Genomic DNA, 207,412 nt, shown 5'->3' with positions numbered 1-207,412 from the left:
GATTTAATTGTCACAACGCAGTAGCGCTTTCCGGCACGGGTTTAGTCTTACCTCAGGTTCTTAGCTAACCTGGGGAGCAGCAGCTTCTAAGCATTTTGACCACAATCTATAGTAATAGATATATTTTACATTGTGAAATTATGCATGTAAGTATATAGTTTTTTTCTGAGTAATAGTTTACTATGCATATAACATATACCACAAAAAGACTTCTAATACAATATACTGCTAATCAAGCATCACAGTTTCTGCTTTTGCAATTTATACAAATTAGCTGAATTTTAATACTTTAGGGAATGATTACAAACGGAATATACAACAAATTGTAATATTATGCATCATCCTTAACTTTTGAAAGTTTGGCTTGTATTATCTCAAAGGAAAACTAAAATTTATAATTCTCATTTTCCCACACAATTAATTCATAACCCCTTTTAAGATTAATTTTTTTTTAAAAGAAGCTAACCTGTAAGCCTTTATCAATGGTAAATTGGAATGCAAACACCTGCAGGCTTTGATGAAATAAAAATAAACAGCTTATATGACCAGCACGTCATAAAACCAAAACCTCCTTTTGAAGTACAAAGTTCAATTGTTCTTGCCTTCTTAGTAAATGTTAACCCGAACTCTCCCCATCTAGAAACTGTTTTGGTTTGTTAATGTCACATAGTTTCTTAAGATGATACTTAATTGATCTACATGTTTTATACTCTCCTATTTTTTGTTCCTAATCTAAACTATCCCCTGCCCTTCTGTTCTATTCATTTAAAATATTGCTAGTTGTAACTTGTAACTCTGCAGTTTGAAAAATAATGCTATAGATTAGTGCTTCTCAGATTTTAATCACTTAGGGATCTTGTTAAAAGTGCAGATTCTAATTGGGTAGGTCGGTCTGAGATCCTGCATTTCTAACAAACTCACAGATGCTGAGTTTGTAGGGCACACTTTGGAGAAGAAAGCCTGAACATATTTGATTCTTGTGGCCCAACCTCTGATTTATTCTGCTGAGGCAAGAATCTTAGAATCTGATTAAATCCTTCTTTTGTTACTTTACAGTTTTACTGAGATCAACAATTTAATCTATAATTTCAAGTTGTAGTATTAATAAGTGCAGGCTGAAGGGAAAGATGGGGTCGGCAAAGGCCACTGAATATTTTAGGTCAGGTGTTTAGGCAATACCTAACTGGATCAGTGACAGCTGACAAAGACTTGACTGAGGGGAGAAAACTATGAGAAGATCTGGAGGATGGACAGTCCAGGCAGAGAGACCATAAAGGACAGGTCCTGCGGTGGGAGCATGATGGGTGTTGTTCTAGGGCGCAGTGTGAGGGCAGATCTGCCTTCAGGCGAGGGAGAGAAGAAAGAGATCCGGTCACCAGGGTAAGCGGCCCTCACCAAACAGGACCTTGTAGGCTGAGTTACAGTCAGATTTTATTCTAAGGGTGATGGGGAACACTGCAGAGTTTTGAGCAGGGTAATGACATGAAATTTCAGTTTTAAATGATAGGTGGATGCATGGCACATATACTACAGAAGAATTAGAGTAGAAGAAGTGTGGAGACTGGTTATGACAATATAGCAGTAGATCCTGTTGACTTCTTTCTAAAGATAGAATTGTGTCCACCTATTTTCTAGAACAGCTAGCGTCTCTACTTCCCAAATCTCTTAAATTCTTGCCCTGGTTTCCATTTTAGAAACTTATCTATTCTAGCCTGAATGACTTCCTTAACCATTAAGATTAAACAGAAATGGTATTCCAAAATATAAATCTGATGATTATACTATTAGATTAAAATCCTTCATTGTTCTCTAGTTTGCTTCAGGATAAAGTTCAATCTTAGCATAACCTAACACACTATGGAATCTTGTCTCTGATTCCTTTTAAAGTAGGTCCGGATACATACAAAGTAGCATATAAAAATTTTATTCTTTCCTTCAGTAGTAGCTCCCGCTGCTCCCTTTTCTGTCTTGAAAACACCTACTTATTCTTCATAAATTAGCTGCCCACTCTCAAAGTATCTAGGTGCTTATTCCTCTGTAGCAGTTGGCTCACAGTCCTTGCTTTAACCTTCATCCTATTTTATAATTATTTGTACTTTGGGACTGTGAGCCCCTCAAGGTCTACAACCATAGTCTAGTCATTTTACGTCCTCAAAACATAGCATTGGTCCTGGCACACAAGCAGGCTCTTAGCAAATATTTGCCAAATGAATAAGTCAATGATACACAACTGAAAAAGAGCCACCCTTAATAAATAACAAGAGGGCTTCCCTGGTGGCTCAGTGGTAAAGAATCCGCCTGCCAGTGCAGGAGATGCAGGAGACATGGGTTCAATGCCTGGTCCAGGAGGATCTCACGCACCATGGAGCAACTACGCCTGTGAGCAACAATTATTGAGCCTGTGCTCTAGAGCCCGGGAGCCACAATGACTGAAGCGCATGAGCCATAAAGCTTGTGTTCTGCAGCAAGACAAGCCACTGAAAGGAGAAGCCCACAGACCACATCTAGAGGATAGCCCTAGTTAGCCACAGCTAGAGAAAAGCCCACACAGCAACGAAGGCCCAGCACAGCCAAAAGTAAAATAATAATAAAATTTAAGTAAACAACATGAGACGTGAATGCTATGAAATAGCCTTCACTCTAGCTTGGAAGAGGAAACAGGTTAAAGGGAAGGACTGGTCCCTCCTCAGCCTGCACTGTACGTCCACTAGTATTGTGTAGGGTCCCAGGGGCCCGTGGAACCTTGGGACTGCTTATGTCTACAGTGTCCCCTGAACCCGTGTTTATGAGGCCGAGTAACCTGGAGGACCACAGAACTTTGTGTGTGTGTGTCTATTTGGCTCCTCAGAAGCCTCACTTCATTTTTGAAAATTTTAAGAATGTTTATTTATTTATGGCTGACCCAGGTCTTCATCACTGCTCTCGGGCTTCTCTTCCTGCAGAGCATGGGCTCTAGACTGTGGGCTAGGTAGCTGTGGTGCCCCAGCTTAGCTCCTCAGCAGCATGTGGGATCTTCCTGAACCAAGGGTTGAACCCATGTCCTCTGCATCGGCAGGAAGATTGTTAACCACCTGACCACGCGATCACAGAACTTGAAGTGCCTTATTGACAGCCACCTCCATGTTCAAGAAAGGAAATCTAGATTTACAACCAAATTATTTTAATTCTCAACCACAGTTTCAAAAAAAAATCATCATTGGTAATTTGCAATGTTAGTAACAATAAAGGAAGTGATCAATAGCTCCTGGCAGATTTTTATGTATATGCAACTCTCCCCTGGAGAAGGCAATGGCACCCCACTCCAGTACTCTTGCCTGGAAAATCCCATGGACGGAGGAGCCTGGTGGGCTGCAGTCCATGGGGTTGCTAAGAGTCGGACACGACTGAGCAACTTCCCTTTCACTTTTCACTTTCACGCATTGGAGAAGAAAATGGCAACCCACTCCAGTGTTCTTGTCTGGAGAATCCTGGGGATGGCGGAGCCTGGTGGGCTGCCGTCTATGGGGTCACACAGGGTCTGCACACGACTGAAGCGACTTAGCAGCAGCAGCAGCAACTCTCCCCTAAGCACAGATGTTGGAAACCAGAAAATTCCAGAGAAAACTTAATAGTTAAATATATAAGCAGTCCTTTAAATTCTTGTAGGCCAAGTTGATGATTTTCCCCCATGTTTTATCTTTCTACACCCCAGGGCCTCATAGAGTGCCAGCACCTATGGGTACTGAGTGTGGGTACTTAGTTCATGTTGATTGAAAAGTGTTGAAAGGAGACGCTTACTTTGAAAATTTCTTCCAACTTCATTTTTATCTTCCAAACCCAGACAAATAACAAGGAAAAACATGCTCGTTATTTTTTTTTTAAACTTTACATAATTGTATTAGTTTTGCCAAATATCAAAATGAATCCGCCACAGGTATACATGTGTTCCCCATCCTGAACCCTCCTCCCTCCTCCCTCCCCATTCCATCCCTCTGGGTCGTCCCAGTGCACCAGCCCCAAGCATCCAGTATCGTGCATCGAACCTGGACTGGCAACTCGTTTCATACATGATATTTTACATGTTTCAATGCCATTCTCCCAAATCTTCCCACCCTCTCCCTCTCCCACAGAGTCCATAAGACTGTTCTATACATCAGTGTCTCTTTTGCTGTCTCGTACACAGGGTTATTGTTACCATCTTTCTAAATTCCATATATATGCGTTAGTATACTGTATTGGTGTTTTTCTTTCTGGCTTACTTCACTCTGTATAATAGGCTCCAGTTTCATCCACCTCATTAGAACTGATTCAAATGTATTCTTTTTAATAGCTGAGTAATACTCCATTGTGTATATGTATCATAGCTTTCTTATCCATTCATCTGCTGATGGACATCTAGGTTGCTTCCATGTCCTGGCTATTATAAACAGTGCTGCGATGAACATTGGGGTACACGTGTCTCTTTCCCTTCTGGTTTCCTCAGTGTGTATGCCCAGCAGTGGGATTGCTGGATCATAAGGCACTTCTATTTCCAGTTTTTTAAGGAATCTCCACACTGTTCTCCATAGTGGCTGTACTAGTTTGCATTCCCACCAACAGTGTAAGAGGGTTCCCTTTTCTCCACACCCTCTCCAGCATTTATTACTTGTAGACTTTTGGATCGCAGCCATTCTGACTGGTGTGAAATGGTACCTCATAGTGGTTTTGATTTGCATTTCTCTGATAATGAGTGATGTTGAGCTTCTTTTCATGTGTTTGTTAGCCATCTGGATGTCTTCTTTGGAGAAATGTCTATTTAGTTCTTTGGCCCATTTTTTGATTGGGTCATTTATTTTTCTGGAGTTGAGTTGTAGGAGTTGCTTGTATATTCTCGAGATTAGTTGTTTGTCAGTTGCTTCATTTGCTATTATCTTCTCCCATTCTGAAGGCTGTCTTTCCACCTTGCTAATAGTTTCCTTTGATGTGCAGAAGCTTTTAAGGTTAATTAAGTCCCATTTGTTTATTTTTGCTTTTATTTCCAATATTCTGGGAGGTGGGTCATAGAGGATCCTGCTGTGATGTATGTCAGAGAGTGTTTTGCCTATGTTCTCCTCTAGGAGTTTTATAGTTTCTGGTCTTACATTGAGATCTTTAATCCATTTTGAGTTTATTTTTGTGTATGGTGTTAGAAAGTGTTCTAGTTTCATTCTTCTACAAGTGGTTGACCAGATTTCCCAGCACCACTTGTTAAAGAGATTGTCTTTAATCCATTGTATATTCTTGCCTCCTTTGTCAAAGATAAGGTGTCCATATGTGTGTGGATTTATCTCTGGGCTTTCTATTTTGTTCCATTGATCTATATTTCTGTCTTTGTGCCAGTACCATACTGTCTTGATAACTGTGGCTTTGTAGTAGAGCCTGAAGTCAGGTAGGTTGATTCCTCCAGTTCCATTCTCTTTCTCAAGATCGCTTTGGCTATTCGAGGTTTTTTGTATTTCCATACAAATTGTGAAATTATTTGTTCTAGCTCTGTGAAGAATGCTGTTGGTAGCTTGATGGGGATTGCATTGAATCTATAGATTGCTTTGGGTAGTATACTCATTTTCACTATATTGATTCTTCTAATCCATGAACATGGTATATTTCTCCATCTATTAGTGTCCTCTTTGATTTCTTTCACCAGTGTTTTATAGTTTTCTATATATAGGTCTTTAGTTTCTTTAGATAGATATATTCCTAAGTATTTTATTCTTTCCGTTGCAATGGTGAATGGAATTGTTTCCTTAATTTCTCTTTCTGTTTTCTCATTATTAGTGTATAGGAATGCAAGGGATTTCTGTGTGTTGATTTTATATCCTGCAACTTTACTATAGTCATTGATTAGTTCTAGTAATTTTCTGGTGGAGTCTTTAGGGTTTTCTATGTAGAGGATCATGTCATCTGCAAACAGTGAGAGCTCTACTTCTTCTTTTCCAATTTGGATTCCTTTTATTTCTTTTTCTGCTCTGACTGCTGTGGCCAAAACTTCCAAAACTATGTTGAATAGTAATGGTGAAAGTGGGCACCCTTGTCTTGTTCCTGACTTTAGAGGAAATGCTTTCAATTTTTCACCATTGAGGATAATGTTTGCTGTGGGTTTGTCATATATAGCTTTTATTATGTTGAGGTATGTTCCTTCTATTTCTGCTTTCTGGAGAGTTTTGATCATAAATGGATGTTGAATTTTGTCAAAGGCTTTCTCTGCATCTATTGAGATAATCATATGGTTTTTATTTTTCAATTTGTTAATGTGGTCTATTACATTGATTGATTTGCAGATATTGAAGAATCCTTGCATCCCTGGGATAAAGCCCACTTGGTCATGGTGTATGATCTTTTTAATGTGTTGTTGGATTCTGATTGCTAGAATTTTGTTAAGGATTTTTGCATCTATGTTCATCAGTGATATTGGCCTGTAGTTTTCTTTTTTTGTGGGATCTTTGTCAGGTTTTGGTATTAGGGTGATGGTGGCCTCATAGAATGAGTTTGGAAGTTTACCATCCTCTGCAATTTTCTGGAAGAGCTTGAGAAGGATAGGTGTTAGCTCTTCTCTAAATTTTTGGTAGAATTCAGCTGTGAAGCTGTCTGGACCTGGGCTTTTGTTTGCTGGAAGATTTTTTATTACAGTTTCAATTTCCGTGCTTGTGATGGGTCTGTTAAGATTTTCTATTTCTTCCTGATCGAGTTTTGGAAAGTTGTACTTTTCTAAGAATTTGTCCATTTCTTCCACGTTGTCCATTTTATTGGCATATAATTGTTGATAGTACTCTCTTATGATCCTTTGTATTTCTGTGTTGTCTATTGTGATCTCTCCATTTTCATTTCTAATTTTATTGATTTGATTTTTCTCCCTTTGTTTCTCGATGAGTCTGGCTAATGGTTTGTCAATTTTATTTATCCTTTCAAAAAACCAGCTTTTGGCTTTGTTGATTTTTGCTATGATCTCTTTTGTTTCTTTTGCATTTATTTCTGCTCTAAGTTTTAAGATTTCTTTCCTTCTACTAACCCTGGGGTTCTTCATTTCTTCCTTTTCTAGTTGCTTTAGGTGTAGAGTTAGGTTATTTATTTGACTTTTTTCTTGTTTCTTGAGGTGTGCCTGTATTGCTATGAACTTTCCCCTTAGGACTGCTTTTACCGTGTCCCACAGGTTTTGGGTTGTTGTGTTTTCATTTTCATTCGTTTCTATGCAAATTTTGATTTCTTTTTTGATTTCTTCTGTGATTTGTTGGTTATTCAGCAGCGTGTTGTTCAGCCTCCATATGTTGGAATTTTTAATAGTTTTTCTCTTGTAATTGAGATCTAATCGTACTGCATTGTGGTCAGAAAAGATGCTTGGAATGATTTCTATTTTTTTGAATTTACCAAGGCTAGCTTTATGGCCCAGGATGTGATCTATCCTGGAGAAGGTTCCATGTGCGCTTGAGAAAAAGGTGAAATTCATTGTTTTGGGATGAAATGTCCTATAGATATCAATTAGGTCTAACTGGTCTATTGTATCGTTTAAAGTTTGTGTTTCCTTGTTAATTATCTGTTTAGTTGATCTACCCATAGGTGTGAGTGGGGTATTAAAGTCTCCCACTATTATTGTGTTATTGTTAATTTCTCCTTTCATACTTGTTAGCACTTGTCTTACATACTGCGGTGCTCCCGTGTTGGGTGCATATATATTTATAATTGTTATATCTTCTTCTTGGATTGATCCTTTGATCATTATGTAGTGACCATCTTTGTCTCTTTTCACAGTCTTTGTTTTAAAGTCTATTTTATCTGATATGAGTACTGCTACTCCTGCTTTCTTTTGGTCCCTATTTGCATGGAAAATCTTTTTCCAGCCCTTCACTTTCAGTCTGTATGTGTCCCCTGTTTTGAGGTGGGTCTCTTGTAGACAACATATGTAGGGGTCTTGTTTTTGTATCCATTCAGCCAGTCTTTGTCTTTTGGTTGGGGCATTCAACCCATTTACGTTTAAGGTAATTACTGATAAGTATGATCCCGTTGCCATTTACTTTATTGTTTTGGGTTCGAATTTATACACCATTTTTGTGTTTCCTGTCTAGAGAATATCCTTTAGTATTTGTTGGAGAGCTGGTTTGGTGGTGCAGAATTCTCTCAGCTTTTGCTTGTCTGAAAAGCTTTTGATTTCTCCTTCATACTTGAATGAGATCCTTGCTGGGTACAATAATCTGGGCTGTAGGTTATTTTCTTTCATCATTTTAAGTATGTCTTGCCATTCCCTCCTGGCTTGAAGAGTTTCTATTGAAAGATCAGCTGTTATCCTTATGGGAATTCCCTTGTGTGTTATTTGTTGTTTTTCCCTTGCTGCTTTTAATATTTGTTCTTTGTGTTTGATCTTTGTTAATTTGATTAATATGTGTCTTGGGGTGTTTCGCCTTGGGTTTATCCTGTTAGGGACTCTCTGGGTTTCTTGGACTTGGGTGATTATTTCCTTCCCCATTTTAGGGAAGTTTTCAACTATTATCTCCTCAAGTATTTTCTCATGGTCTTTCTTTTTGTCTTCTTCTTCTGGGACCCCTATGATTCGAATGTTGTAGCGTTTAATATTGTCCTGGAGGTCTCTGAGATTGTCCTCATTTCTTTTAATTCGTTTTTCTTTTATCCTCTCTGATTCATTTATTTCTACCATTCTATCTTCTAATTCACTAATCCTATATTCTGCCTCTGTTATTCTACTATTTGTTGCCTCCAGAGTGTTTTTGATCTCATTTATTGCATTATTCATTATATATTGACTCTTTTTTATTTCTTCTAAGTCCTTGTTAAACCTTTCTTGCATCTTCTCAATCCTTGCCTCCAGGCTATTTATCTGTGATTCCATTTTAATTTCAAGATTTTGGATCAATTTCACTATCATTATTTGGAATTCTTTATCAGGTAGATTCCCTATCTCTTCCTCTTTTGTTTGGTTTGGTGGGCATTTATCCCGTTCCTTTATCTGCTGGCTATTCCTCTGTCTCTTCATCTTGTTTAAATTGCTGAGTTTAGGGTGCCCTTTCTGTATTCTGGCAGTTTGTGGAGTTCTCTTTATTGTGGCGTTTCCTCACTGTGTGTGGGTTTGTACAGGTGGCTTGTCAAGGTTTCCTGGTTAGGGAAGCTTGTGTCGATGTTCTGGTGGATGGAGCTGTATTTCTTCTCTCTGGAGTGTAATGAAATGTCCAGTAATGAGTTATGAGATGTCTATGGTTTTGGGGTGACTTTGGGCAGCCTGTATCTTGAAGCTCAGGGCTGTGTTCCTTTGTTGCTGGAGAATTTGCTTGGTATGTCTTGCCCTGGAACTTGTTGGCCCTTGTGTGGTCCTTGGTTTCTGTGTCGGTATGGAGGCGTTTGATGAGCTCCTGTCAATTAATGTTCCTTGGAGTCAGGAGTTCCCTGGAGTCAGGGTTTGGACTTAAGCCTCCTACTTCCAGTTATCGGTCTTATTTTTACAGTAGTTTCAAAACTTCTCCTTCTATACAGCACCATTGATAAAACATCTCCTTTCGAAGAGTTGGGTTGCTTTTCTGGGTGCCTGATGTCCTCTGCCGGCATTCAGAAGTTGTTTTGTGGAATTTACTCAACGTTTAAATGCTCTTTTGATGAATTTGTGAGGGAGAAAGTGTTCTCCCCATCCTACTCCTCCGCCATCTTGGCTCCTCCATTATTTTTTAAACCACTAACATTATGAGTGGTGCATGCGTGGGTGCTCAGTTGCTCGTGTCCAGTTCTTTGAAATCCCATGAACTGTTATCCATCAGCTCCTCTGTCCATGGGATTTTCCAAGAATACTGCAGTCATGTGCCATTTCCTTCTCCTTCCTTCTCCAAAACTGATATTAGTTTCTAAACCACTAACATCATGATGGGTATGATATAATTATCACAATAAATGTACAAGATCAGATCAGATCAGATCAGTCGCTCAGTCATGTCCGACTCTTTGCAATCCCATGAATCGCAGCATGCCAGGCCTCCCTGTCCATCACCAACTCCCGGAGTTCACTAAGACTCACGTCCATCGAGTCAGTGATGCCATCCAGCCATCTCATCCTCTGTCGTCCCCTTCTCCTCCTGCCCCCAATCCCTCCCAGCAGCAGAGTCTTTTCAAATGAGTCAACTCTTCGCATGACGTGGCCAAAGTACTGGAGTTTCAGCTTCAGCATCATTCCTTCCAAAGAAATCCCAGGGCTGATCTCCTTCAGAATGGACTGGTTGGATCTCCTTGCAGTCTAAGGGACTCTCAAGAGTCTTCTCCAACACCACAGTTCAAAAGCATCAATTCTTCAGCTCTCAGCCTTCTTCACAGTTCAACTCTCACATCTATACATGACCAATGGAAAAACCATAGCCTTGACTAGACGAACCTTTGTTGGCAAAGTAATGTCTCTGCTTTTGAATATGCTATTTAGGTTGGTCATAACTTTCCTTCCAAGGAGTAAGTGTCTTTTAATTTCATGGCTGCAGTCACCATCTGCAGTGATTTTGGAGCCTAGGAAAATAAAGTCTGACACTGTTTCCACTGTTTCCCCATCTATTTCCCATGAAGTGGTGGGACTGGATGCCATGATCTTTGTTTTCTGAATGTTGAGCTTTAAGCCAACTTTTTCACACTCCACATTCACTTTCATCAAGAGGCTTTTGAGTTCCTCTTCACTTTCTGCCATAAGGGTGGTGTCGTCTGCATATCTGAGGTTATTGATATTTCTCCCGGCAATCTTGATTCCAGTTTGTATTTCTTCCAGTCCAGCGTTTCTCATGATGTACTCTGCATAGAAGTTAAATAAACAGGGTGACAATATACAGCCTTGACGAATTCCTTTTCCTATTTGGAACCAGTCTGTTGTTCCATGTCCAGTTCTAACTGTTGCTTCCTGACCTGCATACAGATTTCTCAAGAGGCAGGTCAGGTGGTCTGGTATTCCCATCTCTTTCAGAATTTTCCACAGTTTATCGTGATCCACACAGTCAAAGACTTTGGCATAGTCAATGAAGCAGAAATAAATGTTTTTCTGGAACTCTCTTGCTTTTTCTATGATCCAGTGGATGTTGGCAATTTGATCTCTGGTTCCTCTGCCTTTTCTAAAACCAGCTTGAACATCTGGAAGTTCACGGTTCACATATTGCTGAAGCCTGGCTTGGAGAATTTTGAGCATTACTTTACTAGCGTGTGAGATGAGTGCGATTGTGCGGTAGTTTGAGCATTCTTTGGCATTGCCTTTCTTTGGGATTGGAATGAAAACTGACCTTTTCCAGTCCTGTGGCCACTGCTGAGTTTTCCAAATTTGCTGGCATATTGAGTGCAGCACTTTCACAGCATCATCTTTCAGGATTTGGAATAGTTCAACTGGAATTCCATCACCTCCACTAGCTTTGTTCGTAGTGATGCTTTCTAAGGCCCACTTGACTTCACATTCCAGGATTACTGGCTCTAGGTCAGTGATCACACCATTGTGATTATCTGGGTTATGAAGATCTTTTTTGTACAGTTCTTTTGTGTGTTCTTGCCACCTCTTCTTAATATCTTCTGCTTCTGTTAGGTCCATACCATTTCTGTCCTTTATCGAGCTCATCTTTGCATGAAAAGTTCCTTTGGTATCTCTGATTTTCTTGAAGAGATCCCTAGTTTTTCCCTTTCTGTTGTTTTCCTGTATTTCTTTGCATTGATAAAGCCATGTTCAAAAGGTAGCAGGTCAGAAAGAAATAGGCCTGTATCACAGGGGAGCAAGTCCCAAATTTATTTTTCTACTTGTATCATCTACAGAATTAAAAGTTTGAATAGTACGACATAGTATAGGCTATCAAGAAGTCAAGGGATGGGAAAGAGTTATATTGAAAAAGTATGGGATATTTGGCTATTTTGTAAATAGTTGAATATCACCAATTTCATATGGTTCAACCTAATAGCAAAAAGAAAAGGAAAATTGAGGGCAAGTATTTCTAAAATAAAAGATATGTACATGCTATGTTAATGCTTTGAAAGACTCAACAGAATGAAGATGGCCCTTCCGTATTAGAACCATCAGGGGCTGAACAGCATATTGTTAAGATATGGATTTAAAGACAGACCTTGTTTAATTGAATTCTGTATATGCCACTTATTGTGTGGTCTTGTCTTCTGCCTCAGTTTCTTTGCCTGTAAAAGGGAAAAATATTTATACTTCATTGGTGTTTTGAGTAGATTAAATAAAATAAAAGTGTAACGAGCTTAGAAATGTGCTTTCATAGCAGCCAATTTTTTACTACATGCCTGATGCTATTTCTATCAACCAGAAAGGAAACCATAATGTTAGCATCATTTCTGTGAGAGCAAATAAGAATTTGGAGTTCCTAAGTATTTTTGTGTATTTATTAGAGAAGATCAGGCTTTAGGGTCAAGCAGATTTGGATTTCTCTTTGTGGGAATTTATTTACGTATCATCTTTTTCAACTGAAAAATGAGCAAAAGATGTACCTAATTCATATGGTGGTTGTGAAAAGTAAATGAAATTATTTATGTAAAGTCCTCAAAGGAAAACTCATGAAGCACTTAGGCACCCCACTCCAGTACTCTTGCCTAGAAAATCCCATGGACGGAGGAGCCTGGTAGGCTGCAGTCCATGGGGTCATGAAGAGTTGGACATGACTGAGCGACTTCACTTTCACTTTTCACTTTCCTACATTGGAGAAGGAAATGGCAACCCACTCCAGTGTTCTTGCCTGGATAATCCCAGGGACAGCGGAGCCTGGTGGGCTGCTATCTATGGGGTTGCACAGAGCCGGACACGACTGAAGCCACTTAGCAGCAGCAGCAGCATTACTATTAATAATTAACTACATTGACCTGAGTGTAGAACTTACCTGCATATATTATTAGTTTCCTAAAATTAACCAATGCAAAAAAAAAGGTTAAAATGTCATTTATTTTACAAAGTTATCCTTGAATATTCTGTGATAGTCATTGATTAATTTTTTTAAGTGAATTAGATTTTTAGAAATATAAATTCTGTAGATGCATTCTGTTTCATATAATTTGTACATGTAAACAATGTTGTAATTTCAAAATGAGTACCACATAGAAACACTAAAAATACTGTTTAATGCATCTTAAAAATTACAGTGTCTAGTTGTAGAGTTCTATATGACAAAATGTGAAAAAAATACAATGAAACAAAAATTGCGTTAGGTCTTCTGGTAAACAAAGGCTTGTTGTTGTGTAGCCACTCAGTCACGTTCATGTTCGACTCTTGGCAACCCCATGGACCGCAGCCCACCAGGCTCCTGCGTCTGTGGGATTTCCCAGGCAAGAATGCTGGAGTAGTTGCCATTTCCTTCTCGAGGGGACCTTCCCAACCCGGGGATGGAACCCACATCTCCTGCATTTGCAGGCAGATTCTTTACCGCTGAGCCCCCGAGGGAAGCCCAAACAAAGTCACATTTGGTTGTTTGTTACAATAAAGGAGGCAACAAAAGGATTGATGGAGCCTAGTGCGAGTGGTGCCATTTACCTGCAGGGACAGCTCCTGCTCCGCTTCCCTTCCTTAAGTCTCCATTCAGCTCTGACACACTGGTGCCACCATTCCTAAGCTTCAGTTCTAAGGAAATGTTCTTCCAAACAGAATGTTCCTAAAAGTGATGTAATTTAAAAGGTGGGGAAGAAAAAGCAAGCCTATTTGCTAAAATCAACTCAGAAGATTTGGAGAAAAGCAGATAGAACATAAATGAGAGACGATCAGCTCAGATTGAATCTTCAAATTGTTGTGAGAGGCATTTGTTTAGAAAGACACTAATCAAAATCCATCTGTGCAGAGAGAAAAAGAATAAATTGAAAGATGATATCACTGAGATGTGTTTGATTAATGTAAAGGACAACACTAATGGTTATAGGAAAAGTACTTTTATAGAACTTGAAAAGATAGAATTGATACACAACTTCATAAGACTTCATTGGCCAGGAATGTATTTCCCCCTGAGGCTCAAAAGCTTTAAAGCCACATAAAATATTTCATTGTTTTGTGATTCATGGTGCTAGGACATCTTACATCACACTCAATTAAAGAACAGGGCCTGTTTTCCCCACATCAGCTTTGCACAGAGAAACTGAGGAACACAAAAGCAAGCGACAGTCAGGAGTAAAATCGTCACTTTTACATTAAACATTTCTGTTCACTTCTTGTTTTGTATCGCCACACTTTACTCTGAACTTGTTGCTTCCAATATGACTGTGTACTCATATATTTTTCAATATCTGTCAGTCTGCAACAGTTGAGTTTTGGTCTGAACCAGACAGATGGTGCCTGAAGGTCCCTTCTATAGGCATTTGCTTTGACTTTCAAAGGAATGAGTCAGTATGACAGAGTGGTTAAAGTTCAGTGTTTGGTTTCAGATGGGCCCAGTTTAAATGCAAGACCTGGCTTATTTACTTCAAGTCTTTAAGTCGCACTTTCCTTAACTGTGAAATAGATAGCTGTAATAATTCTTACTGCACTTGAATATTGAGAGTATTAATCGCATATAAGACAGCCAGAATAGTGCCTGGCACATGGTAAAAACTAAAGGCACAATAAATTATTTTTGAGCTCTTCATTAGATAATGTTTCAAAAATTGTAGCAATAGCATTTACTTATTAGGATGGCAAGTCAAGTCCTTCTTGATTCATGAAGTGTCCTTAAGTTATAACAATCTCTTCTGCATTTGACAGTAATTGCACACTTAAGATACCTCTATTATTATTTTCCATGGCAGGGTAGAGATTATTGCCTCAAAGCATTAGATAAAAAGAACAGAAAATAGACTTCTACTTCTGGCAAGAGGGAGGACATATACTTTTCCCTACTTCTCTCACTAAGTATATTTAAACAGTCCATACATTCTCTGTAAAATAAACATAAAGAGACTCTGAAAGGTGGAGAAAAGAAGGCAGACCAGCTAGGAATTTTGGAACCCAAGGAATGACATGGCGATTAATTCCCTGAGTTTTCTTTTTGCCTCATGCATCCTGGACTGGCGGCTTCTCTTGTGGGTTAGTGGTAAAGAATTTAAGAATTTTAAAATTCTTTGATTAAAAAAGACCCATAGCTAAAAATGGAATTCTAAAAAAAAATGTTTAAGTAACCTATAGAAAGACAGGAAAGAGAAAACAGAAATTGATGGTGAATGATAATGCTTTCCTCCTAAGATCAGGAATAAGGAAAGGATGTCTACTCTCGTCACTCTTCTTCAACATAGCTCTAGAAGGTTCTAGCCAGTGCAGTACAGCAAGAAAAGGAAATAAAAGGCATACTGATCAGAAAGGCAGAGATAAAACGGTTTCTATTTGCAAATGACATAATTGTCTATAGAAAATCCTAGAGAATCTACAAAAAACTTAAAATCAGTGAATTCATCGAGGTCACATAATACAAAGTAAGCATATTAAAGCTGATTCTGTTTATATATACCAGCAATTAACATGTGGACACCAACATTAAAATATAATATTACCCTACAATGACCCTACAATCACTCCACGGCAAATAGAAGGGGGAAAAACGGAAACAGAAACAGATTTTATTTTCTTGGGCTCCAAAATCACTGTGGGTGGTGACTGCAGCCACAAAATTAAAAGATGCTCACTCCTTGGAAGAAAAGCTATGACAAATCTAGACAGCATATTAAAAAGCAGACAGCACTTTGCCGACAAAGGTCCGTCTAGTCAAAGCTATGGTTTTTCCAGTAGGCATGTAAGGATGTGAGTTCAACCATAAAGGGGAAGGCTGAACACCGAAGAATCAATGCTTTTGAACTGTGGTGCTGGAGAAGACTTGAGAGTCCCTTAGATATCAAGGAGATCAAACCAGTCAATCCTAAAGGAAACCAACCCTGAATATTCATTGGAAGGACTTACGCTGAAGCTGAAGCGTCAATACTTTGACCACGTGATACAAAGAGCTGACTCACTGAGAAAGACCCTAATGCTGGGAAATATTGAGGGCAGGAAGAGGAAGGGGTGACAGACGATGAGATGGCATCACTGACTCAATGGACGTGAGTTTGAGCAAACACTGGGAGATAGTGAAGGGCAGGGAACCTGCCATGCTGCAGCCCATGGGGTTGCAAAGAATTGAATATGACAGCAACTGAACAACAATTCAAAAAAATGAAATACTTAGGTGTAAATATCACAAAACATGGGTAGGTTTTCTATTCTGAAAACTACAAAACACCAGTGGAAAAAAGAATAAAGATCTAAATAAATGAAGAAATATACTGTTTTTGTGGGTTGGAAGAATCAACATAGTAAAGATGACAATACTCCCTGATTTGATATACAAAGTTAATGTAACTGCTATCCAAATTCCAGTAAGATTTTTGTAGATACAAACAAAATGACTCTAATATGTATACAGAAGGACAAAGGAAGTAAAATAGTTAAGACAATTTTGGAAAAGAAAAGATTGAAGTGAGAGGAATCAACACTTTCAATTTCAAGATTTATTATATAGCTTCTTTAATCAAGACAGTCTGGTACTGATGGAAAGATAGATACAGAGATCAGTGGGATGGGTTAGAGAGTCCAGAGATTTTTGACAAAGGTACAAGTGTTACTCAATGGAAGAAAGGTAGCCTTTTTTAAAAAAATGGTGGTAGAACAACTGGACATTCATTAAAAAAAAGAATCTCAACCTAATCTCAGATCTTACCCAAAAAGTTAAATCAAACTGGATCATGGACATAAATGTAAAATATTAGGCAGAAACCAATACAATTCTGTAAAGCAATTATCCTTCAATTAAAAAATAAATAAATAAAAATTTTAGACAAAAACATAAAAGAAAATCTTTGAGATCTAGAAACAAAGCATTCTTAGACTTGACACCAAAACCCTGATCTATCAAAGGGAAACTGATGAGTTGACCTTCATAAAAATTTTTAAATTTACTGTACAAAAGATCTTGTTAAGAGGATGAAAAGACAAAGACTAGTGTTTAGAAGACATAAAGAATTCTCAAAACTTAACAGTTAAAAAAAAAATCCAGTTAGAAAATCAGCAAAAGACATAGCAACATTTTAATTGAAAAGAATAATAGATAGTAAATAAGCACATGAAAAGGTGTTTGACAAAATTAGCACCAATAGGGAAATACGAATTAAGAATACAGTGATACATCACTACATTATCTATCAGAAAAGCTGAAATAAAAAGAAGTGGTGAAAATCCTGGTGAGGACAGGGGAAAACTGGATCATTCCTACATTTCTGGTAGGAATGTAGAATGGCACATTCTCTGGAAAATAGCAATTTCTTTAAAAAATAAACATGCAACTACATAACAGCCCAATAATTGTGCTTCTGGGCATTTATCCCAGAGAAATAAAAACTTATGTTCTCACAAAACCTGCATACAAATGCTCATAGCAGCTTGATTTATAAGCGCCCAGAACTGAAAAGAACCTAGATGTCCTTGGTGGGTCAATAGCTAACCCTCGCTGGCACGTCCATATCAGGGACCACTCTTCAGCAATAAAAAAGTATGAACTCTGGATATGTGAACAATCTAGATAGATCTCCAGAGAAGTATGAAGAGGGAAAACGTAAATCATAGAACTTTATATACTATACGATTCCATCTATATATCATTTTCGAATTGATAAAATTGTAGAAACGGAGAACAAAGCGGTTGTCCCAGGGACTAAGTAGGGTATAGGAGTAGCAGGAATTCTTTTTTTTTAATTTTTTAAATTGAAGGATAATTGTTTTACAGAATTGTGTTAGTTTCTGTTAAACATTAACATCAATCACCCATAGGTATACATATATCCCTCCCCTCTTGAACCTCCCTCCCACCTTCCTCCCCATCCCACCCCTCTGTGTCATTACAGAGCCCTAGTTTGAGTTCCTTGAATCATCGGAAAATCTCCATTGGCTCTCTATTTTACATATGGTAATGTGAGTTTCCATGTTACTCAATTGAGGGATTCTTGTGTTGTTGTAATTGATCTGTATCTTAACTGTATTAATATCAGTATCCTGGTTGTGAAATGGTACTATAATTGTGTAAAATATTACCATGAACTGGGTAAATGGTGCATAGAATTTCTACATTATTTTTCACAACTGCATGTGAATATGTAATTTTCTGAAACTAAAAAATTTAATGGGAAAAAAAAAGGATCAGAAGTCCTGGATTCTGGTCCTATGTGCAGATGATTTTTAGGAAGACATTAAATTACTCAGCTTTAGTTTACTCATCTGTAAGATGGAAGAAATGATATCTGCACTATATCCTAAAGTGAAGTGAAGTAAAAGTCTCTCAGTCGTGTCTGACTCTTTGCAACCCCATGGACTATACAGTCCATGGAATTCTCCAGGCCAGAATCCTGGAGTGGGTTGCTTTTCCCTTTTCCAGGGGATCTTTCAAACCCAGGGATGGAACCCAGGTCTCCCACATTGCAGGTGGATTCTTTACCAGCTGAGCCACAAGGGAAGCCCTATATCCTGGAAATGGCAAATAAAGACAAAAGAATTTTAAGAATTTTCACAGAGCTGCAAACCTAGAATCTGACTTTTAGAACAGGAGGGATATTAGTAATTTCTTAAGTCATTAGTCTCCAAAGTATTTTTTTTTCTGGACCATAGGGACTGCAGGTTGGGCATCATGGAAAGTGATGAGAAGCAGAGTAGAAAGTGCTTCTTATACAAACTTCTCCTTCTAACATCCCACCCCTGTTCCCTCCCCACTCAAGCTTGTTTTCATTTATTTTCCATATTAGACTTCTGAAGAATCTTGTAGAAATGTTTCTTACTTAAGGCATTTCGAAAACAATACTTCTAGTCCTAATCTTTCATTTTATTGACTAGGAGACTGGTAACCAGAGAGGTTTAGAGGTTTAGTGACTTATTCAAGACATTAAGATAGCTGGTGGTGGAGCTGAGAACAGAACTAGGGCTGTTGACCCTTAGTCCCGTCCCCGCCACCGCCCCCACTCCCAATCATGGTGTAAACAGCTTAAGCAGGTAATAAATTTGCTAACGTAGTAACATGTATTGTTGTCTAGAGACGTACTTTATACAGCTTCCTTTAAACAGATGGGTTGAATTTATAGACATGTTGGTAATGGTACTATTGGATATTGTTTATAGGTGAGTGGAATTCGAGAAGTGCCATACTTCAGTTAGTGTACATATTTGGAAAAAGCTTGTTGGTGCCACCTAGTGGTTCGAGTGATAGACATTACTAGTACTTCAGAAGACATTTTATGTCCCCCCTTTGGTTAATGCTATTTTAATTAATGTACTAAAAATCATTGCCAGCTACCTCAGCCACTTTACCTCTATGATGTTTTAGGTGAAAATGCTTTTCTAAATATAAAATAAGAGATGTTTTTGGTTTAGCTATAAAGTTTATATCTGCTAATTAAAAACTTTCTTCTTGATAGAGCAAATTATTTATTTTCAAACCCAGATTATTAATTACAACTAATTCTTAAGTCAGAATAGTGAATCCTTAGTACAGATCCTTAGGATTCCTGTAAAACTAATAGCCAAGTTTAAAAGTACTAACCTTTTTTTTTTTTTTTTACAAAATCTGCAATTTGGACCTTTTACTAAATTAAATATTACTGTGTAAAAAAAAACTTATGACCATGTTAAAGACTAATATCATAAGGATCACAATTAGAAAGGTTTTAACTCTTTGAAGTTTTCTAATGTGCATATATTTCTTTCAATGAAAACTTATGCTTTAAGAGATATAATTTTTTCCTAACATCAAAGTAATTATTTGAGCAAACCAATCCCTTGCAACAACTATTGAAAACTTAAAATGCTTAATTACTTCTATATTCTCACTGTATAACAATTTTCTTTCTTTTATGAGGGGTCATGGAAGGAGTGAATCATAAAATAATTTGTTTGCTAAAGGTGTTATTAACTTTAGAGATTGCTGGTCCTTTGGGCTGGCCCACTTACCAAAGCTATTTTCAGAACAATTATGACAAGGATGACTAAATACTCAAATACGTAAAGGACACTTGGTAGACAAGTGTAAGGGAAATTGTTAACAAGCCTGTGGAGGGAATCTGAGCAGGATGCAAAAGCAGACATGGAGAAAAATTTGACCAGTGACAGAAAAAGAAGAGAAAAACATTTAAGGAACTGAGGTGAGGTACCATCATGGGCAAAAGTGAAAAAGGTCTGAGAAAATGCCAAAAAAGTTTAACTACAGGAGAAATTTAGAAAACATAGTTACATGCTCACTTAAAAATTTCAACCTGTGCAAAGCTGAACAAAAATTTCAACCTGAACAATGTATGTTCCGATTTATTTTAGTAATTCAATGTTTTTAACTATTGAGTAGAGGTACATTTTCACATCAATTTAAAAAGAGATTAAGAAAACATGCAAATATAGCCCCTTTCCAAGGACTTGGATCGGAGATGAAGTTTATGGGTAGCACTCATTAGTCACGTCAGGTAATATTAAGTTCACTATGCAAGTTACCTACTGACTAACAGAAGCTCTGAACTCTATTGGAATACCTTCAGATTTTTGCAGTAAAAACAGTTCAGAGTGAATGAAGACAGGTGGGAACAAAATAGATTTTAAAGGAAAGTACATGAGGTCTTTTATGCAGACTTCCTAAAGTCACAGGAAATGGACATGGAGTCAGATATTGGTCAGATCCTGGCTTTGTTGCTTATGCTGTAAGCTCATGACTTTAGTTTCTTCTGTAAAGTGGGAATCATACAGCCTCTTATGGTTAAGAGGATTAAATCATACACACGCGCGCGCACACACACACACACACGTTAAGGTGCTTATAATGCTTGGCATACGGTGGGTGATTAAGAAATGTTAATTTGTTTTTTCTTTGGGACTAAACATACCAGACAATATTTAGTAAAGCAGTCAGCAGAGCATTCTTTCCCATGGTCTTTTGGTTTCACTGGCAGCACAGACTTGAACTGGCAAAGAAGTCATGAGCTGTTTTTAATAAGTCTCACATAAAATTCTTAATGCCCTAAGAATCTATTATTACATATAATTATAACAAGTAGGTTTTGTGCCTAGGGATACATATTTTTAAATCTTCTAATAATTACAAGATAGGGAAATTCACTTGTTCCATTTTAACCTGAGGTCACAAATTTTTTAGTTTAGAGCCAACATGAAACTTTTCAAAGAATAAGGAAATAATAAGTATGTAGGCTACAAAAAGAGTACTTCTATTTTTAGGATTGTGAGCATGCTTAAGTTGCTTCCATCGTGTCCAACTCTTTGTGAAACTATGGACTGTAGCCTGCCAGGCTCCTCTGTTGATGGAGATTCTCCAAGCAAGAAAACTGGAGTGAGTTGACATACCCTCCTTCAGGGGATCTTCCCAACCCAGGGATCAAACCAGAACCAGGGTCTCTTATGTCTCTTGCATTGGCAGCTGGGTTCTTTACCACTAGTGCCACCTGGGAAGTCGCTTTTTAGGATTAGTATCAACCAAATGGACTTCCCTGGTGGCTCAGATGGTAAAGAATCTTCCTGCAATGTGGGAGATTGCGGGTTCAATCAACCAAATGTGAAAAGCCAGTGGCATCTAAAGAGATTATTCTATGGACTAAGATTTGAGAAAATACTCTTGCTCTTACTAACATTTGCAAAGATGTAAAAATAAATACAGAGTATAAACTTTAAGGATTCTATTTAAGACTCACTACCCCTTCCAATGTTATTACTGTTCAAAATCCAAAACATAAACATGCCATAACTGGTAAAATGTCACTATTGAGATGCAGTGTCTACATGAGGCCTCCTCAACAACAATTTAAAACTCACACACTCTCATCACATTAATAAGTTGTGCCTATAGGCATCCAGTCTTAATGCAGTAGTTTACTAATAAATGAATGAAGCAAAAGGAAAAAGATGGTTGGCACATCGATAAAGGACAAGTTCAGCCCTTTCTTAAAAATCTGGAAATATTTAAAGTAACATTATACATGGAAAATTTAAATAAACTTTTAAAAATTTGAGTACTAGTTATATGTAACAAATAGTACCTAAGTATGACTACTTATATAGCTTTGCCATTTAAATCTTGCTTAATATTTCTGTTATTAAGTCACTAAATACGTCTGTTTTCTCTAATTTAAAACATAAAAGTCCTTCAATATTGTTCTTTGCTTTTTCAAATTCACCTTATTGTCTCTTTGTTTACATCTAATATTATTCTGTCCAGTCGGTCATTCAGTCATTCATTTGATCACTCAGTTCGGGATGTGTCTGACAATAGGGCGAGGTGTGGGCGCGCGGTGTCATTCCTCGTGCACGCGTTCTAGCTAGGGCTGCAGGAGACACACAGGAGTGCATTTCTTCAATCTGAGCAGTTACTGAACTTGCCTTCAGCGTGGTTACAGTTCCCTTCTTAGCCTCCTTTCTTCTATCTCAGGGAAAGAGGTGTGTGTGCAAGTGAGGACAGGGGCTTCCAAACGTTGTTCCAGCCCCCAGATCCCGACGGAAAGGAAAGATGGGGTGAGCCACACAGTTTCACCCACCGGCATGTGCTCGGAGGCCCTGAAGGTGTGAGGACAGGGAGCGCCTTTCACACCTGCAGTGTAAGTTACCAGCACCCACCTCCCTTGCTCTTCACTCGTCACTCACAGCTGTCTAACATCCCAGCCTATTTGCCCAGGGATTCTTTTCCCTGATTAGGAGACACTGACCAAAAGGCTATATAAGACCAGTCGCAACTCTGTGATTCTACAGTGCTCACTACATCTTTCTTTTTATTAAATTTCATCAATGACAAAATGCTTCATTAAACAGATATTACTATAATATTTTTGTTAAAATAATATTTTGTTATAATAATGAATATCTTCTTTTTGTTATAATAATATCTTTTTTTTCCCCTATGTCACTGAGCTGGTTTTATCTCCTAGCATATCATACACATTGTTCTTTCGTGCTTAAAATAGCCTCTAGAATGGATTCAACTTGTACAACTGTAAAGGGAAGGAATGACTCATTTCAGGGCCTTAGACAAAAATAAGATGTGTTACTGACTTATGGTCTGGTGGAAGGAACTGATATACTCACGGTCAATTATAACACTGTAGCAGAGGCAGAAAGTGGTGCCATGAGAACCCAAAGACCACCAGGCTTCTTGAGAAGGGTGTATTTTAGCTGCGTTGTGACAGCTGCCTAGGAAACAAGGTACGCGGTGGGCAAAGGCCTGGAAAGTCCAAAGCCTGTTCTGAGGATGCAACTTTGTTTTCATGGATGGAGTATAAAGAGGATAAATCAAAGTCGGATCAAAGAGTTAAACCTGGCACAGTGCCTGAGGCCAGTCACATTGTCTCCTCTGCTGGATTAGGGAGGAGGCTGCCTCACTGGGACGCACTATAGAGTTGTGTATCTTCTACCTTCCTGATGACAAAGAAACACACATTCATGATACAAACACAAGCATGGTGGAAAGAGATAATGAAGGAAGTTAAGGATTCTTGCAAACTCTTTCCCCTACAAAACTCCATCAACGAGTTAATTTCCATGTTGTTGTTCAGTTGCTAAGTCGTGCCAATGCTTTGCGACCCCGTGAACTGCAGCACACCAGGCTTCCCTGTCCTTCACTATCTCCTGAAGTTTGCTCAAACTCATGTCCGTCGAGTCAGTGATGCCATCCAATCATCTCAACCTTTGTCCCCTTCTCCTCTGCCCTCAATCTTGCCCAGCATTTTCCAATACATCTTTTCCTCAGTCTTTTCCAGTGAGTCAGCTCTTTGCATTAGGTGGCAAAAGTACTGGAGCTTCAACTTCAGCATCAGTCCTTCCAGTGAACACATGCATCACCTCAGCTCCTTTAAAACATGAGGCTGGGACTTCTCTGGTAGTCCAGTGGCTAAGACTCTGTGCTACCACGCAGGGGTCACGGGTTCAATCCCTGGTCAGGGAACTAGATCCCACATACTGCAAGAAAAGATCCTGCATGCCATAACTAAGATTGAAGTACAGGTTATACCAGGCGGGAAGGTTACTACTAAAAGCCAAGAGAAAGTGATGCGAATGAAATGTGCTATTTATTTTATTTTATTTTTTTTTTGAAATGTGCTATTTAAAATAGGGGAAAAGGGCTTGAGCAGAGATTGAAAGTGAATATGAAACCATTAGTTGCTCAGTTGTGTCTGACGCTGCGACCCACCAGGCTCTTCTGTCCATGGAATTCTCCAGGCAAGATACTGGAGTGGGTGGCCATTCCCTTTGCCAGGGGATCTTCCCGACGCAGGGATCGAACCTGGGTTTCCTGCATTGCAGGCAGATTCTTTACCGTCTGAGTCACCAGGGAATCTTAAATTATTTAAAATAGAGATTCTCTCAATCTCTCTGTTGCCTTACAGAGGTGCCTTATCTAAACCAGTCGTAAATTGTGTAATCAATAATTTTCAGTAATAGTTGAAATAGAACTGGTATATTGCATGTGGCAGGCATTCAGTAAATACCTATTAAATGAATTGTTTTCTAATTATTTAATAAGTTAGAGTAGAATCAGAGTTTTTTTGAAAATAATGTTCTCAGTTACTTGAATTCTAATATACTATCCAGAGTGGGAGAGAGGGGCAATATCTCACCGAAGATTGAAAGGAAATTTCCAATGATCACCAGTATGTGATCCTTGCCAGAGGCCACCATCTAGGAATCCCCTGTGAATGTGAAAGTCACCCAGTAAGTGTGTCATGGTGGGGACAGTAAGATCTACTCCTTTAAAAATCATCCCCAGATTTTATCACTCTACAAATTACTTGGTCTCCATTTTCCATATCCCTTGCTGATTTGCCTCCAAATGTATACATATTAGTTATCTACGTATACTTTATTCATTATTTTGTTGTTGTGTGGAGCCCCTAAATTATGTCAGATTCTTTTGCAACCCCATGGACTGGAGCCCATCAAGCTCCCCTGTCCATAATATTTCCCAGGCAAGAATACTGGAGTGGGTTGCCATTTCCTTTTCCAGGGGATCTTCCCAACCCAAGGATCAAACTCACATTTCCTGTGTCTCCTGCACTGACAAGCAGATTCTTTACCACTGAACCACCAGAGAAGCCCCATTCATTATTTTAAATAATGTTAATTGGGACATTTTAAACAAAATAGGTTTTCTATGGCAGATTCAGTTCAGTTATTCTTCTACTATAAAAGGTAATCCAACAGGTTTATAACCCAGGCATTTAACAATGAATTGAGGCTAACTGCCTTTGAATATGGTAGAATTTTGTGGTTTCTTTAAGCTTCTCCAATACACCCTTGGAAAACCAATCCATCTCCACCCAACAGCTGACCAAAGAATGACTCATGTTCTTCACATAAATACACCTTTTACTTTAGTTTATATACTTCCTACTATCTGGGATGCTTCTCACTCCATGAAAATTCTATTTTTAAAAAGTTTAAAAAAAAAAGTTTAAATAAAAATATATTACAGAAAATTTTGAAAACTGAGGGGAAAATATTACTTATACAGCTACTCCCTAAAATAAAATGTTGTATTTTGGTCCACTTGTTCAAGACTTATTTGTTTTTTCCAAGCCTTTTTTAAATTATAAAAGTAATAAAGATTTTGTTTCTAGTCATGACAGAGTAGCTTATATTGGGTGAAGATTTCCTACAGCTAATAATTTTGAACCTAAAAAATGATTTCTTTGGTTGGGTCAGGTCTTAATTTCCCCATGAGGGAACTAGTTCCGTGATCAGGGAACGGAACCCAGGCCCCTGCACTGGGAGCTTGGAGTCTTAGCCACTGGATCCCTAGGGAAATCCCAATAATGATGGGCTTTGGACAAAATATATAAAATAACTGGAATGACCAAAAGCAGTTACAAACTGGAGAAAACTTAGCCCTGGAGAAAAGGGAACTACTTTTGGTGATATCCACGTTTCAACAGATTGATCCCTGAGGGCATTCCCCAATGCTTAGAGAGTAACTAGAAATTTAGCTGTAGCCTTATTGGCTTGAGGTATCAGAGGACAGCATTTGGGGCTGCCAGACCAGTTGGAAATTCAGGGGGAAAATTTTAGAAATGAAAGCCATTAAGATGGGACTATCAAAATCAGTGCACAAACGTCTTTCAGATTCTTGGATGACCTCTGAGCTGCACATATATGGTCTCAAAAACATCCAGGAAAGCAACAGCTAGAAAATGCTGCGTAGAGTTTCAATTGTTGCCCCTATAGAACAGAGTTTGGAGTCTGAATCCTACTCTCTTAGTTTACATGGGCTACCATAATAAAGGGAAGGCAAAGGGAATGGCAAACCACTTCAGAATTCTTGCCTTGAGAACCCCATGAACAGCATGAAAAGGCAAAAATAGGACACTGAAAGATGAACTCCCCAGTCGGTAGGTGCCCAATATGCTACTGGAGATCAGTGGAGAAATAACTCCAGAAAGAATGAAGAGACAGAGCCAAAGCAAAAACCACACCCAGTTGTGGATGTGACTGGTGATGGGAGTAAAGTCCAATACTGTAAAGAACAGTATTGCATAGGAACCTGGTGTGTTAGGTCCATGAATCAAGGCAAATTGGAAGTGGTCAAACAGGACATGGCTGGCAAGAGTGAACATCAACATTTTAGGAATCAGTGAAGTAAAATGGACTGGAATGGGTGAATTTAACTCAGATGACCATTATATTATTTCATGCAAAGATGGGCTCAATAAAGGACAGAAATGGTATGGACCTAACAGAAGCAGAAGATACTAAGAAGAGGTGGCAAGAATACACCGGAGAACTATACAAAAACAACCTTCAGGATCCAGATAATCATGCTGGTAGGATCACTCACCAAGAGCCAGACATCCTGGAATGTGAAGTCAAGTGGGCTTTAGGAAGCATCACTGCAAACAAATCTAGTGGAGGAGATGGAATTCCAAATTCTAAAATTCCATTTTAGGATTTCAAATCCTAAAAGATGTTGCTGTTAAAGTGCTACACTCAATATACCAGCAAATTTGGAAAACTCAGCACTGGCCACAGGACTGGAAAAGGTCAGTTTTCATTCCAAACCCAAAGAAAGGCAATGCCAAAGAATGTTCAAACTAGACTGCACAATTGCACTCATCTCACATGCTAGCAAAGTAAAGTTTAAAATTCTCCAAACCAGGCTTCAATAGTACATGAACCGTGAACCTCCAGATGTTCAAGCTGGTTTTAGAAAAGGCAGAGGATCCAGAGATCAAACTGCCAACATCCACTGGGTCATCAAAAAAGCAAGAGAGTTCTAGAAAAATATCTACTTTTGCTTTATTGACTACACCAAAGCCTTTGACTCTGTGGATCACAACAAACTGTAGAAAATTCTGAAAGAGATGGCAATACCAGACCACCTTACCTGCCTCCTGAGAAATATGTATGCAGGTCAAGAAACAGCAGAACTGGACATGGAACAACAGACTGGTTCCAAATAGGGAAAGGAGTACGTCAAGGCTGTATATTGTCACCCTGCTTATTTAACTTATATGCAGAGTACATCATGAGAAACGCTGGGCTGGATGAAGCACAAGCTCCAATCAAGGTTGCTGGGAGAAATATCAATCACCTCAGATATGCAGATGGCACCACCCTAATGGAAGAAAGAGAAGAAGAACTAAAAAGCCTCTTGATGAAAGTCAAAGAGGAGAGTGAAAAAGTTGGCTTAAAACTCAACATTCAGACAACTAAGATCATGGCAACCAGTCCCATCACTTCATGGCAAATAGATGGGAAACAATGGAAAGAGTGAGAGACTTTATTTTCAGGGGCTCCAAAATCACTGAAGATGATGACTGCAGCCATGAAATTAAAAGACACTTGCTCCTTGGAAGGAAAGCTATGACCAGCCTAGACAGCATATTAAAAAGCAGAGACATTACTTTGCCAACAAAGGTCCGTCTAGTCAAAGTTATGCATTTTCCAATAATCATGTATGGATGTGAGAATTGGACCATAAAGCAAGCTGAGCACTAAAGAATTGATGCTTTTGAACTGTGGTGTTGGAGAAGACTCTTGAAAGTCCCTTGGACTGCAAGGAGATCCGACCAGTCCATCATAAAGGAAATCAGTCCTGAATATTCATTAGAAGGACTGATGCTGAAGCTGAAACTCCAATACTCTGGCCACCTGATGCGAAGAACCGACTCATTGGAAAAGACTCTGATTCTGGGAAGGACTGAAGGTGGGAGGAGAAGGGGACGACAGAGGATGAGATGGTTGGATGGCATCACCGACTTGATGGACATGAGTTTGAGTAAGCTCCGGGATTTGGTCTGGTGTGCTGCAGTCCATGGGGTCGCAAGAGTCAGACAACACTGAGCGACTGAATTGAACTGATCATAATAAAATGTCACAGGCTGGGTGGCTTATCAACAATAGAAATTTATTTCTCAGTTATAGAGGCTAGTAGTCTAAGATCAGTGTTCCTGCACGGCTGAGTGAGTGCTGTCTTCCAGGTCATTGGCTTGCTATATCCTCACCTGGCAGAAAGGGGCAGGAAGCTCTGTGGGATCTCTTTTATAAAAGCACCTACCCTATTCATGACAGCTTTACCCTCATGACCTAATCCTCTCCTCAAGGACCTAATACAGAACATAGCTCCTACCAAGTCTGAGGGGCTTGGTAAACACTTCAATTTTGTGATCAAAACTTGAGGCCACACCTTTGAACTAAAGACTATTTCCTAGAACTGAAGATTTGTTCTATGACTAAGAGTAAAATTGAAATAGGTATTTTAATAGTAATTTATTACAAACTTCTTCACTATTCCTCCAAAGTGTTCAGCATTACTGCATTAAATAGATATTCAAGTGGATGAATGAACGAGCCTCTCTCCTACATTATTTTTTACACAGTATGTGTTTTCCTTGGTAGCTCAAATGGTAAAGAACCTGCCTGCAGTGCAGAAGACCTGGGTTTGATCTCTGGGTCAGGAAGATTCCCTGGAGAAGGGAATGTCAACACACTCCAGTATTCTTACTTGGAAAATCACATGGGCAGAGAAGCCTGGTGGGCTAGTCCATAGGGTCACAAAGAGTCAGAAACGACTGACAGACTAGCACACACACACACATATATATATATAAAGTAAACTTACACAAGTTTAAAAGGCTTACCTGGTAGCTCAGATGGTAAAAAATCCAACTGCAATGCAGGAGACCCAGGTTTGATCCCTAGGTCAGGAATATCTCCTAGAGAAGGGAACGAAAACCCACTTCAGTATTCTTGCCTGGAGAATCCCATGGACAGAGGAGCCTGGGAGGCTACAATTCATGGGGTTGCAGAGTCAGGCATGACTGAGCAACTAACACACACACACACACATGTTTAAAGTCATCAGCTGGTGACTCAGCTGCTAGAATGGAAATCAGAACTTTTCAGAGGAAGATGAACTCACATATTACATATAATGCCTAGAATTAAAAAAATATATATTAGACATGTAAGGACACAGGAAAATGTGACCCAGGATCAAGAAAAAAGTAGTCAACAGAAATAGACCCTGGATGACCTCTATGTTAGAATTAGCAGACAAGGACTTTATTATAGATATTTTCAAAAACTTAATAGAAAAAGACACTCATAATGAATAAACAGAAAGTGAAATTTCAGGAAAAAAAATAAAAGTTATTGACTCAACGGTAAAACGTCTACTGCAACGAGGGAGACCTGGGTTTGATACCTGGGTTGGGAAGATCCCCTGGAGAAAGGATGGCTACCCACTCCAGTATTCTTGCCTGGAGAATTCCATGGCAAGGTTACAGTACCTGGGGTTGCAAAGAGTTGCATATGATTAAGCAATTAACACACTAAAAAAAAAAAAAAAAAGAACGAAAATGAAATTCTAGAACTGAAAAGTACAATATCTAAAATAATTCACTGGATGAGCATAATGCCAGTCTGAAGATGGCAAAAGGGTCCATGAACTGGAAGAAAGATCAGGAGAAAATACGCAAATGGAAGATCAGCGAGAAAAAGGATGAAGAATGAACATTGGGGTGTATGTATCCTTTCAGAGCATGGTTTCCTCAGAGCTACATATGCCCAGGAGTGGGACTGCAGCGTCATATGGCAGCTCTAGTTTTAGTTTTTAAGGACCCTCCATACTGTTCTCTATAATGGCTGTACCAATTTACATTCCCACCAACAGTGCACAAGGGTTCCCTTCTCTCCATACCCTCTCCTTTTTTGCTTTTTTCTATCTTATACTTATTGATTGCTTGCTGCACATAATATGTAGAGCCATAGAGATTGAGACATTATATTTATTACCAGGTATGACATTTTTGCTAGGTCAGTGGAAGGTTGAGTCAACTTTGTGAGGAGTTGAGCTGGGCTTGTCTTTGGTTGTGCTACATTTACCACTGGTTGTAAATTTCACTGGACTTGGTTTACTACAGACTTTACCTCAATGTTCTGCTCCAACCTTAAGTCTCCTCTATTAGTTTCTTCCTCACAGGGATGTTTCTTTGCTCTTGCTCCTTCCCCCACCACACACTTCTGTTGGCTGGTCCAGTTATCTGGTCCATATTATTTGAAGCTTGCTCAGAAGTGGGGTGGGCAATGAGAGGCTGGAAGAGCTGTGGTCCTGCTTCAGCCTCAGACTCAGCCAAGCCCTGTATCTCTGGTCTCAGGAATGGAGTTTCTTCAATGATCTGGTACCTCACCGAGATGCAGCAGTCCTCTAATGGATAGAAACATCACTTTTACTTGATTAAGTACTAAATAATAAAGTCATTTTTATGGTATAACCTTCAGTTCAGTTCAGTCACTCAGTCGTGTCTGACTCTTTGGGACCCCATGAATCACAGCACACCAGGCCTCCCTGTCCATCATCAACTCCAGCAGTCTACTCAAATTCATGTCCATTGAGTCAGTGATACCATCCAGACATCTCATCCTCTGTCGTCCCCTTCTCCTCCTGCCCCCAATTCCTCCCAGCATCAGGGTCTTTTCCAATGAGTCAACTCTTTGCATGAGGCGGACAAAGTATTGGAGTTTCAGCTTTAGCGTCAATCCTTCCAATGAACACCTAGGACTGATCTCCTTTAGGATGGACTGGTTGGACCTCCTTGCAGTCCAAGGGACTCTAAAGAGTCTTCTCCAACACCACAGTTCAAAAGCATCAATTCTTCGGCGCTCAGCTTTCTTCACAGTCCAACTCTCACATCCATACATGACCACTGGAAAAACCATAGCCTTGACTAGACAGACCCTTGTTGGCAAAGTAATATCTGTGCTTTTGAATATGCTATCTAGGTTGGTCATAACTTATCTTCTAAGGAGTAAGCGTCTTTTAATTTCATGGCTGCAATCACAATCTGCAGTGATTTTGAAGCCCCTCAAAATAAAGTCTGACACTGTTTCCACTGTTTCCCCATCTATTTCCCATGAAGTGATGGGACTAGATGCCATGATCTTAGTTTTCTGAATGTTGAGCTTTAAGACAACTTTTTCACTCTCCTCTTTCACTTTTATCAAGAGGCTTTTTAGTTCTTCTTCACTTTCTGCCATAAGGGTGGTGTCATCTGCATATCTGAGGTGATTGATATTTCTCCTGGCAATCTTGATTCCAGCTGTGTTTCTTCCAGTCCAGCGTTTCTCGTGATGTACTCTGCATATAAGTTAAATAAGCAGGGTGACAATATACAGCCTTGACGGACTCCTTTTCCTATTTGGAACCAGTCTGTTGTTCCATGTCCAGTTCTAACTGTTGCTTCCTGACCTGCATACAGATTTCTCAAGAGGCAGGTCAGGTGGTCTGGTATTCCCATCTCTTTCAGAATTTTCCACAGTTGATTGTGATCCACACAGTCAAAGACTTTGACATAGTCAATAAAGCAGAAATAGATGTTTTTCTGGAGCTTCTTGCTTTTTTGATGATCCAGCGGATGTTGGCAATTTGATCTCTGGTTCCTCTGCCTTTTCTAAAACCAGCTTGAACATCTGGAAGTTCACAGTTCACATATTGCTGAAGCCTGGCTTGGAGAATTTTGAGCATTACTTTACTAGCGTGTGAGATGAGTGCGATTGTGCGGTAGTTTGAGCATTCTTTGGCATTGCCTTTCTTTGGGATTGGAATGAAAACTGACCTTTTCCAGTCCTGTGGCCACTGCTGAGTTTTCCAAATTTGCTGGCATATTGAGTGCAGAACTTTCACAGCATCATCTTTCAGGATTTGGAATAGTTCAACTGGAATTCCATCCCCTCCACTAGCTTTGTTCATAGTGATGCTTTCTAAGGCCCACTTGACTTCACATTCCAGGATGTCTGGCTCTAGGTGAGTGATCACATCGTCATTATCTGGGTCATGAAGGTCTTTTTCGTACAGTTCTTCTGTGTGTTCTTGCCACCTCTTCTTAATATCTTCTGCTTCTGTTAGGTCCATATCATTTCTGTCCTTTATCGAGCCCATCTTTGCATGAAATATTCCCTTGGTCTCTCTAATTTTCTTGAAGAGATCTCAAGTCTTTCCCATTCTGTTGTTTTCCTCTATTTCTTTCCACTGATCGCTGAGGAAGGTTTTCTTATGTCTCCTTGCTATTCTTTGGAACTCTGCATTCATATGGGAATAGCTTTCCTTTTCTTCGCTTTTCGCTTCTCTTTTCACAGCTGTTTGTAAGGCCTCCACAGACAGCCATTTTGCTTTTGTGCATTTCTTTTCCATAGGGATGGTCTTGATCCCTGTCTCCTGTACAATGTCCCAAACCTCCATCCATAGTTCATCAGGCACTCTATCAGATCTAGTCCCTTAAATCTATTTCTCACTTCCACTGTATAATCATAAGGGATTTGATTTAGGTAATACCTGAATGGTCTAGTGGTTTTCCCCACTTTCTTCAATTTAAGTCTGAATTTGACAATAAGGAGTTCATGATCTGAGCCACAGTCAGCTCCTGGTCTTGTTTTTGCTGACTGTATAGAGCTTCTCCATCTTTGGCTGCAAAGAATATAATCAGTCTGATTTCAGTGTTGACCATCTGGTGATGTCCATGTATAGAGTCTTCTCTTGTGTTGTTGGAAGAGGGTGTTTGCTATGACCAGTGCGTTCTCTTGGCAAAACTCTATTAGCCGTTGCCGTGCTTCATTCTGTACTCCAAGGCCAAATTTGTCTGTTACTCCAGGTGTTTCTCAACTTCCTACTTTTGCACTCCAGTCCCCTGTAATGAAAAGGACATCTTTTTTGGGTGTTAGTTCTAAAAGGTCTTGTAGGTCTCCATAGAACTGTTCAACTTCAGCTTCTTCAGTGTTACTGGTTGGGGCACAGTGCTGGATTACCGTGATATGGAATGGTTTGTCTTGGAAACGAACAGAGATCATTCTGTCATTTTTGAGATTGCATCCAAGTACTGAATTTCAGACTCTTTTGTTGACTATGATGGCTACTCCATTTCTTCTAAGGGACTCCTGCCCACAGTAGTAGATATAATGGTCATCTGAGTTATATTCACCCATTCCAGTCCATTTTAGTCCACTGATTCCTAGAATGTTGACGTTCACTCTTGCCATCTGCTGTTTGACCACTTCCAATTTGCCTTGATTCATGAACCTAACATCCCAAGTTCCTATGCAATATTGCTCTTTATAGCATCGGACCTTGCTTCTATCACCAGTCACATCCACAACTGGGTATTATTCTTCCCTCAAACAAAAATCTCCTGTTGGATTCTTTTTGTAGGGATCCTTTAAAAGTGATGGGCTTCCCAAGTGGCACTAGTTGTGAAGAACCTGCTTGCCAATGCAGAAGACAGATGTAAGTATGATTCCTGGGTTGGGAAGATCCCCTGGAGGAGGGCATGGAAACCCAGTCCAGTATTCTTGCCTGAAGAATAGATGGACAGAGGAGCTTAGCGGGCTACAGTCCATAGCGTTGCAAAGAGTCAGACTCGACTGAAGTGACTTAGCACACATGCACATATTAAAGGGGATGCGCTCTTCCTTTGAGGTGAATCTGCTCAGCCTGATTAATTTTACGATTATGAACCTCCTCATTCAAGTTTCAAAAGTAAACTCTTCCTTTGTGTTTTTCAAATTGAGTGGAAACAGTATTATGCTTCCAACGTAGCTAGAGATTTCTCTCTACCCCCTGATAATCCTTTTCATTCCCTAGTAGTGGTAGAGAATTTTTTCAACATTCAGTTCCATGTCAGCCCAGGTGATCTAGATTTGAAACCTACAGACCTATAGGCTAGTAGCTCTTAAATTTTATCTTGCATCATAATCCCTTGAGGTCTTGGTGGGCTTTATCTTGTTTCCAATTCAGTAAGTTTGGGGTAAAGCCCAAGAATCTGCATTTCTAATCAATTCCCAGGTGATGCTGATACTGCTGGCCTTGTGTTGATCTCATGATGATCTACTAATACAGATAAAATGTGTATACATATATATGAACCGGTTAAGTCCAGCTCCCCTAGTCCAACAGTTTAGCTATAGTAAGTAGCAGCCTTGGTGTATCTAGTTACTGAAGACTGCAGTAACACGGTGCACAGTTTTAGACTAGCTGAGGCCCTGCAGCAAGCCCTGCAGCGTGTATGGCACTTATATGGAGTGTAAGCAGCATGGGCCTCAGTGGTGAGAGGGTGGTTGTGTTGCTTTCCTAAATTAACCTTGTAAAAGACTGAGATTTTAGGACATTTGCTTCCCCATAACTAGAATTGAAGGCATCTTCTGTGTCTAGCAAGAAGAGAAAAGGCAAAGTAAGGGATTTGCTACCCCTTTCCTGATCAAATGTATGGGCTTGTCATCTTGGTGCTTGTTTCATATATACACAATCCTTTTACATTTCTATTTGATTTCCTGGTAAAATGGACTCAATTTGTCTGCATGTGTCCTTCTCCCCAGACAGGTGTGCATGGTACGATTGGACACATGATCTCCTATTTTTAGACTATCAGTGGTGTTACTCAAGGTTTGGTATATTTGAACTTCTTTTAACTATTAACATTGGAGATCTACATGTTATCTTCTCACAAGGGATTTTACTTTTGAATTCTCCATTTCCATTTAGAAGAGGAACACCGGATATTGTAATGCAGCGGGTCTCAAAATATGGTCCCTGGACCAGCACTACGTACAGACACCAAACACTGAATTAGAAAAAGAAAGTGGAGCCTAAACCACATCTGAACGAGCTCTCTAGGTGATTCCAGCGTGAGAAACACTGTTGTGGTGACATGACAAATCTAACTAGTCCTGAGACGTTCCTGGGACAAGAAAGGTAAGTGAATACTTCATACTTGGATTAAAGTACTTTGATCTCTCTTGAAAGTACATTGTAACATTTGTGGAAGCACACTTTATATTCTAGATTGTGCTTTTGAAAGTATAAAAAAGAAACGGTCATTTGAAGTGAAATACTATCCCGAAAAACAGAGACAAATGACAATGTACACTGGGAATATAAAACCAATGAGAAAATTCATTCCTGAGAAGTGATCCAAAATGTTTATTTTGCCCACTGAACTGATGCACTTTTTTCTACACAGTAATGATATTTGTAATACTCCATTTCTTCCATTTCTAACTTGGTTGTCAAAGAGTTTTAGTCAATGTCTTACTTACATCATATGAGTAAGTTTCCCCTTAGGAAAGTTAGCCTCGATTTTCTAATATAATTATTCTCCCCAATTTATGATCAATAAAGTTATGACCAACCTAGATAGCATATTCAAAAGCAGAGACATTACTTTGCCAACAAAGGTTCGTCTAGTCAAGGCTATGGTTTTTCCTGTGGTCATGTATGGATGTGAGAGTTGGACTGTGAAGAAGGCTGAGGGCCGAAGAATTGATGCTTTTGAACTGTGGTGTTGGGGAAGACTCTTGAGAGTCCCTTGGACTGCAAGGAGATCCAACCAGTCCATTCTGAAGGAGATCAGCCCTGGGAATTCTTTGGAAGGAATGATGCTGAAGCTGAAACTCCAGTACTTTGGCCACCTCATGCGAAGAGTTGACTCATTGGAAAAGATGCTGGGAGGGATTAGGGGCAGGAGGAGAAGGGGACAACAGAGGATGAGATGGCTGGATGGCATCACTGACTCGATGGATGAGTCTCAGTGAACTCCGGGAGTTGGTGATGGACAGGGAGGCCTGGCATGCTGCGATTCATGGGGTCGCAAAGAGTCCGACACGACTGAGCGACTGATCTGATCTGATCTGATCTCTTATAAAAACTAATTTTACAAAAGTATGTGACTTTAAAGAGCTACAGAATATCCTTGGGAAAGGGTATAGAGAAAGAGAGTCAAGTTCTTGAAGCAGAAAGGCTGGTGCACAGCATTGGTCAAAACGCATCTAAGCACGCCCTTCATCCAGCTCTCGGATGCCTCTCCAACTTCCTCTCCTACTGCTCTGCTTCTTGCCCACTTGGCTGTGTGACCACACAGCCTTGATGTTTGTCCAAACACTCCAGCGCACCTGCACCTCAAGGCCTGTGCTTCGTGGCTCTGTCTGCCTGGACATGCTTTTCTCTCAAACACCTGCGGTTTTTTGTCTTCCCCTTCTTTCAGTTTTGGCTCAAATGTTACCTTCTCAGTGAAGCCTTCTCTGACTAGCTCACCCTCCTTCCTTGCTCTATTTTTTCCACAGTAACTACTATCTTCTGAAATAGCATAACTGCTTATTTTCCATCTTCCTCTTCCCTGAAAGTAACCTCCACAAGGCAGGTCTTGTCTTTGCTTGTTTGCTTCTGGGAGTATTCCTACTCCATAGGGCTGTTTGGCATGGAAGTGCTAATAAGAATTTGTCGCATGACTGAAACAAAGTCTGCAGGACTCAACATCTTACAAAGTTTTCTTAAAAGTCTGGATGACAGTCAATATTTTTTCCTCCACAATATACATGTATCGCAATTATTCATATTTACTATTTCCTTTTAAAAACAGCAAGCAAATATGTACTATGTGCCAGGTACTATTATTAATGGCTGAGACCAAAGATGAAAAAGATTTTGTCCTTTCATGAAGCTCATAAAAGAATAAAATAAACAGATTAAAAATAATTTAAAACCAGAAAAACAAGGTATGTATAGGATCCGGAACACTGAAAATACTAAGATTTAGCTCCCCTTCTCTGGCTTTTTATTGGTTACAGTAAAGGAAGTACTAGACATCAGAGGTACAGTCCAAGAATGAGATAGGCAGGACTCATTAAATTTCAGACACAGATGAGATTATACAACTCTTACGCAGACTATGCAACAAGGTTAGTCTTGATCTGTAGGTTGATAAATGGCCCAGATGACCTCACGATATCTTCTGAAAAGCATTATGCAGACTTTAGAAGCATCCTAAAGTACTGATAATCTTGACATTTCAACAACTATGAATTTTAATGAAAAATTACAATTTAGAGTAACAACATTACATATTCATTAAAACACTTACTAGCCCATACTTACCGTCTATTCCATGGCAAATACATTTTGTATAGCACTTCTATAAATTCCTTGACACTTTCTCCTTTTTTGATAATAGAACAGGGTCCAGATGGATTAGATTCACACGAAAGTCAGTATTCCTGGAATCTGTTAGGACAGATGTGGCATGGTTACAGAGGTGTATGGTACTTTTTCCTTCTTTCCAATGGTTGTAGGAGGTCCTCCAAAATCCACCTCATTTATTTCTCCCTTACTGATCCCAGAGTGAAAAATAAGTGTTTATGGTTAACTGGGTAAATTAATCCAAAATTTTGCTTTAATATAAGAAGAAACAATCCTATTAATTTTTTATCATGAAGAGATTCTTTGGAAATACTATTTATCAACATTTATCAAATAAGCCTAGCAGAAACTAAAGTAGATTAGTATTTTTAAAAGTCACAAGAGATAAATACAATTTCTTCAATGTAATATGTTTGTTCTGCATCAATCCACTAAGCTCAACGAATTGTTCAAGGCACTTTATATAGATATGTCATTTACCTGAAAAAGTGGGCCTGAAAGGTTAATCTGACCAATGTCACACAATTATCAAGTGGTGTAGCTGAGGTTTTAATCTAGATCTGACTAAATCGAAAGCTCCTTCCACACTGTCAAGTTTTTAAAAAATCAGTACCCTATAGGTTCTGGAAAGGTTCTACAGATCCCACAAAATTTTGATTTGTAACGTTTTCTAAAAATGCTTTCCTCAAATTAAAAAAAAAAAAAATACACTTAGACACAGAGGGAACTGTAAAATATTGGAGAGAACTAACATACTAAGTTATATTGTCAAGTTATCTCATTTTTGTGTGGAGCTTCTTATGCTCTCTACTTGGTCTTGATTTTCTTTAGCTCCGAACATATTCACATACACTAGTGTATCACTAGAACACATTTTATTATAAAAACAAGTGCAGGCAAGGTGTATCTGTTACACAGTAACTTACCAGTTAGAGTCACACTGCTGCCACGCATATCTTATAGAGACCTATTGTATGTTTTGAGTACAGCTGTCCTTCAGTGTCTGTGGGGGATTGGCTCCAGGATTGCCATGGATACCAAAATCTGTGGATACTCGAGTTCCTCAAATAGTACATAGTATAGCTGGCCCTCTGAATCTTACAGATGCAGAGGGCCAACCGTACTTTCTTTTCGGGTGGGGTCATTTCTATGAGTTGATGTGAATACAAATTTTATCCTTTACAAATTTATGATGGGTCTACTAGGCATAGTTAGAATTTGCACCAGGAAATCAACTAGTTGCTTAAGCATTAAATCTTTTAAGAATCTCAGTATAGTGCACATAGTTTAGTAAAGTCCTAAGGAGAAAAAAATTTAGTGGGTGTGTGAGCAAGAATGTGGGATTAGAGAAAGAATGTAGAAGAAAAAAAAAAAAAACCAAGAAACACCATCTCAACATGTAAAAACTATAAAACTAAGCAATACAGAGGGGAAAGTCCTAGATGAGGAATTTGGGGGGAAAAAAATGATAACCACCACTAAATTTAGGTAAGAGATTAGCTCTGTACTAGGCTTGGAATGTTGACCCAGTTAGTAATCTGTACATCTCAGCTTTCTCACCGATAGCCACCCAGCCTGTTGTCTAAAGATCAAACTAGACAGCCTATTGAAACAGACCTGTATCAAAACAAACCTGTAAGAGTAATTTGAGTGTGGGGAAGGGAAGAGAAGGTAAATCCTTCTCTTTTCCACTTCCATTCTCATTAGGCCTGTAAGACAAAACACAGGCCCTACAAACTGAATGATATCCAGGACAAAATCTAAGATTGCTCATTTCTTCTCACATTTCCCTTTCTTTTCCTCATCAGCTTTTTAAAATTAATTAAAAGACAGTTAATGTCTGTAACCTGTATGTTTACTGAAATTTAAGCAATGACAAGCTGAAACAACCTGGCTCAAAAATGCCTACTTCTAATAAACTTTAGAAAACTTGTAATAAAGTTTTAAGTTACAGTAGTAAGAATTATTTATGTCATTTTATTATAGAATTTTAAACTTCTGGCTCCTATGTTTTTAAATTTATTACTTTGTAATCTGATCATCTGGTGGGCTTAGAACAGCAACATGACACCAGAGAGAGCGCTCTGTTGTTTCATAGCATATAACCCCAGAGACCCTTTCTAAAATTAAAGTCAAGAAATGTACTTAGCTACTTAAAGATATTTAATAGGAAAATAAGTACTTCATTCTACACCCAACCCTTTTTGGACAACTCTCATACTCACACTCTGACACAGAGACCACACACAGTGTAAAATATGGAACATCACAGAAAAGACGGCTTATCAGTCAGCTTTCATCTTTGCAACCAAAGGTTTTCTCTAGCACGATATGACTAACGGATTGTTAAAAACTGGTCAGAGAGTTAGTTCTGTATTCTGCTTATAAATGACAAAGTGAAGGACAACCTACAAACAAGGCTGTTATTTCTTATGGGGAATACAGTGTACTAGTTTGGAAACAATTTGACCTCTGGATATTTGATTCTTACACCATTCACTGAGTGCTGACACTGGGAGTCATGATTGTTTCAGATTTGCCGGGAAAGACTAAGTGGTAATAAACTCTTAGGAGGAGAAGGGGACGACAGAGGATAAGATGGTTGGATGGCATCACTGACTTGATGGACATGGGTTTGAGCAAGCTTTGGGAGTTGGTGATGGACAGGGAAGCCTGGTGTACTGTAGTCCATGGGGGTCACAGAGTTGGACATGACTGAGCAACTGAACTAATAAACCCTTAAGCAAAAGAATAAAGCAGCCTAATGAATTAGTGAATATCTACTTTACTTTTGATATGAATACTCTCCTAGATAGTTCTATAGCTATTTTGCTTTTGGTTTGACGTATTTGCACGTGAAATTCTTTTCTGTATGCAGGAAAAACAACAGGAATATCTATCATTCTGTAAGCATGCACAGGGAAAGTACTGGAAGTGGAAACAAGAGAATTCAAGTCTTGCCGTATTAATTTGTTAAACATAGGCTTTACCACTGCAAGTCCTCTACCAAAGTTCCCCAACCAGAAACGTCTCTTATCTACTTACAGATGTATAGTTAGCTTGGGGTTGAATTTAGGACAGTTCTAGTTTGGAGAATGATCTACTACTTTACATTTCAATGGAATATTATCTTTATATGTATTCCCAAGTCTATCTCTGCAATTAAGAAAAAGCACAGGTTTAATTTAGAAGCCACGAAATACTTAGGTAAATGAAGTCTTATGCTTACAAAGCTACTGTCTTGAAACTCACTTTCATCATTATTCTTTACCCACTTATCATAAAAAAACTAGTTCTCAGATTCTGCACACAGATAGCTTTATGTAAAATATATAAACATTTGTTCAAATTGATACACAGATTGCATAAATATGGCAATTAAGCTTAAATTTACAGATGTGCATGTACAATGTTGTGCAAGTTATCACAATATTACAATTTCAAAAATTATACCAATGGAATCCAAGTAAAGCAGTTAGTGAAGATACCCATGCAGAATTTAAATATCAGAACAAAGTTTTAAACGTCTTCAGTAAAAGTTCACACATTTAAAATAGTTTTATTCATTTTATTTGTATATGTCAAAATACATTTTTATTTCCAAAATAGTGGGTTTTGCAACTAGTTTCATGCAGAAACAAGGTCTGCTCAATACTACCAATAAAATCAATATAGCACAGTAGCTGTTCAGTTTTAGATACAAAGAATAAATAACCTAAATACAAAACACTAAAATATTAGAAACACGTATTTAATCATTCTTCACAGGCATCCAAACTTCACAAATATAATCCTTAGCATGCCTAACTGTTGTGCAACCTGAATATGTTGCAGTCACTCAAACTGATCAATTATCTGTATGTTTTACATCCACGTAAGACCATGGAAATTCTCTATATTCAGACCCACCATTCATACAGTTCAAATGTAACCAAAAATAAAATTCCCACAACTATCCTTGTACCTTTAAAAATCAAGAATCCTGAGCTTGGTAGTAAGAGCATAACCTTATATCTTCATAAAACCAATCAAGAGAGGACTTAAAATCCTGCTTACCAAAACACCCTTTCCCAACCCCAACGTAATCTAAAATAGGCAGTAGAACACAATGACCTTTTAAAATGAAGGGGTACAAATTCACATTTAATAGTATACAATACAATCAATAATACAATTAGCTACTATAAGCTTTACAATGTACAATTTATTCAAATGGCTGAACTGTTCAGTGGTTAAGGAGACAGTTATGTGCCAGAAAGATATAGTACTTTTTGCATGGTTTAATGAAAATATAAAAGCTATTTGTCCAAATAAATGCCATCTTCACTATTTACTTGGTTTTGCTTTTCTTTTTCTTTTTTTTAAAAAAGGCCACTGAAATGTATAAAATGGTCTGAACATGATGGTGGTATCAAAGTCAATGCCTCCATGGCGATAACAGTGCATTTCACACGAACTCACGGGTTAAGTCTGCAAATGATTCCATAGCGTTACTTTGGCTAGCACAACAGTTTTAGACAGCTCTCAGATAAATATAGGTATGTGAAATGTGAAGCAATTATTTTATGCAACTTTAATTATGGTTGAATACTATCAAATGAAAACTGCAAATAAAAGTAAAAGCATTTTACAGTAGAAAACTTTTGTAAAGATAGGGCTCCACATAATGTGTTAATTTAAGTCTTTATATCACTTTGTTAGTAAGTTTTGTTTTTAACACTATTATGGAGTAGCCTACTTTGCATTAACAGACATTTGAAATAATAGTCAAGCATGCCATGTGGTGGTCTAAAAATCAAACAATACACTTATTTATATATACAGCATCACTCAGTACCTGCTAAAATGAATGTGAAGATTACAGAACCTAACATCTTACACTACAATAATAAAAAACAAACAAAAACAAAAAAGTGACCAATGAAGGCAGAAAATAGGACTTAAAAGAATCTAATCTCAAATGACTTTAAAGCATTCATAAAAGGAATAAATGCATATTGCACAAACAGTGAAAGCAAATGTTCCACCAAGCAATTCAGTTCCAGGTGGGGACAACAACATTAGCCTAATATATGACAATGATTTCAGAGGAGCAAGTGTTCTTTTCTGTAAATGAGAAAGCTGTGAGACGACAGAAAGTCTGCCACATGAAGAGTTAGAAGGAAAAGATACAAACCCAAACTTAGATGTAAAGCAATAACAAAACAAAATAAAATAAAATTAAATATTGAAAAACTGGAAACTGGCATGGCACATCATAAAATGCTGAATAACTGTCTTCTGTGAGAGCTGAGTTTTTGTTGACACAAAAGTATTTATGTACAACTAAGGCTTACTGGTTAAATATCTGAGGCATATCTGGCCTTGAACACTTTCCTTATATGCTGGAGCTGTAAACAAGTTTTCTCAGTCATAAAAAAAATTCTTCTCAGCAGCTGCATTAACATGAAACAATGGTCTTGATACAAGAAAAAAAAAAAAAAACAGAAAATTAAACAAAACTCCTAGATAAGAGGGCATTTGGCAGGACATCCAAAAATGACAGTCTCCAAGGATTCTTCCCAGGCTTCCAGTGATGGTCAATTATGGTCCACTGGGTTACTAGTATGTGCAATTCCATTACTTGCTGCTTTTTTTTTATTTGGAAAGTTTGCTTATAACTCTGATCAAGGCCCCATTTTCATCTTTTAGCCTCTGGTTGTCTGCTTTCAAGTCTGGTAACATCTGTGAGAGGAAAAATAGAAGAAAAAGTTTGAATTCAATAATGAGATTAACGTGTTCCTCTTTAAATGTTATGTTTTACCACAAGACACATGAACAAGCTTTGTCAGTTATATATACTTCTAATGACTAAAACATATATCAGGAAGAAAGAGGCCCCTCCCCACAATTTGTGAAGCTAATTAGTTTAATAAATGATGAAATGAAAGGTTTATTCTCCCAAAGTTATCAACTGAAATGTACTAAATTGCTTGATATCATGACTCACAAGCATACCATATTAGAGCAGCCAAGGAAAGGAAGACTGTTTTTATGTTAGGATAGGCTCTTAAAGGGAATTCCTTTAAGAGTTTCTGTTAGCCTAAATTAAGGCCTTTTGCTTTGTTTATGTCAGACCTCAAGCCACACTGTTACTCTGCAAGAAAACCCGACTATTTAGGGAAGTTTTGAGGGAGTCAGACTTGTTTTAAATTATTAAAATTCCTTAAATGATCTACCTTGTATTAAGTTTAAATGCCTGGTACATAATGTTTGATCCAAGATAGGTGCTCAATAAATGGTAATAAAGCAATTACTACTCTCATTAGACAAAAATAATTTACAAGCCAAAGTAATAAGTCTGAATTTCTTAAAATATCTTAAAAATTTCTTAAAATTTCTTAAAAATTTCATAAAAAATACTACTAGTGTTTGGAGTAAATAGAAAAATACACCCTTACACCCTGAAAATGTATCAAATTTTTTTTTATAGACAAAGTGAAGGAGAGGGAGGAAATACTGTAAGTTAATTGGGTTTTCTACTAAGAATGATTTAAATGACATGTGCTCTGCCAGATTTGATAGGAACTGGAATAGCTTATATTTTGGACATTAAAACATACTTTCCAAGATAATTAGGTCTCTTTCCTCCGCTTTCAAAATGTACTAGGTTATCAATTTAGATAAAAGTAAAACTACTTGCAAAACTATCCTATGCAAAATTTTCATGAGAAGTTTAATTTTATGTGGAACCAATCAATTCTTAACCTGTGCTCAGAATGTATGGATATAAAATATAGTAATCTGAAGTTTATCTATTAGGATACCTCTAGAATAGACAACTGAGTAATATTTAATTAAGATGGTTCTGACTGAAATGACATTATTTTGAAAAGCAGATAATCATGTTTAAACTTCAGCTTCTACATATATATTAATTATATATAAAATATATGTTACACTGTTTGTGTTCCATTTTCCAGTAAAGAATTGAAGTCATATTTTTAAGTGCTAAAAATCTGTAGAGCCAAAAATGTACACAAGCTTTGTAAAAGTACAGATAAGTCTTTTATCTAAATGCTGAGATCATTCCCTTAGTTTACTGCAGTTTATCAGTGACAATACACAATTAGTGACACTTTCTAACATTCTGAGAAGACATGCACAATTAAACAGTTACATGACAAGTTCCAGACACAATGGCATTAATTTGTAAAATTGAGCTCAAGACACGCTTACTAATACAAAAACACCTGCCTGGCTCTACTAAGAAGAAATGATGAAACTATAAATTATAGATTCACAGACTGCAGTTGCCTACAGAACCCTGAGCGCTTGGCTACCACTCTTGTCAAGGCCCTATTCTCAGTCAGCAGTCGCTCATTTAACTCTCTCAGAGTTTGAATTTGCTTTATTTGGTGCAGATTCTGCAGGAATCAGAACATAAAGAAATAGAAAATAAAAAATAAGAAAGTGGAAGAGTACAATGAAAATATAAAGAATCACAGGCAACAAATGTAAGAAGAAAAAATTAAGAGTCTTAAGAGAATATTCCATGAAATTTATATAAGTAAACAGCGCAGTTCTAAAATTCCTTAGCAAACAAAATACACAAGCAAACAAAATCCAAAAACATTTTCTCCAAAGCTATTCCATGTTCCAATAAAAAACCAAATAATTCAATAGAAAAACATTTAAATCTTAAAATTCTAATTCTATGGGCATAATATCCTATGCATTAGTTCATTAATTTATAATATGATTATTTTATACAAGCCAATGTAATAAGAGGTAATCAATTAATTATATTATGCTTTTCTTATCTGTTTTCACAGGTGATGCAGAGTTCAATAAGCTGTACCTCTGTCCACTACTCTAATGTCCTTCATTTTCAAAGAACATTTTTGCATGATCCCCGTTCACCATTTTCTCTCCAGGGAACAGAATATTTGAAATGTAAAGAATAAATGAGACATTCCAAATCTTAGTCAATATCATCTTATTTATTCTATACCTGAACATCAAAAGTGCCATAAAAACAGATTAACAAAAGAATTTGAGTTTTAAATACTTTTCTAGCTCACATAAAACCTGACTTTAGGAAGAAATAGAAGCACAAGACATAGATAACTCACAAAGTGCATGAGCAACTCTGGGAACGATGGATGAACACGGTGTCTATGCTAGCACTGTGAAAGCTGAGTTTACACCGCAGCACTGTTTACTTACTTTCAGCTCTTCTTCCATTTCAGATATTCTTCTTTCTAGAGCTCTTCGTTCCTAGATGAATTTAAGGTATTACTGTTACTGATATAATCATTATACTCTTAAATTTTCCTCTAAATTGTGAAAGAGTGACACTTTAGAATAAACAATCAAATCAGGAGCAGTGTAGAAAAAGATGTGATGCCAGTGATGTGTAAAGAGCTCTCCAAAATTTGAGAGAAATAAATATGAAGATCATTACTTTATTACTTCCTATAAGCTCTTTCTTTAAAGCTTTGACCTTCTGGTAAAATGCCACATAACATGTTCAAACTGTTTTTAGTTTACATAAAACTAGGGATAGAGTAAACTGATACTTAAGACTGAAGACTGCACAGAAAAGAAAAGAACAAAAACTCACACAGAGATGCAATTACTCTACAGTGATAAGAAGCAGAAAAAGCAAGAAGCAAACGTGACTCAAGTATGTGTATTTTAAAATTTCAAAACGTTCTAAAAGATGGTTATCCCTCCACCCACAGTGTATACTAGTCATCATTTGTCCAGTCGACTTTAGAGCTTTGTATTTAGTTTTATACTCTGTGTAGCATTAATGCAGTGAATCTAATAAAGAAGCAACTGTAGCATTTATTTTAAACCCCTTCGTTTCAAAGAGTGACAGGCAAAGGCAACATACAGTATATTACTGCAGTGTGCACTCTTATTCTCCCTTAAATAATAAGCATTCTAGGGTGTTATGCAAGAAGCAAGCAGCAGTAATTAATGTGCTTAAAACTTTGGTTAGGTCATACCGCCGAGAAGATACTGACTCTTGCCGGTCACCTTTCAGATACAAACCATTTAAATTTAGTTTAATCACATTGACACTATTTCCAAGACATTCTTTCCCAGATTAATAATTAATGCTGATACTTAGTAAAGCAGTACATTTACTGTAAATGTTAACATTTTTAGGGTATGTGATTTTAAAAAACAGATGGAATCCTATTCATAGGCTTTTAAGTATAGTGTTTTTCTATTATATTAGCATGTTTAAAAATTATTAGGTAGACAAAAATGTTATTTTTGATAAAAAGAACTTTCTCCTAGTTAACAGTACAGCCACAACCCATTCATAAAACTACTGCACTTCTCAAAATACCAGGACATGTAATATTTGATCCTCATCACTTTGTACAATATCAGCAATAGAATATTTCCTCCAGCTGATGGGGAACACCCTCATCAGCCTTAATTTTATTATGTGTCTTCAAGATTTTAACTAATTAGTGGTAAAGCAAGACAAGAACACTATATTGAATTGTCAAACTGCCAACTGTAAAGTTGCAGGCAATTTCTTATATCTGAGAAACTTGTTACCATTTAAAAATATGGTTAAGAGAAAAAAATACATATAAAGTACTTAACTCAGTGCCTGCCTGGTATGTAAGACAGTGCTAAATAAAAGTTAGCAGTTATTATTAGTACTATGACTACCAGCGTCTGTTAAACTGAGAGTAGACTGACTGCTCTGTAATTTATCTGCATTTGACAGGCAGAAAAAGAAGGTCAGGTGGGAATGTCTGAATATGAACATGGGTATATTATTTAAGTGCATAAGCCTAAATGAAAAATATCACTTATCTCTGCATGATAGGGAGATTTTACTTTCATCTTTTGCTAAAATTTTTGTAATAAACACATTTTCACAAAAAATTAAATATTCTTTAAAAATGTGACTATCTCAAAAACAAATAATATTTTAAGTATATGGTAAACTATGTCTTTCACCCCAACTATTAGTATGGATAAAGGAGACTGAAGACATTTATTTACTATTTCTACATATCTTGGATATAAAATTCCATAAGTTATACTGTGATGTAATAACATTACATTTAATATAATAATTGATTCTAAAATTTAGCAATTACAAGTTAGATCAATAGGTTTTTAAAAAGCCTAGAACAATGATTTCTAAAACCTGATGAAATCATAATAAAACTAGTAGTTATTACACATTACAATTTAGTAAATGACATAGATAACTTTTTGTCTATTATTCTGCATTTACATAACTTTTCTCCTTTTTAGGGGGATTAAAAAGGTAAATTGGCTATTTTTGAAATGGAATGGAAGAAAATATACCAAGTACTCTTGACTCTCTTTGATCTAGAGATCACAGCTCCACAGTATGTAATTTCTTCTGTGGCTGAAACCTTGAAAATCTAGCCACTGCTCAGTAGTATTACAGGTACTCTTTAAGCATTTTTCCATTTACTTTTGATCATTTATATACATCTTCAACTGTTCAGACTAAACTTGTGGAGTTATTCCTATGCCCACTGCCAGATCCCTGAGCAATAATAGTAATAATAAAGGGAGAAAAATACAAGTGAATATATCATAGCCAGACAAGAAATTGTAGAAAGACATAAAATGGTAAAAGGATTTTCTTACACTAATTTTTTGGCTTAAAAGAGCCTACTTAAGTTAAATATTTAAACTCAAAATTAAATATTATTAACTTTAAAAAGAATTAAAAAATTTGGTCTCCATACCTTTAAAATGGAAGTATTTTATTTTTGCAAAGAATTAAACCAAATGTATATATGATTAATGTGTTTTAAGTATATCAACACAATCAGAGAGAGATAAATGGCATTTAAAAAATATCAGATTCATTACCACAATGGGTATGTTTCAGAATTAAGATATGTTTTTTGGTCCATTGAAAGAATAACACAGTAAATTAAATTTTATTTAACAAGGTAATTTTACCCTGTAAGACTCTATAAAGAGGATAAGCTAACATTCTAATAAAACATTCATAATCAAATTAATAAATATAAATTTAAACTAATTAAAACTACTGTCCATAAAAACAAAACTAAAGAAAACCTATTATTGCTTACACAAAAAATAAAGGGGAAAAATGATTATTTATTCATTAAGATCAACACTTACCCTTTTTTCCATTTCTAATAGTGACCTATCAGCGAATCTTTCTTGTCTCTGTAAGGAGGTAAGAAACATAAAGAGATGTAAGTGCAATAATGATGGGGAAGGGGAGAGGATCATAGTAACTGTGTGTGTGTGTGTGTGTGTGTGTGTGTGCGCGCGCGTGCGTGCGTCTGACTCCTTATGCCCCCATGGACTGTAGCCTGCCATGCTCCTCTGCTCTTGTAATGTTATTCAGGAGGAGTAATAATACAGTGTGAGTAAAGAAAAAAGAAAACAGAATTTGTACCGAAATTAAAACAAAGATTTATTAGAGGAATGCTTAGACATCCTCTATGTATCATTTAGCCTCAAGTCTTCACAGTTAAGCTGGGAGCAAGGATGGGTAACTACTGGGCACAAAGCCAAAAACACCCCAGTCTTCCCTCCCATGCGCAAGGTCTCTCTCTGTCTACACACAGTGAAGAGAGGCTAACCCGCATGCTCAGATTCCAGGACCCTGACTGAAATGTGGATTGGACCAGATCGTGTGCCTCTGTACCCATGCAGTCTGGCCTCTTCCCCTCTCTTGCTAGCTCTTTCTCTAATCATCCATGTTCCAAAATTGGTAAGAAGGATCACATCTCTTATAAGAAATCCCAGCTACACAGCTTTTCTTTTCCTGGCAAGCTTAGGTCTCATTTTTCTGTTTTCTGCTTCCTGTACTATACAGTCAACTACAGAGATCTCGAGATGAAAAGGACCTCTGGGCCTTTAAGCCACATGTTGCACTCAAAACCAGGGAGCTGTGCGTGTGGGTATTGAGCACAGGGACAGTAAAAAAGCAAGTGCTTAGTTTTTATTTACAATGACCTCTGTTCATACATTTCCCTTGGGATTCCTTTTCAATTTACTGAAAATGAATTCATCAAAAGGTTCATCCCCCAGAAGCCAATGTACTGAATAACCAATTTTAAAAATTTACCAAGAATGGTTTTTGCTAACTACTTAACAAGAATGCTCTTTTATGGTCATTAACCACAAAATATCCTTTAAAAAACTATATATATATATACACACACACAAACAGTTCATCGTGATTAAGCACAACTTCATTAATTTGGCAATTCAAAAACATTTCTTAATATAATTTTCTCTTCTGTCAATCCTTTCAACATTCATATTTTTGTACTATCAGGGTTTGTAAAGCAGTTACTCTTTGATCTTTCCTGCAAAATTTCTTTTTTATAGTTATAGTATATAAATTAAGATCTAATCATGGCCGTCCCCGCTTCATGGATCACAGCCTTCGTGCTGAAGGGGCCTGTGTAACTCAGTGAAGCTATGAACCATGCTGTGCAGTGCCACTCAAGATGGACGGGTCATAGTGAAGAGTTCTGACAAAACATGGTCCACTGGAGAAGGGAATGGCAAACCACGGCAGTATTCTTGCCACGAGAATCTCACTAACAGTATGAAAAGACAAAAAAGATATGACACTGGAAGATAAGCCTCCATAGGTTGGAAGAGTAATTCCCAGGTGGCTCAGTGGTAAAGAATCCACTTGCCAGTGCAGGAGACGCTTGAGACATGGGTTTGATCCCTGGGTTTGGAAGATCTCCTGGAGAAGGAAACGGCAACCCACTCTGATATTCTTGCCTGGAGAATCGCACGAACAGAGGAGCCTGGTGGGCTACAATCTGTGGGGTCGCAAAGAGTTGGACACGACTGAGCACTTACATATGCACACAGGTCGGAAGATGTCCAATATGCTACTAGGGAAGAGCAGAGGGCAATTACTAATAGTTTAATTGACTATGCGAAAGCCTTTGACTGTGTGGATCACAAGCAGCTGTGGAAAATTCATTAAAAAAATGGGAATACCAGACTATCTTATCTGTCTCGCGAGAAACCGGAGAAGCCAGTCAAGCAATAGTTAGAACCAGACATGGAACAATGTACTGGCTGTAAATTGGGAATTTAAATTGTCACTTTGTTTATTTAACTTATATGCAGAATATATCAAGCAAAATGCTGTGCTGGATGAGTAACAAGCTGGAATGGCAGAAAGTGAAGAGGAACTAAAGATAAAGAGCCCCTTGATGAAGGTGAAAGAAAAGAGTGAAAAAACAGCTTAAAACTCAACATTCAAAAAACCAAGACCATGGCATTTGGTCTCATCACTTCATGGCAAATAGATGAGGAAAGTTGGACAGTGACAGATTTTATTTTCTTGGGCTCCAACATCACTGAGGGTGGTGATTTCAGCCATGAAATCAGAAGACACTTGCTCCTTGGAAGGAAAGCTATGACAAATCTACACAGCGTATTAAAAAGCAGAGACATCACTTTGCCCACAAAGTCCATATAGTCAAAGCTACGGTTTTTATAGTACTCACGTATGGATGTGAGAGTTGGACCAGAAAGAAGGCTAAGTGCCAAAGAATTGATGCTTTTGAACTTGGTGTTGGAGAAGACTCCTCAGAGTCCCCTGGACAGCAAGGAGATCAAACCAATCAATCATAAAGAAAACCAACCCTGAATAATCACTGGAAGGACTGATGTTGAAGCTGAAGCTCCAACACTTTGGGCACCTGACCCCCAAGAGCCAACTCACTGGTGAAGATACATATACAAGAAAGACTGAAGGCAAAAGAGAAGAGGGCAGCACAGGATGAGATAGTTAGATAGCATCACCGACTCAATGGACATGAATCTGAGAAAACTCTGGGAGATAGTGAAGGATAGGGGAGCCTGGCGTGCTGCAGTCCATGGGGTCTAAAGGTCATGACTTAACGACTGAACAACAACAACAATCACGGCGATCCAATCTGTTTAGTTATTTTTATATATTTTAAATTTTAACTAAATAGACTTTTGGCTGCACCATGCAGCATGTGGTATGTTAGCTCTCTGACCAGGGATTGAACCTGTGTCCGCTGCAGTGGAAGAGCACAGTCCCAACCACTGCATTGCCAGGGAAGTCCTCATACAACTGATTTTTACGGGGGGAGGGACCAACACCGCCCAGCTTATGGGATCTTAAGTTCCTCAACCAGGGATCAAACACAGGCCCTTGGTAATACAAGTGCAGAGTTCTAATTGCTGGACCTCCAGGGAATTCTTAGTCTGCTGTTGAAATGTTTTATGTTTTTTTTTGTGCTTACTCTTTCCGGAAAAAGAAAAGTTAGGTATTCCAGTTGCTTACTATTAAAAATCAAATTCAGAATTATAAATGAGACTGCTTCTGCAAATTCTGATATGATGTCTTTAAATTTGTATTTTGATTGCTAGAAAAACAAAACAAAGGCTAAATATGCCACTTAAGCAAGTGCAAATGAATAGTAAAATGCTAAAAAGATTGAAAAATGTTAAAAAGACATTAAACAACAACTGAAATAAATAAAAAATTGTTGGAACAGTGTTAAATACATACAAATTAATAAAATGTTAAACAGAAAATTAGCATTTTATTATTTTTTTTAATACAGGGACAGTTCAGCAATTTTACGATTTATGTGCTAATTTTTTAGGTTAAAAAAAAAACTTTAATTTTTTGGGTAAATATTCCAGTTAAAGCTGTTAAAATCACATTTAGCAAACCTGCTGAATTGATATTTGACAAAATAATTATTCATCAATTGGTTTCTGGCAAATCAGCCTATTTTGCTCCCTTGGGGACTGTATAGGGAATAGGGTGGCTGGACTAAGGCAGGATTCAGTGATTCTACAGTCCTTGGCAGAAAACTATGAAATAGACCTAAACTTCAAGCTTACTTCTCTTCTTTTTTGGTCATGCTGTGCAGCTTATAGGATCTTAGCTTCCCGACCAGTGATTGAACCTGGGCCCATAGCAGTGAAAGTGCAGAGGCTCAACCACTGGACCACTAGGGAATTTCCAATTCTGTTTTTTCCTAGCTTGCTAAACATATCAGCCAATGATTGTTGAATTTTATAAAAAAAATTTTGTCCACAATCTACTATCTCAAGATTAATTCTTAGTAAGATGATTTTTTCCTTGGAAAAATTCCATGCAACTATCAAAACTACACTACTATATATATTCATAAATAGTTATCAAAGAAATGCTTAAAAAAATATACAGATTTACAGTACACTTAAATACTCAGGGTAAATAACTCAATAAAGTTGAACAAAAAGTTTAACATTCTGTCACTTTTATTTTTACATGTACCCCTAAATTTTTGAAATGACATTTACACAGTGTTTCCAACTAAGATATTAATTTTGAATATTTACTCGATATCTCATACTCTAATTCAGTGACTTATTTTTCTGACCACAGTCAATGGGAACAGAAATTGGTACTTGACCCAAAGGCAGCTTGCAACAGTTGTCCAGTGTCCTGTGAAATGGATACAAACAGAACCATGGGCACTAACAAGACTGCTTCATGTTGATGATAACTGGCTAATTCTATCAGTTCTCTCTCTTGTAGAGTTTGAATGAGAAACTTATAGGAAGAATTAGATGACAACAGAGTAGGCAGAGAAGTAGAGAAACATACAGAGAAGGCAGTAAGCAGGGTCACCGTAATGACAGAATACTACAGTAGGGAACAATGGTTATTTTTATTCATAAAATATTATGACCAAATGTCTAGAACTAAAGCTAGTTTCAGGGAATTAGTTATGATATTTTGTGGCGGCTCGCTAAGCTATTAATGCAACCTAGAATGATGACATTCCAGTTTACCATGAGACTTAAGTGTAGGCCAGCAAGTTTAAACTTGTATGACATTCCAAGTTTTTATGACACCGCACTAGGAAATGTGCTCTTGTTCTGCAGTACTTCTCTGTGTATCTGCACTAGGAAATGTGCTCTTGTTCTGCAGTACTTCTCTGTGTATCTTCATAGCCTGAGTCTTTAGTCAAAGAAAGGAATGTCTCATTTATAGAGCTGAAGATGCCATTCTAGATGAGTGCTTTCAAACTAGATTCTAAAAGTTTACCGTAGAAATGTGTTTATGCTAGAAAGTCTTATGTTTAACATTAAACAAGTTTACTTCCTTAAAATTTATAGGACTCCTTCGAGCCTTTAACATATAAATCAGCCCTGCTAAATCTCCAAGGTACAGAATATACAGTATTTTTCAGTTACATAGGTCACAAAGCTCTTTTCTTTTTTTCAAGTGGAACACAAAAAAGAAGAGGAGGAAGAAGAGGAGACAGCACTTATTACTATCTCCCAGAACTAGTGTTTTATGAAAAAACAGCTTGGGAAACAATTCGTAGCTCATACACGTCCTAGACTGTATATACGAGGCTAGGATGTGTATGATCTAAGGCCTAGTTCTGCTTGGCTATTCAAGTTTTCACTTCTAAAATTATCTCTGCCAGGCTGTTATCTTCTTTTTGAATTATTATTAAATCAGTTTTTTTTAACAGTAAACATTCTTAATGAACAAAAATTATTATAAAAATTTTTTATGGCTTTAGGAAGACTGTCTGTAATTATTGTTGTTATTTGCTAAGTTGGGTCTGACTGTTTCTGTGATCCCATGGACTGTAGTCTGCCAGGGCTCCCCTGCCCACGGGATTTCCCAGGCAAGAATACTGGAGTGGGTTGCCATTTTCTTCTCCAGGGGATCCTCCCGACCCAGGGATTGAACCTGATTCTCCTGCACTGACAGGTGGATTCTTTACCACTGAGCCACCTGGGAAGCCCAAGATTCTGTATAGATGCCTTTATTGCTTTCCTACATTTGGTATGCTGGAAATAAGCATTTAAAATCCTTCATGTACTACAACATAGACATTAAAAGGCTTAAAAATACTTTGATTTTCCACCATAAGGCTATACTTCTATATCAGAAAAAAATAAAAGTTACCAGTAAGCTGTATTATCTTGATTCCTTATTAATAAATAAGCTATTATCAATAACCAAACTTACATCCAGAACACAAGAGAAAATTACAATGCAACTTTTAGATAGAATAAATGACAACCATTACCTTGAGAGTAACAAAGAGAAAAAATGTACAAACCTGGGTGGCTTTTTCCAATTGTAATTTAAGATCTGTCAGTTCCATATTTGTATCATGGAGCTGCGCTTTCAGCTTTTCATTTTCGGCTAGAATTTGTTCATAAAGCTATGCAAATTAGGGGAGAAGAACAAATTACTTTTCTGCTTTCTTACTATTTTAAGATTTCCCAATGATCACTTTGCAATATTAAAACAGGAAGATTGATATAACATATGTTATTAAATAAATACATTAAATATATTATATTTAAATGCTTTGTGGTCTCAAGGCAGAAACTTTTGGTTATGCAGGCGTTTTTGTCCCACATAAATTCTTCAAAAACTAGTTCCAGTATTTAAAACTAATACCTAAGCTGCAAACCATGACTTTTCAGCTTCCATTAAAAAAACTCAGTTATCTGATAAAGAGGGACCACATACCTATGCAGCGACCACAGCTGAGGTTATAAAGAGCCATTGTTATCTTTATTTGGGGTCTGTGAGCTTTTCTGCCTATCATTCCCTCTTTAATTTCTGACACTGAGATGGAGCATCAGTGGCATTTATCATTATACTTGTATTATTTTTACTAAAGTTAAAAGGAAAGTGAATGATTTCTTGAATATTTTCTTAACACCTGAATCTACTACTTATTTTTCCCTCATCTCTAATATTATAACCACAGATGGCTACATTTATCTCTTACCTAGACATTTCCATTATTAGAGTTGCTCTCTTGACCTCCTTCTAATCTACTTTATACAAAGCAGCAAGAGTTAAATTTTCAAAATAACAATCTCTACCAGCCACAAGAAAAATTTAATTACTTCAATACATTATGTACCCTCCCATCATCAGGCTGGTCTATGTGCTTGCAATTCCATCTGAAACATCTTTTCTCCCATTTTGCCAGTTGACTACTAATTGTCTTGCTGTTCTTGGCTGAAGTTTTACTTCTTTTGTTAAAAATTGATTTTTTTTTTCTAAAAATTGAAGGATAGTTTCTTTACAGAATTGTGTTAGTTTCTGCCAAATATCAACATGAATCAGCCATAGTTATAAATATGTCCCCTCCCTCCTGAATTTCCCTCCCACCTTCCTCCCCGTCCCACCCCTCTAGGTTGTTACAGAGCCCCTTTTCAGTTCCCTGAGCCATACGGCAGATTCCCTTTGGCTGTCTATTTTACATATAGTAATGTAAGCGTCCATGTTTCTCCCTCCATGCGTCCCACCCTCTCCTTCCTCCCCCACCCCCCTCCACCGAGTCCAAAAGTCTGTTCTCTAGGTCTATGTCTCCATTGCTGCCCTGCAAATAATTTCATCAGTACCATCCTTCTAGACCCCAAATGTATAAATGCTTAATATGAAATAACTGTTTTTGTCTTTCTGACTTATTTCACTCTGTATAATCGGCTCTAGGTTCATCCACTTCATTAAAACCGACTCAAATGCATTCCCTTTTATGGCTGAATAAAATTCCATTATATGTATGTACCACAGGAAATCTACCCTCAGACCCTGTCACTTCTTTGCTATGTACTTTTATAAAATTGTGTCTTTACTTCAGGATTATGGTTTCAAATTTAGAAATTATCTACTGATGTGTATGATTATATGATAAAGTTTGTCTGCCTACTCCATGGAAGGTACTCATCAGAGCAGGGACAGTATCTCCATCTCCACTGGCCACAAGTAGAACTTCACTACAGAGTACACTTCAGTGTTCAGTTCTTTACTGAATGAATGACTGAATCTTATTCCTAACATAAACTGACCCCTATCTTCCTTCTGTTGACTTTACTTTCTTAATGGGCAATTAAGATAGCTGCCAAGTATCTCACACATGTACAATTACTACAAACCTTCCTTTTCCTCCAACAAACTTCATTAGGTTTATTCAAAGTTTGCAATATGAAGAATCTTGATCTTAAGAATTCTAGATTGCTTTGTTTCCAGGACTTATTTCTTAATTACTTTCATCCTTAATAGCACTTGAACTATCGTAAGTTTTCAGTTACCTAGGAAATACTATATTCTCCTGGGAAAAGCTATATTCTTTGTTTGGCTGCTTCCTGTTAACAAATAAAGAAAAGATAGCTCTCTCTCTCACACGCACACACATGCACCCTACCCCCTCTACTCCAAATCTACTCAGTGTCCCCTTTCAGCTCAACCACAGTACCACAGTACTGGCCTGAGAAACTTCAATGCACAGGTAGTCCTGGTTACTTTCCCCTTTACTTTAAAAAGGCAAACAAATAGCTATTTATATTCTACTTACAATTAATTGCCAAAAACTGAAAAATTAAAAGTCATTTAAGAAAGTGATTTAATTATGAGTTTCCAGGAGTAATATCCAAACACAAAAATCTCAACAAAGAGATTATTTTTAATTAAATATAACTGAATAACCCAAGTACCTTTTTAAAGTCAGTTGAATCATCCTTTTCTAGCCTGCTACTGTAAGGTTTTCTTTCTTCTGAGTAACTGTATGATCCAGAGCGACCCAGCAAGGAATCATATCGATCACTAGCTGATGTAGAACTGATTTCATATCTTCAAAAGATGAGTTTGAGTCAAAATCTTTATTACAGGCTTTCACAACTTACATTAACATGCATCCTAGTATTTTAACTAGATATTCCAAAATAGTAGATAATATTCTCCTTTATCGGTTATCTAATCAACTTTCATGATATGTAATAAATAAAAGGGAAGTTATTTTTAATACTAACTTCCGTTGTTTGAGAAGGAGGTTCAAAAATCTCTATATCTGAAAGTCAAAACTGGTTTTACATCACGATAAATTATTTCAAAAATTTTAAATCATATTTTTTTTCACATTTTAACATCTCTGAAATCAGAACAGGGCTTACAACTGATGTGTATTACAGTTTAATTGGTAGTACTTTTCCTTTAAGTGGCATATGAATGTATTTTAAAATTAGTAACATTGTAGATGATGAACTAACTAGAGTCTTTCCAGAGTAATAAACAGACAGTACTATACCATTTTATACAGGGGATTTGCGCATCTGTGGATTTTGAAATCCACTGCATTGGGTGGGTGGGGTAAGTTCCTGGAACCAAATCCTCGGAGATAGTAAGAGATAACAGAAATAGGTTTGTCCTAAAGAAGAAGAACATATCTCTTTTGAAGAGGAGGATCTTCTTATCTGGTTCTGAATCTGTTTTTTTCTGATCAATGCTAATGCCTCTACATTTCAATTCAAAAGAATCATCAGAATATAAAAATTTGTCCTTGGTTTTACAAGGACAAATTTGGTTAACAATTATTGGTAAGAGAAGAGGAATAGAAATTAGATTCAAGTATTAATATATTGGTTGAGGTTCTCTGAAAAAAATGAACAATTTGAGCTAGATGACACTTTTTAAAAGTGTCTTCATTGGCTTTTTCTTTCTTAATCTGAAGCAGGGATAAGGGAGAAGAGTCTAAGTATCTGATGAAATAAATTTCTGGTGGATTTCATTGGCTTCTAATGTGAATAATGAGATGGTCAATGTTGAAGTAACTTAGGAAGCTTAAGAAAACTATAACTGTTGGAAAGATTTGAGAAAAAAATCTTTCCTAGCAACTTACTATGACAATTGATGAAGAAAGTTATTAACACTTATGAGGTCATCTAAATATCTATAGATTTTTTATTACTAAAATAATTCTATCAACTTAAAAAATTTATCAATACCTAGCAACATATTTTTAGAAAGGATAAAATGAGAAAAAGATCAATAAAAAAACACAAGTAAAACGTACCTAGAAATGGAATCCGTCTAAAAAGAGAAAAACATAAGTAACTAAATTTTTATGCTTTCATTTAAGTAACTCACTGATTAATCAAGAAAATTTAACTTCAATATTATTTTCACATTAATACATATTTAATCTATGCACTTTAACATCAATGTGGTTGTTTTACAAAGAAATTCTAGAACAGAGTCACCGTAAATTTCTAATTGTCCAATACTATACAATTACATTTTCCAATTTAAAGTCATATTTTGTGAATTTCTACAAATGACACTATAATTAGGAGGGGAAAAAAAGAAAGACTAAGACACATACCAATTACTTACAATTCACTTAGCAGGAGAAAGTAACATATTACATTACAAAATGCACGTTTATTATGTGACATCTCAAAGTAACTATCTTTCCCATTTTTCTGTTTTTGAGGTAGTAACAGGACAGACCAACAAATGAATACTGAAGTATCTGATGTACAACAGTGTATACATATTTTGTTTACAATTCATTTTCTGGAAATCCAGCTATACATTCCTCCAAACTTTAGCAATGAGGGTATAGGAAACTATGATTCATTTTCTCAAGGAAGTGGTATGCTATACTGACACTCCACAACTCTTCTTAATGTAAATGGTGAAACGATTACTAGGATAAAATAGTCTCATTGGAGTCAAAGACGTTTTTCGGGGATTAGCATCTTTAGCTCTTTCCATTGAAACACTGAATCTATAATTTTCTATAAAGTAACTATTCAGAAATGGCTTGTTTAATTTCTGCATTTTAGATATTTGAATTTTCCCATTATATTTACCTTTAAATGTGCTTGCTGTGAAATCACTGGCTTCCTTTGGAGCCGTTTGAGCCTCATTCAGATTAAAAATGTCTTACTAAAGTCTATTTAAGTTTCCTTTGCAAAACCAATTTTATACTTGCTGCCCATGTTTTATGTAATGCTTACTTTATTGATTTATTCTTTAATTTTATAATAATTAACAATTTTGAAGTTAAATTTCAATTTTCACAATATAATTCAAATCCATAAGCTGCTGAAAGAATAGATTTTGAAAGTTCCTATCACAAGAAAATAATTGTATCTATGTGTACATGTGTGGTAATGGATGTTTATTGTACTAAACATTTCACAATACACAAATATGGAATAATAACATGCGCAATATTTTATATATCAATTATATCTCAAATAAAGAAAGCAGAAGCAAATAAAAAGATATTATTTATTCAAATTCTGGAAAATATCCACATGTGAAATAAAATGTATACATATCAAACGAAAACATCACATCTCGCCTCAGTGTGAACTCTGGTTCACTGGTTTAACTTAATTTTAAGAATAAATAAAAACTTCCAGTAGTCGCAGAAATCACTCAAATTCTATTTTTTTGTCTTTAAAAGTCATGGTGCTATTACTGATTATGTTACATATATATTTGTTTTTGGCCATGCTGTGTGGCATGCAGGATCTGAGTTCCCCAAGCAGGGATGGAACCCATGCCTCCTGCACTGATAGTTTGGAGTCCTAACCACTAGACTGCCAGGGAATTCCTGCTGCTGCTGCTGCTAAGTCGCTTCAGTTGTGTCCGACTCTGTGCGACCCCATAGATGGCAGCCCACCAGGCTCCCCCGTCCCTGGGATTCTCCAGGCAAGAACACTGGAGTGGGTTGCCATTTCCTTCTCCAATGCATGAAAGTGAAAAGTGAAAGTGAAGTCGCTCAGTTGTGTCCGACTCTTAGCGACCCCATGGACTGTAGCCTACCAGGCTCCTCCATCCATGGGATTTTCCAGGCGAGAGTACTGGAGTGGGGTGCCATTGAAATTTTAGTTAAAAGCACATAAAGCAAAAAACTATCCAAGTCACTTTTAAGAGTATAGTTTAGTAGCGCTAACTATATTCACACTGCTGTGTAACAGCTCTCTACAACTTTTTTCATCTTGCAAAACTGTCATTTTATACCCACTAAACAAATCTCTGCAACGCCAATACTTTGGCCACCTCATGTAAAGAGCTGACTCATTGGAAAAGACCCTGATGATGGGAGGGATCGGGGGCAGGAGGAGAAGAGGACGACAGAGGATGAGATGGCTGGATGGTATCACCAACTCGATGCACATGAGTTTGAGTGAACTCCGGGAGTTGGTGATGGACAGGGAGGCCTGGTGTGCTGCGATTCATGGGGTCACAAAGAGTCGGACACGACTGAGCGACTGAACTGAACTGAAACAAATCTCTATACCCTCCTACCCCCAGCTCCTGGCAACCACAATTCTACTCTTTGTTACACAAGAGTTTGAATACTTTGGTGAGAGCACAAGCGTTGTCAGTTGTGTCAGACTCGGACTCTTTTTGACCCCATCGGCTATAGCCCACAAGACTCCTCTGTACATGGAATTCTCCAGGCAAGAATGCTGGAGTGGGCTTCCATTCCCCTTTCCAGGGGATCTTCCCTACTCTGGGAGATCGAACCTGGGTCTCCAACATTGCAGGCAGATTCTTTACCGTCCGAGCCAACAGGGATGCCCGTGGAATCATACAGAAGGTGCTTTCTGGCAACCTGTTTATTTCACTTAGCATAATGTCCTTGTGACTCTCTGTGCTTTTTTTTTTCCCCCTTGTGGTTTAAAATTGTTTTTCTGAGGTAAAAATATCCTTTAAGTTTTTCTGACTACAATACCATAAGATCATATACCATACTATAACAAAGTTCCTCTATGATTCCCCATCTCTCAAATGCTAAAGATAACTACTGTTAATCTTTTCTGTATACATAACTATGTGAACACATAAATATCTATCCATACAAATACATTTTATTTAATCTATTCCCAACTAATAGACATTTTGAAAGTTTTTAATATTCTGCTTCAAAAGCCATGCTGCTATCAACACTTTAGACTTATTTTTGCACACGTAAGTCACTTCACTGGAAATAAATGTCTTGAAGTGTAACTGAAAAGCAAAGAGGCATGAACTTTTTCTGAAGGGTTCAGATTTGTGTTGCTCAACTGATCTCTCAAGAAAATGAATTTATTATAGCCCCAAAGTGTTATATGAAAATGCCTATTTCAAAACTAATCATGACAAACCTGAGCATTATTAACCTTTGTCGATTTCACTTTGGTATTAATTATTATGTCTTTGGCTATTAATGAGAGTAAATATATTTTAAGCTTATTGGCCATTTATATTTCTTCTTTTGTTATGTTTATAAATTTCATGGATTCTGCTTCCAATTTTTTTTAACTGTGTCTTTTAAACAGTACAAATATTGACCTTTTAAATGCTATAAAAGAGGGCTGCTGCTGCTAAGTCACTTCAGTCGTGTCCGACTCTGTGTGACCCCATAGACAGCAGCCACCAGGCTCCCCCGTCCCTGGGACTCTCCAGGCAAGAACACTGGAGTGGGTTGCCATTTCCTTCTCCAATGCATGAAAGTGAAAAGTGAAAGTCAAGTCGTTCAGTCGTGCCCAACTCTTCGCGACCTCATGTACTGCAGCCTACCAGGCTCCTCCATCCATGGGATTTTCCAGGCAAAGTACTGGAGTGGGGTGCCATTGCCTTCTCCAATAAAAGAGGGCTACACTATTTAAGGTGATCAAATGTGTCTCAATTTTAATAAGGATGTCTTTTTTGCAATTTTCTAGCTTTTCCTGTTTAGACAATCAAATCTATTAATCCTTTCTTCATAGTTTCTTGCCATGCTTATTTAAATTTTTGACTTATTACTAATGTTCTTCACATAGTAGAAGTTTTACCATCCTATAGTTTAATGAAAGCAAATCATAATAGCCTAAGCAACAGAAGCCCCATTTATGGAATAATGAACCACACTATGATAAAGTAACTCAAGTTTTCTGGATCAAATTTTATCTTAATTTTTTAAAAATTTATATCCTGAAGTAGTTTCAAAGGCAATTCAAAAAATTTAACAACTTTCTGGTTATCTTAAAATTTACTTTTCTTTGAAGCAAAAAAGTATATGCCACAGAGTCATTTTTTCAATTTGGTGAACTTGGATTCTATAAACTGAGTAAAAGTTTTGTTATAAAACACTTCTGAGGTAGTGATAACACTATTTCAAAAATACACAGAATTGGGTTGATCATACTTTTTCACAGAAAAACAAGGGCTGACACTACAAATTTTCATAAGAGAGCAACTCTATTTGGTGGAAGCACTTTTCTAGTCCATTGTAGAAGACACTACAAGTTTCTGTCTTAACCTCCATTCTCCCTTTCTCTCATGGTACAGCGGTCACTAAGTTTAGGTGAGGTGGTATGCAGCACATATTCACAGCAAAACAGCTGAACTATCTCAGTGGTGGGCCTCAGCTGGCCTAAACTAATTATCATAGTTCCAGTCCTATGTTGTAAAGCAGCCTGAGTATGAAGCTGACATAGAGGGTTGTGTAATATAATTGACATACAGTAAATTATCTTTGTTTAATCCAGTTCAAGCTGGGTTTTGTGTTGCTTGGAACTGAAAAAATGTTAGCACAAAGCAAGATCTAAACAATGCTCTATTTAAAATGAACAAAAACTATTTAAATTGTTTGGAACTAAGAAATTTTTTTCATAAAAACAATATTCTATTCAATGTACCTCATATATAATTTTAACAATAAGACTTCAATATAACATATATCAATATGCTTCAAAACCACAAGCTTGGAAGCCAGAACATCTTTCACCTCCTACCCCAGCCTGGTGGGACCAGGGATCTGTGTGATATGGCAGTGAGAAGTGTCAGCTGGAGATGGTTTACTAATTCCCTCGCTCTTGCTTATCTGTCCACTGTTTCTCCTTGAAAGATGAGAATTCATAGGGTATCACTGGGCGAAGAAGATGATGGACAAGTTTACAGAAAATAATAAACAAGAGACACAGGTGAATGGGGAAGTGCTGACAACTAACAGGCAAAGGGTTTAAAAATGACAAAACTTGGCCTGCAAAAAATTCACCCTTGCAAGTAACTGATTCTTCAACTTGTCTGGCTACCTAAAGAGAAAATAAAGGTACCTTTTGGGTCAAAATACACAAACTTGTCCCTAAGAGTAATGTCCACAGTCACCTAATACAGGGAACCAACTTCTGGTCACTTCACATTATTGTCGATCCCAACAACTAAAAGTAATCTTAACAGCTTTATGTAGCAATGTCAAAATGAAGAAAATATGACCAGAATGCCGTTTCAGGCTGGACACTTGAATTTAAAACATTAAGACTAACTCATATTGTACCATCTACTCCTATGTAAACAAAGTTTTTCCATGTATGTCAGCTTTGTGCAGAGGCAAACAACAGAGAACAGAAGGGGAAAAAACTAGTGGGAAGAAACTTTGGTCATTTGATAGCTATGCAATCTTGTCAAACTTGCCTTCATTTCTTTAATCAGTACTGGGGTTGGAGGGCAGGGAACCTTTTCCTCAAGATTAATGGAAAGATCAGCAGTGATAATGAATGTAAAAGTTGTTTAGAGGCACGAAATTTCTAAACAAATGTAAAAAAAGTTAAAATGACCTATTATCTTCTCCAGAATATAATCCTGCCGTTTACAAAACTAAACTCTGGGTCTGGTAAGGTATGCACTACTTCTGGATAGCCTTTAGATACTTTTCTTTGGTCAAAGGTGTAACAGGTAGGCTTGCTTAAAGGCAAAAAGTGAAAAAAGCATTCAGCGTGTTTTGCAGCAAGCCATTATAGAGGCAGAACACATTAAGGAGTAAGAGGGGCACCTCCAACTCCTTCCTGGGAACTACACTCAGTTTAAGCTGCCATAGCTTTTGACTGTGTGCACTGCAATTTATCTCAATTTACCTCATGCAACCGTTAGCAAGATGTGTCGTAAGGTAATTCCCTCTTTGCCTTATGTGGCTTACAAAAGATTACTGAACACTCTACTTTTGGATAGCGTGGAAACCTGTTTTCTCGGTTTTTTTTTTTTCAACTTTGAAGGCTAACATACATACAATAAACTAGACCCACTTAGAGTATACAGTTGATGAGTTCTGACAGTTGTGTACACCCCAAAAAACCCTCTACGATCAGGATCTAGAGTATTCCCAATGTCTCTGAAATACTCTTTGTGCCCCTTTCCAGTCCTCCACACCCGATTTCAGAAAACCACTGATGGTCTATCTATCCCCAGCATGCAGGTACAGTGTACAGTAACTGTCTTACATGAATAAATATAAACAAAAGTAAAATGTAATCCTTAAAAATACAAATATTTCTAAATACAGAAAATAATGCTAATTACCTGAACTTCTTTCTTATTGGATCCCTCCTCTGTATCAGATTGTTGTTCTTGTTCATTTTCATCACTCTAAAATAGATTATCAATTTATTTTAGAAAAGTGAAGATAATTTTGAAACAGTTAATATTTAAATATATTAAGGCTTTTCTAATTTAAAATGACTTGGGAAAATATAACAAGAAATGGATCAAAAGGAAAACTGGTTTTTAAGTGGGAATTTTTCTACCCCATTTACAGGAAGCCTGTTTTATCTGCATAGTACAATCTAATTAGGTTAGCATATATAGTGAAGAAAGACCATCTACCTAACATTCTGATTTTAAAAACACATTCATACTGGGGATGAGGATGCTGGAGGTTTAATGTGAAAATATGATATTCAATTTTATATTGTGATGTTATTGCATGTACTTTAATAGTCAAAACAGATACTATTTAGCTGTCCAAATATAATGAGGCAGCAAAAATAGGAAACATTATCTTAAGTAAGAAAAGCTCCATTCTATAAGCGTGGTAAGATTTATATACAATCCTGTTATGCTTAGGTAGTTTAGCTATCTAGCAATTTCTTGGGACTTTATAGCACACCAAATAGAAAACACAAGGCTTGGTAGGCTAAAAGTCTAGACTCTCAGCCAATGGGAATATTCTATTAGAAAGCTGAAAAACTCAATAAGACTTAACGGACTGAAAGAAAAGGGAAATACACAATCAACGCATCTGGCTCAGGCTCACTATAAAAATACCACAGGCTTTAAGATTAAATCATCCTATTTCAGACTGGTACAGCTATTTTCAGCTCTGTGAGTTAGGGTAAATTTAATAAAGAAAATTCTGAGTTATAGTTACCTCATCCATAAAGTGGGGATAAAAACCTTACAGAATTGTCCTAAGGGTTATAGAGGATCTTTATACAACCCATCATGTGGTTTCTAGCAAAAATGGTATTTGAAGTTGCTAACCAAACAAGAGCAATCAATGCTGCTACTACTAGCATTATTTAATAATATAAATGTATTAATTCCACAATATGAACTGGTTGTCTTTACGCATTACTGTTTCACGAAAGAACACAGGAATTGAATATTTTAAAAATGGGGAGGCTCAGAAGTCTTGAAAAGTGGTAACTAGGAAAAAAAAAGGAAACCTGGTAATAACTTGCCTAACCATACACCACCCTTTCTTTGACAGAGCCGTTTTTGTATACTGTTTGATACAGGTTCAATCAAGAGGCTATGGAAAGGAAAGGATATCTGTGCTGATGGTTGATTAGAACACAATTCAATGCAAGGTCAAATTAAAAGGATGACTATTGCCTACACAGATCTCAGGAACAATCATTATAATGCTAGTTATGTGTATGACTCTAGAAAGTGGAGTTTTGAAGGGAGAGCTGGTGCAAATAAAACTGGGGAAGAATAAATACTGTATAAAAAAGCTTTGCTTATTAAACACCTAATACATATAAGTTATTAAAAAGGTAAGAATTTTTAAGTAGTAAGAGTTACTAAGATGCTAAGACTGACAGGCTTTATTATTATTATTAAAATATTACTGACCAATCAATTAACATCAACCAGACATCACGTACTTCCTGACAAAGAAAAAAAACACCCTGCCAAGAGAATACTGAACCAGAATCTGATCATTTCTACACCTCAAATTACCAATTTATATGAAACACAAAAAAAAAACTACATGAATGTGTTAAACTATACTTCAGGAATATAACCCAGTTCATTAAAAAATAATTGTAAGAAAAAAAGAGATGGAAGGAGTAACTGATTTTTTAAAAGAGACTTGAAAGAAAAAATTAATCATAATTTATGGTCCTTATTTGGATGCTAATCAAATCAGCAAAAAATAAAATTACAACAGACCATCTATGGCAATAGGAGTCAAAGTGAAAGTGAAAGTGAAGTCACTCAGTCGTGTCCGACTCTTTGCGACCCTGAGGACTGTAGCCCACCAGGCTCCTCCATCCAGGGGATTCTCCAGGCAAGAATACTGGAGTGGGTTGCCATTTCCTTCTCTAGGGGATCTTCCTGACCCAGGGATCAACCCAGGTCTCCTGCATTGCAGGCAGACGCTTTAACGTCTGAGCCACTAGGGAAGCCTAAGTGGTAAAGAATCTGTCTGCAATGAAGGAGACTGGGGTTCAATCCCCGGGTTGGGAAGATCCCTAGGAGAAGGAAATGGCAACCCACTCCAGTACTCCTGCCCGGAGAATCCCATGATCAGAGAAGCCTGGCAGGCCACAGTCCATGAGGTCCCAAGAGTTGGACTCGACTTAGCGACTAATCCACCACCACACGTCTGTGTAAATGGACAGAGGATATGCCCATGAGGCCAGGTGGACAATTAGGTCCTTCCAGGCAATATGAGTCAGGAGGACATTAAAAGTGACTGTCTATTCAGTATTAAGGATTTATTGTCAATTTATTTAAAATAAACATGATCATGGTATTATGATCACTCATTAAAAGATAGTATTTATGGTTACTTATATTACTTTTAAAAAATAAAATTTTAATATTTTAAAAAGGAGTCCTTATCTCTTGAAAATTCATACTGAAATTTTTACACATGTAGTATTACTAAAATTGTCTTCAAATATAAATAATTGGGAGTTGGGAAAGTGGAAGAGATTTAACTTAACAATGACTATCTGGGGTGGGATGATATACTTCTTCATGTTTAAACTTTTCTGCATTTTTTTTTCCTGGGGGGGGGGGGAAAAGGCTAAAAAAAAAATCCCCGAAAACTAAATTAGTTTTGCCTTTCTGAGGTATATGTTGTATTGAAATAGGATAAATTTCACATTAACTGTGTTATCCCATAGTTCTTCTTTCTCCTGCAAATGAATAGCAATGTCAGGCAAATAGAGATGAAGAAGAAAAAATTAAAATTTATAACATTGCAGCCATTATTTTTTTATTCCAATACTGGGACAGTACTCTTGCTTGTAAGTAATGTCAGAAATCTGAGTAGTTGTTTATTCTTAAAAAGAAAAACTCTTCTGATTTAAATAACTAGCTTAAACACATAGTGCTGACCTAAAGAATACATAATCTGAGGCATATAAGAAATTATTATTGTAGATTCCTAGAAAGATTAAGCATATATCAAGTAGATTTATTTTAATAAGTTCTCACATCTTGTGTCCAAAACGAAACTCCCGTAGATCTTCTTTTCTCTCTTGGTCGCCTTCGTTCTCTGATTGATTTAGGTTGTGATTTATCTTCCCCCTCTTTTTCTTCTTCTTTCTTTTCTCCCTCTGTTAAGGATTAAAATTAATCATATGGCAGCAATGCATCTTTAAATTATTTGCAAAGTAAATATGAAAACAATTCTAAGTCAACCTCTGTGAAAGTTTCTGAAGTTCTCTAATCAGAAATAATTTTTGCCTCCTCAGTGCTCCTGTAACACCTGGTTTAAACATGCCTGTGTCTCCCATTAGACACACTCTTGAAAATCAAGAATTTTAATTACTTCATTTTTCTAGTGCTTAAAACAAAAATGTTGCTTAAAAGACACATTTAATAATATTTACTGAAAAGAAAATAAATCAATCCTATGAAGAGAATGGTGCCCTAGTTATTAGTGTCTGACAGGAAAATAGTTCTCATGCCCAGTCTCTAACAATGGAGCAGCTAGCAGGCACACACATCTATCAGTTCCTACTTCTGCCATTCCCAGTCCTCATGCGGCAGTAGAATCAATGCACCATTCACTGAATTTTCTTTTAGTATCTCAGAGCAAACCTTTTTACCTGCCTTGGGAAAAAATTATCTTTTATTAAAAACAAATCAATGTAAAATCTTCAAATTTGTTCCCTTCCTGGGATAGTTAAAATATCCTCAGACTTACATACTAGAAGAATATTAGAACCTCTGAATATGCTTTAAAAAGTAGAAATATGGAGCAAAGTAATGCTAAAAATGATTGTGAAAAGGCTCCCGTGTCATTAGCAGGCTCCTTGTCTCCTTCTGTGAAAAAAGCAAAAGAAACTCCAAAATTCTAGTATTAAGAGGGGCTTAATGTTTTTAGAATTAGTTTAGTGCAAAGGCCTCAAACTCCAAAACCAACAGTGGTCATCCAAGTTATATAAGAGAGTGTGTGTGTGTGTGTGTGTGTGTGTGTGTGTGGCGGGGGGGTTGGGGGTGGGGAGCCTGCTGTTTCTCAGCTCTAATCAATTGCTGATGTGAGAATTCAGATCCAGTGTTGTCGTATCTTCCAACTTTTCAAAAGAAAACAGAAATTTGAACTTTTATTTAAATATCCCTAATTTAAATGTTGGCTCAAAATTTTTATAATCATTACACAGGCCTCACACTCAGAGGTTTAAAGAACTGAAATATTTCAATGTCCAACAAATGAACAGCCAGCTTCCAGTTGAAAAAAATTTAGTTTTCTGAAGCTTACTCCTATAGGACTACTGATATTATCATGACTAATCACAATAAACTGTGGAAAATTCTGAAAGAGATGGCAATACCAGACCACCTGACCTGCCTCTTGAGAAACCTACAGTTAGAACTGGACATGGAACAACAGACTGGTTCCAAATAGGAAAAGGAGTACATCAAGGCTGTATATTGTCACCCTGCTTATTTAACTTATATGCAGAGTACATCATGAGAAACGCTGGGCTGGAAGAAGCACAAGCTGGAATCAAGATTGCCGGGAGAAATATCAATAACCTCAGATATGCAGATGACACCACCCTTATGGCAGAAAGTGAAGAGGAACTAAAAAGCCTCTTGATGAAAGTGAAAGAGGGGAGTGAAAAAGTTGCCTTAAAACTCAACATTCAGAAAACGAAGATCATGGCATCTGGTCCCATCACTTCATGGCAAATAGATGGGGCAACAGTGGAAACAGTGACAGACTTTATTTTAGGGGGCTCCAAAATCACTGCAGATGGTGACTGCAGCCATGAAATTAAAAGACGCTTACTCCTTGGAAGAAAAGTTATGACCAACCTAGACAGCATATTGAAAAGCAGAGACGTTACTTTGACAACAAAGGTCCGTCTAGTCAAGGCTATGGTTTTTCCTGTGGTCACGTATGGATGCAAGAGTTGGACTGTGAAGAAAGCTGAGCACCGAAGAATTGATGCTTTTGGTTGAAGAAGACTCTTGAGAGTCCCTTGGACTACAAGGAGATCCAACCAGTCCATTCTAAAGGAGATCAGCCCTGGGATTTCTTTGGAAGGAATGATACTAAAGCTGAAACTCCAGTACTTTGGCCACCTCATGTGAAAAGCTGACTCATTGGAGAAGACTCTGATGCTGGGAGGGATTGGGGGCAGGAGGAGAAGGGGACGACAGAGGATGAGATGGCTGGATGGCATCACTGACTCGATGGACGTGAGTCTGAGTGAACTCCGGGAGATGGTGATGGACAGGGAGGCCTGGTGTGCTGCAATTCATGGGGTCACAAAGAGTTGGACACGACTGAGCGACTGAACTGAACTGAATACTATTTGATTTTGCTTTTAAAATATAAAATACCTACAATTGGAATACTTTTATTTAGCACCCATTTCTTAAAGTAGGAGTTAATTAGAGTTTATGTAGGTAGCTTATATGCAATAATAGGAAATGCTAATATCATCAACATGCCAATATACAGCTGAAAAAGAAACCTATTTTTCAAGAAATAAGCATAGAAATAATTTTTTTGGCAAGGACTTTATATATATGTTAAATGATTTTTGTTTAAAACAATTTCACAATAAATAGTTAAAAGGTATGATCTACATAATATGCAAGAAATGACTTGAAAGATTAATAAACTGTTATTAGAAATAATCACCCCTCCAGTTTTTCTATACCAACTTCTATGCTGATCTATATAAAGATTTTTGAAGTCTTGGGCAATAAAGATACATGTATCAATGCCAGATCATACAATTTTCTGTTTTTATTTTCTACTTTTCTCATTCTCAACCATCATATTCTTTCTGGTTAGGTATAATGAGTCCCAGTTTAGGATGTTGGCTCTTTTCTGTTAAACTATATTAATTAGGAAAAACCAACTCAAAGAATTATCTGAAGGAAACAAAGTGTTTTCGAATTTTCATTCTTACCTCTTTCATTTTCCTTTGTTAATCCTCTGGAGTAAGCAGAAGTTATACCTACAAGACTATTTGGCCTGTTTAATTGACTTGAAGTATAAAGTGAACTGCTCATTGTAGAAAGTAAAGAGGAGGGAGTGGTTGAACTTGAAGTTGATACTGGTCTGTAGCGTTGATAAGTCTGTGAAACGTGAAAATTAACACCCATTTGAAATATTAAACACAGAAAAAACATAAAATATTTAAGTTCATTTTAAAGGAAAAGTAATGTTCTACTCATGTCAAGATAACTAAGACTTCCAGTTAAAATCCTTATGAGTAATTTGCATGTGGTTTGTTAGTAAATAAATCTCTTGCATTTTGAGAATCATAAGAACTACCCATGCCATATGACCTAGTTGTGTTGTTGGTATACTATTACCTCATCATATGTTCTGGAGTACTTTTGTTTATATTCATCTTCTCTAGATGTTTCTGATTCCTTCTTTTCTTCCTGCTTTTCTTTATCCTGTTTCTCTTTTTCCTCTTTTTCTTCATTTTCTTGTTCTCTGGTTCGGGTGGAACGACTCCTCCCTATTGTTTTTTCAGCTTCTTGAAGATCAGTCAATGTTACCCCCTGCACACAAAAAAAGATATGTTAAATTAAATATGAATGTATTACAAGTCAAATATTCATGTTTAGAACTGGTCTGCAAATTTAAACAGAATTTCTACTTAGCAAGTCATATTCATTCTATGAAGAATCATCATGAGCTAGCACAATAGTATGTACTGGGAAAGAAATAAAATATATGCAAGAAATTGTCTCTTTATTAAAGAAAGTAACAAAACAGCACAGGAACTGACCGTATGAATATAAATATTTGTAAGAAGTTCAAAGAAAGAAGGAAAAGCCAATATATACACTATTTATATATTAAAGTTAACATGTATTTATGAGTTTTTATATATGTAGATGAACAAAGAGAAGATTTCAGTAGGGCGGTAATTTTTGAAGGTTAAGTCCCCAAAAGGATAGGTTGAATTTTAAGACGTAAAGGTACAAACACATAAAAAACATGTTAAGATCCTATGAAATACATAGTTTAACTTGAAATGTAAGTAATGGTAAGGGTCAAATAGTTTAATCTGGACTTTGGAGCCCCTGAACCGCACGAAATGGAAGACAGAAAGAGATATAAGGGACATAATCAGAACGGCAAGGAGGTAAGAAGAGGATAATTAGCTGGAGTTGACATTTTTCTCATACTTGCACATCAGCTTTTTGAAATACCTAACATAAAATGCTTATTTCCCACCCCTTCCCAATACTCAGAATGATTTAATAATTATAAGACATCATATATGATTCATTTTTAACACTAATCAAATACTCTGAATCAGACACTATATTAGGAATAGAAACATAAATACTCAAAGAGATATACAAAGGCATACAAAACATGCCTTAACAGTAATAGCCATATGTAATATCAGATGAAATGTAATTAGATAAAATGTAATATTACCAGCATAGCCATATTTAAAGGGTTACAGTAGGATTACTAAAGCAACTTTTATATTTTAAGACTCATTCATATGATATACTGAGATCAATATTTGCACAAAATGTGAAAAGGGGAAACATAATTCTGAACTTTTATATATTACACACATTAAATATACCTGTGTTGATCTTCTAGACTGTCTTGCTTGTCTAGATCTTGCTTTTCTTTGGGATTCAGACTCTTCATCTCTAACAGGAGTGAGGTATGATCTACAGTAATAAATAAAAATCGTCAGTTGGAAATACATTACCTGTGAATGTAATCACACATGAATGTACATAAATGAAACATTTAAGTTTAGCATTTTAATGGATTTTAAGAAAGAGTTATCAGAAAATGGTTAGACCCATTCTGAAATTCAACAATGCAGTTTGATAGTTTTTTAGACTGTAACTACTCATATTAACATATATTTAAAAATATTTTTCCTATCCACAGTTTTGTTTTCTCAAACTTGTAATATCATATCTCTTAGCTCCTTTCAACATCATCCTAGATAATATGTGAAGCTATAGACTGTCAATGTCTTTTTATGGTAACATCATTAGGACTGAATGCAGTTTGTAGGGTGTAAGGTGACTAGTGAAGAAGCACGACTCCCTGCACTCCTGTCATCCTGCACTGACTAAAAATATTATTGGCAGACATCATATTTTTGTTCATACTTAAAGTTCTCTAAAACTTCAAGTACTGTCATATATGAACTCCTTTAAAATCAGCATCTTACTCTTCAGTCACTGAATTTCTGATACAGAAAATAACATTTGGTATTATCTTCACTAGATTTTACATTTTAAATCTAAGCCTAGCAGCGGTGGCTGCGCGGCAGGAGCTACTCCTCATCCAAGGTCAGGGGCGGTGGCCGAGAGGAGCTACCCCACGTCCAGGGTAAGGAGCAGCAGCTGCTCTTTGCAGGAGAAGCTGTGAAGAGATACCCCATGTTTAAGGTAAGAGAAACCCAAGGAAGACAGCAGGCGCTGAGAGGACGTCAGAGGGCAGACAGACTGAAACCACATTCACAGACAACAAGCCAATCTGATCACACGGACCACAACTTGTCTAACTCAATGAAATTAAGCCATGCCCTGTGGGGCCACCCAAGACGGACAGGTCATGGTGGAGAGGTCTGACAGAAAGTGGTCCAATGGAGAAGAGAATGGCAAACCACTTCAGTAGTCTTGCCTTGAGAACCCCATGAACAGTATGAAAGGGCAAAAAGATAGAACACTGAAAGATGAACTTCCTAGTTCATTGGTAGGTGCCCATTATGCTACTGGAGATCAGTGGAGAAATAACTCCAGAAAGAATGAAGGGATGGAGCCAAAGCAAAAACAACACCCAGTTGTGGATGGGACTGGTGATAGAAGCAAGGTCCGATGCTGTAAAGAGCAATACTGCATAGGAACCTGGAATGTCAGGTCCATGAATCAAGGCAAATTGGAAGTGGTCAAACAGGAGATAGCAAGAGTGAACGTCAACATTCTAGGAATCAGTGAACGAAGATGGACTGGAATGGGCGAATTTAACTCAGATGACCATTATATCTACTACTGTGGCCAGGAATCCCTTAAAAGAAATGGAGTGGCCATCATAGTCAACAAAGGAGTCTGAAATGCAGTACTTGGATGCAATCTCAAAAACGACAGAATGATCTCTGTTCGTTTCCAAGGCAAACCATCCAATGTCACGGGAATCCAAGACTGTGCCCCAACCAGTAAAGCTGAAGAAGCTGAAGTTGAATGGTTCTATGGAGACCTACAAGACCTTTTAGAACTAACACCTCAAAAAGATGTCCTTTTCATGATAGGGGATTGGAATGCAAAAGTAGGAAGTCAAGAAACACCTGGAGTAAGTGGCAAATTTGGCCTTGGAGTACAGAATGAAGCAGGGCAAAGGCTAATAGGCTTTTGCCAAGAGAACGCACTGCTCAAAGCAAACACCCTCTTCCAACAACACAAGAGAAGACTTTACACATGGACATCACCAGATGGTCAACACTGAAATCAGATTGATTACATTCTTTCCAGCCAAAGATGGAGAAGCTCTATACAGTCAGCAAAAACAAGAACGGGAGCTGACTGTGGCTCAGATCATGAACTCCTTACTGCCAAATTCAGACTTAAAATGAAGAAAGTGAGGAAAACCATTAGACCATTCTGGTATGACCTAAATTGAATCCCTTATGTTTATACAGTGGAGTGAGAAATAGATTTAAAGGGCTAAATCTGATAGACGGAGTGACTGATGAACTATGGACAGAGGTTCGTGGCATTGTACAGGAGACAGGGATCAAGATGATCCCCAAGAAAAAGAAGTACAAAAAAGCAAAATGGCTCTGAGGAGGCCTTACAAATAGCTGTGAAAAGAAGAGAAGAAAAAAGCAAAGGAGAATCGGAAAGATATAAACATCTCAATGCAGAGTTCCAAAGAATAACAAGGAGAGATAAGAAAGCCTTCCTCAGTGATCAGTGCAAAGAAATAGAGGAAAACAATAGAATGGGAAAGACTAGAGGTCTCTTCAAGAAAATAAGAGATACCAAGGGAACATGTCATGCAAAGATGGGCACAATAAAAGACAGAAAAGGTATTGACCTAACAGAAGCAGAAGATATTAAGAAGAGGTGGCAAGAATACACAGAAGAACTATATAAAAAAGATCTTCACGACCTAGATAATCATGATGGTGTGATCACTCACCTAGAGCCAGACATCCTGGAATGTGAAGTCAAGTGGGCCTTAGGAAGCATCACTACAAACAGAGCTAGTGGAGATGATGGAATTCCAGTTGTGCTATTTCAAATCCTAAAAGATGATGCTGTGAAAGTGTTGCACTCAATACATCAGTGAATTTGGAAAACTCAGCAAAGGCCACAGCACTGGAAAAGGACAGTTTTCATTCCAATCCCAAAGAAAAGCAATGCCAAAGAATGCTCAAACTACCGCACAATTCCACTCATCTCACACGCTAGTAAAGTAATGCTCAAATTCTCCAAGCCAGGCTTCAGCAATACATGAACAGTGAACTTCCAGAAGTTCAAGCTGGTTTTAGAAAAGGCAGAGGAACCAGAGATTAAATTGCCAACATCCACTGGATCATCGAAAAAGCAAGAGAGTTCCAGAAAAACATCTATTTCTGCTTTATTGACTATGCCAAAGCCTTTGACTGTGTGGATCACAATAAACTGTGGAAAATTCTGAAAGAGATGGGAATACCAGACCACCTGACCTGCCTCTTGAGAAACCTGTATACAAGTCAGGAAGCAACAGTTAGAACTGGACATGGAATAACAGACTGGTTCCAAATAGGAAAAAGAGTACGTCAAGGCTGTATATTGTCACCCTGCTTATTTAACTTACATGCAGAGTACATCATGAGAAACGCTGGACAGGAAAAAGCACAGCTGGAATCAAGATTGCCGGGAGAAATATCAATAACCTCAGATATGCAGATGACACTACCCTTATGGCAAAAAGTGAAGAAGAATGAAAGAGCCTCTTGATGAAAGTAAAAGAGGAGAGTGAAAAAGTTGGTTTAAAGTTCAACATTCAGAAAACTAAGATTATGGCTTCCAGTCCCATCACTTCATGCCAAACAGATGGGGAAACAGTGGAAATAGTCACAGACTTTATTTTTGGGGGCTCCCAAATCACTGCAGATGGTCACTGCAGCCATGAAATTAAAAGGCGCTTACTCCTTGGAAGCAAAGTTATGACCAACCTAGACAGCATATTAAAAAGCAGAGACATTACTTTGTCAATTAAGGTCCACCTAGTCAAGGTTATGGTTTTTTCAGTAGTCATTTATGGATGTGAGAGTTGACTATAAAGAAAGCTGAGCACCAAAGAATTGATGCTTTTGAACTGTGGTGTTGGAGAAGACTCTTGAGAGTCCCTTGGACTGCAAGGAGATCCAACTAGTCCATCCTAAAGGAGGCCAGTCCTGGGTGTTTATCAGAAGGACTGATATTGAAGCTGAAACTCCAATACTTTGGCCACCTGATGTGAAGCACTGACTCATTTGAGAAGACCCTGACGCTGGGAGGGATTAAGGGCTGAAGGGGAAGGGGACAACAGAGGATGAGATTGTTGGATGGCATCATCTACTCAATGGACATGCGTTTGGGTAAACTCCAGGAGTTGGTGATGGACAGGGAGACCTGTTGTGCTGCAGTTCTTGGGGTCGCAAAGAGTCAGACACGACTGAGGGACTGAACTGAACTGAACTGAAGCCTATGTTCCATCTTGTCACAAGGTATGGACAATTTCAAAAGCATGCAATCTACGTCAAAAGGTAAATAATGAATTAACGGGTTAAATAAGCAAAGACCAGACAGAACCATTAAGTTTATCAATAACCTATCATAACGCCGCTATCTCTAAAAGCTATTTTTTAAAAAATCCTCCTGGGTTAACTTTGGTTGTTTTTGTCAATTTGTAATTCATTCTGGTCTTCAGCCTTCATGACATTATTCACATATTCATGACAAACTTCGGAATTTTCTCTTTGTTTCAGGCCTTTTTAAAAAATCTGTTCTTTTAAAGCTCTAAGTTCAAAGAGTAAAACACATCATCAAACACCTTAATTACTATTTCTTCACAATTTTTTTTTATACATATGAATGCATCTTTCTCTCCATTCAAAGTCTTGAATTTTTTGGAATTTGTCTCTCTAAAACTAGACTACAAGATTCACTATTCTTAGTATTGCAAACTTGAAAAAAATCAAAGAGACTAAAACCTCTTAAAGTCAGCAATTTGGGGCTTTAGAAATGTCCTTACCTCAATATACATGCTGTTAATGAATAAGAGATTTAGAGGGTTACAGTGCCTTTTGGGTATTTTAAAAGGAAAATGAAAAATAGTATAGCAAAAGATAGAATTAATTTTAACCATAATAACTGATAAAGACTCAGTACAAATCCAATTGTTAGTAATCCATAAATATAGCTTTCTAGTAATATGACATTTTGAAACTATTCATCATTAGCTTTTTCAAAAGCTAATGCATATTTAGGCTAAGGTTCCAAATAGGAAAAGGAGTATGTCAAGGCTGTATATTGTCACCCTGCTTATTTAACTTATATGCAGAGTACATCATGAGAAACGCTGGGCTGGAAGAAGCACAGTTGGAGTCAAGATTGCCGGGAGAAATATCAATAACCTCAGATATGCAGATGACACCACCCTTATGGCAGAAAGTGAAGAGGAACTAAAAAGCCTCTTGATGAAAGTGAAAGAGGGGAGTGAAAAAGTTGCCTTAAAACTCAACATTCAGAAAACGAAGATCATGGCATCTGGTCCCATCACTTCATGGGAAATAGATGGGGAAACAGTGGAAACAGTGACAGACTTTATTTTTGGGGGCTCTAAAATCACTGCAGATGGTGATTGCAGCCATGAAATTAAGATGTTTACTCCTCTGAAGGAAAGTTATGACCAACCTAGATAGCATATTCAAAAGCAGACATTACTTTGCCAACAAAGGTCCGTCTAGTCAAGGCTATGGTTTTTCCAGTGGTCATGTATGGATGTGAGAGTTGGACCGTGAAGAAAGCTGAGCGCCGAAGAATTGATGCTTTTGAACTGTGGTGTTGGAGAAGACTCTTGAGAGTCCCTTGGACTGCAAGGAGATCTAACCAGTCCATTCTAAAGGAGATCAGTCCTGGGTGTTCATCGGAAGGAATGATGCTAAAGCTGAAACTCTAATACTTTGGCCACGTCATGCGAAGAGTTGACTCATTGGAAAAGACTGATGCTGGGAGGGATTTGGGGCAGGAGGAGAAGGGGACGACAGAGGATGAGATGGCTGGATGGCATCACCAACTTGATGGACATGAGTCTGAGTGAACTCCGGGAGTTGGTGATGGACAGGGAGGCCTTGGAGTGCTGTGATTTATGGGGTTGCAAAGAGTTGGACACGACTTAGCGACTGAATGAACTGAATATATTTCCTGTACATTTGATAGTCCCCATCTGATGTTTAGTTCCTTTCTCCTTCCCTGAGCTGTCTATACAGAGCAGACCTCTACGAATAGAACATAGAGAAGACAGAAAATTCATGTTTTTAGTATGTTTTTAATTCCAAAGAGCTAGTCATCAAAAAAGATGGCAGAATATACCAAATTTCATTGCTGCCTTAAACATTACTGTATCATATTGTCATACTGGATTTCTTCCTTGTAACTACATAGGGTATGTAATTTTACTTACTAGTCATAGACTGCCCACTATTTTCTGAACAATCCAAAGGTTATTTCTAAATTAAGGACTTTTCCCCCAGTAAAGGCAATTATTCTGTATATTATTTCTTTCCCTAACATTTACTGGCTGAGACATTTATATTTATTTATAATGGGAAGATCCCCTGGAGAAGGGAATGGCTACCCACTCCAGTATTCTTGCCTGGAGAATTCCATGGACAGAGGGGTCATGGGGTTGCAGAGAGTCAGACACAACTGAGCAACTGACATCTTTTTTTTGTTTGTTTTTGGTTTTTTTTGTTTGTTTCAATAATATTTATATTTTTGTCAACCAAATTACATCTCTAAAAAGCAATACCAACTCTTGCTTCTCACTCAGCACTTTTCCTTCCAGAGGGAAGATAAGTGGTCAAATGGGAGGTGGCTGAGTCAAGAGAAAATGGTAAAAATGAGTAGTTGTACGAAACCATGGGAATTCATACTACACATATGAAGTTATTGGTAAGGTAGTATTTTGCAGTTTGAAAAGGCTATGGAGTATTAGAAATACTTGAACAATGAAATAATTTTTCATCATGCTCCACCTGTCTGTCTATCTTGATATTCCCCGAGGCTTGCAGGATCTCAGTTCCTCCATCAGAGACTGAATCCAGGCCATGGTAGTGAAATCTTCCACTCTAGGCCACTAGGGAACTCATCTATTTAAAGTGAGCTTCTCCTCTCTTCTCCCTGATGCCTCCCCCCTCCAATTAATCAACTAAAAATTTTATAAAAACAGAAAATTCTAACCTAAACCTGATCAATAAAACCAGGAAAACTCAAAACTACTGTGGAACGTAATAGTGTACACAGTAACTGTATATAGTATTTAAAAGTGAATATGTAAAGGTATATAAAAACGGCATAAATGTATTAACATCTTTTTAAGCCACAGAATATTCAGGGCTTCCCTGGTGGCTCAGACAGTAACAAATCTGCCTGTAATGCAGAATATTAGAGTTCAATTCCTGGTTGGGAAGATCCCCTGGAGAGGGAATGGCAAACTCAAATCACCATATATACAATACAGGGGAAAATTTTCAACCATATACATTTTGAAATAATTAATAACATTTAATTAAAACATAAAACAGAGGAATTCCCTGGAAGTCCAGTGGTGAGGACTCTGAACTTTCACTGCTGAGGGCCCAGGGTTCAATCCCTGATCAGGGAACTAAGATCCCACAAGCTGAGTGGCCAAAAAAAAAAAGACAAACAGCAAGGTCAAAATTGCAAACAAGTATTTGACATCAAACAAAACACAAACATTAATATTACTGCAAACATCACTGAAACAAGACAAATTTTCTATAATATAGACTAGGAAAAATGTCAATAGACATTTTTTTCCTTACACTATAGGACCTGTTGTGTCTTAACATCACTAAATATTTAATTCACAATCTTTAAAATCTTACAGGATTAATTCTAAAAGGCTGAAACTTAATACTTTTCAACAACATAAAGAAATAAATCTGAGATTAAGAATCATAATTTACTAGTTCTGAACAACTGATGATTTGGGGGAGATAGTCATTGGCTTCGTCACTGGAAAAAAATTTTAAAGTATGGAATGCTAGAAATAGAAAGGATTCTAGAAGTCAAAAATTGTGAATTAAATACCTGATTTTACAGAAGAAGAAATTCTGACCCACAGAGAACTCTTATTTTAGGATTAAGGCAGACAAGGAGTAAAAAAAATCAAGAATTCTTAAACCTTTTCCCCTTTAACTGCCTTCCAAAAAAGGAAAGCCCTTAAATTTATTTTCACTAGAAGAGAATGAATGCCTATGATCCTCTAATTTCTGTTGACTAAGTGGTCTCACTGAAAACACCCCCAAACCTAAAACTTACTAAATTTAGAGAAAAATCAAGCAAGCATAATTAAAATATGATATGACCTGTACTGGTATTCAAATCACAAAATGCCTGTAGTGCTGTTGAAGTATCATTAACTTTCACCATAAAAATAGAAATGAAATACACTGACAGAAACTAAAGATGCAATGACAGGAAAGAAAAAAAATTTTAATCTAAAAAAAATTTTCAAAACATTTAACATTTTGTTACTTTCCATATAATCACTAGAAATTTACTGTAAAGATGCTACCACTTTTACAGCAAGCCATGCATTTTGCTAGGCATCAGAGACAAAAGATATATAAGACTGTCTGCATATGAATACTATGTGCCAGAAATAAAACCAGATTAATCTGGTTGGTAATTTAGTTACAGAAAATATCAGTTATGTGGCTAATTCTGAAAGAATAAAATATTTAAAGAGGTTACATTTAGTTTCCTAAAATATTCTTTCCCAAGAGGTAAAACCAAATTCAAAGCTAGGGACAAAGAGCAATACAGCAGACAGAAAGAACCCTGCACAGATTCTCCTGTAATCTTGGGCCTAGCCTTACTTAGCTCTCACACTAATCATATAAAAGTGGCAAAGTCGCTTAATATTGTTGGGACTCAGTTTTCTTCTGTAAAGGATATCATAAAAGATAATAGTAAGTTCCTTTCCACATCTGTGATTCCATACCAATTGGCTGCAACAGGAAGAAGAGAGCAGTGCTCTAAGTATGTTTTAGCACACAAAATAAATTCACAGACTCTCTAAAAAATTTAACAAGTGTCTTCTATGTTCAAATACCAGAATTTAAACTTCAGAAATAAGTGAATGTATTAAACATATGTAAAATTATTTGGCTAACACATATGCCTAAGAAGGCATTCTTAAACAAGGGAATTTTAAAATGAAAATTTCAAATATAACAACAACAAAAAGGAACCTGTTAAGCATCAAATTTCTTAACAATGAAGTAGAAGGGGGAAACAATGAGAAGAATAAAAAACTTGTCTTTTTCATGTTACATCTAATTTTCTGTGAGTATGATTTGCTTGATATGTGTTCAGAGCACGTATTTAGATCTTCACTACAAAAATTTTTTGAATTCTAACAACCATTAAAACTAAGATGGCTAAGTAAGATAACTGCCTGGCTCAGTGCCTTTAAACAAGAACTGTCACAGGTGGATTACCAAGTCTAAATGCTAATAATTGCTAATTATATCAATTTACAGAGTTTTAGCTGACATAGGTTATCACATTGTATTAACCTACTGAAGAGACGGACATCAACTTTCCAAGATTAAAAAACAGAACAAAACAGACAATTTACATCATTGGGCAAGATATATCAGCAGTGCTACTATGACCTGTACACACCTGCGTCTCTCCCTGACCTCTGCAGTGGAGGAGACAGTGCCAGCAGTAGTTGTAGTCAGGGTTGTGGTAGAAGCTGCAGCATTAACAACAGTTGGAGCAACAGGAATGGTCACTGCCGTAGGAACACTGTCCTTTTCCTTTTCAGTACTATCCTCAGCCCACAAACGATTTGAGGTACTATAGCACCATAAGCAGCAACACAAAAAGAGAAAAGGAAAACAGCTAAACAATGAAAGCACTTTCTAGCAGCTGAAAACATGTGACTACAGGGATGGATTTTTTTTTTAAACACAACGTGAGACATCTTTCAACCATGAACCAAAAAGTTCACCCAGAGCTGTCAAAGAGAAACTTACATTTTAAGACGCTTAATTCAAGGAAAAGTTCTTAAGTCAGGAACTTAATTTTTTTCCCCAGACATTTAATTGCCTCTTTTGGAACCAATTTTTGTTTGTAAATAATTTTAACCAGGTCAATGAAAAAATCCAGAGCCCCACAATCTTCTACACAAAAATGCATGCACATACATAAGCACACAGGAGGCCTGAACACAAAATGTATCTGTGACTCACCTGCTTTGTGTGCCTGCTGAGGAAGAACCCGTTGTAATCTTTGTAGTAGTGCTTGTGCTGGAAAGCAGGCTTTTCTGAAGCCCAGCTGCAGAGGTAACTGTTGGTGTTGATGTGGTGCTTGGAACACTAGAACTAATCAAATCATCTTGTCTTCTACCAAAGGAGCAACTAAAGGAAAGAGTCATATCTATATAGGATGTGTCTGTAGGTGTATTCTATAGTCAATGTCTATACATTATACAGATTCACAAGGCTAGGAAAAAAATCTTAAAAACTGTGTTCCTAAATACACCACCGGCTCCAGCACCAAGAGTTGCACCTACAACTTGCTAGAGTCTAGATGATTTCACTAATTTGGTAGTGTATCATTTTACTAAACCCCCACCCACCAACAAGATTTAAAGATGATCTGACAGCTTACATTTCTGGAACTGCTCTATGTCATATGGACATGCCTGGAAAAACACTTTGGTTTTACGCAGGGGAAGTTAAGACTAACATTTTTGAAAAAAAAAAAAAAAAAAGTTTCGGCAATGGGTCACAGCCTTAGGAGTGACCCATGCCTGTATTGTATCTGTTGATCTTTTAGTCTTTTTGATTGCTTTTAGCAGAAAAAATAATGCATAGATATTCTACTCCCTCTCCAATATATTACCAACATTCCAATTCATGGCATTTCTACTACTCTGAGTTCTAACACAAGTAAAAACTTTTCAAGTCACCAAATGAGATAAATCAAGTTACTATTTCAAATGCTCCAATTACATAATTGACTTGTATGTAATTATATACAGAATTCCTTTTCAATATAATCTAAAAGATACTTCAAAATATTTAATTTAAAAATACATAATAGGAAGGCATAAGTAGGAGCAAATTTTCAACCTGTTGTTAAATATAGATTCTGTGTCTTTAAATGAAGGTTTATTTAAACAACAAAAAATATATAAAGGCACATTTTTAATATTAAATTGAGAGCTCCAAACAAACTGCCTCATATTTTAATAAAAGAATACATCAACGTTACTTAAGAATTATATTATTACCTTTTGTGATAAGTTGATCCTTCATTAATTGAGCTATTCTTTTTAAGATCATCTTCCCATTTTCTTCTTGTATATGAACTACTTGTTCGCAAACTTGAAGAATCTCTGTGGAAAAAAAAATCCTTCAGATTCTGGCAGATAATTTTAAAATAGAGTTAAAGAAGCTGCACATTAATAAACACAGTAGAAGTAGAAACTAGTAAAATCCCTTAGAAAAACACTTTGGAATATTTATTAAGAAATGAAAGTAATTCACTAAGATTCCAGTTCTAAGATTCTATACCTAAGGAATAATTCTACCTATGAGGGGAAATAGAAATGTCTATAGACATTTTATTTATGATGACAAAATATTATATAATTTCAGTGTCCATAGTTTGGGCAGGGGGAATGGTGACTTTAATATCAGCAGATCTACTCTACAAATACTATGTACTGATGAAAAACAATGTTTGTTGAATTACATGCTAACATCAGTTCAGTTCAGTCGCTTAGTCGTATCCAACTCTTGGTGACCCCAAGGATTGCAGCACGCCAGGCTTCCCTATCCATCACCAACTCCTTTGCTCAAACTCATGTCCATGAATCGGTACTGTCATCCAATCATCTCATTCTTTGTATCCCCTTCTCCTCCTGCCTTCTATCTTTCCCAGCATCAGGGTATATTCTAAGGAGTCAGTTCTTCGCATCAGGTGGCCAAAGTATTGGAGCTTCCGCTTTAGCATCAGTCCTTCCAGTGAATATTCAGGAATGATTTCCTTTAGGATTACTGACTGGATTGATCTTTGTGCAGTCCAAAGGACTCTCAAGCATCTTCTCCAGCACCACAATTTGAAAGCATCAATTTTCAGCATGCAGCCTTTTTTACTGTCCAACTCGCACAACCATACATGACTACTGGAAAAACCATAGCTTTGACTGTGTGGACCTTTGTTGGCAGAGTGATGTCTCTGCTTTTTAATATGCTGCCTAGGTTGGTCATAGCTTTCCTTCCAAGAAGCAAGCATCTTTTAATTTCATGGCTGCAGTCACCATCTGTAGTGATTTTAGAGCCCCAAAATTAAAGTCTGTCACTGTTTCCACTGTTTTCCCATCTATCTGCCATGAAGTGATGGGACCAGATGCCATCATCTTCGTTTTTGAATGTTGAGCTTTAAGCCAACTTTTTCACTCTCCTCTCCTCTTTCACTTTCAACAAGAGGCTCTTTAGTTCCTCTTTGCTTTCCACCATGAAGGTGGTGTCATCAGCATATCTGAGGTTATTGATATTTCTTCCGGCAATCTTGATTCCAGCTTGTGCTTCATCCAGACTAGCGTTTCAAATGATGTACTCTACATATAAGTTAAATAAATAAGCAGGGTGACAATACAGAGCCTTGACATACTCTTTTCCCAATTTGGAACCAGTCTGTTGTTTCATGTCTGGTTCTAACTGTTGCTTCTTGACCTGCATACAGATTTCTCAGGAGGCAGGTCAGGTGGTTCTGATATTCCCATCTCTTTCAGAATTTTCCACAGTTTGTTGTGATCCACACAGACAAAGGCTTTGGCATAGTCAATAAAGCAGAAGTAGTTGTTTTTCTGGAACTCTCTTGCTTTTTCAATGATCCAATGGATGCTGGCAGTTTGATCTCTGGTTCCTCTGCCTTTTCTAAATCCAGCTTGAACATCTGGAATTTCTCAGTTTACTACTGTTGATGCCTGGTTTGGAGAATTCTGAGCATTTATTTGCTAGCATGTGTGATGAGTGCAATTGTGTGGTAGTTTGAGCGTTCTTTGGCATCGCCTTTCTTTGGGATTGGAATGAAAACTGATCTTTACAGTCCTGTAGCCACTGCTGAGTTTTTCAAATTTTCTGAATGAGTGTAGCACTTTAACAGCAGCATCTTTTAGGACTTGAAATAGCTCAGCTGGAATTTCATCACCTCTACTAGCTCTGTTTGTAGTGATGCTTCCTAAGGCCCACCTGACTTCAGACTCCAGGAGTGAACATCGACATTTTAGTAATCAGTGAACCAAAATGGACTGGAATGGGCAAATTTAATTCAGATGACCATTTTATCTACTAGGGCAAGAATCCCTTAGAAAATATGGAGTAGCCCTCACAGTCAACATGCTAACATGTAAGACTGCTTATGAGATCTCAGGTGAAAGAAAAAGACACAAACTGAATACTATAACATGACTACAATCATTATTAAAAAGTTCTCATACTCTATATGTGCTGAAAAGTGAAGAAACAAACTAAAATGTTGTCAGTGATTAAGTAATGGCTTTTTCTCCCTTCTTTCTCCTTTTGCATGATGTTCCAAATATTTAGAAGCATATGCTAGTCAGCAACCTCATCTGCCACCACTGTCCTTTCCCTCTGATACAAACATAATGCCTTTATTTATACTGTTATTTCATGAACATACCAAATTCTGTACCCCCTCAGATCCACGTACCGGGTGTTATTACTATTAGAACACCCTCCATTTCTTCCTGAAATCTACATACCATGTAATAAGAACCCAACCCTCATATTTTAACTCTCATGCTAGATAGTAAAGATTTCATAGTAAAAAAACAAATAAATAAAGCAAATGACAATGAACCCACCTGTTTTCTTTCTCTTCAATGTCAGATGTACTGGCAAGCCGCCTTGGTATTGTAGGCGCAACATATGCAAGCCTAGTTCCTTTACTATCTTTCTCCTACACAAAGGCGAGAAAAAAAAGAGTGAAAATAAATCAGTGCGATGATTACAGGTGCTGCTAAAAGTATGGAAAAAGTATGCAACAACGTATAATTACACAGTCATCACAGTTTATTTGATAGTATTTCCATCATTCCTAGCTAAACTCTAAAACTGATGTCTATCAATACTCAAGGACTATAAGCACTAAATGACAGTGCTCAAATTAATTTTCTTTTCTTTCTCTCTTAATCAAGAATTAGATCATTTTAACATAAGAAAAATTCCTCCCCATTTTAATGACTGTTTCTAAAACTTCTGTAACATATTATTTACTGTAACATAGTATTATAAGACAAAACATCCTTATTTTTTTCAGAGAGAAGAGTTCTCAAATATGATTCACTGTAAGTCTCAATTATTTACATTATATAAGCTATTTACTACTTTTATATTCTATGCTTTAAAAATATAATTATATAAAACAAAAAATTATTTCAATTATATTTATCCAAATCTAAGAGTGTAGATGCCATGTAATGGAATCTGTTATATTCTCATTATATGGTATCCACCAAGTACTTGGAGACAATAGGACAATAAATTTATAAAAAATAAAAATCCTAACAATACTTTATGAATAATTCATTTCTGAATTTCAGTACATATAAATAAACATTCTTATATAGTACAAGAAAACTATATGGAAAAATATCTGAGTACTAAAAATGCAATGGAAAATAAATAATCCAGTTACATAAAATAGCATTGAATGAACTGTGGTACACTGTATTTAATGCAATTTAATAATGCCTTTCAAAATACAGCTTTTAAAATTGCTCACTAGGACAAAGCTGGGATGTATCAGATGAAAAAGTAGGTAAAGAAATTGTAGATATTGGATAAATGCAACCTATGAGTATAATCACAGTCTAAAACAAATGCATTCCTAAATTTTGAAAATCTTTCTTAATAAATAAAATTAGCTTATCACTTGATAGATTTTACAGACTAAAGGATTCCTGTAATTGAGTACAGTCTCATAATTTATGTTTTGGGTAAATACATCTTATCTCCCCAATAATTATATTCCACATAGATACTGGCTGAAGGTAGGTACATTTGTATTTTCATGTCATTCATTAAGTCAAGTGAATTAAGTTGATATACAGATATAATAATGATACACAGTAGAGAACCACTTGTTATAGTTCTTATAGAAACCAAATTGTGAAACAGATTACCTTTTCTTTATTATCCAAAGAGGAGGAAAGTCTGGGACTGGAAGCTGAGCGCATGACACCTGCAGTGTCTTTTTCCTTCTGAGCTTCTTTAGATGCTGTGATTTCTGCAAGTGCGCCGTAACTGCCCGTCTTTCTAAGTCCTAACCTCCAAGATGCAGGGGACTCATCTTTTCTCTCTTCTTCTTTGGGAGAAATTTTTGTAGCTGAAGTTGGAAACTGTTTTTATTTTATTTTTCAGGAAAAGGAAAAAAATTATCAAGACCGATCAGTTCTTAAACTGGAAAGGAGAAGCTTACAGATTAAACACTTTAAAATTACAGTTAATAGTTTCAGGAGAAACACTTACTAAGCAGGTTAATGTCTTAGTCAAAATGTAAAGATCTAAAACTGAAAAAAGAAATATTACCTGTCGAGATGTTAGGTTTAAGAACACACACTCCACACTTTGTATCACACAGAAAAATTATGATGCAAATACAGAGAAGAGAAATGAGCACACCATAATGACTTAAAACCATGCATCGTTGAAACCAATATTCACATTAAACTTGTTATGTTGTAACCTAATATAAATCCTTGCACATGGAAAAGCCTCACCATAGATTTTTCGCCCTTACTGGGCACAAGAACAATGCCAGTTTTGCGCAAGCCCTGCCTCCACGATGCGGGATCTACTGATTCCACCACAGGCATGATAGGAGCAATGAAATCATACTAAAGCCAATTAAAATAAGACAGGTAAAGAGACACAGATTGAAAGTTTGAAAATATAAAAGGAAGTTATGAGCAAAACAGACTTTTCTCCTTTTTTAAAAGAATTTTATAATAAAGTAAAACCCCGATACTGGGTAACTCTCCAATCTTTAATAAGAGTCACTGGGAATAAGTTCCAGTTTTAGTATAAGAGCATTCGAAAAAATCTAACTGAGAAATTTCTAACGCAGTTAAAGGCACAGAGAGCTGGTAATATTCTAGTATGGAGTGAACTACTGCACTTGAATTTTGTTTTTATTCACTTTGTACTAGAGTTAAAAAATTTTAAATCCATCATCAACAACAAAAGTAATCATCAATATATATCTAATCATAATATTAAATTCATTAATATTTTAAATATCATAGCCTTAAATTTATCATTGGATTTTTCTACCAAACATTAAACATGTCAGCTAAAAACTAATTTTGTACAAATATTTATTTCACTTCAGTTTTCCAACAGCCCTAAAAACGAAACACCCATAATCTTTAAACTAGTTCACTTCATCAACTGCACTTAGAGTTTAAATATTTAACCACAGTTAAATATAGACAGTTAACACAGCAACTAACTAGTTACTACAAGCACAGGATATGGATAATTAAACAATTAAACAACCCAAAACAACCTTTCTTTCACATTTATAGCCCAGGTTTACCATAACAGAAGTTTAAAAGAACTTGTTAAAAGCACCATAATGTTGGATACTTTCTAGACAAAAAAGTCTCTAGTATTTCCAGTAATTAATTCCTATCAATAAGGTTGAAAAGAGACTCAAGACATAACAGCATTTCTCAGTTTCCAAAATGTGCACTGAGGCATTCAAGATGCAAGAACAAAATCACAGGAGTGCTGTGGAATGTTTTAAAATTTTAAGTGAAGTACAGTGACATCTGTTGGACACAGCACAAACTGCCATTACTAACTTATTTGTAGTAACTACTTAATAAATGAAATAAAGAGGTATTCCTTTGGGCCAAATGGCACTGTGAAAAAAAATCAGTAAAGCACTAAAGTCTCCCTTGGCTGAGAAAGTCCAGGAAGCTCTGTAATATTTTACTCAGTATGATAGGCACTGCGATGATTCCTTACTGATTTCAGAGTTTAATGTCACACTACTCGAGAACACAGGCTGGCAAACTTTTTTTCTACGAAAGGTCAGGTTGTAAATTTTAGGCTTTAACTACTCATCTATGCTGTTACAGTACAAACCCAGCCATGGGTAACATACAAGTGAATGAACGTGGGTGTGTTACAATAAAACTTTATTTAGGGGCAGTGAAGTTAGAATTTGTGTCACAAAATACTCTTTTTCTTTTAATCTTCCCCTGCCTCTGCCAACCATTTAAAAATATTAAAAGCATTCTAATTTGCAGACTGTACAAAAAACAGGTAGCGGGCCAGGTTTGGCCCACAGACTATGGTTTGCTAATCCTCTCTGCCCCTAGAACCTTCCTCAAACTAGAAACAAATCTTACTCTTCCATGATAAAATAGTAAATAATATTTGCTGAATGTTACAACAGAAGCGACATTTAACAAATGTTCACTTGTGTCAGGCCTAAAAGAAGTGCTTCATATGGGTTATCTCATTTAGTCCTGCAACCACCCAATGAAATAGAACTTTACCATCATTTTAGAGTTGAGAAAAATGAGGCAGTATTATCAAGTTAGAAATTTTGTTGCACTGTTAAAACTGATATACCTCCTCTCTATCTAACATAAATTTTAATTTAAGAACTCGTTATCTGTTCAAAGGCATCTTTCTATTTCTGGTGTATAAATGAACCTCTTTGAGTTAACTCAAGAATACCTATTCCCTGAGATTCTTCTTTTTGTTTTTACAACCAGGACACTATTTTGACTTTCCTATTCTTCTTACTACCCCCATTCTTGGTCTTTTTGTTGCTGTTGTTGTAACAAATTTCCTTGTCATAGCCCTGTAACATAAGCACTCCAGTAGTCTGTTCTCATATATCCTATCTTCTCTTTATATTTCCTTCTGAGTGCTGGGAGTAGGGTCTTCTTTATATCCTCATGCATTGTATTCAGCTTCTTCTCAAATGTGTTATTCTGCAACTCAATCTCACTCCTAATGTCCCAGTTCTGAACTTCTATTTACCTGTAGAATGGACTATAGATAAGGAAAACTGGAACCGGAAACGGAAACAATGTGTAAAGTGTAACACCTTTATTTCCAAACCAGCTCTTTCTTGGTTCCCTATTTCTGTTACGGGCATCAGTAATCTATTCAATCCCTAAAAAAAATTTTTTTGGCCACGTTGTGCAGGCATGTGGGATGTGGGATTTTAGTTCCCTGATCAGGGATCAAATCCACGGTCCCTGCAGTGGAAGCAGGGAGTCTTAACCATTGGACTGTGGAGGAAACCCCAATCCCCTGCATTTGCAACTTGAAAGTCATGTTAGACCTGTTCTTTGTCATCTTCCTGCAATTATAAATTAAGTGACAAGTCTCTAAACCTCCTCCTCTCCTTTATATAAGACCACTGCCACTCTTCTGATTTATATTATCATGTTGGGAAACTTCAATGACTTTCTAATAAACCTTCTCTCACTCAGTCTCTCGCCTTCAAATACACCTGTACATTGGTATCAGAATAATATTCTATAAAGAATAATTCTCTCACGGCCTTGTTCAAATATCTATGATTCCCTATATCTATCAGATCACAAAAACGTTACCATAGGAATGAAAACATTTCACAGTTTGGCTCTACTTTTCCTGTTTCACTTCATATATGTATCCTGTAAATTAATCAAATTTGACAACTCATTTTTCCTGAAAAAATACTCTATATTATCCCTAATCACATCGTTTCTCTTCCGTTTCAACAAACTATACAAACTCTCTTCTCTGTTAGGAGTACTACCTACACATTCTTTAAGATCTGTCACAAATGTCCTAACTCCACTATCTCAAATCAAAAATGATTTCTTCCGTTTTAAAACCACTGTTTTACAATTATACACTTTTATTGGTATACTTCATATACCCACAGCACCTAGTCTTTTATTGAATTTTATTATATACAATAATTAGGTTCAATTAGCAAGAACATGTAATCAAGACAACTCTAAATTTTTACCATCTAGTAAAGACAATCTAGTTTACATGTACTGGAATGTATGTGTAGACAGCAGAATAGATAATCTTTTTTAGAGATTCCAACAATATTTACTTTGACTACAGAGTTATATATATAAACATTGTTAGTTAAACTTATTGTTAGTTAAAATGTTAACTAACAATAAACTTACTGTTAAGATAAAGTTTTAATATAAAACATTATTTAACTTATTAAGTTAAATAATGAAATAAACTTACTATTTAGTTAAATCGTAAGATCAAACTAATGGTTTTACAGTTAATATATCCACAAATTATAGGCTTGATCTCATTGCTACAGAAATAGTTCTGCAATTTTAGCTGACAAGTCAACAACTGAAGAGAAGAACTTTTAAAGTGAATACATCTATGTTTCTCTATAGTTGTCAGGAGTTATTACAGAATATAAGTGATATTTAATACTGTTTTAGAGCTTTCAGGGTTGTGATCTATTCCTTGTCATGAATGTTCATGTGTATGTGTGTCTATTTATATAAGGCTTATGCACTGGTGGAAGAAGCTAGAGAACTTAAGACAACTGTGTCTAAAAAACAGAAGTTGAGGAGTGAGTGGCAACCTAAAAATAGAACTCTTAATTACAAAATCTTTTAGAATGCATTTATAAATTAAGAATTCATCTAAGGAAATTTGTTAGGTCTCTAAGTTACAGGGAAAATCTTAAAACGTTAAAAAAAAAAACTAAAATGCTAAATTAAAGTAAATACAGTATCACTGACTATAACAGGCTTTAAAAGTCATACATAATACTGATTAAATTTTAAAATACTTCATTCTTTTGTACAAGACTTTATTACTTTGAATAAAATTTGGCCATAAAACATTACGAACAAATACTGAAACAAAATAATCTTTAAAGTAATCTTCAACTTGAGAATAAAATGCAGTTTCTAAATATACAAATTAGAGAAACAATTGTCATTAGGTCAACTTAATTAAGAATTAGAATCAATTCTGATTAATAATTGATAATAAAATAAGAACTTTTATAGCAAAGAGATAATTGGCCCACTCATCTAACAGAGCTATTAAGCATTTGCTTTCAGTGAGGGCAGTTGGCATAAACTGAGAAGTAACCTGCCATAAATCTAGGGTTATGTTTGAGAAAAATATAATTGATAAGAAACCTACTGTAATTATTTGACTACAGTAGGAAAGAGACTGCTTAGCTAAATACTCAAAAGACTAACAGCTGGCTTCTTGGCGGGAATGGAGCTTATGGGAACTTTTTGATAACTTTGTAGTTCTAACAGATAATAAATCAAAAGAGTTAAAGTTCAGTATTCACTGAAGAAGTAAAATGGGGTTCTATAATTAAATAAACCTTTAGTTAAAGCAGCTCATGGTAACTCCCATTATGATAACTATCTTGAAAACTTTGCAGACAGACTGCTTCTGGAGAATTTAATTTTAAAGCATATATAAATTATGGCCATTTGAAGATAGTTTCTAATTGCATTTAAGAAGCCCTCAGTTCTAGAATATAGAAGGTGAGATGATTTAGTCAGAGTCTCCTGATATTCAAACTGTACAAGTGAAATTCATGTTATTTCTACCATTAAAAATTCACTCTACTGCTTTCCTTTGGAAGAGTTTCAGGGGAGGATTATTAATAATAGTACGGGTCTTTCTCTAGCTTATGATTTTAAAAGGCTCAAATTGTGGCCACTTGGTATCAAATCCAAAGAATAGCAAAACTGACAATATGATAGAACTGCTGTGGGGATTTAAAATCAGTCCTCAAACCAATGCAAACCAAATAATGTCAGAAAAGCAACAAAATAAGAAGTCCAAAGGCAGAGACATGATAAATAAATACAATGTGTAATTTGTGAGTGGACCTTTAATTTGAAAAATCAAAAATTTTGAAAAATTAAGAAAAAACCCTGAAAAGTCAAAAAAATCTAGATTTGAAAAATCCAGAAAGGTATTACTAGGAGGACAACTGGGAAAATTCTGAGTATGGTTGGTATATTAGCATAAATAATGTTTTATATCAATGTCAAATTTTCTAAGTATATTGATTTCACTGTGGTAATGAAGGATAATGCACTTGTACTTAAATACATACTCAAGTATTCAGGAATACTGTGTTACAGTGAAAGCAGTCAATTCTTAAAACAGTTCTGAGAAAAGAAAAAAAAGGGTGAGTGCCTATGTGTGTGTGCGTGCACAAACGTGTAATAGAGAGGGAAATGAGTTTGCTCATAAAAGACAGGTAAGGGCTGGTAGGGAGAAGCCTTTAAAACGAGACCAGTAGGTTAAAGAAGAAGAAAAAAAAAAAAAAAAAAAAAAAAAAAACCCCACAGAAAAACCCTTAATCTTTAATATGGGTTTAAAAGAGTATGGGTTCTGAAACATCAGGGAAAAGAAGTCTTGAACATCAACACACTAAGTTGGAAAGCACTGTTTGGTGGAGAAAGTAAAGTAGGAAGGATAATAAATAAATGGAGAACAAAATAAGGAAGAGGAAGAAATGAAACTAACATTTTGGGAGCACTCAGTCACTAGCCAAGCTCTTTCAATTACTGCTTAACAATGATAACTTATTTTCTCTCTTTACTATCATTTTTGTTTTGTCCTTTTTAGGGAGAACACATAAGGAAGATAGTAACTCGCCTAGAGTCACAACAACTAACAAGAGGTGGGGTCAGCAGCTGACCTTTGGTTTGTTCAGACATACCTGGTGCTTTGTAAATGAACTAGAAAATCAAGATTCCAGTTGCCTTAGTGACCTGTGGCAGTTTTTTTCATGCTTAACTTATACACACGTCAAATTACCAAAAAGTACCTTTACTCAATAGAAATAAAAGATACAAAACTCTTGTTTCTCAAAAGTCAAAGGAAATAAAAAACTACCATGCTCAATAGTTTCTTATACGAAAAATTTTATTTTTCTCCTCTTTATTTTTTTAATGATTAACTAATATCAACTGCAAAAAGTATTTGAAAAAAGAATGTAACAGGTTCAGCAGAAATCTCAGTAAAGAAAAAGTATTTTTATTCTAAAACCTTAAACTTAGAACTGTCTTCATGCTTTAACTCAAATGGTACTTACACAGAATACATTTATTTTTTAACAAACACAATTTTGTCTTACCTTCTTAATAGGTGATGTAGGTGTTGGCTGACCAGATGACACAGTAGGTGTTGTAACAGCTACAGGAGCTGCTTGTGTACTAGAAGTATTGGCATTAGTTACAGAAGCCATGGGTTTTGTCTTATCTTTAGGAGGAAAAAAAAGAAAAAGAACATTAAGAGTCATGATTCTAGATGAGTTCAGCTTCAGAGGTATTTAAAATAGTATTTAATACTGTATATCTGTTTTCCCACTATCATCCCTTTTAACAAGAGAATTTTTCAAGGAGTTTCTAGAAATGTCTCAATATGTACAAGACTTAAATAAGAACATGACACATAACCAGACTTTTAAGAATAAAAAGCACAAATAAAATCTGACGTTCGTATTTCTAACACTATGGAAATTTTTTTAAAAAATTTTTAATTAATTTTTAAAACCTGAACACTTGAATACAACGTAACTTCAAAAAATTCCATATTGCTTATCTAAAACTTATAGCTCTTCTTTGTTCTAGGACATCTGAAACTGCTCTTTGTCAGTAATTACATTCCTTTCAAACAGTTACATTTAAATGTCACAAACAGCATTCCTTCTCATCCCTAAAAGGTATAAAGTTAAATGGGTACAACATAAGCTGAATTAGGTTAAATCTCTTCCAATGATGTATCAAGACAATTTCCAACTAATAATTGATCACTTAAAAAAGATTTTTGAAATACTAGAAAAAAATCAATATGATGCTAGCAAAAATTCAAAGACTATTTGAACACAGAAATCAAACTAGCCTTTAGCACAAGTCACATATAAATTTAAACCTTTAAATTAACTATAATTTATAAATGAACTAGAAAAGTTAACTTTTCAAATACTCAAAAGTCATTTAACTGAGCTTTAAAGTATTCCTTTAGTTTCAAAATGGGATAGAACAGGTATCTTTCTATACTTTTGGCAAGAAATATACTGCTTTTAAAGCTCTATGAGATATTCATTTTTATTATACTACCTCTCTTCCCTATGTTAATAGGGCTGAAAGCATAATCTCAAACTATATCAAAGGACAAGGCCAAACTGACACATTTAAAAATCACTATTACCATAGCTTTTCAAATAAACTGAATGAGCTAAACTCAGTCTAATAAGCTTTTTTTCTCATTGTTAAATCTCTTTTCATTCAACAGAAGCTAAGCCTACTCAGCATAATTAAGTACAAATCATGTATACTCTTAATTAAACCATCCTCCTGGGAAACAATCCATCTAACTGAAGAGATTAATTCAATGAATATTTATTAAGCGCCTAATACCTCAAGCATTGTCCTAAGCACTGGGGATAAATCAGTCAACAAAAAGACAAAATAACTGCATAAAGCTTATAGTCTGGAAGGAGAAATAAAGTTCAGCATATTTTTTTGCATTTTCTCATTTTTTCCTATTTTCTCTAGATTTAAAAATTTGTTTTATATTATTGAAATAAATACATCAAAGAATGTATATGCACATATGCAAACATTTATGGTTGGTTTATGAGTAATAATGAAACCAACCCCAGGTGTCCATCATTCAACTTAAGTAAACATTATCAATGTTATTGAAGCCCTTTATATTCATTTGACTTCAATGAAGAATAAAAACTTCATGTTCTAAAGGAAAAAACTAAAAGCAAAACTATGCTTCCCTTTCCTCATTCCTTCAACTACCTCTCAAAAATGTATAAATCATTTGGAAGGAAATTAAACTTTTGGTTGAGTCCCTATTTTCAATCTGATTTATATGAAACTGATTTAAAACTGGTTTTGTAAATATTTAACAAAAGAAAATCCAGCAAAATAGTTATTTAATATAAAATAGTTTCCCAAGGAAACAACCCTGCAAAAAGAAAAAAGAAACAGTTTAGAAATCGTCAGGTCAAGCTGCAGCTCTACAGGGAAATGACTGCTTTCTCAAGCTTGCCAAATAAAGTATGATAAAGCCTTGTTGATATTAAAAGAGTGAGAGAGAAGGAACCACACAGCATTTACATGGGTTAATTCTTGAGATCGAGTCAAATTTTCCTGGCACAACTAGCTACTAGCAACAGGAAGAACAAAATTATCAAGTACAATGCTTTAGAGAAACATTTAAAGTTAGCTTTCTGAGAAACCCAGCAGAGTGACTGGTATGCTTCAACTTCAAATTGGGAACTAACATAACACAATTTGATAGTGATTAGTTCTATCCATATTTACAGAATAGAAGACTTTAAAGAACTATCCAGATAACCTAGTCTAATTCTTTCCATTCTACAGACAACGAAATTTCAACCCAAAGGTCAGGAGGTTTGCTAGTTAGCAGTGCCCAATACTGAGAGTTTGTATGCTGTTGCTGTTTAGTCGCATCCAACTCTGCGACCCTATGGCCTGTAGCCCACCAGACTCCTCTGTCCGAGGGATTTTTCTGGCAATATTGGAGTGGGTTGCCATTTTCTTCTTCTGGGGATCTTCCTGACCCAGGGATCGAACCCATGTTTCCTGCTTGGCAGGAAGATTTTTTTTTATTTTTTTAACTCTATTTAGAAAGGCTGAAATGACTGTATGCTAATTTGAACAGGTATGCTGTACAAGAATATTTCATTTCATTTTTTATATCCTCCAAGTTGGATTCCATTGTATATGCTTTGTTCTTTCTTCAGACCTCTTTAACTTCAGACTGGAGGTGAGCAGAAATATGGCTTACTCCTTTCTCCTTAAATCATTCTCAGGCTCCAGACAATGAGCTGGACCTCTGAGAAATCTTAACTGGCAGTGGTAGCTTTTAACTCTGGAGGCTTTTCAGGAGTATATAAGACAAGGAACAAGCTGCTCCTCTCTCAGCTCTTTCCAGGAATCTGACCCTAAGCAGACTGAAAGACACGGTAAGACAGATTAATCTACGGCCATTGGAACAACCTGCATTCACCCTGGGAGGCAGGTGAACCCCTGGGGATTGGTGATGAGCTGCTGCAGCACCACCATAATCCACACTGGGATACATCCTGTCCTGTCCTGTCCTCCAACTTGGAAGCTCCTTTGAATCAAACCACATTTTCACGAGAGTTCTTTGTGATTCCTGAGCACTTGAAGTGCGTCCGAACCTGAAAGCTGTGGGAAAATGAGCTGGCAAGCGGATTCTTTACCACTGAGCCACCAGGGAAGCCCAGTGAGTTGTATAGAAGGGATCAATTAAGAAAAAATTAGGTAACAAATCTCTGAGCTATCTGGACTTCCAGTTCTTGAATTCTTCTTATGAGCTAGGAGATCTGGGTGCTAGTCTTGGTGCATATGTGCCTGTAGTTTGATTTGTAATGACATATTTTACTAGAGGACAGAACAGCCTAATATATTACACTCCACGAGGTCAAAAAGAGTTGGACATGACTTAGACTGAACAACAACAAGAAAATTTTACTAGAGACTAGGGGCCAAAGCATATCTCACAGAGAGGAGATTAACTACATAAAAATAACTTTCAGTTCAGTTTAGTTGCTCAGTCGTGTCCACTCTTTGCAACCCCATGAATTGCGGCATGCCAGGCCTCCCTGTCCATCACCAACTCCCAGAGTTCACTCAGACTCATGTCCATCGAGTCAGTGATGCCATCCAGCCATCTCATCCTCTGTTGTCCCCTTCTCCTTCTGCCCCCAATCCCTCCCAGCATCAGAGTCTTTTCCAATGAGTCAACTCTTTGCATGAGGTGGCCAAAGTACTGGAGTTTCAGCTTTAGCATCATTCCTTCCAAAGAAATCCCAGGGCTGATCTCCTTCAGAATGGACTGGCTGGATCTCCTTGCAGTCCACAGGACTCTCAAGAGTCTTCTCTAACACCACAGTTCAAAAGCATCAATTCTTCGGCACTCAGCTTTCTTGACAATCCAACTCTCACATCCATACAAGACCACTGGAAAAACCATAGCCTTGACTAGATGGACCTTTGTTAGCAAAGTAATATGCTTTTTGAATATGCTATCTAGGTTGGTCATAACTTTCCTTCCAAGGAGTAAGCGTCTTTTAATTTCATGGCTGCAGTCACCATCTGCAGTGATTTGGGAGCCCAAGAAAATAAAGTCTGACACTGTTTCCACTGTTTCCCCATCTATTTCCCATGAAGTGATGGGACCAGATGCCATGATCTTCGTTTTCTGAATGTTGAGCTTTAAGCCAACTTTTTCACTCTCCTCTCAATTTCATCAAGAGGCTCCTTAGTTCTTCCCTTTCTGCCATAGGGGTTTGTCATCTGCATATCTGAGGTTATTGATATTTCTCCCGGCAATCTTGATTCCAGCTTGTGCTTCTTCCAGCCCAGCGTTTCTCATGATGTACTCTGCATATAAGTTAAATAAGCAGGGTGACGATATACAGCCTTGACGTACTCCTTTTCCTATTTGGAACCAGTCTGTAGTTCCATGTCGAGTTCTAACTGTTGCTTCCTGACCTGCATATGGGTTTCTCCAGAGGCAGGTCAGGTGGTCTGGTATTCCCATCTCTTTCAGAATTTTCCACAGTTTATTGTGATCCACAGAGTCAAAGGCTTTGGCATAGTCGATAAAGTAGAAATAGATGTTTTTCTGGAACTTTAAATACTTGTATTGGAGTCAATTTAAATTTCAATGGTGTCATTTTATCTTTCAAATGAACTGAACAAATTTAACTGAAGTATTATTAGATAAACATGTATATTCATCATATTTAAATAAGTAAACTTTAATTTTACACAATATATGAAAATTAATGTTTATTACAGAGTAATTATTATATGATATCCATGTAAAGCAGGTATTATTACCCTGATTTCAGAGAAATCAGATTAAATAACTTACATCCACAATTACATGCATGAATCAGTTCATGTTCTTGAACACTGTACATGCTGATTTTCGTATAATTTGCTTTTATAATTAGAAATATTTTAGTTAGCATGTTATACAAATAAATTTTAATATTCAATGACTACCTGTTGTTCTACTTCCAATTTTACTTATACTACTCTGTCATCAAGGCAAACGATATGCTGACTTACCTGACCAGCAATGTGATAGCAATAAATAAAAAATTATTAATAAATTCCTAGAGACTAAAATCTAGCCACTTATAAACCTCAAAAACTCTTTGTGTATTTCCAAAAAATAATTTACTTGTAGTACTAGTAAGTTCAAGAAAATAAGGAAATTCATAACAAAGCACCTGGCAACAAAGCTAGCCTGTACCTATTTAGCAGTATCATGTTTTTAATGGGAAATAGAATTAACAATATGCTCTTTGACATGTTTATTTAGTAAACTTTAACTTCTCACATTTTCTTAGAGAAAATATTTTGCTGAGTGAGTAAAAATAGTCTGATTCAAAACTGCTGTTGTTGAGTCCAGAGGAAACAGGGGGAGTTCAAGGGATTCTAGGGCTCCTTTGTGTTTACCACTTGATCACCAAACTAGTCCTGAGATTATGATGATAGTCTTGCATTGATAAAAATCTTAATGGAAATGAAATACTATTTCTGGTAAATATGTTAAAATACCAAAATGCCAGGTTACACAACTCAAAGATGGCAATACTGGAATCTCAAACTCTTCAGAAGTTTTGAGTGATTAGGCAGTAAAGAATAAAAGCAATTCAGTAAACAAAATTTATAAAAATGTGAGCCAGAGGAAAAAAATGCAGAAACTATACCCTTGATAATAAAAAGGATTTAAATTGTTATAGCAAAACAATCTGGCAGCATCTGTGAAAAATGAAAATATGACTCAATGATCCAATTTTTCAGTATATCTATTAGAGAACCTCTTGGACATATACACAGGGAGATAATTATAAAATGACTGCTCCAGGACTGTTTACAATAAAACATTGGGAATTATGTTAATTTTTTATCAAAAAGGAAGTCAATGTATTTAATGAATATTATACAGCAACTGAAGGGATAGATTACATATAAAAAGATACAGATAGATAGAAACAAAACTTTTAAGTAAAAAAAAAAACAAGCTGCATAACGATTTCTAGGGTAGAAAATAAAACACAAAACAACCTTATAATTACTATATATTATTTTTGAATGTAAGATAAGAGTATAACAATGGATTATGAGATTCAGGAAAAGACTCATGATAGTAATTTGGGAAAGAAATGAAAGAGAAGTAGACTAGGGTGATGATTAAAGAAGACAACAGTTTTAATTTTATTAAAAGAAAATTAAAAACAAATATAGCTAAAAGTCAATAGCTGCTTAGTTTTGGTAGTCTGAGTGTGAATGTTTATTATATTTTTCTATATCTTTAAAATTTCTCAAAACAAAATAAATTTCCCCACACGTCTACAGGAAAAATTCTTGGGACTCAGTCCCAACTTTCTATTACTCAGGAAATACTTGGGAGCCAGCTTCCTGTACTTGGGTCTCAGAAAGCAGCAGGAGCATTCTTGAATTGCTGGGAACCCATCTAACCCTATCTGTACCACCCAAAGGGAGTCTTCAAAGCTTCTTCACCTTCTTCAAACGTAAAAATATAGGTCAGTGAAACACAGAGGTGATCAAGAGCATCCAGGTAATTAGAGAACAATACAATCACAACTATACTTAAAATTCTAACACTCCTGAAAGGTAATTTACAGGCTTGTTGCTGGCTTGGCAGGTATCTTAAATATCATGTCAGTCTGAAAAGTTTCAAAATTAAAGTCTGACCTCATCTTACATTATTCTTCATCAAAATTTCACTAAAAATCCTTTTATCCTTCACATTTTACCTGTTTCAGCTTCTGATTCTGAGTCATCTTCCTCATCTTCTTCACTAGAGCAACTAGATTCATCTTTCTTTCCTTCTTCTTCATCATCAACCTTTTCTTGTTCCAGAGATTCAATACGGGATGCATTTTTCTCAGGCTCAATAATCAATGTCTCTTTACTGTAAAAGGAAAAAAAGCCTTAAAATAACTATAAAAACAAAAGGTCAAAATACAATATAAATGTATTAATTTTTCTCAGATCCACAAAATCTAATAACCATATCTGTGTCTATCATGCCAACTCATTTAAAAAAATAACAAAATCTCCTTTAATATTTTACTTACTTTTTAAAGGGCTTCTGTGACTGATTATTATCCATATTAGCTGTTGATTCAATTAGTGGAGATTTCTTTTCCCGTTTTTCACTATGGAGCTTTATAAAAGTTATGCAAAGAAAAATAAGAATACTATTAAAATAATATAAATCAGCAAAATACAGAATTTAAAATAGTAACAAAGTAGCTTCCCAAACACTAAATGAAAACAAACAGATAAAAAAAAAGATTTAAATTTTACCTAAAAAGAAAAGGGCTTGGATAAACAATAAAAAAGAACTAGACAGTTAAAAATGTCCACAAAGGAGACTTCTCTGGTGGTCCTGTGGTTAAGATTCCACCCTTCTGTACAGAAGGCACAGGTTCAATTCCTGGTTGAGGAACTAAGATATGCTATGCAGCCAAAAAAAAAAAGGGTGGGGGGGGGGGGCTCCACAAAGGATTAAGTTGGATTTTTTTTTTAAAGATCCTTCCAACTTTGGTTTACTGAAAAAGCCAGAGTCTATTAATCATTTAGGATGTCTGATAATACTTAAACAAGCAAACAGTTTTGCTTTTTATATATAAAAAGCAAAACTGTTTGCTTTTTATATATAAAAAGCAAAACTGTTTGCTTTTCTAGGGTATGCTATTTTTGAAATCTGAGATTGTCTCCACCTTCTAAGCAAACTTCCTTATGAAATCACAAAAACATTATTGAGAACATACACATTATACAGGGCTTCCCCGGTGGCTCAGTAGGCAAAGAACCCACCTACAATGCAGGAGAAGGGGATTCGATCCCTAGGTTGGGAAATTTCCCTGGAGGAGGGCATGGCAACCCACTCCAGTATTCTTGCCTGGAGAATCCTGTGGACAGAGGAGCCTGGGGGGCTACAGTCCATGGGGTCGCAGAATTGGCGTCGCAGAATTGGACACAGATTAGCAACTGAGCACACACGCACATATATTATCTAAGTATTCCTTTGGGAAGGGGAGGCTAGAGAAATGGGGAAAGGGCAACACAAAAGGCTAAAAAAACACCACCACTACTCCTTTATTCTCATTTACTGTCATTTAATTTGTTTGCTGGGAATACCTTAAAACCAAACGGTACAAAATATTATAAGAACACCTTTTCAACTGTCTGAAATTCAGTGTTATAAGGGGATTCACTAATAGAGACAATTTTTAGATAGTCATCAAACATACCAGATTTTGTTTCTTTTGCAACTCTTCTAAATATCCTAAAATGTCTTCATCTGCTACATCAAAGGCTGTCTGGCCCTACACAGAAAACAAAGAGTTGGTGATGATAAAAAGTTATCAATAAATTATGCCCTCAGTGATTCTCTATAAATCTACAGAAAGAATTAGGTAATTTTTTTTTTATAGTAGGTACAACACATAGTACAAATGATTTGAAGTAGATAAATGAAAAATCCATGTGAGGAAGAAGCAACTGATATACATCCCCTTACTTTTTTTGGTAACAGCTTTATTGATCTATAGTTCACATACAAGTCAACTATTTAAAGTATGCAATCCAATGGTTTTTAGTATATCCACGAGTATCACCACAACCAGTTTTAGAATATTTTCATCATCCTCAAAATAAATGACATACCCACTGCAATCTCCTCACCATTCCTCCTTGCTCACCCAGTCTACGGCAACCACTAACGTACTTCCTGTTACTATAGATTCTTGTTACCTATTCTGGACATTTCATATGAAAGGAATCATACAGTATACAGTCCTTTGTGACTGGCTTCCTTTACTTTACATACTGTTTTCAAGGTTCTTCCATGTTGTAGTAAGTATCTACTTCATTCTTTTTTTAATTGCTGATTATTATTCCATTGTATTGTACACCATAGTTCGATAATTTATTCACCGGCTGATGGACATCTGCATCTGCTTTTGCTTTTCTGGTATATAATGAATAACACTGCTATGAATATTTGTATACAGGTTTTTGTGTGGACATCTGTTTTAATTTTTTTGGGTATAACAGCTACAAGCAGAATGACTCAGTCATGTAGTAATTCCAAGTTTGTCTTTTTGAAATCTTATTTCTATTTTACCACCATAAAAATTAATTAAATTCTTACTAGAATAATAAGATAAATATATGCATTTCAAATATACTTAAAAGTTCAGCTAGCCACAGGTATGACTTAGTTTCAAAAATCAGTCCAGAAAAACATCTGTCAATCTGTTTTTATTCACAGTGGAAAAGACAATTTTAAAGAGCTGGTGGCCAAAAATAATAAGGATTTTTCTTGTTGCCAGCTTAGTCCTTATAATAACCCTACTGGTACGAGTTTCCAGAACACCAGAAAGTTAATTGTTTAGAATATATTCTACCTTATACATTTGTAAAATTTTAATTTATGAGTTTTTAAATATAATATCAATGGAAGAGCCTAAATCACCTCATAAGTAGCTGGAAAAGACTTAATAATAAAAATGAATAAACAATTGACAATTATGAAAAGCTTAGCACAATTATATAATGTACAGTCTCATAATATTTTAAAGACTAAAACTCTATTTTTAGAAGTTAAAATATTTAAGGTACATTTAAAAGGCCTACCACTTTGTTGACCATCTCCATATCACACAGATTGTCCACTAAAATCCGACATGCTTCTTCTTTACCCCAATGAGCTGCAGCATGAAGAGGTGTCCAGCCATCATAATCTTTAATATTTACATCATAGCCTGCCTGTATTAAAAGTCTAAACAAATTACAGTGAATTAGATAATCATTAAAATCTAGAAATGAGTGAACATAATCAACAGCTCTATACCATGCACTTAAACAAAAATTTGCAATATATTTCTTTTCATAGTTCGAAATTTCTCCTCCCCTCAACAAATTAACTAGGGCAAAAAAAAGTAATTCTCAGAAAACACTGGAATAGAGAATCCTGAGTTACTGCCATAATAATGAATTCAGTTTTGATCAATTCCTCATAATTATTCCTCTTAATGACTGTGTCTTATGGTTTGGTATGATATTGATTCTTAAAAAGATGTTTCTAACTGAAATTTTCACAGGCAAGTCTATAATTTTTCAAAACTACTAGATCAATTTGTATGTTAAACTGATTTATTGTAGGAAATGGCTTCCACATGATATATCATCTCAGGCTGAACAAGTTCTCAAAATATACTGGGATTAAACAAACATTTGTAGTGCTATTGTTGCTTTCCAGTTAAGGAACTGGTTTGTGAAAGCTTTCAAGAACCTTTATGATCTACCACTGGAAATTTTCACAGGAAAATGACAATCTGTTAGAAACAAAACAAAGCAAAACAAGTATTCTGAGGGGTTGAGTCTATTTTCTGTAGCAGTAGAAAGCAGATATTCTAATCATCAACAAAGCTAGAAAACAGGAATACATTTTAATACAATGCAAGAAGTTGCATAAATGTTAGTATGCCCTTCTAACTATATATTGACATCAACTTTTATTTAGAAATTAAGCTCATAGAGATCAAAGAATGGGTCTATAAATGGCACACAGCACAGCCCCACACACAAAGGCGAACACTAAATACCTCATAACTCAAATCTGGTTAACCTTTACCTTACTTTCCAAGATGTTGACCTTGAGAAGGGCTTCTTTTTACCTACAGGAGGTGGTAGTGATAGCTAACATATAATCATTTATTTATGTTTAAGAACTGATTTCCCTATTTCCTAACAATATCTAAAGAAGATGTTTCTATTTATGGCTCCATAGTGGAACCATCTTAAGAACTTGTTTAAAAAAAAAAAAAAAATTCCCCATCTCCACCCCAGTTCCACTGAATTAATCAGCATTTTGGGAGATGGGCCCTGTCAATCTGTGTTTTTAATAAGTCCTCCATATGACCTCACATCACTGCCTGTTACATGATTGCAGATCAACATTTAAGAGCCACTGATCTACAAAACAGGCTAGTAGATATAAGTCTGAAGCTTTAAGTTAAAAAAATATGGCCACTAACACATACATCATCAGATATTTTATTAATAGGGAAAAATAAAAATATATCCACAATTAGGAAATATGAACTATAATAATGTTAAATACCCTGCGTGTTATTCTAAGTACTGGGGAGTCTGTGTGAAGAGAAAGGTAGAAACATTCCCCTCTCCCTGCTCCCAAATATAAGGCTCTCTATATGCCAGGCCATGCAAGGATACTCCAAAAATATAAGATGGCATTTATTATACTCAAGGAACTTCTAATGGAGGACAAAAGTCAAGTAAAACATCAACCAACCCTCACAGACAGGTTTATGGTGAAGTTGCTTTAGAAGTACAGGGCTGAAAAGCCTAAAGGTCAGCTGAAAGGGGCTGTGTGTTTGCAGGGAGGGGATAAAGGGGGAGATGCTGACATCCGAAATGGATCTCTTCTATTTATTTTTGATTTCATATGTTCTTTCCTAAGTAATACACTCCCAAGTTTCAAAAATAAAAAAGAATAAATGACTATATAGGAAAGTCACTTTCCCATTGCTGACCTTTAGCCAACCAGCTTCCCCTCCCCATAGATAACCATACTACAGTTTTTGATTAGATCCTTATAGAGAGATTTTAGGCATATATATAAACAGATACAACTTAAATTTAAAAAATAAATAAATAAACACAAATGAGTCACAGTTCTATCCTTGGGTTGACACTTAACACATCCTATTGCTCCTTTCATATATTAGGTAGTGTTTTAATCGTTACAGAGTATTCTAGTGAAAGGACGCATCATAATCTAGGCAATCATCACCCACTCCGATCATAAACAACACTGCTAGCACATACCTTATTTCCTAGGGGAGAGTAAGAATATCTGTAAAAAAAATTCCCAGAGGTAATGCTGCTAAACCAAAGGATAACTGTTACTTTGATAAAATTTGCTCAATAGTCATTTTTAGTTCTACCAATAACATAAGAGAGTGCTTTTTCCCAACTTTGCCAACACTGTGCCAAGCATTTTGATCTTTGCCAGTATGATAGATGGAAAATGAGGATTCATTGCAGCTTTATCTGCAATTATTATGAATGAGGCTGAGCTTTTTCCCCCATAGACTGAAGAGCCTTGAACTGAGTCAAAGGATCAAAAGGAATTTACTTCCAAGTTGAAGAGATGGTGAATGAAGGTACCTAGACAGAAGTAAGAGTATGCTTTAAGACATCATGACAGAACTTAAAGAGGATATATATAGTTGGACTCATGAATGCCTGAGGATCAGTGGTAGCAGCTTAGCTTGACAGAGAAACCAATGGCCAGATGACTGATGGTCTTATGTGCTAGGTTGAAGAGTTTAAAATTCATCACAATTTCTAAGAATCTTAACGAAGGACGTTAAGAGCCTATATAAATAAATTACAAACACCACTTGGAAGCAGTCTAGAAATCCATTTAATAGGGCAATCTGGTACTCATATATACATTCACAGAAACAAGAATTTTAAGAAACAAAATTATCTTCACCATATGTAATACTCTTTGATATTTTCAATTATTTTCTTTTAAATGCTGTTTGCAATTCACTAAGTGCATTTCATAACCCACACTGATGGGCCTTGAAAGTTTGGAAAAGTTTTGTACTAGGGAGAAACAGATGAGACAAGGAAACCAATTAAAGAGTTAAATGCACCATTCTAGGAGAAGGCTTAAGTCCCTGAAGTGAGCAGAGATTGAAATAGGAGGAAATCTAGAATAACTGACCCATCACTGTTTTTACTGAAGAGAGGGAATAAGGAGGACGGATTTATACTAGAGGCCCAGGTGGAACAAGCGCAACATAAAGGGTGCAGTAGATTTTGCTGAGGGCCAGTCTTATTAGCTTTCACATACATATAACAAAAGTTATGCAATGAATGCTTTTTTTATATATAGTTGCCAACACCTTTGCATTGCATAAGAAAAAACCAAAACGCAAATTTATTGTGACATAAAAGAGCTTTTCCTAAGGATATTTGTTGGTCAATAAGTAAGTCCCCTATATACAAACCTTTAAGTTTCGAACTTTCAAAGATGTGAACACGTATTCACATGTCCAATCACAGAAGCTGGTTCACGTGTCTGGCATACACCACCATGTGTGTGCGTCTGCCACAGTGGTTGTGCTTTTGAGTACTTTACCATCAGTACTGTATACAGTACAGTAGTACAGTACCTTTATTTCAAGCCTAGGATTCCAGAAGCAAGCGTAAAAGCAGCATTGATGTACCTGGTGCTGCTAAGAAGTACCAAGCAATAACAATGGAACAACAGTGACAGTAATTAGAGAGTGGAGTGAGGTGAAAAGATGGAACTGGAGGCCCAGAGAAAGGACGAAGAGAGACAAGAGGAAGAAGTTAACTGAAGAACAGAAGTGATTTACGACACAGGAAATGGCAAGGGGAGTTTCATCTGAGGAGGCAGAGAAAGCTTTTGAGTCACAGGACCCAAATGCAGAACAGGACTGGAAGGTTGCAGCAGCCTTTCAGAATGCCATCCAGTGCTACCGTGACATCTACAAGAGAAAAAGAGCTACTACCCAGACAACACTGGGTCATTTTTTCAAGAGGGTAGATAGAATTGAACCCAGCAAGGAACCAGAACCTGTGCTATCAACGTCAAACATGAGTGACACTGCAGCTTGTCCTCTGCCTCCTGTTGCTGATGATCCGTCAGCTCTATCATCTCCCACCATCTCTCCCTCCTCCAGTCAGCAACTCTTTCTGTCTGCTCATTCAATGCCCACCTTGTATGCCAGCTACTGTGTTGTAGTACTATACTTTTCAAGGTATTGTACTGTAAGATTAAACAAGTTTTCTTTATTTCTTGCTTGCCTTTATATATTATTTGTGTGAAAAGTATCATAAATCTATTAAGCACAATACTATATAACCAATTGTGTTAGTTGGGTACCTAGGCTAACTCTGTTGGACTTACAAATTGGTATTATGAATAAACTCTTGGAACAGAACTTGTTCATAGATAGGGGACTTACTGTATAGTCTAAGTTGCTTATGGTTTAATATTACGCTAATAGCTCTCTGATTTCCAGTGCTCACATAGTGAAAATCTTAAAAAAAAAAAAAAAAATCAGACAAATTATATGTAAGTAAATAATCAGTACGACTCTCAGAATTTGATAGTACATATTATATACAACATTGTTCTTAGTTTCTGTATCCAGAGCTCACCTATCTGAGAACCTCAAAGAGACTCTAATAATTTACCAGACCAGAAGGTAACACATAATGGTTGTCTGACACTTAAATTTTACTTATCAGAAAACTGCAATGGAAAAAAACAACAGGAGAATAATAAAAATTTGAGAATGAAAGAACTTCAGAAACAAAACAATAACATTCAACATTTAAGTAATTTTCAAAAACTGTTTCAAAATAACATTAGCAGGTATCTTAAAAAAGGAAAAATGAAACAAAGAAAACAAAGCAGAAAAACAACTGTGAGAAGCAATACTTACTTTAAAACTTCTGTATAGCCCTTGGCGGCTGCAACGTGAAGCGCTGTACCTCCAGATTTTGCATGCCGGACATCATTTATATGACCACTATTTAACCACTGTCTGGCATCTCTAAGCATTATTCGTTCCTCTTCTTTTCGAGCTGCTTCTATATCAACCCCTGATATGATAAAAATAACTTTTTATTTTTTTCTCTATAGAAAATGTTTTTGTTTGGAAATAAAATTATCTCAATCATTTTAAGTGAAAATTAAAAGTGATATTATATTTTTGAAAACTGGACTGCTTAGAACATGCTGGTTAAAGAAATGCAGGAGTACCGTAGATATTTTATTAGCATTTTTAACTGACTATTTAATTTTTGTCCTTACAATATTTTTTTGGCTTTTTTTTTTTAACCTTTTCTGCTTATTCCTTTTGTTTTTGAATATTTGAACATTCCCCAAGGTATATCTTCCTTTGGTCTAAAAAACAGATTTTTTTTAACACAATCATATATATTTAAGTCTCAATTTTCTATCCACCTGCTTTGACTAGTTCTCTGAACTCTAGCCTAGTAGGCATAAATATTTATTAAAACACTTCAACTTGGAGGTCCTGTCTTCATGTAAAATTGAACAGACCTTAAGACAGGTTATTTTTTAACCAACACAGTATACTGTTCATACCGTTAGTTTTATAATTTTGATAATAAGTTATACAGATGTTTATTCATTTAAAAGCTTGAAGCATTGTGCTAGGCTGAGGTGATAAGAGGAGGGGAATTCAGAATGGAATAGAACCTTCAAAGAGCTCAACATTCTAAGAAAAAAATTAAAAGAGAAAAGTTAATCCTGAAATTCTTCAGTAATCTCATGTTATCTTATGTTTTCAAATGCTGGCTATTTAAAAAACAGCACACACCACATCATTTACACTTTAGAAGATCATAAGTTTTAAGAGTTTTTAAAAAGGTGAAGATACTGCTTTTTTATCTTCTATCCCCATCATCTGGATGGGTACCTGATCTAAAGTAAAAAGGATCAGTAAATGTTTACTAAATGAATACTCTTAAGTTGCTAAGTCGTGTCTGACTCTTTTGTGACCTCAAGGACTGCAGTCTGCCAGGCTCCTCTGTCCATGGGATTCTTCAGGCAAGAATACTGGAGTGGGTTGCCAGTTCCTTCTCCTGGGCATCTTCCTGATCCAGGTTTTGAACCGGAGTCTCCTGCATTGGCAGGAGGGTTCATTACGCTGAGCCACCAGAGAAGCCTTAGGTTCCAACACTTGCCTAGAAACCCGGAGGTCATCCTTAATCCCTCCCTTTACCTTATCTCCAGCCCTCATCCAATTAGTTGGCAGATTTTGAGTTGCCATCTCCTAGAATGTCTTTGTAATGGCTCCTTGCTGCTGCTGCTAAGTCACTTTAGTCGTGTCTGACTCTGTGCGACCCCATGGATTGCAGCCCACCAGGTTCTGCCGTCCCTGGGATTCTCCAGGCAAGAACACTGGAGTGGGTTGCCATTTCCTTCTCCAATGCATGCAAGTGAAAAGTGAAAGTGAAGTCACTCAGTCATGTCCGACTCTTAGCAACCCCATGGACTGCAGCCTACCAGGCTCCTCCGTCCATAGGATTTGCCAGGCAAGAGTACTGGAGTGGGGTGCCATTGCCTTATGCTATTTTAATTCATATCTTATGTCTCACACTTTGATGACTACAGCTGGCCCTTAATTCATTCACCTCAGTCCCTTCTGAGTCATTCCCCACATGATCACAAGACTGGTTTTTCGATATTAAAATATGATCATCTCACTTTTCTATAAAAACCTGTCAATGATTGCTAAGCTCTTATAAGACAAAGCTCAAGCTCTTAAGTGTAGCATACAAAGCCATTTATGATTTGGTCTCAAGGCATTTTTAATCTCTAGTATTTCTCCTCTATCATCACCCAGTGCTCTAACCATCTGGGATCTTCACATAGGTCAAGTACATCACTTGCCTGTGCTACTGTGCAAGCTGTTATCCTCTACCTGGAATGTATCTTTATCTTGCTTGCTTTATTTATTCAAGACACAACTGAACTGTTGAACTGAAGCTCAATCTTAAAAAAGTAGGCAAAAATGGAGAAGTATTTTTAAAATCCCAAGGTTACAGAAGTACCAGCAAAAGTCATCTTGAGATAATAACATCTAGAGATCTTATTACCACATATGAAAGAAACTAACAATAAGACTTTCCAAACTGACTTTATAAAACAATTATATGTATAATATAGAACAAATAAAACCTATTAGTTACAAAGCATCACCATTTCTATAAAAAATCAATTTTACATTATAAATTTCCTATCAAAAGATAATCAGCCCATCTTATTGAAGATGTCTTCTAATGTTATTCATAAAAGAAATTATAAGGCTGCAACTCTAATACATTAAGAATAATCTTTCTACTAAAAGCCTTTTCTCAGACTGATTTATTTTCTTATGCTTTTTTTTTTTAAACTATGTCTTTTAAAACATGAACCTATTTATTATCTTTATCCCTTTTCTCTTTACCATCTTAAACAGCTTGACTATTACTATCTTTTATTATTCTAAATTTCCCCTGGACTTGAAATAAATAAATATCTACTTTTTACTTCTGGATTTATCTAATTTCATGCTATCTTTACCTTATTACAAAGCAATTACGCTCTGTTGCCACCAAATTGTGCCTTTATATAAATTATATATAAAAACAACTCAAGTCTAAAATTTAAGTATATGAGAAGGGAAATTTATGTTTAAGTAAATTCAGTTACCAAAAAACCTAACAACACTTTTTTCCTTTTAAAATCTTTTAAAAAATACCAATGATTAGAGCGATGGACAATTACGTATTTTTTAAACCTCATCAGACAATATAAATATATACATATAGAATATATATATATAGAGAGAACAATACTTGCTTTCTAATTCCAGTATTTTAACTAGGCTAGTAACCTTCAGACAGCCATAACTTCTTTCAATATTAGTATAATGAGTTAAGAACACAGACCTGAATCTACGCTGCTTGGTTTCAATCCCTGATCTGCCACTTACTAGCTCTGTCATCTTGAGCAAGACACAATCCACACTAGCATTCAGTTTCTTTATTTGTGAGTTAGGAATAATCAAAGTAACTATCCACAATGTTGTTGTGAGGATTAAATTAATTAATATATGTGAAGAATTTAGAAGAGGAATAAGCAGTAAGGTGTTAATTATCATGATCAGTTCTAAAAGTCTATGGTTCTGCTTCTCTTTTATTGCCTTGTGGACTAATAGGGAAAAGATCCTATAAAGCATTTTACTGGTCTTTAATTCACCTACTGGTCTTTAGTTTACCTATAATTGCAAAACTTTTAAACAATGAAAACACTGTATACTGAACTAAAAGGGGTATGATAAAATAAAGTGACTAGACTATTTACCATCTGTCAGTACTATTAAGAAATAGAAAATGTTAGCTTATAAGAAAATGTTAGTCAATTCTCTTAGGTAAGAAAACATAAAACTGAATTGGAATTTGGTTAGATAAGAGGTGCAAAAATTGACTTGTATTCCAAGCTAAATAAAGATAATTACTTTAAAACATACATCAGAAATACTGATTTTCATCTACTATTCAATTCTTACTACTTTCAAAGGAAATTTACTTAAGCATGACTAGTTGTTAATCATGTATATTAGAACAAGAAATAAGAGCCAAAAGAATGATTAAAGAATTTTAAAATATTAAATAATAACTTTCATATCAGGATAAATAATTTGAGAAATCTTGTCATTACTAGTGATATATTTAGGAGGCTCCTTCTATAAACTGTTCAACGCTACTGATAGAGAGAGATGCCCCTATCTTTTTCCTTTGGAATAAAGTTATATTATATAAATCCTGTATTCCCATTTATTATTCCCATGAATAAATGAACATCAGGAAATATTTCTAGGAAACATTCCTAATAGAGTACAGTGTGGTACTGTGATGAAGAGTGTGGGGCGCAAGGTATCTGTTACACTGTTTGGGACTGAACCACACACAGCACCACTTTCTACCTGTTTGACCCTGGGCAAATCTCTGAATCTCCTTTTCTCATCTATAAAATGCAGTGACAGCACTATTAACCTTGTAGAATTGCTCTAAGGATGAAATGAAATAATTCATGTAAAGTCTTCTGCTCAATAACTAGTATTTAGATATTTAAAAAAGAGGCAGCTTTTATTTTTACTATCAGTGCTTCACTTTCAGTTTCAGGGTCATATTATATATTATTTTCCAGAATTTCTCATCTATTATTTTTCCAGATTTACATTTTCCATCCTGACATTGCCTAGATTCCAACATGGCACTGAACACTGCCATTCAGATGCGCTTTAGCAACCACAAATTCAATACATCTCAAAACAAACTCATGCACGTTCTAAATTTGTTCCTGCTTTGTTCCACCTTTTTGTGTGAATTCACCCAATAATCACTTCTTAAACTGGAAATCTCAGGAGGCAAATTAGCTGGCCTCAATTCTTCCTTCAACTCCATATTCAATTACTCACCAAGCTGTTTTAATTTTACCTTAATATTTTCTGAAAACAACCCTGGCTCTTTGCTCTCTTCCACCTTAAATATAATTACTTTGGCCTTACTGGTCTCTCACCTAGATTAAGTGAAGAGTCTTCCTCAGGGAAGGCATGCCACCATGTATTCCCCATTTGAGTTCATCCTCCAGATTACCACCAGCTTTATTACTAAACACTAAATCCAATCAGGTTAATTTCCTGCTGGGGATCTTCGTTTCATCTGTCTAATGCCTACAAAATAGATGTCCACCATCTGGCTCTAGTCTAATCTTTTCAAGTCTCAATCTCACACTAATTCCATGTTGATTTTCTTACTCCCTTCCAATTCTAGTGAAGTTTCTGCATTTGCTATGTTTCTGATCCCTTTTTATTTGCACTTGTTGATACCCTCTTCTGACATGCCTTTTTTGTCCATCATGCCTCTTCTCTGCCAAGCAAACTCCCTCTCAAATGTCCTCTCCAGCTACTGAAAGCAGTCAGTCACAGCCTTTCCTGCTCTCCCGCACCGTTCTGCTCCTGCCTATGTTTTAGCGCACAACACTGTAAAGCTCTGTTAAAGGAGCTGTCACTTCCACCACCCTGTGAGATCCTCAAGAGCAACGTTTGTTCCGTTTTTTTGTTTAAATACCCAGCACTCAAAACAAATATGCTGGCACATTAATCAAAATTGAATGAATCATTACAACTAAAATCAGCCTTGCTAACGGTTTCCTTTATATAGAAAGAAACTAAAGACAAGAAGTTTTCAGTACATCTCCATGCCTTTCCCAGTTGCTATCTATCTGGGCACTAATCAGGGCAAGATGGACAGATAAGGTACTCTTTCCTTCTAGGTTGTGGTGTTTTATACCCACTCTTGCGGTTTCTTCAAGTCTTGACTATCCCATTACTCCAAAATCACGCGCTTAGGACAGAACTGTTCGAAGCTCTTCTGTGGATTTCTACAAGCTCTAGTTTATGACTACTGTTGTAACATGGACCTTGTTTCTTCTGGACTCCAGGTACCTTTAGCTACTTGTTACAATGCTTCAGCTCTATTTAAGCATTTAAATAGTTCCTCAGTTTTAGGGCCCAAGATTTGTTTTTTGAACAGCCAGAAGTGTGTGTGTTTTGAGTCATGTTCAACTCTTTGTGACCCCATGGATGATAGCCCAATAGGCTTTTCTGTCCATGGAATTTTCCAGGCAAGAGTACTATTTCCTACTCCATTTCCTATTCCAGGGGATTCTCCACCACAGGATTGAACCCGAGTCTCTCATGTCTCCTGCACTGGCAGGTGGATTCTTTACCACTGCATCACCTGGGAAGCCCCAAAGCAACCAGGTAGTCCTTATGAATTTTCCCAATCCCAAGAAACAAAAATTTATTTTCACTTAGCTTCTATTTCTTTGCTTTTATTTAATGAACCACACTTCCGCAATACTCAGCCCTCTCTAAACCAATACTCCATATCTTATACAACATAGTTCTTTTCTGATAATACTCATTCAATCACTGCCTAGACATAATACTACAGTGGAAATCACAGTAATTTATATACACGTTTTTTAAAAACGGAAGTAAAATACACTTAATAAAATTTACTATCTTAATAATCATTTTAAGTAGACAGTTCAGCAATGTTAAGTACATTTACATTGTTGCTCAATCTTCAGAACACTTTTCATCTTGCAAAACTGAAACACTGTGCTAATTAAACAACAAATCCCCATTCCCACCCCCTCCCAACTCCTGACAACCATCATTCCACTTTCTCTAGGATTTTCAGTACTTGAGGTACCTCATGTAAGTGGAATCAGACAGTAACTGTCCTTTTGCGACTGCCTTATTTCACATAGCATAATGCTCTCAAGGTTCAACCAGGCTACAGCGTATGTCAGAATTTCCTTCTTAATGCTGAACAGTATTTCACTGTAAGTATATACTATATATTGTTTATTCACTCACCCATTGATGAACATTTGGTTTTCTTCCATCTTTTAGTTATTGTGAATAATGCTATAAACATGGGTGTATAAAAGTCTCTTTGAAACTTTCCTTTTAATTCTTTGGTTATGTGCCCAGAAGAGGAACTGCTTTATATTTATTGAGATATAATTCACACAATTTAAAGAAAACAATTTAGTGGTTTTTAGTAAATCTGCAGAGTTGTGCAACCATTACCACAATCAGTTTTGGAACACTCATCACTCCTAAAAGAAATTCTATCCATAAGCAATCATCTATCACTATAAATTGACATCTCCCAAATGCATATCTCTAGCTTGTACCTCTCTCTACTAACATATTCAACTGCCTGGATATCTAGCAGGCAAAACAAACTTAACATGTCTAAAAAATGAAGCCCTGAACCTTTCCATATAAAACTTACTTTTTCCACAATATTCACATCTCTCATAAAAACTTCACCCATTTAGTTGCTCAAACCAAAACCTTAGAATCTTCCCTGCCTTCTTCTTACATGCCCTACTTTTAATCATGCAATGATCTTCTTGGTCAAATCTTCACAATATATCTAAAACCCACACTCTTCTCCTCACTTTGTCTACTACCACCCTACTTCTCCCCTTGCCGTTCCCCTACTGCTGCCCTTACCTTGCTACAATCCATTCTCAACACAGCAGCCCCAGAGACCCTTTCTACAATAAATCAGATCATGTCACTCCTCTAATCTCAGTCTCTCCACTGACCCCCAATTTCACTCAGATTAAAAGCTAAAATCCTTCCAGTGGCCCACATGGCCTTGAGTGATGTGGTCCACTGCTCCTTCTGGGATCTCATCTCCTTCCAGCCTCTTCCACGTTCTGTCTGCTTCAGTCACACAGGTCTCACTCACTGCTCCTCTGAAAGCATCAGGCGTCCTTCCATCCACGAATTCACTGCTCCCACGGTATGCAGTGCTCTTTCCCCAGACCTGTATGATTCGCTCCATCGCCTGGAGAAGACCTTAGCTTAAATACATCCTTACCAGTGAGGACTTCTTGATCGTTCTATTTAAATGTGTCTTGTTCACCCTGTACACTTCCTTTCTTCTTTGTCTGTTTTACTTATCTCCAAAGCTTTTATTGACAGGTAACTTTATGCCTGATCCTACCACTTACAATGTACTTTTTTCAACTTGAAAAATATTAAAAAGATGTAGAGTTAAGAATCATACACTTGTTCAAGTAGAACCTTACTGAACATATTATTAAGTAAACTGTTTTTCACACTCAAATTATAACTGTCCTTCAATGTCAACAATTATTTATTGAAAAAGTATCATACTTTACACAAGACAGTTTTAAACATGCTTTCCGTTTAGGCTGCTTTACACTACCTTGCCGATTAACTTCATTCTGCAGTAGCTCTTCCATTGCCTCCTCCTCAGCTATATCTAAAGGTGTGTCTCCTTCACTGTTGACAGCTCCTACATGTGCTCCCTGACCAATCAAAAACCTGCAGAATTAAAGAGAAGAGAGTTAAGCAATGATGGTATCATTGAAATAAGACTAAATGAACAGCTAATGAGGTAAGCTTCTATGCAAGAGCAGCAATAAAAACAAAGGAAAGCATAGGCATTATGTAAGCTTTAAGAAACTACCATAAAGCATGCTTTCTTTTCTTTTTAAAATTTCGTATTTCCTAATTTTTCTGTAAGGAATACACTAATACAATACTAATACAAACACTTATATTAATACTGTACAAATACTAATACAAAAATGTCATTAAAATATCACAAATATTTTAAAACAATTATGAAATCTTTCATAGGATTATTTCAGACTGTCTCCATTAAGATTTTTCATTATCTCCATATTGACTAGTTCCCTAACTGATCTTCACACTCCCAGTCTCATGCCATAAAGCAAAAGTTCCTAACCCAAGACTCATGAATATAATGCAGAAAGTCATTCAGCTGGTACAGATATCTTAAAATACTGTTCATGCTCATCACTATTTTGAAATTAAGGTAATTAGCAGATCAACTAGGAGGTCTTTTTAATGTGTTACTGAAGAAGAATACATAATTTGCACTATTTTATGCATCTGAAATACAATACTAAGAACAGATTCACATGCTTCATCACACCTGTGAAAGGAATCAAGGGATTCAGATGGTTATGAATCTCATTCACTAAACAAACTGCATATCTTCCAGAATCATCTATTTGACATGACTGGAGTCAATTTTCAATTAAAGAGTCTCAGAATGCTGTCCATGCTAGGAGAAAACACACATGGCCCTTATTGATCTGGTTTTATCTTTTTTTCAGCCTCGTACTCTTCTTTCCACATTTTAGACTCCAATAATATGAAACTGTTTGTAGTTCCAGACTAAACCATGTTCTTTTGGCATCCGTGATTTTACTTTTCTTTATGTAAAGAATGGTTCTTTTTTTCTCATATCCCTAAATCAATCTGCCCTTATTTGTTTTTATAGGCTACATGACAATATATGCATTATAAAAACAGTGAATAAGAAAAAAAAAGCCCACAGAGTTTTTAAAAAAGAAAAAACTCTATACCTCTTTTATTGTCATGTTCCCTCTCAGAGATAAACACTATCAATAGCATGGCAAGGATCTTTCCAGTTCAGTTCAGTTCAGTTCAGTCCCTCAGTCGTGTCCGACTCTTTGCGACCCCATGAATAGCAGCACACCAGGCCTCCCTGTGCATCACCAACTCCCAGAGTTCACTCAGACTCACGTCCATAGAGTCAGTGATGCCATCCAGCCATCTCATCCTCTGTCATCCCCTTCTCTTCCTCCCCCCAATCCCTCCCAGCATCAGAGTCTTTTCCAATGAGTCAACTCTTCGCATGAGGTGGCCAAAATATTGGAGTTTCAGCTTTAGCATCACTCCTTCCAAAGAACACACAGGACTGATCTCCTTTAGAATGGACTGGTTGGATCTCCTTGCAGTCCAAGGGACTCTCAAGAGTCTTCTCCAACACCACAGTTCAAAAGCATCAATTCTTCAGCACTCAGCTTTCTTCACAGTCCAACTCTCACATCCATACATGATCACTGGGAAAACCATAGCCTTGACTAGATGGATCTTCGTTGGCAAAGTAATGTCTCTGCTTTTGAATATGCTATCTAGGTGGGTCATAACTTTCCTTCCAAGGAGTAAGCGTCTTTTAATTTCATGGCTGCAATCACCATCTGCAGTTTTCTATAAATTTATATGTTTGTATATAAACAAATATACATAGTTACTTTTGAGGTTCTCTTTGTAAAACAAAATTAATGGGATTACTTTAAATGCACTAGAATGCAACACTTGCCTTTTAATAGCTGAAAAATATTTCACGATATGACTGGATCAATTTTTTTAATACTATCCTGCTAATGGATGTGTTCTTAAATGGACGTTTGACATTATCAATCTTTAAAATTTTTCTCAGTGTGATGAGAATAAAGCACCTTATCATCATTTTATTTCCTGACTACACAGGAGGTTGAAAGCATCTGGTTATGTTTACTAGCATTTGTATTTTCTCCTTTTGTGAACTTTCCATTTACATCTTTCACTTTTATTTTTAATGTCTGCATTAATTCAACAAACACTTATGGGATGTTATAGATTGAGTGACTTTGTATTCCTCCAAAATTCATGTTGAAACCCCAAACTACCAACGTCATGCTATTAGGAGACAGGATTTGGGAAAGGAAATTTAGGTACAGATCAGATCATGAGGTTGGAGAATCCATGATGAGATTAATGTTTTTAAAGAAAATAATAGAGCTCACTGTCTCTCTACATTGAGTACACAGCAAGATGGCAGCCGCCTCCAAGCCAGGAAAGGAGCCCTCCCAAGACACAGAATTGTGTGTCTTAAACTCTCTAGTCTCCAGAACTGTGAGAAACAAATGCCTGCCATTTAAGCCTCCTAGTTTATAGCATTTTTCTTACAGCAGTCAAAGCTAAGACAAGTGCCTACTATGTATTGAGCACTCTGTTACATGTCAGAATACAATAGCAAACAAAAACAGATGCAGAGCTTCCCCTCAATGATTTTATAATCTAGAAAGAGAGCTAGATTATTTATCTAAATTAATGTAAAACTTTGACGCCTTATGACAGAGACTTTTATCTCTATAAGTGAATTAATAGAATTTTGATTTAGTAAGGTCAGGAAAGGATTCCCTGAAGAATATATAGGTACTAGCAGCAAAAGTAACGGAAGGAGTGTGTGTGCCAGAACCAAACCCTGTGACAGGAAACGTGTATGACTAGACAAGTGCTTGTGTGCGTGCTAAATGGCTTCAGCAGTGTTTGACTCTGCAACCCTATGGACTATGGCTAGACAAGGGCCTGGTTCATTTTCCTGGGAGTAACTAAAAAAGAATTAATCAATCTCTACATAGTTTCTGTCATGTACACCCCGAAGTTACTGTTTATTTCGTAAGATCCTTAAATGATCATTTATGTGTTTCAAAAAGATCACTTTGTGCAGTATGGAAAACAAATAGAATGGAGAAAGAAAGTAGGCATACCAGCTAATGAGCTACTGCAGCAGTAGAGAAAAATTATGTTGGAAGTTTGAATTTGATGGAGGAAATAGATAAATTCCAGAGATATCTAGGAGATCCTAAAGATCAGCTGGATATAAGAAGCAAGGGCGAGGAAGGTATCTATGATAAACTGAAATTTTTAATTTGTATGGATGGCTATACTAATTAATGATTCACAAAAAACTAAGTTATTCCCTACTTCTAATAGACATGTTGCAAGTATATTGTCACTACATTTACATTACACTACATTTACTATATGGTCACTACATTAAAAAAATATTTCTGACAGTATTCTGTTATGAGTGAAGTTTAAAGGTTATATGAAGTCAGGTCTGTCAACCTTTTGCTTTAAGAAGGATTTTCCCAACTAGGTATGAATATGTATGTGGAGATATAACTTTTATAAGACAGACAGAAAAAGAAAGAGAGAAGAAGGAAATAATGTATACCATAAAGTTAACAGAGGTAACATTAGGAGGGTTTTGCTTTGTTTTTTTATCCATGCCTCACGGCACCTGGGATCTCAGTTCCCCAACCAGGGATTGAACTCGCACCCTCCGCACTGGAAGCATGGAGTCTTAACCACTGGACCACCAGGAAAGTCCCGCATTAGGAGAGATTTGTATTAGTGGGGATTTTTCCAGAGGTGGGGGGGAGGGAGTGGCATTTGTTATCCTAGTTTTCGGCAGCAAGTTCATTTTGTGTACGTATATCAGACCACAAGAGTGGCTACCATGCCATTTTGCAGCCTGGTATTTTTAGACTTAATAACATGTTATAAGCATTTCTCCTTATATGAAGTAATGTTTCATTTTTATGATGTTCACAGGACGTCTACAAACAGAAGTCACATGTGAATTGAAGCAACTTTTTCTGTTGCACAGTCTTTAAAGTCGTAATATAAAAGTAATGAATAACATATACATACTATCGTGTGTAAAACAGGTAACGAGCAGGAAACTGCTGTATAACAGGGAGCGCAGCTTGGTGCTCGTGATGATCTAGAGGGGTAGGTTGGGGGGAGGAGGGGATATAAATATATGTGAAAGTGAAGTTGCTCAGTCGTGTCCGACTCTTTGTGACCCTATGGATTGTAGCCCATGGAATTTTCCAGGCAAGTGTACTGGAGTGGGTTGCCATTTCCTTCTCCAGGGGATCTTCCTGACCCAGGGATCAAACCCGGGTATCCCGCAATGCAGGCAGATTCTCTGAGCCACCAGGGAAGCCCATATATAAACATATATATATATATAATTATGACGGATTCGTGTTGATGTATGGCAGAGATCATCACAACAATGTAAAGCAATTATCCTCCAATAAAAAAATCAAAGTACTGAAGAATATTTATATACTATAAATTAATAAATCTGGAGGGGGAAAAAAGATATTAGTGCAATAGTAACTACTATGCTCCAGGAGAGTATGTAAGCATTCTGCTGGGCAAAATCTCAAACAATCAGATATTTAAATAAAACCACTTATATTTTGCTTGCATGCGTGTTAAGTCGCTTCAGCTGTGTCCAACTCTTTGTGACCCTATGGACTGTAGCCTGCCAGGCTCCTCTGTCCATGTGATTCTCCAGGCAAGAATACTGGAGTGAGTTGCCATTTCTTACTCCAGGGGATCTTCTGGACCCAGAGATCAAACCTGTGTCTCCTGTGACTCCTGCATTGCAGGTGGATTCTTTATAGTTGAGCCATCTATATTTAGCCTAGGTATTAAAAATCATTCATGAGATGTAAAGACAGAATAAAAGGAAGACGCTCAGAGTGGCTGCAGTGCTTGCAGCAGAGGGAAGCAGAGTCTCAAGGAGATACCAGGTCAAAGTCAAAAAAGAGTCGATCTAAAATTTATATAAACAGGAAGGATTTTAAGGGAAACTAACAAGAGTAAAGCTCTGAAAACTGCTGGCAGGAAGTAGGCCCTGGAGCAATCCCTAAGCCAAAAGTTTAGGTATAAATATGTATGTATACAATTCACAAATCTCTCTAGCACTCTTAAACTATTATTTGCACATGTAAATTTTAAAAGAGGTATGTCAATCAATAAATAAACCTCATGGCATTCTTATTTATTACCATGAATAATCAGAAAAAAATCATTCAAAGATTGGTTTGGTGAGGAAAAAAAGCATAAACATTTAAATTCTGCAGACTTTGGGTGTGATTCCCACTTTAGTTTCTTGACAGCTGTGTGATATTCATTAACTTAAAACATTTGAAACCTAGTTTATAGATAACTTACAGGGTTGCATTATGTTTAAATGAGTTGATGTCTAAAAATAAAGTTAAAATTCTATCTTTTATCACATCATGAGAAATCATCACATTCAGAAAGCAATGTTTAAGATAATGTGAAACAAAATAATGGCGATCTGGAATACCAGAAATTCACTTTGTGGGACCCTTGGAGATACTGAAAACAGACAGCTAGATTTCCTTCAGAACAAAAAAGGCTGGGTATTATAAGCAGCTCATGGGACTCCTGATTAGGAAAACACACTATATTTAAGATTTCTTGAGGGGGAAGGAAAAACAACAACAACAACAAAGATTTCACATAGGAGTCCCAAAGTGGAAGTCAGAATACTAGGCTATTTCTCAGACAGGTGACTTTTTAGAACACTTCGGCGTTTAAAAAAGAGGGAAGGGGGCAGGCTTGCTCAGTCATGTTTGACTCTGCGACCCCATGGACTGTAGCCTGCCAGGCTCCTCTGTCCATGGGGACTCTCCAGGCAAGAGAGTCATTTCCTCCTCCAGGGGATCTTTCCAGCCCAGGGATCGAACCCACATTACCGGCGGACGCTTTACTGCCTGAGCCACAGGGAAACCTAGGAGATGCCACCTACTGAATGATTAAAATCATTATATATTATTGGAGTGAAAAACGGTGGATTCACTGCTAGGTTTACTGAGATTTATGCTAATCTAACAGTTGTAAGTCAATAAATAATTTTGGATAATCAATAAACCTCAAAATCAAGATATGATCCAAAGTGTACAAAATTACTGCTTATGCGTTAATCTAAAAATCTAATAAAAGGTGTAAAATTGTTAATCAAGTTACTGTATGCAACTTGGATGTGGTATATTAGATGGGTAGGATTCTATCTTGGTTAGAATGATTCGGTGTCAACGGAATTTGAACGACAAATTTGATGGATTCTATTAATTATCTTGGATTCTGAGTTTTGTCAAAAGCCAAACTACAGAAGAGACTGCTTGAGAAAGGGAAATAGTTCGTTTTAAAATTCTATCTTTAAATTAGAAGCTAATGAAAACACAGTGATTAGAGACAGAAATTTCATCAGCAAGAACTGAATAACGTACATTGTTATTTACTGGAGAAAAACTAGTATCAAGAGGTTGTTTTAACCAATATATAGATTTTTCATGTATTCAATCCATGAATTTTTAAAAAATCGAAATGTCAGTGTAGCCTAAAGAAAAAAGTTCTGTTACATAGATGAACTCAAGGTCATTACAGTAAGCAAAATAAACTAGTCACAAAAAGCCAAACGCTGAATGATTCCACTCATGAAATGTCTAAAGTTGACAAAATCATAAAAATAGCAGAGAGGAAGATAGTTATCAAGGAACAAGGGGAGTGAGGAGGGGAAATTAGTGTTTACCAGGTAGAGTTTTAGTACTGCAAGATGAAAAAAGTCTATTAGGATTTGTAGCAAAAAAAATATGAATATACCTCCACTCCAGTACTCTTGCCTGGAAAATCCCATGGATGGAGGAGCCTGGTAGGCTGCCATCTATGGGGTCGCAGAGTCGGACACGACTGAAGTGACTTAGCAGCAGCATTATTAAAATTCAATATTACGTTTCTATCACAATTGAAAGAAACAAAACAGTCAGAAAACCACTTAAATAATTGTTTCTTGAAAATTCAAATGAATCACTCAAAACCATCCAATGAGACAGAAATTACGAAAATTAAGCTACATGAACTTTTCAAAGATGGTTAAGTAGAACATTAACTTCAAAAACAAATGGCATTTACTTCTGAAGTCTCTGAGCAACATCATAAAATAAGTATAAATAACCTTATGCATCTTCAGTGGGAATGTACTCTGCTATCTCATATTTAAAGTTCTTTATCATAATAAAAAATAGCTGAAAATAATTGTAACAATAAGAATCTAAACAAAAGTTATGACCTGGGACTTCTGAAAGTTTTTTTTTAAATTAACAGTTCTTTCCTTCAGCACTTGACAAATGTTGTGCCACGTCTTTCTGGTCTCCATGTTTCTGAAGAGATGTCTGTTTTAGTTCAATCCCCCCCACCCCAATCTTAATTTCTCATTGCTTCGAATTTTTGTCTTTAGCTTTCAGAACTGAAAGGTTTATCCTGTTTCAAATTTGCTAAACTTCTTGAATCTGTAGGTTTATACTTTTGCCAAGTTTAAGTAAGTTTTTAGCTATTATTTATTATTTCTTTAAACATTTCTCCAGCCATGCCCTCTCTCTTCTTCTGTGACTCCAAAGGCATAAATGTGAGCTCTCTGGTATAGTCCCACTGGCCCTTGAGGCTCTGTTCATTTAATTTTAGTCTAGTTTCTCTCTGTTGCCCATCTTGGTCATTTCTATTGTTCTGTTTTTCGGTTCACCAGTTCTTTCTTCTATCCCTTCCATTCTGCTGTTAAGCCTATCTGTTATTTATTTCAGTTATTATATTTTTTCAATTCCAAAATTTCCATTTGATTCTTCATCTTATATTTCTTTGCAGACTTTTTTTGGCTGCAACTTTTTTTCATTTGTTTCAAGCATACTTGTAATTGCTTGTTGAAGCATTTTTGTGATAGATGCTCTTACAATCTTTGTCAAATAATTTTAAGATTAATATCTCGGTAATCTCAATGCTGGTCTCCATTGTCTTTTTCATTCAATTAGAGATTTTCCTTTGTATGACAATTAATTTTCATTTAAAATCTGGACACTTTGAGCACTGTAAGAGTCCAGATCATGCTTAAATCTTGTATGTTTGCTGATGTTTTTGGCCCTGCTCTAGCAGAAAAGATGGGAAGGGGCTATCTCATTATTACAAGGTAGGGGTAGAAGTTCAGCCTCCACTGAAACTAGAGATGGAGGAACTCCCTGTCACCTCTGGTTCCCCAAGCCTTCACTGATACCTTCCTGGCTGAGAAGGTGTGGGTGTCTCACTATGATGCCCTATGCGGCTCCCACTGACACCACAAGGGGAGAGTTAGGCCTCTTTACTGACGGGCAATGGTGGAAGTATAACCTCTCTACCACACCTCTTCTGACTTCACCTACGTGGGGAGGTGGAGGTGCTCCTTTTTACTACCAGGTGGGGGTGTAAGTCCAGGCTTCCCACATGGTCTCCAGTGCAAATTAGGGGAGGGCCAGTTAACCATCTGATGAGGATGAAAGTCTCAGCGGGCCCTGCAGCTCACCTAATCTGACATCATGACAACAGGGGGTACCAGGGCACCTCGTGCCAGCCTGGTAATGTTGGAAGTCTATGTTTCCTGCTTGGCCTGTGCTAGTGAGGGTGTGTGTGGGAACTGGGTTCTTGCAGTATTTGGTGGAGTAAAGAGTAGGTTTTTTTTTTTTTTTTTTTTTAAGGTTTTAGGGTGTCTCTCTCCTAGTACTTGGCTAAAAGGGTTACGCTTTGTTGGAGCTCTCTTTGAAGGCAGTGTGCAGCCGCCGTTGTTTCTGGGTTATCAGTTTCCTCAGTGTGGAAACTGTTATCAGTTTTGAAGTGTGGTACACTGAGGCAAAGAGAAAAGCCAAAAACCCACTCCTGCATCACTCCTTGAATCCTGAGATCCCAAGTTGTTCTGACTTCTTTCCACTTTTCAGAGTCTTTGTTATCTTATATATAATGTGCAGGGTTTTTAGTTGTACTTAGCAGGAAGAATAGGGAAAAGCATATATATTCTATTTTCCCATAAACAGAAATTCTCATTTTTAACTGTCAGGAAATTATAATGTTTATAACATTACCAATTTCAATCTTAAAAAAAAAATCAATTTGTCAAAATCCCTCAGCTGAAAGTATTATTTTTATATGTAAATCATCTTATTAGTCCAATAACATGGACGGCATCACTGACTTGATGGACATGAGTCTGAGTGAACTCCGGAAGTTGGTGATGGACAGGGAGGCCTAGCGTGCTGCGATTCATGGGGTCGCAAAGAGTCGGACACGACTGAGTGACTGAACTGAACTGTACTGAACATGGATTAATGTGGTCCTGATACCTTGACAAATACCTGACTGAATTTCTGACATCATGGTTTCACAGTTATGCTCTAGATACAATAGCGAAGACCAGGCTAATACATGTGAGAGAAATGAATTTATTGTGAAGTGGACTGTTTTCCAACTGTCTAGGCACCTGGATAAAAACAAATTCAAAATGTGTGCAAGTATTTACATTCCTCTCTTCTCTTTGCAGAGTACCTTTAAATATAGGAAATTCTGAAGGTTCTGTCTTCACTATTTATTTAATTATTCCCCAGAGCAGTGACGATACTTCTTTAAAGATGCATACTTGTTTATTAAGATCAATTACATGCACTGCTGTCCTACTTTATTACTGCATCTCCCAATTCCCAGAGGCAAAAATCCTACTTATTGCATAATAATTCTACGATGTAAATTCCCCCAGATTTTAATATTGCTAAAATCTACAATCAATTGAACTTAAAATCATACATACAATAGATAACAACGTGGCCATCTTTATCTGTCTTTATGTAACCCAGTCATAGCTATTCCTACTGTTTTCACTTCAACTGATTTATGTGCACTGATACCTTTAATACCTTACTTACTGAGCTTAATTATTAACTTAAAAAATACCTTCCTGGATGGTGTTTGACATTTTTTGTTGATACCGTGTAGTAAGGTCAAGAAAGCACCACCAACAAAACCTGCATGATGCTATTAATGTCAGTGGCTTAGAAGAAAATCCCAAAGGCAACAAGAAAATATTCTTTGGCAATGCTGCATCCACGACACTGCAACTGCATAAAGAATGATACTGTGTGGGGGGAAAAAACATCTCCAGGTGCTTAAAAACAAAAACCATACACACTGTTATAATTTTTTTTAACCTTTTAAGTTGGTATATAAAATAATTATACTCTGTTACAACGATGGAATCAGATTTGATGAAATTCAGTATACGCATTATAAACATACCCCAAAAAGTCCTGGCTTCTTATTGCATCTTTTCAATTGGCATCTCAAACTAGGCCTATTTAAATCCATATTCTACTATATGCTTTCCTCTGCTTCCCTCAATCTTCCTCTTCAATTCCTTACTTTAGTTTAATGGCATCCTTTTACCAATTACAAAGGCTACAAGCGGAGGCAGAACAGTGTAGTGCAGACTTGACAAGACAGTCTAGGTTTAAATCCTAGCTCTGCCGATTACTGTGCGTGATTTCTCTGTTTCCTCACTCATAAAATAAGAATTACAATATGGGCCAATCACTCATCTAAGCACGAATTTCAAAACTTTTCATATTTTGGAAAACTACTGAGTTTTCCAAACTCACTCCTACTGAGTCTGAGTCTGTCCTCCATAACCAAACATATTGGTATTTTTGCAAAAATAAATTAATGCTTAAGTGGGGAAGAAACAAAGACTATAAATAGCCTCGTATCAGGTCTAGTCATGGTTTGCTGCCAAGTGAGCCTACACCAATCTTACAATTGGTCATTTTTCAGAGTTTTGGGGTTTTAGAATTGTGCATCTGGGCTGTTAGGGTAGTGGTAGCAACATATTTTCACGTAATTGTCAGGATGACCAAAATTATATCCAGTTAAAAAGACTCTAAGCAGTGACTCAAAGTGCTCAGCAAATATTAGCTATTACCAGCACTATCACTACTGTTGATTTTTCTTCCCATCTTACTACCTAATCCAGTCAAGCACACCAAACCTTATTAATTTAATTTTCCAAATTTCTTTCAGATCTGCCCCACTTCCAAGCTCACTTCCACTGCCCTGGCTCTCTTGTCCACTCTTTAATCTGTCAAGAATTGTTTTCTAAAAGTACAGGGAAAGAACCATCATGTTCCTAAAAATGTCTCACCATTAAAGGTCAAAGTTAGCAAGGCACACAAATTCCTCTGTGCTACAGCCCCAGTTCCCTCTTCCTGTCTTATTAGCTACTCTCACCATAAAACACTAATGTTCCTCTCCTGAAAATACTACGGGTCCAAAGAAGCCTGTTATCCAATGCAATCACGACAAGCACTGATTTGGTTAAGCAGAAAAGATTATTAAAATAGGGAATAGTAAAACATATCACATATGTGAAAAATAAATAAATGCAAGACATTTATTCCAACATAGACGATACTGGAGATTGTCTCCAATGACTTAAATCCACGCTCCCCTTCTTGCATAAATGATACTCCTAATGTACTAAGACATCAAAATGTCTTAAAGTGAAACTAACATTTGCAGTCAACACAAATGCAATCTGAGTATATAATCCTTCTAGATATTTTTTTCTTTCAATTTTTCAGTTGTTGCACCCACATCCAATTAAAGAGCAATTATATTTTCAGGACTTTCCCTTTATTGAGGCTTTTCAAAATAGTTAATCATTAGCAATAATTTTCTTTTTTGTACACATTGCATCAGTTTTGAGTGCTCTAATTAAAGTATATTACCACTAACAAGGGAAATAGACATTAATAGGCCAGAACACACACAACTAACTTTTAGTAGGCTTGTAATTCAACTAGTGGAAACAGAAGTGAGCTTATTAGAAGTAGTTTACGTGTTACAATGGTCAATATTAATTACTTTATGGCAGTCATTCAATATGTTATAAGAAATGGCAAATGTTAGTAATAGAGTGGATGTTAGTTAAAAGAGCTTTAACCATGTGTTATTTCCCATTTATGAATATGACTTTTCTCAGATAGTTCTCAACTCCCAGAGGCAAAAATTCTGCTACTCTCTGGATAGGGGGAAGCTGCTGCGTAGCACAGGGAGCTCAGCTCAGTGCCCTATGATGACCTGGAGGGGTGAAGCGGGGTGGTATGGTAGGAGAAAGGCTCACAAGGGAGAGGGTATATATATATATAGATAGATATAATCTGATTATATATACATATAGCTGATTCATGTTGCTGTACAGCAGAAACTAATTCAACACTGTAAAGCACTTATACTCCAAAAAAAAAACAAAAACAAAAACCTGCCCATTGTTTAATCTAATAATGTCACCTCCCCTGGAATCTTTCTTTCTCTGAATGGTCTAAAGAGAATTGATCACTTCTTCCTCAATGTTCCTTGAACATCTCTTGGTCCATTTCTTCTATCTAGTATTGGTACTGACTTCGTATGTATCTGTAAGCTTCAAGATTAGGTGCAGTGGCTGTCATTTTTACTTTTTAAAATCCCTAACGCTACTATAGGAGACAGTAATAATGTAACAGAAAGAACATCAGAATTTGAGTCTTGAGAATAAGGGTCCACTTCTGATTGTGAAACGGAAATAACTGAATATGTTCATAGAGTAGTTAAAAAAAAAAAGGCAATAAGAATATATATCAGAATATTGTTGTTGCTGTTTAGTCACTAAGTCGTATCTGACTCTTTTGTGACCCCCTAGACTGTAGCCTGCCAGGCTCTCTGTCCATGAGATTTCCCAGGCAAGAATACTGGAATGGGTTGCCATTTCCTTCTCCAGGGGATCTTTCCCATCCAAGGACTGAACCCTGAGTCTCAAGCATTATTCTTTATTGCTAAGCCACCAGGGAAGCATATATGAAAATATTAGTTTGGGGCAAATACACCTCATAATTATTATAGCAAGATATAAATATCCTACAAATAAAATTTTACTGTTTTCAAAGGCTCTTAGATTCAATTTCACCTTCTGAGACTTTTAATCAAAATACATGGTCTGTTTACACTAGCAATGCATCATTCTTATAAGAAATATGTAAACCGAAATGCATAGACTTGCCAACTCTTCTTGGAGCTCAAATAACCATATATCAAAGTAAATATGAAAAATGACTACTTCCCTCTCCCCTGTTCCTCTCATTGAGCTAGGTCTGCCCTAAGAGCAAATAATCAGATTATAGTTTTATTAAATAATCCAGGAAAACCAAGAGTTTAGCTATTTTTCACTAAAAGTAGTGACCAAAAATAGTAATACAATAACTAATTCAGCTAACTGTACTGATATTAAATATGTGCTATTCATTGTGCCAAGTGTTTTATAAATATGATCTCATCTAATCTTCACAATAATCTTACAAAGTAGGGATAAGTGCTAACATTTCCACTTTATAGATGAGGAAACAGGTTCAGAGAAGTTGGTAAACTGTCTAGAGTTAATAGCAATTACTTAGCAGTTAAAATAAAAAGAGTTGTCTCATCCTGACCTTGAACTCTGGAATATTATAATGCTTCTCATAGGTGTGGTGATGCAGTTCATCTAGTTCTTTTTTTTTTTTTTTTTTTATTTTAATTGGGGGCTAATTACAATTGGTAAGAATTTCTGGTTCTTTCACCAAAAATAACATTATTGAATTCCAGACAGGGGAATCAGCAGGTGCAGACTATGAAGCAAGATGCCTAGTTTGTTTAAAGGCTCAGCAAAGAAGACCATTTTGGCTAAAAGAGAGCGTGGAGAAGTGTGGAGAAATGACATCATAGATGTAACAGGGGGCCACACCATCGCCTCGAAGCAACCAGAACTCTATTTTTTGAATGCATTATAAACCCACTGGAGGGTGAAGGGCTTTGAATAAAATGTGATGCTATTACAATATCTTACAAGGATCATTCTGCCTGCTGTGCAGAAAATAGATGAGGGGAAGAACATGGTTATGGCTAGAATGATTCCAACTGCAATAATTCCAGTGAAGAACAACAATGTCCAGGATCAGGGAGAAAGGAAAGAGGTGACAAAATAGTCAGATACTGAATATATCTTGAAAGATAAGCCAAGAGAAGTCTTGAAGATTCCGTTGGATATTTATAAAATAAAAGTTATAATGAAAAAGAAAAGACATGATATAAATAAGCCACAATATTTTTAAAAAATTATATCTTTAAATAGTTGATTCTTTAATGATCAAATGACAAAACTAGTGAAACTTTTTCCATGCTGTAAATAAGACCATGAAAATGTCACTGAATCTCATCACCAGTATTTTATGATGATATGAGATCTTCAACCTCAATGTCTTCAAAGCTACTCCAAACATGAAGGAAAATATATTAAATGCACTAATTAATCAACATTTCATTCTCTATGCTATGAAACCATATAATGCTAGCCTAACACAGGGCTAATTTTCTCTATTATTGGAAAATTTTAATGCAAACACTAGAGCTACTTGAGATAACAGCATTCCTTAAATATCTGTGGTGGAAGCCTAAAAAATACAGTGATGAAATTTAAAAGATTATAATCATATCAATAACCAAGATGTTAATAAAACAAATCATTTAAGTTTTATTATTCAACTATGAAATGTTTTTCACATAAACAAAAATTCTTACAATTTGCAAGAATAAAAAAAAATAAAGACAATGCCAAGGAAAAGGTTATAGTCATTCAAGAAAATAACATTTGTTGGTCAATCAAGAAGGACAAGCTGAATTAACACAATGACACTGTACAATGGAGTACAAAATACTAAATCTAAAGAGAACGATGAGAAGTATCTCTATATCCCACTACATAGTAGTCTCCAGGAGAGACTGTTAAGTGAAAAGAGAAAAGTGGAGAAATAGTATATGATAATTTTTCATTTATCTACAAAGGAGGAATAATGCTCACATTAAAACACAGACTGGGATAAAACATAAAATTTTTAAATGTTACCTATAGGAAATAGGGTGGTAATTGCCATTAGACCTGGTATTTTATGTAAATGGTCAAACAAAATTAAACAAAAAAACAAACTCTAAAAAAGAAGTAAACAATTAACGTAATGGTATATATAGCTAGTGTCACAGCCACACAGTAAAGTGCTATTCCAAGTAACTTCACACACACAGTAATTCAATGGTATACTCCAACTAGGATACCATAAGGACGAAAAGAAATGTCACCCTCCTCACTCCTGTCAAAAAACAAAACCAAATCCCAAACTTCAAGTTGCTTTCAGTACTTATGATTATTGGGGGTACTGTTATAAGCAGTCTAATGTATGTGTAATATATAATGAAACAAATTAGTAACTATGTATTATTTTAATTCTATAGTTCCTGGCAATGAAGAAGGGAGAAAGAAAATACAGAGGAAAAACAGAAGAGGTTAAAGAAAGAGACCCTGTGGGTGCTGAATTTGATAGAATGACCAATCCAGTATAAAAGGGACAGGTTTCTTTAGAGAAATGGCAATTCCAGAAATATAAAAGATGTGTCTGGAACATTTTTATACTACTAAATAGCAATGAAGCTTTTAAAGATGATTTTACTGGGTCATACCCCAAGATCTTAGAAGCCAACATGAAGAGACTCTTGTTGATCAAAGATGGTACAATTTGCTCATCAGTACGGATAATAACTGCAATACACTGAAATACATCAAGTATGCTTAAATGCATGCACTCCTCAAGTTACTTAAATCACACACACACATAAACACGCAAAATCAATTAGTCCTTTCTGAAGGTAAGTAAACCAACTCACTATTTTAAAAACCAGTATTATAAAGGGAAAGAATAAAGAATATATTCTGATTTCATATAAAACTTGTACTAGGGGTAACCAAATAGTAGACATGAAGAAGTTTCCCTTACAAAAATGTTTCGGCTATAAAAAAGAACTATGTTTTCATCTAATTATTCTTTCATCTATTCTTTCTTTTATTATTATTTCTTGGTTATTAAAAGCCAAGTCACAGGATTTGATTTTCAATGCTTTCTACATAATAACTTAAATATATAATTCAGTTATAGTTAATGGTTAGTTATAATTAACTGATCATCTTAAGACTGAATTGAATTAAATTGAATACATTTTCTTGGACTCCATAATCGTTCAAGTATGTAAAAAAGTCATTATATTTAACTTTGCTTTTACTCTACAGTCTAATGACATCGAACTATAACTTTTAGGGAAGAACAACTTGATGCAACAGTGAGAATTTTATACTGCCTATATTAGACTGCTAGCATTACCATAACAAAATACCACAGACAAACTGGATCAAACAATAGAAATTCATTTTCTCATAGTTCTGGAGGCTAGAAGGTCAAGATCAAGGTGTTCACAGGATTGGTTTCTTCTGAGGAGTCTCTCCTTAGCTTACAGATTGCCACCTTCTACAGTGTCCTTATGCTGTCTTTTCTGTGTGCAAGCCCTTGATGTCATTTTTTGTGTCCAAATTTCCTCTCAAAAAGATACAGTTAAGATTGGATTAGGGCCCACCCTAAGGGCCTCAGGTTAAGAGATGATAAGGGCCTCATCATCTCTTAAAAGGCTCTCCATATATATAGTCACATTCCTGTGTTCTGTGGCTAGGCCTTCAACATATGAATCTTGTGGGGACATGATTCAGAGCATTAACACTGCCAATTCAGTTCAGTTCAGTCACTCCGTCGTGTCTGACCCTTTGCGACCCTGTGGACTGCAGCACGCCAGGCCTCCCTGTCCATCACCAACTCCTGGAGCTTGCTCAAACTCATGTCCATTAAGTCGGTAACGCCATACAACCACCTCATCCTCTGTCATCTCCTTCTCCTCCCGCCTTCAATCTTTCCCAGCATCACGGTCTTTTCCAATGAGTCAGTTCTTGGAATCAGGTGGCCAAAGTATTGGAGTTTCAGCTTCAGTATCAGTCCTTCCAAAGAATATTCAGGACTGATTTCCTTTAGGATGGACTGGTTGGATCTCCTTGCTGTCCAAGGGACTCTCAAGAGTCTTTTCCAACACCACAGTTCAAAGGCATCAATGCCAGCCTTATTTATAGTCAAATTCTCACATCCATACATGACTTGGAATAACTATAGCTTTGATTAGACAGACCTTTGTTGGAAAAGTAATGTCTCTGCTTTTTAATATGCTGTCAAGGTTGGTTACAGCTTTTCTTCCAAGGAGTAAGCACCTTTTAATTTGATGGCTGCAGTCACCATCTGCAGTGATTTTGGAGCCCCCAAAAATTAAGTCTGTCACTGTTTCCATTGTTTCCCCATCTATTTGCCATGAAGTGATGGGACCAGATGCCATGATCTTAGTTTTCTGAATGTTGAGTTTTAAGCCAACATTTTCACTCTCCACTTTCACTTTCATCAAGAGGCTCCTTAGTTCTTTCGCTTTCTGCCATAAGGGTGGTGTCATCTACGTATCTGAGGTTACTGATGTTTCTCCTGGCAATCTTGATTTCACCTTGTGCTTCCTCCAGCCCGGCATTTCTCATGATGTACTCTGCATATAAGTTAAATAAGCAGGGTGGCAATATACAGCCTTGACATACTCCTTTCCAGATTTGGAACCAGTCTGTTGTTCCATGTCTGGTTCTAACTGTTGCTTCTTGACCGGCATACAGATTTCTCAAGAGGCAGGTCAGGTGGTCTGGTATTGCCATCTCTTTCAGAATTTCCAACAGTTTATTGTGATCCGCACAGTCAAAGGCTTTGGCATAGTCTATAAAGCAGAAATACATGTTTTTTCTGGAACTCTCTTGCTTTTTTGATGTTCTAACAAATGTTGGCAATTTGATCTCTGGTTCCTCTGCCTTTTCTAAAACCAGCTTGAACATCTGGTAGTTCACGGTTCACGTACTGTTGAAGCTTGGCTTAGAGAATTTTGAGCATTACTAGCGTGTGAGATGAGTGCAATTGTGCAGCAGTTTGAGCATTCTTTGGCATTGCCTTTCTTTGGGATTGGAATGAAAACTGACCTTTTCCAGTCCTGTGGCCACTGCTGAGTTTTCCAAATTTGCTGGCATATTGAGTGCAGCACTTTCACAGGATCATCTTTCAGGATTTGAAATAGCTCAACTGGAATTCCATTACCTCCACTAGTTTTGTTCGTAGTGATGCTTCCGAAGGCCCACTTGACTTCACATTCCAGGAATAGATAAGAAAGCTTTCCTCAGTGATCAGTGCAAAGAAACAGAGGCAAACAACAGAATGGGAAAGACTAAGAGACTTCTTCAAGAAAATTAGAGATATCAAGGGAATATTTCATGCAGAGATGGGCTCAATAAAGGACAGAAATGGTATGGACCTAACAGAAGCAGAAGATATTAAGAAGAGGTGGCAAGAATACACAGCCAATTCAGTAGCCCCCAAGAAAAAATGATTCTTATGCATACATTTCAATACATGACCCATGAGTATATAGTAAAACAAGGCATAAGCTAGCCATTAACATTATACTCCTCAAATTGACTTCATTTATTCTTCCTCTAATCCACTCTGGAGACTAGGCATTATTAAACAACCTGTTTTTCATTTCCCCTAAGATTTCCACCTCACTCAAAGCGGGGAGAAGTTGAAAGTAATTACTTTGGTGAAAAGGTGAGATAAGTTACGAGTCAGAATATAAAGAGCCATCACTCATCTAAATCACTAGGTTCCTGCCAGGCTAGAGACCAGATGCGAAATTCTTAACTGTCTAGAAACTAAACTGTGACCTCACATTCTTTGTTCTACTGTCTCTAAGGTATTATCATACACAACTAGTGCCCTTTCTCTTTAGGTCAGTTTAAGTTTGATACGATTTATTATTGTTCAGTCGCTCAGTCGTGTCTGAGGATTAGCTGGATTTAAAATCATCCCAACTTACACAATGGGATACTAGCCAAGTCTACATGAGGAAATTATTCAGAAAGATTATTATTGTCTTTTCAAACTCAGAATTAAAAAACAAAATACAAGGATTAAACATATGAAGAAAGAAATTGAGTTTTCATTTTCTCAGAAAAGATAAATAAGATAATGGTCAAAAGTTAGTACATATGGAATATTCCAGGAACTATGTGCCAGGAACTCTGCTTGGTGGGTTACATCAGTTAACCCTCACAACAAACCTAGAAAATATTAATCCCTTTCTATAGAGGAGAAAACTGAAGATTATAAACACTAAGCAACTTGCTCAAGGTCATACCCTTAGAGACTGGTTGAGGAAGCCTTCATAATTCACATTAGTTGACTCCAGAGCCTACATACCAAATATTAAGGACAGCTGAAGATAAATACACATTAGCTATTTTTCTTCATGAAGATAAAATCCAAGCCTTTTCTTGAGCATGAAAAGAATAGAAAGGAATAAAAAACTTAAAAATCATGATTAAAATTATTAATAACCACTATTGTTTTACAATGGCAGGGAGACTCCTTCATTTTACACATAAAGAAATCAAAGCCCAGAAAGAGGAAACAAATTGTCAAAAGATGTTGTGCAGTCAGTATTAGAGTCAGTAATAAAACTCAAATTGCTTAATAAAACACAAAAAAACCTCTAAAACTCCTAAAGCACTTTTCATTTCACCAAACATTACCTTTCCCTTCAACCACTATATCTCCAATATACATGGCTGAGGAGATGGAGGGTGGGAGGATGGGCTGGGGTATACACGTACATGAAATGAACGAAGAAAGAAAAATACGAAGAATTACTAAAAGAGACTCCCAGAATCAGTCAATCAGTTCAGTTCAGTCGCCCAGTCGTGTCCGACTCTTTGAGACCCCCTGGACTGCAGCAGGCCAGGCTTCCCTGTCCATCACCAACTCCCGGAGTTTACCCAAACTCATGTCCATTGAGTCACTGATGCCATCCAACCATCTCCTCCTCTGTCGTCCCCTTCTCCTCTCACCTTCAATCTTTCCCAGCATCAGGGTCTTTTCAAATGAGTCAGTTCTCATCAGGTGACCAAAGTATTGGAGTTTCAGCTTTAGCATCATTCCTTCCGAAGAACACCCAGGACTGATCTCCTTTAGGATGGACTGGTTGGAGCTCCTTGCAGTCCAAGGGACTCTCAAGAGTCTTCTCCAACACCACAGTTCAAAAGCATCAATTCTTTGGCGCTCAGCTTTCTTTATAGTCCAACTCCCACATCCATACATGACTACTGGAAAAAGCAGAAACATTACTTTGCCAACAAAGGTCCATCTAGTCAAGGCAATGGTTTTTCCAGTAGTCATGTATGGATGAGAAAGTTGGACTCTCAGAGTAGTACTATCATATTCAATACTTATTAGTTGATAAGCTTTGATGTGAGCAGATAAAGAGTCCCTTGGACTGCAAGGAGATCAAACTAGTCAATCCTAAAGGAAATCAACTTTTAGGATATTCACTGGAAGGACTCATGCTGAAGCTGAAACTCTAATACTTTAGCCACCTGATGAGAAGAACTGCCTCACTGGAAAAGACCCTGATGCTCGGAAAGACTGAAGGCAGGAAAAGGGACATCAGAGGATGAGATGGTTGGATGGCATCACCAACTTCAAGGACATGAGTTTAAGCAAGCTCCAGGAGTTGGGATTGACAGGGAAGCCTGGCACGCTGCAGTCCATGGGGCTGCAGAGTCAGACATGACTGAGAGACTGAACTGAACTGATAAATACAATGACTATTTTTGATATTTTTAGAAAACAATAAAAACTAAGCATAAATACACTGAATTAAATACACTGAATAACTGGAGAACTATGTATCATACTCTTTTTAGCAAAGCAACATAATTCAGAACGATTGTTAATTTCCCCCAACAATTAATGATTACATAGGGATAGACTAGATTGTTAAATATTAAGGCTAGTAAAAATAATTGTGGTTTTGGACCGTGAATTTTAAATTATTATACCTAGACTCAAACACATCTTTATTAATCAAAATAGCAACAACTACAATCAACATATTTTTGCCAGTGAGAAACAAATTTATTTCTATAGCATAAAAATGCATGATTTGCAATTTGACAAACTCTTGGAAAGCATTTTCTGCTTCTTGCTGGTTGTGGAAGCATTTTCCCTGCAAAAAGTTGTCAAGACGCTTGAAAAGTGGTAGTTGGTTGGCAAGAGGTCAGGTGAATATGGCAGATGAGGCAAACTTCATAGCCCAATTCCTTCAACTTTTGAAGCACTGGTGTGAAAAGTGTGGTTGGATGTTGTCCTGGAGAAGAATTGTGCCCGTTTTATTGACCAGTGCTGGCTGTAGGCACTGTAGTTTTCAGTACATATCATCAATTTGCTGAGCATATTTCTCAGATGTAATGGTTTCGCCAGGATACAGAAAGATTAGTGGATCAGATGGGCAGCAGACCACTCAACAGTGACTGTGACCTTTTTCGGGTGCAAGTTTGACTTTGGGAAGGGCTCTGGAGCTTCTTCTCAGTACAACCACTAAGCTGGTTGTTATATAAAATCCACTTTTCATCAAACATCACAATCTGAGAAATAGTTCATTGTTGTTGAGTAGAGTAAGAGAAGATAACACTTCAAAATAACGATTTTTAAAAACATTACTTATTTTTATTTGAAGGATAATTACAACATTGTATTGGTTTCTGCCATACATCAACATGAATCAGCCATAGGTATACATGTTTCCTCCCTCTTGAACTTCATTCTCACCTCCCACCCCATCCCACCCTGCAGGTTGTCACAGAGTCCTGGTTTGAGTTTCCTGAGTCATACAGCAAATCCCCACTGGCTATCTATTTTACATACGTTAGTGTTTCCATACTACTCTCTCCATTCATCCCACCCTCTTTTTTCCCCTCCTCTCCTACCCCATGTCCGTAAGTCTGTTCTCTATGTCTTCATCTCCATTGCTGCCCTGCAAATAGGTTCATTAGTACCATCTTTCTAGATTCCACATATATGGGTTAATAAACAATATTTGCTTTTCTCTTTCTGATTATCTTACTCTGTGTAATAGGCTCTAGCTTCATCCACCTCATTAGCACAGACTCAGATGTGTTCCTTTTTATGGCTGCATAATATTCCATTGTATACATTGTATATGTGTACCCACAGACTCTTGAGGGTCCCTTGTAGAGCAAGGAGATCAAACCAGCCAATCCTAAAGGAAATAAACCCTGAATATTCACTGGAAGGTCTGATATGGAAGCTGAAGCCCCAATACTTTGATGACCTGATGCAAAGAGCCAATTCACTGGAAAAGACCCTGATGCCAGGAAAGACTGAAGGCAGAAGAAGAGGGTGACAGAGGATGAGATGGTTGGGTGGCATCACCAATTCAATGGACATGACCTGGAGCAAACTCCAGAAGATGGTGAGGGACAGGGAAGCCTGGCGTGCTGCAGTCCATGGGGTTGCAGAGATTAAGACACGATTTAGCAACTGAACAACAACAACACTGGGATTATTGTGCCATATGCTAGTTTTATTCCTGGTTTTTTTAAAGAATCTCCATACTCATCTCCATAGTGGCTGTATCAATTTACATTCCCACCAACAGTGCAAGAGTATTCCCTTTTCTCCATACCCTCTCCAGTATTTACTGTTTGTAGATTTTTTTTGATGATGGCCATTCTGACTGGCATGAGGTGTATCTCATTGTAGTTTTGATTTGCATTTCTCTAATAATGAGTGATGTTGAGCAACTTTTCATGTGTTTATTAGCCATCTGCATGTCTTCTCTGGAGAAATGTCTGTTTAAATCTTTTGCCCACTTTTTGATTTGACTGTTTGTTTTTCTGGTATTGAATTGTATGAGCTGCTTGTATATTCTGGAAAGTAATCCTTTGTCAGTTGTTTCATTTGCTATTATTTTCTCCCATTCAGAGGGCTGTCTTTTTACTTTGTTTGTAGTTGCCTTTGCTGTGCAAAAGCTTTTAAGTTTAATTAAGTCCCACTTGTTTATTTTTGTTTTTATTTCCATTACTCTAGGAAGTGGGTCATAGAAGATCTTGCTGTGATTTATGTCATAGACTAAGTTTTCCTCTAAGAGTTTTACAGTTTCTGGTCTTACATTTAGGTCTTTATTCCATCTTGAGTCTATCTTTGTGTATTGCATTCTTCTACACGTAGCTGTCCAGTTTTCCCAGCACCACTGGCCGAAGAGTTTATTTTTGTCCCATTGTATATTCTTGCCTCTTTTGCCAAGGTAAGGTACCCATAGCGGTGTGGGTTTATCTCTGGGCTTTCTATCTTGTTCCATTGGTCTATATTTCTGTTTTTGTGCCAGTACCATAGTGTCTTGATGACTGTAGCTTTGAAGTACAGTCTACAATCAGAAAGGTTGATTCCTCCAGCTCCATTCTTCTTTCTCAAGATTCCTTTGGCTATTTGGGGTCTTCTGTGTTTCCATATGAATTGTGAGATTTTTTGTTCTAGTTCTGTGAAAAATGCCATTGGTAATTTGATAGGGATAACAATGAATTTGCAGACAGAATTTGATAGTATAGCCATGTTCACAATATTGATTCTTCCAACACAGAAGCATGGAATATCTCTCTGTTTATGTCATCTTTGATTTCTTTCATTAGTGTCTTAAAGTTTTCTGTACACAGCTCTTCTGTCTCCTTAGGTAGGTTTATTTCTAAGTATTTTATTCTTTTTCGCTGCAATGGTAGGGGATTATGACAGTTGTTTTCATTTGCGTTCAGCTCATGAGGCACCCGCTTACTGAGCTTTTTCGCCTTTCCACTTTGCTTTAAGCTGAAGCTCTAATACTCTGGCCACCTGATGTGAAGAACTGACTCATTGGAGAAGACCCTGATGCTGGGAAAGATTGAAGGCAGGAGGAGAAGGGGATGACAGGGGATAAGATGGTTGGATGGCATCACCGACTCGATGGACATGAGTTTGAGCAAGCTCCGGGAGTTGGTGATGGACAGAGAAGCCTGGCGTGCTGCAGTCCGCAGGGTCGCAAAGAACTGGACACAACTGAGCGACTGAACTGAAATGAATTTGCTTCAAATGCCAAATTACTGTAGAATGGTTGATGCTGAATTCTTCAGCAACTTTTTGTGTAGTTGTAAGAGGATCAGCTTTGGTGATTGCTCTCGAATTGGTTGTTGTCAGCTTCCAATGACCAGCCGCTGCGCTCTTTATCTTCAAGGCTATTATCTCCTTTGCAAAACTTCTTGAACCACCACTGCATTGTACATTGGTTAGCAGTTCCTGGGACAAAAGCGTTGCTGATGCTGTGAGTTGTCTCCACTGTTTTACGATGCATTTGGAACTTACAAAGTTCCAAAGAGAAATCGCTCAAATTCGCTTTTTGTCTAACATAATTTCCCTAGTCTAAAATAAATATTAAATAAATAGCCAGTAATAAGTCACTAGCAAAAAAACAGATAGCAAGAAATGTGCATTAAAATGATGTATAACAACCACATTTATTTAAGAATGTATTCCATATTAAGGGCTTCCCTGGTGGCTCAGAGATTAAAGCGTCTGCCTTCAATGCAGGAGACCCAGGTTCGATCCCTGGGTTGGGAAGATCCCCTGGAGAAGGAAATGGCAACCCACTCTAGTACTCTTGCCTGGAGAATCCCATGGACGGAGGAGCCTGGTAAGCTACAGTCCATGGGATCGCAAAGAGTCAGACACGACTGAGCGACTTCACTTCATTTCATTTCGCTTCCAATATTAAAGAGCAAAATTCAACAATGCAAACCTGCAATTACTTTTGCACCAACCTAATATTAACCTTGAGTCATCTGACAATACTCTACATGTACTCAAGAGAATTACTCATATCAGTTAAAAGTATCAAAGTCAAAGACAGGAGGGAGACAAGAAGATGACCTCACACCAAGAGACAATATCTGGATTCCCACAATCCACTTATTCTCTTTCCTGGGAAGAATAATTTTTATCAAGTAAGGCAATATAACAGTTTTCTCATTTATCTATAATAACAATTTCTATAAAATCTCGTCTCTAAAATAGTGTTTGGATGAAAATAAACACAGCACTAGCTTACTCTGCAATATCAAGATATCCACAGGAAGCAGCTGCATGCAGAGGTATCCAGCCTTCATTATCAGGTTGATTAATATTTGCTCCATTTTCTACCAGAAACTTCACCATATCAACATTGTCATCAATGCAAGCCTAAAAACAGAACAGAAAGCAGGATCAGAAAAACTTTGAATCAATACTCCCAATAACACATCAACAGAGTAAAATTCCTATCCTGGAGCTTTCATAACAAATACTTTCTAAAAGGCAGTCTGCTGCTATCTTGATTGTATTGCTATCAAGCAGGTAAACAGTACTAACTAAATTTTAATAGTACTTGTTTAGATACACAGAACAATACTGTATGAGACTAGACTTCTTATGCCAACCCCATGACAGAAACAAGTACATGCCAACATGAAAACAATCAAAACATTATAATTAAGTACCAATAATACACTCTATAGCAGTGTTCCCCAAAATGTGATCTGTTTAGGGAAGAGGGATCCTTTCAGAGAGTTGACAAGATCAAAATTATTTTCATAATAATACTAAGATGGCATTTCCCCTTTACACTATGTTGACATGTGCACCTGATGGTGCAAAAGTGTTAGTTACAAACATGCTTGTGTCTAAGCACAAACCAAGGCAGTGGGAGAAAAAGGAACGCACAGCACTCTACTGCCATTGTATTCACAGCTATACACTCACAGGTTCATTTTTTCCCACAAGCCATGTTTACTTATGAATGTCCTTGACAATGCAGTAAAAACTATAAATCATATTAAATTCTGACTCAAATATACATCTTTTAAATATTTTGTGAAACAAAATAGGAAGCATGCATCAAGATTTCTTCCAAGGATAATGACTGCCCTGAAGAAAAATACTTGTATAATTTGCAAGCTGATCTAGCCACTTTTTCCATAGAATATCATTTTCTAAAATAATTTTATTGGGGTATATTTACAATGTTGTGTTCATTTCAGGTATACAGAAAAGTGAATCTGTTATACGTACAGCCACTCTTTTTCAGATTTTTCCCCCATACAGGCTACAATGGAATATGATTTTTACTTAAATGACAAATTATAGTTAGTCTAGCTTGGGCTGTGGCAGAAACTTTCTTGAAAATGAGCAAAGTAGGTCTGTCAAAACAACTAACAGTATTTATTACTAATGATAAATTCAAGTTTTCAGAAGTAAACTAATTAGTTACTTTAAAAATGTCATTTATTTAACAGAGGTAAGGCACTGCTTTTACTCATTTAAAATGAATTAATAAATACATAAATTCCTACATTTTAACATTCCCTGGTGGCTCAGTGGTAAAGAATCTGCCTGTCAATGCAGGAGACGTGGGTTCAATCCCTGGGTTGGGAAGAGCCCCTAGAGAAAGAAAGGCAACCCACTCCAGTATTCTTGCCTGGAGAATTCCATGGACAGAGGGGCCTGATGGGCTACAGTCCATGGGGTCGCAAAAGAGTCAGACACGACTTAGCGACTAAACAACAACAAACTGTAAATAGTAATATATACAAACCACAGAAACAAGTTTCTTTAAAGTCCTTCATAATGCTGTATCCCCAGCTCTTTATATTGTTCTCTGCATGTGGTAGGGGCTCCATAAAGGAATAAATGAACAAGAAAGCTAAGATTCAAAGAGATTAATTAAGTAGGTTGAATAAGCCACAGAGATGGGAAATGATAGAGCTGAAATTCTATCACAGATGTTCAGATTCCCAAAAATAAGCTCCTTTCACACTTAACACCATGTTGACAGATGTTCCTATTTCATCAACTATTTCTCATCTATTTGCAGTTTCTGAAACAGGATATCATACATTCTAGGCACTAAATAGGGCTTTCCTGGTAGCTTAGCTAGTAAAGAATCCACCTGCAATCCAGGAGACCTAGGTTCAATTCCTGGGTTGGGGAGATCCCCAGGAGGAGGGCATGGTAATCCACTCCAGTATTCTTGTCTTGGAGAATCCCCATGGACAGAGGAGCCTGGTGGGCTACAGTCCATGGGGTTACATAGAGTCGGACACGACTGAGCGACTAAGCACAGGCACTTAGTAAGTGTTTGCTGTATAAAACAATTTTCCTTTACCTATCACAGAAACAAAGAAAAATACTTTTAGTAGCTTCTTCCTAGGGGGAAAAATACAAAGTTAGTGTCAAGAAAAGCACTAAGGACAAAGTACTTCACACCTGAAGCAGGAAAATTCTGACAGGTGTTGGATGTAGGCTTCAGTTCTGGCTCTGCCACAAATACTGTAGCTGGGAACAAGTAATCTAATCTTTTAGGGCTTTGTCTTTCAGGTGGAGGAAAGAATTTGATGGGTTATACATCTCTAAAATTCCCTGACATATTTACGTTCTTATATATTCATGATTCTTCCATTTGGAACAAGATGGCAAGATTCCAAAGTGCCCAAATAGTACATACAGCAAATGGTAAATGAGTATATAAGCAACATTCATGTAAAGTTTGAGAATACACTGCTTGGGAAAAGAATTGTGTTTTTCACGGAGCAGTGGTTAAAGGATAGGAGAAATGTGAGGACCGTAGCTGTCTGATAACAAGAGAAGAAACATACAAATTTTACTGCATTAGGAAGTAGTTTATAAAATGTTATTTGAGATAGCTAATGACTCACAGTGACTTAAATAATATAGACCTATTTATAAGTTTAATCATTAATTTTCCTTGGGAAAAGATACTAAATTCTATTCTCTCTTTCAACCTCTCAATTCCTACTGGCGTCAAAACAGTTTTCTGATGTTTACCACTGCTATAAAAATATAAAACCCTACCTGATAAAGTGTGCTTAATACAAATATGATTGTTTTTTTAAAAATGGAGAAAATTTCAAATAAGACATTACAGTAAAGAGATATGGGAAATGCTCACAACATATAAGTTTCTTTAAAAAGATGTAAAACAGTTTGCCTGATTATAATTTTACTTAAAAAGTACACAAAGGATTAGAAGAATATATAATAAAATTAATAGTCCTTATCACTGGTTGTGAGACTATGAATAAATTTTTTAAATTTTTATTTATTTTCAAAATGCGTATAATAGGCAATGCTTACATAAAAAGAAAATCTAAGCCTTGGTTCTTAAAAATATTAAATCTATTGTGTTGTAATATGGAGAAATATCAAACTGCTGGTAAAAGTGTAAAATTCATATAACCCCTTTAGAAAACCATTTGACAGTATCTACTCAAGTTATAGTACTGTTAAATAAATGGGGTGGGATGTATGTGTATACAGGGAGATTCTACTCATGTAACAGAATCCTATACATCAATGAAAAAAGAATAAACTAATGCTACCTTCAACAACATATGTAATCCTCTCAGACATATATAAGTGAGTGAAAAAAGGCAGACACAAAGGATACAAACTGAATTTCCAGGCAAAACTAATCTCCAGTTATAAAGCTCAGAATCATGGTTAACTCTGTGGGGAAATAATGGAAGGAGCATGAGGGAGCTTTTGGGAAGACTGAAAATGTTCCCCAGCTTTCTGATTTTTATACAGGCATGTACAAATGTAAAAATTCACTGAATTATATGCTGTATACATTATATGTAAATTATACTTCAATTTTAAAAGTTAATAAAAAATAAAAAAGAACTAGCATGTATTAAAAACCTACTGTGCATTATCTTCAGTATAAAACATTTCATTTATCTTTTCCTAAATTGTACATGCTATCAAGTTGATGTCTGACAGAAAACAACAAAATTCTGTAAAGCAATTATCCTTCAATTAAAAAATTAACAAATTTAAAAAATAAATAATATAAAAAAATAAATTGTACACGTTAAAACATGTCTTCCTTATCTATCTCCTGCCTCCTGAGGTTCTAAGTATCAAATGGAATCTGTTTTTTAGCTGATAACCCTTTAAATATTATGAGTTCTCCCTGCCGCCCAAATTCTCACATATTCTTTTTAAGTATCTGGCTACTCTTCAAATTATATATGCTAAAAAGTACATATGCCAATGCCAAAAGAATAGAAAAGATCACATTAGTACAGAATGCTAGTTCATGAGCAATGATTACAAAAGGGCATAATAGCAGTGGGTAGGAAGTACTAAAATATCCTTGGGAACATAAAGAGATCTTGTGATTAAGATGGTCCATATAGATCTCATAAGAATATACATTTGAGCAAGATTTTGAAGATTGCATGAGTTGTTCAACTAGAACATCACTGAGTAAATGCACTATGATTTTCAAAAATGCATGGAATAACAGAACAGCAAGTCATGCAAATGGTATACAGTATCTGTAAATTATAAAACAGAATAAGGATAGGTGCTAAAAGGTCTAGGTGGTAAAAGGTCTGAATATATTGCAGGTAAAAGATCGTAACATTAAGACAAAGATGACAGGATCTGACGTTAGAGGTAGCTTTTGATCTGCTTTCTGTTCTACTCATCAAGAAAACCTGGAATATTTATATCAGTAATAGGGGCTCAATTCAGGCAGGAGGGGCAAGTAGACGAAAACACTGTCGAGTTTCAGGAAGATGATGTTTGAAAAAGCTATTCAGAGTTTACAAGCAGAGGGTTAACATGATCAGATTTGTATTTCAGGAAGATTACTGGGAACAGTATGAAGAGGGAAGAGTCTGACCTAAGCAACAGTTATTCAGAATGAATATATATTAAAAGAGAAATTTAGGACAAAATGTACAACGCTTAATTGAAGATTGGATACGAAGGGTGAGGAACAGGAGGAGGTCATTCATGAAAATAAACACCACAGGTTTGAAAAACAAGTTGAAGAAAGAAAGATGATCTTAGCTTTGGATATGCTGAATTTCTAATCATGCATTTCCAGGGGCCAACTGGATATGGAAATCTAGAGCTTAGAAACAAATGTGGGATGAAAATAGAATTTGGGAATTACCTGCATTAAGGTAATAATTAAAATAATGGAACTTGAAATCATTCAGGGAGAGAATGTAGAGATGTGATTTCTATGAAAATAGTTAAAAGAAAAGTTAAGATTAAATTATAATCATTATATGCTGCCTGGAAGACAAAGATATTTGTGTTATTTTAATCATTCAGTTAAAGAGCATTCTCAAGAAGCTCACGATGTAGTATAGCATTCAAATACACAAGTAAATAATAATTTAAAAAGGAATATAATAAATATATGGCTGTATATTTATTATGAAAGCTAAGAAAAGGAAGAATGGTTGTCATCACGGAATATTTCCCAGAGGAAATAACTCTACACATGAGTTTAACATATGATCCAGTAACAAAGTCACGTATGGGGCATATGTGTAACATAAAGGCAGGATCCCGAACAGGGTCTTATTTGCCATCTTATGAGTAATTCTTTGACATTGAAGATAAAAGAGTCTCAGAACAAATGACTAATTTTTAAAGTTTCTCCATTTTAAAAACGTGACTACCCTAGCTCTTTGAAAAAATATATAAAGTTATTTCTCTAAATGAAATGTTGCTGATTTTGATTTTAAATGTTTATGGTCAGTGTAATGTAAAAACATCAACAAAAATACCTAAAGCTGTTAATATTAAATCCGCTTTTGCCTTTCTTTACATGTTTTTGAAACGTTTAAATATAAATTAAATGCTAAAACACTGTCATAAGACATATATTATAAATGAATCTCAAGTTTGTGGTGTAAATTGTTCAGTGTTCTCCTGAACACTTACAAAGCATACACAAGAAACTGGCAGGCATGCCCATAAAAATACTGTTGCTAAGAAAATCAAAAGCTAACACATGCAGCACATTAAGAGATACAGGACTTGCTGACTTTAAACAGTTGACTAAATATGGTCAGTATATTAAGTCATACATGGAAAGAAAGAGAGTGACTCAACTGTATTTCTAAAATATTATCTGATGTGATTTATCACAAGTTTTTCTACATATCCCAAGCTATTATCAGTAACAGATGATTGTGTGAAGACACTTTTGTCATTTAATTCTAGGTACAGGCAGCTTTGTCAACTTGAGCTATAATATAATCTATTTCAGGAAACTAGTTCCAAGTACATAAAACATCTGTTTTTATTGAAAAGAGGGCCTACTTATTTTTTTCAGCAAGTTAGCACAAGGACAACTTTGTTTCCCACTCATTTTTAGGAAAAAGTTGAAACACCTAATAACAAAGGATATAATTATAAATAGCTGCACAAAATTGGCTCTAAGAAGACAGAATCCATGCCTTAAAGACAGATTATGTATGGGTTAGGCATGGGAGTTGAAAATCACTGCATTTCATTTCTAGAAGAGATAAAAACAAATGTATTTAGCAACTCTGTAATTCAATTAAGTAAAATCACAATTACAAAATTAGAGGCATTTGAAATAAATTCTGACATGTTATATTCCTTTTCATGAAGGTAGTTTTACTCAATGTACAGACTCTAGAGCCAGACTGTCTGGGATTAATCCAGTTCTGCCAGTAGGCTAGTTGTTGTTGAGTCAATTATATATATAACATCCTGTATGCCACACATTCCTCTGGAAAATGAGGACAATAATAGTACCTACTTCAAAAGTTCACTATGAGAGGTATATGAATTAATACATAAATTGCTTAGCGCAGTACTTTTCAAATAGTAGGTGCTATTCTGTTTATATCAACACACAATCTGAAAGCTAAATCATCCCCATTTAAATTTTTCTCTATATTCTAATCCAAAACTTACTATTTCATCCCTTATAAATTACAAAACGAAGTTAAATGATAAGAGACTTGTCAAATATTCTTTGTAGTACCACTTTTGGTAAAAGTCCTATCCACCAATATTTCTATGAAGATTAAATTTTAAAAGATTCACTAAGAAAATTTTAGGGCTTTCAAACCTCCTTCCAACAAATTACATACAGTGCAGGAGGGTAAAACAAAGGAAATGATTTGGTTGTATAAATGTAATTACAACAACTTGGGTAAAAATATATAATTATAATAATTAGATAAAGTGAATACAGTTTGCATCTAATCATTAGTGACATAATTACTGATAGGCAAAAGACAAATTAACCTGAATACAGAAGTCCTCTAAAACAGTTTCCACTTCCTTGAAATAATTCTTTATGGCTCTTAGTAAGGAAAACTTAGTTCTGCTCAACTTGTGGGAGCAGAAATTTGTAGATATACCAGGAAATAGTCCAAGGCCTAAGCATTCAGGGTGATATAGAAATCAGTGAGTGTTCATAAAGAGGAAGTAAATTGGAGACACCCAAACAAACTTTTGTTCTATTTTAAAGGAAATGAATTTGGACATATCAAAGGAGGAATTACAGATGTAGTTTATACAAGAAAAACAATGAAGAGCTCCAAGCAGCACTCCCTTAACAATAAAAAATAAATACCTTGGTCTTGCATTGAGACTGACAAATAAATGAGCATATACAATCTTAGGAGATCACCTATTATATATTTTTTAACTAATAAGATTAATTCTTTACTTTTTTTAATTGGTAGAAAATTGCTTTACAATGTTGTGTTGGTTTCTGCCATACAACACCAGTCACAGATATATCCCCTCCTCTTGAGTCTCCCTCCCCTCACCATCCCACTCTTCAAGGTCATCACAGAGTGCTAGGCTGGGCTCCGTATGTTATACAGCAACTTCCCACTATTTACACATGATAGTATCTGCATGTCAGTGCTATTTTCTCACCCCCATCTTCCCCAGTCCATTCTCTACTAGGTCCATCAGTACCATTTTTCTAGACTCCGTGTATATGCATTAATAAACAATACTTGTTTTTCTCTTTCTCACTTCACTCTGTAGTTCATCTACCTCACTACAACTGACTCAAATTCATTCCTCTTCATGGCTGAGTAATTTTCCATTGTATATATGTAGCACATCCTCTTTACCCATCCGTCAATGAGCATCTAAGTCGCTTCCATGTCCTGGCTACTGTAACTATTGCTGCAGTGAACACTGGGGAAGTTCAATTATTATATTTAATTATGAAAGTAAGTTCAGCACTGCATTTTAGTTAAATGACTTTTTTTTTGGCCTTTCTTATTATATAAGCAGATAGGATATAGGTGTAAAAGTAAAGGCCTAGTCTAATCATAAATAACATTCAAATTATAAAATGAAAAAATAAATTCAAAACAGATTAGACACAATGGCTAAACCATGGGAAATTTTTATTTGAATTAAGAAAAATTCAGACTTATGTATATACAATATCCATAGGAGACACAATGCCTGACAAGGAGAAGATCCAATTTATATTTGTGGATTCAATGATCTGGACAAGGCAAAGGGACTATAACAAAAATGAACAATTTTTTTTGAGACCTCTCCTCCCACAAGACAAAAATTTTTCTAGGGCAAAAGTATAGTCACCCAACTGGTATTTGTGGGCAACTGGTTCCAGAACCCTCTGCAGGTACCAAAATCTGCAGATGCTCAAGTCCCTAATATAAAATCAGGGTAGTATTTGATTATAACCTGTGCACATCCTCCTGTATACTTTAAATCATCTCTAGGCTACTTAAAATACCTAATACAATGTAAATGGTTGTAAATACAATGTAAATGCTACATAAATAGTTGAAAGCTTGCGGCAATTTCAACTTTCAATTTTTTGGAACTTTGTGGAATTTTTCTGTGAACTATTTTCAACCCTGGTTGGTTGAATCTTTGGATGTAGAGGAGGGCTGACTATAATCCAAGCACTGCTTAAACATTCATTCATACTTCACCCAACAAGTATTACACTAAGTATCTGAATGAGAATGCCAAAACTTGGAACCATACTTATTCAAAGATTGAAACACACCCTGTACGTACTCTTATTCCATAGGTGTTATTTCCTTTATTGATAAAGATCTATAAAGTACTAAGTTAAACTTAGATCTTTAGATGCCAAAGACTTTCATTAGAGGACTTAATAAGGGAAGAACATTACTTCTAGAGTTTAGAATCCTTGTCTATGCTGTGCTAAATCACTTCAGTCATGTCCAGACTCTTTGTGGACCCTATGGACTGTAACCCACCAGGCTCTTCTGTTCATGGGATTCTTCAGGCAAGAATACTGGAGTGGGTTGCCATGCCCTTCTCCAGGGGATTTTCCCAACCCAGGGAGTGAACCCACGTCTCTTATGTCTCCTGCATAGGCAGGTGAGTTCTTTACCACTAGTGCCACAAGGGAAGAAAGAATATAAAATGTTAAAGTTTGGGATTATTCTTTGACACATAACTTTCACTGACTGCCTACTACACATAAAGCATTGAGCCATTCATTTTGATGGATACAAAGACCAGCACCAGAGAGTATATTCTTTTCGATTCCTTTACGCACACTGCCTGTCATATAGCAAGTACATAATACACGTAGACTGAATCAAAATAAAATGCTAATCTCTCCTGAATGAGAAGGTATCTATGAACTACTGTGTGTACACGTACATAAAACTGTACTAAGTACTATATGAGACATGCTGCCTTTATTACTTTCCATGTATTCTCACAACTGGATTATTATGCTTTAAAAACAAAAATTGTCTTATATACCCCACAATACTTAAGTAACAGTGCTACTTAATAAATTTTTCTTAACGGACTAAAACAATCATGGAGTACTGTTCTCAGGATATCTGTAATATACTTAGGAAAGTAAGATAAGCAGATAAAGGAAAACAGTAAGCAATTTAAAAGCAGCACAGCATTAATAAAGGAAAAGTCAGCATGTGAGCAGAGATGAGTTAAAGAAAACTTTTTATAGAAAATCTTTTGCTAGGTTTCATTACTGTCTGAGTGCTGGAGATAAAACACCACTACAAGTACCTGTTTTCTTTGTTGAATACCTTTATCAGACATGATCACACACTGACCTAAAGGTGTTTAATTAATGGATATATACCAGTAAGAAAATAGTTTCAGGGGAAGTAATAAAAGCTCTTACATACTATTTTATTCAATTAAATTAACAGCAACAATAGGTTACAAAGGAGTATGTATAGTATGATTCAACTCTTGCAATTGATATTCAAGACTCTGGAAGAACACAGACATACCTTGTTCTATTGTGCTTCAAAGACACTGAATTTTTTCCCACTGCAGATGCCACATGTATTTTTAACACACTGAAGGCCTGCGGCTCCTGTCAGGCAAGTCTGTCAGTGCTGCCTTTCTCACTCTGTGTCTCCGTGTCACGCACCAGTAGTTCTTCCAATATTTACAATTTTCCCATTATTATTTGTTCTGATAGTCTATAATTAGTTATTTTTGATGTTAATGTTGCAAAAATACTATGACCCACTGAAGGCTCACGACAGTTAGCATTTTTGAGCAATAAATTTATTTTTTAATTAAGGTATATACAATTTCTTAAAGACACAATGCTCTTCCACAGTTAACAGACTACACTACAGTGTAAACACAACCATGATATGCACTACGAAGCCCAAGAATTCATGTGACTTGCTATCTTTGTATATTCATTTTACTGCAGTGGCCTGGAACCGAAACTGCCATTTCCCTGCAATATACCTCTATATGTCAAATGTTAATCATCAGAAGTCAAAGTTATTGAGCTAATTTCCAAAATCTCTACAGTAAGGCTGTAAAATTCTTATGGCTTTCCAAACAAAACAAAGAATTTACATAGTTAGCTATCTAACTGTTAACTGATGGCTTTCTTCAGTGCTCAGCAAAATATATGGCCAATAAATAGCACGGAATCTTCAATTTAATAAATATTTATTAAGTGCCCACTATAGCCAGACACCATTCCAGCAGTTAGGAATACACTGGGGAAGGATATAAACCAGATTTCTGCATTTGCTGAGCTTATAAAGTCCAGCAGGCAAGAAAGATAACTAAACAAACAATAACAATAGGTAGGATAAATGCTATGGACTTAACTAGAGTACTGAACCTAGATTTAGGAGAAAGAGAGGAGAAATCAGAATCTCTGAGAATGGTGCTCAGGAATTTCCACTTTAAACTGGTTCCCCATCTAATGGTAAAAACACACTATATTAAGAACCACAGATATCCATGGTAACTGAAGCTAGAGAAATAAACAAGGCACCAAATAGCATATGTAAAATGTAATCAGAAAAGACTGTATCAAACCTGCAGAGCTATGAGTATTTAAGAAAGGGGGAGACCAAATAAAAGGGAAGAAAAAATAAAAACTTAAAAAAAAAAACTACACAGGTATGCAAGTATGCAAAAATCCAGGTAGAGAGAGCAGTGTGAAAGAAAATGCAACTTGATAAAATAAAGGAAATGCCCCATATTTTGATGCTACCAACACATTGGGGGAAAAAAAAAAGAGATCAAAAAGACAATAAACGCTGTTTAACAATAAATCCAACCAATTAAAATAAATTCAGAAATCAAGAAAGAATGGTTAAAACTCTTAAAAGTGAATCAAAAATAACACAACTATTATAAATTCCAACCAGGTAGAAATATTAATACAACTAACAAAACAAGACCAGGGAAAGAAGAGCAAAAATGGATGAGTGCCAAATTCCGAACCTTTCCTAAAGATAAGTACAATCTTTCTAAAACTGGAATATGGTTCAAAAAAATCCTACTGCAATGTATTATTCATAGCCAAATACTTTATAATTACAAAGAAAATGTATCTAAAATTTAACCATTACTTCAGTACTCAGGTTTTTTCTTTTGACAAAAATTAAAGCAAAACTCAATTTTATACTTTTTAATTAAAACAGTATATGTAATATATCCTTTTAATTTAAAGTATGTCACAGGATTCGCATAGAGATTTTAAAATAAAGCTCCCTAAATGAATGATAATTACTTACGGATAATCAACATCCATTATTACTGTTTTGGGGGGAGGGGGGCATACAGCACATTTCCAAGTCCAAAGTTAAAAGCAGCCAACCTCTTCCTGTAATAAATTCAGTCTAATCAGAAACAAACATATATATAAGGTAAAAATTACAAAACAATAACCTCTCTAATCTAAAATTCTACTCATTCTACTAGACATGGATTATCTCAGTATACCTTTCTTAAAACCTCAAGAACTGATGTTAAATTTAAAAAAAAATTTTTGATATATTAGAAAAATCAAACTAAGTAAAAGGGGAGAAGTTTGGAAAGAGAAAGGCAAATTAGTTGTTATAGGACATAAATGGGTGTAAAAAAGCAGGGGGAAGACAGTCAAGCCTTGGAATAGTATTTTCACATCCTTTTCATAAACAAAAGAGCTCCAAGATGGTACTGATTCCTGCCTCATGGTAAATCACATCCGTGTGCAAACTCCTCCCCTTGAGTGTGGACTGGACTGAGTGACTTGTTTCTAACAAACGGAATGTAGTAGAAGTAATGGGATGTCACTTTTAAGTTAGGTTATTAAAAGACTGTAGCTTCCATCTTGGCATGAACTCTCTCTTGCCCTCTGCCAAACTGCTTAAAACTAGGGAAAATTTAATTGCAGTGTTAAGAAGCAATCTCATTAAGAGGCCCATGTGGCAAAGAAGCAAGATCTCCCAATAATGGGCTTTGAAGTGGGTCACTCTCCCACCCCACCCCAAATTAAGCCTTCAGATGACATGATCCCAGTCAGTAGTGTGAAGTCAAAGTACATCCAAATTTTTTAACCCTAGAAAATTTGCTAATAAATGTTTGGAATTTCAAGTTTAGGGGTAATCTGTGATGCAGTGATAAACAACAGTTACATGGCTGGACTTTTTATGACTGTAGAAAGCATTTTTATCCATTTTCATTGCTTCAGTTTGTGTGTATCCAAACAGCATGCTCCTTTGTCTACTTAATCTCTAATCTGTCTTTTCTCCTATATTTGAACTCCTCTTAAATGTGATCAGCTTGTAAACTATTATTTAAATTTAGGCTCTCACTTTATTTCCACAAATTCAAAGATCTAATCACACTGGACCACCCTCTATTTCTTGAATTTGCAAAACAATCTGAAATTAAAACTTCAGAAAAATAACAATCACCTGATAATGTACCAGTACTCATGCCTGATACCCCTTCAATATTTATTTTTGATGAGGGAGGGCATATGAATAGCAAGAAGGAAAAAAAATCAGCTTTTACACATTCCTTTTCATTGAGGGAAAATAATACGTGTAATTTTCCATTGACCAGTTGAACCTGAAGTTGAATGGTTCTATGAAGACCTACAAGATCTTCAGGAACTAACACCCAAAAAAGATGCCCTTTTCATAGCAGGTTACTGGAATGTAAAAGTAGGAAGTTAAGAACCTGAGTAAGGCAAATGTGGCCTTGGGAGTACAAAATGAAGCAGGACAAAGGCTAACAGAGTTTAGACAAGAGAACGAACTGGTCATAGCAAACACCCTCTTCAAACAACACAAGAGAAGACTCTACACATGGACATCACCAGATGCTCAACACTGAAATCAGACTGATTATATTCTTTGCAGCAAAGATGGAGAAACTCTATATAGACAGCAAAAACAAGACTGGGAGCTGACTGTAGCTCAGACCATGAATTCCTTATTGCCAAATTCAGACTTAAATTGGACAAAGTAAAGAAAACCACTAGACCATTCAGTTCAGTTCAGTTCCTCAGTTGTGTCCGACTCTTTGCAACCCCATGAATCGCAGCACGCCAGGCCTCCCTGTCCATCAACAACTTCCAGAGTTCCCCAAACTCATGTGAATCGAGTTGGTGATGCGATCCAGCCATCTCATCCTCTGTCATCGCCTTCTCCTCCTGACCCCAATCCCTCCCATCAGGGTCTTTTCCAATGAGTCAACTCTTCGCATGAGGTGGCCAAAGTATTGGAGTTTCAACTTCAGCATCACTCCTTCCAGTGAACACCCAGGACTGATCTCCTTTAGGATGGACTGGTTGGATCTCCTTGCAGTCCAAGGGACTCTCAAGAGTCTTCTCCAACACCACAGTTCAAAAGCATCAATTCTTTGGAGCTCAGCTTTCTTTATAGTCCAACTCTCACATCCATATGTGACTACTGGAAAAACCATAGCCTTGACTAGATGGACCTTTGTTGGCAAAGTAATGTCTCTGCTTTTGAATATGCTCTCTAGGTTGGTCATAACTTTCCTTCCAAGGAGTCTTTTAATTTCATGGGTGCAATCACCATCTGCAGTGATTTTAGAGCCCCCCAAAATAAAGTCTGACACTGTTTCCACTGCTTCCCCATCTATTTCCCATGAAGTGATGGGACCAGATGCCATGATCTTCGTTTTCTGAATGTTGAACTTTAAGCCAACTTTTTCACTCTCCTCTTTCACTTTCATCAAGAGGCTTTTACTTCCTCTTCACTTTCTGCCATAAGGGTGGTGTCATCTGCATATCTGAGGTTATTGTTATTTCTCCTGGCAATCTTGATTCCAGCTTGTGCTTCTTCCAACCCAGCGTTTCTCATGATGTACTCTGCATATAAGTTAAATAAACAGGGTGGCAATACACAGCCTTGACATACTCCTTTTCCTATTTGGAACCAGTCTGTTGTTCCATGTCCAGTTCTAACTGTTGCTTCCTGACCTGCATATAGGTTTCTCAAGAGGCAGGTCAGGTGGTCTGGTATTCCCATCTGTTTCAGAATTTTCCACAGTTTATTGTGATCCACACAGTCAAAGGCTTTGGCATAGTCAATAAAGCAGAAATAGATGTTTTTCTGGAACTCTCTTGCTTTTTCAATGATCCAGCAGACGTTGGCAATTTGATCTCTGGTTCCTCTGCCTTTTCTAAAACCAGCTTGAACATCTGGAAGTTTATGGTTCACGTATTGCTGAAGCCTGGCTTGGAGAATTTTAAGCATTACTTTACTAGCGTGTGAGATGAGTGCAATTGTGCAGTAGTTCGAGCATTCTTTGGCATTGCCTTTCTTTGGGATTGGAATGAAAACTGACCTTTTGCAGTCCTGTGGCCACTGATGAATTTTCCAAATTTGCTGGCATATTGAGTGCAGCACTTTCACAGGATCATCTTTCAGGATTTGAAATAGCTCAACTGGAATCCATCACCTCACTAGCTTTGTTCATAGTGATGCTTTCTAAGGCCCACTTGACTTCACATTCCAGGATGTCTGGCTCTAGGTGAGTGATCACACCATCATCATTATTTGGGTCATGAAGATCTTTTTGTACAGTTCTTCTGTGTGTTCTTGCCACCTCTTCTTAATATCTTCTGCTTCTGTTAGGTCCATACTATTTCTGTCCTTTATCGAGCCCATCTTTGCATGAAATGTTCCCTTGGTATCTCTAATTTTCTTGAAGAGATCTGTAGTCTTTCCCATTCTGTTGTTTTCCTCTATTTCTTTGCATTGATCACTGAGGAAGGCTTTCTTATCTCTCCTTGCTATTCTTCGGAACTCTGTATTCACATGCTTATATCTTTGCTTTTCTCCTTTGCTTTTCGTTTCTCTTCTTCTCACAGCTATTTGTAAGGCCTCCTCAGACAGCCATTTTGCTTTTTTGCATTTCTTTTCCATGGGGATGGTCTCGATCCCTGTCTCCTGTACAATGTCACAAACCTCTGTCCACAGTTCATCAGGTTACCTAGACCATTCAGGTATGACATAAATCAAATCCCTTACAATTATACACTGGAAGTGACAAACAGATTCAAGGGACTGGATCTGATAGAGTGCCTGAAGAAATGTGGATGGAGGTTAGTAACATTGTACAGGAGGCAGTGACCAAGACCGTTCTCAAGAAAAAGAAATGCAAAAAGGCAAACTGGTTGTCTGAAGAGGGCTTACAAATAGCTGAGAAAAGAAGAGAAGTGAAAGGCAAGGAGAAAAAGAAAAATATACCCATTTGAATGCGGAATTCCAAAGAATAGCAAGGAGAGATAAGCAAGCTTTCCTCAGTGATCAATGAAAAGAAATAAAGGAAACCAATAGAATGGGAAAGACTAGAGATCACTTCAAGAAAATCAGAGATACCAAGGGAACATTTCATACTGAGATGGGCACAATAAAGGACAGAAATGGTATGGACCTAACAGAAGCAGAAGATACTAAGAAGAGGTGGCAAGAATACACAGAAGAACTATAGAAAAAACGTCTTCAGGACTCAGATAACCATCATGGTGTGATCACTCACCTACAGCCAGACATTCTGGAATGCGAAGTCACATGTGCCTTATGAATTATCACTATGAACAAAGCTAGTGGAGGTGATGGAATTCCAGTTGAACTATTTCAAATCCTAAAAGATGCTGCTTTAACAGTGCTGCACTCAATATGCCAGCATATTTGGAAAACTCGGCAGTGGCCACAGGACTGGAAAATGTCAGTTTTCATTCTAATTCCAAAGAAAGGCAATACCAAAGAATGTTCAAACTACTGCACAAATGCACTCATCTCACACGTTAGAAAAGTGCTCAAAATCCTCCAACCCAGGCTTCAACAGTATGTGAACTGTGAACTTCCAGATGTTCAAGCTGGATTTTGAAAAGGCAGAGGAACCCGAGATCAAATTGCCAACATCTGGTGGATCACTGAGAATGCAAGGGAGTTCCAGAAACCATCTGCTTCTGCTTTATTGACTATGCCAAAGCCTCTGATTCTGTGGATCACAATAAACTGTGAAAAATTCTTAAAGAGATGGGAATACCGGACCACCTGACCTGCCTCTTGAGAAACTGTATGCAGGTCAAAAAGCAACGGTTAGAATCGGACTGGTTCAACAACAGACTGGTTCCAAATCGGGAAAGGAGCATCAAGGCTGTATATTGTCACCCTGCTTATTTAACTTATATGGAGAGTACATCATGTGAAACGCTGGGCTGGATGAAGCACAAGCTGCAAGCAAAACTGCCAGGAGAAATAGCAATAACCTCAGATATGCAGATGACACCACCCTTATGGTAGAAAGTGAAGAAGAACTAAAGAGCCTCTTGATGAAAGTGAAAGAGGAGAGCGAAAAAGTTGGCTTAAAAGTCAACATTCAGAAAACTAAGATCATGGCATTTGGTCCCATCACTGCATGGCAAATAGATGGGGAAACAGTGGAAACAGTGACAGACTTCATTTTGGGGGTTCCAAAAATCACTGCAGATGGCGACTGCAGCCATGAAAAGGCACTTACTCTTTGGAAGAAAAGCTGTAACCAACCTTGACAGCATATTAAAAAGCAGAGACATTACTTTGCCAACAAAGGTCTGTCTAGTCAAAGCTATAGTTTTTCCAGTAGTCATGTACAGATGTGAGAGTTGGACTGTAAAGAAGGCTGAGTGCCGAAGAATTGATGCTTTTGATCTGTGGTGTTGGAGAAGACTCTTGAGAGTTCCTTGGACTGCAAGATCAAATCAGTCAATCCTAAAGAAAATCAGTTGTGAATATTCATAGAAGGACAGATGCCGAAGCTCTAATACTGTGGCCACCTGATGTGAAGAACTGATTTGAAAAGACCCTGATGATGGGAAACATTGAAGGCAGGAGGAGAAGGGGATGACAGAGAATGAGATGGTTGGATGGTATCACCACCTCAATGGACATGATTTTGAGTAAGCTCTGGGAGTTGCACAGGGAAGCCTGGTGTGCTGCAGTCCATGGTTATCACAAAGAGTCAGACATGACTGAGTGAAAGTAAAGTCACTCAGTCGTGTCCGACTCTTTGCGACCCCAAGGACTCTACAGTCCATGAAATTCTCCAGGCCAGAATACTGGACTGAGTAGCCTTTCCCTTCTCCAGGAGATCTTCCCAAACCAGGGATTGAACCCAGGTGTCCTGCACTGTAGGCAGATTCTTTACCAGCTGAGCCACAAAGGAAGCCTGGGGTGGGGTACTGTACCGTGCTACAGTAGGTCTTCCTGACCCAGGAATCAAACCAGAGTCTCATGAATTGCAGGGAGATTCTTTACCAACTGAGCTATCAGGGAACTGAATTTTCCATTGTATAGTTAATTCATTTGATCACTTACCCAAAACTGTTGCAAAAATACGTTAGTATTTTACGTTTACAGATTATAGAGTTTTGACATTCCTTTACATGTGCTAGTCAAAAGAGAAAGTAAAAAGGCAGAAATAAAAGCACCTAAATTTTCAATTTGCCTTCTGAAACAACTGTCACTACACAGCCCTTCTGAAAGCAATTCATCACAAAAATTTACTGTAGTATTTCCCAAACAATTTCCATGAAACTACTAACATGAAATGGTTAATAAATGGTCTTTAGTAAAAGTGTTCTTAAAAACGGTTAAATTTAGGAAACAATGGATTAAACAGATTTTTTTACAGCAGAACTTGTCAGCAAATCTCTTTTTTCCCACTGACATCTATTTTTATCGCCAAAATCTATTTTTATGTTCAAGTTAAGGCAGACAATCTAGTCTGGGAACCACTGTACCATACATACAATGTATCTGTAACATAATAAATAAGTGTACCACTGCACTGTGAATTCCAAGTCTCTCACAGATATTCCATAATGAATAAATCCACAATTTTAAACTACTTTTCACCTTTAAGAAAAAAATTTTATATGCAGATTTTGTGCACCAATAACTGCATGGAATCAAGAAATTTCTGGAAGGTTTTTGGTTGTTTTTGTTTATCTAAACTAGACAATCAATAATTAACTTGGCTCACAACACATTACAAATGAGATTTTTACCTTCTGAAGCTTTTCCAGCTACCTAAAAGACTAGGACACACATAGGCATCTCCGTCACAAAGACAGAAGCTACAAAATTCTGCTAAAGGGTCTTTAGATAAAACAAAACCTAGTGCTAAAAACCCTAACAAAGCACACTCTCTTGCTTCATCACAAAAAGGCAGGTTCACGGGAAGAAGGGGTTAAGCCCAGTTACCAAGAAAAGTAACCTGATAAAAATTCAATTCTTTCAGGTCTTAAGAATTAACTATAGCAGCTTGAGATTTCTCATGAAGAAGACAAAAGGAACCCATGAGTAATGGCTGAGGCACTGCTAGGCCTTATAGTGTGCTGTGCTGTGCTTAGCTGCTCAGTCGTGTCCTACTCTGAGACCCCCGTGGACTGTAGCCTATCAGGCTCTTCTTTCCATGCGGATTCTCTAGGCAAGCATACTGGAGTGGGTTGCCATTCCCTCCTCTAGGGGATCTTTCCAATCCAGGGATTGAACCCAGGTCTCCTGCATTGTAAACAGATTCTTTACTGTCTGAGCCAGCAGGAAAGCCCATGAATACTGGAGTGGGTAGCCTATCCCCTCTGCAAGGGATCTTCCCAACTCAGGAATCGAACCAGAAGTCTCCTGCATTGCAGACGGATTCTTTACCAGTGGAACTACCAATGAAACCCTTATAGATTTCTCCTCAATTTAGTCTTCTTTTAGCCACTTTAATCCTTTATTTCTGACTTTTCCAACCTATGTTCATGTAGACAGAGTTAAATTATTCCCTTCTTCCATTTTCTGTAGCACTCTGAACACACCTGTCCTAATATGCTTAAAACATTGTGTTATAATTATCTACCCATTCTCCTCTGCATTCATTTTCCTCTCACTGCTTTCACTACTGTGAGCTCTTAAAAGGAAGGACCCTATTTTGTATTCACAGGATAGTATCTAGACTACTTAGGCATTGTCAAACGTTAAATGCAGGAAACTGAGTATGATTTTGGAGAAGGCGATGGCACCCCACTCCAGTACTCTTGCCTGGAAAATCCCATGGATGGAGGAGCCTGGTACGCTGAAGTCCATGGGGTCGCTAAGAGTCGGACATGACTGAGCGACTTCACTTTCACTTTTCACTTTGATGCATTTGAGAAGGAAATGGCAACCCACTCCAGTGTTCTTGCCTGGAGAATCCCAGGGACGGGGGAGCCTGGTGGGCTGCCATCTATGGGGTCGCACAGAGTCGGACACAACTGAAGTGACTTAGCAGCAGAGTATGATTTAGCTTCAGTGATAGTACTCAAAAATACATTGCTCATTCTTTGCTACAGATGACTATGAAAAAAGAAAGGAAAAGTGTTAGTCACTCAGTCGTGTCCTACTCTTTGCGACCCCACAGACTGTAGCCTGCCAGGCTCCTCTGTCCATGCGGTTTCCCAGGCAAGAATATGGGAGTGGGTAGCCATTCCCTTCTCCAGTGGATCTCCCTGACTCAGGGATCGAACCCAGGTCTCCTGCATTGCAGGCAGATTCTTTACCACTGAGACAGCAGGGAAGCCCACAGATGACTATATAAAAAACAAAAAACAGATGACTATATCAGAAATCAGTTTTCCCATGTCATATCTGACTTACCACAGTAGATAAGTTACAAAACATTTTGCAATCTTTTTATGTTAGGGGGAATAATACTTTCTGTTTTTACTACAGGACAAATGTCACTAAGAATTTTAGTATCTATTAATCCAAAGTATTAAACTATTTTGCAGCTAAATGTACAAATAAGTGATACAGATCACTCAGAAAAGTAACATTCTTCAAACCAAAAAGATGACTGGAGCTGAGTAAGATCATACCAAGTTAAGAGAAAAGTTTTTGTTTTAGCAGCGCTCTGCTGTTATCACTGTTGCTCTTTAATGGCTACACCTTTCTCATCTTAACAGTTAGCAGGAATTCCAAGGCAGGAAAGACTCCAAGTAATTAATCACTTCACTTCACTTCGCTAATACCCATCTTTAGTGAGACCTGCACTTCCTAACTGTTTCACATGCAGATATGATCTCCTTCCCTCCTCTATAGTTAGATAAAATAAACCAAAACTACTTTTCACTTTCTTTTTAGAAAGATCAAATTATATAACCAATATCATGTAATGTTTTGTTAAAAATAACATTAGCATTCGAGCCTAAAACTACTGCCACAAAAGGAATTCCTTTTTTGTGTAAGACAGAGTCCCAGTGCACATAAGGTTCCTAGTAATTTAGCTACTGTGGTAATAAAGGCAGCCAAGACGAGAGCACTGAAGACAAAGTGAAGGCCAGCTAGGTTTTGTTTTTTTTTTTTCTTTTTTGGAGTGGTGCCTTGCATTTCACTGAAAGTCCAAAAGCTAAGTCTTGACCATATAAGGCTTTGGGATTCCCATGGACAGAAATGCCTAAGCAACAGTCAAATCCAGTCAAAACCTTTAAATACATGAAACACAGGTACTAAACTATTGTTGAGTATTTTTCTTCTACCGTTATTTTTTCTTCTAGTTTCATTTAAATATATTCTTACAGATAATCCCATAAGTGTTCCTGTAAATCATTATGATCAAATCCACAAAGTTAAAATATATAAAAAGTATATATAAATCACAGAAAATTCCTTAAAAAACAAACAACTTTTGATGGAAATCCTTCTAAAGTCTGTTACACATTCCTTTCTCATTTAAAAAATGTACAAAAAAATGAATTTCATTTTTCTCTATTAACTCATTATGGTGTCCACTATTAAGCTCTTGATGTTATGTAACACTGTCCTTTTAGCCAGTCAATAGTATATACAGCTAAAATGATACCTAAAGTGCTTTCTGGGAATCATTTGTTTTTAATAGGCTTTGTGCTTTCTATTTTGCTTCCATCTGTCACCTCCTGAAACCACCTGAGAGTATCCTATCTTCATCTTAATTTGTGGCTCTTAATTTGCCAAACATTAAAAAGAAAAAAAAAAAACTGAGCCTAAAATAAGAGTATGTAGAAACTATGTGAGGACTTCTAAGTAAATAAAAGTACTTGTGCTTAAGCATGTAGGTTTTGTAACATCTGTTCCACTTATATGAATCATGCTTATTTTCCAGCTATTATTTAAGTCATAAAGTTTCCAGTAAGAGAAAAATGATTAGAGAAATTATACAGAAGGCTATTCAAGTAATATCAAAACTGACATCTGATGAAAAAAGAGAAGCTAATATATGTTATTGGCCAAATTTTCTTTGCACTGCTGTTTGCTGTTTGGTTGCCAAGTCGTGTCCAACTCTTTTTCCAACCTCATGGGCTGTAGCCCGTCAGGCTCCTCTGTCTATGGGACTTCCCACGCAAGAATACTGGAGTGGGTTGCCATCCCTTCCGCAGGGGCTCTTCCCTACCCAGAGATTGAACCTGCGTCTCCTGCATTGTAGGCAGATTCTCTACCACAGAGCCACCAGGGAAGCCCTTTGCATATGGGGTGATTAAAAAGAACAAACATGGGATACAGCCAGTGCTGATCATGCCAGAGCTCCTGGAAAAAACAGTGGTGACCCTAAGAAAATGAGCAAAGATCCCAAGACGATAGTTTACTTTTACATTATCTATCATACATCCTCATGTCTTTAAAATAATAAGACATCCTGATAACTTACTTTGTGCTTTAATTTTCAAGAATTCAAGAAAAAAGGGAAAGCAGAAGTTCATTAAATGAAATGGTATGTAAAGCTCAGTGGAACAGTCATGTCTGATAACAAATGAAATCTTTTCTGATAGCTATTTCATGTTAATAAGAGAACAGATTATATAAATAATATAAATAACAGAGTATATAAATAAGGTACACCCCCCAAGTTCTGTCTTATCATAACAACACACTTCCTTTTCCAGAAAATATCTTTCAGATCAGACCAGTCGCTCAGTCATGTCCGACTCTTAGCGACCCCATGAATCGCAGCACGCCAGGCCTCCCTGTCCATCACCAACTCCCAGAGTTCACTCAGACTCAGGTCCATCGAGTCAGTGATGCCATCCAGCCATCTCATCCTCTGTCGTCCCCTTCTCCTCCTGCCCCCAATCCCTCCCAGCATCAGAGTCCCTTCCAATGAATCAACTCTTCGCATGAGGTGGCCAAAGTACTGGAGTTTCAGCTTTAGCATCATTCCTTCCAAAGAAATCCCAGGGCTGATCTCCTTCAGAATGGACTAGCTGGATCTCCTTGCAGTCCAAGGGACTCTCAAGAGTCTTCTCCAACACCACAGTTCAAAAGCATCAATTCTTTGGTGCTCAGCCTTCTTCACAGTCCAACTCTCACATCCATACATGACCACAGGAAAAACCATAGCCTTGACTAGACGAACCTTTGTTGGCAAAGTAATGTCTCTGCTTTTGAATATGCTATCTAGGTTGGTCATAACTTTCCTTCCAAGGAGTAAGCATCTTTTAATTTCCTGGCTGCTTAGGAAGACCAAAAACAGCTTCTAGACTTTAATACCCTTTACCAGCACCACTACTCAGTTCAGATCTTTTTCAATAACTAGTGAGCATATATCATTTACTGGGTACAGTATGCTGGGCATATAAAGATAAATCATGATTGATACAGATCCAAATGAAATATATAGTTTTAATTGGAAGCCAAAGAGGAAGTAGTTTAAGTAAGGCAAGTACCTTACTGTGTAGGAGTTCCAAAGATAGGAATAGCCTAGGGAGGAGTCAGAGCTCCATGAGTGCATGTCTTTAAAGAAAGAGTGACGGCTAAAACTATTTTCTTAAAAATCAGGGAGCAGAATATCAGATAAAGAGCATTTGGTACTGCTAAAGGATTATAAAGAACAAGAAGGAATGATAGTGATTAAGGAGAATTAAGTAGAGGTAAGAGAGGGAGACTGTAGCTGACCTTGTAAACCAGGCTAAGGAGACTTAATTTATTCTCTACTATAGTACTTAATTTATTCTGTACTATAGTATTTATCTGGAGAAGGCAATGGCACCCCACTCCAGTACTCTTGCCTGGAAAATCCCATGGATGGAGGAGCCTGGTAGGCTGCAGTCCATGGGGTCGCTAAGAGTTGGATACAACTAAGCGACTTCACTTTCATTTTTTACTTTCATGCATTGGAGAAGGAAATGGCAACCCACTCCAGTGTTCTTGCCTGAAGAATCCCAGGGACAGGGAAGCCTGGTGGGCTGCCGTCTATGGGGTCGCACAGAATTGGATACGACTGAAGTGACTTAGCAGAGAGACAGTATTTATCAAATATGAATAATATAAAAATATCTCTCTAAAAGGGGGAAAAAAATCCCACAATCTTTCCTAAAATTACTTTTATGTCATTTAAATAGCTGCTAGCATAAACCTAGGCCTTAATACATGCCTTAGTACATAAATAAAACTAAACAAATTTATAAATTTTCTCACTACTTTTTTCTTGGGTTTCTAAAAGGGGTTTGTGATGACTGGGAAATTACAATTCCCCATCCAACTGCAAACATGACATTTTCACTAAACCCATCTTGGTCTTTCCTCATTTGTTGCTCACAGTTAACTCTGTTATATTTGGCACCAACACCAACACAAATGCAAATGTCTTCTACTGAAACCAAGAACCAGTGAAGATGAAGTCGCTCAGTCGTGTCTGACTCTTTGCAGCCCCATGGACTGCAGCCCACCAGGCTCCTCCGGCCATAGGATTTTCCAGGCCAGAGTACTGGAGTGGGGAGAAGCAGTATTCAGTTGTAGAACAGTCATTCTATCTACCTGTGTTCTCCTAGCTACCCACGGTCATATAGTTTAGATTATCTTCACAATTTAGACATTCTTATTGACATAGTAAGAGAAAAAGTGTCTAAAGAATGTCTCCTACATTTCTGGCTTATGTGATTAGATGGAAGATGATGCCACCACATTCAAAATGTGTCACCTCTGAGATCTTAGAATTCTGAAACTCCCAGAGAAAAACACAGTACCCCACTGTACAGCCTTCTCTCTCTTCTGATTGAATCTCTTCTTCTTCGGTCCTCACTGTGAATTCCTGATTATTGACTCCTTCCAGTTCCCCAGTTCACCATTCATAGGCTGTACTTGCCTGTTTTATTTCAATTATTCATTCACCACCCCAGAATTTCCTGCCAATCTCCAGGGCTGAGTAACAGCATACATTTCCATCTTACAAAGATGCTGTCAAGCAATGCTAGAAAAATTATGAAACCATATTAATTTGGTTCACTATAACATACTTCTCTTTTTCCTAAATTCCTATCATTGTATTTACCATTTCAAATCTCCTCCAGTCTCCTTAAGATCTCTGATATTAAATTCTACTGCTGTGCAATGCAATCCAAGAGCTATATATACTCTTACACTATGAAGAAAAAGGAAATGGCTAGTGACAATCTTTTACGATCTCACCCTTTTCCACATTAAAAGTTCTTTCATCTCCACATTTCCCCTTCTTCCTTCTCTTTGGTTTGGAAGCAGAAACGTCCCATCATTCCTAAACTAATTCCTAATGACTTACTACACAAATGCTTTCTACTTTTATATATTTGTATTTCAAAATTTTACCCTATGCGTCAGCCAAACTGAACTACTCACTAGTTCAATTCTCATCCTGGCATTTCTTCTAATGCTGCTCCCTCCTTCTATAAATTGTTGTTGTTATTCAGTCGCTAAGTCGTGTCCGACTCTTTGCAACCCCTGGACTGCAGAACGCCAAGCTTCCCTGTCCTTCACGATCTCCCAGAGTTTGCTCAAACTCATGTCCACTGAGTGGTAATGTGTATCTGCCTAGACTGCATCCACTCCCCAACAAAACTTGTTTCCATTCCTCTACATCCTAAAAACCACATAAAACACAAAAATATTTCTTTATATTACCTTCCACATATATAGTATTCCACTTTTTCCCTTTACATTTTATTATAAAAATGTTCAAATATATAGCAAAGTTGAAAGTCTCTTACTGTGATTATCTATGTATACATCAGACAGAATATATTATTAACATGTTACTACTAGCTTGGCATATAGCTGCTGCTGCTAAGTCACTTCAGTCGTGTCCGACTCTGTGCGACCCCATAGACGGCAGCCCACCAGGCTCCCCCATCCCTGGGATTCTCCAGGCAAGAACACTGGAGTGGGTTGCCATTTCCTTCTCCAATGCATCAAAGTGAAAAGTGAAAGTGAAGTCGCTCAGTCGTGTCTGACTCTTAGTGACCCCATGGACTGCAGCCTACCAGGCTCCTCTGCCCATGGGATTTTCCAGGCAAGAGTACTGGAGTTGGGTGCCATTGCCTTCTCCGGGCATATAGCTAACTACCCTTTATCCATCCATTAATATGGCTACTTTAAAAAGCACCAAAAAAGTAAAACTGTAGCAATTAGTATAGATAATCAGTAAATTACCTCCCTAAAATATCTCAGTTATGTACAGATGTGAGAGTTGAACCATAAAGAAGATTGAGCGCCAAAGAATTGATGCTCTCGAACTGTGGTGCTGGAGAAGACTCCTGCAAGTTCCTTGGACAGCAAGGATATTAAGCCAGTGGATTCTCAAGGAACTCAATCCTGAATATTCATTGGAAGGACTGATGGTAAAATAAAACTCCAATACTTGGCCACCTGATGGGAAAAGTCGACTCAATGGAAAAGACCCTGATACTAGGAAACATTGAGGGCAGGAGGAGAAGGGCAACAGAGGGTAAGATGGCTGGATGGCATCACTGACCCAATGGATATGAATTTTAAGCAAAGTCCAAGAGATAGTGAAGGACAGGGAAGCCTGGCATGCTGCAGTTCATGGGGTCTCAAAGAGTCGGACGTGACTTAGCAACTAAACAACAAAATACTTAAGCATTTGTTTAATATTTGTTTAGTTTCCTTTCGATGCAAAATTTACATACTGTGGAATGCAAGGAATTTAAATGTACATTTACTGTTTTAACTAACACATCAACCTGTGTAACCCAAACCTCTATCCGTATTTAGAACCTACCGTGACTACAGTTCCTTCATGCCCCTTTCTAGTTAACTCCCACTCCCCCTGCACAAAAGCAACCACTACTGTTTTTTTCGGCCACCACAAGTAAGATGTAGCTATTTTAAATTTTCATGTAAGTGGAATCCTAGAGTATATCCTTATTATGTGAAAGCCTTCTTTAAGCAAAATGATTTTATGATTCATTCATGTAACTAGGTATTGGTAGTTTGTCCTGTTTACTGCTGAGTGACTACTTCCTTGTTTTGTTATATAATCATGTATCCATTCCTCTATTGACGAACACCTAGGCTGTTTCCAGTTTTCAACTATTAAGAATAAACCTGCTATGAACATTCTGGTACAAGTCTTTTCAGAACATATGTTTTCATTTCTCTTGGGCAAACACTAGGAACAGAACTTCTGGGCAGGTGTATGTTTTCTAAGAAACTGATGAACATTTTCCCAAAGCTACTGTACTACTTTATATCTCTACCCATAATGAGAGTTTCCATTGCTCTGCATTCTCACCAACGTTTGATGATTTGAATTTTTCATTAGCCACTGATTAGTGTAACATTCCCCTTTTTTGAAAATAACCATTTGTACCTTTCTTCTTTATCCTGTGCATTAGTCATTATGTGCACTTGACTTGCCCCTATTGGACTACACACATTTCATGAAGTTATAAATTGTTTTAGCTTCCTTCCCCTTACAATGTTTATAGCAGAGTGATTTGCATACACTAGAACAATAAATATCAGTTTAATTTAGTTGATTATTAAATTTTATTTGTCCTTCCCATTCTGGATAAGTAATAAGTAAAAAAAAAAAAAATCCAGAAGACACATATGTGAAATTGAGGCTACAGACAATACAAGACTGGTAACTTTCCTCCAATTTTATCACAATCCTGTACTAAAATATTAACAACTCTAATACCATTGATTATGCTTTTTTTTCCTACAATAGTGTCATATCTAGATACATACATGTAAAATCTTACAGAAATAGAATATAAGCTCCATGTAAACTTCACAAGCAAAGAAATCTTATTCTGCTTTGTTCACTATGTATCTTAGTGTCTAGAATAGTGCCTACCTGATAATGAGCACACAAATATTTGCTGAATAAATACATATACATCTTTCCACAAATTTGCCTTTAAACTTAATGGCAGGGAACTTACAAAGCTTCTTATAGTCACAGCTTTAACAGCTTTAAATCCTAATACCTATGAATATATCCTTTTATAAATAGCTTCTGCCTAGGATTTTTAAATATTTTTCAAAGTATATCTTCACATAATCTGGAATGGTAATTCTCTTTAACTTAAGTACACAAGTTAGGGAAGCATACACCCTGAACTTCAGAGAAAGAAGGTGGCTCCTGAATAGCCTCCTCAGAGGTACCAAATCAAGCTGACAATCAATGATACAGTATAGGACTAAAAATCTTAATTACTTAACTTGTATGTCCATGCACCAAATAAATCAGAGAGCAATTTCAAAATGTCCACTTCTATTCAAAGTCCTAAGATGAAGTCTTTGAAATGAGTTATTGTGAAGAGAATTCTTCATACCATAAAACACTGCCTGAATCTCTAGTAAAAAGTATGTAATATGCTAGGTGCTCAGTCTATAAAGACAAAATTCAGGAACTTATATTTCAGTGGAAGAGGCACTCAAGTAAATAAACAATTACAGAACTGTTACAGAAATATGCAAGAGTTCAAGGACGACACACAAGAGGGCTCTAGATCAGGAACAAGTTAGGATAAGCTTCTTGGCAGATGACTGCCTGAGATACCTAATCACATAAACCAGAAAACTAGAGGTCATCTCTGAAGGAAAAATTCACTAGTTACAATTCTTATAAGTGTCACCTTTCTTTAGAGCAACTGATCCTCTTCAGGAGAAGTCTTACAGTTATTGAAGAACAACTAAAAGACATTTGGATTCTGATATGACAGTTAAAGGGCATTTGATTTGTTCCCAGTTCTTATTGATTATAAATAAAGTCACTATAAAATCTGCATATGAGTTTTCATGTGACTATGTTTTCATTTTTCCTGCAGAGGCAAAAAAGAAAGCTTGTTTTAACTCGCTGCTCACTTTTTGGAGTTGTTGCCAAAAAAAAGAGCATAGGACAATTTGTGCAGTGCCCTCAAAGGTAAATATTAGCAGATAGTAATAATAACATTTATTTACTATATGAATTTGTCAAAAAGAAAGTGAGAAAGAGAAAAAGAAGCAAAGTAAACACTGGATTCAAATCCAAACAGTAGCTACTGAATTTTAAATTTAAATCATTCAATAATTATTTACTAGGAATTCACTAGGCACTAAAATAAATGCTTGGGCTTCACTGGTGGATAAACAAACAAACAAATGAATGAATAATTACACCCTAAGTCAGTCAGTCAGTTCAGTCTTGTCCAACTCTTTGTGACCCCATGGACCGCAGCATGCCAGTTCTATGCCAGTAGGTGATGCCATCCAACCATCTCATCCTACGCCGTCCCCTTCTCCCCCCACCTTTATATTTCCCAGCATCAGAGTCTTTTCAAATGAGTCAGCTCTTCACATCACATGGCCAAAGTATTGGAGTTTTAGCTTCACCATCAGTCCTTCCAATGAACACCCAGGACTGATCTCCTTCAGAATGGACTGGTTGGAGCTCCTTGCAGTCCAAGGGACTCTCAAGAGTCTTCTCCAACACCACAGTTCAAAAGCATCAATTCTTTGGTGCTCAGCTTTCTTTATAGTCCAACTCTCACATCCATACATGACTACGGAAAAACCATAGCCTTGATTAAACGGACCTTTGTTGGCAAAGTAATGTCCCTGCTTTTTAATATGCTATCTAGGTTGATCATAACTTTCCTTTCAAGGCCTAAGGGTCTTTTAATTTCATGATTGCAGTCACCATCTGCAGTGATTTGGGAGCCCCAAAAAATAAAGCCACTGTTTCCCCATCTATTTGCCATGAAGTGATGGGACCAGATGCCATGATCTTAGTTTTCTGAATGTTGAGCTTTAAGCCAACTTTTTCACTCTCCTCTTTCACTTTCAAGAGACTCTTTAGTCCTTCTTCACTTTCTGCCATAAGGGTGGTGTCATCTACATATTTGAGGTTACTGATCTTTTTCCTGGCAATCTTGATTCCAGCTTGTGCTTCATCCAGCCCAGGGTTTCTCATGATGTACTCTGAATATAAGTTAAGTAACCAGGGTGACAATGTACAGCCTTGACATACTCCTTTCCTGATTTGGAACCAGCCTGTTATTCCACACCCAGTTGTAACTGTTGCTTCCTGACCTGCATACAAATTTCTCAAGAAGCAGGTCAGGTGGTCTGGTATTCCCATCTCTTTAAGAATTTTTCACAGTTTATTGTGATCCACACAATCAAAGGCTCTGGCATAGTCAATAAAGTAGAAATAGTCAATAAAGCAGAAATGGATATTTTCCCATCTAACTGACATGAAGTCAATGGACCAGATGCCAAGATCTTCATTTTTTGAATGTTGAATTTTTCACTCTCTTCTTTCATTTTCATCAAGATGCTCTTCAGTTCCTCTTCACTTTCTGCCATAAGGGTGGTGTCATCTGCATATGTGAGGTTATTGATATTTCTCTTGGCAGTCTTGATTCCAGCTTGTGCTTCTTCCAGCCTGGCAGCTTGCATGATGTACTCTGCATAGAAGTTAAATAAGCAGAGTGACAATATACAGTCTTGACATACTTCTTTCCCAATTTGGAACCAATCTGTTGTTCCATATCTGGTTTTAACTGTTGCTTCTTGACCTGCATACAGATTTCTCAAGAGGCAGGTCAGGTGGTCTGGTATTCCCATCTCTTTCAGAATTTTCCAGTTTGTTGTGATCTACACAGAAAAAGCTCTGGCGTAATCAATAAAGCAGAAGATGATGTTTTTTCTGGAATTCTCTCTTACTTTTTCAATGATCCAATGGATGTTGGCAATTGATCTCTGGTTCCTCTGCCTTTTCTAAATCCAGCTTGAACATCTGGAAAATCTCAGTTCATGTACTGTTGAAGCCTAGCTTGGAGAATTTTGAGCATTACTTTGCTAGCACGTGAGATGAGTGGAACTGTATGGTAGTTAGAACATTCTTTGACATTGTCCTTCTTTGGGACTGGAATGAAAACTGACCTTTTCCAGTCCTGTGGCCACTGCCGAGTTTTCCAATTTGCTGGCATACTGAGTGCAGCACTTTAATAGCAAGATCTTTTAGGATTTGAAATAGCTCAAATGAAATTCTATCACCTCCACTAGCTTTGCTCATAGTGATTCCTCCTAACGCCCCCTTGACTTTGCATGCCAGAATGTCTGGCTCTAGGTGAGTGATCATACCATCATGGTTATGTTGGTCGTGAAGATTTTTTTTGTATAGTTCTTCTGTGTATTCTTGCCACCTCTTCTTAATATCTTCAGCTTCTGTTAGGTCCATACCATTTCTATCCTTTTGTGCCCATCTTTGCATGAAATGTTCCCTTGGTAGCTCTAATTTTCTTGAAGAGATCTCTCGTCTTTCCCATTCTATTGGTTTCCTCTATTTCTTTGATCACTGAGGGAGGCTTTCTTGTCTCTCCTTGCTATTCTTTGGAACTCTGCATTCAAATGGGTATATCTTTCCTTTTCTCCTCTGCTTTTCGCTTCTCTTCTTTTCACAGCTATTTGTAAGACCTCCTCAGACAGCCATTTTGCCTTTCTTTTTCTTGGGGATGGTCTTGATCACTGACTGCCTCCTGTACAATGTCACAAACCTCCATCCATAGTTCTTCAGGCACTCTATCAGATCTAGTTCCTTGAATCTATTTGTCACTTCCACTGTATAATCGTAAGGGATCTGATTTAGGTCATACCTGAATGGTCTATTGGTTTTCCCCACTTTCTTCAATTTAAGTCTGAATTTGGTAATAAGGAGTTCATGATCTGAGCCACAGTCAGCTCTGGGTTTAGTTTTTGTTGACTGTATAGAGCTTCTCCATCTTTGGCTGCAAAGAATATAATCAATCCGATTTCAGTACTGAACATCTGGTGATCTCCGTGTGTAGATTCTTCTTGTGTTGTTGGAAGAGGGTGTTTTCTATGACCACTGTGTTCTCTTGGCAAAACTCTGTTTAGCCTTTGCTCCGCTTCATTTTGTATTCCAAGGCCAAATTTGCCTGTTACTCCAGGTATCTCTTGACTTCCTACTTTTGCATTCCAGTCCCCTATAATGAAAATGACATCTTTTTGGGGCATTAGTTCTAGAAGATCTTATAGGTCTTCACAGTACCATTCAACTTCAGCTTCTTCAGCATTACTGGTCTGAAGAAGCAGACTTAACTGGCTTCATATCTAGCTTTTTGAAAAGCAAATAGCCCTAGGTACTTACAAGGGACAAATAAAAGTGTGTAGTAGAGATGTAAACCAGGAAGCAAGATGAGAAAAGAACTATTATTTAATTCTTCAAGACACATGGGAGCATCTTTACTTCGCTAGAAGTGACTAGCAAGACCACACAAGCTTTAATACAAATACAAAAACATTTCCAAAACTTAAAATAGAAAAATTCATATCTGAAAATCCACTTTAACACCTTATGCTGTAATTCAATTCACAGATGGCTTGGTTAATCTTTCTTCCAGCTGCCATGCTATCAAAATAACCATTCTTCACTAATTTTATTCATGTTTTACTACAGCTATTATATTCCTGCTTGCTATACTTAAAAGCCATCAAACAATTTTTACAGGTCATTTTCCAGATTTCTTTGTAAATATCTGTGTAAAAAGTAAAATTGAAAAGCCCACTAATCTAAATACCGTATCACGAGAGCTTAATATTATCCACTGATGGTAACAACAGTTGAGTGCTGAAGGTATATAAAGAAAAACTGCTCAAATATCCTACTCTAGAATGTTTTTCTTCTTTTTATCTTCCTTTTACCTGAAGGGGAGGCATCATAGTACCTGTGTATGCCAAATCATCTTCCTTGTCTTTCTGGGAAATAATTTTCCAAACTTACATTACCCACATTTACAAAAGGGGATACAAGCTCAGAGAGACTATGTGAGAACAGCTAAAAAATGGCATGGGAAAGACTTAACCTTAAAACAGTACCAGTGTTCTTTCCAGCTATCAATACCTTCCCTCTACTTGCAGTGATAGATTTGACTAGCGATTTGTTACTTGGTATTATAACTATGTTTCCAATTAAACATATTTTGTTTGTACATCTGTTTAAGTTTTTGATTCATTCCTAACTCCTGTGTGTGTATTTTTAATGATGATTTTTGAATCAGGCATTTTCTACTGAAAACCCACTAAAATATTTATGAAAAGGATTTCATTAAATATTTTTAAAATTTATATAATTTATCTGTAATATATTTAGATGCTAAAAACTATCTGTACCACTACACTCAACTGAAAGGGGCTGGTAATGTGTACAGTACAAGTGAGGCTGGAGTAAAATAACAGACTTCCATTTCAAGTGGGCAATCAGACTGGTGCAACGCTTTGGGAGCAATTTGGTCAGGCTTACAGTAAATAGTTTAAAAATACATCCTTTCATTTTGATCCAGAAGATTCAGTTCCGAGAATCTATGCTTAAGAAATCATTCCGCTTTCATTGAAAAAGTTCTTATACCTTAAGATGCTTATCAAAACATGAGTGCCAAAGCAAATACACAATAAATACGTGCTGGCTGAATGAACAAATGAATGAATGAGTGAGCTACAAATAATGAAGACTTAGAATTATAAACATCCTAAATATTTTTTTTTTTTTAACAACTGGAAGACTGCTATATTCTATGGTACAGTGATCTATAAGGGTTCATGGCATTTTGTTTATCTTTTAAAACTTTTAACTTGGTATTGGGGAATAGCCAATTAACAAACTATATTGTAAGTTTCAGATAAACAGCAAAATGACTCAGCCATACACATACATGTATTCATTCTGCCCCAAACTCCCCTCCCATTGAGGCTGCCACATAACATTGAGCAGAGGTCCATGTGCTACACAGTAGGTCCTTGTGGGTTCACCATTTAAAATATAGCACCATGTACATGTCCATCCCAAGCTCCCCAACTATCCCTTTCCCCATTATCGCCCCCACACCTTGCCCCTCAGCACCGTAAGCTTGTTCTCAAGGTCTGTGAGTCTGTTTCTGTTTTGTAAGTTCATTTGTATCATTTCTTTTTAGATTCCACAACACAACATGCTTCTATAATTAAAAAAATTTTTAAGTCTGGGTTCCTTAATGGCACGATTATTATGAGATTCATTCATGACTGCAGCCACGAAATTAAGAATAGCTATGACAAAACTGGACAGTGTATTAAAAAGGAGAGACATCACTTTGCCATAGGTCCATAAAGTCAAAGCTATGGTTTTTCCAGTAGTCATGGATGCAAGAGTTGGACTATAAAGAAGGCTGAGAGCTGAAGAACTGATGCTTTCGAACTGTGGTGCTGGAAAAGACTCTTGAGAGTTCCCTGGACAGCAAGGTGATCAAACCAGTCAATCATAGTGGAAATCAACCCTGAATATTCATTGGAAGGACTGATGCTGAAGCTCCAATACTTTGGCCACCTTATGAGAAGAGCCGACTCACTGGAAAAGACCCTGATGCCAGGAAAGATTGAGGGCAAAAGAAGAGGGCGACAGGGAATGAGTTGCTTGGATGGCATCACTGACTCAATGGACATGAGTTTCACGAACTCTGGGAGATAGTGAAGGACAGGGAAGCCTGCAGTGCTGCAGTTCATGGGGTCACAAAGAGTAAGACATGACAGTAACTGAACAACAACATGTTATATATTAATAGTTCATTCCTTTTTACTGATAAGTATATTCTATTGTATAAATACACCACAATTGTTGTATCCATTTACCTGTTGATGGACATTTGGATGGGGCTTCACTGGTGGCTCAGTGGTAAAGAATCACCTGCAATGCAGGAGACACAAGATATATGGGTTCGATCCCTGGGTAGGGAACATCCCCTGGAGGAGGAAATGGCAACCCACACCAGTATTCTTGCTGGGAAAATCCAATGGACAGAGAAGCCTGGCGGGCTACAGTCCATAGGGTCACAGAGTCAGACACGATGGAGTATGCACGCATGGACATTTGCATTATTCCCAGTCTTGGCTATCACAAATAAAACTGCTATGAACAGTCTTGAACAAGTCTTTGTAGGGATATAGTTCTTTTCCCTTGAATAAATATCTAGGGGGACAACAGCTGGATCAAAAGGTAGATGTAAGGAAGCTCCTTAATTTTTTCAGAAGGTACCAAACTGTTTTCCAAAGCAATTTTACCATTTCGCATTCCAATCAGCAATGTCTGAGAGGTCTAGTTCCTCTGTATCCTCACCAATACTTGGTACAGTCCGTCTTTTGAATTTAAGCCATTAAAGTGTGTAGTGCTATATCACTGTGGTTTTAACTTGTATTTGCTTAATGAATAATGATATTAAGCATCTTTTATACTTCTTAGGTATTCACATATATATGTACATATACACACACACACACACATATATGCTATAAAGAGTCTGTTTAAATCTTTTACCCACTTAAAAAAATCAGGTTGTTTCACATTTTTGAAGTTTGAGAGTTTAAAAAAAATATTCTGGAAACAAGGCTTCTATCAGATACATGCTTTGTAAAGAATTTCCCCTGGTTTGTGGCTTGTCTTTTAACTCTCTTAACAGTGACTTTTGAAAAACAAAGGTTTTCAATTATCATTAGGCTCAACTTATCAATTTGTTCTCTTATGGACTGTGCTTTTGGTACTGTAGCTAGGAAATCTCTATCTAATTCAACATCTTTTCTCCTCTGTATTATTCTAGAATTTAAGTTTTTATTAACACTCTTTTGTTGTGTATTTGTTTTGGCTGCACTGGGTCTCTGTTGCTGTGAGCAGGCTTTCTCTAGTTGCGGAGAGTGAGCGTTACTTTCTAGCTGCGGTGCGTGGGTTTCTCGCTGCTGGGGCTTCTCTTGTTGCGGAGCACAGGCTCTGGGGCACACTGGCTTAGTTGAGGCTTGCAGGCTCCAGAGCACAGGCTCAATAATTGTGGTGCACAGGCTTATTTGCCCTGGGGAACGTGGGATCTTTCCAGATTAGGGATCGGGATTCATGGCATTTTAAATGGAATGATCTCCACCATTAACCTAAGAAGCAGTCAGACTGCTTGGTGACATAAACTTCCAAAAGAATAGAAGATATCTTTATATAAATGGGTCTCTGGGACTGGAAATGTTTAGTCAGGATACTAACTCATAATTCATTTTTCCTATATAAAGACGTCTTTAATCAATGTTAAATCTTATACAGTCTTGCAGAGTAAAAAGTAGAATCTTTCCTAAAATTTATTCTATTTAAAACAGGATGATGATCCAAAGCATTGCATTTAATTATTTCAAACCTTCAGAGAGCACAATGCTTGTGGTACTTAAGTATCGATGATAACCGCCATACGAAAACCAGGTGCTAGTTTTACTTTTATTCCAAAACAGGCAGACAACAATTAATAATAGAAAAAAACAGATGGATTTGCACTTTCTACTGAAACCAGTAAGTGCTTTACTTGTAGTCTTTTTGTTTTTTATCTTTCTGTCATACACAGTCCTATAAAACGCAGAAGTTCTAAACTTGGAATCAGATTATCTATCCAGTGAAAACAAACAATCTTTTAGTAATGGAAAAAATGACTTAATAGAAGAGCAGAAGCTAGCAGAAAAGCAGGTATATGATCCCATATATGTAAACCGAAAATGACACAAAAGCATTTAATAAGGCTTTTTACATGATGTCTTCTGACAAGACAACATCTAAAAGAACATAATGGAATCATACAATACTAATATAAGACTACTGACCTGTTCAGTTCAGTTCAGTCACTCAGTTATGTCCGACTCTTTGCGACCCCATGGACTGCAGTATGCCAGGCCTCCCTATCCATCACCAACTCCCGGAGTGTACTCAAACTCATGGCCATTGTCAGTGATGCCATCCAACCATCTCATCCTCTGTTGTCCCCTTCTCCTCCTGCCTTCAAGCTTTCCCAGCATCAGGCTCTTTTCAAATGAGTCAGTTCTTTGCATCAGGTGGCCAAAGTACTGGAGTTTCAGCTTCAGCGTAAGTCCTTTCAATGAATATTCAGGACTGACCTGTTAGCTTTGTGTTATACTTTAGTTGTTATAGGAGTTAACATATTTCAGGTAAAGTATTTAGAACCAAAGACTGATTATTCAAAAACTAACCACACCCCTATTAGTCAGGGTTCTACATTTTCTTGTCTCAGTTTCATTTCAGTTCAGTCGCTCAGTCGTGTCCGACTCTTTGCAACCCCATGAATCGCAGCACGCCAGGCCTCCCTGTCCATCACCAACTCCCGGAGTTCACTCAGACTCACGTCCATCGAGTCGGTGATGCCATCCAGCCATCTCATCCTCTGTCGTCCCCTTCTCCTCCTGCCCCCAATCCCTCCCAGGATCAGGGACTTTTCCAATGAGTCAACTCTTCGCATGAGGTGGCCAAAGTACTGGAGTTCCAGCTTCAGCATCATTCCTTCCAAAGAAATCCCAGGGCTGATCTCCTTCAGAATGGACTGGTTGGATCTCCTTGAAGTCCAAGAGACTCTCAAGAGTCTTCTCCAACACCACAGTTCAAAAGCATCAATTCTTCAGCGCTCAGCTTTCTTTACAGTCCAACTCTCACATCCATATATGACCACTGGAAAAACCATTTCTTGTCTAATAGTACCTAAATAGCAAGCTCTAGGACTGCTGCTGCTGCTGCTAAATCGCTTCAGTTGTGTCCGACTCTGTGCGACCCGATAGACGGCAGCCCACCAGGCTCCCCCGTCCCTGGGATTCTCCAGGCAAGAATACTGGAGTGGGTTGCCATTTCCTTCTCCAATGCATGAAAGTGAAAAGTGAAAGTGAAGTCGCTCAGTCGTATCCGACTCTGAGCGACCCCATAGACTGCAGCGTACCAGGCTCCTCCGTCCATGGGATTTTCCAGGCAAGAGTACTGAAGTGGGGTGCCATTGCCTTCTCCAAGCTCTAGGACAGTAGCACATATAAGCTGCAAAAGCAAACCTCAGTGTTCCCTGTCTGTATATAGGGAGCTTCTTGGAATACCCCACTGGTACACCTTTAGGAGATAACTAATCTACCAGACAGGCTCTAGCCTATCTACTGACCTATAATTAGCCCCAGGTATTCTTTAGGATACCAAAAGAGGTAGAACGTAATGATTCAAGTAGCCCAGAGGCACTGTAACACTGTGAACAATGTTCAGTCAAACCACCCTATGGTTTTTCCAACAGTCATGTACAGATGTGAGAGGTGGATCATAAAGAAGGCTGACTGCTGAAGAACTGATGCTTTCAAGTTGTGGTGCTGAAGAAGACTCTTCAAGAGTCCTTCGGATAGCAAGGAGATCAAACCAATCGTAAAGGAAATCAACCTTGAATATTCACTGGAAGGACTGATGCTGAAGCTGAACCTCCAATACTTTGGCCACCTGATGAGAAGAGCTGACTCACTGGAAAAGACCTTAATGCTTGGAAAGACTGAGGGTTGGAGGCAAAGAGGGCGACAGAGGATGAGATTGTTGAATGGCATCATCAACTCAATGGACATGAGTTTGAACAAACTCCAAAAGATAAGTGAAAGGACACGGAAGCCTGGAGTGCTGCATCCATGGGGTCACAAAGAGTTGGATGCAACTTAGTGACTGAAACCACCACCACCCACATTCAAATCCCAGCTGTGCAATGCATAAGCTTTGTTGTGACCTTGCAGTCACAACTGTATCTCATTTTCTTCACTGGTATAATACAAAAATAAGAATAAACATATTTACTTCATATGACTATTTTGAGACAATACATGTGCCTAAAAATACTGTCTATATTACCTGTGTGTGTTAGTCGCTCAGTCATATCCAACTCTTTGCAACCCCATGTCGCCCACCAAGCTCCCCTGTCCATAGAATTCTCCAGGCCAGAATACTGGAGTGGACTGCCATTTCCTTCTCCAGGGTCTCCTGCATTGCAGGTGGATGCTTTACTCTCTGAGCTACTACACAAGCCACAGTTAAACATAATTATTTGGGTTTACTATTATTCCCAGAGATAGGTCCTTGTAAAGATGGGAAGATATGAATTTTCATGCTTTTTATAAGAACCTGTTACAAACTAAAAGTTCAATGCCCTAACTATAGCTTCTACTTAATGCCATATTGCTTTCAAATAGAAAGGGGTGGAATCATTTTGTAAATTGACAACAAATCATATTTATCATTTGGGTGGGACTAAGGAGAGGAGACAGGAGTATTTGGAGTGAGGAAAGGGCCTATGTGAATTAGCCAATAAGACCTAACTGAAGAAGAACTGCATGCGACAACTATGGTAACAATTAAAATCAATCTTCAAAGTATATTTCAAAATATAATCTCCACTAATTACTCTGTCCTTAAAAAAATTTTTTTCTGATCTTTGTAAGAACTACATAAAATTAAAATACTTCATGCTGTTCACTATGAATTTCACTCCTAAGGAAAAAAAAAGTTAATGCATTAATAGAACATATGAATAAAAAACCCCACAAACCTTCAATTTCATGGGTTAGTCACTGTAAAAGATGAATACTATCAGTTCAAATTATTTAAGCATTTCTCAATTTAGTATTAAGTTTATGCAACTCTATTAAAACAGAGAATGTAGCTATGGCTAAGAAAGTTAGTATTACTGACTTGGAAAGGGAAGGCAGAAAAAAATGTATCAATTCCTAACTTCTTATGATGTCTAATAAAAATCACTTTGTAACTTTACCACAGAATTCTGAAGATAAGAATTATAAAATACTGATCCAAAACCCAAGTCTTTCTCAGTAAATAGGAAACCTACAGTATCAAATAAAATTACAGGGAGACTAGAAGGAATAGTTTAATCTCTGAGCTGAACTACTGAAATGGCTTCCAAGCTGCTATTTTTCATAACTATGAAATTAATTCTCCAGTAGACTTTAATTCATTAACTTCAGTGTTGCAAATTCTTTACCATTTTATACACTAAGTATACACTTTTAGGCTTGCCACCATCCATTCTTTCAACCTTCTTCACAGACTATTATCCATTTCTAAAAACTGAATCTCCTTCAGACCCAAAACCCTGACTGCATTTCCATCACTTGGGTTTAGCTCCTCTCTCACTCGCCTCCTTCAGCACATTTTAAAGACAGTGAAAAATTCTAGCTTACCCGTGTTTATGAATCATCTCAAACATACAAACCATAGAATTGTTATACCCTCCCCCACCCTGTATGCCTTTAAACATGTTGTAAAAATACCAGTGTTCAACTGAAGAGCCATCTGAGAAAAGATCTCTTGTCTGAACTACTGCAATAGCCTCTGGAATTGGTCTGCTGGTAGAACTTCCTCTTCTCTCTTCCCCCATGCAAATCCGATTACATTAAGGCAATTAAGTCTCCAGTGCATTTCGAGAGCTCTCAGTATGAAATGTATGGGCTTCCCTGGTGGCTCAGATGGTACAGAGTCTGCCCGCAATGCAGGAGATTTGGATTGATCCCTGGGTCGGGAAGATCCCCTGTAGAAGGAAATGCCAACCCATTCCAGTATTCTTGCCTGGAAAATCCCATGGACAGAAGAGCCTGGTGGCCTACAGTCCACAGGGTCGCAAAGAGTCTGGACATGACTGAGGGATTTTTACTCACTGGGTCCTACTAGATCTGCCCTTTGCCCACCTCTCCATACATCCTGTGGCACCATTCGCCTCCTCATTCATGTGCTCTGGACAAACTTCCGCTGGATTCTTCCATTCCTCCACTGGGCCGTGCTCCCTCCCTCCTTCCTATGAAGGGCTTTTACATGGTGTTTCCTTTGTCCTATTCCTCAACATTTTACCACTAAGATTCTACCTCTTCTCCCTTTACCAACTCTACCAAGTTATACCAATTCATCCTCCAGCTCTCAGTTCAACCATCACTTCCAGAGACCCCACCTAAACTCTCAAATCCTTTTATTCCCTTTATTACTTATTTTTAATTGAAATATACTGGACATATACAGTATTCTATGCTTTTCCTTCAAAATACTCAACAGTGATTATCTGACTAATGAGAGCCAAGATTTGTCTGTATTCCTTAGCTCCAAGCTTGGCACATAAAAGGCACTCAACAAACATTGTTAAATTCATGAAATATTGATAGTTCAATCACCAGCTAATCAGTTTAAGAGAATCTCTGCCCTCTATAAACATACATTCTACCAATTTTAGGAATGAATTAGTTTAGTAAGCAGCCTTAGCAGTCTCTTGTGAAATTTTAGCTTTAAAAAGTATACTGTGTTCAGTCATTCAGTCATCTCCAACTCTTTGTGATGACATGGACTAGCCTGCCAGGCTCCTCTGTCCATGGGATTTGTCAGGTAACAATAATGGAGTGAGTTGCCATTTCCTATTCCAGGGTATCTTTTCAACCCAGGGATTAAACCCACGTCTCCTGCATTGGCAGGTGGATTCTTTACCACTGCACTGCCTCAGAAGCCCAGAAAGTATATTAACCCACAGCAAATGCTTCCACTGGTATTTTATATGTCTAACCTAGCAAGAGAGACAACTTTTCAAAATATTGGAATTCATTTGAAATCTCATATACTTCTTATACCAGCAATATATAAGAATTCTGGTTTCTCTACATCCTTGCCAGTATTTAATATTATCATTCTTAAAATTTGGCCATTCTGGTGGATATACACTAATACTTTACTGTGATGAACAATACTGAATATACTTTAACATATACTTTCATATATATATATATTGAAAATATAACAATATACTTTCTCTGATGAACAATATTGAATAATTTTTTGTATGTTTATCACCATTTGAATATTTTCTTTTGTGATGTGCTTGTATATTTTTTCTTACTGATTTGTAGTTTAATACATATATACACCAGGCTTCCCCGGTGCTTAGACAGTAAAGAATCTGCCTGCAATGTGGGAGACCTGGGTTTGATCCCTGAGTTGGGAAGATTCCCTGGAGGACGGATGGCAACCCACTCCAGTATTCTTCCTGGAGAATTCCCATGGATAGAGGAGCCTGGTGGGCTACAGTCCATGGGGTCGCAAAAAGTCGGACACAACTCAGTGACTAAGCACACATATATACACACACATACACATCCCTGAATAGAAGCTCTATGTCAACTCTATGTGAGACAAGTATTTTCCCATACTGAAGCTTATTTCTGTTAATGTTATCTTTGGAGGGACTGAAATTCTTCATTGTAATCTACTCCAATTAATCAGTCTTTTCTTTTACGGTTAATGATTTTTGTGTCCAGTTTAAACATATTTTCCCTACCTCAAGTTTATAAAGACATCTTAATGTGTTACCTTCTTCAATATCTATTATTACATATTTCACATTTAGATCTACAAGCTATCTCAAATTGATCTTTGTGTATGATTTAAGGTATTAGGATGTCAACCCTTTTTCCATATGGGTAGGCTGAGTGAGTTCCATTTATTTTCCATCAGAGTAAATAACTCCTTTCACCTTTTTTGTTCTTTTTTAATTTTTATTTTATATTGGAGTAAAGTTGATTAACAATGTTGTATTAGTTTCAGGTATACAGCAAAATGATTCAGTTATACATAATACATGTATCTATTTTTTTTTTAATTCTTTTCCCATTTAGGTTATTACAGAGTATTGAGAGTTCCCTGTGCTATCAAGTAGGTCCTTGTTGATTATCTATTTTAAATATAACAGTATGTACATGTCAATTCCAAATTCCCAATCCACCCCTTCCCCTGCACCTTTCTGTTTTAAAGATTAACCAGGCTATATTTGGCCTTTTTCATTGATCATCAGACTGTCATTTTTCTCTCTTTCTCTCTCACACACACAACTGGGATTCTGGTTCAGTTTGTGTTGAATCTGTGATTGGTTTAGAATTAACATCTTTGTAAGAGTCAACCTTCCAAAATCACAACATACAACATGCAGAAATAGTTACAAGAATCCATTTATCTTCTATTAAGCAAGACATTAAAAATTGCAAAATGTAAAACAATGCCATACTTCATTAAATTTTTTGACTTGCAAAATGCTTATTTTCCATTAACATGTTATTCACGAACTTTCTGGACAACCCAGTATATTTGCATATGAGTTATTTTAAAACAAATAAATATTTTAAAGATTTTTGAGTTTTACTTTCTAATTTGTTAAATATTGGAAGACAGTCAACATAAACAAAAAGGTCTTTGGGTTCTTCCCTATTTTTTTACATTAAAATAACAGTAGGCAAAAAATAATAGTAAGCAACAAGTTAGTATTATTATTTTATTGAGATAATTATAGATTCACAGGAAATTGTAAGAAACAGATTATTACTTTGCCCAGTTTTCCTTAATGATAAAATTCTGTGAAAGCTATATACAGTAATATTATACCCATGACACTGACATTGATATAATCCACCTAATTGAGATTTCCCCAGTTTCACGTACCCTGTGGGGTATAGTCTGTTCAAATTTTAAGAGTATAAAAGGGCTTTGAAACAGAAAGGTTTAAGAACTGCTGATCTAAGATTTAAAATTCTTTATGCTTTTTCACTTTTATAGACTGTATATTTTAAATAATCGATATTGGCTTCTTTATGAACTCAATTCTAGCTTTGTCTTCCTCATATTCTCATAATGCATTAATCAGAATGACAGAATAAGTATGTTTGTTCAGAGAGAATCAGCCCCACCAGCTACTGTTGATGACCTCAGATGATATATAAGTAACCTAAAAGGTGGATCAATTGATCCCTTTCCTGGGAACCCAGAATTAAAACTCAGAAGGTGATCAGTCTCTCTGGATACCCTGACCAGATACAAACTCTGAAATTGTTGGTAGTCTTTTATTTTTCCTTCTGAACTGAGAAAACAAGAAACTTAGCTTGCTGTAAAAAAGAATAAATATTTGTTAGAAACAATGATGAGAAACATAGAAGACTTCCTGGGTTGCATATACTTGGCTCTAATTCATTCCAGAAGCCCAGATTCTATAAGATAGCTCTATAATCTTACAATGAATTACTTTACTTAGGCCAATTCTAATGGACTTTTCCTACTTAAAGAATTCTAATTAATATGTGCAAGAGGTCTTTCTACCTAGGACCTCCTCTACCTAGGAGGTCCATTTTCCTACTAGTGGCTCTCCTAATACCAAGGCTAAATATTGATTTGTGGTTTTGAAAACTGCTCCCTTTGTTTGTTCAAGAGACTCAAAAGAAAACAGTTGAGCTGATGATTTAGGGAGGCGGGATCTTAGGGTATATGAAGAATTACAAGTGTGTGTCTATAATTACATATAAATTTGTTAACAACTTTAGCAAAAGGACTGGAAAACAGTTTTTTTTTTCCCCTGTAGAAATAATTTTGTTATACAAAGCCATTCAACTGGTGAGTAATGAAAAAAAAGCTGTCATTGGTAAGATATGCTGAAACAGCCTACAAATCAAAAACTGTAGGACTAGACACAGTTCTACAGATGTGATTTTGCAAGGTAAAGAAACAAGATTTTTTTTTTAAATCTGGACTAAATTTAGATTTAAATCTTAAATCTGGACTAAATTTAAATCTGGACTAATTTTTTAAAATCTGTACTAATTCAGTGTAAATTTAGCTTTACACTGAATTAGTACATTTTAAAATGATTATACTCTGGTCAGACAGTAGGCTTGCTTTTAAACTTTCAAGCAACCTTTTTCTCATGTTTGTCAAAGATGGTCTCTACCAACCTATAGTTATCAATATTTTAATGCAGAAATGTAAATTAATACCCATTATCTTTTCATTTTATTTTTTAAAACCTACTATTTCACACTTTTTGGAGTTCTCTCTCAGCATCTACAGTTTTATCTATTTGGAGTTAGCTGAAAAGTTCATTTGAGTGTTTTACAGAAAAACTCAAACTTTTTGGCCAACCCAATACTACAATGTTGAATGAGATAGGGTCAAGAACATAAGGACCACTACTTTAGTCTTCCCTCTGGATTGACACTGAGTGATTCATCAGTAGGCTGATAAGTAGTGATGAGTATACAGTGGTTCATCCAGCAGTTAATCCATATAATCCTGCTAATATTCATGTCAGATTTCTGTCACGTTGACCACAAAGATCTAACAAGAGCCTGTCCAAGTGCTGTACTGCAAAATCAAGCTACATTTGCAAAACTTCCCTCATTTGAACTTGCTAACCTTGCCAAAAAAAGGAAGTGAAGATAAGTCAACATAAAACTTGTTTTCAGAAAACTCAAATTGGCATCCAGTGATCAACATAACCTCTTGTAAAACTATCCACTTAATAATGGATATTAGAATTCTGCCAGACAGAGTAGACCATTTTTAACAAATGCACCGGTAAATTAAATGCTGTACCACCAGTTATTTCATTTCCTTCTTCCTAGTTTTGATCCATTTCACAACTCCTAACAGCCCTCTTTTCACTGTCTTCAAAAAAGTTTTCATAAAATTCATGTAACTCTGGGCTTCAACATTCCTGATTCTATTTTTAAGAGACTTGTAGCCATTTTTGCAATTCATTCTTAAAAGAGATATTCACCATTAAGTGGTTTTCATATTCATATAAAACAAGGTAAAAAAGCTCACCATGTAAAAATTGCTTTTCTAACTTTTATTTTTTTTATTTTTTATTTTTTTGCTTTTCTAACTTTTAAAATGTCTTTGTTCTTCAAGACTATCTGCCATGGGACCTCCCTGGGGTCCAGCAGTTAAGGATCCACCTTGCAAAGCAGGGGACTTGGGTTTCAATCTCTTGTTGGCGAACTAAGGCCCATACGTCATGGAGCAACTACGGTTGTGCCATAGCCGCTGAGCACAAGCGCCACAACCGCAGTCTGTGCGCCGCAACGCAAGACCCCTGTGCTGCAACCAAGACCCAACACAGCCAAATTAATGTTTTAAAGCAGACCAAAAACTCCAACTATCTGCCTTTTTGGAAATTCTGCTTATTATTTTCTCAGTAGTCTATTTGCCAAAAGCTTCAAAATGCATCCAACTAAACTCCTAATTCATTTTCTTACTTGTATAACTCTCCCCAGGTGACCACCCTAATTATAATCAGTCTTTCCTTATGAAATAAAAGGTTCAGAGTAAAGACTGGCATAATACGGAAATACTTAACCACCAATACCAGCTTCCTTGAGTGGCTTGACTAAAACACTAATATCCATTATGTCAATGTCTCTATATTTAATCCTGAATACATTACTGGAACTGGCCGTTTAGGCATTTTTCCCCAGTCCAGATTCATCTTTTTTTCTACTTGTTGTAAACAACTCAAAGATGGCATAATCCAAAATATCTATAATTCCCTCTCAGAGATAACCATTAAAAACTGGGGTAATATCCTCAGATTTACTTTCTATGCAAATGTTTCCCCCCAAAATGGAATCATATCATACATACTGTCTTGCAACTTTTTGTCCCTTAAGTGTATTTAAAAGGGAACAATTTACATATCATCAGTCAATCTCACACATAAAACAAACATATACATAATCTTCCTCCATCACTAAGATTGGCTTTAAATGTCAAGGGTAAGTTAAAAAGGGCAAAGAGACTTTCCTGGCAGTCTAGCAATTAAGACTCCATGCTCCCACTGCAGGGGGTACAGGGTCTACTTGGTCAGGGAACTAAGATCCCAACTGCCTCATGGCATGGCCAGGAAAAAAAAAAAAGCTGTGTGTATGTGTGGGGAAATGCCATGATAATTTTGAGTTGAGGTTTAATATATAATTGGAGAAGGCAATGGCATCCCACTCCAGTACTCTTGCCTGGAAAATCCCATGGACGGAGGAGCCTGGTGGGCTGCAGTCCATGGGGTAGCTATGAGTTGGACACGACTGAGCGACTTCACTTTCACTTTAATATATAACAACCATTTCCTATTTCATTTAAGCTAAAACAAATCCAATGATGCCTGCTCAAGGTCAAAATAAACCATATAATCTTTTTGTAGAACTGCTACTTTTCTCATTAACTGTGCAACTTAAAAAAAAAAAAAAAAAACAGTAAAATACGCAAAAAAATTCACAAATACTCATAGGAACTCTAGAAATATTTTGAGCAAAAAAGAAAAAATATATCAATGTAAAAGTTTCTTGCTTAACAACAGTATTTTACTTTTATTTTTCCAGAAAACACAACTTTGTAAATCTAAAAACTGAAAAAAGTTCAGACATTTTTTTCTTTTCTGGCCACTCTGCAAGGTTTGCAGCTACTTAGTTCCCCAACCAGGAATCGAATCCATGAGCCCTGCAATGAAGTCTGGAGTCCAAACCACTAGATTGCCAGGGAATTCCCAAAGAGTGTTAAATGATTTTTTAACTGTGCAATTTTAGCAAAAACAAACATGCTTTGAGAAAAAGTACTCTCATCTTTCATTTTAACCTATGACCTTATTTTCACAGTGCATTATTTAAGGTAAAAAAAGACTTCTGGATTGTTACTACTACCACTCCTTTATTGCCTTCCAACAGTTCTGTGCCCTAGCTCTCCCCATACCCCTAAAAATACACACTCCACCTTCTCCTGCTGCTGCTGCTGCTGCTGCTAAGTCGCTTCAGTCATGTCCGACTCTGTGCGACCCCATAGACGGCAGCACACCAGGCTCCCCCGTCCCTGGGATTCTCCAGGCAAGAACACTGGAGTGAGTTGCCATTTCCTTCTCCAGTGCATGAAAGTGAAAAGTGAAAGTGAAGTCGCTCAGTCGTGTCCGACTCCTAGCGACCCCATGGACTGCGGCCCACCAGGCTCCTCCATCCATGGGATTTTCCAGGCAAGAGTGCTGGAGTGGGGTGCCATTGCCTTCCCACCTTCTCCTACAATATCATAAAAATAAATTTGACCTTAAAGTTCTTAATTCTTCTGAAGTGAAAGGCACACAGAACACACAGACACACACCATTCTGCATGCGTTTTTGGATAGTTCACCAAAACCCTAAAAAAAATCTAACCATGAATCCTTATCCTGTGTTTTCCCCGTGCCTTTGTAAATTCACTTCTGTTTGCTACTCAAATACACCTAAGAAAATAGCTACATCTGGCGAAGAATTGATGCTTTTGAACTGTGGTGTTGGAGAAGACTCTTGAGAGTCCCTTGGACTGCAAGGAGTTCCAACCAGTCCATTCTGAAGGAGCCCAGTCCTGGGTGTTCTTTGGAAGAACTGACGCTGAAGCTGAAACTCCAGTACTTTGGCCACCTGATGCGAAGAGTTGACTCATTGGAAAAGACTCTGATGCTGGGAAGGATTGGGGGCAGGAGGAGAAGGGGTCGACAGAGGATGAGATGGCTGGATGGCATCACTGACTTGATGCACATGAGTCTGAGTGAACTCCGGGAGTTGGTGATGGACAGGGAGGCCTGGCGTGCTGCGATTCATGGGGTCGCAAAGAGTCGGACATGACTGAGTGACTGAACTGAAGGAAACAGACTAAGACAAAAAAGCCCTCTTAATGATTTTTATGAATTATTTGTAAGTAAGCCACCTCTCAATATCCTACATATCCTTTAGCATGTATTTCACACGACTTTAATTTCTTGTTTACTGCCTGTCTGCCCCAAATAGCATTCAAATATACTCTGCCTCTGATCTATAGAGTAAGCACAAAGTAAGCATTAACTGAATGAATACACTCTGTGAAAAGCACTCCATTCACCTAGTTTTCCAAACTGGAAACCAAGTGCACACCATCTTTGCTTCTATTCCCTCATGTCAAACCACTTCCAATTCCTACCAATTCTATTTTTGAATATGTCCCGAGTCCATCTACTATTTTCCAACTAGACTGCCACTAAGCTAGTTCAACTCTCTTAGACTACTCAAGTTTCTGAACTAGTTTCCCTGCCTCAAGTCTTGTCCTCTTTTCAGCTGCATCCTCCATGCTGCAGCCACAGTGACTCTTCTTAAAGAGAAAATCTGATTTTCTCATTTAACCTGATAAAATCCTGCAACAGCTCTACATACCTCCAGCTCTTTGCACATACTAGTCCCTCTCTCTGAAATAGTTTGCTGTACTCTCTTCTCTCTTACAACTCTGGCTAACTTTTACTCATCACTCAACAGCTAAAAAAAAATAACTTTCTTCAGGAAGTTTTCCCTTTCCCCAAATCAAGCTGAGATGTGCCTTCATCAACTTCCATACCACTATGTACTACAACCACTATGTATCATTACATGTAACTGACATAAATGTGTAATTTCATTAAATGTGTAATTTCCTTGTGTGAAAAGTGAAAGCATTATTTGCTCAGTCATGTCTGATTCTTTGTAACCCCACGGAGTGTAGCCTGCCAGGTTCCTCTGTCCATGGAATTCTCCAGGCAAGAATACTGGAGTGGGCTGCCATTCCCTTCTTCAGGGGATCTTCCCATCTAAAGGACTGAAACCAGGTCACTGCACTGTAGGCAGATTCTTTACCGTCTGAGGCACTAGGGAAGTCCCATAATATCCTTATATTTATCCATATATCTAATACACTGCAACTGTGTTAGGGCAGGGACAATAACAATCAGATGAATACTAAGCCTAGGCTGGGGCTGGGGAACTGGCAGAAGAGAATTACAGCCTCAATTTTTAGTGGTGAGTAGTGGTAAATACATAAAAAATAAAACCGCTTATTCTAAATTTATTCACACATTATATAACAACCCATTTCAAATGTAAGAACAAAGTTAGTGGAGGTGATGGAATTCCAGCTGAGCTATTTCAAATCCTAAAAGATCCTGCCGCTAAAGTGCTGCACTCAAATATGACAGCAAATTTGGAAAACTCAGCAGTGGCCACAGGACTGGAAATGGTCAGTTTTCATTCCAATCCCAAAGAAGGGCAATGCCAAAGAATGTTCAAACTACCACACAACTGTTTCACATGCTAGTAAGGTAATACTCAAAACCCTTCAAGCTCATTTCACATGCTAGTAAGGTAACACTCAAAACCCTTCAAGCTAGGCTTCAAGAATGTGTGAACCGAGAACTTCCAGATGTTCAAGCTGGATTTAGAAAAGGCAGTGGAACCAGAGTTCAAATTGCCAACATCCACTGGATCACAGAAAAAGCAAAAGAATTCCAGAAAAACATCTACTACTGCTTCATTGACTACACTAAAGCCTTTGACTCTGTGGATCACAACAAACTATGGAAAATTCCTAAAGAGATGGGAATACCAGACCACCTTACCTGCCTCCTTTGTGGCTCAGCTGGTAAAGAATCTGCTTGCTATACAGGATACCTGGGTTCGATCCCTGGGTTGGGAATATCCCCTGGAGAAGGGAAAGGCTAACCACTCCAGTATTCTGGGCTACAGAATGCCATGGACTGTATAGTCCATGGGGTCACAAAGAGTCGGACACGACTGAGCGACTTTCACTTTCACTTCACTTACCTGCCTCCTGAGAAATCTACATTCAGGTCAAAAAGCAACAGTTAGAACCGGACATAGAACAATGGACTAGTTCAAAATTGGGAAATTATATTGTCAATGACAGACTTTATCTTCTTGGGCTCCAAAATCATTGCAGACAGTGACTGCAACCATGAAATTAAAAGACACTTGCTCCTTGGAAGAAAAGCTACGACAAACCTAGACAGCATACTAAAAAGCAGAGACATTAATTTGCCGACAAAGGTCCATATAATCGAAGCTGTGGTTTTTCCAGTAGTCATGTACAGATGTGTGAGCTGAACCATAAAGAAGGCTGAGCACCAATGAATTGATACTTTTGAACTGTGGTGTTGGAGAAGACTCTTGAGAATCCTCTGGACAGCAAGGTGATCAAACCAGTCAATCTTAAAAGAAATCAATCCTAAACAGTCACTGGAAGGACTGATGGTGAAACTCTAATACTTTGGACAACCTGATGGGAAGAGTCGACTCATTGGAAATGATGCAGGGAAAGACTGAGGGTAGGGAGAGAAGGCGGCAACAGAGGATGAGATGGTTGGATGGCATCACTGACTCAATGAACATGAGTTCGAGCAAACTCTGGGAGATACTGAAGGACAGGGAAGCCTGGCATGCTGCAATCCATGGGGTCACAAAGAGTTGGACACCAATGAGCAACTGAACTAAACTGATTTCATGTGTGTAACTGAAAGGTTTTGGTATATTCAGAGTTATGCAACCATCACCACAATTAATTTTAGAACATTTTTATCACCCTAAAAAGAACTGCTATATCTATTAGCAGATATATGGGAAAAGGGCATACATTTCCCCATTTCCCCTCAACACCTTCAGCCTTTGGCAAACACTAATCTACCATCTGTCTCTATGTATTCACCTATACTGAACATTTCATATAGTGGAAACCTACAATATGTGGTCTTTCCTGAGTGGTGCCTTTTACATAGTTCAATGTCTTTAAAATTCATCTATGTTGTAGCAAGTATCAGTACTTAGTTTCTTTTTATTGACAAATAACATTCCACTGATTTCAGTAACAAAACAACCACATTTTATTTATCTATTTATCAGCTGATAGACATTTTGTGTTGGTTCCACTTTTGGGCTGTTATGTTAACACTGCCATAAACATTAACATACACATTTTGTGTTCAATTCTCTTTTGATTATATACTTAGGAGAACTGCTAGGTTATATGGCAACTATTCTGTTGCTAGACTACGTGCAGAACTAGACTTCTGCAAGTAGTTGAAAATGGTTGCACCATTTTACATTACCACCAGCAGTGTAGGAGGAATGTAATTTCTCCACACTCCGGTCATACTTGTTATTATCTGTTGTCTTTATTATAGTAATTCTATTAGGTGTGAAGTGGTATCTCATCATGGTTTTGATTTGCATGTTCCTGATGGCTAAGCAATTTCACTTTATGCTAAACTCTGTGAGGGTAGTGTTGGTATCTCTTTTGTTATATCTTCCCAGTTCTTAATAGTGTGAGACACAGAATAGGCCTTTAATTATGTTAACTGAATATATAAAAAGATAGGATGAGTTTAGAAGTATTTTTTTTCAGGTGTGCATAAGAGATATTGACTGTATGTTGGAAGTGGAAGGAAAGACACAAGACCCTGAGATTGTAGTTTAGTAAATGAAGACAGATGATGTAAAAAATAAGATGCATATTATATAAAAAGGAAAACAGAGCACATAAACAGAACAGCTGAAACTATAAGAATGAATGATATAGAAAAAAAAAATAGAAACACACAGAGAACTTTGGGATTTCCCAGGTGGTTCAGTGGTATGCCTGCCAATGCAGGAGATGGGGAGTCGATCCCTGGGTCAGGAAGATCCCCTGGAGAAGGAAATGGCAACCCACTCTAGTATTCTTGCCTGGAAAATCCCATGAACAGAGGAGTCTGTAGGGCTACAGCCCCTGGGGTTTCAAAGAGTTGGACACGACTTAGTGACTAAACAACAAAACAATGCAAGAGAACTTTAGAACATTCTTCTTCAAGAAAGAAAAAAACGTGGTTCACTGGTGGTCCAATGGTTAAGAAGCCGTCTGCCAGTGCTGGGGACATGGGTTCAATTCTTGGTCAAAGACTCCACATGCTGCGGGGCAAGTAAGCCCATGAGCTGCCACAACTACTGAAGCCAGCGTGTCCAGAGCCTGTGCTCCACAACAGGAGTCACCGCAGTAAGAGGCCCATGCACCTCAAAGAAGAGTCGCCCCTGCAACTAGACAAAGCCCACCGGCAGCCATGAAGACCCAGCACAGCCAAAAATAAATAAATAAGTGCATAAAATTTAAGAAGAAAGAAAGAGACCAGAAAAGGAAACCAAACAGGAACATTCAGAAAATGAGGATGGAACAGGGTCAAGAAAGATTCAAGTCACTTGTTAAGTTCCTTGTAACTTAAAATAGCTTTCTCAGGGACGTCTTTCCTGATATTCTAAGTTAAGTCCTCCCGGTAAAAAAATTCATTTCACCCTAGATCTCTATTCTACATTTTTTGGCACCTCCTCTTGATTATACACTACATGCAGAGAGGGATCTTATGCTGCTGCTGCTAAGTCACTTCAGTCGTGTCCAGCTCTTTGTAACCCCATAGATGGCAGCCCACCAGGCTCCCCCGTCCCTGGGATATGATAAATAATGATTTACATATTTATGAATGAGTTAATCACTACATGAATAACAGCATCATTTATCAGTAAATACAAATACCGTGTAATATTTCAAACACAAACAAACTTTATAAACACACAGAGTAATAAAATAGGTTTTCCTATAGGTACCTCAGAGAAGGAAGAGGACATCATCCCGTTATGAGAGCAATATTCGTGTCAGCCAGAGTACTTGCAGGGTTAGTCTTCGGTGTTAAATATACTAGAGTGTGTCAGCGCTCAGTCGCTAAGTCACAGCCAACTCTTTACCACCCCAAGGACTGTAGCTAGCCAGGCACCTCTTCCATGGGATTTCCCAAACAAGAATACTACAGGGGGGTTGCCATTTCCTACTCAGAGGGATCTTCCTGACCCAGGAAGTAAATCCACATCTCCTGCATTGGCAGGTAGATTCTTTACCACTGTGACACCTAGGAAGCCTGCATATACTAGAGATTTTACTAAAAATGTCTTCTGAATAAACAAGCATTAGAACAGCATGCTATCTTGGGCAAAACATATAAAATTGCAAGTAAAATCTCGAAGACACAGTCTGAACAATATAATTTCATGAGTAAGATATACATAGTATAGTATCTACCATTATCACGAGAAATTGAAAGTATACTATTCATCATCAGACAACTAGGAAAATCAACTTTAGGAATGTGCATGTGTATTCACACAGTGGACCTAATATTCATTATTACAGAATTATTTCTAAAAATGTATAATTTATTAGCAGGTTATAAACCAGAAAATTAAATATAATCTCATTTTTATAAAATTATATATTGGATAGAGATGCATAAAGGGAGTCTACTGAAGTTTTCAATAGGGGCTAGCTAAGCTCCATGCCTGAGAATTTGAATAGCACTGTTCTTTTTTTATATTCTTTTATGAGTCTTTAATTACTTAAATAATTATTATTCTTCAATTTTTGTTTCAGATAAAATACATATAAAACAACAAACCTGAAAGTAAGCCACGTTTAAAAACAAAAAAGAGATGGTGAAGACAAAAAGCAAGAGTAGAAGGCAGTTACTTGAGACATTTTCACGAGAATGCTTTTCTCAACCACATTGAGAAAAATCAGAAATTTAAAGACATTTTAGTGTTTAAAGAAAAAAAGATGGCTGAAAGAGTTAAATAGCAATAGACATTCTGAAAGGGAAAAAACTTGAATATGAGGCAAAATTTTTATGCAGATCATTTCACACAATTAGAAAGGATATAAACTGTTGAACATATTCTAAATTGTTGAACTGTTCTAATCTTTTAAGAAAAATGGTACAAATGAACATATCTTTGAGAAAAATCAATAATGAAATACAGAGTCATGATTTAGCGACAGCAGCATCAAAATCTTTTGTGGAAAACACATTCATTAAAAAAAAAAAAGACCATGGTCAATTCACAAGCTATACAAGCTACTGACTTGTTTCATGCAAAATTTAGAACAGAAACAAACAGTTCACAAAGCTAATCATAAAGACATTCTGAAGCATACTAAATTTCAAGCAATGCAATTAAGAGTTGACTAAAATCCAAGATGGACTCTTTATGACAATGTTCCGATTAAGAATAACCTTTTTAGAAAATACCATTCAATTACTGATAGTATTTAGTAACCATGATTACCCAGATCTACTTTATTCACCAGACATGTCTCCAATGTCTATCATTTTCAAAATTCACAAACTCTCCCCCAAAAAGTAAACACCACACAGGATATTCAAAAGAAGCTTCTGGGGTTGAAGCTCCAATATAAAATTTCCAGAAATGTTCCAAGCAAAAAGCAGAAATACTAGATTAAGTTTAGAACCATATAAAATAATTCTGAAGGCTAATAGAATGTATATACTTTTGTTTGTTTACTATAAAGTAAAGGTAACTGATGTGTGTATTTGTTTTAACAGTTATTCCAGGAAACTATACTCTCCCATATGGTTAACTTCTAGAAAGGTATCAATTCACAAAATTTCTCCTTTGCACTATTCAAGTATTCAAGAAAATGATATAAACTTTCTACAACCTTATCATTTTCTTTTGTTAGGCAACATGTTAAACATGTATTTTCAGCTCATATGAGTTAATAATCAAGTCAAAGTAACACTTTTTATGTCAGTGAAGCTCTCTCCCTGTGGAACATCTCCCACAATGCACATAATGTATTTAAATAGATTACCCAAAAGGTGACAGCTGAGGAATGCCTTCATTTCTTTCCACGGTTTCTACTGAATGTAATTTGAAAAATGCCTATATAACACATGACAATGTGGAATGTCTCCACCCATGAAAGAGCATTCAAGTCAAGCAAGCAAACTTAGGGCAGTAATACAGAGCTCAACTTTGTCTTTTTATGGTTAGCCAGCCCAACAATGAAAAGATAAACAACCAAAATACTAATAAGGTCAGAAAAATACTCACATACAGGGATCCAAAGTGAAAGTGTTGTTTAGGGGAGAAGTGTGAATAAAATCATTAGAAAATATGAATTAGCTTCTAATAACAGTATGCTAGGGGTTCCATTTCTAAACCAACCCTGAATGAGTTGTTTAAAGAAATTCATTTTTTTAAGTATGTTACATAAACTGATCAAAATTCTACTTATTGGTAATCAGAAACACATTCGTTGCAAGAAAAAATCTAAGATCCTAAGTTCTGATTGTAATAATGGTTACCTTCATACTGTAATTATACAGTAAATCATCAGTATAAAGAATCTGCCTGCAACACAGGAGACCCTGGTTCAATCCCTGGGTTGGGAAGATCCGCTGGAGAAGGGATAAGCTACCCACTTTAAGATTCTTGAGCTTCCCTTGTGGCTCAGCTGGTAAAGAATCTGCCTGCAATGCGGGAGACCTGGGTTCGATCCCTGAGTTGGGAAGATCCCCTAGAGAAGGGAAAGGCTACCCACTCTGGTATTCTGGCCTGGAGAATTCCATGGACTGTACAGTCTTCAGTCCATGGGGTCACAAAGAGTCGGACATGACTGAGTGACTTTCACACACTTTTTCATTAAAATATTTTAAATGTTTGCTAGCTATTATATTTACTCACACAAATTGTCATCATTTTGTTCTCTATCAACTATGGTCTTCACAAGATTAGTCTACTGTGTTCATTTTTTTAAAAATCAACAATAACTGTGCACCCGCTAAAATAAAATGCAGACACCAAAGGGGAGTTACAGAAAAATGAACCAAAGTTCCCAATTGAAGGAATTCACTATTCGGTCTGGAGATAAGGTACACTAACAATAGCAGGTAGTGTGCAAGTGCCAAACTTAGGGTTTAAACAGTAAGGGAAAAGAATTACTGTGCGCCCCAGTGGTCAATGCTTTGAGCTGTGCCTTAATATAAATAAGCTGGGAAATACATTCCAGAGACCGATGACACATGCAGAGACTTATGTAAATATAAATATGAAACCAGTGCTTCCTACAGAAAGCTTTCACCCATCTCCTGAATCTCTTCAGATAAATTCTTTTTTTGCTCCTTATCAGGTGATCAGGAACAAGGCACTTGCCTCCTGTGACTCTGCCTGCCACCGCCTGTACCCTCTCCCGTATCTACCAAACAGAGAACGGCAGGAATAGTTGTGAAATCTGCTCACCTTCAATTACTCTTACTTCATGAATGAGTATCAAGTACATGTATTCTTAGTATACCAATAATCTAACAGATTGATATATGAGTCCCTACTGTCCTTCATTTGGATACTCATCCTTATTTTGTTAAAGTATTTCTTTTATGAAATGATGACAGCAGGTGACAAAGCTGTTTGTTTTTAATGCCCTAGCACAATAACAGAAAGATTAGGTTCTCCTCTGTCAGTTAGAAAAATAAAAAACAAAAACCATTTTACTGGTCCATGAAATGTAAAATTCTGGGAACCAATGACTTGATAGGCAGCAAGTAAATCATGTTTCAAATGGTGCTGTCACTCATTATCAACAAGAAAAAAGAAAATTCTATTGCCTTTTCCAAGGAAAGATCTGAAATATAATTTCGCTAAATTTTGCAAAATCATTTAAGGAACAGAATATTCGTATGACTTGGATATTCCTACTGATTAAAATCAAACATGATGAATATTTAAAAGTTTTACTAATTCAGAAGTTAATTCAGGTAACTTTACTAGCATTTCATGTAAAGTCTTAAGTCCTAATTTTAAATACCAATAATCACTGTACAGAAAATTTCAGAAGATTAAGCTAAATGGTGGTGACAAGCTGGTGCTTGCTTGCTTGCTTTCCTTCTTTAATTATCATTGATAAAGAGTTTACCTATAATTTATATCTTTTCATTGAAAAAGTTGTATGTGTAGGTATGAAACATTTACTATAAATGAGTATATAAAAATGCCTAGAGCATTAGTATAAATTGCTATTAGGATAAAGAAAAATTGAGATGTTTAAAGACTAAGTGAACTCTGTTCTTTAAAAAGAGTTCTGTTGCTGTTGTAACCTCCTTTGTACCCTCCCAAAGCACGCATCAAATAGTATGCACAAAATGGTCAGTGAAAAACAGCCTTGGCAGTTCCTAAAATTTAGGATAGATTTTGAGATTAATTTAGATATAGTATTACTGCGTTTCAATTACCACAGAAAGCTCTTAAAAATTTTGACTAGCTAAAATAAAAGTAAATGAAGAAAAATTGTATCTATGTATACGTGTTTCATTTGATTCTCTGCTAATTATCATAGAAAACTCCAATTACTAATCATCAACCATAATGACTGAAAGATTTAAGAATCCTTTCTTCTTCAGACTTAAAGGCCATGTAGCATAGTGTTAACACTTCCCTGATGGCTCAGTGATAAAGAACCCACTTGCCAAGCAGGAGACCAGGGTTCTATTCCTGGGCTGGGAAGATCCGCTGGAGAAGGAAATGGCGACCCACCCCAAGACTATTGTCTGGGAAATCCCACAGGCAGAGAAGGGTGGTGGGCTACCGTCCGTGGGGCTGCAAAGAGTCGGACACAACTTAGCCACTAAGCAGTCACAGCACAGTGTTAAATAAGATTGGGCTCTTATATACCTGTGTCAGAACCAAGCTCTGCCATTTATTATCTTGGTAACCTTGAGCAAGAGAAAAAGGACTTGTGAGAATTAAGTGAGATATCGGTTATAAAACTATCATAGTATTTCACAAGAAACAAATCCTCAGCAAATGTTCACCAGCCAATCCCCCTTCTCAATGCAACACTGAGATAACGCAGCACTACATAGTCAACTGCAACTTAGAAGAAACTCAAAATGACTGAGGGAGATCTTAAACTTTTCAAGAAGATATATGCCAATGCTGCATTTACCAACATGATTATGGAGCGCCCCCACCCCCTCAAACTTTCAAAAGAAAAGTGGAGTGAAAACTACAATTTTCGGCAGGCAGGAAGGTAAAGAAAATAGCGACTCTGGGAAACGTCAAGAAGTAACATGTTACAGAAGTAACAATGTTCTATATCTTACCTCCCTCCAAAGGTTTCTAAGGGTTTCTATTTTTTAAAATTATCTAACTAGAGAGTTTTTAAAGTACATCTCCTATGTGAACAGCATTGTAAGATGTGGTAAGAAACAGATAATCAAAAACACTTTTTTTCCTCTATTCCATCTAACGTTTCTACCTAGCTACACTTGAAAATGCTCAGTCACAGCTTGCAATCACACTGTAGCTGAAAGCACATGAAAGATGGTCTTGGTTATGACACTGCAAAGTCAGACCACAAAACTGTTGCCAGGAAGTGCAAAGGCATCAGCTGCAGAGAAGGCATTACAGCCGCGGCACTGTGGGCACCGGTGATCTACCAGCGTACCCCATATATGGCTGGGGTTTTCCATTTATTTGCAGGAAGTGAGGGGCCAGTTCAGGGTTAGTTTTGTTTAGGTTTTATTTTTTATGGTTAGGATGTTTTCAATAAAAGGTCTGAAGAGCAATAAGCAACTTAAGTTATGTAGAAAAAGTATACTGTACTTTTTTAAACACAGATTTTAATATTGTTTATAAGGGATCCAATAGATTCTTCCAAGATCTTAATATTCCCCACCAAAAAAATAGTAAGTAAACAATTATAAACTCTACATTCAGTTTTAAAGAGATTTCTCATATATAACAATTACGCTATTCTCTAACAAGAGACTCTTTAAAATTATAATAGCATAGAACATGGATTTAATTCTACTCTGTAGTATTCTGCCATAGGACCTAGTTCAGATCTTTATAAAGAAGGTAGCAAATTAATGGATAACAAAAGTGAGTATTTTTCTATCTCTTAACAGGTAAATTGGTTTGGGGTATTTTTTTAATAGGAAGAAGGTTAATATTTTAGAAAGTTTAAATCTCAAGATATTAAAAATATCTGTTGAGAAGACTGACAAGTTTAACCATATGCTAGAATTATATTCTAAGTATCTGGGTGTGAGTGTTTGAATGATTTATCTTACCACACACAAATAACTATAAAACTTCCTATCTATGATATGAGGTAAAAGATAAAATTAATCATTCTTCAGTGAGCACCTACCATGTGCCAGGATGTGGAAACAGAAAACTGTGGAAGATTGGGTCCTTACAGCTGCCCACAGGGAAGACAAAATTTAAAACACACATTACTCAGTAAGAAACATTTTAATAGCAGCAAAAAAGCAAGACATAAGGTAAAATGAGTATCCCAAAGGAGAGTCTCTCCAGTGAAACAGTATTATACAAACTCAAAGGACAGAAAGAGCATTTCTGGATGGCAACTCGGTCGAATCCTAAAGAATGACCAGGATTTTGACTGGCAAAGAGGGAGGGAGTATAGTGGTGGAAAAGGCAAGACCATAGATACAGAAGTAAAGAAAAAAGTAAAAGCTGTAACACAGTGGAGATGCATCGGGTATAAGTAAATATGAAACACTTTAAATCTGAATTGAGAGGAGTGGCACGATTGAAATGGTGCTGTGAAAAGATTAATGTGGCAGCAGCATGAATGCTGGACTGGAGGGGAGGCAAGGAGGCTGTTACTGTACTCTAACACAAAGATAATAAAAGTATGGCCTAGACTGATAATAAGAGTGGCAAGAATTGATGAAAAGGCAGTTATGATACTGATTGGATATATGTAGGCAAGTGGATAAGTGGGTAATTAAATGTTTAAAGCTTAATCTAGAGATTAATGACATGATTATCATCAACAGAGGCATCAATGAGAATAGGCTTGGTGAAGAAAGAAAAAATTTCATTTCAGGTTGAATATAAAGAAATTCCTGATATTGATGTAAATAAGTAGTTGCTATTCTATGGCAAAGGGGGTGGACCTCTATTTACTATATCTCTACTTGAAGATGTATTTTAAAATATAAAATCACAATATATTGAATAATACTTTACTTAACACTGTGTCATCAGTTGAAAAATGGAAATGAAGGACTGGAGCTCTGCAGCAGTGTTTGAACTGGAAACTGACTTGGAAGTCACAGATACAGAGGAAGCAGAAATCAAAAGGCTAAACGTTTTTCAAACTGTTAGAAGAAATCTCAGTGTTATATTTTATACACACCAGTATCAATAAGATTCAGCAATAAAGCATTCTACGGAAAACTATTATTACTCTCCTAAAACCTTTATAAAGCATACTGAAATAGAGATACAAATCATATAGTATAAAACTCTACCAGGTAGGTCTTAAATCAAAGCTGAGTATTGCCCACTAGTAAAGATGAAAATCTACTGTAGACCTCAGTTCTAAAAAAAATCAGAAGTTTATATTGTAACTTAAATACTGTTTTCTAGCTACTGGAGGAGTTAGGGAAAAGGGAGCTATTCCAGAGACCAAGGTAGGAAATTCGTAGAAAACATTGCCTTTTCTGCTTTAATAAATGACCTATTTTTATACCCCCCTAAAAAGATGAAAACTGATTATCTTTTGTAACTTCTAATGAGAAAGAACACTCAACCAATTAAAGAAATTTTTGAATACATGGTAGTCACAGTAAGATGGAAGTAAAATATTAAATTAAGAAGTGTATGTGTGGGCTGTAAAGTTCCTAAAACTTTTCTCCTAGCAGTGAAATTTAAGACAATTGATCAAAATCAAAAATGTAAATGAACAGTCCAAAAGACTAACCAATAATCTAGTAAAAAACCATTCTGGCTGTTCTACATGCTTTCAAGAGGTTAAATTAAAAAAAAAGTATTCAAGGGCTATTTAACAAATCAATGGGTCAATTTTAGCTTTTACAATTTAAGTATTTAAAGCAATCAATATTCAAGCGATTTGTAAGGTTAAAATTGTCCTGTGATTATTTTTTTAAAGAGTTTTATTTATCACCTTTCACTATCTGCTGTTCTGAATTTGCCCAAAGCGAACTCCTTGTTCTCTGTCAGAAAGGCAAAAAGTACAAGAGTTAATAAAAGAGAAATGAGGGTGTAGAAAACATAATAAAAATTTTAATGCTTGATATTTTAAGACTTTGGCTTCACTGAGTTAAGGAATGGGTAAATACATTACAAAAAGATATTATGCAAATAGTTATGCGTAAACTTGGAAACTTCTGCTTAAGCCTTTGTCAGCTAAAACAAAATATCTAATAAAGACAACACCTATATAATGCCAAACTAACCACTGAATTCAGTTAATCAGGAAGACACTGATAAGTCCGATAATGCAACATGTCCAAATTTAGAGGAGAAAATTAAAAAACTCTAAGAATCCTGCTAGATATATTTTCTCTACCTAAAATCAACAGTAATGTAAGTATTAAAGTTTCTCCCCTTCCTCCAAGGCAATATAACTGGGTTCTTCAACATCTATCGTAACTTTACATTTCTATAGAACAATTTTAATAAAACATAGTTATTAATCTGTCTTTGTGAATTAATTTCATACTAAACCATGTAAATTACACTTGAAATTCGAAAAGATTCATCTTATATAATTATCATTTCTAATACCAAAAGTTTCTTTCATTTCAACATCATGTTTTTAGAATCTAGAGTTATGCTATAGCTTAAAATAAATCAGTCAAACAAAAAGTTTGTTTTACATTAGACGCTAAATTAATGGAACAGATAGCTAAAGACCATGCTGTATTTTTACTGGGTGCCACATGCTAAATTCCAGATTTGTCCTGCAATTTGTCAGTCATTATAGTTCATCCAGGCAACTTGTAAACAAAGGCTATAAGCCAAGTTTGATACGAGAATTCAATTAAATAAAACTTAAAACGGTCATCATTCACTAAACAGGAAGCAGTAAAAAGGAAAAATGCCACCACACACCTCTTCTAAAAAGGCAGCAAAGTATTATGCATGAAATATCAATGCACAAGTTTCACCCTCCCAAACAAGTTTTTGTTACAGTATTCATCGAAATAAAGCTAGGATCTTTCCACCTATCAGCAAGGCAACTTTGACTTAGTTTACAAGTCTTTTTCATTGCAAGAGGAAGCTATTGCTGTAAAGTTGTTTTCCAGTCATTCCAAGCTGCCCACTAAGAAAATGTAAAGAGTTTATGTTTTGACACCTATTACCCTCACTGAAAAATTGCTTTTTATGCAGAACTCTACGTGGTTGTGTTGCTTTTGGCCTGTTAAAGGCAAAGCAACATTATCTCTGGATTGCCAATAGTTTCTCCTTATTTGGCTAACATTGAGAGATCCCAATCAGACTACTATAAAACTTTAACATGCACAAAGCATCCATTTTGAGAAAAGTTTGTGACCAGCTTTCTTTTTTCCCACCCCCTCCCCCTTCCAAAGAAAAACCAAGCTTGGAAACCGGCTTTGAAAAGACTGCCTCGTTATTTATTCTTCTCTTTCTAACCCCAACACACACTCCAGGAACTGGGGCCAAAGGATCTCTGACACTGCGGCAAACTCGACTCGGAGTAAGACTCTCTTCCGTACGTTCAGGTCCCGCGGTGGACAACCCTTCTAGAACGCTTCCTTACACTACCCACTTTCATACTCTCCCTTTCAGCCGGTGCAGATCAGCTAATCACACCGTTTCCCCCTCCCCAGTGACCAAGAGTAATAACGGAGAAAACAGGAAACCGTCCGATCAGGGGACTCGTCTTAGGGCACTTGATTACTATTATTATCATCACCGTTTGTGATCAAGTCCTAAAAACTACAACAAATCCAAAGCCCACCTAACAAGCCAAAGACGTCCTTCCACCCAAATGTCCCTAGGGCCTCTTGTTCGTCGTTATTTTCAGCATCCTCCGTCCCCCTGGTCGATCACCGACGTCGGGGACGCAGGCACAACCCCACTACACCCCTCCCCATCTCGACCCCAAATCCCAGACCCACGTCCACAAATGGCTCTGGGGCCCTAACTTGACCACAGGCCCGTTTCCCCTCGGCCCCGGAAATCGCCCGTTCCCTTACTCCACCACCAACCGGTCTGAAGGGGGCCTCAAGCCTAGAGCCCTCCCTCCACCAGCTCTTTCCCTCCCTCCTTCGCGGGAAGCCGCCCCCTCACCCCGCGGCAGGGAGTCTCCCGCCGCCCCCAGCCTCTGGAGACCAGGAGCGGAGGAGAGGCCCGAGCGGGAGGCCGACGAGGACTCGCAGGGTCGGGAGAGCGGCGGCGGGGCGCACAGACCTGGTGCAGGGCAGTGAGTCCGTCCACATTGGCGTAATTGATGTCGGCGCCGCGGTGCAGCAGCTTGAGAACCTCGTCCGTGTCGCCACTGGAGCAAGCAGCCAGGAAGACGGCGCCATCATCGAACTTCACCTTGGTCTTCTGGCGCTTCACCACAGGAGGCTCGAGGTCCGTCTCGGAGCCGATCCAGCGCTTCAGCTGCTCGTTCCGCTTCTGCTTCGCGTCCGCCATCTTCATCCCCTCTCCTGCCGCCGGGTCTTCTTATCGCGAGGGGGGGAAGGGGGAGGCGGAGAGGGAAGAGAGGGGAGGCACGGGGTGTGTGACTGTTTCTATGAGTGCGGCCAGAGGAGGGCTGGGAACCAGGAGGAGACGCTCGAGACTTCCAGTATCCCACAGAGCACTGGGGCGGCGCGCCCGGCCGAACGGACCTCCCTTCCTACCTCAGAAGCCCTCCCGCCCCCGGCCTGGCCACCCGTCACCGGCGGCCAATCTAACGTAACTTCGCGAGATTCGGGCAGGGAGGCGCCCTTCGGCCAGTGCGCATGCGCTCTGGGCCTGTGCCCGCCCCAGGAAGAGAGCTCCGGCGAACTGCGGCGGGGGTGGCCAGGCCACCGGAGGGAAGCGGGTGTGGTCCGGGCCGCTGGGCGGCAGGGGCTGGGACCGACCTGGAAGGGCGGAGACAGGGAAGGAAGGTTGTCTTGCCCCGCTGAGAGCTCCTGGGGTTCCAGAGGCCAACCGCCGGGCCGTAGTGAGGCCCTGCGGGACAGACCTGCTTCCTGGGCTGTCTCGGCTAGGCCGAGTCGTTTCCTCAGGGCGGAGGATTTTACTATTGGCTGAGTTGTTTGAATGGAATGGAGGCTAGATAGATAGGTCTTGAGTTAAGCGCTAGTGATTTCCCTTTCTGAGGAACTCACATGAACTTTTAAAAGCGGGGTCTGTGTGTCGAGGTCTTTGGTAGTAGTTACACCAGATCTCAGCCCAAGGTGACCGCTTGGTGACAAGGGTTGACCTGCAGAAATTGCAATAGCTTTCTGCCAGCCTTCACTTATAGAAACGTCTTTCTTCGTATGCTTGTTTTTTCTTGCTTTGGGGTGTATTTGTCTTTGGCGGGGGGGATTATTTGTTTTATTCTCTCACGCGTATTTTGGGTCTTCTTTCCCTTGAATTCTTCAATCCTGTCTACCCCTGTCTCTGAGTTTAGCGCAGCCTTGTTACTGGTCCCGACTTTTTAAGGGATTTCTGGTTCCTGCTCCATTGCTTTCTAATGATGGATAAAGACCCAACTGCTTCTAGAGTTCAAAAGGAATGTTCAGTTCAGTTCAGTCGTTCAGACGTGTCCGACTCTTTGCGACCCCATGAATCGCAGCACGCCAGGCTTCCCTGTCCATCACCAACTCGCGGAGTTCACTCAGACTCAGGTCCATCAAGTCAGTGATGCCATCCAACCATCTCATCCTCTGTCGTCCCCTTCTCCTCCTGCCCCCAATCCCTCCCAGCATCAGGGTCTTTTCCAATGAGTCAACTCTTCGCATGAGGTGGCCAAAGTATTGGAGTTTCAGCTTTAGCATCAGTCCTTCCAATGAACACCCAGAACTGATCTCCTTTAGAATGGACTGGTTGGATCTCCTTGCAGTCCAGGGGACTCTCAAGAGTCTTCTCCAACACCACAGTTCAAAAGCATCAATTCTTCGGCACTCGGCCTTCTTCACAGTCCAACTCTCACATCCATACTTGACCACTGGAAAAACCATAGCTTTGACTAGACGGATCTTTGTTGGCAAAGTAATGTCTCTGCTTTTGAATATGCTCTCTAGGTTGGTCATAACTTTCCTTCCAAGGAGTAAGCGTCTTTTAATTTCATGGCTGCAGTCACCATCTACAGTGATTTTGGAGCCCCCAAAAATAAAGTCAGCCACTGTTTCCACTGTTTTCCCATCTATTTCCCATGAAGTGATGGGACCAGATGCCATGATCTTAGTTTTCTGAATGTTATACTAGTGTGTTTTGAGCCACGTATTTGTAATCATCAACTGATAACTTTTCTAAACAATACCACGTTTTCATTATTTTCTAGAGCATTTAGACAAAAAGAAGAAAAGTCGTAAAAGCTTTTCATTGAATGGAACTTGAGGGATCGTCTAGACTGAGTCCTTGAAGAACTAACTGACTTACCGAATTTTCCTCAGCAGCGGGATTAGGAGTCCTTCAGCAAATATTATGTACCTGTACCGGGTTAGGCATTGTTCTAGATGCTGGAGATACAATTGTGAACAACTCGATGTGTATGTGTGTGTGTGTGTGTGCGTGTGTGTGTGTGTTAGTGTGCGCACACGCTTAGTTGCTCAGTGGTGTCCCACTGTTTGCCACCCATGGACTGTAGTACACCAGGCTCCTCTGTCCATAGGATTT

General features: G+C 37.1%; 1 protein-coding gene and 1 long non-coding RNA gene across 10 annotated transcripts; one reads left to right on the top strand and one right to left on the bottom strand.

Moving 5' to 3' along the window:
- Positions 1–33,517: 33,517 nt before the first annotated feature.
- On the top strand, positions 33,518–46,769 carry LOC102396859. The gene is made up of 4 exons (XR_328989.4): positions 33,518–33,719; positions 34,808–34,874; positions 34,974–35,183; positions 45,218–46,769. It is a non-coding gene; the product is annotated as an uncharacterized LOC102396859 (long non-coding RNA).
- On the bottom strand, positions 40,958–205,490 carry PPP1R12A (protein phosphatase 1 regulatory subunit 12A). 9 transcript variants are annotated; one of them, XM_025284411.2, is made up of 27 exons: positions 205,004–205,490; positions 141,649–141,779; positions 116,582–116,700; positions 108,688–108,847; positions 103,808–103,952; positions 102,421–102,495; positions 101,239–101,327; positions 100,915–101,072; positions 94,186–94,310; positions 87,782–87,898; positions 87,185–87,400; positions 85,865–85,959; positions 83,264–83,368; positions 82,218–82,385; positions 81,646–81,822; positions 72,300–72,390; positions 71,056–71,250; positions 70,647–70,815; positions 67,708–67,829; positions 64,555–64,620; positions 58,289–58,305; positions 56,934–57,069; positions 54,536–54,640; positions 48,555–48,602; positions 46,400–46,430; positions 45,612–45,662; positions 40,958–43,127 (listed from the first exon to the last, which is right to left on the bottom strand). In XM_025284411.2, exons 1-26 carry the CDS (start codon positions 205,238–205,240, stop codon positions 45,631–45,633), a joined length of 3,129 nt encoding a protein of 1,042 aa, XP_025140196.1. In that variant the 5' UTR covers positions 205,241–205,490; the 3' UTR covers positions 40,958–43,127; positions 45,612–45,630. The 9 variants fall into 9 exon arrangements, 8 of the variants coding, with proteins under 8 accessions (XP_025140196.1, XP_006075199.1, XP_006075204.1 ...); XR_003108979.2 differs by lacking the exon at positions 46,400–46,430 and adding an exon at positions 47,736–47,943 and having other exon boundaries at positions 42,990–43,127; XM_006075137.3 differs by lacking the exon at positions 46,400–46,430 and having other exon boundaries at positions 205,004–205,489.
- Between the last annotated feature and the right edge of the window lie 1,922 nt (positions 205,491–207,412).

The sequence above is a fragment of the Bubalus bubalis genome, chromosome 4, assembly GCF_019923935.1.
Source record: "Bubalus bubalis isolate 160015118507 breed Murrah chromosome 4, NDDB_SH_1, whole genome shotgun sequence".
NCBI lineage: Eukaryota > Metazoa > Chordata > Mammalia > Artiodactyla > Bovidae > Bubalus > Bubalus bubalis.
Note: the sequence above shows the minus strand (reverse complement) of the source record. Positions and strands in the feature narration are given on the sequence as shown.

Bases quoted from the DNA above. Each gene is read 5' to 3' on its own strand.
- PPP1R12A (XM_006075137.3), bottom strand. From the start codon at position 205,240: ATGAAGATGGCGGACGCGAAGCAGAAGCGGAACGAGCAGCTGAAGCGC. The intron at 103,953-108,687 runs GTAAGTATTGCT...TAATTTGTTTAG, and splicing joins GGCTATACAGAAGTTTTAAA to ACTTTTAATACAGGCAGGCT. The intron at 72,391-81,645 runs GTGTGTACAGGT...TTATTACTGTAG, and splicing joins GAGGTCAGGGAGAGACGCAG to ATCATACCTCACTCCTGTTA.